Genomic DNA, 282436 nt, shown 5'->3' on the forward strand with positions numbered 1-282436 from the left:
CACTTTACATCCACTAAAATGGCAAAAAGTTAAAGTATTTACAGTATGAAGTCTTATTGTCAAATACTGCTGGTGGGAGGGTAAACAAACATTTTAGAAATCTTACAGTTTCTATGAAATCTGCATTCCTATAATTCAGGAATTTTTCTCTTAGTTACATAAGAAATAGAAATGTATACATATGTTCACCAAAACCTCTACAAGAATGTTAACAGAATTACTATTCATAAGAGCTAAAAACAAGAAATCACAAAATGTCAGGAGAATGGATAAAAAACCATTGTACATTCACACAATGGAATTAATACAGGCAATAAAAAGCAATCAACTACTGGTGAATAACAGGGGTGAAAATCAAAATAATTATGCTCTAAGGAACCAGACAAAAAATGTACATAGTTTTGATTTTATTTACATTTGGTTCAAAACAGGTAAAACCAATGTATTTGTGACAGAAGTCAGAATAGTGTTTATCTTGGGGGAGTGCAATTATTGGGAGAGCATGAGAGAAATTCCTCCAATGCTGGTACTATTCTATGCCTTGATTCAGTAGTGGTTACCCAGGTGGATACATATGTAAAAACACATCCGGCTGTATTGTTAAGATGCACTCTATGTATGTTATAGTACCAATTCAAAAGGAAGCAAAATTAAAAATTAGATTTTAGTGAACGTAAAAGGCATCAGTTAAAAGAACATAATCAAATAGGATAAAATAATAAGAGATAAGGCAACAGCTAGAAGAACACAGGTCCCAAATTCTCACATCTCTGGAGCAGACCACCAGGTTACAGCTCCCTGCAGTGAAACAGCACGCAGTGTATACTGAGGTCGGTGCAGAATTTAGGTTCACTGGAGGTCAGCTAATTCCCTGAGCAACAGGCTTCAGAGATAGCAGCCTTTGGCTCCTGTGGATGGGTCAACTGGTACCAAACAGGCATTAACACCTCAAAGATAGTAGGGCTCTAAGCAGCCTCAGGCACCCAGCTGAACTGTCTGCAGTCCAGTAGCCTGTAGCAACCAGAAGAGAATTTTTGGCATTTAGACCTTCTTTTTCTCACCAGCAGACCCCTGGAGTATGCCTCTGGCATGGACTATCACAGCCACCATCCTTTGCCTTTTGTCCATTATCCACAAAAAAGGAGTTCCATCCTTGTTTCTCATGATGGGTTTTTAGGCATTGTCAGGAGACTACCACTAAGTAATGTATTTTAGGACATTGGAAAATTACTTGTAATCCATTCTGATGGAAAAATTTGTTCAATAACTGAAAGACTATTTCAATCCTGATGCTTGGAATTCTTATCACATTCTCAAACTTTTCTGTGTAAAATAGTTGAGATTAACAAAGAGCTCTGTCTACATCATTGCTTTCTTTTGCCCTAAGCTTGCTCTGTGTAGAAGCTGGCCCAGATGCTGAGCTGGACCAAAAACTTCTAGTCTTTAGTGTCATAAAGTATAATGACTAAAGTAAGAGCTCTGTTTGATAGTGGCCATCTCAGCCTTTTATTCATCTCAAGCTGTACAGGGAGGCACATTAGTATTTGTGGTCATATGTTGACCAACTGAAATCTCAGAGATTGTTTTTAAAAGTAAGTAAAAAATGATTTTTAGAGATGAGGTCTAGAAAGAGTGATATAGCATTGTAATAGGTAGCTCTTTTGCCCAGCACACATTCATACTTACTAATGTTATCTTTATATTTATATAAGACATTAAAATTTCAACATGCTTTGATACACATTGTCTCATTTGATCCTCATAAATTTCTATAAAATAGGTGCCATATCCACTGGGGACCCACTCAAGGTCACCAAGTAAGTGGAGGAGATGAAATTAGAATGCATATATTTTAGTTGCTCTACTGCAACTAAAAAATCTGTGATTGGAAAGGCTGGACTTTCGCAAGTGAAGTCTTTTGCTTTTGAGCTCTCAAACTTGAGAGGTTGATCTAGCAAGTGTTCTCCCCCCCCCTTTTTTTCTCACATTAGCACAAAACTTTTCAATTCTTGACATTTATGCAGGAGATGTTCAACACACCATTCTCTGAAGTAGGTCATGCAAGGAGCATGAACCACACGGAGCTCTTGTTATATTTTCCCAAACAGACACCTGTGATGAAAGTAGGGAGCTTGTAAAAAAAGATAAACAAAGCTTCACATTTTGCTTTAGGTTTAGAGAGTGTCAGACAAATTTTATTAAATCATTAGAGTAGGGAGGCAAATGCAGAGCTGCCATCTCAAACACCTAAGTGTCCCTAATTTCTTTTACAAAGTGTAACATATAGGACTTAACTCTAAGAAAAAGGCTAATTAGAAAAATTAAATTCTCTGTAAGTTCATTCAGCATGTGAAATGACTAAAAATACAATTCATGAACTGTCACTATTTCCTACACTATCCACGTTATTTTTCTCCATTGTTTTAGTAAGGTATAATTTTATATTTAGCAAAATTCCTCCTTTTTTAGTGTTCAGTTCTGCAAATTTTGGCTAACACACGCAATTTATAACAACCACCCGATCAAGATATAAAATAATCCTATCATCCCCTAAAGTCCTATATCATGTATGTTTTATGACTTTCTACAATTACCTAAAATGTGTTGACAAACCATGAAATCCAGTAACAGAAGTTAAGCTATGTACTCATATGCTAAATATGTAAATAATTTCCCTAAGCGGTGGAGCTATGTCTGTCAGACTCTGTAAATCTTACCATTATTCCAGGGTACACACGGTTGAGGTCTGGAGCTATAAAGCTAAGGAATACCCTAACCTATACAGAGAGAGCTAAGAAAGACCCTTTGTCAGGAAAGTAGAACCTGCTGGAGGTGGACTCCAGCTCCCTGGCTCTAAAGAAATATGTTGCTCTTCTTTTCTTTGACAACAACACAAACCCTTCATCAATAATTTTTGACTTAACCCAGTGTGAGATTTTTCTCCCCTGTATGAATACTGCTCTGGTTTTACAGGAGAAATCTATTAGAGAACAGAATTTACAGAACTGTGCTGTACTTGTAGAAATGCTTAATTCCACAATTCTATGATTCTAGCTGCAACTTGGCCATAAAGTAAGGGATGGGAACTTTATCAATGAGCAAGCTATCCTGGACTGAAACCCCACAGAGGAAGAAGGGATGATTAATCGGACAAGTAAGAATTTGCTGCTGCTGGCATCCTCCAACTGTGTGTAGAGCAAGCATCATTATATTTTAACATGCTGGGAACACTCGTCTTGATTGAACGTTAGTCAATAAAAATTCCCTTTTAAAGGGATGATGCTGTGGGGTCCATTCTTGTTTCCTGAATCTGCAGTGACACGCTGAGAATTCAAAGAAAAGCATACCGCACAGTACTTAATAAAGTGCTAATAAAGTACCCAAGAGGCACCGTCCCTTTTCCATTAAAAATACAGTAAATTTTTCTGAAAGTTAGATTTAAGGTCATTTTTTTCCTCCTTGGAACCATAGATTACATAAATATTTCCATTAGATCCAAGATAGAGATACATGATAAAAATGATGAAATGAAAATTATAGTTATCCATTGGATATCAGAAGAAAAAGGAGATGGAAATTTATAGTGAAAGTAAAACTCGAAGGAATTCAATTCCATTTGCAATTAAAGCACACACTTAAGTATGAGGTTATGCAGGCTTAGTTGATGAGCTGAGCTAATTTATAGGTATTTAATTAACTCCACAGGGTAGAGTCCCCTGTTGTTGCTTTGTGAATGTAATATTTATATTGATAATTATAAAACTAATTTAAAATATTAAAGGAGACCACCTACGTGAATGCAGTAAAGCCCAATCTCTCTCAGACTCCAGATGGTCCATATCAGATTGTGAAAATTGACCCAATATTCACCAGGAGCTTTACTTGGGACTTCAGTGGTAGGGGAACAGGACGAAAAGAGAGAAAAGGAATATAGAGCAAGATTCCTTCCTTTTGTTTTCTTTGGGTGGAGGAATCTAGAGTATCCTGTTTTCTTTTTACCATCTTGGCTGAAAGTAATATAGGGCCAACAACATGAAACAACATCTCCTGTAAAAGACATAGACTGCTGACAAACCAGTCAACTCTTCAATTAGAATTAATTCAATGTAACTTTTTTTTTTTTTTTTTTTACTTCTCTTGCATTTCTCCCACTTCCTATACAGGCACATTTTTTCAAAGTTGAAAGCCATCACATGACTGCTTACTCCTTTCTCTTTAAGAACTGACTCTAGAGTTGGTTCAAGGATCAGCCCACACAAGCGACAGAACTGAAGGATTATGATGGACATGTTTCTGTTCTCCCAACAGCAGGGAACAATGTTGCTAAGTTTAGTGAGCAGAACTCTCCTGAAAAAAAAAAATCCATTAAACTCAAATTTCTTAGAGGAAGTAATGGCAATGTAAAAAGTGGTATTATTTAGTTGACAATATTTACTGAGCACTTGATGGACAGTGCCTGTACAATTTTCTCTAAGCTTCATCCTGCCTGTCTTTGAAGAGGAGAATGGAAAGTATTATTTTCTAAATTTTCTTGGGTTAAAACTCTGATTGATTACAAAATATTAGAGGTATTGTTAGTAGAGCAAATATGCTTTTAAAAGAATGAAAACTTTATTCACTACTCATAAGTGTATACTTAAAATCCAACACTAGGGACTTCCTTAGTGGTCCAGTGGTTAAGACTTCGCCTTCCAATTCAGGGGGTGCGGGTTCGATCCCTGGTTGGGGAGGTAGGATCCCACATGCTTTGTGGCCAAAAAACAAAACATAAAACAGAAGTAATATTGTAACAAATGCAATAAACACTTTAAAAATGGTCCACATCAGAAAAAAAAAACTAAAAAAACCCCCTAACACTATCTCTATTACCGTACATCATATTTAAGTAGCTCTCTCTGTCCTCTGCTTCTGTCTTCCTATCTCCTTCTCTGACTCTGATGCTCCTGTACTCCTGCCTCCCTCTTGTAAGGACCCTCATAATTCCATTGAGCCCACTCAGATAAATCAAGGTAATCTCCTCATCTCAAGGTCCTTTACATATTTACATCTGCAAAGTCCCTTTTGCCATATAAGGTAGTATACACACAGGTTTCAGGGATTAGGATATGGATAACCTCACGGGAGCCATTAGTCTGTCTACCCGATATGCCAGTTGCTAAGCTTTTTCCTTGGTGACAAACCCACTTTTTCAATTTCGCTGATTTGAGATAATGGACTTTACACACTATATTTCTGCTTTAGTTGCTGGTTCTCTGTTAGATTATGCCAATAGGGGGCATTAAAAGATATCGGAAGGCAAGAAGAAGAAGGGACTGAATTCTTTCTGTATAGCTTGATGCTCTTACTGGCATTGCTCCAGCAGTGGTCCTTAAGGCAGCAGCAGATGGTGAGGATCACAGCCTTTTTCCACATTCCCAGAACGGCCACACTTTCAGAATCAGTCTCATTACCCTCAGACTACCCACAGAAGCTGGGCAATGGACCTCTTCAGAGATTCAAATCTCAACTCATCAGAGCCACTGCTCCAAGCATCTGGGTTCTCTGATAACCTCAAATTATTTTCTTTGTTTCTCCAACCCTAGAGATGACAGCACTTCTTGCAATAATTACTACAGTGTTCATTTTTAGACTTTTCAGTTCTCCAACATCTGTTTAACCATTTCCCTACATTAAAATCTCTTGGTTGGAATACCCAGTACACGTTTGGTTCCCTGACATATTTGCACTGTGGTCAGTTTTTCAAATCTCCTAACAAATGGGTGTGAAATTAAAGAGTGATAATAGCCTTTGAAGAAATGAATAGGAATAGCTGTGAGGGAAGACAAATGATCTCAAGCCTGTCTGATGCTGGCTGTTTTGTAGGAAACATTATGGTATGGAAAGAAAAATCTATCTTCCCAACAAAATCATTTCACAGGATTATAAGGTTAAAATTTTCTTCTTAATGTGAAGCAACCAAAACCCAAAATACATTCACACTGGTTTTGATTTTCTTTTTGAAACAGAAAAATCATTTAAAGGAATAAGATACTGGATTACTAGAAAATCTTAATCCATCTTAAAGTTAAAAATATGCAAAAAGTGGTTTAGTTTGGCCAGATTTAATTCAATATTTATGTAATTTTTAATACCAGTAGTTTAATAGTCCATCTCAGTGAAGATCTTAATAAAATTTCATAGGCAGCTGTGTGTGTGTACACACGTGTATGAGAGAGAGAGAGGGAGATTTATGTCATAAAACCTTACAGTCTTCAAATAAGCTGCCAAAAGAAGCAATCCATTTGAATTTCTAGATGTGTGTGCTATAGTAAAACCACACTCACAATTTATGACCTCATTTGTTACATGTTTGAATATCCTTTCGATTACACTCTTGCCAGAGAGTAAATGCACTCGACATAAAATAGTAATGTTTCAACCATGGAAATGTGATCTTAATCCTGTTTAAATCTGCTTTTTATACTCTGACATTAATTAGCAACTCAGAGCCCCTTCTAAACCTCCACACCCAGTCTTTGAAGAGGTTATTCATCAGATAGGAATGATGTTTGTTTAGGAGTGCACTTCTCTTAATGGACTTAATATAATTATTTTACAAATGTCCTGATCCTGACCACAACCCCCTTCTTCCCCACCCCCTGCTCACCCTCAGTGGCCTGTAGAGCTCTTTAAGGTCATCGAGACACTGGGAGGAGGTGATGTGATATCAGTCTACCAGAAGTCAAAACAATCAAGTGTACATGCAATAAAAAGACAACACCTTGGGGGTTGGATAGAAGGAGTTTGGAACCTAGAGCAAGTCACACTGAAAGTTACCATATATCTAAAGATGGGTTACATGAACAATGGAGTTTAAAGGGAAAAATATTTCCCGGAAGGAAAAACTGAAGTGATGTGTGTGTGTGTGTGTGTGTGTGTGTGTGTACGTGGTGTAGAAGGTGGATAATATTCTTGCATTCCAATCTGATGTCTAGTGCTAGTAGTAAGAAACCCAGGGACTGTAATAGAGGTTCAGATGTATAGATTCTTTCCCACTGGCTGCTGAGTGAGTCATTGCGCATCCTTCTGCTGCACCCTCCTTCTTAAAGCACAGAGCCTCAGGGTTAAGAGAGAGCTCACCTTACCCTGAGAAAGGCTTGTTTACTGAGAACTTAATGGGCTCTTATGATAAAATTAGTTATGCCATTTTCCAATACGTTGACCCACCATAGAAATGATTTTAATAGTCTGAATTATTGTGCAATATAAGAGATTCAAATATATGCTAGTTAGAAAAGAGAAATTCTATGAAAAAATATTAATTTTAACTTGAAAATTTATAAGTAAGAACAAGAATTGTCCTTGGAGTTTAAATTCTGGAGGAATAATATCAAACTTAAAGATATCTGGATTAAAAGGAGGAATCAAATGACAGAAGAGCAAAACCCATTAGAAATTAATTTTAAGTTTATAAACCAGATTCACAATTCAAATTTATGGACAAAGGTCTAACTGGCAACCTTGGTGCTGGGCCCAGACTCCAATAAGTCCTTCACCTTAATGTCACAGGACAGTGAGCATGGGAAAAGTGGAATTATTGGAATAACATATATTAAGGGACATAAAAAGGCTATGGTTGTGGAGAGAAGATCTGAGGATACTTAGTACATCAGCAAAAGAAAGATGTAGAATATGGCTACAGTGAGCCAAATGACAAATCAATTTGAATGGATATATATTTATTCATTGGAACCTTTGCATTTCTCTGATGACTCAACTGAAAGTTCAAACCTAAAGAGGGGTCCTTGGGCATTAATGGGTTAATGCATCTTAATCCTCATGTGAGGATCTAATAGAATCATATACATAATGTGTTGCTTATCCCAGTGCCTACAGTATGTACTAACACTCAGCAACTGGACCTAATATTATTACTGTGCCTGCCCTCTTCTCTGGGAGTGATTTTCAGGGAATAGATGGTAGGGAGTCTGAGTCACTGAGAGAAATGTGGTTATGAATTTCTCTTTTACTTATTGTCAGAGGAAGGTGTATCTTCCAACACTATTTTTCAAAAAAATTAAATTATTTTTTAAATGTCATTTTTCATTATCTTTTGGCCTGGCTTATGTCCCTGGGGATTAAACAAAAATTTACCACTTGGGTGTAATTTCTATTGAAATGATATACACTGCAAAAATAGTTAAATGAAAAAAGAAAAAATCAAACCTTACTAATATAGACAAAACATCTGAATAATTGAATAAATCACCCCATTTTCATCTGGTGTTGTATTAGAGGGTAGCTTTAGGCACAACCACACAATGGAAAGTGAAGTGAAGAGGAACAAGCTAATTAGTGTTGTCAAATAAACAAGAGTCTAGAGGTGCCAAATTTGGTATCTTCATCCAAATTAATCAGTCAAATTTTCTACAGTAATTGTATTAACTGGATAATTTCCAAATTTCATCTAACTTTTGTTTTTGTTTCTCTTCTTAGCTTTCCCTACTTTCAGCCCATGATGGTTTCTGCTTTTCTTCTCCTTCTTTGTTCATTGCTTGCAGAATAGATTATACAGACTTGTCTATAGCCTAACCTTCAAATGGTTAATACTTATCAGTGACGGATACTTAAAATTATCCTTTGTTAGTCTGAAACCATTTTTCCATGTTACCAATTAGCTGACCTGCCAATATTTGCTTCACATGGAACCTGTCTGCATAATTTTTAAATTGTTTATATTTCATTTACTCCTATAACTAATAACTTCAGCAAATGTCCTACCATCAAATCAAACCACTAAATACATTACAGGTGGAAATGTGTTTATTTCACATTGTCTTACTATCGTTTCCAACAGCTATTTTGTATACTTTATTTTAAAGTCATTTTTAACTAGGTGAAGGCCTTCTAATCTCCTTTAGAACCATTTTAATAAACTTCAGTCAGTTCAAACCCATTCTTTACAAATGCTGAATTTTTCAAATCCTGTTTCTTAGGCATAAGCCAGGAGCCACATCTCAGCTTTTTAAAATATTGGTGAAACAAAATAAGAATGACATGAATAATCATAATGGATGTATTCTTTTTAATCTCACTAATCAAATTTAATAATGAGGAATAATGAGTAATATCTTATGGAAAATTATACCAACAATTGTCATGTATGGAGAATTTAAGTTTTATAAATACACAGAGTATAAGACTATGCTGGGTAATAATTTCCTTGCTATAAATAATTTTAAATAGAAAGTAACTTACTTCCCTGTTATTAGCCAGTGCATACTGGGACGTTCTTCCTTAACAGCTTGCAGGTGGCCATATTACTTAGCCATAACTTTATTTATTTATTTTTATTGAAGTATAGTTGATTTACAATATTGTGTTAGTTTCTGGTATACAGCAAAGTGATTCAGTTATATATGTATATACTCTTTTTCATACTTTTTTCCATTATAGTTTATTACAAGATACTGAATATACTTCCCTGGGCTATACAGTAAAACCTTGCTGTTTATTTTATATGTAGCAGTTTATATCTGATAATCCCAAATTCCTAATTTATCCTTCCCCCATCTTTCTTTCCTCTTTGGTAACCATACATTTGTTTTCTATGTCTATGAGTTTGTTTCTGTTTTGTAAATAAGTTCATTTGTATCATTTTTTAGATTCCACATATAAGTGATATCACATGATATTTGTGTTTCTCTGTCTGACTTACTTCACTTGTATGATAATCTCTAGGTCCACCCACGTTGTTGCAAATGGCATTCTTTCTTTTTTATGAATGAGTGATATTCCATTGTATATGAGTACAATATCTTCTTTATCCATTCATCTGTCAATGGACATTTAAGTTGCTTCCATGTCTTGGCTATTGTAAATAGTGCTGCTATGAACATTGAGGTGCATGTGTCTTTTTGAATTAGAGTTTTTTCCAGATATATGCCCAGGAGTGTGGTAACCCTATTTTTAGCTTTTTAAGGAACATCTGTACTGTTTTCCACGGTAGCTGTGCCAATTTACATTCTCACCAACAATACAGGAGGGTTCCCTTTTCTCCACACTCTCTTCAGCATTTATTATTTGTAGACTTTTTGATGATGGCCATTCTGACTGGTGTGAGGTGATACCTCATTGTAGACTTTATTTATATTTCTCTAATAATTAAGGATGTTGAGCATATTTTCATGTGCCTTTTGGCCATCTGTATGTCTTCTTTGTAGAAATGTCTATTTAGGTCTTCTGCCCATTTTTTATTGGGTTATTTGTTTAGTTAGTTATTTTGTTATTGAGTTGTATAACTGTTTTTATATTTTGAAAATTAATTCCTTGTCTGTCACATTGTTTGCAAATATTTTCTTCCAGTCCCTAGGTTGTCTGTTCATTTCATTTATGATTTCCTTTGCTGTGCAAAAGCTTATAAGTTTGATTAGGTCCCATTTGTTTATTTTTGTTTTTATTTCAATTGTCTTCGGAGACTGACCTAAGAAAACATTGCTATGATTTTAGAGAATGTTTCACCTATGTTCTCTTCTAGGAGTTTTATGGTGCCATGTCTTATATTTAAGTCTTTATGCCATTTTGAGTTTATTTTTTGTATATGGTGTGAGGGAGTGTTCTAAATTCATTGATTTACATATGGCTCTCCTGCTTTCCCAGTACAACTTGCTGAAGAGACTGTCTTTTCTCTATAGTATATTCATTATATATTCAATCAAATGTGTGTTCCCTTTGGTAGCTCAGCTGGTAGAGCAGAGGACTGTAGATGCCTGTCTGTGGCCATCCTTGGGTCGCTGGTTTGATTCTGGCTCAAAGGAGAGAGGTTTTATATTTATCAGTGGAACAGAATAGAGAATCCACACAGTGCTGGTCAATTAATCTTTGACAAAGGAGGCAAGAATATACAATGGAGCCATAACTTTTAATATTGCATTTTTGAATTTCCACACAAAATCAAGATTAGTCTTGTGACTCTTTGTGTCTGCAAACCAGCATTATTTACTTTGAGAACTGGGCCATTTTTCAGTGTCCTGACCACATAGGTTTTCTGCCAAATCCATTCATTTGGAGGTTGCATGCTTACTAATATTTTTATTTTAGGAAGGTAGCACTATAATTTCTCATTCCCCAGTGATATTTATGTGTGGGTGTCCTCTTGGATTATATTTCCTTAGCTCCTATTCTTTTCCATGTGCTTTACAAATTAGAATCACTCAGCCCGGAAATAAGGCATTTAGGCATTTGCAGTCTCCTTCCAGAAATTTATATCAGTTGTTATGTGACTTATTATAGATTTTGGCATTCATCTCTTCCAGGTCCACAATTGTCTTTGTTGGGCCAGGAAAGCTGCTCCTTAGCCATTTTGTATTAATGATACTTTGTCCTTATTTTATGTAGTGTAAATTTTGTAACACTTTCTCCAGTGCTTGTAAAGGCAAGTTTATTTACAAGTTCTTTATACAAGCTTTCAAAGATACTCTGACTCCATACATAGCCATTTAGCACTCAGTGCAAATATTAGATAATTATTAAATAGAATGAATTCTTATATCTTAGAATTATGTTATTTCTCAATAGTAGCTGTAAAAAAGTCTTTATATGTACTTTCAGAGACATCTGAAAGTGTTCTTAGTATTTTTGTCAAATGGTATTTTCAAGCTATATGTAATAATTAAATGAAATTATATTATTGCATTGCCTCTATGGGAAGGTAAAAAATATGTCTTATATAAATGTGGTACATAATAAAATAATTTAGTAGTCATTTGGGTTACTTTGTGTGTAGTGGACAAAATGAGGCTTAGGTCTTAGGCTTGACTTTTTTATTAGAGATGTACGCATTTTCTTTAGCTTTTTCAAAATAAAAGACTAACCTTTTGATAAAAAAATACACAAACTTCAATCATTTTAAAAGATAAAGTATTTAGACTATAAAGAATAAATGCGGTGATTACAGCACATATAGTTTCGAGGAAATTAATTCTCTCTTCAACAGTGTATTCACATAGTAATTATACAACCAGAGGGTGTGGTTACCTTTAACTTAAGGTAGCCTATGTTTGTAAAATTTTAATTTTACTTTTTACAATTTCCCTACAAGTTTTATAAACAAATACATATATATATATTTCCCTATATACAACTTGAGTTAAATAACATAATTTAAAGCATCCAATTTATATTGTATCTAGGCTACTAATCAGTGAGTTGAGAAAAATCTCAGTTAATTCGTTCATTAATTGGTGACTTTTAAAATCTGAATTGATTGGTTGATTGACTATATTAGATAATAACATATCAAAATATTATGGATTAAATATTATCACATAGGGAATTTACTTAAAATCATTCAATTTGAAGGAGCAGTGCGTAAAAAATAAAAGTTGCCCATTAGCAGATAATTATTGAGTCTGAGGGATGAGTATGTGAAGGTTTATTAATTGTTCTTTCCAATTTTGCAAGTGTGTGAAATTTTTTATGATGACATGTTTTAAAAGAAACCAAGTGAGAAGATAGCTGTGGCTGTAAACTACCAAAAAATGTTTGTTATTTACCACCAGAACAGTAGAGTCACAGGTTTATAAGAGCTAGCCATCATAAACATACACTCAGAGCAAATTATGAATCTGTTCATGTTCAGCACTAAAGTTATGGACAGCTACTCTGAGCGAACGTAGTTTATGGCTTAGATGCAGATCCCCTAAGTTTATGCATTTACTAAGACAAATGCAGGATTTGGACAAAGGTGTAGTCTTAAATGATGCTAGAATGGTAGTCATAAAGATGAATAAGCACAAATAGTCATTGTATCTAATTCTTCATTTTTCTGTGCTGAGCATTGCTCAAAGCTCCCTGAACAGTCAGATACTTGTCCTGCCTCACACACTGTGTCCAGATTTCTGACACTATCTTCCACAGCTGATCTGCAGTTCTAGGGCTAGGGCTAGACTGAGAGCTCATTATTTGACTTTTCTTCACAGAATCTCTTTCTCTAAGGTGTTAGTGGTGTACCACAGCATTATCTTTGCTTGTCAGACAGCCCTAGTTACAGATGATTGCCTTTGGGGTTTGCAAGAAGAGACTGAAAAGAAATGCAAATTGAGTGAGTTATTCTGCAACAAGGATTATCATTGCTTCTGTGTACTTTGGGAACCATTCGAGAATGGCAGGAGGATACAAATGGTTTTTCAGGGCATAACTGTGAATAAACACTCATGAGCTTGCACATGCAGGTGTATCATTTGTTTTATTGCATCAATCTGTTTATGCCATAAAATGTAAGTGAAAAGCTTATTGATGGGGAGTACATATCAAACTTGACAAAGACACTTATCATTTGCAAAGGTCTACAAGGCAAGACTCTTGGAGCTCCAGAAAAATTAAGTTGGGCTGTGTCCTTCTACTTATTGGTGGGAAAGAGAAAAATAACCCCTGACATCTAGGATTTCTGGTATTATCAGCCAGACCTTGGTGTTCACCTGTTGAACATAAACACATTCATGGAACATCAACATTATACAAGGCCACCCCAAGATCTTGAGCAACAACAACAAAAAAGAACATGAGCCCTCTGTAATCATGGCTGAAAATGGACAAAACATTAGTATTGTCCATGCCACAAAAATGATCTTATATACCCCACTCTAATGAGTGACTCCTGCTTCTTTATTTCTTATAGCTCTAGCATTAGTATAGTCTCTCCTCCTTCTAGATAAGATTTATGAAGATACTCATTGAATTATCCCCTACACCACTTCCTAACAGCATCCAAATCAGAGCAAAACCCCACTTCCTTAAATCCTCCCCAAATCACCAAACATAAGGGCAAATCCTATAATAATTTCTTGCTAACATCTTCTTACTGATATGGCCCAGGGTTCCTATGATTTGCATTCTCTCTTGCTACAAAAAGTGATAAATCCAATTTGTATAATTTCACGTGTGTTCCTGGCAATCATTGGCTGGAGGATAATAGTACTAAAGGGTTACAATGGGAGCCTTATAATTGATAAAACAAGCATGATTCTTCCGTCCAACCGAGTCATTAGTTTTTAAAATTGTGACAAAATACACATAGCATAAAATTTACCATCTTATTTTTAAGTGTACAGTTCAGTGACACTGAATAACGTTTACATTATTGTACGACTACTACCACTATCTATCCATCTCCAGAATTTTTTATGATCCTAAACTGAAAGTCTGCATCAATTAAAATGTCATTCTTCACTCTCCCAACCCTTCATAACACTGTTCTATTTTCTGTCCCTATGAGTTTGATTATTTTAGGTACTTTACATAAGTGGAATCATAGAATATTTGTCCTTTTATGTCCGGCTCATTTCATTTAGCACAATGTTTTCAGAGTTTATCCATGTTTTAGCAGGTATCAGAATTTCCTTCCTTTTTAAGGCTGAATAATATTCCATTGTATGATTATACCATATTATATTTATCCATTTTTTTGTCAATGAATATTTGGGTTGTTTCCACCTTTTTGCCATTGTGAATAATGCTCCTATGAGCACTGGTATAATTGTGGTCATAATTTTTTTAGCAATGAGAAGTAGAATAGTTTCAGGGGTTTTCTGATTCTACAAGTAAACCTAAAACATTCTCCTTCTTCCTTCCCTGGCTAACCCCTACCCCCAGGAATCCCCATGCTCTGAGAAATCAAACAGTTTGCTAGTGATGACCTCTAGAATTCTGGAAGAGTACACCATGTTATTTCCAAGTGTGATCACTGACTTTACCAAGATAGCAATAGGATGGAAAGAATTAGAAGAGCCAGTATAGACAGGCAAAACAATTCTGAAACAATTTTTCTTTCAAAATATATTTTCAAAATTAAGTTATAAGTTGTTTGCTACATAGTGAAGTACTAAAAATCAAGCATGCTAAAGGAGAGCTTTTGACATTGAGGTGAGAGATACAGCCAAGTCATTTATTTATTCAGACATTAAGCTATCATTTGCCACTTTCAGCCTTAAACATAAACTCAGTGAGTTCAGGGACTTGTGCTCTATCTTCCCTCTCTAGGACAGAGCACATAATAGACACTCAATAAATACGTATGAAATAAGTAAATGAATGATTATAATGAGTCCTTATTATGTCTTAGGCATTGTGAGAGGCATGACTGGGTATCAAATATCACCATCACTGTCCACATAATGCTTTAAGGCTAACTAGGGAATTAGAAACACACTACATGACAACTATAAACAAACTGTAATGGGTGTTCAGAAAAAGGAAAAATTACTTCTGCTTATGAATAGTGACAGAAGTTGCAAAGATGAATTAGAATGGAAAGGATTTTTACAGGTGAAAGCATAAACGTGTATTCCATGTGGAGTTAACCGCATGAGCAAAGGCGTGGTGGTTGCAAGAAGCATAAGGATGAACTATAGTTTATAGTTTATAGAGCTTCCGTTCTGTTCAATAAACTTTAAAGTCTTCACTTGACTTAAGCTTCATAGCATCTTCCATTTTCCTACCCCTCAGGAGGGAATAATCATTCTTCATGCTTCAGTTAAGGAAATCAAAAAACACATAGTAGTTAACTGGGGAAACCTGAATTTGAATCCAGGCCTTCAGATTCCATAGCTTATGATTCCGACCACTAGATTGTATTTAGTGAGTATTAATTAGCTTATTTTGGGCCTGTATATAAGATGTAGATGTAGGGAAAGAGAGAGGGGTACAACCAAAAACTCTGCAAGGTTAAAATGGTGGAGGGAAGTGGAAGTTGTCACTTTTTTCTACTTTGAATTTAAGTGTAAAAAGCATTTTAATATGCTTAAAATATAGTAATTCCATCTTATGATGGAATATCTGGATAGAGGTTGCAGAGAATGATCAGAAAGCATTGATTATTAGTAGTTAGTTTTTACAAAGATTCTTTATTCCCCTTTTGTATGTGTTTTCTTTAAGTTTGACTCTATAAATACATATTTATGAACACCATGTTTTTTAATGATTTGGCTGAGTTGTTTTAAACAGAGCTCCTCTTTAAAAATATTATTCAACTGAAATGTGTTCTAAAGTTTTCTGAGCTATAAGAATCCTTGTTTTTTGGGACATAATTCAACATCAGTTTAATTGAAAAAATAAATAAATAAATAAATATATATAAAATAAAGGTATATATCTTCAACAATTGAGAAATATTATGAACTAATGAAAGAAAACGTGTAGTAAAGAGCCATGTATTTTTGAGTGGAGGAGGATATGAAGTAAGGAAATGTTCCAAATGAGTAGCATGTTTATAAACTGTGTATAGTGTGGTTTTGATCGACAGCTGAGGATTACATGAATTAGTTTTAATAGGAGCAGGAAACCACTGCAATAAGTCATTCTCCTCTTTCCATTTATGCTTAAAAATTTTTTAGGATAAGTTTTTTAAAGTTTTTCTCAACAGCACAATTAAAAATCATTAGTATTTTTTTATCTCTGTTGTAACGATAAAAATGTTGATCCATACCTTGAATTCTCTGAATAGAGTAAAAAAACTAAATATTTTCATTCCTCCTCCTGCTATTGCCAGCAGCTATATGTTAAGAAATAATCATAAAGGAAACAGAAAGATAGAATAATAGAGTCAAAAGGGGAGATTAGTAACAACTTCTAGTTTAGTTTGCCACTGAGTGTGATGGTTAATTTTATGTGTCAACTTGGCTAGGCTATGATACCCAATAGGGTTGTCAAACACTAGTCTAGATGTTGCTGTGAGGGTATTTGTGGATGTGATTAGCATATGTAATTATGTGACTTTGAATAAAGCAGATATTACTTTCTGTAATGCGGGTGGGTCTCATCCAATCAGTTGAAGGTCTTAAGAGCAGAGACTGAGGTTTCCTGAAGAAGAATTTTGTTTCAAGGCTGCAACACAGAAATCCTACCTGGGTTCCCAGCCTGCTGGCCTGCCTTTCAGATTTGCCTGTTCTCATGATTATATGAGCCAATTCCTTAAAATAAATCTCTCTATATGTCTATATTTATATCCATATTTCTGTGTCTCTGGGAAACCCTGACTAATACAGTGGGCAAACTAAAGCCCAGAGAAATTATATGCTTTTTCTAATATCATTTAGTAAATGGTGACCAAGCTATAATAGAAAGATGGGGAAACCAGGTCATAAATTGCCTAAAATATTTATTATAATTCTGGGAAAGAAATTCGTAAACTATCCACTTTCAGAACCGTCCTTTTTAGTGGCTTGCATGCAGAGAAACGTAAAAGTTTCATGAAAAACCAATACAGTAAAAAATCTGAAGTTCAAAGCAGATAAAACAGGGGAGGGATTGTTTGTTTGCTTTACCAAAAGATAAAGTGTACTATTCTTTAAAGAGGCAAACTTCCTCAATATTTAAGGTGGTTTCATTTTTTAAAAATGCTTTGTAAACTTTTAGGGACACATAGGTTCAACACAATTGAACAGGGCATGTTTTTAAAGTGCATCTTACTAAAAAAAAAAAAATCCCGATTCAATAATTATTTCATCCTCTTGAAAATGAATATTTTATAAAGATAGAAGTGATGAAGAGAGGGAAATACACATTGTTATCTTAATAAACATAGGTCTCACATTTTGTGTGATGCTTTGCTGATAACAAAGCTCTTTCATTACACTCTTTTCTGGAAGCTTCACCACAAGTCTCTGAGTTACTCTCACCATTTTATGATGGAGACAACCAGGGCTGACAGAGACTAGAAGACTTGCCTAAATGACTCAGAGACAGAGCAGCCAGTTCCCAGATCTGAGCTCTCCTCATTGCCCTGCAATGATGCCCACAGAGCACCAGCATCAGCCAGAGGGTGGTGTTTGTAGGTCTCTTGACCAACAATCCTATAGTGAGCTGAATTCTCACCCTAATCAAAAGGATATGAGAGTTCTACTGTGCTAACAGGAATATTAAGATTTACCTTGGGAAAAAAATCCCAGTACATCCTTTCTCATTCTTAAAGATAACCCTACCATGTCCTTTTGCAATTATGAATTGATTCTATGGGAGAACAGAAAATTTGATCACATGGATAAGGTATTCTCTCTCCACATTTCCCACAGTGCTCCCTATTTGGAGTGAATATTCTTTGAGTTCTGCATCCTTGTACAAATAAGCAGGCTTTAGCTGTGGTTGTTTTTAAAAAATGCTATATGGTTTACTGAATTGAAGAAATTATTCCCATATTTTAGAGCTCTCTCTCCTACCCTGGTTTTCATTTTCCCAACTTAACAGCCTTTACTTTAGGAAAAGGATGTTACATCACTGGCTCAAAGAACAGAGGCACCTTTATTGCATCTACATTCACTGGGCTGCAAAGACCCCACACATTTTCAGTCCGTTGCTTATCATTCCTATTCAGGCCATCCCTGGACTCCTCACATTTGTGAGATTTGATTTTTCTCCTCTTTCTCATCTGAGAGCAGGTGGACCAAGACAGTTCTTTGGAGGCTCGACAAGTGATTTCTCTTGAGAGAGGCACACCTCTCTAGTCTGCCAAGGAATGAAAATTCAGACAATCACATAGATCATTTTGAATGCTGCCAAATAAATTCCACCAAATGTTACTGGCAATAATTACAACATGTCACTGGGAAATGTGGTGATTTTCTTCTAGCATCAGGCTTCAGTCTTGTCCTGAGTGCCACGAAAATGACACAGAGAAGACATAAACAGCTTTCTCCATAGATATAGCATACATTTCTCATAATCAGGGAAATGAAGGGGTTGATGTGCTTCTTTACCTTGAAATGTCTAGAACAGGGTGCCAGGGATTAAGTAGGAACCACCTGGAACTTACTGCTCTTTGATGACTGCACACTTGTCAACTACTCCAAAAATTAGGCAAAGTGGTGAAGAAAGACCACCATTTTGTTATAAGCAGGGCTCTGGGCCCCGACTGAGGAAATAAAATAACCTGTTGTAGCTTACAAAAAGAAAAGGTCTTCTGTAAGAATGGAAAGTCCTGAAAGCCAGTATGAGAGTCGGCTCCCCAGGAGGTGATAGCATCCCAAAGTCTACTAGGATTTTAGGGTCAACCACAAGATTGTCTTTTATACAAGCAGGACTAGGAAGTCTCATCAAAGGACCGAGGAAGATCATGGGCAAAGCAGCTGTGTGAACCAAGTTTAAAAAAAAAAAGAAAAAGAAAAAGAAAAGATAGTAAGAAGCCAAGGAACGCTGCAGCAATGGCGAGAAAAGACAGAGAGGCATAGGAGGTATAAGACGGGAGGAGGGAGTCGGGGAGGGCGGGGAGAGAGGAGAAAGCTGAGCGCGGACGTCAGGAACAAAAGCTCCAGCGGAGTCTGGCGGAGGCACGAAGGGAGCATGGGGTGTTTTGAATAATTATTAAAATTAGCATGTGTCTGCGCCATCCTGTGGGTGTGGCGCGCAGCGCAGCGGAGTGTAAACTCTAGCGGGGCTGGAGCAAACATTCGATTAGCGGCAGCAGCCTGCCAGCCTGCCCGAGGAGCGTGAGGACCAGCGCGCGGCACAGCGACCGCACGATGGCCTCGTCTCAAGGGAAGAGCGAGCTGAAATTCGCCGACTGGATGGCCACTCTGCCCGAGAGCATCCACAGCATCCCCCTCACCAATTTAGCCATCCCAGGTAGGCGCGCTGAGGCTGCCGACGGGGCGCTCGGCGTCCGCTCCACCTGCCCCGCCCTGCTTTATCTGCCACGAAGTGGTAACTTGCCACGATGCCCGCGGGAGGGAAACCCGTCTCCAGGGGTGGGTCTCGGCCAGGCGAGTGCGTGCCTGGGAGCCTCCGGGCTCCTGGCGTTTTCCAAACGTCTGGGGACAGTGGCGGGGGGAGTCAAGGTGACTGATTTTCCATGGGTTTTTGAAGCAGCTTGTGTGAGAGGGCTGGGGCAGGGGAAAGGCTTGGCTCCAGGACGGCCCCTCGTGCCCCCCTGCCACGTTTTCCCCGAAGACTTGGGGCTGGGGGCGATTTCTGGGGCTGTGGGGTGATAGTGACCCGTGAGAGCGAGCTGCTGTCCTAAGGGCTCGGCTCCGGCCCGTGGACCTCCCACTCCATCCCTGTCACGGAATCAAGCGGATCTGGTGGATTTCTCTGTTAGAACCTACCCGAGTCATTTATATTCGTCCCTAGTCTCCTTTAAAGAGACTAAGCGCTTCCCGAAGAGTGATGAAAGTTCAGGGACCCGCGGCGGCGGCGTGATCGCTGCCCTTGACCTGGAGCTGCGCGGGGAGAGGAGCGGAGGCAGCAGTTTCCTGATCTGCGTGGACCTAGAGGGCCTGGCCGGGTGGCCGCCGTCTGGATTTTGGTCCAAGGGCTGTTAGCAGCCTGCAGAGCGCGGGTCAGGAAAGCAAACCCTCGTGGACCGTGCATTTGTTGTTCCGAACAGAAGCGGGGCAGGGGAACCTGCGCGAGCTGCGGCGGAGGGGTGGGATTAATAGGCAAATCTTAGGAAAAAGATGATTGCGGCGGTGTCCGGACAGGCTAGCAGGACGGAAGCCTGGGCAAAGCGAGGAAGAGACTGGAGGCATCCAGAGGCTCCAGCATAGCGCGCACGTCTGGGACCAGAGGACGAGGCAGGTTTTGGGGACGGGAGCGCAGCAGACCCTAGTTCGGATGTGCAGGAGGGAGGGTCGTTTCAGGACGGTGTACCACGGTGACGGCTGGGGACACAGCCATACTTCGTTGACTTTTCGCTTTGGCTGAGGGTGCAGATGCCTGACCCTTGCAGGACTCGGCTAGAGGGCAAAACACCGACAGGCTGTCCACCCCCTGCCCCAAGCTGTGCCGTGTTATCAAGTTCAACCTTCTGGTCTGCCTTCTCTAGATCTTCCCTATCCGGCGCCCCCTCTCAGCCACTGGGGGAAATCATACTTAAAAAAAAAAAAAAAAAAAAAAAAGGAAAAGGTGGGTTTTCTCGAAAATCCCAACAGTCTCTAACCAGTAGCCCTGGAATTGATCAGTAACTCAAATCAATGGTCGTTCATCAAGTGGATGTTTGGTGGTTATGATAGGCACAGGCTACACTCTGAGAGCCAACCCTGGAAGGGAAGGGTTGGTCTACTTTTGTCCTTCTTCAAGAGGTAGCTTCCCAAGAGCCCAGGTATCTCCAAGGAAAGGAACAAGACAGCTTCTCCACTCTGCACTTACCCTGCTCCCTGGGTGAGCCTGGGGATTGCTCTTTTGCAGGAGACAGTAGAAAGCACAGAACTTTGTTGGCCACATTCCACTCTCACTTCCACAGGCATTCCTTTCCTCTTTTCTACCTTCCTTTTTATTTTTTGGTTTTTAGAAGGTTACTTTTACATGGTCTCACCCGAGGATTTGTGCTCACACAAAAGGTAAGACGGGCAAGGACTCTGTTGCCAGCCTCCTGATAGGTGACTCTCCAGAGACACAGGGAGGTTAAAAGCCCAAGTTCACACTGCAAGTTCTGAGGGATGGTATGATACCATGTCTGAATCTAACTTACTTTTTTATAATACTTCACTTTTCAAAGCCCTAGTATGTAACCCAGATCACATAATCCTTCCCCAAACCTTGTGAAGCAGTCGATGCTGATAAGTATTAAATCCATTTCACAGATGTGAAAATTGCACCGCAGTGAAGGGAAATGACCTACAATCAGTTCAGTGATATAACCCATAAAATGGTCCTTAGGAAAAATCTCCTAGGAATTTTGGAGGGAAATGCTCTGGGGTTTGTATCTGGATGATTCAGCAACAACAAGTACTAATCAGGGTGAGAGGACAAGGAAATAGGCATTCGCAGGAACAGGATGAGTTTTCTTTGCTTTCCACAGGACAAAGTGAAAACCTGAGATCAGAGGCTTTGATATTCTGATAGTCCTACAGCAGAGACATACTGATGATGGCATTGGATGCAGTGGGAATTTCCACTGCTTTCCCAACTCCTCTTAGTTGTATACTCAAAGTGGATCCCCTGCAAAGCCTTCCATTCTCACCCTCAATACTTCTGAGAAAAAAAAAAACAACCCTATTTCACCAATCTACACGCCTGAATTCCTCCATGATTCTGTAATGTATGTTTGGCAGATCTGCACGTATAAATCCAGGTTTTAAAATGGGCTTAGTACCTTTCCGCATTACTCAACTTGTGAGAATTTTTGGAGGAAAAAAGACGTTCAAACTTCGATAGTCAGGGAAGACTAATTGGAGACTATTAAACACTAATGGAATAATTGCCTTAAAATCATGCTAATAGCTTCCTGGCTGCTGCTTGTTTACTTGGCCAGTTGCTACAGCTTGAATTAAGTAATTATCTCCACCATTTAAAACCACTCCTGATGTACCACACAAGTGTTTTTCTGTAGGAGGGAACGGCTGCTCGGTCATCCTCAAAGCTTCAGGTTTTCTTAGGTGGAGCAACTGGAAGGTGAAGAGCTGTCTAATTATGAAGCCATCCACCTGGGGCAGCTGATCTGAATTACCCAGAGCTAGTGCAAAGAACAATCTGCAGGTGTGTGATATTCCTCACCAGATGTGCGGTTCTGGCATCTTTAAATGTTTCTCAAGTGTCTGCATCTTGAATGCTTTCATAACCAAATTTCTTCGTGGCTGTTTTGCATTTAAATGGCCTCATGATTTGGTATTGACTGGCCTAAGGAATTAAATTAGTAATCGGTATTAGTAGTTTTACTTTCACTTTATTTTTCAAAGGAATGGTAGTGTTGTAACACACTGACAGTTACTCGGATTTCGGTCTCATTTGTCTTTTCTTCCTATCTCTGATGACACCAAGCTAAGTTTTCATTCATACATGTTTGCTTAACAATATCCTGGCATTTTTGTTTATGAATAATGTGTCCTCCCACCACAGACAGTTGAGAGAAGATAAACGGGGATGGAAGGAGGGAGACAAAGTATCAAATTCAGGTGAAGTCTGATGAATTTCTGGCATCGCTGAAGCCGAGTTCTAACTCTATAATCATAGTGCTGCCAGAACCATTGTAAAAAGATCCATCATGGGAGCAAGCAAGCTGTTGCTTGACCTGGGTAATTTGTTGGTGATCTGGATCTATGACAGGGAGTCATTCTGTCCAAAATCTAAAAGATCAGGAAGGGTTTTCACTCCATGGGAGGGTTCCATTATGCATTTTCTGATATGTGATGATAGTCTTCTTCACATTATACAGTAAATTGACCATGTAATAATGAAAGATTGGCTAAAATGTTGTCGACTAGAATCTCAGAAAGAGTGTATGTTTCCTTGGTGTCAGAGTTGATTACTGAGTTGACCACCAGTTGGCCTTCGAGCTGGACCCGGGCAGAGTTTGCTTACCCCATCCCCTGTCATTGGAATGTACTTTCTGCCCACTGTTCAAGGATGCAGCCTTGAGAGAGCAATGTGTTACTGAGACCATCTGGACAGTGTAAGTGGCTGAACCTCTTTAAGGCCTCTATATAAACTTTTAAGATTCTGGCAGGTAGGTGCGGATATCCAGACATCTTGCAGCTGCCTTAAAACAAGCTTCTTAGGTAAGTTCCCTGCTTATTAAACTTTCCACCTACCAATCTGGAAGTGATATGCCTTTCTTTGGTCTCTTCCTTGCCAGTTTTCAAATCAAAACTTGAACAGGAATTGTTGACTGTACTTTAGATAAGGAACACAGAAATGCTTTAGAAATCGATCATTGTTCTTGCAGATTTTGTACACTCTTCCAGAAAATGCTAACACCAATGAAAAAGAACAGTCTTACTTAGGGAAACTAGATGTATATATAGCTCCAGTTTCTGTGTTCTTGTGTTGGCTTTTATTAGTTTTAAATTTCTTCCCTCACAGTGATCTCTTCTTGTTGTTCCTGGAGCCAACTATCTTCCTTTTCCTTGTAATTTACTATTTCTACTTTGATTAGGATGAGACAATCTACAGAGCAAATCTGGGACTGGGTCTAATTGTACACGTTTCTTTTAAAACACAGGGCATTTTTTTTCATCATTTTAGTTCTGATAGTGATATGGAAGTTAATTTTTCAAAGCAATCAAAAAACAACAAAATTGTTTAGAATGACTATCTTTCTTGTGTTGCCTTTCCAATTCCCAGTTTTGTTTTTGATTTTGCTAAAAAGAAAAATCTCATTTAAAAAGTTAAATCTCATTGAATATCTGGAACATAATTTATCGTACTGGGGCTCTTTCTTGATGAATTGAACGGAATCACCAACTATTACTAATCAAGATAAAATGATACTTCCATCATTTTACAATTTACAAAGTGTTTTCTCATGAACACACATGCTTTTCACATGTTCTATCAATAGCCTCCTCAGGCCTTGCTACTGAACGTTGATCCAGGGATCAGCAGCATCAGCATACATGGGTGCTTGATAGAAATGCAGCATCTTGGACCCCAGCCCTCAGACCGATTTAATCACAATCTGCATTTTAACAAGATCCCCAGGTGATTTATATACCCATTTAGTTTGAGAAACACTGCTTAAGGTATCTCTAAGAGGAACCTTTATGTAAGTGGCAGAACCAAATTTAAATATACATCTTTGACTAAGTTCTTTCTAATGGACCATGCAGTCTATCTGTGAGTGTTAAAATTTACAATCAGGTTTAGAGCCAGAGCCCCATATCTGATTCAAGGCTAATGGCCCAGGTTGGGAACATTTCTGATAACTGACATTACAGTTCAATAAAATCACAATAAAAGTGATTTAATTGCTACATAAGTGTTCAAATTATGTCACTGTGATAAACGTAAAATCTTCCCCCTCATTTCCTTAAAGTCCTGATGCTCCATACCAGCCATCAACAGCACTTAAAATCAGACCATCTGGTGATGCTAGTGGTCACTAATGACAATTTAGGAGACACTCCATATTGGTTCTTGTCCATTTAATCCCACTTTTTTGTGTGTGTTACAGGACCAGGTACTTTTGTTATATTTATAGGTCACAGATTTGTTCACCTTGTCTATAAACTAAAACTTTTCAATATTGCTCTGAAGTAATAGTGGCATCATAAATGCAAACTGTAGTAATAATCAACATCAGAAAGATCTCAAACACAAAGGTAAACAGTAACTTGAGTTTTGATGGAAAGAAGATCAATCTTCGTATTTGCAAACCATACCTCATTTATTTAAATCATGGTTTATATGGAATAGAAACATGCATAAATGTGGTTATAACTCACTTGCTTGAATTTTAGTTATTTTAGCATAATCAGTGTGCTAAAAGAGTTAAAATTTTAAAAAGAACCTTCAAGGTTTTAAAATAGATACGTTTATATGTTAAGGCTCACACACTTTACTCATATGAAGATTTCTCATATCATTACTTAGAATTTCTTGTATCCTATTTAATTCCAACCCTACCTAATCAAAATAGAAAGAATAAGTTACAAAGAGGAGGAGTAAAATTGTTGAGTGACATACATCAGCAATAAAAATAGCAAATATTTATGAGGAAAGACTAATAAATGAGGATACAGGGACACAAAGTGTAATGTCCCCTAAACTCTATCAGCCCCAAAGTAAAATCGGAGTCATGTTCATTGTCAGTTTTGACCACTCTCAAGTACCTCCTTCATGGACTTCCAAATAGTTCTAGAGGGCTTCCCTGATGGTGCAGTGGTTAAGAATCAGCCTGACAGTGCAGGGGATACGGGTTTGAACCCTGGTCTGGGAAGATCCCACATGCCGCGGAGCAACTAAACCCGTGCACCACAACTACTGTGCCTGTGATCTAGAACAACTACTGAGCCCACATACCACAACTACTGAAGTCCTTGTGCCTAGAGCCTGTGCTCCACAGCAAGAAAATTCACTGCAATGAGAAACCCACGCACCGCAATAAAGAGTAGACCCGCTTACCGCAACTAGAGAAAGCCAGTGCACAGCAACGAAGACCCAACACGGCCAAAAATAAATAAATAAATAAAATAATTAAAAAGCCCAAAATAGTTCTAGAAATCTCTGGAAAAATTCTTAAATATATTTTATAAACCGATTTTTTTGGCTAACACACACGTAGTATCAGCAACTTTCCTTCTTTCCTGTTTTGGGGAACCTATGGGGAATTGTCATGTTTGCTGCTTTGACATGTAGAGGAACTGTACTTCCATAGTTTTATACCCAAAACACCACTGCTGCTGGTAGACCCACCAGGGCTTGTGCTAAGTCTGCAGAGGCCCAACACTGAGGATGTTAATGAGTAACAAGGGCCGTGGATTCCACTATGGTCAAAGGCTCTCAGAACTGAGTCCCCCATTGTGGAAGGTGCTGATGCCAGTTCTACTGCTGACGCTGTCACTGCTGAAGCCATGAGTGCCAACACCACTAGATCCTTTCAATCCTTTTGCTCTTTGTGTGCATGCCAACAAAAGAGCTCTTTGAATTTATGTTGATTCTTTTGGTGTTGCCACCTTGCCCTAGGACTCAGGTATGAGTTTATGAGGGCTGGGCAGAGGACAATAGGTTTTATTCTGTACTCTGCATCATTCTCAATGTTAATTCACTCTCGGCATGCACATGTGTATGTGCATGTGTGTGTGTGTGCATGCCCATATGTGTATCAACTTTCTCTTAAGATAACTTCTTTTCCAAGAAGCTTCTTGATATTTCCTATAAGTAGACCTCTGGTGCTACCTAATTAATCATTCCTCCAGACAGGTCCAGAGTAGGAACAGAAGCTGGGGTCCATACTGTTCCCAGTGAACAGCCTGGGACAATGTAAATAGAGCCAAATAATCTGATAGACCTAAGGTAGTTATTAACACCTTCATTGCTTTAAAGCACATTAATTAATTGATGTGCTCTGAGCCTTCAAGAGAAGGTTAAATCTCATACACACATATGCACACATTTTAAGTATTGTTGGTTAAAGGGGTCAGCTCTGTTAATCTGGAAATTTTACCTATTACCACCAATGAGGTTTATCCATAACCATTACCCATGGGCACCCAAGGAACTTCTAGGTACAATCATGGAATTTGTTATCCTCAAGAAGCTTATAGATTATCTTAGTTCTCTTTCTCTGTGCAGGGTTAGGATCAGTCTCAGAAGATTGGGGACCAGAAAATTATAAAAATCATATATTCTAGAAGGCAAGGGAAAGTGAGAGAGAAAATTACCATGGTTCAAATGAAATTCGGCAACCAGAAGCTTTCTACAGCAACATATGCTTTTATTATGCTCCATTAAGAGAGGAAGATGGGTCAGAAAGAGGGTCAGAAGGAGACGGTTAAACATGCTTGAGAAGCTGCCAGGATTAGTCACCTCCAGAAATCAGGTACTGAAAAGGATGGTCCATTGATTTGTTAGATGTGCTCTTGTTATGTTCCTATATTTCATTATAGATCCTGAGAGTGGACAACTCTTACACCACTCTATCTTAAATGTCAGCTAATATTATGTTTCACATAGAAGAATTCTTCTTGTGAATTAATTTTTATGAAGCAGCCATGGTCAACATTATAAATGATGGTTGTGTTCCTTGATTCACTTGGAGAATTGTTCTTCATGAAGGTAAGTGGACTCTGATGAATGAATGACAATCTTAGTTTCCTGGTAGGCTTCCCTGGAGGTCCCCTCTCTCTTGTTGGCTGGTGAAGAGGAAGATGTACTTGAAGGGGTCTTCATGGGCAAATGGGAACCTATTTCAATATACAACTCTGACTATACTCCTCTGTTGCCATGTGGAGGAGGAGGAAGATGAGGAGAAGGAGGAACAGGCCTGTCTCAGCACAGAATTCGCCCTAAACACACTCCTGCTGTGACCTGCTCTGGGCTTTTCTCAGGAAAAAAAAAAAAATTGGTTAAGGGGATATAAAGATATCACCTTGAAAGTTGCTAGAAAGGAAGGCTGCAGAATTGTCACCCCTCATGTCCTCGTTTCTCTTTGCATCAGTTCAAATTCCTTGGGTCTAGCATTAGAGTTTCACTCTTGAAAGTGTCCTTAATTCTCGTCTTACTCTTTCTTGTTGTTCTGCTTACTTGGAAGAAACTCCAACTCAGTTAAACTCATTTTTCTACCTATTCCAATCCCAGAAAACTTCAGTAGCTAAATATTTTTGAAGAAAGAGTACACAGCCTGGATGGCTCCACTAACTAGACATTTTTGACCATGAATCTTACTGCACATTCTTAGTAATCTTACTGCATATACCTAGTAATCTGACTGCATATCCCTAGTAAATTCATTTTCCTATTCTCTGAGATAATAACTTCATACTCTTCTTGCTTCTCAAATCAATATCTCCTTCCCACCTCACTCTAAACTTATGACCTCACCTCTTATTTTACAGGAAAAAAATAGATGCAAACAGATAAGAACTTTCTCAGTTTCCCACAATTAACCCATCACCTCCCTGCATCTATTTCTGCATATTCTGTATTTTCTTTAGGTAAGAAGTCATGACCTGATCCTACCTAAGTCTAGCTTCTCTACTCATGGTCTGGATCCCATTCACTCAAATCTCTTACGTTTGATCTCAAATTTATCCCCTCTCTTTCCTGCCACTACCGGATCATTTCAGTCGCTACACAAACATATATTATTATCAATATTACCTCTCTTAAATAAATAAAAATCCCCCTTGACTCCACACCTGTGTCTCTATCCACTGCACTATTTCTCTGATATTTGTAAAAATATCCCCTCTGTCTTCAGGTTATTTCCTTTCCTCTGCCTACCGCATACTAATCTCATTATTTCCCCACCACTGCACTAAAATGGTTTTTATCTAGGTTGCCAATGATTTTTTTTTTTTTTGCTAAAGCTAATGGATAATTCTCTATCATCTTGTTTGACTTTTTAGCATCATTTGATGTGACTGACCACACTCCTCTTCTTGAAATATGTTCTTCCTTTGGTTTCTTAAGACACTTTGTGTGTGTGTGTGTGTGTGTGGTTAAAAAGCACACGACATAAGATTTACCCTGTTAATGGTTTTTTAAGTGTTCAGTATTCTTAATTATAAGCACAAAGGTATATAGAATATCCCTATTACTTTTTCATCTTGCATGACTGAAACTTTATACCCATTAAATAGCAACTCATCATTTTCCCTCCCCACTAGGCCCTGCAACCACCATTCTACTTTCTACTTTGATGAAGTAGATACCTACTTCATGTAAGTAGAATAATGTAGTATTTGTTCTTTTGTGACTGGATTATTTCACTTAGCATAACGGACTCAAGTTTCATTCATGTTGTAGCATATGTCAGGATTTCCTTCCTTCTTCACAACTGAGTAATATTCCATTGCATGTATATACCAATTTCGTTTATATATTCATCTGTCAGTGGACATTTAGGTTTTTTCTGTATCTTGACTATTGGGAATAATGGTGCAATGAACATGGGAGTGCTAATATCTCTTTAATAGCCTTTTTCAATTATTTTGATTAAATACCTAGAAGTGGGATTGCTGGGTGGTATAGTAGTTATATTTTTAACTTTTTGAGGAAATGCCATATTGTTTTCTGTAGCAGCTGCATCATTTTACATTCCTACCAACAGTGAACAAGGGTTCCAATTTCTCCATATCTTCACCAACATTTGTTATTTCTGGGTTTTTTTTGATAATTACTATTCTAACAGGTGTGGGTTGATATCTCATTGTGGTTTTTATTTTAATTTCCCTGATGATTAGTGATGCTGAACTTCCATTCATGTACCTGTTGGCCATTTGTATGTCTTTTTAGGAGAAATGCCTATTTAAGTCTTTTGACATTTTTTAATCAGGTTATTTGGTATTTGGTTGTAGGAGTTGATATATTTTAGAAATTAATTCCTTACAGATGTATGATTTGTAAATGTTTTCTCCCATTTCATAGGTTGTATTTTCACTCTGTTGATTGCTTCCTTTGCTATCCAGAAGTTCTTTAGTTTCATATAGTTCCACTTGTTTATTTTTTCTTTTGTTGTCTGTGCTTTTCATGTCATAACCAAGAAATCATTGCCAAGGTCAATGTCCAGAAGGTTTCCCCTCATGTTTTCTTCTAGAAGTTTTACAATTTTAGGTCTTACATTTAGATCTTTAGTTCATTTTGAGCTTATTTGTGTATGATGTATGGTCCAGTTTCATTCTTCTGCATGTAGATATCCATTTTTCCCAACACATTTGTTGAAGAGACTAAACATTCATCATTGTGTATTCTTGACAACCTTGTCAAAGATCAGGTGACTGTATATATGTGGGTTTATTTCTGGGTTCTACATTTTGTTCTGTTGGTCTATATGTTTGTCTTTGTGCTAGTACCATACTGCTTTGATTGCTTTAGCTTTGTAATATGTTTTGAAACACAAAGGTTTATGCCTCCAGCTTTGTTCTTCTGTCTTAAGATTGTTTTGTTTATTTGGAGTCCTTTGTGGTTCCATATGAATTTTAACATTGTTTTCTCTATTTCTGTAAAAATAAATGCCATTCAGATTTGACAGGGATTGCTTTGAATCTGATTACTTTAGGTACTTTGGGCGTCTCAACAACACTAAGTCTTCCATACACAAACAGGGGATGTGTTCCCTTTTATTTGAGTCTTCTTTAATTTTTCACAAATGTTCTTCAGTTTTCTGAGTACAAGTCTTTTACATCCTTGTTTAAGTTTTTTTTGTTTGTTTGTTTTTGGCCATGCCATGCAGCGTGTGGGATCTTAGTTCCCCAACCAGGGATCAAACCCGTGTCCCCTGCTGTGGACTGTGGAGTCTTAACCATTGGATCACCAGGGAAGTCCCCCTTGGTCAAGTTTATTCTTAAATATTTTACTCTTTTTGATGTTGTTATATATAAGATTTTCTTAAATTCCCTTTTGGACTGTTGATTTTTAGTATATAGAAATAAAACTGATTTTTGTATGTTGATTTTGATCCTGCAACTTTACTAAAAGCATTTATTCTAACAGGTTTTTGTTGATTTTGTTGTTGTTGTTGTGTGTATGTGTGTAATCTTTAGGGTTTTCTACATATAGAATCATGTCTTCTATAAACAGAGATAATATTAGATTTTCTTTCCTATTTGGATGTCCTTCATATCGTTTTCTTGCTTAAAGGCTCTGGCTAGATTTCCAGTACTATGCTGAATAGAAGTGGTAACAGTGGGTATACTTGCTTTGTCCTGATCTTAGCAGAATCATTTTCAGCTTTAACTATGATGTTAGCTGTGGGCATTTCATTTTTTATGTTAAGGTAAATATCCTTCTAGTCCCAGTTTGTTGAGTATATTTATCATAAAATGGTGTTGAATATTGTCAAATGCTTTTTCTGCATCTATAAAGATGATCATGTGATTTTTTACCCTTCATTCTGTTAATGGTGTATCACATTTGATTGATTTTCATATGTTGAACGTTCCTCGCACTCTTGGATTAAATCCCACTTCATCATAGTGTATGATTCTTTTAATGTGCTATTGAATTTGGTTTGCTAGTATTTTGTTGAGGAATTTTGCCTTTATATTCATCAGGGATATTGGACTGTAGTTTTCTTGTAGTGTCTTTGGCTAGCTTTGGTATCAGCATAATGCTGGCCTCAAAAATGAGTTTGGAAGTGTTCCCTCCTCTTTAATATTTTAGAAGAGTTTAAGAAAGATTGGCATTAACCCTTTAAATATTTGTTAGAATTTAGCACTAAAGCTGTCTGGTCCTGGGCTTTGCTTTGCTTAGAGATTTTTAATTACTGATTCAATTGCCTTATTAGTTATAGGTCTGTTCAGATTTTCTATTTCTTCATGATTCAGTCTTGGTAGAGTGTTTGTTTCAAGAAATTTATCCATTTATTCCAGGCTATACAGTTCATTGGCATAAAATTGTTCATAGTAGTCTCTATTGATCCTTTTTGTTTATGTGGCCTCAGTTGTACTGTCTCCTTTTTCATTTCTGATTTCATTTATTTGAGTCTTCTCTTTTTTTCTTAGTCTTACTATAGGTTTGTCAATTGTGTCTATCTTTTCAAAATACCAACTCTTAGTTTTGATAATTTGTTAAAGCTATTTTTCTATTCTCAGTTTTATGTATTTCCTCTCTAATCTTTATTATTTCCTTTCTTCTATTAACATTGGGCTTAATTTGTTCTTTTTTTTTCTAACTTCTTGAGGTGTAGAATTAGGTTATTCATTTGAGACTTTTTAAACTGTTTTAAATCAGAAGAGACATACTCTACTTCTTGTTTGAAATTTTTTGCCTTAAAAAAGAGATCTTTCTTCTTTTTTAATGAAGGTGTTTATTGCTATACACTTTGTTCTTACTAATGCATTTGATGCATCCCATAACTTTTGGTATGGTATATTTTCATTTCCTTTGTCTCAAGATATTGTCTAATTTTCATTTTGATTTCTTACTTGACCTATTTGTTATTAAAGAGTATATTGTTTAATATATATATATATATATATATATATATATAAAAGAAATTTTCAGCTTTATTCTTCTATTAATTTCTAGTTCAATTTTATTGTGGTCAGAAAAGACACTTGGTATGATTTCAATCTTTTAAATTTATTTAATCCTTTTGTTTTTTGACCTAACATGTGATCTATCCAGGAGAATGTTCTGTGTGTGCTGGATAAGAATGTGTATTCTGCTGCTGTTGGATAGAATGTTCTGTGTAATTTGGTCTATAATGTTGTTCAAGTTCTCTGTTTTCTTGATCTTCTGTTTGAACATTCTATCCATTATGAAAAGTGGAGTATTGAAATCTCCTATTATTATAGTGTTACTGTCTATTTATCCCTTCAGTTTTGTCAGTGTATGCTTTATATCTTTATATACTCTGATGTTGGGTGTATATATTTATTTATAATTTATATATCTCTATTGTTATGTGACCCTTTTGTGACAGTTTTGTGACAGTTTTTGACTCTTGGACAGTTTTTTGACTTAAAGTCTATTGTGTCTGATATAAATATAACTGCTCCTACTTGCTGTTAGTTTCCATTTGCATGGAATATATTTTTCTATCCTTTCATTTTCAGTCTATGTGTGTCCTTAAATATAAAGTGAGTATCCTATTTCAACAGCACATTAAAAAGATCATGAACCATGATCAAGTGGGTTTTATCCTTAGGATGCAAAGATTGTTCAACATACACAAATTAATAATTGTTATACACAGCATTAATACAGGAAAAAGTAAAAATCACATGATTTCTCAATAGTTGCAGAGAAAACATTTGACAAAATTCAATACCATTTCATAATTAAATCTTTCAACAAATTATATAGAGGGAATGTATCTCAATGTAATAAAGGCCATATAGGACACATTCACAGCTAACATCATACTCATATGTAAAAAGCAGAAAGATTTTCCTCTAAAAACAGGAACAAGACAAGGGTGCCCACTCTCACCACTTCTATTGAATCTAGTACTGGAAGACCTAGCCATAACAATTCGATAAGGAAAGAAATAAAAGTCATCCAAATCAGAAAGGAAGAAGTAAATTTTCTCAGTTTACCGAAGACATGATCTTATATATAGAAAACCCTAAAGGCTCCACCAAAAAAACTGCTAGAACTAATAAACATATTCAGTAAAGTTGCTAGGTACAAAATCAATATACAAAAATTAGTTGCCTTTCTATACACTAACAACAAAATATCTGAAAGAGAAAAAAGGAAAACAATCTGATTTACAATAGTAAATTGAAACAATAAAATATTTAGGACTATAGGTACCCTTCACTTTTTGAAATTTTGCTTTATGCCATTTTGCTTTTATGAAAGGCCTACATTAGTACATATTTTTATAACCAAAAGAAATCTGAAGAAGATTTTCACTTTTATGAAAAAAAGCAAAAGGCAAAAAGTGTTCAAATTTGTTTTGCAGTGAGCCATTACAAAGGCAGCACTCACCCTGAGCTGCCAGAGTGGCACTGCTAAGCTCCATCCCTGGGAGCTATGCTCAGTGTCTCAGCATCAAGCCACCATACATTGAAATCTGTCTGTGAGCATCTTTGCATTATCTTGATTTATTTTATACATCCACTAACAACATCTGTTCTAATTGCTTCTTTGATTTATGCCATTTCTGCTTACAAAAGGTTTCATAGGAACACTCTACTTTCAGAGAGTGAGGAAAACCTGTAAACTTAACCAAGGAAGTGAAAGATCTGTACACTGAAAATTATGAGATGTTGATGAAAGAAATTGAAGAAGACAGAAATTAATGAAAGATATTCCATGTTGTGGGATCAGAATAATTAATATTGTTAAAATGCCCATACTACCCAAAGCCATCTATAAATTTAATGCAATCCATATAAAAATTCCAATGGCATTTTTCACAGAAATAGAAAAAAAAATCCTAAAAGTCATATGGAACTAGAAAAGACTTGAATAGACAGAGCAATCTTGAGAAAGAAGAACAAAGCTGAAGCATCACACTTCCTGATTTCAAACTATACTACAAAGCTATAGTAATAAAAACAGTTTTCTACTGGCATAAAAACAGACATGTTGACCAATGGAATAGAATCAACAGCCCAGAAATAAACCCATGCATATGTGGTCAACTATTATTTGACAAGGGAGTCAATAATACTCAATGGGAAAAAGATAATCTTTTCAATAAATGGTGTTGGGAAAACTGGCAAGAGAATGAAATTAGGCCCCTTTCTTATACCATACACAAAACTTATCTCAAAATGGATTAAAAACTTAAACATAAGACCTGAAACTATAAAACTTCTCGAAGAAAACATAGGGAAAATCTCCTTGACATTGGTCTTGACAATGATTTTTTGGATATGACACAAAAAACACAAGCAACAAAACTGAGAATGAATAGGTAGGACTACAACAAACTACAAAGCTTCTGCACAGCAGAAGAAATAATCAACAAAATGAAGAGGCATCCTAAAGAATGGTAGGAAATATTTGGAAACCATATATTTAATAATGGGTTAATTTTCAAAATATGTAGGCAATTCCTACAACTCAATAGCAAAAAACAAATAATCTGATAAAAAACTGGCAGAGGACCTGAATAGACATTTTCCAAAGAAGACATAAAAATGACCAACAGGTACATTAAAAGATGCACAAAATCACTAATCATTATTAGTTACTAGTCATCTACTTACTGTCATCTCCCACATGAATTACTCCAAAGGCCTCCTAACCAGGTTCCCTGACCTCTGTTTGCCTTTCTACAGAGTATCTTTTAAAAGTATAAATCAGGTACATCATTAACTTGTTTAAAACCCCCTGCATTTACTTACTAAAATTACTGGTCCCTATCTCTCTGACCTCGACTCTTTCTACCCTTTCTTTACTCACTACTCCCAGCTATTCTTTCTGACCTTCATACCCTCCAGATTCCTCCCTGTCTTAGAGCTTTGCTTGGAATCTTCCTCCAGATTATCAACAGCCTGACTTCTTCTCCTTATGGCCTCAAGTATGATGCCTTCTCCTCAGGAGATATTCCCTGACTGTGTTAGCCAATGCAGTTCACCTCCACCCTCATCATTTTTTCTAACAATTGATTGGCTTATCTTCTTCATAGTGCTTGGGTAACAATAATTAATTACTTTTATATCTTATTGTCTGTCAACTGGGTAGAATATAAACACCTTGAGTGCAAGACCTTATTTGAATCTTTTCTAGTGCCCAAAATATGTCTGGCCTATAGTTGTGTGGTATATATATGTTGACAAATGACATAGCCAGTATAGAGGGACTCTGATCTTGCACAAAAGATTCTGTTCTGTTGATCTGAGAACAAGCAAACCCAAAGAAATTATTCAAGTCAGCTCCATTATTCAAAATTTTTAACAAGTCTGGATCAAAAATGGGTTAATTTCAGTAAAGGGATGATCTCAGTGAACTTTAATGAAGACTATGCTGGGCTCAATGTTTTTTGAATGAGGCACATGATAATCGAACAAAATGAAATAGAAATTTGTTTTATATAGCAGTTTTTAGCCATTATGGCACCGAATGTTCAACCAATTTCTTATAATTTATATGTTTATATACTTAATAATTGTTATAATAAAGACTTTGAAGAAATATTAGATTGGCCTGTGCCTTCAAGGAGAAAAAAAAAACTTTGCTATCTTTAATACTGCTTTGATTTTAAAGTTTTGTATTTCAGTTATCTATAAGTTGGTAATTCAAGTATGATCTGTATAGTGACTTATTAAACCAAAATATAGTAATAGTATTCAACTCCACAATTATTTTGAATAATGCTTTTATTAGCCTCTGTAAAGGAATATGAGGAATTCTATTAAAATACAACAAAAGTATACATGATAGCCACAAGGCAAAAAAGAGGATCCATCTACAAAACCAGTGTAATGTATTTAAAATGTCATGTACAAAAGATGTAAGAGCTGGTACTTAATTGCACAAATGTGTTAACAAGGGTGAAGTCAAGAAAGGGTTGAGATTAAAACAATGAAGACAATACTAAGATCTCTCTTTGCTATACTTGGAACTAGAAGTAGTATAAGGAAAGGTTAGAACATTGTTTAGGGCAGATGGTGTGAAATGAACAAATGATAAAAAGAAATAAGGACTATGTAATTCAGACAGAGGAGATATAGTTTAAAAATGCTGGCTCTGGTTTCAAACACCTGGGGTTTGTAGCATGGCTTTGCCATTTATTAGCTCTGTGCTTCAGTTTTCTCAACTAAAAAGTGGGGATAATAATAGTACTTCATAGACTGTTATGAGTACTTCATATGTATAATACTTCTTAGGTTGTTGTAAGGATTAAATTAGGATGCATGTAAAGTGGCTAAGAAAGCCTGATGTACATGATATTACCTACTCATGTTTCACTTGTGATTTTCAATCAGGATGAATAATCTTCAGAAGAAAAGTGAGAGGATTGTAAGAAAAAATGTTTTCAAATGTGTTCAAGCTTTTGTGCCAAGGCAATGTATATCTCTGGGTACTAAGGGGGAAAAATGATAAAATACTATAGAATCAAGGAATCATTTCTAGAGATTGTGAAAACTGAGGTATAAAGGTATGCAAATGTCACAATGTCCAAAAGAAGAAAAATAAATCCCAGCGACTTCATATGGTAATACCTGAATGATTTGTAAGTGATTAAAAAAGGAAGTGATGGTAAGGGATCACCTTGTACTGTGAAAAGTGAATCAGTTGGTTGACATGGGGCCCTGATGGCAGTCCTGGATCTGCAACCAAGTGTTGGGCAAGTCACTTAACTCTACTAGGTCTGTGGTGTTACATCTGTAAAACTGCTTGGCAGTTAATGTTGTGGACAAACTTGATTCAAACCATGACTCTGCTATTTACCAGCTGACTCAGGGGAGCCACTAAAAATCCTCTGAGTTACAATTTCCTCAGCTCCCAAATGGAGATAATGACAGTACCAAACTCACATCCTTTATGGTGAGGATTCAATAAAATAAAGTATCTAGCATACCTGTCACAGAATAAATGGTCAATAAATGTAACTCTTTTTCTCATTCCATCATGTCTAATTAAGCTCATTTACTTTGCTAACAGGGTCCCTGGTGGGACCTACCTGGTTTTTTGCTTTTGTAGCTCCTTTTCCCTTGTCTCCCTTCAGTTAAAGCCTGTTGACTTTTCTCTTTTCCCTTTGTAGGCTCAGCCCTGCCGTAGGCTTCAGAACCCATCCCACCATAAACAAGGGAATGTAAAGAAGGCCATTGCACCAGTTTCCTTACTGCATCTATTACTCAGCTTCTAATGCAGCTGCGTAGAGAACAATGAACTGTTGTAGGAGGGGCACACATGAGTAGCCCAGAGAGGGGAACGGAGCTTCCCATTGGTGAAAAAGATATTGGCCAGGTAGACCCAGTGGCAAGTGATTAGAAGAATATCCATATCCAGAGAGGACGGGGTCCAGCAATAGTTCTGGTCCAGCACAGAGAACAGGGTCCAATACATGGACAGAGATAATAAGAAACCTAAAATCAGATTTCCTAGAAACACAGGGAAACTTCAGCCAGGTTGAACTTGCTCACATGAAGTTTACTTGTCCAAGTCTGAGCTTTGGACACCACCTTAGATGGTTGAATTTTCTTTTTAAGTTCTTCAGCCCCAGGCTGTACCCATATCCTAGGATGAGAAAAGTTCTGTATGATTCTTCCCAGTCCCACCCAGTCCCAGAATACCTTGTGCCTGCCAGAGGTCTCTTTCACTGTGATTTATGAGAAAACTCCTGATTGTTACAAGTTGATACATTAGGTAACAGAGGCTAAATTTTAAAATGATTTATAAACTTGAAGATTAATTGGAGCTATTTTGACAAGCTTTAACAAGAGTCAAACAAAAAAATCAAAATATAAAATATGTAAAAGCAGGTCGACAGAAACTTGATTTAACTGTGGTTTGTGAGAAAAGGGTCTAGGGCACATAGCCAACTGGGAGCTGGCTGTAAGTCAGTGGGGTGACATGGCAGCAATAATGTGTATGCACGCGTGGGCTGCAGTGCCAGATATAGTTAGCAGAGCAAAGGGTATAATAGCCTGGCTGACCCTGTCCTGGGCAGAGCCATCTGCAGCATGGTGCTCTGTTCTGGGCTTCAAACTTTCACGGAGACTTTGGAAAGCTTCAGGGTGTAGGGGGAACAAGGGACTGTGGATTGTGGGGAGGGCTTTACCGAGTCATTGACTCTGAAGTTTCTGGAAGCCAACTTGCATAGGAATATAGCCACCTCTCTTCAGACACATGAAGGAGAGGTCTATGAAGTTCTAAATTAAAGCAATAAAAAAAAAAAAAGAATTTAAAGGGATGAAGATTTTGGCAAGCTGAAAGCAAGGAAGAACCTTTTATCAATGTGATTTTTACCCTCTCTAGTAGAAGTGTGTAAAGAGAGCTGAATGGTCATTTTTGAAACATCTGCATTTACACAGAATTTGATCCAGATGACCTCTAAGGCCTTTTCTGCTTCTAAGACACTGTGATTTTGGATACATTACTTATTGTCTTACAACATCAGTTTCTTATATGAAAATGGGGGTAGACATAGTACCCATCTTCATATGATTGTTGTATAAATCAACTCACTGATCACTCTTGCTGCCTTAACCTGTCCTCCATCTGTAGCATGTTTTTGTTCTTTTCCCTTCGTTTTCATAAAGTTTTATTTATTGTTTAATTGCCTGGAAGAATTTAGTAATCTCTTCTAGCAGGCAGGATATGAACAGAAAATTGAGTACCCCAGGAACAAAGCTCATTTTAATTTAAGACCTGAATATTATTTCCAGGGCTATTAGATTAAGAATAATATTTTGGTGTATCAGTAGGTAGAATTTATTTTTCTCTGTGTCAATGTAATTATTGAAACTGACCTCCTGTGATAGAAGATATGCAGCTTCCCACCTGCAATCATTCCATTACCCATACACAAATTGTGATCCCCTGGGCCTTTCCTGAAGTCAAGATGCCAGAATGACCCTAAGGACCTGACTTCAAGCAAAGTTCTTGAAGGAGAAAACAAAAACTTTGAGTTCAAAATGTTTTGAGGAATGTTTTTCTCCTTAAAGCCAGCTTACTCTCCAGACATCCCATTGTGTTAATGTGCAGTTCATCCAAGGACCATTTCAAAAATTTAATGGGGGTACACTATAGAATTTGGCAACACTCAATATCAAAGAGTAGAATGATGGTTGCCAGGAGGTGGTGGAGAGGAGGGGGAACTGGAGAGTTGTTTAGTGTTATTAGAATTTCAGTTTAGCTGAAGATCTCCTCAGTTTTACTGGAGATCTCTTCAGTTTTACTGGAGAACTCTTGTACAACAATGTGAATATGCTTAACACTATCGAAATGTACACTTAAAAGTGGTAAAGATGGTAAGTTTTATGTTATAGCTTTTTTTTAAACCACAAGTGGGAAGAAAAAACTTGCCCAGTCAGATCAAGCTTTATGGGTTTTGAAATAAGCTCCTGGAGGCTTGCTATACAGTTTTCTGCAGTGTTTGTAATTCTTTGAGGCTCTAACACCAAGAAAAGGCATCTTCTTCAGCATTGCTTCTGGCTATGAGGCTAATAATCTTGCTTTTCCCTCTTCTTATTTCATTCATGATTTCGCTGATTGAAGATGGCCAAATTACATTACCTTCTTAGGTCTCTGTTTCTTTAGTGTGATATCAGACAAATGTACTTTGTCCTCTTAAGTACCCTGCTGGTAAGGGTTTGTTTTTTGTTTTGTTTTGTTTTGTTTTTAGTTTCTGTTTTATAACAAAGTGAATCAGTCATACATATACATCTGTTCCCGCATCCCTTCCCTCTTTCGTCTCCCTCCTTCCCACCCTCCCCATCCCACCCCTCCAGGCGGTCACAAAGCACCGAGCTGATCTCCCTGTGCTATGCGGCTGCTTCCCACTATCTATCTACCTTACGTTTGGTACTGTATATATGTCCATGATTCTCTTTCGCTTTGTCACAGCTTACCCTTCCCCCTCCCCATATCCTCAAGTCCATTCTCAAGTAGGTCTGTGTCTTTATTCCTGTTTAACCCCTAGGTTCTTCATGACATTTTTTTTTTCTTAAACTCCATATATATGTGTTAGCATACGGTACTTGTCTTTCTCTTTCTGACTTACTTCACTCTGTATGACAGACTCTAGGTCTATCCACCTCATTACCAATAGCTCAGTTTCATTTCTTTTTACGGCTGAGTAATATTCCATTGTATATATGTGCCACATCTTCTTTATCCATTCATCCAATGATGGACACTTAGGTTGTTTCCATCTCTGGGCTATTGTGAATAGAGCTGCAATGAATATTTTGGTACATGTTTCTTTTTGAATTATGGTTTTCTCAGGATATATGCCTAGTAGTGGGATTGCTGGGTCATATGGTAGTTCTATTTTTAGTTTTTTAAGGAACCTCCATACTGTTCTCCATAGTGGCTGTACCAATTCACATTCCCATCAGCAGGGCAAGAGTGTTCCCTTTTCTACACACCCTCTCCAGCATTTATTGTTTCTAGATTTCTTGATGATGGCCATTCTGACTGGTGTGAGATGATATCTCATTGTAGTTTTGATTTGCATTTCTCTAATGATTAATGATGTTGAGCATTCTTTCATGTGTTTGTTGGCAGTCTGTATATCTTCTTTGGAGAAATGCCTATTTAAGTCTTCTGCCCATTTTTGGATTGGGTTGTTTGTTTTTTTGCTATTGAGCTGCATGTGCTGCTTATAAATTTTGGAGATTAATCCTCTGTCAGTTGCTTCATTTGCAAATATTTTCTCCCATTCTGAGGGTTGTCTTTTTGTCTTGTTTATGTTTCCTTTGCTGTGCAAAAGCTTTGAAGTTTCATTAGGTCCCATGTGTTTATCTTTGTTTTTATTTCCATTTCTCTAGGAGGTGGGTCCAAAAAGATCTTGCTGTGATTTATGTCATAGAGTGTTCTGCCTATGTTTTCCTCTAAGAGTTTGATAGTTTCTGGCCTTGCAGTTAGGTCTTTAATACATTTTGAGCTTATTTTTGTGTATGGTGTTAGGGAATGATCTAATCTCATACATTTACATGTCTCTGTCCAGTTTTCCCAGCACCACTTATTGAAGAGGCTGTCCTTTCTCCACTGTACATTCCTGCCTCCTTTATCAAAGCATAAGTTGACCATATGTGCGTGAGTTTATATCTGGGCTTTCTATCCTGTTCCATTGATCTATCTTTCTGTTTTTGTGCCAGTACCACACTGTCTTGATTACTGTAGCTTTGTAGTATAGTCTGAAGTCAGGGAGCCTGATTCCTCCAGCTCCGTTTTTCGTTCTCAAGATTGCTTTGGCTATTCGGGGTCTTTTGTTTTTCCACACAAATTGTGAAATTTTTTGTTCTAGTTCTGTGAAAAATGCCAGTGGTAGTTTGATAGGGATTGCATTGAATCTGTAGATTGCTATGGGTAGTAGAGTCATTTTCACAATATTGATTCTTCCAGTACAGGAGCATGGTATATCTCTCCATCTATTTGTATCATCTTTAATTTCTTTCATCAGTGTCTTATAATTTTCTGCATACAGGTCTTTTGTCTCCTTAGGTAGGTTTATTCCTAGATATTTTATTCTTTTTGTTGCAGTGGTAAATGGGAGTGTTTTCTTGATTTCACTTTCAGATTTTTCATCATTAGTATATAGGAATGCAAGAGATTTCTGTGCATTAATTTTGTATCCTGCTACTTTACCAAATTCATTGATCAGCTCTAGTAGTTTTCTGGTAGCATCTTTAGGATTCTCTATGTATAGTATCATGTCATCTGCAAACAGTGACAGCTTTACTTCTTTTTTTCCAATTTGGATTCCTTTTATTTCCTTTTCTTCTCTGATTGCTGTGGCTAAAACTTCCAAAACTAAGTTGAATAAGAGTGGTGAGAGTGAGCAGCCTTCTCTTGTTCCTGATCTTAGTGGAAATGGTTTCAGTTTTTTACCATTGAGGACGATGTTGGCTGTGGGTTTGTCATATATGGCCTTTATTATGTTGAGGAAAGTTCCCTCTATGCCTACTTTCTGCAGGGTTTTTATCATAAATGGGTGTTGAATTTTGTCGAAAGCTTTCTCTGCATCTATTGAGATGATCATATGGTTTTTCTTCTTCAATTTGTTTATATGGTGTATCACATTGATTGGTTTGTGTATATTGAAGAACCTTGCATTCCTGGAATAAACCCCACTTGATCATGGTGTATGATCCTTTTAATGTGCTGTTGGATTCTGTTTGCTAGTATTTTGTTGAGGATTTTTGCATCTATGTTCATCAGTGATATTGGCCTGTAGTTTTCTTTCTTTGTCTCATCCTTGCCTGGTTTTGGTATCAAGGTGATGGTGACCTCGTAGAACGAGTTTGGGAGTGCTCCTCCCTCTGCTATATTTTGGAAGAGTTTGAGAAGGATAGGTGTTAACTCTTCTCTAAATGTTCGATAGAATTCGCCTGTGAAGCCATCTGGTCCTGGGCTTTTGTTTGTTGGAAGATTTTTAATCACAGTTTCAATTTCAGTGCTTGTGATTGGTCTATTCATATTTTCTATTTCTTCCTGATTCAGTCTTGGCAGGTTGTGCATTTCTAAGAATTTGTTCATTTCTTCCAGGTTGTCCATTTTATTGGCATAGTGTTGCTTGTAGTAATCTCTCATGATCTTTTGTATTTCTGCAGTGTCAGTTGTTACTTCTCCTTTTTCATTTCTAATTCTATTGATTTGAGTCTTCTCCCTTTTTTTCTTGATGAGTCTGGCTAATGGTTTATCAATTTTGTTTATCTTCTCAAAGAACCAGCTTTTAGTTTTATTGATCTTTGCTATCGTTTCCTTCATTTCTTTTTCATTTATTTCTGATCTGATCTTTATGATTTCTTTCCTTCTGCTAACTTTGGGGGTTTTTTGTTCTTCTTTCTCTAATTGCTTTAGTTGCAGGGTCAGGTTGTTTACTCGAAATGTTTCCTGTTTCTTAAGGTGGGATTGTATTGCTATAAACTTCCCTCTGAGAACTGCTTTTGTTGCATCCCATAGGTTTTGTGTTGTCGTGTCTCCATTGTCATTTGTTTCTAGGTATTTTTAAATTTCCTCTTTGATTTCTTCAGTGATCACTTCATTACTGAGTAGTGTATTGTTTAGCCTCCATGTGTTTGTACTTTTTACAGATCTTTTCCTGTAATTGATGTCTAGTCTCATAGCACTGTGGTCAGAAAAGATACTTGATACAATTTCAATTTTCTTAAATTTACCAAGGCTTGATTTGTGACCCAAAATATGATCTATGCTGGATAATGTTCCATAAGCACTTGAGAAAAATGTGTATTCTGCTGTTTTGGGGTGGAATGTCCTATAAATATCTATTAAGTCCATCTTGTTTAATGTGTCATTTAAAGCTTGTGTTTCCTTATTTATTTCCATTTTGGTTGATCTGTCCATTGGTGAAAGTGGGGTGTTAAAGTCCCCTACTATGACTGTGTTACTGTTGTTTTCCAATTTTATGGCTGTATTTGCCTTATGTATTGAGGTGCTCCTATGTTGGGTGCATAAATATTTACAATTGTTATATCTTCTTCTTGGATCGATCCCTTTATCATTATGTAGTGTTCTTCTTTGTCTCTTCTAATAGTCTTTATTTTAAAGTCTATTTTGTCTGATATAAGAATTGCTACTCCAGCTTTCTTTTGATTTCCATTTGCATGGAATATCTTTTTCCATCCCCTTACTTTCAATCTGTATGTGTCTTTAGGTCTGAAGTGGGTCTCTTGTAGACAGCATATATATGGGTCTTGTTTTTGTATCCATTCAGCCAGTCTATGTCTTTTGGTGGGAGCATTTAATCCATTTACATTTAAGGTAATTATTGATATGTGTGTTCCTATTCCCATTTCCTTAATTGTTTTGGGTTCGTTATTGTAGGCATATTCCTTCTGTTGTGTTTCTTGCCTAGAGAAGTTCCTTTAGCATTTGTTGTAAAGCTTGTTTGGTGGTGCTGAACTCTCTCAGCTTTTGCTTGTCTGTAAAGGTTTTAATTTCTCCATCAAATCTGAATGAGATCCTTGCTGGGTAGAGTAATCTTGGTTACAGGTTTCTGTCCTTCATCACTTTAAGTATGTCCTGCCACTCCCTTCTGGCTTGTAGAATTTCTGCTGAGAGATCAGCTGTTAACCTGATGGGGATTCCCTTGTGTGTTATTTGTTTTTTTTCCCTTGCTGCTTTTAATATGATTTCTTTGTGTTTAATTTTTGACAGTTTGATTAATATGTGTCTTGGCGTATTTCTCCTTGGATTTATTCTGTATGGGACTCTCTGTGCCTCCTGGACTTGATTAACTATTTCCTTTCCCATATTAGGGAAGTTTTCAACTGTAATCTCTTCAAATATTTTCTCAGTCCCTTTCTTTTTCTCTTCTTCTTCTGGAACCCCTATAATTCGAATGTTGGTGCGTTTAATGTTGTCCCAGAGGTCTCTGAGACTGTCCTCTGTTCTTTTCATTCTTTTTTCTTTATTTTGCTCTGCATCAGTTATTTCCACTATTTTATCTTCCACCTCACTTATCCGTTCTTCTGCCTCAGTTATTCTGCTATTGATCCCATCTAGAGTATTTTTCATTTCATTTATTGTGCTTTTAATCGATGCTTGATTCATCTTTAGTTCTTATAGGTCCTTGTTAACTGTTTCTTGCGTTTTGTCTATTCTATTTCCAAGATTTTGGATCTTGGAAATAGAATCTTGGATCATCTTTACTATCATTATTCTGAATTCTTTTTCAGGTAGACTGCCTATTACCTCTTCATTTGTTAGGTCTGGTGGGTTTTTATCTTGCTCCTTCACCTGCTGTGTGTTTTTCTGTCTTCTCATTTTGCTTATGTTACTGTGTTTGGGGTCTCCTTTTTGCAGTCTGCAGGTTCGTAATTCCGTTGTTTTTGGTGTCTCTCCCCAGTGGCTCAGGTTGGTTCAGTGGGTTGTGTAGGCTTCCTGGTGGAGGGGACTAGTGCCTGTGTTCTGGTGGATGAGGCTGGATCTTGTCTTTCTGGTGGACAAGTCCACGTCCTGTGGTGTATTTTGGGGTGTCTGTGGAGTTTTTATGATTTTAGGCAGCCTCTCTGCTAATGGGTGGTGTTGTGTTCCTGTCTTGCTAATTGTTTGGCATAGGGTGTCCAGCACTGTAGCTGGCTGGTCGTTGAGTGAAGCTGGGTGCTTGTGTTGAGATGGAGATCTCTGGAAGATTTTCGCCATTTGATATTATGTGGAGCTGGGAGGTCTCTTGTGGACCAGTGTCCTGAAGTTGGCTCTTCCACCTCAGAGGCACAGCACTGACTCCTGGCTCCTCAATTTGGGATGATGTGTTGTCTATTCATGTATTCCACAGATGCAGGGTACATCAAGTTGATTGTGGAGCTTTAATCCGCTGCTTCTGAGGCTGCTGGGAGAAATTTCCCTTTCTCTTCTTTGTTCTCACAGCTCCTGGGTCTCAGCTTTGGATTTGGCCCCACCTCTCCGTGTAGGTTGCCGAGGGCATCTGTTCTTCGCTCAGACAGGACAGGGTTAAAGGAGCAGCCACTTCGGGGACTCTGGCTCACTCAGGCCTGGGGGCAGGGAGGGGCACGGAGTGCGGGTGGAGCCTGTAGCGGCAGAGGCCAGCGTGACGTTGCACCAGCCCGAGGCGCGCCGTGCGTTCTCCCAGGGAAGCCGTCCCTGGGTACCGGGACCCCAGCAGTGACGGGCTGCACAGGATCCCCGGAAGCGGGGCATGGACAGTGACCTGTGCTCGCACACAGGCCTCGCAGCGGCGGCAGCAACCCCAGCTTCCCACGCCCGTCTCTGGGGTCCGCGCTTTCAGCCGTGGCTCGCACCCGTCTATGGAGTGCCTCCAAGCAGCGCTCTTAATCCCCTCTCCTTGCGCACCAGGAAACAAAGAGGGAAGAAAAAGTCTCTTGCCTCTTCGGCGGGTCCAAACTTTTTCCCGGGCTCCCTCCCGGCTAGCTGTGGCACATTAGCCCCCTTCAGGCTGTGTTCACGCTGCCAACCCCAGTCCTCTCCCTGCGCTCTGACTGAAGCCCAAACCTCAGCTCCCAGTGCCGCCCGCCCTGGCGGGTGAGCAGACAAGCCTCTTGGGCTGGTGAGTGCCGGTTGGCACTGATCCTCTGTGCGGGAATCTCTCCGCTTTGCCCTACCCAGGTACGTGGGGAGTTTCTTGCCTTTTGGGAGGTCTGAGGTCTTCTGCCAGCATACAGTAGGTGTTCTGTAGGAGTTACTCCACGTGTAGCTGTATTTCTGGTGTATCTGTGGGGAGGAAGGTGATCTCCGCATCTTACTCTTCCGCCATCTTCCCCGGAAGTTCTGGTAGGGGTTAATGAAATAATATATGGATGCTTTCAAGTTCCTTGTATTGGAAACATATTCCTAGGTTTGTGAACATTTGGGATTTACATCACCCAGAGTTACCTCCCAAGGACAATTTCTCTTCTTGGATAAAGTTGGTGGCACCATATTATAACTTGGACAAGATCAGTATTCATTCATTCAGAAATTACATACTAAACACTGAATATGTTCCAGGCTGTTCTAGAGGCTGGAAATGGAGGTAGACAAGCTAGATTAGGTAATTCCATTCTAGTAGTAGCAAGAAGACAATAAACAACTACAGAGAAAAAGACTCTTTGGACGAATTCACCTAAACCAGAGGAATCACGTTGATTTTTGTTAAAATATCTGAGCTCCAGGTCCTAACAATTTCTTCTGGGGGACTTCACTTTTTGTTTTCACTTTGAAATGAAGAAAATGAGCACAATGTTTGGGACTGTCATATACTCCCATGTGTACTCTTAGATTATTGTTCACATGGCTTGGCCCTGCATAGCCAATTAAATAGTGAAAATCTCAGGCTTTATTTTAGATAGTTCCAATATCTAGATGAAGGCCTGACCTTTCCATCTTTCACAGGGATATTTTTGTGGGCCCATTCCTTTCTCTTCATGCCAGAACTCAGGAGAAGGGCAGGTTGTGACTGAGGTGCTCATCCTAGAAGCTGTTCTCTCTTTCTTTAACCTTGTCCCAACATGCACAATATCAGTTTCTTTTACAGCCTCCTTCCAGCCACATTTGCTTGCAATCATCATATTACACTATTTGCCTGCATCCTCAATTTCAGACATGGACCAGGGTAGTAATAAAGTACTATCTTTCCTTTTGCCTAGCCCTTTTGGAAGCTGTTGTTCTAGTTGGAGAGCATTTGCTTAGTTTTAGGGGCACCCTGCATCCCAAGAGTCTGAAAGAAGTTGTTTTAGAGGTTAAAGACAGATGTTGGTTTTTCTTCTTATATGTGATTCCAAAAGTATAAACTGATTCAATTTCAGTAGGCTGGAAAGCTCTCCCACAGGCAGAAGTACAGTTTCAGGATATGCAGCTAAAAGTACTATTGCAGCAATATCATAAGAAAAGATCATAGTAATAACTGCCATTTATCAAGGGCCTGCCTTCTGACAATCACTTACACATATTAACTCTAACCCTTGTAATAACCCTGTGCAGTCAATACTATTCCCATTTCACAGATGTGCAAACAGAGAGATTGAATACTTGTACTCAAAGAGGTATCAGGTGATGAAGACAGAGAGCTGTCAAGTTTCAAAGTCTAAGTTTTTTTAAAAAAATTAGGTCTTATATCCAGAATAAAGCTCCTAGGTCTTGAGTAGCAGTCTTCACCATTTTTCCAGGATTCTCTTCATTGACAATTATAAATGATCTTTTTCTGTGTTGTTTTAAGTGCATATTTATTTAAGCCCTTTCAAAAACAATCAGTATTTATGTATTTTAATGTTTTAACCTACTTTTCCATTATGCTATAACTTTAAAAATGTACTCAGATATTTTCTTAAATACTTAAACTAGTAAAACACCAAAACTAATGTAATTAAATTCAGCAAGAATGAGATTAACAGTTTGCTTTATGCCTTAAACCCCAAGTTGTGTTTTTCCTTCAAACCCTACCCCCTGTAAAATGTCATCATACCATCTTCTATGATGAGAAAAAAGCAAATGTTATAAATGAAAAAAAAAATGTTGAGAGCAGCTACATTAGCCTCACAAGGGCCTAATGGAACTTTGAATCCCAATGTTATATTCAGAAGGACACTACTGGGAGTCTCCCAATGGTTGACACATTGGCCTTTGACCCTGGGAGATGGCATTTTGATTTTGATTGCTTTTCTATTGAGAATTTAGAACCATTCCCAGAATATTGTTATCAAGGGATTTTTCTTGGGTAATGTCTGGGCAAAAACCATTTATATTCCTGCTGGAAACCTGTTTTCTACCAAAATTCAGAATAGAATATGACAAAGCATTGGCTCCAGTCTCTCTAAAATGATTTGATTTCACTGTGACATTTGCTGACAGTCATAACACATGCACTTTCCTAAACTTTGACAATATTTTAATAGGAAATTAAATGAAAGAAATATATTTTACTAGATATTTTTTCTTCACTAAAAAAAATAGCATATGAAAACAACTTTAACAATTGCTTTCTATAATTCTAGGAAGTGTGTTAGATATTTTGGCAAGTATTAGCTAACATTTATATGTAATGCACTCATTGGGTCACTTTTTTAAATTATAGAATTTGCCCCCTTTAAAGATAATAACATGCTTGGCTCAGCACCACTGAAGAAGTTCTCTCTCAGACACTGCCAAAGCTTGGGCTGGGATGCCAGGGTCAGTGTCTCTGCTGACAGGAGCAGTCTTCTTTGGACTCACTGGTGTTTGGGCTTCAGGACAACACAGGGCTGTGTCCATGCTGACAGGAGCTGGGGTCCTGATGACCCAGGAGATGCCAGGAGGAAAAGCCGTGTGGCTGACAGGGTCTTGATGCTCTGGCCAGGTGTCAGGCCTGTTCTTCTGAAGTGGGAGAGCCAAGTTCAGGACGTTGGTCCACCAGAGACCTCCCGGATCCACATAATATCAAATGATGAAAGCTCTCTGAGATATCTCCATCTCAACTCTAAGACCCAGCTCCACTCAAGGACCAACAAGTTACAGTGCTAGACACCCTATGCTAAAAAACTAGCAAGACAGGAACGCCTCCCCATGCATTAGCAGAGAGGCTGCATAAAATCATAAGAAGGTCACAGACACCCCAAAACACACCACCAGACATGGACCTGCCCACCAGAAAGACAAGATCCAGCCTCATCCACCAGAACACAGGCGCCAGTCTACTCCATGAGGAAGCCTACACAAACCACTGAACCAACCTTTGCCACTGCGGGCACACACCAAAAACAACGGGAACCATGAACCTGCAGCCTATGAAAAGGAGACCCCAAACACAGTCAGTTAAGCAAAATGAGAAGACAGAGAAAGACACAAGAGATGAAGGAGCAAGGTAAAAACCCACAAGCCCAAACAAATGAAGAGAAAATAGGCAGTCTACCTGAAAAAGAATTCAGAGTAATGATAGTAAAGATATCCAAAATCTTGGAAATAGAATGGAGAAAATACAAGAAACGTGTAACAAGGACCTAAAATAACTAAAGAGCAAACAAACAATGATGATTAACACAATTAATGAAATTAAAATTTTTCTAGAAGGAATCAATGGCAGAATAACTGAGGCAGAAGAACGGATAAGTGACCTGGAAGATAAAATAGTGGAAATAACTACCACAGAGCAGAATAAAGAAAAAACAATGAGAAGAATTATGGACAGTCTCAGAGACCTCTGGGACAACACTAAACGTACCAATATTCTAATTATATGGGTCCTAGAACAAGAAGAGAAGAAGAAAGGGACTGAGAAAATATTTGAAGAGATTATAGTTGAAAACTTCCCTAATACGGGAAAGGAAATAGTTAATCAAGTACAGGAAGTCCAGAGAGTCCCATACAGGATAAATCCAAGGAGAAACCCATCAAGACACATATTAATCAAACTATCAAAAATTTAATACAATGAAAAAAAAATTAAAAAGCAAGGGATAAACAACAAATAACATACAAGGGAATCCCCATAAGGTTAACAGCTGATGTTTCAGCAGAAACACTGCAAGCCAGAAGGGAGTGGCAGGACATATTTAAAGTGATGAAAGGGAAGAACCTACAAGCAAGATTACTCTACCCAGCAGGATCTCATTCAGATTCGATGGAGAAATTAAAAACTTTAGAGACAAGCAAAAGCTAAGAGATTTCAGCATCACCAAACCAGCCTTACAACAAATGCAAAAGGAACTTTTCTAGGCAGCAAACACATGAGAAGGAAAAGGCCTACAATAACAAACACAAAACAATTAAGAAAATGATAATTGGAACATACATATCAATAATTACCTTAAATGTAAATGGATTAAATGCTCCCAGCAAAAGGCATAGCCTGGCTGGATGGATACAAAAACAAGACCCATATATATGCTGCCTACAAGAGACATACTTCAGACCTAGGGACACATACAGACTGAAATTGAGAGAATGGAAAAAGATATTCCATGCAAATGGAAATCAAAAGAAAGCTGGCCTAGCAATTCTCATATTAGACAAAATAGACTTTAAAATAAAGACGATTACAATGAAGGATACTACATAATGATCAGGCAACCTTGAAGCACCTCATTACGTAAGGCAAATGCTAATAGCCATAAAATTGGAAATCAACAGTAACACTATTTGCCTGCATCCTCAATTTCAGACACGGACCAGGGTAGTAATAAAGTACTATCTTTCCTTTTGCCTAGCCCTTTTGGAAGCTGTTGTTCTAGTTGGAGAGCATTTGCTTAGTTTTAGGGGCACCCTGCATCCCAAGAGTCTGAAAGAAGTTGTTTTAGAGGCTAAAGACAGTTGGTTTTTCAACAGTAACACAATCAGAATAGGGGACTTTAACACCCCACTTTCACCAATGGACAAATCATCCAAAATGAAAATAAATAAGGAAACACAAGCTTTAAATGATACATTAAAAAAGATGGATTTAATTGATATTTATAGGACATTCCATCCAAAAACAATGGAATACACTTTCTTCTCAAGTGCTCATGGAACATTCTCCAGGATAGATCATATCTTAGGTCACAAATCAAGTCTAGGTAAACCTAAGAAAATTGATATTGTATCAAGTAGCTTTTCCAACCACAATGCTATGAGACTAGATATCAATTACAGGGAAAATATCTATAAAAAATACAAACACATAGAGGCTAAACACTATACTACAGAAATAAATGAAAAAGAAATGAAGGAAACTAAAGCAAAGATCAACAAAACTAAACACTGTTTCTTTGAGATGATAAACAAAATTGATAAACCATTAGCCAGACTTATCAATAAAAAAGGGAGAAGACTCAAATCAATATAATTAGAAATAAAAAAGGTGAAGTAACAGCTGACACTACAGAAATACAAAGGATCATGAGAGATTACTACAAGCAACTCTATTCCAATAAAATGGACAACCTGAATGAAATGGTCAAATTCTTAGAAAAGCACAACCTTCCATGATGTAACCAGGAAGAAATAGAAAATGTAAACAGACCAATCACAAGCACTGAAATTGAGACTGTGATAAAAAATCTTCCAACAAACAAAAGCCCAGGACAAGATGCCTTCACAGGTGAATTCTATCAAACATTTAGAGCAGAGCTAACATGTATCCTTCTCAAACTCTTCCAAAATATAGCAGAGGGAGGAACACTCCCCAACTCATTCTATGAAGCCACCATCACCCTGATACCAAAACCAAAGATGTCACAAAGAAAGGAAACTACAGGCCAATGACACTGATGAACATAGATGCAAAAATCCTCAACAAAATGCTAGCAAACAGAATCCAACAGGACATTAAAAGGATCTTACACCATGATCAAGTGGGGTTTATCCGAGGAATGCAAGGATTCTTCAATATATGCAAGTTAATCAATGTAATACACCATATTAACAAATTGAAGGATAAAAACTATATGATCATCTCAATACATGCCAAGAAAGCTTTTGACAAAACTCAACACCCATTTATGACAAAAACCCTCCAGAAAGTAGGCAGAGAGGTAACTTACCTCAACATAATAAAGGCCATAGGGCTTCCCTGGTGGGGCAGTGGTTGAGAGTCCGCCTGCCGATGCAGGGACACGGCTTCGTGCCCTGGTCCGGGAAGATCCCTCATGCCGCAGAGCGGCTGGGCCCGTGAGCCATGGCCGCTGAGCCTGCACATCCAGAGCCTGTGCTCTGCAACGGGAGAGGCCACAAAAGTGAGAGTCCCGCATACCGCAAAAAAAAAAAAAAAAAAAAAAGAGAGAAAAAAGAAAAAATAAAGGCCATATATGACAAACCCACAGCCAACATCGTCCTCAATGGTGAAAAACTGAAACCATTTCCACTAAGATCAGGAACAAGACAAGGTTGCCCACTCTCACCACCCTTATTCAACATAGTTTTCGAAGTTTTAGCCACAACAATCAGAGAACAAAAAGAAACAAAGGGAATCCAAATCAGAAAAGAAGAAGTAAAGCTGTCGCTGTTTGCAGATGTCACGATACTATGCATAGAGAATCCTAAAGATGCTACCAGAAAACTACAAGAGCTAATCAATGAATTTGGTAAAGTAGCACTATAAAAAATTAAGGCACAGAAATCTCTTGCATTCCTATACACTAATGATGAAAAACCTGAAGGAGAAATTAAAGAAACACTCCCAATTACCACTGCAACAAAAAGAATAAAATACCTAGGAATCAACCTACCTAAGGAGACAAAAGGCCTGTATGCAGAAAACTATAAGACACCGATGAAAGAAATTAAAGATGATACAAACAGATGGAGAGATATCCCATGTTCTCAGATGGGAAAAATCAACACTGTGGAAATGACTATACTACCCAAAGCAATCTACAGGTTCAATGCAATCCCTATCAAACTACCACTGGAATTTGTCACACAACTAGAACAAAAAGTCTCACAATTTGTATTGAAAAACAAAAGACTCCGAATAGAAAAAGCAATCTTGAGAAAGTAAAACAGAGCTGCAGGAATCAGGCTCCCTGACTTCAGACTACACTACAAAGCTATAGTAATCAAGATAGTATGGTACTGGCACAAAAACAGAAATATAAATCAATTGAACTGTATAGAAAGCCCAGAGATAAACCCATGCACATATGGTCACCTTATTTTTGATAAAGGAGGCAAGAATATACAATGGAGAAAAGACTGCCTCTTCAATAAGTGGTTCTGGGAAAACTCGACAGCTACATGTGAAAGAATGAAATTAGAACACTCTCTAACACCATACACACAAAATAACTCTAAGTCGATTAAAGGCCTAAATGTAAGGCCAGACACTATAAAACTCTTAGAGGAAAATATAGGGAGAACACTCTTTGACATAAATCACAGCAAGATCCTTTTTGACCCACCTCCTAGAGAAATGGAAACAAAAACAAAAATAAACAAATGGGACCTAATGAAACTTAAAATCTTTTGTACAGCAAAGGAAACCATAAACAAGATGAAAAGACAACCCTCAGAATGGGAGAAAGTATTTGCAAATGAAGCAACTGACAAAGGATTAATCTCCAAAATACGCAAGTAGCTCATGTAGCTCAGTATACAAAAAACAAACAACCCAATCCAAAAATGAGCAGAAAACCTAAATAGACATTTCTCCAAAGAAGATATACAGATTGCCAAGAAACACATGAAAGAATGCTCAACATCATTAATCATTAGTGAAATGCAAATCAAAACTACAATGAGGTATCACCTCACACCAGTCTGAATGGCCATCATCAAAATATCTACAAACAATAAATGCTGGAGAGGGTGTGGAGAAAAGGGAGCCCTCTTACACTCTTTGTGGGAATGTAAATTGATACAGCCACTATGGAGAACAGTATGGAGGTTCCTTAAAAAACTAAAAATAGAACTACCATATGACCCAGCAATCCTGCTACTGGGCATATACCCTGAGAAAGCATAATCCAAAAAGAGTCATGTACCACAATGTTCATTGCAGGTCTATTTACAATAGCCAGGTCTTGGAAGCAACCTAAGTATCCATTGACAGATGAATGGATAAGAAGATGTGACACATATATACATTTGAATTTTATGCAGCCATAAAAAGAAACGAAATTGAGTTATTTGTAGTAAGATGGATGGACCTTGAGTTTGTCATACAGAGTTAAGTAAGTCAGAAAGAGAAAAACAAATACTGTATGCTAACACATATATATGGAATCTATAAAAAGCAAAAAATGGTTATGAAGAACCTAGGGGTAGAACAGGGATAAAGACAGAGACGTAGAGTGTGGAATTGAGGACACAGTAAGAGGGAAGGGTAAGGTGGGACGAAGTGAGAGAGTGGCATAGACTTATATATACCACCAAATGTAAAATAGAGAGCTAGTGGGAAGCAGCCATATTGCACAGGTAGATCATGTCTGTGCTTTGTGACCACCTAGAGGGGTGGGATACAGAGGGTGGGAGGGAGATGCAAGAGGGAGGAGATATATGTATATGTATAGCTGGTTCACTTTGTTATAAAGCAGAAACTAACACACAATTGTAAAGCAATTATACTCCAATAAAGATGTTAAAAAATAAAAAATAAGGATAATATCATGATTAATTTCAAGTATTTTGCATAATTTTTTAAGGACCATATTTTCTCTCTCGCTCCCTCCCTCTCTCTCTTTCTCTTCTTTTTCAAAGTACTAAGGACCAATATAATTTAACCATTTTATGATACAGGATTATAATTATTAGTAGCATGAATTGTTAAAATATATATCATGAAGAGATATTTGGAAAAACATTGGTATGTTCACAGCTGTTTGCACATATACTTGCTGGAACAGATATCTATGTTTCTAACTTCTTGTGTTTTGTTGTTAGTTTTTTTTAATGTGGTGAAATACTTACAACATAAAATTTACCATTTTAACCATTTTTAAGTATATAGTCTGTTGCATTAAGTATATTCACATTGTCCTGAAAACTATCACCACCATCCATCTCCAGAACTTTTCTATCTTCCTCTAGTGAAACCCATTAAACACTAACTTTCCCTTCCTTCCTCCTCCCATTCCCTGGCAACCACCATTCATCTTACTGTCTCTATGAATTTGACCACTCTAGGTATTTCATATAGGTGGACTCATATAATATTTTTCCTCTTTTGAATGGCTTATTTCACTTAGCATGATTTTTATAAGGTTCATCCGTGTTGTAGTACATCTCAGAATTTCTTTCCTTTTTAAGGCTGAATCGTATTGCTTTGGATGTATATATCACATTTTGTTTATCCATTCATTTGTTGATGGATATCTGTGTTGCTTCCACCTTTGGCTATTGTAAATAATGTTGCTATGAATATTGTTGCACAAATATCTGTTCATGTCCCTGCTTTTACTTCTTTTGAGTCTATTCACAGAAGTGGAATTGCTAATTTATATGGTTAGTTCTATGTTTAATTTTTTGAGGAATCTTATTCTTGTAGTTTGATCTCTCTTGCAGCCTTTTCATTATGCCTATTTTCAAGAAACTTTCCCTACCTAGTTATACCTCTTTCTACTTTGCTGTTTATTTTCTCTTAGCTGAAGAGGGATTTAGCTAATTTGATTACAGCTGTGTTTAGAATAGAAGTAAATAGACTCTGAGGGACATTTAATTAAATAAAGTTCATCAGCTTTAGTATATAAATTTTATATTTATTTTATCACTGAAATGTTCTTTTATTTTATGTACTTTCAGGGTATATAATTGAAAGTGTTATTGATGGTGTTTTAGGTAATTAAGTTCATAGGAGTAGTGACTTCTAGATAAGTAAAATATTATAGTTATTTGAATTCAGATTTCTTAATCTAGATATTAACTGTGTGTGATTATGTTCTGGTAATGGACCAAACATTGGATGATATTCATAACGAACTATTTTTTGGAAATTCATGAATTATTATTAGCTATGGATGCTTATTATCTATCTGTGTCAGTCCCTAAGCACAAGTCTGGATTAGCGTGAGGAAATATTTAGTCTAGATGTTGAGTATAAAATGCAAATATAAGCCTTTGTGCACCTGCCAAAGACCAGAACAAAACATCATTGACTGGAGGTACAAATGGCATTAATAATAGCCAGTGATCTCACTCAAAATAAATAAATACCAATAAATGACATGGCCACATGGAAAGGGGATATAATAATAATCTGTTTTTCACGATTATTAAATATTGTCTTTAGCCATGATATATGCAAGTCATCCTAAGATAATTTCTCAATGGTGTGGTCTTTTTTTTTTTTTTAAGTAATAACAACTGACATTTATTGAGCCCCTATTATGTACTAGACGCTGTGCTAAGTAGTTGATAGATCTTACTGTTAGGGCCCAGGGCAGGTGCCCCCAAAATATGCCTCAGTGGCATATATTTCTCCCATGTGAAAGCTGCACTCCCTGTACTAGGAGGTAGAAAGATATCCTTGTTACAAACAAACCTTGTTGATTCTTCACTAATTTATTACCCAAGCCCAAACTTTGCTTAAATTCTTTACTAATTAAGCACCTAATTAAGCACCCAAACCTCAATTTCTTTGTCCTGTCAGTTCCTCTCTAATTTATTGTTTCTTTGTCTAAAAAGTATAAAAGCTGTCTGCTTTGGCCACTTCTTTTTTTGTTTTGTTTTTTTTTTGTGGTACGCGGGCCTCTCACTGCTGTGGCCTCTCCCGCGGCGGAGCACAGGCTCCAGACACACAGGCACAGCGGCCATGGCTCACGGGCCCAGCCGCTCCGCGGCATGTGGGATCTTTCTGGACCGGGGCATGAACCCATGTCCCCTGCATCGGCAGGCGGACTCCCAACCACTGCGCCACCAGGGAAGCCCCTTCTTTTTTTTTTTTAATTTTTTTATTGTGGTAAAAGTCACATAATATAAAACATACTATTTAACCATATTTAACTGTACAGTTCAGTGGCATTAGGTACATTCACATTGTTGTGCAACTCTCACCATCGTCCATCACCTGAATTTTTCACCTTCCCAAACTGAAACTCTGTCTCCTTTAAACACTAACTCCCCATTCCTCTTCCCCACCCCACCCTCTCCCCGCCCCTTGGCATCTACCCCTGTACTTTTTGACTCTATAAATTTGACTATTCTAGGTACCTCGTATAAGTGGAATCAACCAGTATTTGTCTGCACCTGATGCATATTGGAATGCTTTTTTTTTTACTTTTTTAAAAAAATTCAAACAGAAAGTCATAAAAATTATAATCATCCTCATCAGTACACTCAGTCCCATGTAATTAATTATTTTTTCATCTTGATCTTTTGTTAGCACTTTTATGAATTCATCAGTTTTCCATTAGAGTTCTGAAAATGCTTATTCATTCAGTTCAGCAGTATAGTCAGTTACCAGAAGCCTGTATTGTCAGAGTCTTTTCCATGAATTCCTTGAAGATGAAACCCTCTTATAGGAACATTTTTGCAAAACATCAGAGTACACCCAGAACTGTCTGTAAGTGACAAAAGACTTAAAAATGACCATGGTTAAAGATTTGATGAAAATTCATAATAATGCAATTGACAAGGAAATTTAGTTATTTCTGAGATATACATTTTAGCAATAACTAGAATTATGACATAACATTATCCTCAGACTTTTGAGGGATTACCATTTCTAACTACTGCAGGATTTCAGCAAATTATCTTCCCTGAATCCTTGCCTTTTCTAGGCTAGCCAAACCACCCAGCCACCACTAGGTCCCTCATATTCCAATTCAGGTAAGGGCATTTATCTTGTCTCCTGGTTATTTTCCTTCACTCCCACTTGTGCTCTGGGTCCATGTTTCTATCCAAAGTCTACTTGGATTTTGACCCATTTGGCTTTATCTCCCATTTCCAGTTGTCTTTCATACTTGATGACATAGAGAAAAATAGACCTCTGCAAACTAAAATAGGAAGAATTATCTTCATTAGAAACTTCACAGAAAGCAAAAGCAAAATGGAAAAGACTTCCTTCTCCTGAAATGGAGAAGCTACTGTTTTTGAGGATTAGTCATAAGAAATCAGTATGTCCTCCCTCCTTATACTCATTCAATGACCATTTACCTTATAGAATTTACTAGACACTGCTAGGTACTGTGCCCACAAAAAATAAGATAGTCTCTATCCTTAAGTAGTTCATAGTTTCCTGGAGAAAGCACAAATATTTAAAATAATATTAATACAGTATGAACAAAACCAAAGTAGAGACATGCTTAGCTTCTCTGGAATGTATAAGTAGTGAGGGGAGTAGACAGGGAAGATTTACCATAGAGGTAATGCTGAAATTGAGTCTCAAAGAATTAGTTTTCTTATCAGGAAAGGAAGTTCAGGGCAATTCCAGGCAGAAGGGTCAATACATGCAAAAAGCATCACATTGTCAAGTAATATGGCACAGTCAAGGAATCATTAGTTGTTTGACACACAGCAACATGTTTGGAGATGAGATAGAGCAGTGAATAAGAGCTCTAGGAGAATGAGAGCCTAAGCTGGAGCCATCTTTTCACCTATGCCTAGTGAACAATGAAAAGGTATATGTAAAATATCACATGGTGAGAAGAACTGCCAAGTAAGACTTCATATTGGAGTAGCAATAAGTCTGGGGAATCCCGTATCACTGCATTACTTGATCTTTGGAACTGGGACCTCTCAGGTTTCCCTTTATAGGGTACCCAGCTCCAGGCACTTCATAAAAGGCTGACTCTGAGCAATGGCTTAGTTACTTAGTATTAATTTAGCTTCATTTTCTTGTGTACTAAATTTTTAATGTAAGAGTGACTTTGGATTAGCTTCTCAATCCAATTGGTGGTCTTACTCCAACTTTTTATATGAGGTACATATGCGCTTCTTAATACAAAATCCCAGAATTAAACTGGCTTAACCTCAGGGACTCTAACTGCTACCACCTGGCAGAGAGGAAAACATAACACATTCTCTGGTAGGGCAGGGTGTCTACTGAGAGACGGGCAAGCTAAATGTGATAGTCCTTCCTGCACCCTTCATGGGGAGGACTGCAGAAGTTTGTGGAGATAGGCCAGAAACGTCAGAAGTGAGGGAGGAAGTTCTCTCCCCTCAAATACTCTCTGCTCAAGTGTCTATAGGACTTCAGCTTTTATCTTTCCCCATAATCCTCCAAAGGACTTAAGTTATGCCTTGAATCATAGCTCCTATGATCCATCCTGCTATCCAGTTGGACACCAGGATACTGCCCCTGTCTCAGCTTTCTTTTCTTGTTTTCTATTTAAACTTCCCCCAATTGCCTTCCGGGTTTGTCTCAGCTACCTAACCTGCCAACAGAGCCTAAGAGCCAAGTATTGTTTATGATGGGTGATTTCAATCAATCTTTCTAAGCTCTTATTCCTTTAGAGGGCAGATCGTGGTATGTATGATTCACCATGGTACAAAAAAAAAAATTGTTTCCTTGGGCTAGCTGTAAGCTAACTTTTCTGATGTTCAGAGTTCTTGTCTTTGAAATTTCAGGGTTGGACTAGATGCTTCCCAGGATCCTGTAGACTGTTTTATCTTATGACTCTGTAGCAGCTTGAAATGTTGAAATACCTTCATCCCTCCTGTATCCACTTGGCGTAGCCTCATTATGAGCGAGGATATTTCCCTACCTCTTGATTTCAGAGTTGGCCATATGACTTGCTGAGAATAGGGACAGAAGTTACAGTATGCCAGTTCTGAGTCTTAAAGAGGTCTCCCTCTTTCATTTCTGCCATTGTTGTGATAGTAGCTTTCTCTGGGTAGCCTGCCAGCCCCAAGAGGAAGCCAAGAGATATGTGGAGTAGAACCACACAAGCCATTGCTTTCTGAAGTCAAGCCTTCTCAGCCACTTGAAATTTGTGAAGAAGTATATGCTCATTGTTGTGTGCCACTGAGATTTTGAAGTCATTTGTTATGCAGTATTATTATGGGAATACCTAACTGATTCAGCCTCCATGGTTGCAGTGTTTTGCACATAGCAGACTTGATAAATATTGATTGAGTGATGCTGTTATTGAGAATTGTTTTATTGTACCTGTTTTGCATGAAGGACAAGGGTCAAAATAAAATGTCTTCTGAATCACAGGTATTATCAATCCAAAGTGCAGTGGCCAGGGATTCTTAAAACTTTTCTGTAAGTGGAGTAGTAGTGACCCAGTGCTATATTTTGCCAGACATTTCTTAAAGTGCTGTTAAGCCTGCAACTACAGCCAACCCCACTCCTAGCCAGTGCATGTCTGTCACCAGTCCTTAGAGACCCCACTCCTTGCAAGCTCCCTTCAAAAGGTTCTCAAGTGACTTTGTAATTTTCCCAGCTGGTTGTATTGGGCCATTTTGTCCTAGATCATTTGGGGGAGAAAAGAGAGACCGCTAAAGAGATGAAGGTTTTTAATGAGACTCTTTACACTGGAGTCTTTATAAATTAGGTCAGTTACAATCTGATAAAAGCAAGGGATAGTCTGTAGTGGATAATTAGGAAACTGCACTGAGATATAGGACAGCCTCTTCAAAATGACTTCTAATACCTACATGAGGTTTTTTTGAACAAGCGGCAATGCTGAGAAATCCAGAATTTGGAAGTTGCTGTGGTACAAGGAGGCTGGATCTTAGGGATCATGGAAGAGACATCTTGATCCTGAGTACTATTTCAGGACAAGGATCTGAGAAAAGATGTACCTGATTCTTTGAAGTGTGCTTCAGAAAGAATCGGGTAATGTCACAGGTGTATTTAGCAACAAGGATGCCGAAACTCAGAGTAGATAACTGGCCCAAATTCTCTCTACTACCCAGTGCATCCTTGTTACTTTCTATAATGCCATGCTAATGAAGTATGTTGTTGTTTTTTTATTAATCAGCTATAACAAGCACTGCACTGTACTAAGAGATAAAAGGATTATTGCCTATTATAGAAACTCCAACTAATACCAGTAACAAGTACCATTTCTTGAGTTCTTACTTTGAACTAAATGATTTTTTAATCTATACTATTTCATTTAATTTTCATAATTTTACTGTAAGGATAATAATATTATTCCCATTTTTCAGATGAGGAAATTGAATCCCAGTGAAAAAAAGTGATTTTTCTCCAAGTTCACAGGACCAGAAATATAAAACATGGGCTCTGGTTTTTAGAAAAGGGAGTTTTCTCAGGATGACAGGGATCGAAAAGTGATATGTGGGAGATGAGAACAGTACAAGTGGCATAAGTTTGGCTAGGAGAGGGAGGCCTTGAACATGATGGGTCTAGAGGAGGGATCTCATACTTTTTCTGTAAAGGGCTTTGAGGGCCATATGATCTCTGATGCAACTATTCAACTCTGCCAGGTAGCACAAAAGCAGCCACAAAAATATGTAATCAAATGGGCGTGGATGTGTTGTATTAAAACATCATATATGGACACCCGAATTTCAATTTCTAAAAATTTTAATATCATAAAATATTATTATTTTGTCTTTTTAAACTATTTAAAAATACAAAGCCATTCTTAGGATGCAGGATGCACAAAAAGAGGTGGCAGGATAAATTTGTTTTGTGGTTTGTAGTTTGCTGATTCCTGGTCTAGTGTCTAGTAGTACATTTGTATACATATGCATATGTTTAATGAATTAATTAAATTTTTGTAACAGGAAATGAAAAGAACATTGTCACTGAATACTGGTTAAATAGGAAAATCTATAGAAACTACATTTTGTATCCATGTCAGAATCAGTGGAAGATTGGGGTATTATGCATTGTTACTTCCTGCAGAATAATTTTTGACCTTTACTAAAAGCCTTGATGAGAACTTTGAGATTTCCTTAATCTTTCTGTACTTTAGTTTTCTCCTCTGTATAATGTGGAGGATAATAATACTTATTCTCTGTGTCAGGTTCCCTGAAACTAACCCCAGGTTCAATGCCTCACTAGGAAGAATCACAGGACTCAGGATATGGTGATACTCACAGCTATGATTTACTACAGTGAAAGGATAAAAACTAAAAATCATAACAGGAAAAGGCACATAGAGCAAAGTCTAGGAAAACCAGGCACAAGCTTCCAATAGTCCTCTCCTACTGGAGTCACACAGGACATGCTTAATTCCCTCAGCGAGTCATGACAACACGCGTGAGATGTTGCCAATTGGGGAAGTATATAAGAGACTCAGTACCTAGGGTTTTAATTGGAGGCTGATCATGTAAGTGTCCTCTGCCTGGCATGTATCAAGCTCTAGACACCCAGAAGGAAAGCAGGTGTTCAACATAAACCGTATTGTTTATACAAACAATTTAGACACTCTTATCAATTCGGGAAATGGTGGGAACCCTCCTGAAATCCAAGTTCCTAGATACCAGTCAAGTGTGAAACTTGTAGGTAGGCTTTTCAAAGAATAAAACTCAAGATGCCTAGTTAATTCTTTTCTGCATACTCTCCCAAAGTGGGGAGGATTAAAATGAGATAAGGTATTAGGCTTACATAATTCTTGGCAGAGAATGAACCCACAAAACAGTATATTTTACTCTCAGCAGATTAACCAGGAGGCAAGGAAGGATAGAGAGAAAGTTTCAGAGGGTTGCAGAAATGGCATGATCTTTTGTGGGTATATTGGTGTGTTATGAGTCATTACACACCCATATAACCACATGGAAAAATGTCATTAATTCCATCTGGCAAGCTGTAGCAATTAAGAATATGATCTTCCCAGGAATCTCTTGAGTGTTATGCCCTATTGGCCAAAGAGATACTTAAAGAGGTCCACACACAAGAGACAATGTCATCCTGATGTACAGAATTCCCATGATAGTGGAGGATACTCATACTCATGTACTTCTAAAACTTTGCAGATTTGTTTGAAATTAACAAAGAAGGGACCTTTTGCTCCAAGTTTCCATTGAAGGTGACATCCAAATTATTGTACAGTAGTAGTTGACAAGTTTACTTCTGTGGACTCTTTCATTATGTGCCTTTCTCCCTACTAAGAAAAGCTGAATATGGAATGGTTCTACTACCAGTTCCATCATTGTATTGCTCACAACTGGCACCAAGAAAGGATGATAAATTTACTATCACACATTTATTGTGCTTTGTATGAGGGAGTAAGTCATTACTTTGTTTTGTGTTGTAGAAACCCCAGTGTCTCTAAATTGATTCATTAAAGACCCAAGATGTCAAAGTTCCTCTATTTTTCTGTTGCAATATTGTTACTCTTCAATTACCCGCCAATGCATTTTCCACTTTATGGCTACTTTAGATGCTAATTTTTAACACCAGGTAGATTTTCTCTGGCCATCCGGAATATTTTCCTTCATGTGCAGATTTTTTTAGACAATAGAAAATGCTTTAGAAAGTAAAATATTTAAAAATAAATTTTTGGCATAAAATATACAAATCGTTAAGGAGATAGAAGAGGCTTATAGTTTCATTTATTTTTTTTGATGATCCACAATCTTGATGCTGATATTTGGGTCAATCATGAGTTTTTTCTAAGCACATGTGTTCTTAAAGGAAAACAAAAAAAGTATTCTGCTCTTTACACTTAATAAACCAATTATCTCTTAATAATAGAGATGTGACAGTACATTAGTATCTGCAATGAACAGTTTTTCCTTCTTTGGTCAGCTAATGAATCTCCTGAGTATTGAGAAATTGGTACCAAGCTAAAGATCATCAACTCTCTAATAAAGCAGTGCTTTTCTGACAAAACTATAACCTCCAAACCTTCACTGCTTCTTAGAAGGCAGAGCTTTAAGCCATTGCAATGTCATCTCTCAGAAAGAGAGTGACACGGCCTGCCTATCCTGGAATGAGATTCATGTTATTTTACTATGTAGCAATTATGGTCTAGATTGTTTAATTATTTTCTTTTTAAGAATCTGCTTTAATTATTTGAGGACTTTAAAGAAATCCACTTGGGTGAAAACTCAATAATATAGCCATTTCCAATTCTATCATGTACAATTTAACATAGTTTATATACTTCTTCATCATCTTAAATCTCTTACTCAGTTTTGTAGGCAAGGAAATATTAGGTCATAAGAAAAATGGTATTTAATTAGACAATGAAGAGAATAAATGCTTTTTTCAATTCTTAAACCACACTCTACTTACCAAATGGTTCAGAAACCAGTCAGGGCAGCTTGGATGCAGTCAGTGGTGCTTACAGAATTAACTGCCTGTCCCTAAAATGTACAGAATGGCAGAAGCATTGAGTTTGAAAAATTAAGAAACAAACTGCTTCAACAATAAATTTTTTGTAACCAAATAAGGCATTCTTTATGCAGAGGCCTGCTTATGTATATCATTTGATTTGAAACTTTCAGTTGTGAACTCATTATATTTATCAACTTACATTTTAAATGGGAAGTAGATCCAGGTTTTAATTTTGTGACATTGTTCTGAAATTAGCCCGGGGGCTTGGAGTCTTGGTTGTCACGTGAATAGTGAAGGAGATGGGATAATCATTCAAACACAGCTATATAGAAAGGGCAACAAGAAGTAAAGCAATGTGAAAGGGAAGTGCCCTACTACATTTTGGTTTTGCTGACAAATATTTCTATATGTAGTAATAGGAAAGACCATGTTTAGGTCTGACAAATAATCATAATGGTATTTAACCTGGGTTATAACTGAGAGATTAAAACCCTTGGGCAAGTTGAAGGTCAATCTCAATATCAAAACCTTGGTTAGTGAAATAGAGACGGGTTTCATTTATCTTGAAAGATGTGCTTTATGAAATGTTCCTACCTTATTGATTCAACTAGATTCAAGATCAAACTCATTTTATTGAAGTCCATGTAGGTTTGTTGTAGGTGTTCACTTAAGTTACCCAATTAAAACTGACATTAGGTTAACTGTCACTGTCAGTATGAACTCACTTTGAGACTTGCTTTTACCTAGGAAGTCCACTTCTAGGAATGTATCCTACTGATATGCTTGTACATTTGCAAAGTGATATATGTATTGATACTAAGATGTTTCAGCATTGTTTGCAGTAGTAAAACATTGGAAATGACTTTATCTATCAGGAGGGGTCTGTTTAAATAGTTTATGTTACAATGAAATACACTGCAAATATTAAAAAAATACTGACAGCTCTATATGTCCAACGTGGAATGATCTTCACCGTATTTTAAATGAAAACTATCATGAAGAAATCTGTATTATGTGCAGCCATTTGTGTTCAAGAATATTTTTAATGCTTATGTATGAATATATATCTATATTTATGCTCAGAATGCATAGTTATCTTTGGAAAAATACACAGTAATTGGTAACAATCATTAGCCCTTGGGCGGTGAAAATTTGTTGGAGACCAGGGATGAGAGGGAGATTTAAATTTTACCATTTATGTCATGTTAGATATTTCGACTTTTGTAAGTTGTGTGTATTATCTATTCAAAACATTGTTTTAAAAAATTCACCTGCCTGGGAAGAGCAAATGGACTTGTTACCTATTCTCTGGAATACTTTATTCATTTCCTATCATCACATTTATCAAACGGTCTCCTGTTAAGGATTTTCTGTTGAATCTCCTTGCTAGTGTGTGAGCTTCTTAAGCCTAGGATCATTTTATACATTTTAACACACTCGGGATCTAAAATGTCTGGCATGTGATAGGGGTTCAATAATGTTTGAAAGAATGTATGCATTTTTACATGCCATGATTCTCTTCAGTTATTGTTTTCAATTTTTACTTTATTGTTTTATGATAATTTTGTAAACAAAGTAATAGCTAAAAATTATATAGTACAAAAGCTTATACTGAAAAGTGGAAGTCTCCTGTCCCCATCCTGTCCCTTTTTGTAGAGAAAAACCACTCTTAACTTCTTTTAAGCTACACTTTATGATATTTACCTCCTTATCTCTAAATAGTAACTTTATATTGATACTTACTGATTTGTCAGTTTTAGTCACCATCTTTTGACTTTTTTGGTATAGTATACTTGAGGACTACTTACTCACTGACTCCTACTGACTCCTATCTCCACCCCTTATTCTCTCATTATAATTATATTACCATTTTTGGTTAAATCGATTAGCTGCTCTTTACATTCCTATGACTAGGTAACTATTTTTTACTACTAAGCCAAGTAATGATATGATTATACTTCATAAAGATTTTTTTGTTTTCCTAAAGTTAAAGGTTGCATTTTTTAAGTTTTTGTTTTCTTTATGCTTATGGCTATTGTGTTCCAAATACAAAGATTTGTCACTTGCTTATAATATTTTTTCTAAATGCTCACAGTTCCAAACAGTGCATCAGGTCCAGTTTTCCCTGAACACCTCACTCCTGAGCCCTCCAATCTCCTGCTCTAGTATGGATTACCCTGTAGATTTGATATGCAGCTGTTATCTGGACTTACCATTTCTGACCCTGTGTAGAATATATATATAATTTATATATATATAATATATATAGAGAGAGATAGATGATAGATATATAGATAGATAAACTTCCTATATCCTGTGTACTAAGTCCATATCTTCCATGATATTATAAAGATAATAATGTTACCATGTAGCATTTATTTTGTGCCAGGCACTGTTTACATGCAAGAACTCACTGAATGCTCATGAGTTAGGTATTATTATTATCTCCATTTTATAGTTGAGGAAATTGAGGTACGTAGCAGTTAGTTTTCTTAACGGCACACAGCTAGAAAGTGGAAGAGTCAATATTCAAACCCCGGATTCTGATTCCAGGATCTGTACCTTAATCATTTTAATATACTGCCTCTTGTTCTCAAGATATGTCTTCATTACATATTAAAGAGTTATTTAGAGGGTAAAGCTTTGAATCCTTGCATGTCAGAAAATGTCATTATATTATGCTCATGATTGATTGATATATTAGCTAGGTATGGAATTTTGTTTTAACTCAGAATTTTGGAAGCATTATCTTTTAGCATCAATGTTACTTTTAAGAAATAAAATGTCATTTGACTTCCTCTGTATGACCTGTTGTAAATAACCTCTGTAACCTCTTAGGAACTCTTTATCTCTAGAGTTTTGACCTCTGATGATGATTTCCTTTTATTCATTCATTTTGCTGGGTAATTGGTGGCCCTTTCAATCTATAAACTTTATGTTTTTACGTCTTCAAAATTTTCCTTTTTTACTAGTTTCCTTCCTGTTTTTTTGTTTGTTTGTTTATCTGTTCTTTACAACATAAAGTCTTATTAGTCTGTGTCCTTAGAGATTCCTTTTCTCATTTGTTTTGAGTCCCTCTCTTTCACACTGGAGGCTTCATTCAAATATCTGGTGATCTTGGATGTCCACTCATATTTAAAAGTGAAAGAGCAAAGAGATTTATTGCAAGTTCGATGATGATAATGATGATGATGATGATGATGATGATATATGTTGGAGGCTTAGGGATGAAGTTCATTTATCAACTCTTAGGATTCACTCCAAGGTGATCAGATGGTAGCACGTCTGTTCACCGAGGTAGACATCTTCCCTGCTCATTTTGTGGAAGAATTTATTGTTTTTTCTCTCAGAAGCTCTGCAGGTTATCCAGAAAAGAATATTCTAGTCTTTTGTCTGTTTAGGCTTCTAACATTAGGGGAACTAGACCAGTAAGGGAGCTGGGGTTCCCACTGTTGAGTGACATTTCCCCACCTTCAGTTTCCACCATACACATGCCCCTCCTAGATCCGTTCCACCAGAGCAGTCTTTGTTCTTCCTCCAGTGGGGGGTGGAATCTTTGCCCAGCTGTATGGGAGGAAGGAAGAGACCTAACTACTCTGATTCATAGAGTTTTGACTAATGTTACCTTCATTTCCAGCTTGTCTCCTCCTTGCATCTTCCATGATACTTGTGCTTCTAAATCCTATGCTTTTTCAGGGTTCTGTGGAATGATTGTCTTTCTTTTTATCAGTATCCTCTCTTCAGGCCCTTGGGTTTCGGCTCCCTCTGCTCTTCTAAATTATTTATAATTAATTAATTCATCTACTTTTAATCTTCCAGTTGTTTGTTGATATCTCTGTTTCCTTTCATATTCTCATTATTCTTATAATTTTTACATCTCTCTCTCTCTTTTTTTTCTTTAGTTTGGGATGGGAATAGAGATAAACACACATATTTAATCTAAATTCATTCCTCATTATGTATTTTTTATTTATTTATTTTTTTAATTTATTATTTTTTTTGCGGTACACAGGCCTCTCACTGTTGTGGCCTCTCCTGTTGAGGAGCACAGGCTCTGGACGTGCAGGCTCAGCGGCCATGGCTCACGGGCCTAGCCGCTCTGTGGCATGTGGGATCCTCCCAGACCGGGGCATGAACCCATGTCCCCTGCATCGGCAGGCGGACTCTCAACCACTGCGCCACCAGGGAAGCACCTCATCGTGTATTTTTAAATGCCTTGGCTAGCGATATCATTGGACAGAGCTGCTGGTCTTGATCACACCAAAGAGTCCATTGTTGAGATCTTTCCAAACTAGCTCTTATCAGCCCATTATCTCTTTTTGTCCTACCATTCTCATTTTTCATTTCACCCAAGAGAAGTAAGGTGTTTAAAAAAATAGAAACTGTGGATAAATTGTTGGCACCTAAGACCTTTCAATTGAGTAAAAGAATATGGTAGGTGAATTTATGACTCACATCACCAAGAAAAGTAATGAAAACAACATATGTTCTGATACAGAAAGAACATTTTCCTACAAAAATGATATATTAGTATGGCACAGATGAAAATATACCCTAATTTCTTCTCACTTGTTATTTAATCAATAGTAAGTTTTTTAAAAAAATATATTATTGCAGTTTTATAAAAATGAAACTATAATAATTTTTTTCTAGTACCTGTAATTATTTTTCCCACATTGCTAGATTTAATTATGAACTTTATAAGCATTTTTTAGATGTGCTTTTTCTGTCCAGTGCTCAAATTTCTTACACATTTGAAAATACTTTTCTGTGAAGTTTTTTTTTTTTTTTGTGGTACGCGGGCCTCCCACTGTCGCGGCCTCTCCCGCTGCAGAGCACAGGCTCCGGACACGCAGGCTCAGCAGCCATGGCCCACGGGCCCAGCTGCTCCACGGCATGCGGGATCCTCCCATACCGGGGTATGAACTGGCGTCTCCTGTACTGGCAGGCGGACTCTCAACCACTGTGCCACCAGGGAAGCCCCTCTGTGAAATTTTTAAAAACAATCTTCTGACCCTTAAATTCTATACATAGTATTTTAAGATCATATTCTTTTTAAAATTTTCATTCTATTTGGAGACTACAACACTTTAGAAGATTAGAAAAAGAGGGAATGAAAGAGAGCAATACTTGTTTTAAGTGTCAGTTAATGAAACCGAAGGAGAAACATGAAAGTAATGGGTTTCCTTTTGTGTCTGTAGAAGGATAAGGGGAGAAAAGGAAGGAAAAACTTAATTGGGTAGCTTTTTTTTTTTTAAATTCAAGATCTTGTTTTTATGGGATAGGAAAATTTGGGGCTTAAAAACTCTTAGCCAATTTCATAGCAGAGATATATTTTCAAATTGAATTGAGGGGAACGTTCTTTTGAGGTTAGTAAGAAACATCAATAAGGGAGCTGAGACAGCAGGTTTTACCCCAAGCTATTCCAAAAGTCAAGATCAGAGCTAAGAATAGTTGTTCGTAATGGCCAGTCCAGGTTTCAGACCACAGACAAATGCTTCCTGATCCCCACGCCTGCTTAGAGCATCATTTTAGAATATGCAGTGGTTGAATATCTCTAAAGAGACTGTGAGTCACTTCCTTACTCAACCTCAATTTTTTTTTTTATTTCCATGGTTGATTATTGGGTTGAAAGCAAAGCTGAGGCAAAGACCAAGCACAAGGTTTCTGATTCAAAGGGTGAATTGAGAATTTAGCACATGTCAAATCCTCTCCTATCTGGTCCAAACTCATAAAAATATACTGGATAAATACTTATAAAAACTTAGAAAACACATAAATATTTCAAACTCTGGGAAAGGGAAGTCTCTGGAAACCACAAGTAGAAATCCTTTTTTGAAAAAAGAGAGAAACCCATGGGCATAAGTAGGAACTGAATTTTAGGAACATTACATTGTCTGAGTTTCCCTAACAGGGCCTGAATGCTGAGCACTACACCATCAATGCTGGGGCGTCCATGAAACTACTTTGGATTTACACAAAAGATGACCTCCCTGGGTTTCTGAGAATGTCAATATGATGAAAAACATGCAATAAGTTTAGCAGGCTTAGGAATCTATTTACATCCCCCAACATAGGAAACATTGAAGAATCTGAAAAAAAATAAAATAAATACTTTTAATATCTTTTAAAATATAAAGAATTGAATGGGAACACCAGAAAAGTACAGGGGATAATAAAACAAGAATAAGAGATAATGAAACAAAAAAGCAGATGTATTGAAAATTACCATTAGAATTCTTAGAACTTAGTAGTTATTGAAATAAAGAGAAACACAATTACATGCATTGAGTAGAAGACTGGAAATAGTTGAGGAGAGACTAATGAACTAGAAGAACATAGCCCAAAGATATAGAAAAGAAAAATGTGAAAAAAGAATTAGGAGACATAGAAGATTCAGAAAGTCCAACATACATATGCTACAAATTCAGAAAGGAGGAAATACAGAGAATGGAAGAGGAACAGAGTTTAAAAAGATTATGGTTGAGAATTCCCCGAACATAAGACATAAATCTAAGACTGGGAACACCTTCTAGGTACTGAGCTAGAAAAATGGTGACCAGTGTAAGCTAAAGGATAAATTTTTGAAAGTGGAGACAGGAAGTAAATATAATTTTTACCCAAATATTTTATTTCATCATCTCACTGCTATTTTTAGCATGTGTCTAGAGCAAGGCCTGTAGCAAAATTGCTAATAAAAAAATTACATTAAAGAGTGTTGTCGCTCATTTTGTTGTATTCCCAAGGATTTAGAAAGCTTAATTCTCTTTGACAGGACAAGTATCCAAAGAGGAAGGTAGCTCTGAAAGTGAATGCTATGATGGGTGGAAAAGAAGGAAGCCCAAGGAAAACCAAGCCTAATAGTGGTTAATGCCAATGCACAATTCAGCGAAGCTTACAGCTAATAGTGCTACAGCAGTACAGGGACACCTGCCATGGTCAGGAATATAAGCCTTGTGCTATGGTTATTTAAATTCTGGGGAAAACATGGAGCCTTGGCATCCAGAAAGCAAGCCCTGGAAAGATCCCTAAGAAGTTGTAAACACGTATTAGAGATAGAAAGGTAACACTAAGACAAATACCAGAAATGTGAATCTCATAGCAGCAGAAGCAAGTACAATATGACAAGTTCTTTTTTAGGTGGGACTAGTGTTTAGATGAGACCACAACTGTTTTATACAATTGGTTATAAGATACACAATATATAAACCTTCCTCAAAGTCAAGTTTTCTCAGAGTTCTATGCATGTTGTTTCTAGTTTCTCACTTTCCATTCTTTTTCCTACTCAAATCAGTTGGCTACTGCCCTCACCGTTCTGCTAAGAATGCTCATTCTAATTCACCATAACTTTTAAAATCAGCATCTCAGCATTATTTCACAAAGTTGAGCACAACATCTTTCTTTAAGAAGACAGTTTATTCTGCAGGCCTCTGCTACATGATACTATAGTGGATTTTCCTTCTACCTCTTGAGCCATTCTTCCTCAGCCCTCCTCTACTCTGATTTCTAAATATTAGATTTAGGCTTTGTCTTGTACCCTCTTCTCCTTTCACTCTATATGCTCACTCTAGTTGAGACACTACCTATATGCAAATAACTCCCAAATTTATATTTCCAGTCAAGATCTTTCATCTGAGTTCCAGGACTATCCAACTGCCAATATGCCATTGGATTGTCTCAAGTATTGCAAATATGTTCAAAACTGCACTTCTGCTCATACCCCATTTCCTTTGCCATGTCAGGATCTGCCCTTTGGTTAACTTGACTGCTTTGTTCCCCCTGCAAACCTAATCAGGGTAAAATGTCAACCATGTTTTTAAGCAGAATTGCTTATGATAAAATGACCCTGGATTTCTAAACTGGATCTTGCTAGTGGAAACTCTACATATTTGATGTGGACATCAAATCTTTGGGCTTTCCTGAATATGGTGATTCTTGTAACTGGATGTTTCTCCTGCAGGGGTGTGACACCTACTGCCTGGAGTCACCATATGTGACCCTGAGGCTCTCTTAGGCTCCTGGGAGTTTCTCAGGGCTGTGGATAGAACAAAGTTATCAAATATGAGGTACCTACTTCTTCAGTGGATTTGATACCTAAATTAAAGCTGATTCTGTTAATGGAAAACAGAAATATGGGAGACTAAATTATCACGACTCAACTTCTAAAGAGTTGTCCCTGTGATGGGAGTGGGACGCTGATGTGTTGGTGTGAACCTAATTGGGTGTTAGTGTGAAGCCAGTTGGGTTCTGACCATGACACTGAATTGGTCAGCTGCTATGATTTGGGAGCAGAAGCTGCTTTGTTCTCCCACATTTAAGCAACCGCTGTGACTGGTGTCGACATCCCTTTCTCTTTCTCTCGATTGTCTTATCACTTAATCATTTGAAAGATGATCAGACACCCCTGAAATACTGTAAAAATAAGCATAAAGGTAGAAATATCAGTGTTGGTTAACAAGTGAGGCAGTGATGAAAAATGCTCCTGTAACCCAGTGTCTTAGAAAGAAAGAAACTACCATGGTTTTGCTGCACATTTTATGGAGGAGAGAAAATTAATCATCAAATGTATGTGAAACAGATTGCAGTAATTTAATGGAGAGTTATTACTTTAAAAAAATCACATTATTCCTCCTCCTCTTTTATAGATTTTTGAGGTAGGAGTGATAATTTCCTGATCTTTTGTAGGATACAGAAAAAAAAAAAGGAAATTATTTCAGTCGTGCGTTACACAGTTCCTCCAGGCTTCTCTAACAGAATCCTAATCTCTTCATTATCAATGCATAACACACTAATGTATCCTTTCTGGTTTTGTCTGTTGAGTCAACTTATGGATTATATAGCAAAGTCTGTTCCAATACCTGGAAGGAACATTTTGCTTAGTTTATTTACCAATAAACCAATATAATACCAAACTGTATTATATAATTTGACTTTCCATTTCAAATGGATAATGTAGGTGTAGTCCAGACAACTTTTGGTCCTTTCAGAAAATAACAAACCAATTGTTAGAGGACAAAGATTTGATACTACTAAGAACATTTTAAGTGCATTTGCTGATAAAATATTAAAAAATTAATCATATACTGAAAATGGAACCCAGAACTTGTTATAATCCCTTTGATCAAAGACAAACTATTTAGGCAGTGACAATAGCAACAAGGAAAAAACTTGACAATTCCTAAACAATCAAAGAATAGTTTCAATAACTTTACACAGAGCTTCCCTGGTGATGCAGTGGTTGAGAATCCGCCTGCCAATGCAGGGGACACAGGTTTGAGCCCTGGTCCGGGAAGATCCCACGTGCTGAGGAGTAACTAAGCCCGTGTGCCTCAACTACTGAGCCTGCGCTCTAGAGCCCGTGAGCCACAACTAATGAAGCCCACGTGCCTAAAGCCCATGCTCCACAACAAGAGAAGTCACTCAATGAGAAGCCCACTGGCCGCAACTAGAGAAAAGCCCGCATGCAGCAGCAAAGACCCAACACAGCCAAAAATAAATAAATTTATTAAAAAAAATAATTTTACACATTCATAAGCAAAATTCTAAATTACTTCCAGAATGCAGAACGCTTTATAGGATTTAAGAATTTAAGTTTGAACAGGTCACTGCTCTGCTCGACATCCTACAATGGCTCCCCATCTCACTTAGAGTAAAAGCCCAAGTCCTTCTAATGCCTACAAGGCCTTGCATGGTTGCCTCCTCCCATCCCACACCCCTTTGACCTCATCTCTTATTCTTCCATTCTGTATCATTCTCCCCCTTGCTCACTCCACTAGACCACCCTTGCCTGCTTGCCACTCCTTGAATATGACAAGCATGCTCCTGCTATAACTGAAAGTGGGGTCTGGCTGCTCACGTCTCAAAAGCCAATAAAGAGCAAGTTGGTGGAAAGGAAAATTTGCTTTATTTTGGATGCCAGCACTGTAAGCCACTTGTTAATGATAATACATAAAATCTAATTATCAAAGATTTAAAATGAAACTTTATAAATACATAAAATACATATTTTATAAATACATTATACAATTTTATCTTATAAATCTGTCATAAATATAGCAATGAATCTTTCAATTGTTTCAGAGTAATGAGGACTCACTAAGTAGAATTATTTGTGTGGAAACACATTTAATTTCTTGGTTACCCAGCGTACAATGGCATTAAAGTAGAAGCATACATAAACTGCTTGGTTTTTTTCAATGTGCCAGGAGGGACTTTGTTCTAAATGTTGATGAGTTGGAATAAACCCTGGAATTTCCACACTGGGATTTCATAGCCATCACTCCAAAGTTTCTTTAAGTTAAAAAAAAAAGTAAATCTAATGATCTATGTGTCTTAGTCCATTAGGGGCACTATAACAAAATATTGTAGGCAGGGTGGCTTAGAACAATAGAAATTTATTTCTCACAATTCTGGAGGCTGAGAAGTCCAAAATCAAGGTGTTGATCTGATGTCTGGTGAGAAGCCGCTTCCTGGCTCTTACATGATGGTTGTTTTTTCACTGTGTCCTCACAGTGGAACTCTCTGGGGCCTCTTTATAAGGGCACTAATTCCACTCATGAGGGTTCTGTCTTCATGAGCTAATCACCCCCTAAAACTCCACCTCCAATCACATTGGGGATTAGCTTTTGGCATACAAATTATGTGGGGACACAAACATTCAGTCTATAGTATATATACTAACAGAAGCTGAAAGACACGTGTACTACCTGTGCACCTGACACATTTGCCCACATTTTCAACGTTTTAAGTACAGTTCAGCAGGAGCAAATGTGTAGTATATTAAAATTCAGCCAACAGTATTGAGAACTAACAACGTGGTCATCACTGGGATAGACATTGGAGTGCTAAAAATGAAAATTTTATCTCTGAAAAGTTTACAACACAAACGGGAAGATAAAGCACCCATAAAAGCACCGTTTAGAGGAGACTGGGGACCATTCTGACATTTTTTTTTTCTTTTCTTTTTTTTTTTTTTGCGGTACGCGGGCCTCTCACTCTTGTGGCCTCTCCCGTTGCGGAGCACAGGCTCCGGATGCGCAGGCCCAGCGGCCATGGCTCACGGGCCCAGCCGCTCCGCGGCATATGGGATCCTCCCAGACCGGGGCACGAACCCGTATCCCCTGCATCGGCAGGCGGACTCTCAACCACTGCGCCACCAGGGAGGCCCTGACATATTTTATATAGACATATCTTGTTAGAAAATATAAGCTAATTAAGTCTTCAAAATTGTAGTTCCTTCTCTCTTTGCATTGCACAATTAAGCTCTTTCTTACATATGACCTTGACCTGGGATTGTTGTTTTTGGGGGTTTTTTGTTTGTTTGTTTTGTTTTTTGTGGTACGCGGGCCTCTCACTGCTGTGGCCTCTCCCGTTGCGGAGCACAGGCTCCGGACGCACAGGCTCAGCAGCCATGGCTCACAGGCCCAGCCGCTCTGCGGCACATGGGACCTTCCCAGACCACAGCACGAAACCGTGTCCCCTGCATCGGCAGGCAGACTCTCAACCACTGAGCCACGAGGGAAGCCCTGGGATTGTTTCTTAAAGCTATGTCTTGACCTTCAGCATTAGCACCTTACAAAGATTCATGTTTATGTATCTAATCATTCCTCCTTCCTTTCTCCTCCATGACATTTTAGCCCGATGATAGGCACAGAATAGATGCTCAGTCAATACTTGCCACTTGCTTGATTGTATACTTGGAGGTAAGCCTTAAGTTGGGAACAAAAGAAGTTGCTAGAAAGAGGTCAGGATCTGACAGGTAGATTGAGAGTGCTAACTGAAGATGCTGGCAGAGAAAAAAACATAATGGTAGACTGAGAAATTGTAGTGGGGAGTATCTGATTGAATGCAGTGGAATGTGTTAGGAAACAGTAAGAGATAAGGCCGTCTAACCAGTTGGCAGTCTTGAAGACAGGGCTATGAGATTCTGTTATTGACCTTACAAATGTGGTATTTTAGGAATATTAACTTGACATTGGTGTGCTAAAAGGGCTTGAGTTGTGATGCTAATTGGACATGCTCCATTCATTTAAATGAATTTACCATTCTTACAAAATTATCGAGATCAAGCTAGACTTATAGTATTTATTCATTGTGACATTATTTCTGGTCCGAGGTTGTGGTGATTGATTTCTCACTTCCATATATAGCAATGGAATCTAATTGAAGGGCTTTTAAGCAAGCTACTCTGCCACTTTGATGTGGGTGATTTTTTATAACATTTCTGAAATCCTGGAGACTATTTTTTTTTCCTTTTGTCTAGTCTGGATGCCATTTACATTTGGAAGAATCAAGACACAAAATCCTCCAAACCTGTTCAAATATGAAAGTGGCTGCAAATGTATTTTTGTCATTTGTCTTCTTAAGCCATATTTTCTTTATAGCTTTGAACCTAAGTGAAGAGACTCAGAAAGAGAAGAGAACATTTAATCAATAACTTTACTGTTCTTCTATTTAACCATTTGAAAAAGTACTTGGCATTCAAGGGAAATATTTTTCTTTGGAAAAAATAATATAAAAGAAAGAAAAAATCAAGCAATACTCTATGGAAACGTCTAAACAAAAGGTGCCTTTCATAAGGAAATAAGTTGTAGGACAGACACTGAAAAAATATAAATATACCTTTTTTTGTGAACAGCTAAAATGTGGTGTATGTTGCATATGTCTGCATAATACCACCCAATGTTTCTGTGTAAATTATCTTACAGGGTCTGATAGGGTACTTTCCCTGTGAAATGTGTGTATAGCTCCTGAAATAAATGCAATTTATGTAGATGCCTTTGGATGTTCTTCCTCGGAACCCTGGTTTCTCACTTGAGCCCATTCTTCCAGCTTTAGCTTTTTCTGGCCTCACAGTACAAAGAAAAGCATTCCGATTTTGGGGGGAGTTCAGAATTACTCTGAAATGACCCGACCCTCGGCCCTGACTCTTTGCTTTAAATCCACTGTTTTGTCCACCACTTACTTATTCCCAGAAATTAACTCAGTGCCTGACACTGGATTGGCATTCAATTAATATTTACTAAGTGAAAACTATTAGACCTCGTAATATTTGCTCCAACGTTCTTTGTCACTGAAAAACTTTTACTCGTCGAGGTAAATGACTGTTTATATTTCTTATTCATCCTGGTCACATTGCTTCTTCTCTCTTACTATCCAGAATTACATTTTCATTACTTCCAGTTTTATTTTCAACTTTATAGTTTCAGTTTCTAACCTGTAATTTCCACTGGAGATTCTCAGGCTGTTCACTGTGTTTTTTATCCTTCTATATTCACTTCTTTAAAGATTAAATCCCTAAAGCTTCATCTACTTGGGTCGTATCTGAATCTGTTTTCTAAAATATGACACTGACCACCCTCTACCCTGTCATCTCTGACAAAGCTTATCTTTACCACCATGGCTATTATGTAGAATGGGGAGAGGCAGGAGGAATACCAATTTATGCATGCTGGTTAAACATCATTCCAGTGACAATTCACATTTGTTCTCTCCCTTTTAAAATCATTGTTGTGTCTCAAACACATTGTATATGATGATGGTTGATTCTTTCCTAAGTTAAATTTGCTGCTTCTGTTGGTTCTTTCCACTCATATAGCTACACAGTTTTTCTTAGCATCCATATACAAGGAGCCTTATATTTCTGTGGTTTATGAACTGTTTTCTTTCTTAGAACTACAGAACATCATGGCAGGCAGGGAGAGGGAGCTGAAACACAATGGTCCACAGAGGATGGGGGAGACCCAGTCTTCTTGAATTACCTTTCCCTCCATTGCCCTGTCCCAAGGTGTAACCTGTTATATTATGAGCTTTCATGTGCCTCCTAAGAGACCTAGTCCCATGAGAGTGTTCTGAAACAAAAATAAGCAAAAAGAATTGATGTGACTTACTTTAAAGGGCATCATTTTGAATATAGTCATACTTTTCTGGGATCAAAGGTTACATGAACACAGTCAGCTTGGGTATCAATGTCCTGCCTGTACTATACCCAGGAACAAATACAAGTTCCCCAGGAATAAGCTGTACCAGAGAAGGCACCCTCCTGGTTTCCAGTCATCTGAGAGGAGACTGGGCACTCCCTTGACCAAGACTAAACCCTCGTGTCTGTTTCTCTGAGTGACTTGCCAACTCCCAGGTGCATGAGCTTCACATGACTACATCCACCATAGTCACTTAACTGTATAAATATCTCCCTCTATTATTAGTAGGCTATTGTCATAGTTACATTTAATTTTCTTATCATTAAAAAAAAGCCTAGTGTTCTCAGACAGCATTTCATGCCATTCACTTTCTAATGGCTGTCTGATGGGGGCAGACAAGGGTGGTTACCAGGCTATACAAGTGTCAGTAGGCCCTTAAATTGGTAATCCAATGAAATTGAATTATATATTTCAAGTATTTATATTGGCTTAACTTACCTTCATGCTTCTGAAATGGCAAAAGCATTCCCCAAATATATTTTTGTAGAAAGTTCTTGTGTCCTATTGATTTGTATGTGCTGGGTATGTGCATTTTCTCATTAGTGCTAATGTGCTCTCATAATACACCATCCAGTCTAAAAAGTGTAAGAAGACAACAAAAATGTGACCTTCCTTAATAAAATGGATAACTGCAGAGTTTGAGAACTTCTTTTTTCAACATGAATGGCCATTTTATTTTTCATTTTTCCTTATGAGGGTCTTTCCATCCTGAACTTATCTCTTTTAGAAAAAAATCAGCAATTGTATACTGTATTTCATACTTAGAAACACATAGAATGTTTTGGAACAATAGGTTTTACTGGATAGTTATGTTTTTGTTTGCTATGTAGATATGTACAAAGATCATACACAGAATTCAGACAGCTTCCACAAAACTAGACAGAACCTAGGATGCCAGGAGCATTCTAGAATTATTGAGAATAATAAACAACTGCCTATTATCTAGCTACAGGGATAAACCCCATAGTTCCTTCAGATCTCTGCTCAAATATTACTTTCCTTATGAGGCTTTCCCTGACCATCCCATATAAAATCGAACCACTCTCCCTCAGCACTTGCCAATTCCATTTATGCCACTCTACATAGCTTAATAAGTGTACAGTAGGATTTGAATCTCTATTTCCCTGCCTCTAGACCCCATGTACCATGTACCATGCTGCCTAGTTACCTAGGAAAAAAGGACTGGGCAGTAGCAGTAGTAATATATTTTAAGTGTTTTTATAGTTTGCAACAAATTTTCACATGTATTATTTTTAAAATGATGATATGGAACAGTAACCTTATGTGTTTCTCTTTCTCTCAGGACCTGCATTGCCATACTTGAAAATGTGGTAGAGGCAATATAGTTCCTGAAATTCCCCTTGTGAGCTTATTACAGGATTGATAATCATTCAAAAGGTTTTTGAGAATCTGCTAAAAACAAATATTCTAAAAATATGAGCAGATATTTTAAGATAGGCATTGTATCCTTTTAGAATGCATGAACTCTCATATGGCAGAATTATGTCCTTTTGTACTTTGTTTTATTTTCTGGAGTCTGTGTTCCTGTACTTCAATCCACATGGCTCTACATCTAACTTTTCTCCTTCCCATTTCTTCTTTCCATCAGAGTTCAATTTCTTTTCTCTTCTGTTTTCAGCTTCTCCAGTGCTGTTCAGCCATTGCGTTTGTGTTTAAGGCTTGTTCCTTTACTCCTGCCTGACATCTGATCTCATTGTCCTTCTGGAAGAGCCCGACTGGGCATCCTTATTTGATGTCCCTTGCAGTTTTCAGTCATATTCAAACTGAGAAACTGATGGTTTAGGCTGTGGATATTGGGAAAGAGAGAGTCAAGCCAATGGAAAAATGAAGAAAAATGAAAGATGTCATGTATTAGATTCCTAAGGCTGCTGTAAAAAATTACCACAAACTGAGTGGCTTAAAACAACAGAAATTTATTATTTCCCAGTTCTGGAGGCTAAAAACCTGAAACCAAGGTGTGGGTACGTTTGTTTCCTTCTGGAGGTTCTGAGGGAGGATCTTTTCCATGTCTTTCTCCTATATTCTGGTGGTTATTGAAGATCCTTGGTGTTCCTTGACTTATAGACACATCACTCGAATCTCTGAGTCCATCATCACATAAACTTCTTCCCTTTGTGTGTGTCTCTGTGTCTTCATATGAGGACATCAGTCATGGATTTAAGTTCACTCTAATCCAGTGTGATGTCACCTTAATTTAATGATTTACATCTGCAAACACCCTATTTTCAAATAAGGTCACATTCTGAGCTTAAGAGTAAATATGAATTTGGGAGAGTACATTATCTAACCCAGTATATCTTGTGATCTGTTTCTAGTTTTCAAAGGAGTGCTGGTATTATGAGGTGTTCTTGTATGTGACTGAGCAGATGCCTGGAAAGTCTAAACCCATTCCAATAAAGATATTTTTCTCTTGTCAATGGAAATAACTTGTGCAGATTTAGTTATTTGTAATATGGAACATAGAAGCCTAAAAGTCATGATCATTGTTTTGGATAAAATCTAAAAGGACACATAATCAAATCAAGCCCTGTGTGTTATAACTGAATTTTCCCATTGCCAACATCAGCACATAGAGTGAGTCAGGAAATGTGATGCTGGTCTCTAGAAACCAGAGACCAGCTGAATGACTCTGGGCAATTCAGTGGATGTGCCTCTCTGAGGAAAAGTGACTGAGACAAAAATTTCCTACACGTGAACATATTTTCTTGTCCTTAGAACCTGGGGTTATACAGTTCTGTGCAGAAAAGCATCTGTGTTCCATTGAAGAAATATATTTAGCACCTACCACATGCTGGGTGCTATGATGGATTCTCTGTTAAACATAAGTAACTCATTTATTTCTCAAAACTGCAGTGTAAGATACTTATTAGCCCCATTTTACAGACGAGGCAAAGGTATTAAGAAAGTTAACAAATCTGCCCAAGATACACAGTTCTAATGAGTCATTGAGCCAGAATTTGAATTGTCTATGCCTATGTCATACAACAGAAGCAAAACCAAATGGACACACCCTAGGTGAGTGGCTGGATGAGGGGACATGCTTATGAAAGAATAAGGATATCTAGTAGACTAGTTCCCATGTAGCAGAGAAAAGAAAATAGAACATAGTGAGCATAGTAGCAAAGTATCCAGCCAAGAGTCTGTGACACTTATATCAGTTCTTTGGCATAAGAATATTGATAGACTCTCTGGCAAAAAAGAATGGAATGGCCCAGGGTTTTTGAGACTGGAGTTAGCTATGGGAGCCTGAGAAGTGTGTTCCTTTAAGTGCAAATGCTTTTAAATTTCTGTTACTAGCTGGGCTGGCCAGCGTTGTTCAAGAAAATCATTAACCATTGTTTAAATAAATATGTCTCTGCCCACACTGACCTTGAAGTAGACTACACAGAAATGCTCTGTGTGGGGCACAGCTTGAGTGAGTATCACTGCCTTGTCTGTCTGCTTTTGAGAGTTATCATTTGGAGGTCATATTTGACACTATTTCTGTTGTTGTTTGTTCTGTTTGCTCTGTAATCTATGGCATGTCTCCTTATCAGCAGTTACACAGGACTCTTGGACTTGGTTTCACCTGATCTGGGACATCATTGCCTACTTATTTTAGGTGCTGCCCTGAAATCTTGGTGGTACAGTGCTAAAGAGAACCAAAGGAAAGTGGTCGTGTCCAAACTCGGACAAACGATTTAGCAGGAGACAACAGCTGCAAAATTAGAAAGAAGAGAACACCAAGGGAAGGACAAACTTGGGAGATAAAATCAGGGCAGCTCAGTTTGATCTTCCCATCAATCCTCCTTCAGGCACCAGTACCTGGGGTATTGGTTATATTTCAATAAGGAACATAACCCCTGTGAGAGGTAAGCAAGATTTTGCTGACAGTGTGGCAATCAAGATATCACTGTTGCTCAACATAGCCACAAAATTGTCTTCATTGGAAAACTGGATAAATATTATACTCCAAGTGTCCAAGTGTCAGGCAGGTGTTGGAAAGCCTCCAAACCAACAAGATGATATTTTATCTCACTGTTCAGTGAATCAGTTGATTACATTGTTTAAAGAAATTTGCTATCTGAAGGCTCTAGAATAAAGTGACAAATGTGAATAAAGGAAGAACCCCCATGGAGAGCCAGTTCCTAGGGCACAGACTCCCTCCAATGTCTTTGTTAGGTGAGTTTATCTGGTCCTTTGTTGATAACAAGGATTTGGGGTTGACACCCAGTGGAAAATAAGCAGAGCCCAGGTCTACCTGACAAAATAATCACTCTATTTCTCTTCTGAGGTGTTTCTCTCAAATGTCTTTGGCAAAGCAGTGCTTTTTCCTCCCTGCATAAGTATTTGGGGCATGCCACCTTTATTATCTCAGCGGTCTATACTCATCTTTTCTGCTAGACTCTGATCTTGCTGGCATCAGTGATGGTTTTGTGCTCACTTTTGCAATAATAGGTACATGGTGGTCTATCAAATTGAGTTGTAAATACAATCCCACCATTTTCCCCCTCAAGCAGAGACCTTTATAACATTCTCCAAAGATCATCATAGGGCAAATATTCTATACATACCTTTCTTCTATCAAGCAATTCACTAGCTTTCAAAATATTCTACATGGGTATCTCAGGAGCCAAAAAATAATAAAACAAATTTAGATTTACATTTCTGCTTTTAACTGAGATGTCTCAGGATACCTTAAGGTGTTTGGAATCCTTGAGCCTTCAGTATCTTATGAAGTCCCCCCTAGAGGAAGACTCTTTGTTCAAAATGTACCAAAAGAACAGTGTTTTTCCAGATTCCATTTATTTCATCAGAAGTGTGCACGCAGAGAATCTTCTCCTGATGTGGAGGCCTCCTCTAGACCAGAGATGAGGACACAGAGTTGACTCCAGGGTCTCATTAATTTGGCATAGAGTCAGCAGGAGACTCCAGCTCCAGCTTTACTAGTTGAGCTCCTATTCCCCTTCCTCCATTTTTCTGCTTGCATCCTCCCCACAGTCTGCGCTGCAACCCATCTCCTTTCCCCTCTTCCTACTGCCCCTCTTCTCTGTTCTTCTCCATCTGGTGAATCCAATGAACAAAGAGGAGGGAATCAATTGTGGCTACCCCTCTCTACTTTTCTCATGGAGGAGGATCTATGTGTAGGCATTAGAGGCAGCCCAAAGTTTCAAGAGACGTGCATATAGAAAATGTGTCACTGATAAGGAACTTCTATAGAAAACCTTAGCAAGTAAAGTATTCTTAGGAAGACGAGAGTTAAATGGGAAAACGGTAAATTAGCCTCTCTCTTTACTGCTGGAGAGACCCAAAGTTTCTTACTTTGCAAGAAACTTGCATCCTGCTTTGACAGTGTTGTCGGTGGGGTATGTGTAAATGACCAGCCCCTCTCCTGACAGCCACCTTTCCTAAGCACTGCCCAAAGGAACTTCATCTTTAAATTATTGATGAATAGAAGGTTCAATTTTAATTCTCTGTCAATTGAAACTTGCTAATTAAAATTCCACTTTCTTTTATGTTAGAGACCTTTGAAAAATGGAGTGTAGAAGCTTGTCTAGAGATAACATGACTACCACCTGGCTTGAAGCTTTTGTGCCTAAGATGCTATAAATGTTAATTTCCTATCAATTGCAACTTGCCAAGGAAATCAGCAGGTTTTCTGCTCTCCTTGCATCAGTTTTTTTATACAGAGTTTTTCCAGGCTGTCTTTTGTCCCTGCTTTCACCAGGCTCCTCAACATCTTGATCCTGGGGCAATCAAGCTAAGACCAAGGGCAGATTTGAAGTTGGAAGAAATGATGGGGTGCCATAGGGCAGAATCATTTTCTTTTCTTTCAGTTTGTTTCCAGGGTACCATTTCTGTATGTAGACATACTTACTACATTGTTGCTCTCTTGTGTGGTTCTCCAAAGAATGCCAATGACATCTCTTTTAGGATTAAAATTATAAAAGTATTTGGTGTCAATACCATTTCTCTGGTTAAGCTGATAATTATGCTTTGAGATATATGGTATAGCAGACACCGTTGGTGTCCTTGGCACTCCCCATTCCTGTGCTTACCAATGGCTTCTAAATGCAAGGCTTTTTAAAAAAAGGTTGACTGAGGGGTGAAGTGCAGGCAGAGGCTTAACCAGTAACAAAAAGAAGTTGGTAAATAAATATCCCAGCCTCCTAAACCCCTGGTGAAACAGCTCTGAGACATATTCAATATTATAACCCAGATGTTCTCAGTGGGATAGATCCCCAAGTCTCACAATGATATCCTGCTCATTAAGCCTTGCATAGGCTTCTTTCTCTTCCCTGTGTCACTTGCCCAATATCCTACTGGTGCTTCAGGGATCACCTCTCAAGTAAACTACTTGCATTAAAATCTTAGACTCAGCATCTGCTTTTGGGCAAGCCAAAATAAGCCACAAACAGAAATAATATATTTTATTCTTTGAACATGAAAATCTATGATGTCACTGATAATAATAGAAAAATCTGCATATAGTTTAGAAAATTAGAAAGTTATCTTGAAATTAGACCAGGGCCTATGCTCTAAGATTTCTGCTTTATAATCTCAGCACAATCTTGTTTAGTCACTCATTTAAAAAAAATTTTCTGAGCTCTGATATGTAAGGCATTAATGCAAATTGCTATGAGGATATCAGTAAATGTAATATCTTTTTCTATTTATAAGAATATTAGCACATTTGAGGAGAATAGGGGAAAACATAAAAAGTTAAAAGATAATAGATAAAATAATATGCAGGATGCCAAGGAGTCAATGTCAAAATATAACATGAAAATGGAGACAATACATGTTGGAGGAGTTCAGAGAGGAAGACGTGTACAGAAAGTGTCCTGGAAAATCTCATGAAATAGGATCCCTGATGTGCTAGAGGAATTTTACAGGAACAGAGAGGATAAAGTGTGTATGTGTGGCATTCTGGATCTGGCTGAAATGGAAGATTCTTTTAGGGAAGCATTAAAGCTAAAAATATGAGGTTAAGAAGAATCTGAATGTCAGGCTAAGGAGTTTGGAAGGTAAATATAATTTTCCCTTTTCTGTTTTTGAACAAAGTACTAGCATTCACTCATTCTTTCATTCATCTGTTTCATTAAACACATACTGAGATTCTGCTCTGTTTAAAGGTATACACTGGGTTTTGTTACCTGGTGAAAAGAAGACAAAGAAAAGGAGAAGAGGATGACTCAGACCTTGGATGATTGAAAAGTTAGGAAAATTAAGGGAGAATGAGTTTGGCTTTAGACAAATTATGTATTTATTTAGTTATTCACTAACTTCTCCAGAAAGATTTAAGGCAGGCCACACACAGAACCCATATAGCAGCCCTGAATGGTTTTACAATGTGAGACATGTTACAGATTTTATCTTGCTCTCTGATTCTAACCATCTTCTCAGTTACTTTTGGAAAACCTAATTGGTACCAATTCTCAAGGCATTTTTCAAAGGATTACTGTACTGACTAGTGGCCAGTTTGGGATGTGGGAAGTAAGAAGACTCCAGCCCTGTTGGTAAATGCCCCAAGCTTGGCCCCAGACCTCCGCTATTCAAGGGCAGGTGGTCTTTTCATCCTTCTTGTCTCATAGAAGTCAAAACTGTTCCTGGCTTGGACCAGCTCTGCAGGCTCCAGGAGTGATGGGAGAAATGGACTCCAGGTGCCAGCCAAGAGCACCTTGTCAGATGCATTGATTTCATGAAGCCTTTGATGTCTGTTTTGGTCCTGGAGATCCAGAGAAATATGATCTATAGAGTTGATGTTCCAACTCTTTATGGCATTTTAAGAACTGTTTATGAGGCTTTCAGTTATAGCTGCACCAGTGTCTGAGTGTCTGAGTGTCATTTTTCTCTTTCCTACTCCTTTCTGCACCATCATTTCTGTATGTGAATGATCGGTTGTGTTTGTACTATTATATTGCATGTCAACCAGCAACAGCCAGAATGTTTCTGAATCCATGTTTAATTTATTCACAGAACAGTGTTCAGCCAGATGATGCTAGCAAGTTAATGGGCTTTGCCTTAATTAGATAACTGCTTGCCACCCAGTTTTGAAGGTTTATGCTAGTTTTATTTGTCAGTCTTACCTAAGTGGGTAGAAGAAAAAATTGTAGCTTTATGCTGACGTATTGTCAGGTCCATTTGTACAGAAAGACAGATGTTATGACCTCCTCCTGCTGCTATGTTCTTTGGGCCATTTCGGCTTTTCTCCTTCTCTATTCTTGGCAATTAAATACAACATTCCCTGATGCCCACCCATGTGTTAGATGAAGAGGCTGCTCAAGTCACATAATCCATGGAGTTGCATCTTCATTCTGATATGTTGTTATCAAACAGGGTCTGCAAGTGTACTGGCTCTGTCTCTCTCTTTCCTCCTTGTCCTCTTTGTTCCCTCCTTTCCTCTCTCTTTTAATCCAGCAGGATTTAGGGTCCTGGAAATAATATGACATGAAAACCTAAACCTTCCAGAGAAAGAGAAATTAACACGATGCTTTAGCTTTTCAAATACTTTGCCCTTGTCCTTTTTCTCTCAAATTCTTTTTCTCCATTCACTTCAATTACCACTGAATCTTTAACCCTGGCTAACAACCACCTCTTTCCCAGTCTGCCTTTCTGGTAACTTATTAATGCTTAGCAATGAGAAGAAAAGGGCAACAGGTCTATTAACACAATCAAATTGATTCATAATCAGTCATGAACCAGGAACTGGGTAAGAGTTTTACAAGCGCTAAAGGTTAATAGAATCATTCTCCAGCCCATTTTCCAAACCAAACTTCATGAGGTTTTCTGACCTCCACCCCACACATACAACCATTGTATAAGAGCTTTTGGCATGGGTGGCATGTAGGTGGAAGTTATTTATGAACATTAATAGCTTTTTCAACTATTGAGCAATTATTAGAGCACCCCTACATGTAGCTCCAGCTAGGTTCAGAATAAAGTAATTTTATAGTTAATTTAGCATTTGTTTGGAAGACTGGCTTTCAAATTAAAAAGCTTGTTCAGTTGAAACTATATTTATTCATCCTATGGGGATTTTTACACAGGCTCTATTTGCCAGTATGAAACACCCATGTGAAGTTCTTTTTCAGAATTGACTAGTTGAGTCAGATCACAGTCCAATAAATTTTAGAATGAACAGCCAGCTGGATAGAAGCCATACTTTCCATTACTGGTTAATTGCTTTGGTATGAATGTGATTGGCTAATCCAGCCTCTAAAGCCAAGGAGACCTTAAAATAGCTTGTAGGTGCTAATTCACTAGTAGGAAGGAACCAAACAATAGTACTGTCCTCCCTGCCATACACTGTTCTCTGACTGTTCTGAAAAATAGTTTCACCCTCCTTCCTCTCCCCCAAAATATACTTTGTCTTGCATTTAACTTGTTGGAGAAATTATTTCATTGATCTTTTCCCCAGAGAAGACTCTGCTAATCAGTTTCAGAGAGGGTTCAAGGAAGTCTTACCTCACTGAATTGAAGCCTCATTTCCTAGTGCGAATTCATGGCATCATTGCCATATTCCCATAGAAGGAGACTTGAAGACTTTAATAATTCTTCCCATCTGAATGACTTGCTTGTTGAAATTCTGTCATGCATTTGAGGTGTGATATTAGTTTTCCTTTGACTCACTGGGTAAAAGGTGGCATAATAAGGATGTCCCAGTCAGCATAATTCCTAGGTTGGGAGCCATGATATGCCCTTCCATAATGAGAGACCCTGAACGCTGGATATAAATGAATTGGTACTTGAAAATAGTCTGTCACCAGGGATTACTCCCCACGATGCAATAAACCAGGCTTGTTATGAATTCAGTTGGCAGGAGCCTCAAAGTCACAAATCAAAATTGACCTTCCCCCTTGTCGACTATGCTCAGCACATTAAAGAAACAGGTTCCTCTTCAGGGCCATGGGAGTCTCATCAGTGGAGAATTATTTCTGGGGCTACATCCAGGGAGAGCAAATTACATATTTACACGCTGTTACAAGCTGTCTATGTGACAAAAGCTTATTGAACAAGCTCTTTCTCTTCTGTTCACTTCAAGAATATGAACCAATTTTTACTTCCCTCTCTACCTTTTTTAAAAAAGATAATATCCCAAAGTACTCTACTAATTTTATTCATTAATTAATATGAAAATTAATATCCATATTAATAGCAAACCCTTATATATGCTACCATAATCAAAACGTCTACCAGGTGCTAATAAAATAACTTTGGCACACTTCTGCTATGAGTAATTTGCTTGTGTCTGTTTGCTTTGATGCATAGTTAGTGGGCTTCAGCCTATGATACCTACTTAAAATGGAACTGGACATTGGATTATTCATTTTTATTAATATCATTATCTGCAGCTATGAAATCGCTGCTTAAAATGTGTCCTCTTTTATTAATTCATGTATTGTTAACCTACCAGCATGTATTGCAGCTTAACTGATATTATAGGACCTGAGTTATTTGTTTAAGTAATTAGGACAAAACAAGAATTGGGCTTACATTTCAGCAGCAGGAATTTAGTTCAATTATAGACAAACAGGCTATTCTTGACAAAGTTGACACTACTGCTCAGGTGGAAGATATTGGCTCATGATCTCTGAGAAGCATTGAATGATCTCCTCTAACCCAACCAAAATTGTGACTCTATCTGTTACTCCTGGCACCTGAAGTGCTATCCTTAGAATTTCTTCTCTTTGACTTTAACTTTGCCATCATCAGAGAGAATGGGTACAATATTGATATTCCTAAAAAACCTTGAGGATTCTTGGGGACTTGTAGGAAGAAACCCTAACCTGAGGGTGATACCCATGGGTAGACTTGAGGATATAACATTAAAATACCAAATCACCAAATAACTCTTATGTGAGAAATTCGGTCATCATCACTGTTCACTTCAAATTCAGGCCACTGATTATACGGCAAAACTTAATTAAAGATACTGGCCTAGAGATGAGTAACAAAACCTGAGAAGAAAATATAACTATAGACTGATTTGTACTTCACTAATCTTCTCATTTAAAAGAATGACGACAGGGCTTCCCTGGTGGCGCAGTGGTTGAGAGTCCACCTGCCGATGCAGGGGACATGGACTCATGCCCCAGTCCAGGAAGATCCCACATGCCACAGAGCAGCTAGGCCTGTGAGCCATGGCTGCTGAGCCTGCATGTCTGGAGCCTGTGCTCCACAATGGGAGAGGACACAACAGTGAGAGGCCAGCATAACGCAAAAAAAAGATGGAGAAGATGCAAGAATTGTTTAACAAAGACCTAGAAGAATTAAAGAACAAACAAACAGAGATGAACAATACAATAACTGAAATGAAAAACACACTAGAAGGAATCAATAGCAGAATAACTGAGTCAGAAGAACAGATAAGTGAGCTAGCTGGAAGACAGAATGGTGGAATTCACTGCCACAGAACAGAATAAAGAAAAAAGAATGAAAAGAACAGAGGACAGTCTCAGAGACCTCTGAGACAACATTAAACGCAACAACATTCACATTATAGAGGTCCCAGAAGGAGAAGAAAGAGAGATAGGATGCGAGAAAATATTTGAAGAGATTAGAGTCGAAAATTTCCCTAACATGAGAAAGGAAATAGCCACCCAAGTCCAGGAAGCGCAGAGAGTCCCAGGCAGGATAAACCCAAGGAGAAACATGCAGAGACACATAGTAATCAAATTGGCAAAAATTAAAGACAAAGAAATATTATTAGAAGCAAAAAGGGAAAAATGACAAATAACATACAAGGGAACTCCCATAAGGTTAACAGCTGATTTCTCAGCAGAAACTCTACAAGCCAGAAGGAAGTGACATGAGATATTTAAAGTGATGAAAGGGAAAAACCTACAATCAAGATTACTCTAGCCAGCAATGATCTCATTAAGATTCGACAGAGAAATCAAAAGCTTTACAGCAAGCAAAAGCTAACAGAATTCAGCACCACAAAACCAGCTATAGAACAAAAGCTAAAGGAACTTCTCTAAGTGGGAAACACATGAGAAGAAAAGGACCTACAAAAACAAACCCATAACAATTAAGAAAATGGTAATAGGAACATATGTATCGTTAATTACCTTAAACATGAATGGATTAAATGCTCCAACCAAAAGACACAGGCTGGCTAAATGGATACAAAAACAAGACCCATATATATGCTGTCTACAAGAGACCCACTTCAGACCTAGGGACACATACAGACTGAAAGTGAGAGGATGGAAAAAGATATTCTATGCAAATGGAAATCAAAAGAAACCTGGAGTAACAATACTCATATCAGATAAAATAGACTTTAAAATAAAGAATGTTACAAGAGACAAGGAAGGACACTACATAATGATCAAGGGACCAATCCAAGAAGAAGATATAACAATTATTAATGTATATGCACCCAACATAGGAGCACCTCAATACATAAGGAAACTGCTAACAGCTACAAAAGAGGAAATCAACAGTAACACAGTAGTAGTGGGGGATTTTTACAGCTCACTGACACCAGTGGACAGATCATCCAAACATAAAATTAATAAGGAAAGACAAGATTTAAATGACACAATAGACCAGATAGATTTAACTGATATTTATAGTACATTCCATCCAAAAAGAGCAGATTACACTTTTTTCTCAAGTGCACATGGAACATTCTCCAGGCTAGATCACATCTCGGGTCACAAATCAAGCCTCAGTAAATTTAAGAAAATTGAAATCATGTCAAGAATCTTTTCTGACCACAAAGCTATGAGATTAGAAACCAATTACAGGGGAAAATAAGTAAAAAACACAAATACATGGAGGCTAAACAATACATAACTAAATAACCAAGAGATCACTGAAGAAATCAAAGAGGAAATCAAAAAATACCTAGAGACAAATTACAACGAAAACAGGACAATCCAAAACCTACGGATGCAGCAAAAGCAGTTCTAAGACAGAACTTTACAGCAATAAAAGCCTACCTCAAGAAACAAGAAAAATCTCAAATAAACAATCTAACCTTACACCTAAAGGAACTAGAGAAAGAAGAACAAACAAAACCCAAAGTTAGTAGAAGGAAAGAAATCATAAAGATCAGTGCAGAAATAAATGAAATAGAAACAAAGAAAACAATAGCAAAGATCAGTAAAACTAAAAGCAGGTTCTTTGAGAAGATAAACAAAATTGAGAATCAATTAGTCAGGCTCATCAAGAAAAAGAGGGAGAGGACTCAAATCAATAAAATTAGAAATGAAAAGGATAAGTTACAACAGACTCCACAGAAATACAAAGCATCCTAAGACATTACTACAAGCAACTCTATGCTAATAAAGTGGACAACCTGGAAGAAATGGACAAACTCTTAGAAAGGTATAACTTCCAAGACTAAACCAGAAGAAATAGAAAATATGAACAGACCAATCACAAACACTGAAATTGAGACTGTGATTAAAAATCTTCCAACAAGCCAAAGAACAGGACCGGATGGCTTCACAGGTGAATTCTATCAAACATTTAGAGAAGAGTTAACACCCATCTTTCTCAAATTCTTCCAAAAATTTACAGAGGAAGGAACACCCCCAAACTCCTTCTATGAGGCCACCATCACCCTGATACCAAAACCAGACAAAGATACTACAAGAAAAGAAAATTACAGACCAATATCACTGATGAATATAGATGCAAAAACCCTCAACAAAATACTAGCAAACAGAATCCAACAACACATTAAAAGGATCATACACCATGATCAAGTGGGATTTATCCCAAGGATGCAAGAATTTTTCAATATATGCAAATCAATCAATGTGATACACCATATTAACAAATTGATGAAGAAAAACCATATGATCATCTCAATAGATGCAGGAAAAGCTTCTGACAAAATTCAACACCAATTTATGATAAAAACTCTCCAGAAAGTGGGCATAGAGGGAACCTACCTCAACATAATAAAGGCCATATACGACAAACCCACAGCAAACATCATTCTCAATGGTGAAAAACTGAAAACATTTCCTCTAAGATCAGGAACAAGACAAGGATGTCCACTCTCACCACTATTATTCAACATAGTTTTGGAAGCCCTAGACACAGCAATCAGAAAAAAAAAAGAAATAAAAGGAATACAAATTGGAAAAGAAGAAGTAAAAATGTCACTGTTTGCACTTGACATGATACTATACATAGAGAATCCTAAAGATGCCACCAGGTAACTACTTGAGCTAATCAATGAATTTGGTAAAGTAGCAGGATACAAAATTAATGCACAGAAATCTCTTGCATTCCTATACACTAATGAAAAATCAGAAAGAGAAATTAAACAAACACTCCCATTTACCATTGCAACCCAAAGAATAAAATACCTAGGAATAAATCTACCTAGGGAGATAAAAAACCTGTATGCAGAAAACTATAAGACACTGTTGAAAGTAATTAAGGATGATACAAACAGATGGAGAGATATAGCATATTCTTGGATTGGAAGAATCAATATTGTGAAAATGACTATACTACACAAAGCAATCTACAGATTCAATGCAATCCCTGTCAAATTACCAATGGCATTTTTTACAGAACTAGAACAAAAAATCTTAAAATTATGGAGACATAAAAGACCCTGAATAGCCAAAGCAATCTTGAGGGAAGAAACTGGAGCTGGAGGAATCAGAATCCCTGATTTCAGACTATACTACAAAGTTACAGTAATCAAGACAATATGGTACTGGCACAAAAACAGAAACATAGATCAATGGAACAGGATAGAAAAACCAGAGATAAACCCACACACCTCTGGTCAACTAATCTACGACAAGGAAGCAAGGATATACAATGGAGAAAAGACAGCCTTTTCAATAAGTGGTGCTGGGAAAACTGGACAGCTACATGTAAAAGAATGAAATTAGAACACTCCCTAACACTATACACAAAAATAACCTCAAAATGGATTAAAAACCTAAATGTAAGACCACACACTGTAAAACTCTTTGAGGAAAACATAGGAAGAATGCTCTTTGACATAAATCACAGCAAGATCTTTTTCCATCCACCTCCTAGAGTAATGGAAATAAAAACAAAAATAAACAAATGGGACCTAATGAAACTTAAAAGTTTTTGCACAGCCAAGTAAACTACAAATAAAATGAAAAGATAACCCTTAGAATGGGAGAAAATATTTACAAATGAATCAATGGACAAAGGATTAATCTCCAAAACATATAAACAGCACATGCAGCTCAATATTAAAAAAACAAACAACCCAATCAAAAAATGGGAAGAAGACCTAAACAGGCATTTCTCCAAAGAAGACATACAGATGGCCAAGAAGCACATGAAAAGCTGCTCAGCATCACTAATTATTAGAGAAATGCAAATTAAAATTACAATGAGGTATCACCTCATACCAGTTAGAATGGGCATCATTAGAAAATCTACAGACAACAAATGCTGGAGAGGGTGTGGAGCAAAGGGAACCCTCTTGCACTGTTGGTGGGAATAAAAATTGATAAAGCCACTATGGAGAACAGCATGGAGGTTCCTTAAAAATCTAAAAACAGAATTACCATATGACCCAGCAATCTCACTACGGGGCATATACCTAGAGAAAACCATAATTCAAAAAGACACATGGACCCCAATGTTCATTGCAGCACTATTTACAATAGCCAGGTCATGGAAGCAACCTAACTGTTCATCAACAGATGAATGGATAGAGAAGATGTGGTACATATATACAATGGAATATTACTCAGCAAAAAAAATGACTGAAATTGGGTCATTTGTAGAGACATGTATGGATCTAGAGACTGTCGTACAGAGTGAAGTAAGTCAGAACGAGAAAAACAAATATCGTATATTAATGCATATATGTGGAACCTAAAAAAATTGTACAGATGAACTGGTTTGCAGGGCAGAAATAGAGACACAGATAGAGAGCAAACGTATGGGCACCAAGGTGGGTAAGTGGCGGGGAGTGGTGATGGTGAGATGAATTGGGAGATTGGGATTGACATGTATACACTGATGTGTATAAAATTTATGACTAATAAGACCCTGCAGTATAAAAATAAAAAAAATTAAAAAATGAGTGACCACAATCATTTAACTAGAAAAAAAAAAAGCAGACTCCAACTTCTTACCAAAAAAAAACAGCTCTGTATCAAGACAGAACAGGGTTAAAAAATCCAATAGCTGAGGAATAGTATACATGGATTCTCAGATGAATTTCTTATTTTTTAGCAACTCATAGGTTGTCCTTATACTTATACCTAAGTCTGGTCTGTCTGTACTTCACCCAGCTTGCCCTGAAATGCTTGTCAAAAACGGTAATCATTTTGTTTTAGCAACGTATCCCAAGTTTCCTAAAGGGGAGACTGAGTTCAGATTTCTTCCCTTAGACTGCTACCCTTCTCGGCATTCTTGCCAACGATCGGCCCATTTCTTCCATGCTCTAGGCTGTGCCTCTCATCATCATCATCATCATCATCATGATCATCATAATGACAATATATTGAATGTTTACTAAACCCTAGGTCCTGTAATGGCTGATTTTATCTATCTATTTATCTATGTGTCATCTCTCTACTGGACAAATATTAATGTGTCGGGATCCCTGGATCCACTCCTTCTCTTCCTCCTCACAATAAGGAGAATTCTGAATTTGCTGTCTTCATTTTTGTGACTTGTGTGGGTTGGAGTGAAGGGTGAAGGGAAGGACTAAAACAAACCATGACAAATTGACTGAGTCACATTAGAAGACACAGATAGAGAAGGTGAGAGGAAGGACAAGGAAGACAAGAGTCATCCAATCAGGTTTGATTTGAGGTGTTTGTGTAAGGGAAGGTGGATTAGGAGCAGCTCATGAGGTGGGGAAAGTAGACTGAGATTTCTCCTGTGTAGTGAGTGGAACTCTCCTTTGGCATTGTTTTACCACTGCAACACAATTTATTTGAGCTTGCTTAGTTTAATTATTTTTGGATGTTTTAAAAGTGTCACTGCTCAGTGTGACTCTGCTCAGGCAAACCATAAAGTACCTCCATGATATATTATGTGTGGTTTAACACATTCATGATCTCATTTATCCTCACAGTGGTGACTTTTATTTTTCTTCCACTCATAAATAAGAAAACTGCGGTTTAGAAACAAGGTGATTTGGGCAAGATGGCAGTAGCCTAGACCTCATATATATTTACCATTATTTTAAGGTGTGCCATGACTTGTAAAGGGTTGGGATGCACCAACATACCAGAACATATTAAAGAAGCTCTTTGGCACTGGAAACTTTCCAGTGAACTTGGAAGAGTGTAGAATATTGTCAGCTAAGTCATACAGCATGCCTACTTCGTGCACTCACTTACCTGTCAGTTAACACCTGTCTTGAGTTTTTTATTCATTATTACATATGGATTTAGAAAAAAATTCATTATTATCCTGGAATATGAAAAGTTTGCTCTTTTTAATAGTAATTATTTTCTTTCCATAGGATGGAATGATTTCTTTCCATGAGATGATTAAAATTTCAATATGATCATATAGTAAGACTCTGGAATCCTTTGCTGATCTACATACTATTCTTTAATGGACAGCAATACTTGAGTCGACTTAAGGGAGAATCTTAAATGGTCTGTTTCTCAAAATCTAAATTTTGCTTTCCAAACATAGTAATACTTTTAAAAAGAATGATTTAAATCCAGACATGGAGACTTCCACAAAAATTAGCCCTCATATAGATTTAAACTTTTTTCTGAGTGTTTAGAGGTGATCAAAGCAAGCATCTGTGACCTATGTGTGGAGACAGTCTAGATATTTACATTTATAACATGGACCATGTTATTTTCATCTACAGGCAGGGAACTTGAAATATAAGGAGGTGAGATGATGCCTTCATGTTCATTTGACAAATTGAGATTATCCCTAAGACTTGGCCTGGACTTCTGCTGCAGGTGATATGAAAGACACCCAGGGAGACAAAAGAATCAAGAAACTACCTTAAAAGTGCATGATGAGGTCCAGAATATGTAAATCGACCTAAAGAAGTGGTGGTGCATGTGGACAAATGGGAGGCTCTGGAGAAATCTCTTGGGTCCACCTTGAACTCCTCCCTGGAGAGAGGTTTCTCCATGAGGATGCTTAGAGGCGCTATCGCAGGTGAGGAACTTCTATTGGCCATAAAAAGAGAAACTGACTTCTCATGAGATTGAGGAGAAGGGTGAAAATCAGAGCAATACTTATGGGTTCGGATGCATTTGTACTCTTCGCTGTGAAAAGTAATGATCTTGCAAATGGTGGCAGAAGGGGTGCCTTGTCTCTGCTAGAGTTGCAGCACACTTAGTGAGTAATGACACTGACATGGCATAAGTGAGTTTTCTAATCCAGTTCTCTTCTGTGTTTTGGCTAGTGCTGTTCCTTTTTGCCAGGTATCCACTCCCCTTTCACTATACTTCTCTATAAGACTGTATTTTTGGGGTCTGTCATATTTTCAGGTACCCAAACCCCAGCTTGAACTATTTTAAGCAAAAATTAAATTAAAAAATGAATGAATGAGTAGACAAATGGACAGAAATTAGTGGCATGATATTTGGGTAGTTCACAAAATTAAAGAAAGGGCTGCAGTAATCAGACAGCTCTGATTCTCTGCACCAGGAATACCATCAGAACTTTCTCCGTTTTTTTTTTTTTTTCTGCATCTCCCAATACACTGGCTTTCATGGTCACCCCTAGGCATCCTGTTCTGACAGCCCAATCTCCCAATCTCCTCAGCCAATATCCTGTGAAAGAAATACCACACTGGGCAGAAGGAATATAAAATCAGGGTTTGGGCATAGGGCCTTGTGATGATCATATAGGCAAAAATTCCAGAGTTCCTCAGAGCAGCTGGTCAACACTACGTGCAGGAATAGTGAGCCTGAGAGCACACCAAAGGGAAGAAACAGGGACTAGGGACACAGAGGTCCTCCTCTAGGCTCAGAGGCCACACAGATGTCACTGACAAACCCAGCTTGTTCCAGACACCAGAGGGGGCTTTAACATATTCAAGGAAGGCCCTTCAAAGTGTAGGACCCTGCTCACTCAGGACTAGTGATTTCTTCTTAAACCAGTTTCTTCTGTGAGCTTGGACCCATAGTTTGTAGGTCCATCTCTTTCCAGCCTCCCTAAAAGGGGAGAATCCCTCTTCCTCAGCTTCTGTTCTAAAGACTCTAGGGAACATTCTGCCTGCCTTATATTAGGGCACATGTCAACTTCCTGGAAGAATCAAAGTGGCCCATGGGTGAGTTACTCTTTGGCCTAATTTGGGCCCTTTTTTTCACCTGTGAGGTGTTGGGGGAGAGGAGTGCCATGATTATCATGAAGTATGAGCAAGAGTTCCCAAACTGAAGAGAGTGTGTTGCCAGAAAGAGTCTGAATCGGAATCATAATCATAACAGTTAAATTCTAGAGAGCACTTATTATATGCCACACACTCCTCTGTGTACTTACATATATATCAACAGATAGACTCGTTGCAATAACTATAAAGTAGATATTATTTCCTATACTTTATGGATTATAAAACTGAGGCATGAGAGATTATATAATATGCTCAAGGACACAGAGTTAATAGCAGTGGAAAGAGGATCTGAACCCAGATGATCTGGTTCCTGAATCCATAGACTTAATCACTATCCTCTACTACTCTATAAATGGCCATCATATAAACCATGCCCACATCCCAGCTGTCTATGAATCCTTCCCCTTCTACACCTGCTGTAGACTTCTTCCCACTTTTTAAAATTCACAGTCACTTCTATCCAATTTAACACGGTTGCTATTGTTTTCACTTTTTATTCTGCCTACCCAACTAGTGTAAGAAAATGTTTAAAGAGAGACAATGTTTTATGGTTCTTTTGTGTCGCTGGAGAATCTAGTACTTGATAAGGGACCAATATACAATTCAATGGAAACTTGAGATATTGAAGGTTTTAGATATTAGGTTTAAATCTATGAGATACTGTCAATTTAGAAGTGAGTTTCTACAAGGTGGTATCACCTCACACCGGTCAGAATGTCCATCATCAAAAAATCTACAAACAGTAAATGCTGGAGAGGGTGTGGAGAAAAGGAAACCCTCTTGCACTGTTGGTGGGAATGTAAATTGATACAGCCACTATGGAGAACAGCATGGAGGTTCCTTAAAAAACTAAAATTAGAACTACCATATGACCCAGCAATCCCACTACTGGGCATATACCCTGAGAAAACCATAATTCAAAAAGAATCATGTACCAAAATGTTCATTGCAGTACTATTTACAATAGCCAGGACATGGAAGCAACCTAAGTGTCCATCGACAGATGAATGAATAAAGAAGAAATGGCACATATACACAATGGAATATTACTCAGTCATAAAAAGAAATGAATTGAGTTATTTGTAGTGAGGTGTAGTGAGGTGGATGGACCTAGAGTCTGTCATACAGAGTGAAGTAAGTCAGAAAGAGAAAAACAAATACTGTATGCTAACACATATATATGGAATCTAAAAAAAAAAAAAGAAAAGAAAGAAAAAAAATGGTCAGAAGAACCTAGGGGCAAGAGGGAATAAAGATGCAGATTTACTAGAGAATGGACTTGAGGATACGGGGAGGGGGAAGGGTATGCTGGAACAAAGTGAGAGAGTGGCATGGACATATATACACTACCAAACGTAAAATAGATAGCTAGTGGGAAGCAGCCACATAGCACAGGGAGATCAGCTCGGTGCTTTGTGACGACATAGAAGAGTGGGACAGGGAGGGTGGGAGGGAGGGAGATGCAAGAGGGAAGAGATGTGGGAACATATGTATATGTATAACTGATTCAGTTTGTTCTAAAGCAGAAACTAACACACCATTGTAAATAAATTATACACCAACAAAGATGTTAAAAAAATGTTAAAAAAAAAGTGAACTTCATTGTATATAACAGAATACAAATAATAGTAGCTTAAATAAGATGATTTTTTTTCCTCTCACCTGAAGGAAGTTTGGAAGATGTTAGTCCAGGGCTGAAATGGTAGTTTTATGATATCTTCATCATAAAGATGAAGGCGCTTATCTTTGTGCTCTGACATCCTTAGTTCTCAGCTTCCACCCTTAAGGTCATCTCAGTAAGATACTATATCTGCATTACAGTCAGCAGAGAAGAGGAAGTGCACTCCTCAGTGGGAAACCTTCTTTTAAGCAGAATTCCTGGAGTACTCAAATAATACATTAGCTTACATTTCATTGGATGGAACTTTTCACACAGCTACTCCTAGCTGCAAGGGTGGCTGGGAAATGTAGTCCTTTATTTAGCACATCAATGTACCCACCTAGAAATCAAGGTTTTAGTAGTAAGTTGGAAGGGGAGATGACATGTTAGATACGCAGCTAGTAAGTTTTGCCACATAAAGAATGGAAATAATCTATTAGTTTCTTCTCACTACCTTTAATTTTTCATGGACAAATTTTCCAATCATTATCCATGCAAGAAACTGAAATGTTCTCTGGGTGGCTTCTGGGAGGTGCAGGGCACCTGGAGAACAGCCTGGTCTCCTTTTTATGAAAATAGTATATCAGGACACACCCTTGAGCACCATTGTAAATCACCAATGATGCTGTTATCCTTTGCTTAGATTGTTAAAAATGGGGGCTCTCCTGCATCAAAACAAACAAAAAGCCTTGAAATTTACCTGGATAAATGTACTTTTATGGATACAGAAATAAACACATATAAAGCTTCGCTTTCCTTGGCTCTTTTTCAAGGAGAAAAACATTCGACTGATCACTTAGATTTTTTTTTATGCTCTGATTTTTGTTGATATAAATAGTTTGTAAAGTTGCTTTCCTAACCATAGTCTCAATACTAAATAAGTTCTGAAGGACACTGCCCAGATTGAAACCTTGGATGTTTCTAATGGAGAGATGTTCACATGTGTTAGCATGCTGCTCTTATTGCCTTGTGCATTAATTAAGGTAAAATGATTAAGTCGCTGAAATAAGAGGCCCAGGGTTAGGGGTTTCTTTCCAAACAAATGAGAATGAAATTTCACACATTATTTTCCTCACATTCCAGTGATGACTTACACATGGCTACAAGAGAAACTGGGGAATATCCTATAGCCTTGTGTCCAGGAAGAAGGAAAAATTGGTTTTGGATGACCAACTAGCATCATTTATCACACATTAATGGACAATAGTTCGTCTCCCTTCTATCACGCTCTGTACCTCATAATCTAGTCTCCACCAATGACAAAGAGGTCTTTTGAAAAGTAAATTATACCATACTACTCTTCTGATCCAATCTCCCCAATGGCTGCCCCTAACACTTGAATAAGTCCCAAGTTTTTGCCAGTATCTACCAGACATGACATTATCTGGCCAATGACTCTTGTTGACACCACCCCCTCCATTCTTGCATCAGTTGGGTTCAGCCACAGTGGCTTCTATTTATTGACCTCACCGAGCTTGTTCCTACTCTCAAGTGTGTGAATGTGCTGTGTCCTGGGTCTGGAAGGAGCACCCTGCAATGTTCACATTTCTGCTTCTTTTTCGTCAGCCCACTTTCTCCTCAAATGTCACCTCTGCAAGCAGGCTTTCCCCAAACACTTCCCATTGCCACCAGTTACTATCACAAGGCTGTCATTATGGTCTTCTTTAATAAATAGTTTCTGGAATATCCTTTCTTTATGCATATACTTATTTACAGTGGTTGTTTATTTGCTAAGCGTTTATCACCACTTAATAGAATGAAGGTTTATTGTGGCCAGAGCCTCTATCAGACTGGCTCATAATTCTTTCCAGTGAGCCCAATGTCTCAATATTTCATAGTTCCATTAATTTTATGTACGTTGTCACCGTGTTTAGATTATAAGCTCCACAGAGACAGGGGTGATGTCTTCTAATTTAATCGTATCTTTACATTCCCACTAGGGTGAGTCTATTAAATGAAAGATAAAAGGGAAAAAATACAGAAGGTTTCTAAGGACAAAATCAGAAGGTCAGATTTTTACACCACTCCCCTTTCTAACCGCATGAGATTCTATGACAAGACTTGTCCATATGCTGCTTAAGTAAAAGAGCTTCCAGGAAGAATTAAGGTGACACTTTAAGCTCATACTTTTTCCTTGACTATACTAAATACCCCAAAGTACAGAATCCATGAAATCAAATAACAGAACTTTAGTTGAATTCTATAAATAAATTATTTTGGATTTTAATACACTAGGTTTGGTTTTTAAAAATCTATTCTCAGGTAGGTGTCTATCTTTTGTCCAACACAGCCCACAGAAATGTGAAGTAGCTGTCTGTTTTCTGCAAGCTCTGATTTGGCCCTCTGTACCCTTTTACTGTGCACCTGCTAAGAAAGTGCCTAGTAAGGGGCTGTAGTGTTGAATTGAAAGATTTCATGGCTGCATGTTATGCTAGGTAGTATTGGACGGTCACAACCTTCTACTTTTGGGATTTCTTAGTAGAATACTTGCTGATGCTATTACAAGGATATGCCTAATAACTTTTCAAATAATTCAGCAAGAGCAATAGCTAACATTTATTGAACATGTTAAGTAGAAAACTCTGTACTTGTGGGTGTAATTTAACTATTTAACCAAGCCTCTGGTTGGAGCTGAGTCAACCAAGGTTTAGAGACATTAAGTAACTTACAAATGGTATACAGCTGGTAAGAGACAAAGCCAAGATTTGAACCAATTTAGTAATATAACAGGTACCATTCTCTAAAACAACACATTATCCAGTGTTTTGAAACGTATTCTGCAGCAGAACCATTATGTTTACCAAAGAACAGCTATTAATTTTGTTCAGAATTAGAGTTTGGGGAAGTGCTTTGTGATCTAACATGCCCTCATCTCCCCCAACCTCTCACCCCCACCCCAACCAAACCCCCTCTCTCATTTACATATGAGGAAATTCAGATTCAGAGAGGCCAGGTGACTCTTCTAAGATTCCTCAGGCAAGAGCTGAGATTTTAAGTTTTCAACATCTTTACCATCTAGCCCAGTGCATTCTCCACAACATTCCTCTCTGTCAGATGATAAAGCTAGACAGTAATCTTGGGTTTCAAAGGCAGACAGACATTTTTTTTTTTTTGCATACTCTGGCTTCTCAAAGGATGTTTATCAGAAGGTGACTTACAATAGTCCAAACTTGGAAAATAATATCCATCACCATGGGGCTAATTATATAAGTTGTGGTGCAACCATATAGTGGCATCTACCATTTTTATAAAAATGATGAAAAAGTCATACACTTGTTGAATTGGAGAAATGCCCAGGGAATATCAAAAAGTGATAAAGGCAGTTTACAAAGTAATATTCTCAGTATGGCATTATTTAAAACCATATGTGCCCTTGTGCGTGTGGATGCATGTCTGTTATGTAAAGAAAAATATCTAAAATCCTATATGCCAAAATACTAATAGACAATTCTTTGAATAGAGGCATTATATATAAATTCTGTTGTCTTCATATACAGTACTTTTTTATACTGCTGAAAATGTTTTGCAAGGTGTGTGTACTACAGTTAAAATAAAGAGGGAAAAGCTATGAAGCTGTTTTCATTTAGAAAAACAAAACATTAGACCCCTTTTTCCCCTGTTTACCAATTCTAATCCTACCTACTTTCTCCGAGTCCTCCAAAATACCTGTAACACCAGCTATAGGCACAACCCTAAGGGTTCTCTAGGGACAGCCCCTCTTGCCCACACTCTTACCAGCCTCACTTTCACCCAGGTCCTTGATAATCACTTTCCTACTTTTGAACACAATGCCACCTCTTCTCTTTTCACCATATTACCTACATCCACCAAAATTCTATCAATCTTTCAAGGCCCATTCCAAGATTCATCCTGGATAACTCAGACTCTTGATGCCTTTGAAATCATCCTATCTGTTGTGTTCCTATTCTGCTTTTACAAGACTTACTATCATGGGACTGGAAACAGGACCTCTGTGCTCATTGTACCCTGCATAAAGGCATGCAACTGTGGGACTGAAAGAAGAATAAAATCCAGGCTGCAGTCTGGTCACCAAGCTGGGCTCCCTGACCTCCTTAACTAGGTCACGTCCTTCTGTTATTAGTCATTGTCCCAGTTGCATATGGATAATGTACCACTGGATAATCATACATTATCCATACCCATCTCTTCATCACCCAATGAGGAGAGGGTCCGGGTCTGCTTTTGCTTACCATTGTATCCATAGCCCCTATACAGTGTCTGGCACACAGAAGGTACTCAATAACTTTCATCGGATGAATTAATAAATGAATGAAAGGTCAAATGACTTGGCCAAAATCACACACAGAAATCAAACCGGGTGTGCTTTGTACTATAGCAATGTGGGTAGCAGCCACCAGGGCAAATGGAGGTAAGCAGTCATGTGGAAGAACCATAGGGTTCAGTGTTTTGGGCAAGCAGCCCTGGGATTTTTCTGCAGTGGCTGTGAGCACATCTCCTGCTGTTTTCATGTGCAGTAGAAGAGGAGTGAATGGCTCAGGCGCTGCTGCTGAATGTGTTTGCCATGCGTGCGTACACCACCCATGCTGAAACGCTGCATCCCATTGGCTCCAATCAGATCATATCACATCGCAGCTACTCAAGTGATCCATTCATTTTCCCTTTCCACCTCCAGGCTTTTGATGGAAGGAGATTAGAGGAGGGGGAAAAATCATATCACCTCAATGGAGAGGAGTCATTTTATGTTTTTGTTTCTGTGCATTAAGAATTGATTCACGAAGTTTTAACTTAATATTACAACAATTTTCTCTCTCTACTGTGACGGTGCTGATTAGAACACAGGGCTGTGTTCACACCACTTTAATCATTCCTAGGATGAGCGTTTTATTTGCTAATTTTTACTGTCATCTTTTCGTGTCAGTAATAGAAAAACCACTTTGGCATCAAGAGCTCAGGTCTTGTTTCTTCTGTGCCTGAGCAAACATGGAAAAATCTATAAAACTGCTCTCAGAGGTCACTGAACAATTAATCTAGCCACCTCCATCTTGAGACTGAGGAAAGGTGTTTTGGCAATGATTGATTGGGATTTTTTACAATAGGGAGGTTTGGGGGAGCCAACCTCAGGCTATTTTTCTGATTTTCTCTTTAGCATCATTTAGGTACATAATAGGTGGGAAAGGGGGCAAAAGGGAAAGAGATAAGTATCACTTAACAAACACTGGGCATATTCCAGGTTATGAGCATTAGGGATTTACTATTATATAATCTTCAAACCGGGCAATGAGATTTGTTTGATTATTTTCACTTAGGGTGTGGATTCTGAGGCTCAGAGAAGCAAAGATTTACCCAAGGTTACCTGGTTGGTAAGTAGCAGAGTCCAAATTCTCATCCCAGTCTGACTCCAGCAGACGAGAGCGGCCACAAAGGCAGAGGGCAGGCTGGTGTTGTGCAGGTTACCTCCGAGTTCCTCTTTCATAAAATGGTGAGAGCACTGCTCTCAGGCTGATTGAATAGAGCAGGCTGCGCTCTGTAAGGATGATTGCACAGAGCTTCAGGACTGCAATATTCTGACCTCAACGTCAACACTAGCTTGCTGCTCCAGGACCTTGAAAATAAGGTCAAGTTCCTTGTGACATAAGAAAATGGTTCTGGCCCAAAAGAAAACTACAGAGTGAGGTGTGGACAGAGTAGACAGCCCTTTTTGTCCTTTTACGGGAAAAGATACAGCATCCAATTTAACCTATAAGCAGGTCACTTCAGCAAAAATGTCAAGAGAGCCACTGGAGCATGGCTATTTATTTAAGACACAACTGGTTGATTACATTTTTTTTCTTTTCGTCGGTGAGTTGAATTATTATATGAAAATAAGCAGCATCTTCTTGCTCCCATTTATTTGCTCAACAAATACCCTTCATGCACTGACTGTGGCAGATTGTGCTGGGTGCTCAGACACCACTGACAGCATCTCTTTCTTCTTGGAACTTGGTTCGCTCACTTGTTTTTCTCTGGCAAGTTGTGCTTTGGAAAGGACAGTTTTAAAGTAATTACTGGAGGAGTAGACATTGAAAAAATGGCATGTAGTTTACCCCTGAAAATTTTAAGACCTTATAAGATAAATAAGGAATTAATTACTATAACAAGGAATTAATGACCTTATTTCAATACAACTTCTCCCTCTTCTTTCCTTCATTCTTTCCCCTTTCCTTCTCTTCCCTTCTTACTTTCCTTTACCTTTTGAATTAACTGATACTGACCACCAGAAAAGCAGTGGTAGCCAAAGAAATTAGAGTTTTTCAGCTTTGATAAACTTACCCAAATTTCACAATTGGAACATTTAGAAAGAAACTCCTCTACTTTTATTACCAGTATGAGAATTGCACATTCTACATTCAATTGTTAAAATTGTTTTTATTTTAAATTAGAAAGTAAGGGAAGGGGGCCTTGTAATATTCAGTCTGGATTATATTCAGAAGGTATTCATATCCTTTCTGGATTCTAAAGTCAATTTAAACAATTTCACAGCATCCGAGGTCAGGAAACCAGGGAAAGCTGTGGTTTCTTTGGGTGGACACTGGGTAGTTGGAAGTCCCTCTCATGTTGCAGACAGAGGGATCTCTCACCTCTGCTTCATCTTACTTGCTCCATCTTTCTGGCTTCTCTCTTGCTCATCTTGTTTGAGGTCCCATGTGGCTGCCCTGGGCTCTTGGCATAAAACAAGCCTCATGGGCCTGGCACCCATCATGGACCATTTGTAAGAGAGTGACTTGAAATTGGAGGTAATCACATTACTATTCCCCTCTTAAATTTCTAAAAGCAAAGTGTCATCTGAAATCTGAAATTATCTGCTTCTTACCTTCAAAAATCTTATTTCTATTAGAGATCTGTTAATAATGGGTCAACAAGACAGCCAGGTCAATGAGACCTCCCTCTGTGGGCTTTAATGTAAAATACTCCCATTTAGTCAGAAAACAAACAAAAAGGATGATCGGATTTTGTTCTGCTAGTTTTCTTTTTAAGTGAAAAACAGAAAAGTGAAATACACAGACAGGCAACCAGCCCTTTAATGTAAAATCTAGTGAGTATTTCCCTCCCAATTCATGTTGTATAATTTCTAGAACATCTCTACAAAATTATATACCTTGGCAAGAAAATTTGGATACATTTATTACTAAAGTGATTATATTACATGAATAAATCTATAACCTAATACAAATGCCACCACCAAGTAATGTGCAAAAATTTATAAGTCTAAATATCAAGAATTTTATGGATATATTTATGACATAGATTGTGGTGATGGTTTCATAAATGTATACTAATCTCTAAACTCATCAACATGTAGACATTAAATATGTATAGCTTTTTGTATGTCAATCATACCTCAGTAGAGTGGTTTAAAAAAGAAAGATCATATAAAAGAAGTATATTTTATATACTTGGTGTGCTTTTTACCTTTACAAACTCTTAGCACAGTCTCTCATATACTGAGAAGACTATACTTAAATAAGTATTTTTCTCATTCCTATTCAAATCAGAGAATAGGCCAAGAGTTCTATCTATGACCATTCTTTAATTAAATAAAATTTTAGGTAATAACCCCAAATCTTGTGCTTGGAGTTCAGGACATTATCAATGAGAGACTAAATCCCTACATGGAAATAGATGATTTCCAGTCCAGGGTATTGGCATGAATCTCCTCTAATTCTGATGTTTTGTGCATCTGTTCCGTGACTCTTGCCCATGGTACATTGAGCTCCTCAGTAGAGAATTCCTTTCTGGCATATTTCCAAGTGAAGGCAATTTGGTCAAATATCCATTAGAGGACAATCAATTGGTCAGCCAAAGCTGGGGGAAAATAGTTGTTTTTAGAGCCAGCTTGGATAAGCAGAAGATGGAAGTATTGTGATAGGCTGTGGGGACAGATATCTGATGTGTCAAAATTTTCCCCTCTCTTCCATGGAAAAATTTCTATTTTCTTTACACTTGATAGTACGTTTTTAAGGATGAATTTATAATTTAAGTATTTCATTCTCCCTCACAAAGACTTTGGGTAATTAATATCTTCAAATTACGTTAGCCCCAGGGACTACTCTGGCACCCTTGAAGGTGTCCTGGAGAGAAACCAGCGAAGGTCACTGAACAGATAAGTGAATACTGTCCTTCAGCATATGGCACACACCAGTCAGGTCAGAGAATTCTCTTGCAGGCTTGCTGAGTTAATTTTGGACAGGTAAAGGCTGAGCAGAGGAGGCAAGTAAAAACCTAACCATGCTTGTGAAGCATTTTATGTCTTTCCTATATTTTCTTGCTTCATGAAACCCCATTACTGAAGGAAGATGTAGAAATTTTTGCTGCTTCAAGATACAGCATTTTCAACAAACTGAATTCATGCTGTTTCCATATTTAACTTTGGAAAACTATAGATAGGCCAATTCTTTATGAGTTCACTATTTTGGTTCTGTAATCTAAAACTATCAGAGTTCTAAGCAACTATTCATTTCAATTCAGCAAACCTTTTTTGGGTTCATTGCTCTCTCATGGAAAGCAAATTAATTAAATGTGTGTATTTACTTTATTGACAAACATTTCTATAGCATTCAGTATATTCCAGGAACTGTTAAAAGTGCTTTACAATGATTAACTGATTTAATTTATAACAACCTTATGAGGTAAATACTATTATTAGTCATAAGATATAAGTGAGGCAACTAAGGCACAGAGAGGTTAAGTAACTTGCTCAAGGCTGCACAGTGGCAAACTAGGATTCAAACTCTGACAGTCTTGCTCTAGAGTCTTCTCTCTTGATTTAGATCACTGGGAGATGCCTTACCAACTTGGCATTGGGCCCCATCTTTGACATTTGCTTTCCTCTGATATTGGCATCAAGGTTGATGAGACACTGCATATTTTTCTACCTTTATGACACTTGTAATTAATTGGTGCTAAATAAGAACATTAAACCTAAGTTAAAACTTTAACTTATCTGACTCCTCAAATGAATTTTGAATCAATTTGTTTGTGAATAGATGTTAACTCTTACAGAAAAGTCTCAGATCTGACTTCCTTCCTCATTCCTTTTTCTCTTTTTTTCTCATCTTCCTTCCTTATCATATTTCCTTGTTTCTCTTTTTCATGGGCATTTATTTCCCAAAGCACCCACATATTCACAGCATCCATTCCCAATAAACTTGACTGTGAATTTTTTATTTGAAATCATATGAACATATTCATGTTCAAGATGATTGGGGGCCCAAATTCAGTGATATTAGAAATCCCAGTCCTATAAGACACAAATCCACAAAATTTTCCTTAAATCATTTGGTATATACTCCTGTTTAATCAATCCTTGCAATTCAGTTAGACCAGGTAGTTGCTAAGTTAACAAGAGATAACATCATTAGTGTTCTCTCTCTTTCCCCCTTCCTCCTTTCCTCCCTCCATCCCTCCATGCTTCCCCGCAAACCCCTGCAGTGGATTATCTCCAGATATTCAATGTGTCCATCCCCCCACCCACAGCAGTGGTGTCTTCTTTGTCCTATTTCATTTATTTAGTTTTCAGTCTTATCCATTCCTAACTTCACTCAAGGATCACTTGGTCTTTTCTAAGCAAGCCCTAGTAGAAAACTGATCATGAGTCCAATGGCTTCTTTGAGTGGTAAAATTTTTATTAGGTAATATTGCATGTGTGTTTTGGTGTTTGACAGTATGCCTAGCATGATAGGTAGAATGAGTCATTTTCCTTTTGAATGAAATCCCAAAGTTTGGGCTGCTTGGATAGCCTGAGCAATATGGATATAGAGAGACTTTCTAGGAAGCTGGAATAATTCTGTACTTCCCTGAAGGAGAAACACTGTCTTCCAGCTCTCCCAAGTCTGTCCATAGTCTGTCTATTCCAGTTTCTGGAAATAGCCTGAACTCAGGGAGTCTTTGAAATATTGTATCAATAAAACCAGCATTTGCTTTACCCCATCTTATTTATCTTACTGTGACATCAATTTTTAAAACTACCTTTCCTCATCAACCGTTTGTTTTTAAATAATATAAGAAACCTCTATAAAGCATTTTCCTTGTGTAGAAAAGTGCACTAACTTTTATGAGGTGGAAGTAGGGAAGGTGGTGGTAATGATTTTTAAAATTAAACAATTTCTGAAAAAAATATCAGAGTAGACATGGATGAAGACTCTTGTGCTAAGACACTATATTAGTTTGTTAGCTGCCATAACAAACTACCTCAGACTGAGGGCTTAAAGAACAGAAATTTATTTTCTCACAGTTCTGAAGGCTTGGAGTGTAACATCGAGGTTTCGTCAGATTTGGTTCCTTCAGAGGTCTCTCTCCTTGGCTTACAGATGGCCACCTTCTCGCTGTGTCCTCACTTGACATTTTGTCTGTGTGTTCACACCCTTGGTGTCTCTTTTTGTTAATCCAAATTTCCTGTTCTTATAAGGACACTAATCAGATTGAATTAATGGCCCTAATAGCCTCATTTTAACTTAAAATCTTTAAAATCTCTATCTCCAAACAGTCACATTCTAAGGTTAGAGTTTAGGGGGTTCGAGCTTCAACACATGTATTCTGTGGGGGACAAAATTCAGTCCATAACAAACATCTAGGAATGCTGGTTGAAATATAATTTTTAAATATATGTCTAAGCTTAGAAGAAAGATATAGAAATTCCTGTGAGACAGATGGAAAGGGAGATAAAGGTTAGAGGAACTATCTTCCATTTAGGTCATGACAGATTGGGGTACAAGGTGTGGGGGGGAGGGATAAATCTTAGGTTTGAACATCTTCCCAGAGATAGAAGACTAAATATATGATCCAAAGAGATCCCATAGAAGGGGAAAATAGATACTGAGGCTTCTGATGAGAGATGAAAATATCGAAGGACTACTACCCCAAGGAAACGGGGCTAAGTGGATTCATTACTTGGTTTGGGAAAAGTGCAAGATGTTTGTTTCTTTTCTGGATTTGAGTGAATCAAAAAATGTTTCCCATATTCCCTTAATGGGATTGGAGCCCAAATTTATCCTACCTAAGTGCTACTTCAAACCCTAGGCTGAGGAAATTGGCATAAAATTTGTTCCCATTTGAATTATACTCGTGGGGTGAATGGAGGAAGAAAATGCCAAACTGTTTGGGAGCAACACTTCAACAAGCCAGACTCCCCGAGGAAAAGGAGTCAAGATCCCCTTAGGAAAAACAATACTTGCTTAAAATGACCTCCCCAAAATTTCCTAAACATACCTGTAAATTATTTACCATAAACATGAGACAGCAAATAATTAATTTTTAAGGCTGGCTGGAGGATTGACATCCACAAAACTTGAGATAATATACAAATCATCTGAAAGAGAAATTCATGTAGGTATAGTTAAAATTATTAAAGATAAGATTTGGAATAATTATTTGGATTATTAAAATAAGATTTGGAAGCCAAAAGGAAAGTGGAAGGTGTCATTTATAAGAATAAGAGAGGGCTTCCCTGGTGGCGCAGTGGTTGAGAGTCCGCCTGCCGATGCAGGGGACGCGGGTTCGTGCCCCAGTCCGGGAAGATCCCACATGCCACAGAGCAGCTGGGCCCATGAGCCATGGCCACTGAGCCTGCGCATCCGGAGCCTGTGCTCTGCAACGGCAGTGGCCACAACAGTGAGAGGCCCGCGTACCGCAAAAAAAAAAAAAAAAAAAAGAATAAGAGAAATATGAAAAATATAACAAAACTTCTGTGTATATAAGATTCTTCACTTAATTTAAAGCACAAGATATTGGGTAATAGCAGATTATGAACAGCTGAAGAAATTTGATGAAATAGGAAACAGAGCTGAGAAAATTAACAAGATTGCAACACCATGGGAAAGAAATGGAAATATGAATGATAGGGTAAGAGTCATGGAGGATAGAACAAGAAAATCCAAAGATGGAAAACAACAGGGGTTAGTAAGGAGAAAGGTGCAGCTGCCTTGGGAAATAGTTTGGTAGTTCCTCAAAAAGCTAAACATAAACTTCCATATAAACCAAAAATTTCACTCCTAGGTATATTCAATAGAAATGAAACATATGTCCACACAAGAATTTGTATGATTGGTCACAACAGCATTATTCATAATAGCCAAAATGTGGAAATAGCCCAAATGTTCATCAACTGGTGAGTGAGTAAACAAAATTGGTATATCTATCCATGTAATAAAATATTATCTGACAGTAATGAAGTACTGATACAAGCTACAACAAGGATGAACCTTGAAAACATTATGCTAACTGAAATAAGCCAGTTACAAAAGACCACATATTGCAAGACTGCATTTATATGAAATATCCAGAAGAGGCAAATCCGTAGAGAGAGAAAAGAGATCAGTAGCTGCTAAGAGCTGAAGATAGGGGAAGAAGGATTGTGGGAGAAAATGGCGGATGACAGCTAAAGACTATGGTGTTTCTTTAATGAAGGATGCAATTACTTTAATATTGTGATGGCTGCACAATTTTGTGGATATTCTAAACACCATTGAATCATACACTTTAAACTGGGTGAATTGTATGGTATTAAGTGTATCTCACCAAAGCTGTTTAAAGAAAGAAAAAACAAAGTAAAACTAATAGAATTTCTGAAAGAAGTAAAGAGAGTAGAGAATGGGTAATATTCAAAGAAATCAGGGCTAAGAATTTTCCAGATTTGATTAGCAACATGAATCCTCATATTTAAAAAAACCCATACATCCTGAATAGGAAAACAAACAAAAAAAGAAATCTACATGCAAGCATATGTAGTATAATTACAAAACAACAAAGACAAAGTTCTTAATAGCAAAAAGACAGGAAAGATTACTATGTTACAAAGAATAAAATCTATTAGGAGAATTCTCAATAATATCATTAGTGATCAGAAAAGAGTGAAGTAATACCTTCAAAATACTGGTACCAAAATAGTCATTCTAGAATTCTCTTTTAAGATAAATTATTTAAATGAGAACAAAATTAAAGACATTCTCAGAAAAGCAAAAACTGAGAGTTCTCTCAGTTCTCTTACAAAACACGTCCTGCCAAAAGCTACAGGTAGCCTGCTGTCAAGACGAGAACCAGTTCGGGGACTTCTGACTGTGAGGGGCCCTAGAGCACTGGGACACCTGGCTCTGGCATCCTGCCTTCTCGCAGCTGGAGTCTCAGAGGTGCCCACATAAAAGTGGCTGCAAAACCGAGCTTCCCAGCTCATTGTACCCCTGTGGCTCACTTGCTTCCTCCCACCCACACCTGATTACTCAAAGACCCTCATCAGTGAACTACATTAAAAAGGAAAAAACTTTAAGGACAAGGATGCCAGAAGTAAATCTAAATGAACATTAACTGCAAAACAATAATAACAATGATTATTAATTTGGACAGAGGATTAAAATCAAGGTAGAAATAAGAATTTTGACAATAATGACATATAACATGGGAAGGAATACTCAGTTTTCTAATATTATTATGTTTTTCAAGAGAAGGATAGAAACATCAATGCTAGACTGTAGAGTAAGTGTGTTTGTTAAAATTTTAAGGATGAAGAATAAAATAGAAATCAAATGCATAACTTCCAAACCAGTAGAGGAAAAAGAGGGAAATAAAGCAAATTTGATTAATACAAAAGAAGACAGAAAACAATAAAATAAGACAGAAAGAAAAAGTTTAGCAAATAGAAGGCACAAATAAAATGGCAAGAACAAACCCAGATCCATTGAAACAACAGATAGAAACAAAAGGTAATTAAGAAACAATTCTATTAGAAAGTACATCAAAGACCTTAACAGACACCTTACCAAAGAAGATATACACATAACAAGTAAGCATATGAAAAGATGCTCCACATCATATGTCACTAGGCAAATGCAATTAAAACAACAATGAGATGTCTATTAGGATGGCCAAAATCCTGAATGTTGGTGAGGATGTGGAGCAACAGGAACTCTCATTTATTGTTGGTGGGAATGCAAAATGGCACATCCACTTTGGAAAAGAGTTTGACAGTTTCTTATAAAACTAAATATACTCTTACCATGTGACCCAGTAATTGTGCTCCTTGGTATTTACCCAGAGGAATTTAAAACTTATGTCCATACAAAAAAACCTGCACATGGATATTTATAGAAGCTTCATTTATAATTTCCCAAACTTGGAGGCAACCAAAATGTTACTTTCAGGTGAATAAATAAATATACTGTGATATATCCAGACAATGGAATATTATTCAGTACTAGAAAGAAATGAGCTATCAAGTCATAAAGAGACATGAAAGAAGTTTAGATGCATATTAATGAGAGAAGTCAATCTGAAAAGGTTTTAATCCATTTTGAGTTTATTTTTGTGTATGGTGTTAGAGAATGTTCTAATTTCAATCTTTTACATGTAGCTGTCCAGGTTTCCAGCACCACTTATTAAGAGACTGTCTTTTCTCCATTGTATATTCTTGCCTTCTTTGTCATAGATTAATTGACTATAGGTGTGTGGGTTTATTTCTGGGCTTTCTGTCCTGTTCTATTGATCTATATTTCTGTCTTTGTGCCAATACCATACTGTTTTGGTTACTGTAGCTGTGTAGTATAGTCTGAAGTCAGGGAGCCTGATTCCTCCAGCTCCGCTTTTGTTTCTCAAGATTGCTTTGGCTATTCAGGGTCTTTTGTGTTTCCATACACATTTAAAACATTTTTGTTCTTGTTCTGTGAAAAATGCTATTGATAATTTGATAGGGATTGCATTGAATCTGTAGATTGACTTAGGTAGTGTAGTCATTCTGACAATATTGATTCTTCCAATCCAAGAACATGGTATATCTTTCCATTTGTTTGTGTCATCTTCAATTTCTTTCATCAGCATCTTATAGTTTCCAGAGTATGTCTTTTGCCTCCTTAGACAGAATTACTCCTAAGTATTTTATTCTTTTTGATGTGATGGTAAATGGGATTATTTCCTTAATTTCTCTTTCTGATATTTCAGTGTTAGTGCAAAGAAATTCCACAAATTTCTGTGTATTAAGTTTGTATCCTGCAACTTTACTGAATCCATTGCGGAGCTCTAGTGGTTTTCTGGTAGCATCTTTAGGATTTTCTACATATAGTATCATGTCATCTGCAAACAGTGACAGTTTTACTTCTTCTTTTCCAATTTAGATTCCTTTTTTTTTTCTTCTCTCATTGCTGTGGCTAGGACTTCCAAAACTATGTTGAATAAAACTGGCAAGAGTGGATATCTGTGTCTTGTTCCTGAAGAAAGGTTTTCAGCTTTTCACCATTGAGTATGATGTTAGCTGTGGTTTTGTCATATATGGCCTTTATTATGTTGAGGTGGGTTCCCTCTATGCCCACTTTCTGGAGAGTTGTGGGTTGTTGTTTTTTTTTTACCATAACTGGATGTTGAATTTTATCAAAAGCTTTTTCTGCATCTATTGAGATGATCATATGATTTTTATTCTTCAGTTTTGTAATGTGGTGTATCACATTGGTTTGTAGATATTGAAAAATCCTTACATCCCTAGCATAAATCCCACTTGACTGTGGTGTATGATCCTTTTAAAGTGTTGTTGGATTTGGTTTGCTACTAATTTGTTGAGGATTTTTGCGTCTATGTTCATCAGTGATATTGGCCTGTAATTTTCTTTTTTTGTGGTATCTTTGTCTGGCATGGTCTTCATTTTTTATTTATAATTTATACCCCACATACTTTTTGAAAATATTCGAGTGTATTATAGCAATAACACATCTGACACAGAGGAATTAAAATAAAAATAAAGGGAGCTAGCAATTTACATAAAGAGAAAAAAGGAAGTACTATGTTCCTCTAACATGGAATTATCTAGCTACTAAAGGAGCTTGTGAAGGAAGCTCAGAGAAATAATTTTCTGACAGTAATCATAATCATAACAGTTAATTCTTTGCCATTTAAGTACTGTGTTAAGTGCTTTACATGCATTACCTCACTTAATTCTCATAACAGCCCATTGAGTGAGGTTAGTCTGTGGTATTTTCCCCATTTCACAGCTAAGGAAACTGAAGCACAATGAGATTATCTCATTTAACCTGTAGCCAGGTAGCTAAGAAGAAGTGGAATTGGGCAATCTAATTATAGAATCCATGTCATACTTTCCAGTATGTCCATTGATGTAGAGTGATTTACTGGACAATAAGATTATACTATTCAAAGAAATAATAAGATTTTGTCCTAGACCTTTGGGGGTTCCACCTGATTTTTTAAAATTACTTCATGGTGAACGTAGAGCAAAATGCTACCTACTATTTTCCCAAAACTCCAACTATGTCTTGGCATAATGGAGATTTGTCTGACTTGCCATATATGTTGTTGTCTATTGGAAAGAAAATATCATATCCTAGGAAATCTCTTAAATCTTCCCATAGCTCTGATTCTAATATTCTGGGAAATTATTCTAGATAATGAATGCATTGTATAGAACATAGGCCCTCTTTTTTTGTGAGGTCATCTTTATTATCATGAAACCTGAGGGTAGGGAGTATTATCTGATTTGGGGGAGACTTGTGGCTGTAAACTCTTGAGCCACAAGATTGAACTGGGAAGAGAGGGACTCTTGCTACTAGTTACATTTTCCAATTTCCTTCTCACTGGAAACCCCATTAGAGGGCATTTTCTTTCAAAACACTTACTCCCCAATGCCTATCCTTCCAAATTTCCAACTTTCATGTTTCTAATTACACAGAAGGAGAAGAGGGAACTAATATTGACGTAAAGCAAGACCCACTTCCATCAGTCAAGGTCTGTGGCCTCAATCACTCCTCCAAGATGGCAGAACCCAGAACTCTGTTGCCTGCAGGTCAGTCTTGGCCCCTCCCTGACTCTACTGCTTTCCACTCACAAGGTGACTTTTATGATGAACAATGTAACCTTTTGGCGTGTAATCGTTCATCATTTCATTGTGAATCATAAGAAATGACAAAATATTTGAGGGTCATAGTCTTCCAAAAAATGATGAGTCACTCAGTGTCACTGTTGAAATGACAAATGGTTCAGATAGTTTATGAGTGAATGTGTTTTCAGCTGGAAACTGGGGCGGAAGATGTGGGGAGGGGGTGTGGCAGGAAGAAGAGAGGGAACAAGAAGATATTACATCCACTTTAGGAGCCCCTGATCTAGTTTAAGTCATAACCTGGAGGACTTCAGTATATTGCCTAGGATATCACCAGGCACATGTTAAATATTGTTTACCAAAAATTTAATATAACTCATTTTTTGTCTTCAACTTCTAGGTTTATAAAAGACTTTAAGGGCTTTTTCTACTGCCTGTCCCTCTGCTACTATGTAGGACTTTACGTCAGTAGAATTCCTTGGAATTTTCCATCCAAATACTTCTAATGGCTGTATATGAACAGCAGCCCCCAGACAGGGGTGTGTGGGGCTGTGTGTTGTTCAGAGTAGCTTGCCACAAAGAAGAAAGTCCTCTTCTCCTTCATGTGTATGTATGTGTGTATGTGTTTGATGAAAATAATCTATTCCTTCTTCAAATATCAGGTAAAAATGATGTTTTAGAAATAGATACCATGCTTATGCATTGGCTTCTAGAACACTATGCTGCTATGTGCCTATATTACAGTTTGAAAAGACTATCCCAAGCTATCCTGGACAAAATTTTCCCTCTAATAATGAAGAGGCAGTTACATTTGTTGTTTGATTGTTTGATAGAGCTTAAGTTTGGACACCCTAATGTGCCATTTGAATTCTGAAAAACAATACATAGATAATTCCAAACTGTTAGTAAGTAGTGAGATGAAACAACATATAAGGCTATTTTCTTTTCTCTATCCCATATATCCTAATCTCCAAAACCCTGCCCAGTCTGTTCAGGCAGTCTGATGTGCACCAGATCAGCCTCCACTGTAAGCAAATTTCCTTGGCCACCCTCCCCTAGTAACCAGAGTCACCTTGCCCAAATATCTGTGGCCTCCTCACAGAAGTCCAGTCATCAAAGGTTTGTACAATACAGATCTGTGCCATAACTTGACAGCATTGTGGTGGTCACACTTTCCTAATAGTCAGGGAAAAGATTGGTAAACTCATTTGCAACAATTAACTACTAATCAGGGAGTAGTTAATATGAATGTGTTATTCCGTTCCAGGATTTTTTTTTTCTTCCCTTGGGATTTCTCCAAGGATTTCTCAGAGGCCTGATTGCCCCTCCTCTGTTGAGTCTTCAGTCACCAGCTGTCTTTTTGCCTTGCTAGTTAGAACAGGAAGCAAGGGAATACTTTTTCATGGTCTCATCAAACAGCACCCTGAACCCCTCTCTTGGTATTGAGCTAAGAGTTATCATCTGCTTCTAGCTACTAGTTCCTGGGGTGGGAAGGAGGAAGCTGACCCAGGAATTCAGCTGGGGCCCCTGAGAAGGCAGATTTCATCACCTTATCCACCCAACTACAATAGGAAACTTTCTTTGTAATGCAAGTATCAGCAATGGAACCATCTTTCAGGATAATAGCCATCGTATGGAGTAGAAATAGGTATTCCTTCCTGGGATGCTTAGACAGCCTGCAATGGGTAATAATAGGGTAATAATAACAATTGTTATATGTATAAAGCTCTATAATTTACAAAGAGCTATTTCACTCTTTCCCTTGATTATTATAATACCCCAATGAGATATGTGTAAAAAGGAATAATGGGCACCATTATTATTAAATACAGATTCAAGAAGGAAAGAGAGAGGTCTAGTAAGATATTTAGTATATCATCCTAAAATGGCCCCACCATTGTTATTGTCATGCCCACACATGTCAGTGTTACCAGTCTGATGACTGGTCCTGGGAAGTGTCTTTTATTCATATAAGATTAATTGTTATTTCTGGGATTCTGCTGTAGTGGAGGTTTAGGAGAGCTGCCTTTATTATTTTATTTATTTTTTCATTGAAGTATAGTTGAATTACAATGTTGTGTTAATTACTGCTGTACAGTGACTCAGTCACTTTGATATATTCTTTTTCATTATGGTTTATCACAGGACGTTGAATATAGTTCCCTGTGCTGTACAGTAAGACCTTGTCCTTTATCTATTCTATATATACCAGTTTGCATCTACTAATTCCAAACTCCCAATCCAACCCTCTTCCACATCCTTCCCCCTTGGCAACCAGCAGTCTATTCTCTATGTCCCTGACTCTGTTTCTGTTTCACAGATAGGTTCATTTGTGTCATAGTTTAGATTCCACATATAAGTGATGTCATATGGTATTTGTTTTTCTCTTTCTGACTTACTTAACTTAGTATGATAATCTCTAATTGCATCCATGTTGCTGCAAATGGCATTATTTCATTCTTTTTAATGGTTGAGTAGTATTCCATTGTATATATGTACCACATCTTCTTTATCCATTTACCTGTCAATGGACAATCGTGCTGCTATGAACATAGAAGTGCATGCATCTTTTTGAATTATAGTTTTATCTGGATATATTCCTAGGAGTGGAATTGCTGGGTCATATGATAATTCTATTTTTAGTTTCTCTGAAGAACCTCCATGCTGTTTTCCACAGTGGCTGCACCAATTTACATTCCCACCAACAGTGTAGGAGGGTTCTTTTTTCTAAGAGAGCTGCCTTTAAACCCACAAAGAGATGTGCATCTACTCCTGTCTTCTGGAGTTCACTTCCACCTGTGACTAGAGCGGGGGTCTTAGGTGTGTGCAAAGGACCAATGGTTCTTAAACTTTTTCTCCCTGCCATATCTCTTCTCACGTGGGAAGACACTTCACAGAGTTAACTCCCAAATTCTGAAAACTACCATGTCTCTTTTAAGCCAAACCAGATCTGTCTTTGGCTATGGTCCCACACTTCACACAGTGTCTGGCCTGTCATATGCTGCATTGTGTCACTGTTTAGCAAAAGAGGATGCTGAATGGATCTGGTGGTTTGGAACATTCTACTCACTTGGCCCTGGACACTACACTGGCTTCCCATCTGCTTCTGAGTAGAGCTCTTTGATCTGATTCCAATTCTGAAAGTAGGAGATGGTCTGAGACCCACCCTCATTGGGCCCTGACTCAACATTACATGCCCAGTGCTTCCTTCTTGTTGGGGAGTTATCATTCAATTCAGTAACTCAACTCAATTCATTAAGCATCTTGAGTAATATGAGAAGAATTATGTTCTAGTTGACAGTGGACTTAGAGTTAGGAGAACTCTACTACAACCAAAGCTATATGCCCAGATAGTGTTTCTTTTTCCCTCCAGATCTCTCCACTGTTCTTCACCTTGCCCTTGGTTTCAGAAGGCTCACTACTATGGAATTAATTAATGGGTTTCTGCGTTCTCAGCTTTACAATTCGGTTTAACCAGTGGAGGTATCTCAAGTGGCTATAGGAAAGTGATGTTGGGGTATTTATTGCTCTGCATCCCTCTCTGAGCTTGCTTTGAGACAGGTGAGTCCTTTCACTGAAGTTGCTTGTCCCTCTCAAGGCAGCCTTCATTATAGCCCTCTTCTACCAGTTTCTGGTAACATTCCTTATCCTTATTCTTTGCAGCCTAGAAGTGGCAACAGTTCTTCAGCTGTTACTAGCCTTGAGACTATACATTACCCATCTACATGATCCCTTTATAAATAAACTCTCCTTGAATTACCCTAATTGGATTTTTCCATATGTTTTCTGTTGATACTCTGACACACTGTGTGATTTGGGGCAAGTCACTTCATAGGACTAGTAACCTCAAATGTATTGAGAAAAATTTTTATGACCAAGAAGCTAATTCAGCGAATTCAAATATGCTGCAATTCAAGTACATTGGCAGTGAGAAATGAATAGTGAAAAGTAAAATAATAGCCTCCTTGGCAGTATTCTATAGAATTTTTAATTTAAAATTCCTTAAAGGTAAGGACCATTCTTTTAAAGACATTCATTTGAGTTTATTGGAGCTAGAACTTGTCTTATTTATTTTTCATATCCCTCATGGTGTTTAGTATGTTTCCTTTTACATTGAAGGTGTTCAAAATATATTTGCTGATTTGAATTGACTCTTCCAAGTCCAATGTAAAACAAAGTGGCCGTAATAGTTCCTCTTGTTCTGCCTGTTCCGACACAGAAATAGAGCCAGCTCACAGCAATCCCTTCCTTATGTTTGCACAGAGTTTGTGACTTTCATGATCTAATCTTGGGCTTATTCACTTACAAAGTATTTGCTTGGCTTGTATAAAATAAGTAACTTCTAATTAGGGACTTGTTTTTTTAATTATTTGCAATCTTGTGTGATCGAGTGTTAACTCCCTAAGTAAATTTAAACTCTAACAAGTGTAGTACAGTAAATAACAAGGTTTATTATTGTTACTTTTTGTTTTGTTTTGTTTTGTTTTTATATCAACCTGGGATCACTAGAAAATGACTGGTTACCATGGGAGATCATTCCAACTTTCACTCACCAAAAGTGAATAAGAACATGGAGTACATACTTGATCAAAATTTAAATCCAATCCGAACAGTTCCTATCAGAGACAATACAAATAGTCTGGCACAATAAAAAAGATTTTTCAAATAAAAGAATTTCCTTAAGAAGTAAAATGGCTGTTTGGGATGTATTTGTTTCTGTGTGTGCTCTCAATAATGTGCCTCCATGTCCAGATAATATCTAGGCTTTTGTGCATGGGGAAGTCTTTGAGGTACGGTCTTGAGTGGCTAGACACTTTAAGGACTGGCAAAAAAGAATATTTCCTCATGTATATGAGGAAATAGAGGTGTGAGGCATCAAAACTGAAACTAGAAATGCCTGTGTCCTCGGGGGAGATGACTGAGAAAAGTATGGGATTAGAAGAGTGTCATTATCAGAAGCGAGTGGAAAAGGAGTTCATTGCCACTGTAATTTTCCCCACTCATAACTGCCATGACTTCCACAGCCAGCTTTTAGTGTCCTTTACTTCTCTTAAGGTAGTTACACAACTCTGAGAGGATGCAGGAAGAAGTGATCAAGTAGAGGAAGAAAGATTGTTAAATCATCCCAAAAATGTGTCTACTGAATTTCTGACAATTTAAAAAAACAAAAAAAAAGGAAGAACTTTTCTTTATATAATTTATATGAGAGTAAAATAAAAAATGCATACTAATAGAGGAATTGTTAAAGTATGTATTAGCATGTGCAATATGATGCAATCATTTAAACAATATTTGAAGACTATGTAATACTATCAAAAAACATTGATGATACAATCCAATGTGCTTGGTACACACCAATCAAACTATGTAAAATATGAATGCATATGAACACAGACTAAAAGGATATATGGGTAAATGGATAGTTTTCTCTAAGAAAGCTCTCTTAAGGTAGGAAAATTGCATATCTTCTTTATTTTTTAATCTATCCCTTAATGTTACCACATTTGCTTTGCAGCCAATAAAATCAACATATGTATGTTGGGATGTGGAAGAGGCAGGAGGGTGAAGCTGCTGGATCACCAGGCCCTAGATGAGACTGTTGGTGTCATTTCCCCCAAGTTTCCATTGTTGTCTTATTTTTTACCATGAGAGATTAAGAAAGATCTTGATGGCACAGAACGGCTGTCTATTTTTCTATTGACTGCTAGCCTGGTACAGGACACATACTAGGTGCTTGTGAAATACTAAGTTAGTTTTCAGTTAATACATTTTGAGTGTCATCGCAATATTTTCATTTCACAAATAGCAACATCCATTACCCATTTTAGATACAATTTAGAGTCATGGGTTTTTCATTTGAAAGTAAGACAATACTGTACATCCCTGATCAATACTCTATATAACCAATCCTATTGTAAGAAATAATGCTTTATAACAAATATGTACTTTGGGGTAAGTAGTTTGGGAATGTTTATATAGCATGTAATACATATGTGTGTTCTTGGATTTATGGAACAAAATATCATGTAACATTAAGGTGATGCTACTCAGAATCTTCTTAGGTCTAATAATGGTACCTATGTTCTAGTTTTTATAGACCAGTGTGTATGTGTGCACCAGATCTACAGACATTGCTTATTATTTTAGTTTTCCATGAATTTAGAAAGTAAGATGAGGTATGTTTTTCTCTACACATACAGATCTCAGATCTCAAGTCTGGAGGAAGAGGAAGGGAGATTGGAAGGAAGACAGGAGGAATAAATAATCCCCATGCCTCAAACACTTCTTTGATAAAAGAAAAAAAGATTCAGCTGTTGGCAAGTGGTGTTTTGTGAGGGCATCGTAGAATCAAAGGCTTGTATTTCAAGGAGATGTTATTTCTGTGGCACAAACATGATTAAGGGTAATGTGTTATTTCAGATTTTTGTTATTCATAAAAGGAAAACCAATAGTGTCAGACATGCAAGAACAAAGTTAAATAGGCTTCAGAGGCCTTCTAGCTCTCAAATCTAAGAGAATATAATAATTGGACTGTTTATTTGCCATGTTTCATATTTGCTTTCTTAGGGGGAAAAACACAGTAGAGATTCTTCATTCAGAATAGTTGCTTTTAGTGATGGGGATTTGGTTTTATCTACTCTGGCCCCTCCCTTTCTCCAGTACATTTCTTCTGTCTGTCCAGGTAAGCAGAGCTGCTCCTGTGCTTACAGATATTCAAAGCCGCCCCAAATTCCGGAGTCTTATACTACAGGGAGGTTTTAGTGGAGAATCCAGGGAAGGAGGTAGAATCCAGAGAAGGAAGTGGCATTAAAAAGACATCAGTGTCTTAAACAATCAGCTCCTAAAGAGGAGTGGGAAGACAGGGCTGACTGTGTGACAACAACATCTGCCATCCCAACTTTTTTCCTCTCCCTTATGATGCATATTCCCTGAATATGACTGAATCTTCTTTGCGTCTCTTTCAATGCCTGCTGTGCACAGTTAGATTTAGGTACCTGTCCCAAGGATAAAACTACGGGGAGAGGAGATGGTCATGGAGTAAGTTACCCTACAGTTGAGCCCCCTACATGTGGGTTCTGGCTCTGGATTTCAGGAGAACCTATACTTGTGGTAAGAATCTGGAATGGCATGTTGGTAAGGAACAGAGCCTTCCAGAGATGGTGGCTCTTGGCATTGCTGCATCTGGTACAGGAAAGGGAACTCATGGTCCAGGGAATCAATAAGGGAGAGAACTTTAAAACACATTTATCTATCTTAGGCACTCCTGGATGCTGTGACAATATTTCCATTGAGTAGTACTAAGAACTTTTGGCAGCCATAGTATTTATAACTTTTTGGTGCAGTTCTCATTCATTTGTTTGCCCAGCCAGTATTTGGTGAGAACCTACCATGTGCCAGGCACTTAGCGCTCAGAGTTAATAATGCAGAAATAATAATTAATAGTGATGATAAAAGCTAATATTTGTGGAGTATTTTATGTGATCCATGTCTAGTGCTTATCATTTATTTTACTTTATACTTTTATATGTAGATGGCATCATCTGTCCATTTATAGATTAAGATATTGAGGTTTACAGGGATGGAAAGATATTATTTCATACAACAAATATTTGAGTATCTTTTATGTGCCAATTGCTGTGCCTTTTGCTAGAGATACAATAGTGAGCAAGACAAATTAGATATTTACTCTCATGGAATTTAGATTCTAGTTGGGGGCAGGTAGGCAATAAGTAATTAAATAGTATGAAACTTGAAGTTGGTGATAAATATAATACTATGAAGAAAGTAAAATATGATCATGTGTTGAAGACTAACAGGGAGGGTGGGTTGAGTTAGATACTTTAGATACAGGAAGGTCAACTTAAGAAGATGACATTTAAGCTAAGACTTGAATGAAAAGGTGTCAGCCATGCAAACAACTAGGGACAGAGCAGAAGGAAGAGTGTGCACAAGGGCTAAATTGGAATGAGCTTAGGTATTTGGTTAGCAGAAAGAAGGCTGGTGTAGCTGGGGTGCAACAAGCAAAGGGAGTCCCATCTTGAGGGGCTTTAGGACCCTGAGCTACATGTTACTAAAGGCTCCTGGGAGTCTGATTTCTTTCGACTTCATGGAGCATCTTTGGGGGCAGTGAATGGAGGAAGAACCAGACGGTGCTGTGCAAAACAGATTTTCTTGTTTCCTCTTAGGTAAAGTACATCTCTCTCTTAGGTATAGGCTGTCTTGTCTTTCTTGGACTGTCCAGGACTTTTGGGAGTTGAAGCAGAGAAGAATACCAGAGAAAGTGTGGTTTTCTTCTGGTTCTTTCCCACATTATTTACCAACAAAGATCCCTTTGGAGTTCTTCTCTAGGCTCTACTAAAGTAGGCAAGGCCAACATTGTCAACAAAATATGCCATTTTCTCCCTGATCTTTGCCACATTTCTTTCATAACCCACAACATGGTGTTTATGACATCTCTCCAAACTTGGAAATCACACAAGAAGAAGTGTGTGAATCAATGTATATGTATGTATTCATGTGTGTGTCTATGCGTGTGTGTATGTGTGTGTGTGAAAGGGGAACTGGGAGTGGAGAAGCATAGGAAACTGAGGCGAGAAGACGGTGTAATGGGTATGTAGTTTATGAGCAAGAGATGCCAATATTTCCTTAATTCCTCGCTATTCAAAGTGTGGTCCTTCAAACAACAGCATTGATAATACCTGGGAACTTACTGGAAATTCAGAATTTCATGCCCCATCTCAGATTTTAACAAGATCCTAAAGTGATCCATATGCACATTAACATTGAAAAAGTATAGCCTTAATGATTGCATATGCTTGGATATTATTCTCACCCTTTATCTTTGGTTATCAAGGATCTCTAGAAGATCATGTCCAGCTCAGGACTGAACAACTATTTTATCAAAAAATATCACATATAGTTTATTACAGCATTTATCATACTTTATAACAATAGTGATGTTTTTCTTGCTTAATTCACGCCACTATGATATGAATTTCACAAGGATGAACAACATGGGTTTGAACTACTTGGGTCCACTTATATGTAAATTTTTTCAATAGTAAATACTACAGCATAGCGTGATTCATGGTTGATTGAGTAGGCAGATGCAGAACTGTGAATATAGAGGAACCAAGTATACAGGGAGCCACCTGTAAATTATACTCAGATTTTTGGCTGCACAGAGGGTGGGCACCCCTAGCCCATGTGCATTGTTAAGGATCAACTGTGTACTCTTTGATTTCCATATCCCTGACCCAATGCATGGCATGTAATAGATACTCAATAAATGTCTACCAAATGCTCGATAGTCCAGAGCAGGACATGAGGCATAAGGAATACTTAATAGAAGGAATCGCCTTCTCTTCCTTTACTTGATAAGTGCTGTTATTTTAACCTCCCAACTATCCACCTCTTCTCAGCCACACACAGAACTCCTATCAGAGTGTCTTGCACACAACAGGCACTTTATTTATTAAATAAGTTAAATAAGAACTAGACAAATCTAGTCCCTGCAAAACTTGTGCCACACAGAAGTTCCTGGAGTGGAGATGGAGATCAGTGAATAAAAGGTACTTATCTGCATGGTTTAATTTTAGCCTCAAAAATTTACTGATTATCTTGAGAATTGTCAGAACAATTGAAAGAAATTTTGAGGTAAAAATCAAGAGATTGGTAGAAATAAGTGCCTAAGCCACATATTCTGTTGGGTTTCAAACAAACTCAAAAACAACGCTTTGGATGGACCTTCAAGATGGCGGAGGAGTAAGACACAGAGATCACTTTCCTCCCCACAGATACACCACAAATACAGCTACACGTGGAACAACTCCTACAGAACACCTACTGAACACTGGCAGAAGACTTCAGACCTCCCAAAAGGCAAGAAACTCCCCACATACCTGGGTAGGGCAAAAGAAAAAAGAAAAAACAGACAAAAGAATAGGGACGGGACCCACACTAGTGGGAGGGAGCTGTGAAGGCGGAAAGGTTTCCACACACTAGAAGCCCCTTCACGGGCGGAGACTGTGGGTGGTGGAGGGGGGAGCTTTGGAGCCGCGGAGGAGAGCGCAGCCACAGGGGTGTGGAGGGCAAAGCGGAGAGATTCCCGCACAGAGGATCGGTGCCGACCTGCACTCACCAGCCCGAGAGGCTTGTCTGCTCACCCGCCGGGGCGGGCGGTGCTGGGAGCTGAGGCTAGGGCTTCCGTCGGAGCGCAGGGAGAGGACTGGGGCTGGCGGCGTGAACACAGCCTGAAGGGGTTAGTGTACCATGGCTAGCCGGAGGGAGTCCGGGAAAACCTGGAGTTGCCGAAGAGGCAAGAGACCATTGTTTCGGGGTGCACAAGGAGAGGGGATTCCTTCCCCGTCTGCCCACAGAAGGCAGAGCACCTCCTAAACAAGCTCCAGAGACGGGCGCGAGCCGCGGCTATCAGCACAGACACCAGAGACGGGCATGAAATGCTAAGGCTGCTGCTGCAGCCACCAAGAATCCTGTGTGCAAGCACAGGTCACTATCCACACCTCCCTTCCCAGGAGCCTGTGCAGCCCGCCACTGCCAGGGTCCCGGGATCCAGGGACAACTTCCCTGGGAGAACGCACAGAACCAGAGGCTGTCGCAACGTCATGCCAGCCTCTGCTGCCGCAGGCTCAGCCTGCCTCCATACCCCTTGCTCCCCGCTGCCTGAGTGAGCCAGAGCCTCCTAATCAGCCGTTCCTTTAATCCCCTCCTGTCTGTGTGAAGAACAGATGCCAGAGGGTGACCTACATGCAGAGACGGGGCCAAATCCAAAGCTGAACCCCAGGAGCTGTGCAAACAAAGAGAAAGGGAAATTTCTCTGTGCAGCTCCAGGAGCAGCAGATTAAATCTCCACAGTCAACTTGATGTACCCTGCATCTGTGGAATACCTGACTAGACAACGAATCATCCCAAATTGAGGCAGTGGACTTTGGGAGCAACTGTAGACTTGGGGTTTGCTGTATACGACAGACTAGTTACTGACTTTTATGTGTATATTAGTATAGCTTTTAGTGCTTATTATCATTGGTGGATTTATTTACTGGTTTGGCTGCTTCTTCCTTATTTTTTATTACTTAAAAATTTTTTTATTTTAATAATTTTTAAACATTTTATTTTAATAACATTTTATTTTATTTTATTTTATTTTTCTTTCTTTCTTTTCTCCCTTCTCTTCTGAGCTGTGTGGCTGACAGGGTCTTGGTACTCCAGCCAGGTGTCAGGCCTGAGCCTCTGAGGTGGGAGAGCCAAATTCAGGACACTGGACCACCACAGACCTCCTGGCCCCACGTAATATCACTCAGCAAGAGCTCTCCCAGAGATCTCCATCTCAACCATAAGACCCAACTCGACTCAATGACGAGCAAGGTCCAGGGCTGGACACCCAATGCCAAACAACAAGCAAGACAGGAACACAACCTCACCCATTAGCAGAGAGGGTGCCTAAAATCTTGATAAGTTCATAGACCCCCCAAAACACACCAACAGACGTGGTCCTGCAAACCAGAAAGAAAAGATCCAGCCTCATACACTGGAACACAGGCACCAGTTCTCTCCACCAGGAAGCCTACACAAGCCACTGAACCAATTTTACCCACTGAGGGCAGACACCAAAAACAACAGGAACTATGAACCTGGAGCCTGAAAAAGGAGACCACAAACACAGTCAATCAAGCCAATCACAAGTCAATCACAAGTCAATCAAGTCCAGGAAGCACAGAGAGTCCCACAGAGGGCAAATCCAAGCAGAAACCAGCCAAGAGATATATTAATCAAACTATCAAAAATTAAATACAACGAAAAAACATTAAAGCAGAAAGGGCAAAGCAACATAAAAGGGAATCCCCATAAGGTTAACAGCTGACCTTTCAGCAGAAACACTGCAAGCCAGAAGAAAGTGGCAGGATGTATTTAAAGTGGTGAAAGGGAGAAACCTACAAACAACATTACTCTACCCAGCAAGGATCGCAGTCAAATTCGACGGAGTAATTAAAACCTTTACAGACAAGCAAAGGCTAAGAGAATGCAGCACCACCACAGCAGTTTTACAACAAATGCTAAAGGAATTTCTCTAGGCAGGAAACACAAGAGAAGGAAAAGACCTACAATTACAAACCCAAAACAATTAAGAAAATGGTAATAGGAACATACATATCAATAATTACCTTAAATGTAAACGGATTAAATGTTCCAACCAAAAGACATAGACTGGCTGAATGGGTACAAAACAAGACCCATATATGTGCTGTCTACAAGAGACCCACTTCACACCTAGGGACACATACAGACTGAAAGTGAGGGGATGGAAAAAGATATTCCATGCAAATGGAAATCAAAAGAAAGCTGGAGTAGCAATTCTCATATCAGAAAAAATAGACTTTAAAATAAAGATTATTACAAGAGACAAGGAAGGACACTACATAATGATCAAGGGATCAATCCAAGAAAAAGATATAACAATTGTAATATTTATGCACCTCAATACATAAGGCAAATGTTAACAGCCATAAAGGGAGAAACCAAGAGTAACACAATAAGAATAGGGGACTTTAACACCCCAATTTCACCAATGGACAGGTCATCCAAAATGAAAATAAATAAGGAAACACAAGCTTTAAATGACACATTAAACAAGCTAGACTTAATTGATATTTATAGGACATTCCATCCAAAAACAACAGAATACACATTTTTCTCAAGTGCTCATGGAACATTCTCCAGGATAGATCATATCTTGGGTCACAAATCAAGCCTTGGGAAATTTAAGAAAATTGAAATCACATCAAGTATCTTTTCCCACCACAACACTATAAGACTAGATATCAATTACTATATATCAATTACAGGAAAAAAATGTAAAATATACAAACACATGGAGGCTAAACAATACACTACTAAATAACCAAGAGATCACTGAAGAAGTCAAAACAGAAATAAAAAAAATACTTAGAAACAAATGACAATGAAAACACAATGACCCAAACCCTATGGGATGCAGCAAAAGCAGTTTTAAGAGGGAAGTTTATAGCAATACAATCCTCCCTCAAGAAACAATAAACATCTCAAATAAACAACCTAACCTTATAGCAAAAGCAATTACAGAAACAAGAACGTAAAATACCCAAAGTTACCAGAAGGAAGGAAATCATAAAAATCAAATTGGAAATAATTGAAAAAGATATGAAGGAAACAATAGCAAAGATCAATAAAACCAAAAGCAGGTTCTTCAAGAAGATAAAAAATTTGATAAACCATTAGCCAGACTCATCAAGAAAAAAAGGGAAAAGACTCAAATCAATAGAATTAGAAATTAAAAAGGAGAAGAAACAAAAGATACTGCAGAAATACAAAGGACCATGAGAGATTACTACAAGCAACACTATGCCAATAAAATGGACAACCTGGAAGAAGTGGACAAATTCTTGGTAAAGCACAACCTTCCAAGACTGAACCAAGAAGAAATAGAAAACATAAACAGACCAATCACAAGCACTGAAATTGAGACTGTGATTAAAAATCTTCCAAGAAACAAAAGTCCAGGACAAGATGGCTTCACAGGTAAATTCTATCAAACATTTAGAGAAGAGCTAACACCTATCCTTCTCAAACTCTTCCAAAATATAGCAGAGGGAAGAACACTAACAAATTCATTCTACTAGGCCACCATCGCCCTGATACCAAAACCAGACAAAGATGTCACAAAGAAAGAAAACTACAGGCCAATATCAGTGATGAACACAGATGTAAAATTCCTCAACAAAGTACTAGCAAACAGAAACCAACAGCACATTAAAGAATCATACACCATGATCAAGTGCGGTTTACCCCAGGAATGCAAGGATTCTTCAATATACGCAAATCAAACAATGTGATACACCATATTAACAAATTGAAGGAGAAAAACCATATGATAATTTCAATTGATGCAGAAAAAGCTTTTGACAAAATTCAACACCCATTTATGATAAAAACCCTGCAGAAAGTAGGCACTGAGGGAACCTACATCAACAAAGTAAAGGCCATATATGACAAACCCACAGCCAACATCGTCCTCAATGGTGAAAAACTGAAAGCATTTCCACTAAGATCAGGAACAAGACAAGGTTGCCCACTCTCACCACTATTATTCAACATAGTTTTGGAAGTTTTAGCCACAACAATCAGAGAAGAAAAATAAATAAAAGGAATCCAAATTGGAAAAGAAGAAGTGAAGCTGTCACTGTCTGCAGATGACATGATACTATACATAGAGAATCCTAAAGATGCTACCAGAAATCTACTAGAGCTAATCAATGAATTTGGTAAAGTTGCAGGATACAAAATTAATGCACAGCAATGTCTTGCATTCCTGTACACTAATGATGAAAAATCTGAAGGAGAAATTAAGGAAACACTCCCAATTACCATTGCAACAAAAAGAATAAAATACCTAGGAATAAACCTACCTAAGGAGATAAAAGACCTGTATGCAGAAAACTATAAGACACTGATGAAAGAAATTAAAGATGATACAAACAGATGGAGAGATATACCATGTTCTTGGATTAGAAGAATCAACATTGTGAAAATGACTCTACTACCCAAAGCAATCTACAGATTCAATGCAATCTCTATCAAACTACCAATGGCATTTTTCACAGAACGAGAACAAAAAACTTCACAATTTGTATGGAAACACAGAAGACCCTGAATAGCCAAAGCAATCATTTTTTTATTAATTAATTTATTTATTTATGGATGTGTTGGGTCTTCGTTTCTGTGCGAGGGCTTTCTCTAGTTTTGGCGAGCGGGGGCCACTCTTCATCGTGGTGTGCGGGCCTCTCACTGTCGCGGCCTTTCTTGTTGTGGAGCACAAGCTCCAAACACGCAGGCTCAGTAGTTGTGGCTCACAGGCCTAGTTGCTCTGCAGCATGTGGGATCTTCCCAGACCAGGGCTCGAACCCGTGTCCCCTGCATTGACAGGCAGATCTTCAACCACTGCGCCACCAGGGAAGCCCATCAAAGCAATCTTGAGAAGAAAAATGGAGGTGGAGAAATCAGGCTCCCTGACTTCAGAGTATACTACAAAGCTACAGTAATCAAGGCAGTATGGTAGTGGTACAAAAACAGAAATATAGATCAATGGAACAGGAGAGAAAGCCCAGAGATAAACCCACGAACAAATGGCCACATTATATTTGATAAAGGAGGCAAGAATATACAATGGATGAAAGACAGCCTCTTCAATAAGTGGTGCTGGGAAAACTGGATAGCTACATGTACAAGAATGAAATTAGAGCCCTCCCTAACACCATACACAAAAATAAACTTAAAATGGATTAGAGCCCTACATGTGAGGCCAGACACTATAAAACTCTTAGAGGAAAACATGGGCAGAACACTCCATGACATAAATCACAGCAAGATTCTTTTTGACCCACCTCCTAGAGAAATGGAAATAAAAACAAAAATAAACAAATGGGATCTAATGAAACTTAAAAGCTTTTGCACAGCAAAGGAAACCATAAACAAGATGAAAAGACAACCATCAGAATGGGAGAAAATATTTGCCAATGAAGCAACTGACAAAGGATTAATGTCCAAAATATACAAGCAGATCATGCAGCCCAATATCAAAAAAACAAACAAACAAACAAACAACCCAATCCCTAAATGGGTAGAAGTCCTAAGGAGACATTTCTCCAAAGAAGATATACAGATTGCCAACAAACACATGAAAGGATGCTCAACATCGCTAATCATTAGAGAAATGCAAATCAAAACTACAATGAGGTATCACCTCACAGCAGTCAGAATGGCCATCATCAAAGAATCCACAAACAATAAATGCTGGAGAGGATGGAACCCTCTTGCACTGTTGGTGGGAATGTAACTTGATACAGCCACTATGGAGAACAGTATGGAAGTTCCTTAATAAACAAAAAGTAGAACTACCATATGACCCAGCAATCCCACTACTGGGCATATACCCTGAGAAAACCATAATTCAAAAAGTGTCATATACCACAATGTTCATTGCAGCTCTATTTATAATAGCCAGGACATGGAAGCAACCTAAGTGTCCATCGACAGATGAATGGATAAAGGAGATGTGACACATATATACAATGGAATATTACTCAGCCATAAAAGGACATGAAATTGAGTTATTTGTAGTGAGGTGGATGGACCTAGAGTCTGTCATACAGAGTAAGTAAGTCAGAAAGAGAAAAACAAATACTTTATGCTAACACATATATAAGGAATCTAAAAAAAAATGGTTCTGAAGAACCTTGTAAGATGGCAGAAGAGTAAGACGCGGAGATCACCTTCCTCCCCACGGATACACCAGAAGTACAGCTACACGTGGAACAACTCCTACAGAACACCTGCTGAACGCTGGCAGAGGACCCCAGACCTCCCAAAAGGAAGGAAACCCCCCACATACCTGGGTAGGGCAAAGCGGAGAGATCCCCACACAGAGGATCGGTGCCGAGCGGCACTCACCAGCCCGAGAGGCTTGTCTGCTCGGCCGCCGGGGCGCACAGCGCTGGAGGCTGAGGCTTGGGCTTCGGTCGGAGCGCAGGGAGAGGACTGGGGCTGGCGGCGAGACCTCAGCCTGAAGGGGGCTAATGTGCCGCAGCTGGCCGGGAGGGAGTCCAGGAAAACTCTGGAGCTGCCGAAGAGGCAAGAGACTTTTTCTTCCCTCTTGGTTTCCTGGTGCGCGAGGAGAGGGGATTAGGAGCGCTGCTTAGAGGGGCTCCACAGACGGGCGCGAGTCGCGACTGGGGGCGCAGAGCCCAGAGACGGGCGTGGGACGCTGGGGCTGCTGCTGCCACCGCCAAGAGGCCTGTGTGCGAGCGCAGGTCACTGCCCACACCGCCCTTCCGGAAGCCTGTGCAGCCCGCCACTGCCGGGGTCCCGGGATCCAGGGGCGGCTTCCCTGGGAGAACGCACGGCGCGCCTCGGGCTGGTGCAACGTCACGCCGACCTCTGCCACTGCAGGCTCGCCCCGCACTCCGTGCCCCTCCCTCCCGCCCGGCCTGAGTGAACTAGAGTCCCCGAAGAGGCTGCTCCTTTAACCCTGTCCTGTCTGAGCGAAGAACAGACGCCCTCCGGCGACCTACATGCAGAGGCGGGGCCAAATCCAAAGCTGAGACCCAGGAGCTGTGAGAACAAAGAAGAGAAAGGGAAACCTCTCCCAGCAGCCTCAGAAGCAGCGGATTAAAGCTCCACAATCAACTTGATGTACCCTGCATCTGTGGAATACATGAATAGACAACACATCATCCCAAATTGAGGAGCCAGGAGTCAGTGCTGTGCCTCTGAGGTGGGAGAGCCAACTTCAGGACACTGGTCCACAAGAGACCTCCCAGCTCCACATAATATCAAACGGCAAAAATCTCCCAGAGATCTCCATCTCAACACCAGCACCCAGCTTCAGTCAACGACCAGCAAGCTACAGTGCTGGACACCCTAAGCCAAACAACTAGCAAGACAGGAACACAACGCCACCCATTAGCAGAGAGGTGGCCTAAACTCATAAAAAGTCTGCAGACACCCCAAAACACACCACCAGACGTGGACCTGCCCACCAGAAAGACAAGATCCAGCCTCATCCACCAGAACACAGGCAGTAGTCCCCTCCACCAGGAAGCCTACACAACCCACTAAACCAACCTTAGCCACTGGGGACAGACACCAAAAACAACGGGAACTACGAACCTGCAGCCTGCAAAAAGGAGACCCCAAACACAGTAACATAAGCAAAATGAGAAGACAGAAAAACACACAGCAGGAGAAGGAGCAAGATAAAAACCCACCAGATCTAACAAATGAAGAGGTAATAGGCAGTCTACCTGAAAAAGAATTCAGAATAATGATGGTAAAGATGATCCAAGATTCTATTTCCCAGATCCAAAATCTTGGAAATAGAATAGACAAAATGCAAGAAACAGTTACCAAGGACCTAGAAGAACTAAAGATGAATCAAGCATCAATTAAAAACACAATACATGAAATAAAAAATACTCTAGATGGGATCAATAGCAGAATAACTGAGGCAGAAGAACGGATAAGTGAGGTGGAAGATAAAATAGTGGAAATAACTGCTGCAGAGCAAAATAAAGAAAAAAGAATGAAAAGAACAGAGGACAGTCTCAGAGACCTCTGGGACAACATTAAACGCACCAACATTCGAATTATAGGGGTTCCAGAAGAAGAAGAGAAAAAGAAAGGGACTGAGAAAATATTTGAAGAGATTATAGTTGAAAACTTCCCTAATATGGGAAAGGAAATAGTTAATCAAGTCCAGGAGGCACAGAGAGTCCCATACAGAATAAATCCAAGGAGAAATACGCCAAGACACATATTAATCAAACTGTCAAAAATTAAACACAAAGAAATCATATTAAAAGCAGCAAGGCAAAAACAACAAATAACACACAAGGGAATCCCCATCAGGATAACAGCTGATCTCTCAGCAGAAACTCTACAAGCCAGAAGGGAGTGTCAGGACATAATTAAAGTGATGAAGAAGAAAAACCTGCAACCAAGATTACTCTACCCAGCAAGGATCTCATTCAGATTTGATGGAGAAATTAAAACGTTTACAGACAAGCAAAAGCTGAGAGAGTTCAGCACCACCAAACCAGCTTTACAACAAATGCTAAAGGAACTTCTTTAGGCAAGAAACACAACAGAAGTAAAAGACCTACAATAACGAACCCAAAACAATTAAGAAAATGGGAACAGGAACATACATATCGATAATTACCTTAAATGTAAATGGACTAAATGCTCCCACCCAAAGACACAGATTGGCTGAATGGATACAAAAACAAGACCCATATATATGCTGTCTACAAGAGACCCACTTCAGACCTAGAGACACATACAGACTGAAAGTAAGGGGATGGAAAAAGATATTCCATGCAAATGGAAACCAAAAGAAAGCTGGAGTAGCAATTCTCATATCAGACAAAATAGACTTTAAAATAAAGACTACTAGAAGAGACAAAGAAGGACACTACATAATGATCAAGGGATCGATCCAAGAAGAAGATATAACTATTGTAAATATTTATGCACCCAACATAGGAGCACCTCAATACATAAGGCAAATACTAACAGCCATAAAAGGAGAAATCGACAGTAACACAATCATAGTAGGGGACTTTAACACCCCACTTTCACCAATGGACAGATCATCCAAAATGAAAATAAATAAGGAAACACAAGCTTTAAATGATACATTAAACAAGATGGACTTAATTGATATTTATAGGACATTCCATCCAAAAACAACAGAATACACATTTTTCTCAAGTGCTCATGGAACATTCTCCAGGATAGATCATATCTTGGGTCACAAATCAAGCCTTGGTAAATTTAAGAAAATTGAAATTGTATCAAGTATCTTTTCCGACCATAATGCTATGAGACTAGATATCAATTACAGGAAAAGAGCTGTAAAAAATACAAACACATGGAGGCTAAACAATACACTACTTAATAACGAAGTGATCACTGAAGAAATCAAAGAGGAAATTAAAAAATACCTAGAAACAAATGACAATGGAGACACGACGACCCAAAACCTATGGGATGCAGCAAAAGCAGTTCTCAGAGGGAAGTTTATAGCAATACAATCCCACCTTAAGAAACAGGAAACATCTCGAATAAACAACCTGACCCTGCAACTAAAGCAATTAGAGAAAGAAGAACAAAAACATCCCAAAGTCAGCAGAAGGAAAGAAATCATAAAAATCAGATCAGAAATAAATGAAAAAGAAATGAAGGAAATGATAGCAAAGATCAATAAAACTAAAAGCTGGTTCTTTGAGAAGATAAACAAAATTGATAAACCATTAGCCAGACTCATCAAGAAAAAAAGGGAGAAGACTCAAATCAATAGAATTAGAAATGAAAAAGGAGAAGTAACAACTGACACTGCAGAAATACAAAAGATCATGAGAGATTACTATAAGCAACTCTATGCCAATAAAATGGACAACCTGGAAGAAATGGACAAATTCTTAGAAATGCACAACCTGCCAAGACTGAATCAGGAAGAAATAGAAAATATGAACAGACCAATCACAAGCACTGAAATTGAAACTGTGATAAAAAATCTTCCAACAAACAAAAGCCCAGGACCAGATGGCTTCACAGGCGAATTCTATCAAGCATTTAGAGAAGAGCTAACACCTATCCTTCTGAAACTCTTCCAAAATATAGCAGAGGGAGGAACACTCCCAAACTCATTCTACGAGGCCACCATCACCTTGATACCAAAACCAGACAAGGATGTCACAAAGAAAGAAAACTACAGGCCAATATCACTGATGAACATAGATGCCAAAATCCTCAACAAAATACTAGCAAACAGAATCCAACAGCACATTAAAAGGATCATACACCATGATCAAGTGGGGTTTATTCCAGGAATGCAAGGATTCTTCAATATACGCAAATCAATCAACGTGATACACCATATTAACAAACTGAAGGAGAAAAACCATATGATCATCTCAATAGATGCAGAGAAAGCTTTCGACAAAATTCAACACCCATTTATGATAAAAACCCTGCAGAAAGTAGGCATAGAGGGAACTTTCCTCAACATAATAAAGGCCATATATGACAAACCCACAGCCAGCATCGTCCTCAATGGTGAAAAACTGAAACCATTTCCTCTAAGATCAGGAACAAGACAAGGTTGCCCACTCTCACCACTCTTTTTTTTTTTTTTTTTTTTTTTTTTTTTAAATTTTATTTTATTTTATTTTTTTGCTTTATAACAAATTTAATCAGTTATACATATATATATGTTTCCATATCCCCTCCCTTTTGCGTCTCCCTCCCACCCTCCCTATCCCACCCCTCCAGGCAGTTACAAAGTACCGAGCTGATCTCCCTGTGCTATGCGGCTGCTTCCCACTAGCTATCTACCTCACGTTTGGTAGTGTATATATGTCCATGCCGCTCTTTCACTTTGTCACAGCTTACCCTTCCCCCTCCCCATATCCTCAAGTCCATTCTCTAGTAGGTCTGTGTCTTTATTCCTGTCTTACCCCTATGTTCTTCATGACATTTTTTTTTTCTTAAATTCCATATATATGTGTTAGCATACAGTATTTGTCTTTCTCTTTCTGACTTACTTCACTCTGTATGACAGACTCTAGGTCTATCCACCTCATTACAAATAGCTCAATTTCATTTCTTTTTATGGCTGAGTAATATTCCATTGTATATATGTGCCACATCTTCTTTATCCATTCATCCGATGATGGACACTTAGGTTGTTTCCACCTCCGGGCTATTGTAAATAGGGCTGCTATGAACATTTTGGTACATGTCTCTTTTTGAATTATGGTTTTCTCATGGTATATGCCCAGTAGTGGGATTGCTGGGTCATATGGTAGTTCTATTTGTAGTTTTTTAAGGAACCTCCATACCGTTCTCCATAGCGGCTGTACCAATTCACATTCCCACCAGCAGTGCAAGAGTGTTCCCTTTTTTCCACACCCTCTCCAGCATTTATTGTTTCTAGATTTTTTGATGATGGCCATTCTGACTGGTGTGAGATGATATCTCATTGTAGTTTTGATTTGCATTTCTCTAATGAGTAAAGATGTTGAGCATCCTTTCATGTGTTTGTTGGCAGTCTGTATATCTTCTGTGGAGAAATGTCTATTTAGGTCTTCTGCCCATTTTTGGATTGGGTTGTTTGTTTTTTTGTTATTGAGCTGCATGAGCTGCTTATAAATTTTGGAGATTAATCCTTTGTCAGTTGCTTCATTTGCAAATATTTTCTCCCATTCTGAGGGTTGTCTTTTGGTCTTGTTTATGGTTTCCTTTGCTGTGCAAAAGCTTTTAAGTTTCATTAGGTCCCATGTGTTTATTTTTGTCTTTATTTCCATTTCTCTAGGAGGTGGGTCAAAAAGGATCTTGCTCTGATTGATGTCATAGAGTGTTCTGCCTATGTTTTCCTCTAAGAGTTTGATAGTGTCTGGCCTTACATTTAGGTCTTTAATCCATTTTGAGCTTATTTTTGTGTATGGTGTTAGGGAATGATCTAATCTCATACTTTTACATGTCCCTATCCAGTTTTCCCAGCACCACTTATTGAAGAGACTGTCCTTTCTCCACTGTACATTCCTGCCTCCTTTATCAAAGATAAGGTGACCATATGTCCGTGCGTTTAACTCTGGGCTTTCTATCCTGTTCCATTGATCTATCTTTCTGTTTTTGTGCCAGTACCATACTGTCTTGATTACTGTAGCTTTGTAGTATAGTCTGAAGTCAGGGAGCCTGATTCCTCCAGCTCCATTTTTCGTTCTCAAGATTGCTTTGGCTATTCGGGGTCTTTTGTGTTTCCATACAAATTGTGAAATTTTTTGTTCTAGTTCTGTGAAAAATGCCAGTGGTAGTTTGATAGGGATTGCATTGAACCTGTAGATTGCTTTGGGTAGTAGAGTCATTTTCACAATGTTGATTCTTCCAATCCAAGAACATGGTACATCTCTCCATCTATTTGTATCATCTTTAATTTCTTTCATCAGTGTCTTATAATTTTCTGCATACAGGTCTTTTGTCTCCTTAGGTAGGTTTATTCCTAGATATTTTATTCTTTTTGTTGCAATGGTAAATGGGAGTGTTTCCTTGATTTCACTTTCAGATTTTTCATCATCAGTATATAGGAATGCCAGAGATTTCTGTGCATTAATTTTGTATCCTGCAACTTTACCAAATTCATTGATTAACTCTAGTAGTTTTCTGGTAGCATCTTTAGGATTCTCTATGTATAGTATCATGTCATCTGCAAACAGTGACAGCTTTACTTCTTCTTTTCCAATTTGGATTCCTTTTATTTCCTTTTCTTCTCTGATTGCTGTGGCTAAAACTTCCAAAACTAGGTTGAATAAGAGTGGTGAAAGTGGGCAGCCTTGTCTAGTTCCTGATCTTAGTGGAAATGGTTTCAGTTTTTCACCATTGAGGACGATGCTGGCTGTGGGTTTGTCATATATGGCCTTTATTATGTTGAGGAAAGTTCCCTCTATGCCTACTTTCTGCAGGGATTTTATCATAAATGGGTGTTGAATTTTGTCGAAAGCTTTCTCTGCATCTATTGAGATGATCATATGGTTTTTCTCCTTCAGTTTGTTAATATGGTGTATCACGTTGATTGATTTGCGTATATTGAAGAATCCTTGCATTCCTGGAATAAACCCCACTTGATCATGGTGTATGATCCTTTTAATGTGCTGTTGGATTCTGTTTGCTAGTATTTTGTTGAGGATTTTGGCATCTATGTTCATCAGTGATATTGGCCTGTAGTTTTCTTTCTTTGTGACATCCTTGTCTGGTTTTGGTATCAAGGTGATGGTGGCCTCGTAGAATGAGTTTGGGAGTGTTCCTCCCTCTGCTATATTTTGGAAGAGTTTCAGAAGGATAGGTGTTAGCTCTTCTCTAAATGCTTGATAGAATTCGCCTGTGAAGCCATCTGGTCCTGGGCTTTTGTTTGTTGGAAGATTTTTTATCACAGTTTCAATTTCAGTGCTTGTGATTGGTCTGTTCATATTTTCTATTTCTTCCTGATTCAGTCTTGGCAGGTTGTGCATTTCTAAGAATTTGTCCATTTCTTCCAGGTTGTCCATTTTATTGGCATAGAGTTGCTTATAGTAATCTCTCATGATCTTTTGTATTTCTGTAGTGTCAGTTGTTACTTCTCCTTTTTCATTTCTAATTCTATTGATTTGAGTCTTCTCCCTTTTTTTCTTGATGAGTCTGGCTAATGGTTTATCAATTTTGTTTATCTTCTCAAAGAACCAGCTTTTAGTTTTATTGATCTTTGCTATCGTTTCCTTCATTTCTTTTTCATTTATTTCTGATCTGATTTTTATGATTTCTTTCCTTCTGCTAACTTTGGGATGTTTTTGTTCTTCTTTCTCTAATTGCTTTAGGTGCAAGGTTAGGTTGTTTATTCGAGATGTTTCCTGTTTCTTACGGTGGGATTGTATTGCTATAAACTTCCCTCTTAGAACTGCTTTTGCTGCATCCCATAGGTTTTGGGTCGTTGTGTCTCCATTGTCATTTGTTTCTAGGTATTTTTTAATTTCCTCTTTGATTTCTTCAGTGATCACTTCGTTATTAAGTAGTGTATTGTTTAGCCTCCATGTGTTTGTATTTTTTACAGCTCTTTTCCTGTAATTGATATCTAGTCTCATAGCATTGTGGTCGGAAAAGATACTTGATACAATTTCAATTTTCTTAAATTTACCAAGGCTTGATTTGTGACCCAAGATATGATCTATCCTGGAGAATGTTCCATGAGCACTTGAGAAAAATGTGTATTCTGTTGTTTTTGGATGGAATGTCCTATAAATATCAATTAAGTCCATCTTGTTTAATGTATCATTTAAAGCTTGTGTTTCCTTATTTATTTTCATTTTGGATGATCTGTCCATTGGTGAAAGTGGGGTGTTAAAGTCCCCTACTATGAGTGTGTTACTGTCGATTTCTCCTTTTATGGCTGTTAGTATTTGCCTTATGTATTGAGGTGCTCCTATGTTGGGTGCATAAATATTTACAATTGTTATATCTTCTTCTTGGATCGATCCCTTGATCATTATGTAGTGTCCTTCTTTGTCTCTTCTAGTAGTCCTTATTTTAAAGTCTATTTTGTCTGATATGAGAATTGCTACTCCAGCTTTCTTTTGGTTTCCATTTGCATGGAATATCTTTTTCCATCCCCTTACTTTCAGTCTGTATGTGTCTCTAGGCCTGAAGTGGGTCTCTTGTAGACAGCATATAGATGGGTCTTGTTTTTGTATCCATTCAGCCACTCTGTGTCTTTTGGTGGGAGCATTTAGTCCATTTACATTTAAGGTAATTATCGATATGTATGTTCCTATTCCCATTTTCTTAATTGTTTTGGGTTCATTATTGTAGGTCTTTTCCTTCTGTTGTGTTTCTTGCCTAGAGAAGTTCCTTTAGCATTTGTTGTAAAGCTGGTTTGGTGGTGCTGAACTCTCTCAGCTTTTGCTTGTCTGTAAACGTTTTAATTTCTCCATCAAATCTGAATGAGATCCTTGCTGGGTAGAGTAATCTTGGTTGCAGGTTTTTCTCCTTCATCACTTTAAGTATGTCCTGCCACTCCCTTCTGGCTTGTAGAGTTTCTGCTGAGAGATCAGCTGTTATCCTGATGGGGATTCCCTTGTGTGTTATTTGTTGTTTTTGCCTTGCTGCTTTTACTATGATTTCTTTGTGTTTAATTTTTGACAGTTTGATTAATATGTGTCTTGGCGTATTTCTCCTTGGATTTATTCTGTATGGGACTCTCTGTGCCTCCTGGACTTGATTAACTATTTCCTTTCCCATATTAGGGAAGTTTTCAACTATAATCTCTTCAAATATTTTCTCAGTCCCTTTCTTTTTCTCTTCTTCTTCTGGAACCCCTATAATTCGAATGTTGGTGCGTTTAATGTTGTCCCAGAGGTCTCTGAGACTGTCCTCTGTTCTTTTCATTCTTTTTTCTTTATTTTGCTCTGCAGCAGTTATTTCCACTATTTTATCTTCCACCTCACTTATCCGTTCTTCTGCCTCAGTTATTCTGCTATTGATCCCATCTAGAGTATTTTTTATTTCATGTATTGTGTTTTTAATCGATGCTTGATTCATCTTTAGTTCTTCTAGGTCCTTGTTAACTGTTTCTTGCATTTTGTCTATTCTATTTCCAAGATTTTGGATCTGGGAAATAGAATCTTGGATCATCTTTACCATCATTATTCTGAATTCTTTTTCAGGTAGAGTGCCTATTACCTCTTCATTTGTTAGGTCTGGTGCTCACCACTCTTATTCAACCTAGTTTTGGAAGTTTTAGCCACAGCAATCAGAGAAGAAAAGGAAATAAAAGGAATCCAAATCGGAAAAGAAGAAGTAAAGCTGTCACTGTTTGCAGATGACATGATACTATACATAGAGAATCCTAAAGATGCTACCAGAAAACTACTAGAGTTAATCAATGAATTTGGTCAAGTTGCAGGATACAAAATTAATGCACAGAAATCTCTGGCATTCCTATATACTAATGATGAAAAATCTGAAAGTGAAATCAAGGAAACACTCCCATTTACCATTGCAACAAAAAGAATAAAATATCTAGGAATAAACCTACCTAAGGAGACAAAAGACCTGTATGCAGAAAATTATAAGACACTGATGAAAGAAATTACAGATGATACAAATAGATGGAGAGATGTACCATGTTCTTGGATTGGAAGAATCAACATTGTGAAAATGACTCTACTACCCAAAGCAATCTACAGATTCAATGAAATCCCTATCAAACTACCACTGGCATTTTTCACAGAACTAGAACAAAAAATTTCACAATTTGTATGGAAACACAAAAGACCCCGAATAGCCAAAGCAATCTTGAGAACGAAAAATGGAGCTGGAGGAATCAGGCTCCCTGACTTCAGACTATACTACAAAGCTACAGTAATCAAGACAGTCTGGTACTGGCACAAAAACAGAAAGATAGATCAATGGAACAGGATAGAAAGCCCAGAGTTAAACCCACGGACATATGGTCACCTTATCTTTTTTCTTTTTTTTTTTTTTTTTTTTTTTTTTTTTTTTTTTTTTGCGGTATGCGGGCCTCTCACTGTTGTGGCCTCCCCCGTTGCGGAGCACAGGCTCCGGACGCGCAGGCCCAGCGGCCACGGCTCACGGGCCCAGCCGCTCCGCGGCATATGGGATCCTCCCAGACCGGGGCACGAACCCGTATCCCCTGTATCAGCAGGCGGACTCTCAACCACTGCGCCACCAGGGAGGCCCTCACCTTATCTTTGATAAAGGAGGCAGGAATGTACAGTGGAGAAAGGACAGTCCCTTCAATAAGTGGTGCTGGGAAAACTGGATAGGGACATGTAAAAGTATGAGATTAGATCACTCCCTAACACCATACACAAAAATAAGCTCAAAATGGATTAAAGACCTAAATGTAAGGCCAGCCACTATCAAACTCTTAGAGGAAAACATAGGCAGAACACTCTATGACATATATCACAGCAAGATCCTTTTTGACCCACCTCCTAGAGAAATGGAATTAAAGACAAAAATAAACACATGGGACCTAATGAAACTTAAAAGCTTTTGCACAGCAAAGGAAACCATAAACAAGACCAAAAGACAACCCTCAGAATGGGAGAAAATATTTGCAAATGAAGCAACTGACAAAGGATTAATCTCCAAAATTTATAAGCAGCTCATGCAGCTCAATAACAAAAAAACAAACAACCCAATCCAAAAATGGGCAGAAGACCTAAATAGACATTTCTCCACAGAAGATATACAGACTGCCAACAAACACATGAAAGGATGCTCAACATCTTTACTCATTAGAGAAATGCAAATCAAAACTACAATGAGATATCATCTCACACCAGTCAGAATGGCCATCATCAAAAAATCTAGAAACAATAAATGCTGGAGAGGGTGTGGAAAAAAGGGAACACTCTTGCACTGCTGGTGGGAATGTGAATTGGTACAGCCGCTATGGAGAACGGTATGGAGGTTCCTTAAAAAACTACAAATAGAACTACCATATGACCCAGCAATCCCACTACTGGGCATATACCCTGAGAAAACCATAATTCAAAAAGAGACATGTACCAAAATGTTCATAGCAGCCCTATTTACAATAGCCCGGAGATGGAAACAACCTAAGTGTCCATCATCGGATGAATGGATAAAGAAGATGTGGCACATATATACAATGGAATATTACTCAGCCATAAAAAGAAATGAAATTGAGCTATTTGTAATGAGGTGGATAGACCTAGAGTCTGTCATACAGAGTGAAGTAAGTCAGAAAGAGAAAGACAAATACTGTATGCTAACACATATATATGGAATTTAAGAAAAAAAAATGTCATGAAGAACATAGGGGTAAGACAGGAATAAAGACACAGACCTACTAGAGAATGGACTTGAGGATATGGGGAGGGGGAAGGGTAAGCTGTGACAAAGTGAAAGAGCGGCATGGACATATATATACTACCAAACGTAAGGTAGATAGCTAGTGGGAAGCAGCCGCATAGCACAGGGAGATCAGCTCGGTGCTTTGTGACCGCCTGGAGGGGTGGGATAGGGAGGGTGGGAGGGAGACGCAAAAGGGAGGGGATATGGAAACATATGTATATGTATAACTGATTAAATTTGTAAAAAAAAAAATAATCAAGAGAAATATTTTAGGCAACATTATGTAAATCATCACCCTTATTAGATGAATTAATATTCTTAAAGTTATAGCTCATTTCATGGAAATCAGATTAACCTGATGTTATGGGCATTGCCATTTATCAGTAAGTTATTTGTTAATATGCTCAGTATGTGACATAAAATATGTAACTTTAATAAGAGAATGGATCACCTCAAATAATTTAGCAAATCTTGAAAATGATAAGGATTAAAATTGTGGATGTATAAAGGACACAGAAGCTTGGAGAACTTTAAAACCATCTATTTCTCTCCTGTTTCCCTCAGACAAGGAAATGAAGGCTGACACTTTAGCATGGTTTGGAAATCCTTCTAAAAAGTATCTGACTTTCTCTTAGAATTAACAAGTAATTTAAAGTTTTAAGAACTGCAGAACTGATCACATGAATTACCGTAGTTTAGTCAAGAATTTTTTTGAATATCCACTTTTGACAAACATTGTACATATATATACCAGGTTGTAGAGATGAATAAAATCATCCTTAGTCTCAAATAACTGAAAGAAAAATCCCCCAATATTAGTGAATACTGAGGAATTAAGGATGATGCTATGAGAAAACTTTTATAATGTGAAATTTATTAAGTTAAATAAAATATTGTGCTTTTGAGAAAAAAAAAAGAACCTTGTGACAGGAGAGGAATAAAGACACAAATGTAGAGAATGAACTTGAGGACATGGGGAGGGGGAAGGGCAAGCTGGGAAGAAGTGAGAGAGTGGCATGGACATATATACACTACCAAATGTAAAATAGATAGCTAGTGGGAAGCAGCTGCATAGCACAGGGAGATCAGCTCCGTGCTTTGTGACCACCTAGAGGGGTGGATAGGGAGACACAAGAGGGAGGGCATATAGGGATATATGTATGCATATAGCTGATTCACTTTATCATAAAGCAGAAACTAACAGAAGATTGTACTTATACTCCAATAAAGATGTTAAAAAATAAAAAGCAGGGCTTCCCTGGTGGCGCAGTGGTTGAGAGTCCGCCTGCCGATGCAGGGGATGCGGGTTCATGCCCCGGTCTGGGAGGATCCCACATGCCGCGGAGTGGCTGGGCCCATGAGCCATGGCCACTGAGCCTGCGTGTCCGGAGCCTGTGCTCCGCAACGGGAGAGGCCACAACAGTGAGAGGCCCACATACCACACACACACACACACACACACAAAAAGCAGTGCTTCATGTGTGATAGTTTTAGTTGCTGTTATATCTTCAAAGTAAAATGGCACAATGAGAAGCATGTGAGAGATGAGTTTTACTGTGGGAAAATGTGTGTGTGGGTGGAAGGAGACAATTCCATGTTTGGTTTCTACTTCTGGAAATTACTTTATCTGCATATACAGTTTCAACTAGAGCAAGCTTTCTCAACCTTGTTAGTACAGTTGTCCCCCCTTATTCGATGTTCTACTTTTTGAGGTTTCAGTTATCCGGGTCATCTCTGGCCCAAAAATATTACATGGAAAATTCCAGAAATGAACAATTCATAAGTTTTAAGTTGCTCACTGTTTAAGTAGTGTGATGAAACCTCATGCTGACCACTCTGTCCCACCTTGGCAGTGAATCATCCCTTTGAGCGGAGTATCCCACCCATTGGTCACTTAGCCATCTTGGTTATCAGATAGGCTGCCATGGTATCTCAGTAATTGTGTTCCAAGTAACACTTATTTTATTTAATACTGGCCTGAAAGTACAAGAGTAGTGATGCTGGCAATTCAGATAGTCTCTTACTGTGCCTAATTTATAAGTTAAACTTTATCATATGTATGTCCGTATAGGAAAAAAACATAGTATATGTAGGATTTGGTACTATTCCTGGTTTCAGGCATCCACTGGGTGTCTTGGAACATATCCCCTGCAGATGAGGGGGACTACTGTACAGACATTTTGGGCTGGTTCATTCTTTGTTGTGGAAGCTGTCCAGTGCATTGCAGGATGGTCAGCTGCATCTCTAGCCCTCTACCCTCTCAATGCCAGTAGCACTGCCCCCTTCACTTATAACAACACAAAACATCTCCAGGTGTTGTCAGATATTTCCTGGATCAAAATCAACTCTGGTTAAGTACCACTTCTCTAGGGAAACAGATGGGTCTATTGGTCTTTCTGATTACCTAACAGTATTGCTGCTCTATTGATTTTCCTCTTAAATCTTTAGATTTCATATATAGATTCTTCCTGGTCTCAGGACCTTCCCATTTAGGAAGCTGCCCTCACCAATGCTGTGTTGGCAGATTTAGAAGTTTGGGATACTGTTATCCCTGGCTTAGCAGCTCCTGTGCACAGCAAAACCTCAGGGAATGATTCCATTTGACTCTCGGCTGAGAATGGTCCAGGCAGATGCTGCAGTGGAGAGGGAGAATGTATAGCTGAGCTGGTTTATGCGAAGTTAGCGGTAATTTAAGGATTCTTTATTTCTTGGGGTGTCTTTTAATTATTTTTCAGACAGCCCTATTGATAGTCCTTAAAAGGAAATCTATATGAAAAAGAGGTTTAATAAGTTTCACCAAGGGTGGCAGTTGGAGCAGGCTTTGTTTTCTGCCCCTTGACTGAAATGCTGCTGCTCTAAACTATTCACTGTCAGCTCATCTATTGGTTTAAAGAAACAACCCAGCAAGTTTAAAGAAATTGTGATGAATATTGAGCTTCTCCACTGGGAGGCATTAATGTAATAAGGCTTCTCAAATTTAGCATCTGGGATCCTGGATCAAAAGACTTAAAAGTAAAGAAACCAACCTCCTTTACTTCAGCTTACTGTCTCTGAGACATGCTGAGTGAGGCTTTACACAATATGAAAGATACAGATTTATCCAAGGAGAAAACACAGCATGATCATTTTGATTTTTCCTTTACAAAAGGATTAATCTCAGTGTTCTACAAGATGTGTCAGGTTTAATTTAATATTAAAAATTGTATTTCCTATACATTTATGTCAAGTGAAGTAGAAATATTAAATTACAAACGTGTAGTTTTTAATTGTCTGTTCAGTTTTAGAAGTGTTTTAGTTTGTGTTACATATTGTGCATTGTCTCTGATGACACAAAATCGCCGGTATTGTCCACAAAGCCCTGATTGTGTGCTGGAGGACTGAAGCAAGGAGTGATCTTTATTCAAGGTTTGGTCTTTGTCTCTGAAAAATCCAAATAACCGATCACTTTAATCAATGGGGGGAAAATTAATAAGATTAATTGTAGGTTGTCAAATAATAACCAAATAATTAATTTTGACATTTTTTTCTGTCAGATTGAGCATTGTGTGGTTACAACTGGAGAGAATTGACTGACTTCCAGATCAAGTAAAAGTGATTTGAGAATTAATATTTTTTCATAATCTGTGTATTTTCCCTACTCTATTACAGTCAGAAACCAATAGTAGGTTTTGTTTATTAAGTACTACCGGGAATGGGGCAGTACAGATCTACCTGCAGAGATGATCATGTGCTGAGGTCAGAGTCCTATATGCCATCAATCAGGCTTGTACCCTCTCAAGGCCAGAGTCCACACAGAGTTGTGTTTAGGGATTTTAGTACAAGGTAACAGGGAATGGAGCTGACTAATTAGTACTCTGGAGTCAATGATATTGAAGGAACGCCAACAGGCAGAGAGACTCAACACATAACTAAGTTCTACTTACCAGCCTAACATTTAGTGGTGAAATTTCAGTATCCTAAGGGTGGGAGGGGGTCATAAGAGAAAATAATTTCCTTAGAAGACTTGAATACTGGATAAGTTACCAAGGCAAGATTCCTGTTAATGAAAGAGAGACAGAGAGCAAGAGGAATTTGATGAGACATGCCACTCTATTGTCTGGAATCAATTCTATAGCTTTTTTTCTAAGATTAAATCCATTCTAGAGGCTGAGGCAGGTTAATGCCTGAAGAGGAAGGTTAAATGGTAGTAGCTAGGATAAAGGGAACACTACCTAAAAGCTATGTCAGTGGTCCCAACCGGAAACCAGGCCATTGGCAATGGAATGGAAAAGAAGAGGCCATATCTGAGAGAGGATTTGGAGGTCAGTACAATGGGACTTTAAGGCTGACTGAATGTGAAGTTTGAGGGGCAGGTAAGAATTCAAGATGAATCCAAGTATGAGATGGAAGGAATATGAGTTAAGTAAGATAGGGACACATATAAAGGAGCAGGTTTGAAGGGGAAGATACTATGTTTCATCTAAAACATTTTAAGTTTAAGTTTCCCATGGAGCAATGAAATTTAGTTACCTGATAGTCAGACAGGGACTCTGTAATGTATGTCAGATTAGATGATATCAATTTATTATGCATCTATTATAAGGCATGAGGCCAAAGAAACGAATGAGATCACCCTAGGAAGAAGCATGGAGCAAGTTGAAGTCTTGAATAGAACTTTGGATAACACTCTCATTTAGAAATTGGAAGAGCAGCAAGAGGCAGCAAAGGAGACTGAGAAAGGACAGTTACAAGAAAGTAGAAAAACTAGGAAAGAGTCATGAGTAAAAAGCCAAAGGAGGAAAATATTTCAAGAAGGAAGTATAGCAGTATCAAATGTTCCAGCAAGGTTGAGCAGGATCCACTCATTCATTTACTCAACAATGTTAATTTAAATGCCTGCTAAACTCTGTGCTAGGATTTAGGAATGAGATCACAGAAGGCTGGTGAGTTTCTTTAGTAGTCACTGAGGATATTTCACAGAGGTTTTATATGAGTTACAATCATGATAGTGTGATTACAGCAGTTAAAGATGGAACCAAAGTTAGGGAGAGAGAGCCAGGCTGTGTAGACTAATTTTCTGAGAAATCTAAAAGGAAATAGTAAAGAAAAAGAGGGTCAATAATGGCCTAATCTGTAAAAATAGTTATTAGTAGAAGTAGTGATTTTACTTTTATAGCATATCCCATGTGAAAAATTTTGACCCATTGACTTGAACCAAATGTTTTTATATTTATAAACGTGGATACAGTAGTGGGCACAGGAGATTATAAGGCATAGTTTTTTCTTTTGGGGAAGCTTACAATCTAGATTAAAATCAATATGTATGTTGGGGGATTGCAAGTGGAGAACAAGATATAAAGACTGAATAAAAATTCAATGAACATAATGAGCATTAGTTACAACATCTAATAACTGTTACTGGTTGATGAGAAGGAGCTTCAGACTAGACGAACTGTGAATTCAGGGGAAAGGAAGACCACCATGAGTGAACAAAGGCTTTGCCACAGAGAAGGGAATACATGTAAGTTGCAAAAGAAGACTAGGACTGAGACTTTCATGAAGGGAAGACCAGTGGGTAAACTTCACTCCAGAACTCTGTCTCTTCCCATGGAAAGTGGAGATATTACCACCTGCTTATTTTCTGCCCTAGAAAAGGGTGTCAAAAGCTAAATAGGGGCCTCCCTGGTGGCGCAGTGGTTGAGAGTCCGCCTGCCGATGCAGGGGATACGGGTTCGTGCCCTGGTCTGGGAGGATCCCATATGCCGCGGAGCGGCTGGGCCCGTGAGCCATGGCCGCTGGGCCTGCGCATCCGGAGCCTGTGCTCCGCAACGGGGGAGGCCACAACAGTGAGAGGCCCGCATACCGCAAAAAGAAAAAAAAAAAAAAAAAAAAAAGCTAAATATACTCTTGCACCCCTTCATCCAGCAATCTTCTTTCGGTTCACAGATTGCAGGTACGTATGCTTCCCTAGTCCTGTGGTGTTGGCCTTATAATCACAAAAGGCACCAAGATACCAAATACACAGGAAACCTGTTCCCAGAAAACAGGAATCTTAAAAACCTTGGCACTGTGCTAAATAAAACAGGAATAAAACAGGCAAGGAAAGGGAAATACATAGTGCCATGCATAAACTTTTGCAAGCAAGATTAGTGCCCTGCAGAGACCAGGAGAGGAGCAGTTCTTATATTGATTGAGTCAGAGCCTGAATTCTAAGATCAGGATATAGATATCAGAATTGCACACTCATGAGCATGTCAAACCTTAGCCCCCTGGGCCTTCTTGTTCTGAAGGTTCACAGATGAAATGAACTTGATGCATTTTCTTTGATGTTTATTAAACCCATAATTTTACAGAATTTGAAATGGAACTGTGGCCAAACTGAGAGACCAGCCAGAACTCCATCTCAAAGAGATTTTATAAATAATACTGGAAAGATATTGAATGGAAGAGAGGTAGTACTTAATATACATAACAGATCAATTTTCTTAACATGGCAGAATGTAAATATTTAACTGCTGAACCAATGTAGAAGCAAAATATTAGACCAGATAAGGCACACAGGTTGTGGATTTAGAACAAAGAAATAGTGTTTAGCACTGTGTTGCTCATGGGCAGGATCCCTGATTTTAAAGACACAGGGCTGGGCCAGAGGTTTTCTCTGTTATTGAAAGTCATAAAGTAGTAGTGCTGTATATTTGTTTTAAGTTCAAATAAATAGAAAGCTTCATGGTTTAGAGGAAATTTTGAAATTGGGGAGGAACTACTATTCCAAATGAAATTAAAAGTCTTGAAAATATTCTTTCTTGGCCAATGTTAGGTTATGTATTTTCTCCCAAAATGCATAAATTGTGTTTTATGTTGATTGATAATTTAATTCTCCTCTTCAAATAATATTTGCATCTGGTGAATAATTCTGCACATCAGAGTCATCTAGCTTAGAACAAATACTGGTGGGGGTATCAGTGCTTTCTCCTTCTGCCTGTTATCTGTTTTTTATTTTTAATATTACCTTATTTTGGCCTTAATAACAAATTAATATTTCTAGTAACATGTCAAAAACAAGGAGCAACTCATTTCTGAAAGAAGAAATCTAGTCATATTTAATTCCCTTTCTGTGTGCTTCCAATTATGTCTTCTATTAGATTACAGAAGTAACTAATTACTTTCATCCACCTTTTCTTCACATGCCTGTAAACTAATTTAAAATTTTATAATATAACCCTTATTTTGAGGGTTTATTTATTTATTTATACTTATTTTAATCCAATCCTAGATCATTTCATTATAACTCTTCTTAAGCTCACTTTTTTATTTCTTTCTTTAAACATAATCTTGCTGTATATTAAACCATAGTACAGTTTAGTTTCTTCATTTATATTAGCCATTCACTGAACAGCAACAAATAAATCAACATGCAGCAATTTAAATCCCTATTAAAATTTGCCAATTCCAGACCCAAACTGATAGTTTTCCTTATCCAGAAAGTGCTGACATTTTCTTCCCATACCACCTACTGAAGATAAATAGATCAGATAGTTCTGGGTGAAATTAAATGTGGCATTTCTATATTTTGGGGTTACCTTTCATTGTTTGAAAAATTCCAATAATTCTGAGGAATTATCTGTTCCAAGTGTTAAAAGGTTATGATTTACAAGGTATCAAAGTATTTTTCAAACTATTTTTTCTAACAACCCACCATGGTGTCTAAAATCCATACTCTTGTGATTACTGTAGGCTGTTTACTGCTAGACATAGATAAATAGATATATGTACAGGCACAGAGATATAGATTGACATAGATGTGGAATATAAACAAGATAAATATCACATCACTAAAAAAATTTGCTTCAAATAGCTTAAGAGTTAAAGGCCCTGAGGTGATGATAATAAACTTACAGGTGTGTGTGTGTGTGTGTGCATGCATGTGCACAAGTACACATCTTGGTTGGAAGAGTGAAAAATCTAGAAAAAGCTGTACCTCAATGGATGTAAATCAGGAGTGAACAACAAGGTGTAAGGAAGCCTGAATAACAGATGGGGAATAATGACATCTGCCTTTTCTAATGTGTGAAAAATCCAGAATATATTAATTTAATTTTACCAAGAAGTAAAGGAGGCTTTTTTTTTTCAAAGTCAAAAGAACTTCATTTTGATCTGGTAATCTTACATTTACCTTTAAAAATTATTTAAAAGAACTTTTAGGTGAAGATTCTCTGTAATGTTTCTGAATATTTTTTTAAATTTTTTTATCTAATTTAATTTATTTTTTATACAGCAGATTCTTATTAGTTATCCATTTTATACATATTAGTGTATATATGTCAATCCCAATCTCCCAATTCATCCCACCACCACCACCCCCCGCCACTTTTCCCCCTTGGTGTCCATACGTTTGTTCTCTACATCTGTGTCTCTAAAATTAAAATGAAATAATTTTCCTTTATTGTGTCCAATGATATTTTAAATGGCACTCTGTACTTACAGGCAAATCATACACATGTTCATTGCTACATTTCTGAAGGTTTGATATTTGTAACTGCCAAAAATAAATAATTAAATTGGTTCTCCCTAGAAAGAAATTCTTCTAAATTTGGAAGCAACTCCAAAGACAGCATTCACTGTAGAGAGGAAATATCTGTGAAGAAAATAGTCTACTAGTTAATTTTTAAATACTGTCAGATGTGTTAACTTGCAAGAAAAAAAATAATTGTTTATTCAATATGTAAAAAGTACCTGACTTCATCTACATTCACAATTGCCCAAATGCAGGGTCAAGAATGATGTTAAAATATCAGCAATTGTACCGTCCTCTTGCCTTATTTCTCCCCTCCTTTATTCCCGTGACCTCTTGTGCTTTCCAAAGTGCAGGAAGTAACACTGATTATCTACCTGTGAAAAGGTCTTCTTTATTCTTTGAAACAAGCCCTCTAGGCTTACAATCAACCCAAAATAGAGGGAAAGGTCAAGATTGTAGACAAAGTATTTGGGAAATGGTGAGTTCCTATAAATTCTACTTTATGAATGGACACTTACGCCACCTATATGGAAAACCAATCCTAATGAGTATATTAAATTCTTGGTTTACAGAAGTAGAAGATGATCTTTTGAATTTTAAAAAATTGATTAGTTGGGATTTTTTTCTTATCATTTTACAAGCCATTTGGTCAGTTGAAGTCCTCCATGTACTATACTAGGTTATTAAAAAAAGACCCTTCTAAGACATTCGAATGTGCTAGGTAAATATTCCTTAGTATTTCCTTTGGCTCTTTTGAGGGGGAGATATGGACATGGCAAGAGGGAAAGAAGTTGGGAAGGACAAAGGACTGAAATGTAACCACATTTTGCCTTGTTATTCTTCTAGGATCTCATGATTCCTTCAGCTTCTACATTGATGAAGCCTCTCCAGTGGGGCCTGAACAGCCAGAAACTGTCCAGAATTTTGTCTCTGTGTTTGGAACTGTGGCGAAAAAGCTGATGCGGAAATGGCTAGCCACTCAAACCATGAACTTTACTGGTCAGCTAGGAGCTGGGATCCGTTATTTTGATCTTCGAATTTCCACCAAGCCTAGAGACCCCGACAATGAACTCTACTTTGCTCATGGTTTGTTCAGTGCCAAAGTCAACGAAGGCCTTGAGGAGATCAATGCATTCCTCACAGATCACCATAAGGAGGTAGTATTCTTGGACTTCAACCACTTTTATGGGATGCAGAAGTATCACCATGAAAAACTCGTCCAAATGCTGAAAGACATCTATGGAAATAAAATGTGCCCAGCGATTTTTGCCCAGGAAGTGAGTCTAAAGTACCTGTGGGAGAAGGACTACCAAGTGCTGGTCTTCTACCACAGTCCAGTGGCTCTGGAAGTACCCTTTCTCTGGCCTGGGCAGATGATGCCAGCACCCTGGGCCAACACCACAGACCCGGAAAAACTGATCCAGTTTCTTCAGGCATCCATCACTGAGAGAAGGAAGAAGGGATCATTTTTTATATCTCAGGTGGTGTTGACCCCCAAAGCTAGCACCGTGGTCAAAGGGGTGGCCAGTGGTCTCAGAGAAACGATCACAGAAAGGTAAGTGTCCTTAAGTTATCAGGGGAAATTTTTAAGTAATTAAACCCAAATTCAAATAGTTAATAAGTGATGGAGTTAATTCACACCCATGTGAGTTAGTTTCCTAGGGCTGCCACAACAAACTGTCACACACTGGGTAGCTTAAAACAAAAGAAATTTACCATCCTTCCTTTCCAGAGGCTAGAAGTCTGAAATCAAGGTGTCAGCAGGACTGGCTCCTTCTGAGGGCTTTGAGGGAGAATCTTTTCCATGCCTCTGCATTAACTTCTGGTGATGGTTGGCATCCATTGTGGTTCTTAGCTTACAGATGCATCACTCCAGTCTCTGCACCCACCTTTACATGGCATTCTTCCCTGTTTCTCTGTCTTCTCTTCTTATAAGGACACTAGTCATATTGGATTAGGGCCCACCCTAGTGATCTCATCTTAATTTAATTACATCTGCAAATGCCTTATTTCCAAATAAGGTCACACTTACAGGTACTGGGGATTAGGACTTCAATATGTCATTTTGTAGGACACAGGTCAACCCAGAGCACCATGGCTTTTGTTTGTTTGTTTGTTTTTGTTTTTGTTTTGTTTTTACCACACCATGAAGCTTGCGGGATCTTAGTTTCCCAACCAGGGGTCTAACCTGGGCCCCCTGCAGTGGAAGCGCAGATGGAGTCCTAACCACTGGACTGCCAGGGGATTCCTGCACCATGCGTTTTGACCCCATGTCCAGTTATCTTTTCATAGCACTCCTTTTCACATTTGCATAGCATTTTATAGATTACAAAGCCCTTTCTCTACTTTTTTTCAGAGTATTTTCACATACCTGATTCCATTTGATCTGCATAACAATCCTGGGAAGTAGAGACTGTATAACAGATAAAAATTAAAGTTCAGAGAAGTGAAATGTTTTGCCTAAAGCCACTTGGACAATGAATGATGAAACAAAGACTCAAGCACCATTTTTCTCAAGCTGTGTTCTATGCCTTTACACTACATTGTTAGCAAGAATCAATCCCCAGAGTGTAGGCATTCCATTGGTCAAGCTCAGACATACATGTAGGGCAGTGGTCACCTGTGAGGTGTAATTAGCAATCACCAAAGACCTTTGTAACACATTCTCCTGATACAACATGTAGCATTGTACATATTATTTAGTCTTTTGAGTTAAAGTATTAAACAAGGCAAACATTGAAGAACAAACACAATTCCTATCACACCTTTTATTTTTAACTTTAATTGATATTTTGAATTATGGTAAAGAGGCAGAGAATGAATGTTTTGCACAAGGTCTTGTAGGGAAAGACAAGAAAATGAGGAGAAAAGATTCAGAGGTGAAAATGCTGTGGGTGGCCTTTAGAGGTGAAAATGCTATATGGTGGAGAATGGCAGATGAAATTTGTAGTGGGGCAGGAACACATTTGCAAGAAGGCTAAAAGCCTCCTTGCACAGTCTAGAGGATATAGTTAATGAATTGTACAACTTAACGTGATGAGAGATTAAATTATAATGAATCTAAATTTTACCATATTAAATATAATAAATCATAACATATAAAAGAGAAAAAAATTGTCGCCATCACAGGTGAGGTGGAGGAGGGCTCTGGGGTTGTAGCCAGCACTGGCTGGAGCTTAGGAACTGGCACTGAGGATGGCTAAAAGCCAGGCTACAGGGAATATCATCCTATGAGCAATGGGGAGCTAGAAAATGATATTTAGTGGTGGAGTGACTTGACCAGATCTGCATTTTGGGTAGATAATTGGTGAAGCATGGAGCATAGATGGAGTGGAGAAAGTAAGCAGTTAAGAGGTGCTTGGAACTATTTTAACAAGGATATGCAAGCTAAACTGAAGAAGTGAGAAAATGTAGAAGGGGACAGTATGTGACAGCAAAAGTTGGATGGCTCTTTAGCTATGTGGTGTGAATGAAAGAAAAGAGGGGAGAATAAAATTTCTTCTTGAGAAGTAGAATGAGTGATGGATGCATTCAAAGAAGGAAGAAACAAAGATACAGGGACTTGGGGAGGACAGGGGGAAGATACAATCAGGATTATGCTAAATTTAAAGTGCTAGAAAGGCATCCAAGTGGATCCAGTTGATCATTAAGAATATAGGTTAACTCGTTTGGGGGATACTGCATTTTTTGGCAATGAAAGCCACAGGTCCTTGGAGAGGAAGTATTCCTCCATGCAAAATTATAACTTCCTTCTGTTATTCAGGTATTTGCTGGGATCTCCCTGTTCTTTCAATTCAATTAAGATCCCCAACCCTTACTGGGGATCCTCACTGTATGCTCTATGCAAGTGTAAAGGCTTCCCTAAGATTTCTGCTTGATGTCTAGATTTCTTACATTCTTATGGAAAGAGCCCTTGTTGCTTCTGGATTACATAATTTTATGGATTGATTGTTCCATGTGGCCTATCCATGTCCCACCCTCTATAACCTGAGACATGAAACTTGCTTCTTGCTCAATTTCTATATAGTGGTTTATTTAGACTTTACTGAAGATCTGAGCATAAAAGGGAGGTTTTATAATCATAATAATGTAGATGACTTAAAGTTGAATTTTAGACTCATCTGGAATTACAAATCTCCTGACCTGGAATATCTTCTGATGACATCTGTACCACTTTTCACCCTAGACTCTAGTCCCCTGACTGAATCCTCTCCTCCACCCCCTTCCTGACCTTTTCTCATCTGTTTTCTTCGCCCAACCCCATATTGCGGTGAAGATGCTGCACTCTCCTCTAGATTATTGCACCAAACTATTCACATCTCTCCCTGGCCCTAAACCTACATTCAGTTAGTCCCATCAACGTATTCATCAGAACAAGAAGACTTTTTCTTTAATAGAACCACTTTCTATAAAAATTAATTGTTCTCATAAATAACAACTTACCTTACATACTTAAAAATGAGGGAGTTATATACACATAAGAATGTTTTGTTTTCAAACCTACCCCATAGAGCCTCCAGATTTTGAGGAATCCCCAGTAGAGGTGGGGAGGGGACAAGAGGGGCCTGGGGAATGGCTGACTCTAATTCTGTTCATTCTTGCTACACCTTTAATTTAAAAAGCTTTACTTCGAACATTTACATATTGGGCACGAAAGGAGTCTTCCCTTCCAGCTTTGCCTTCTGTTGTATAGTTCTATTCTTAGGAAAACATTTTTCTGTACAATTTGCCTACTTTGCATTTGGCCAAGAACCATATCCTGACTCCATACCTGTGTAGGGAATAGCCTTTGGTAAGTCAAGAAGGAAAATCTACTCAAGGAATAAATGACTTTCATTTTTCTCTCTTATACAATTTCATGCAATAGGACTTTGCAAGTTATATGTTGAACAGCTTTTTCATTACTTATGCTTTAGTACAGCATTACCAAAGTAGGATTTGTAGAATAAAGATCAGATAAGTTAGGAGAGTGTTGAACATGATAATATATATCTACACAACTCTCCCAAAAGATTCACAATGCACATTAGCATATAAAAGGCACTAACATGTATTTAAGTGAAGAATCCTATTTAATTTTAACTAATACAATGTTTTCCAAGCAACTTGATTTTTTTTTTTCAGATAACACTTATTAACAACCCATGGAATTAATTTTGACAAAATGTCCTCAGCCATCTGCTCTAATTCAGAACCTTTCACTTGCCTCTGGCTTATATATCTGGAAAAGTAGAGTTTTACCAGTGAAAAGAGAGAATGGGAAAATAATTTAAAAAGTAGAAATGAAGAACCTATAGGTAGAGTCAACTATTTCCTCTCTAGGATTATGCAAATGACTTGCAAATATATCCGAACCTGGCCATGATACTTCTGCTATAAGCATTCTCAATGGAGTTTGTCTCAGTACTAGAAAGCCTCTTTTTAAACCAATTACAAAACCTGTATTCTGTGTATGGTGTTAATGTGAAATCCAGAGGTTTGTTTTGGACATATTTCAGCTTTCTGGGTGAGGCCTATAGGGAAAGGTCATTGTCAATCCTTGGATAATGCCTTGCAAAGGTAACTTATTACTCCTGATACAGGTAGTGAAAAAGCACTTGACTCCCCCCAAATATATTTCTTTTCTCTTCTCCCCAAGTGATAAAGCCCACAAAAAAGATTTTTACTGTCACTTTCCTTTTGCTGTTGTGCCAAAGCTGCTCACTGAGAAAGTCCTTTGCCACCAAAGGAGAAGTCACTAGGCAATGTTAAGACTTCTCTGGACCTTTAGTATATTTTCATTTGCAAAATTTGGAGTTTGAATTCAATTATCTCCAAGATCCTTTCCAGTTCCAAAATCCTACAATCCTGGATTTGACTAGTTTCACTATAATTTTTCATTATGTCTATATTTGGATTAATAAAACTCTGAGCACATGAATTTAGAAAACAGTGTTTGAAGATGTGGGTGGCTTTTAGGGAACTAAATCCAGCCTGGATTTAGGTACCGTAACTTTCACTCTGGCCACCGGTTCCAAATACTGCAGATGCGTTCTCTACATTTTAGCAATGCCAAAAGACACAGATTTTAATTTCTAAAAGACCTATTTTTAATTTATTTTTCAAACACCAGCTTTTGCACCTCACCCTCACAGAATTCACACGTTCTTAAAAAGAAGGTGTGTAACTTGAGTCAAGTCCTTCCCTAATTTGTGGAAATTTATTAAATTATAGGGTTTTTTTTAGTTAAAAAAAGTTCAGCTAGACCACCTGTCAGAATATTTAAGGAGCAGTGCATCTTTGTAAGTAAATTGATGCCGAATTAATTTAGAAAATGTTTATACAAGTCAACAATTTATATCATGATGATGATGATAATGGTAATAGTAATGATGATTTATTAAGTGCTCTCTGTTTAATACTATGCTAACTGCCCTGCCCATTTATTCTCATGATCACAGTCATTGCCTTGAGGGTAAGGAAGAAGGATGTGGTTGGTTTTTAATAAGCGCCAATTTTATCCAACTGGGGAAAGGGAGGCAACTACATTTGTTGAGAACATTTTCTGTGCCAGGCACTGTACTAAGTGCTTTACATGAATTGTATCCATTTAATCCTCCCTGCAACCTTGCAAAGTAGGCATTACATCCATTAGAGATGGAAAATGGAGCCTGAGAAATGTCTAGTACCTTGCTCAAAAGTCCCAGATTAGTTTAGCAAAGGCAGGATTGTTATTTGGGTCTGACTCCAAGTCCTATGCTTACTCCTGCAAATTAGGTGAAATTCACCTTCTTAGCAGTGCGTGCATGTAATGCATTATTTGTCATCTTGGAGGGCAAAGTCAGGTCTAGGCATTGGGAAGGTAAAGTATACTGGAGGTGGGGTAGGAAAGGCTATGAAAGAGCAGATCTGAAGTGTATGGCTTTGCCTCCAGATAGCACGCTGGCAGGGGTCCCCTAGGGAAGCACTGCTGCTGAATAATAAAAAGGAAGGGAACTTAGAGGTGACCTGACTCAATCCTCCTTTCCTTGTGCCTATTGCCCATGTCACTGTTTTCCATTTAGTAAGGAAACTGAGGCCAGAGGACTGCTAAAATGTCGCCCAAGGTCACGGAGGTAACTGGCAGCAAAGGTGGAATCATAATCAGGTCTCCCGGCTTGCAGGCAGATTCTGCCCTCCATACTTCAGGGAGGGATGAGGACAGAAAATGGACAGGAAGATCAGGGGGGCCAGGGAACATCAGGCTGCAGGGAACAACGTGGAAGGGCGAACCAGCTGTCAGACTGAACTGTGCACAACATAGCATGGTGCCCTGTAACCTTGACATGTATACACTGATGTGTATAAAATTAATGACTGGGCTTCCCTGGTGACGCAGTGGTTGAGAATCCACCTGCCGATACAGGGGACGCAGGTTCGTGCCCCGGTCCGGGAAGATCCCACATGCCACGGAGCGGCTGGGCCCGTGAGCCATGGCCGCTGAGCCTGTGCGTCTGGAGCCTGTGCTCCACAACGGGAGAGGCCGCAACAGTGAGAGGCCCACGTACCACAAAAAAAAAAAAAAAAAAAAAAAAAAGTGTGCCCCACCTAACAAAATTGTTGCATAAATCTCAAATAACTTTCTAACACCACTCTACACAATGACATTTCAGCTTCTAACGTATCACATTCAGTTGATAAAATGTTTTCTTTCATAATCTTTTCAATGTAATAACAACAATAAAAAAAATGCTGGGTATATGAAATTTTCTCAGAATATCTGGCCTTGGAGAACTTCAGAAGAAAATACTGCATGTATCAACTGAAGACACTAATATTTGGCTTTATTATATGAAGTACAAATCTTCTGGCTCTTGCTCTGTATGTCTGGGATTGTAGCCTATTGCTAATTAACTTATTTCAAAGTACTAAAAGTAATTCGACAAGAATAGCTAGAGTCTTGCTTGTCATAATTGACTTTTTTTTTCAGAAATCACAAGTATAGTTTGAATTTTGGCTTTAAAATATTCCTTCCTCCTACCCCCTGACCACTTATTTCCCTGTGGCCTCAGCTATTAATAGAGAAGAAGCTTACAAGTTGTTTCTGGAGCTGTGACATCCTGTCTTGAAGGAGCGGTATGTGGCAGTGAGATTATAAGGTGTGATTTCATTAGTGAATGCTAAAACACAGACTGCCCTTTGGAAATGTATGTGAGATTTGGCCAATGTAAAACTGAGCAAATTCACCATGGAGCTGCTGCTTATCTAGAATACTGAACAGAAAAGCTGTTGCCTATATGATTTAGCTCAGGTTCAGAAATGAAACAGTCATGAAAATAAATAACACCATAATGTTATAAAAAGTTATTCATGAAAATTCATCTTTCAGATTTTTTTAGATTCATTCTGAAAGGGTTAATTTATATTGCCTGTTTCTCCAAAAAAATACTTGTAATAAGTAGCTTGTCATGAATAGATTATAGGGAAACTTGGTTGAGTGCAAGGTTCAGTCTAAGTTCAATCTGTTAACAGAGACCATATGTGGATTCAGGGAAGTCATGATGGATCTGTTGTTAGAAAATAGCCAGGAAAATTAGTTTTATTCCCACCTCAGATTTCAATTTATTGGTTAGCACTTAAGGGGGTTATGCAATGAACTTGACTCTTACTGTCATTCACAAGCAGAGCAGGCTGCCATGTGCATACCTACACGCTTCTACAAGACATAGGAGAATTTCACACCTTTCAGGCACACACAACTCATTGCCACTGTGTGTTTGCACTTCTCCCATGTGTCCAGGCAGCCTCCAAACCAGATATGGCCAATGACTCTTGTATCATAAAGAAAGGCTCCTTAAAGCTGTGAACCATGGGAAGGGACATTTTGATGTTTCCATGCCATGGGCTGCGCATACAAAAGCTGCTTCAGTGAACCACCAATTTCTGCTCCAACTAGCACGAGGTAGGCAGCTTTAGGCTTCAAATGTGTGTGTGTGTGTGTGTGTGTGTGTGTGTGTTGAAAAGGGTGAGAGAAGTAGTTAAAATAAGTAGAAATCTAGTCTTCTCTCAACACCTGTGAGAGTACATTGCTTTACTCCTGCTCATGCAGGAAGGAAGAGGTTCTTTTCTTATTGAAGTATAGTTGATTTACAATGTTGTGTTAATTTCTGCTGTACAGCAAAGTGATTCAGTTATATGTATATATACATTCTTTTTTTAATATTCTTTTCCATTATGATTTATCAGAGGATATTGAATAAAGTTCCCTGTGCTATTCAGTAGGACCTTGATGTTTATCCATCCTACATATAATAGTTTGCACCTGCTAATCCCAAACTCCCTATCCACACGTCCTCCAGCCCCTTCCCCCTTGGCAACCACAAGTCTGTTCTCTATGTCTGTGAGTCTGTTTCTGTTTTATAGATATGTTCATTTGTGTCATATTTTGGATTCCACATATAAGTGATATCTTATGGTATTTGTCTTTTTCCTTCTGACTTACTTCACTTAGTATGATAATCTCTAGTTCTATCCATGTTGTTGTGAATGGCATTATTTCATTCTTTTTATGGCTGAGTAGTATTCCATTGTATATATGTACAACGTCTCAGGAAGGAAAAGTTTTACATCCAGTGTTTCCTTATCTTCCAATTGAGGGTAGAGGAAAAAATCCTCAAATACCTAACATAGAACTTTCTCACCTAGTTTCATAATTGTCCTGGAATGAGCATTTATATTCTTTAAGCTTGCTCTAGACCTCATTTCTTCTTTAGTGTTTTTCTTGAGGGGTTTCTTTGGTGGTTGTACCTGGGAAAACTTTTGTTCTTCCCCAACAGTGCATGATTTATCTCTGTGATATTTGAGGGGTTTTTCTTCTCTAATCCTTGCTAAAAATTCAGATAGAACTTAGATATGGTGAGGTGGAGAGGGGAAAGAAAGTAATATCACCAGTTGGTGGCCAGGATGTTATTTATTCTATGTCATTAAAGAATTTTAATTTCTCTTTTTCAAAATGAACCAAAGCATTTTTTTCCCAGGGTCCCAGCATAAGAATCCATCCATTTATTGAGTCAGCCAGTTCCTCGACAACAACATAATAAGACCCTGCAGTGCACTGGGCATGCAGACAAGAAAGGCATGGTGTAGAGTCATAAAATTTTGCCTCATGATCTTTGCCCTTGGTTTGCAGGGCAATCTCCTTGGCATGTGAGATTTACATGAGACACAATTCCAGAATGGCATAAGACAGAGTGCAGCTGCATACTAACATTTCAGCCTGTAGCTTTCATATGCCGAAGGGGCTCAAAGAAAGGAAAGATGACAAAAGTGACTTCTCTAATATCTCAGGACAATAATACCCTGACCTTTCCTGCCCTTTACCTTTCCTCAAACGATTGTAATATTTTGCTCAAATATCAAGAGCACGTCTGTTTTCTCTACTTAAATGTAATCTACTCTTGTGGTTGTCCAATCATTGACCAGTGAAAAGAGTAAAAAGCATCCTTTCTAAGGTAGAAAATTATGCTTGGTTTGGGGACTATTTCCAGACAATAAGGTTCAGATTAGGCCAACGAGTGAGAGTTTCATGGAGTTTGAAAGACCCAGCCACAGACATTCAACACTTTGTGTCCTCACTGGTGTTAGTGACAACTGTTTATGAGAGAGAGGGGGAAAGCAAAAGCATGATGTGAAAGTGTTCTCTTTTGACCACAAAATTCAGCAAATCCTCTGATAAAATTTGGTAACTACATGTTAAATGTTTTAATTCACAAACCTGAGGTGGAAAAGAATGCATTTAGGCTTGACATTCTGTCCTATACAATGTATATGCCAAGATATATGCTTTATTTTCAAAGTTATATACCAAACCAAGTACATTCCTTCACTTATTGAATTTAAAACAGGGGGGCCACCTTTGGGACACCTGAAAGGCAGTTGAGAAACAAACTTTTGACACGTGTAGTTGGCCTTTGCCCTGTTTTTTTCCTCTCTTCTCAGTTTTTCAGTGAAGGGGACAATTTTATAGCAACTTGACAAAACAGCAGAGCAAGAAGTCCCAGCTGTTCTTGCTCCAGCTGTCTCTGAGAGCTAATAATATAGGGTGGGAATAGCACATCTCTCTAAAGAGCACACACATTTTAAGTTGCTTTAATTTTCCTGCCAATTAGAGTTTTAAGATGCCAAATACATCTCCAGGCAACCTCTGTGACAATTTAGTAGTCTTTGGTAAAGGAGCCTAAGGCAGAGGGAAATGTTCAAGTGGCAAAATAGCATGGAACAAATTTACTCTTTCATCACCAAAGAAGAGTTCATGTGCATCCTTTCACTTACGGAAACAGGGGGACATGGGGATATTAACACTGATACTAGTGAAGGCTACCAAAGAGCCTGGGAGTCAGAATTCTCAGCCTAGAGCAGGGTTTTTCTCAGCCTCAGCAGAGCTGACATTTTGGAGAGGATAATTCTTTGTGGTGGGGGGCTGTTCTGTGCACTGCAGGATGCTCAGCACCATCACTGGCCTCATCTGCTGGATGCCAGTAGCACTTCCTCCCCTCCCCCCAGTCATGACAGTCAAAAATGTCTCCAGACATTGCCAAATATTCACCCTTCAGGGGTGTATGTGAGAAAAAAAATCCCCCCCTACCCCCGGTTGAAAACCACTGGCCTAGGGCAGCCACCCACATGAAAGGTCTTGTGATAATCACTTCTCCTGAAGCTCAGTTTCTTTACTTGTTAGATAGATGGTACCAACTGCCCAGGGATTAAGGAAATATAAAATATTTACTTATATAGCTTGTTTTGTGTGTCAATGAATATGCCAAAATGTATCCATTTTCAGTGTCTGGTGCCTTCAGATTAGTCACCCTGGGAATTTACTTATCCATCCAAGTGATACTGAAGAAATTTAAGAATAATTTTAGCGAGGGGTAAATCTTGATCCTTTCAAGGTGAATTGGTTTTTGAAACAGCCTAAACTCATTCAGAGCCAAGTAAATAAGGTGGGTGAGCAAAGCTGATGAATGCTGTTTGGAGACAAATCCAAGTGGAACAATAATGAGGTTGATTTTTCTTTTGTGCCTTGTGAACATAGTCTGAAGGCAATTTCAATAGAGGAGTCATAAAAAGATTTTGAGTCTCCTACCATTGACGGGTTGAGTGAACAATCATCTCCACAGGTAACAATTCTGAATGATATCTCACTTTCAGCTTGTAAGTTTGGGGGTGTTTGTTATAAAAAGAAAATCTAACTACGTTGGAGTCATACTGCATAGACTAAGATTAAGAGAAAATGTTCTTGGTTTTTGAAAAAAAGAGTCTTTCCTTAAATATATTTATTATTATTTGTATTACTTAGATAAAATGATAGATATTTACAAAACTTTTACTGAGTCTGTGCTAAGTTCCTGCACTTCAGATTGACTATGACGCACATCCTGGTTCTCAAGGAGGTTACTTTCTAGTAGGGAGACATATTCATGAACAGTTTATTCCAACAGTGTAGTAAGTGCTAAGATAAATCAGAAGCAGGTGTTTACCTGGTTTCTCAACCCAGCACTGCCTCTTACTAACTAACTGTGTAAACTAGAGGAAGTCAGTTAATTTTACTTGCCTTCAGTTTCCTGATCTTGTACAGAGAAGGCATTGCTAACCTTTGTCCTCTCTTCTAGCATCAATATTCTGAGCCTATGGCAACAGTGACAATTCCCAAGTGCATATGTATTACAGTGTTTTGTAAGGGAAATCTAATCATATAGTATCTAAATATTAACCATTAGTCCATTTGAATCATTACCAAAACAGGACGAAATGCCCCATTAGATGTTCATGAGCAACTGTTGAGAGACATGACCTGTTACTGATAGTTCATTATTAAAGAATGATCATAAACCAAATGAATTAACCTGACTTTCTTCTTCCTGGACTAGGCAGAGTTATAATGAGCTATATGTAGCTTTGGTGGACCAGAAGTTGCTGTATCCGAGGAAAATGGCAAGCAGTGGGAAGTGAAGTATATAAACAATAAAATGTCTATATTTAAAATAATTCACAAATTCTTTGTTAAATTAATGTATTATTGGAAAAAAATGTAAGTTACATCCATCAACCTAGGTTCAAGTTTGTATGACTTTCAGGACATCGGTTTCTGACCTCAACAGAATTCTCCATTCTCAACTGTAAAATGAATGGCTTGGAATGAGAAATAATATATTCTAAGTGACTACTATAGACACGTAATATATGTTCTCGTTTTAGACCTCCTAACAAATGAATGATGCAGATATTTTCACTTCTATTTTATGTGTGGGGGAGAAAATGAGGCTCAGCAAAGTAAACCAACTCACCTAACCTTATACAGTGTCTGTGGCAGAACTGGGAGTCAAACCTATGTCTGTCTGATTTCAGGGTCTGTGTTTCTTTTTTTTACCCCCATATATCCCTCCACCTTTGGAGTTGTCTGTGATTAAGTTCTGAAATTATATAATTCTTTTCACAAGTAACCCATAGTGATAATGTGAAAGTATCCCATATTTACTAACAACTGCAAAATAAAAGAGAAGAAAATGTTTATATCTACTTCCAAATTCAGGGATTTTAAATGATCAATAACTTAAAAGTCCTGTCAGGAGAGTAGCTTTCCCCAACATGTGAAAATGACTTCCAAGGAGTGTCATTAGTTCTTATCCAGAATATTTTAAAATCCCAATGCTTCAGGGAGAGGGGAAAAGGCAATCCAATCTGCAGGTTATCCCTTCGGTCGGTGTACTACCAGACATGCTAACATGAAAATAAGTGTGCTGTTCTGTTTGGTGGCTTGCCCAAAGAGCAGCCACCTCTATCTCTAGCTTTTAACTTCTGTCTGTGAGAGACTTATTTATATTAAAATCATGATAATTAGTTCAAGATTAAAATAGTCAATTAAGTGAAATATCCATTTTAACCATATTACGTTTGGGTCATATTGTAGTATGTAAAATTGTAGAGAATTATAAGGCAAGAAATTAACTGACAGCCTTGAGATGTGGCTGCCAACAAAGAGCAAACATCTGTCCATTCATTTCTTAATTCCTTTATTTGTTCTCCTTCCTGGGAATGAGTAAGGCAGAGTCTCATGTTCATTCCATTAGGGAATCTCATTCATGTTTCCAGTAGAGATGAAGTAGCTGAGAGCATCCACTCTGGACACAATGCTGGGCTTGTCCTGACTCTGCCACTTGGCCATTGTGTGACCTTTGGCAAGTTCCTTAAACTCTCTGAGCCCAGTTCCTTCTCCATAAAATGGAAAAAAAAAATACACCCGTCTCATAGGGCTATTGTGAAGCATACAGGAGACAATCACCCAAGGTGTTTACCTCAGTGCCTGGCACACTGTGAGTGATTAATAAATGTTGACTTTCATTATTATTATTAACAATAAGCATTTTGTAAGGACACTCAATGATGCTCTGCTAAATTAAAAGAGTAAATACTCCTCTTTGAGAACCTGATTTCCTAGGAAGTGATTTCGTTATGAGACTAATTAAGTTTACTTTAAATAGAACTGCATTGAAGTAGAGTTCATCATGATGATTTGGGTTTTTCAATACATGTGGGCAAACATAACAATTCCATACACTAATTGTCAGATGTTTTGTGGCCATCTTGTGACAGATATCTTGGGGTTTTGTTTCTAATACTAATATTATAGATTTCTATTATATTTATCATTATTTTTATTTTGCTATAATCATTTTGAGAACTGAGCTGAAGTGTGTTACAGTGATTTTGTGCATCAGAATTACCAGTGGGACTTTACAATCTACACGTGTCCTTGAAGAAATGGACCACCACCTCTTCAGTTTTGTACCCCTAAAATGTCTTAAGATATATATTATGTATTTTGTGAGTAGTTTTGGAAGTCATACCATAGAAGATAATAAAAGAGAACTTGAGTTACGTATTCCAAACAAAAACAAAGTTTTCATATTTTAAGAAATGAATTAATATCTGACAAATTCATAATTGGCCAATGCTACCTTAAATTATGACAATAACAATTTTTGAATTGACAACATTGTTTTCTAAAATCTCAGTCTCTAGTATTTTTCTGACATCTATTGATATATCAATTTATACCAAGGAGCAAAGGCTAGCCACAATGAATGAATAGTTTAAATACTTGTTCTTCAGGGATCTGTTGACAGGTTGGGCTGGCTAGATAATGTTGACAAAGCACTGTTCTGAGAAAGAAATGTTGTTGTCATTAATCACATTACCATTATTTAAATACATAAAACAACCCAGCAGATTCTGTTGCAAGTAAGCTTATGTCCATCTCGGGGTGAGGTCAAGTGTGTCTGCATACAAAGTGTTGTGACAGTAAAACTGAAAATGGTTCATTAAGTTGATTCTAGGATCTCTGTCACCCTTGGTGACAACTTGGTGTGACTGGGGTAATTGTGCAGCTAATTCTGGGAGCTCATGTGGAGCCCTGGGATGTATGAATTTTCCACACTCCCACGCAGCTCTCCCTGTTTGCCATGTAGCTTATGGTAACACCATATGACCCTCCAGATGGCATGGCCTACTGAGCCTTTCCCATTTTGTCCCCATCAGCAGAAAGATGAGAAGGGAGGATGATTCTCCTATCACTGGAGGCATGTCCCCAAGAGGTTTTGTTAAAGTTTCAGAGGATGTGTTTCAAAATACATTAATAGCAGAAAGCTTTGTCCAGATATGATACTCTGTAAACTAGGTTATATGTTAACTGGGTTAAAGTGAGATGTCATTTTCACTCTTAAAAACAGGGATCCACATAGTTTGGCAATTATTGATATGCCCAATAATAAGAAACTTAACACTTATGTTAATGAAGGGACAGTTAAAATGAGTGACCCCAAAGTCAGGCAATAGTAATAGTATCTCAGTAATTGCTGGTGCCTATGCTTTTAGATCACATGAAAAGACTTACCCAAAGTCATTTACTAATTTTAGCCTAGATCAACATCTTCTATAATCATGCCTAGTTTTCTCCCCACTACCACAAGAGCATCTTTTGGTAATAATGCCCATTATTGTAGTAAATCTGTCAAGGACATCAAGATGCTCAGGTTTTTGGATAAGAAGTGATTGGGTAGTAAAGATAAATGACCCAGTTTTGCAAACAATCATTTCATATAAGTTAAAAATTGAAGCCAAAGGAAACCATTTTATGTCCAAGGAAAAAAAAGATACAGTAGCTGGAAAATAAATAAGCCCTGAGGTAGGGTGAGCAGAAGTTATTTTCTTCTCCTGATATCGTCACCTGTCCCAATCCAAGTTCAAACCTGACCAACACTCCCCCATGCTGATTCTCCATGTCTTATATGCAACCCGCTCTTGTGAGTTGGGCAGTGTGGATGGGGAGGGAGACATCATTTAGTGAATAAAAACAATGCAAAGATACACATTTCCTTTCAATGTGTCAAAGGGATTCAAGAAAAATCCCTAGGCAGTCTTCCAGCTCCCCTAGCTGACATTGACATCCTCTCCAAGCATCGCAGGGAGAGTTTGGACAGTGTCAGTGAACATTGACAGTCCATGGCATGACTCTGTTAAGAGTTCAAAAAAAGCTGGAGCTTCAGCCTGAAGCAGGAGCATGGAGGTTGCAGTAGATGTGGATTGTGATGTTATTATTTCAGATAAGTGCGTTATTACCTAGAGAGATACTTATGCAAGCTGAAGAGTGTTCTAGAGTACATCATCCCTGTTCTGGCTGGAAAGGTGTTTCCCCAGGTGCTGTGTGGCTCTTTGTAGCTCTGTGTATTTTAAAATACAGTCTCCAAAGACAGAATAATCCTTTACATCACACAATCGAATGTTGGGTTAGGAGTTGTGATATCTAGAACTCTAAGGGTATTTTCTGTCTGTCATAGGTCTAAGAGACTGCCTACTTCTGTACTCTTAGTAGACTGATACCTGGAATCAGGCTAGTGTTAGGGGAAGGAAGAGATGGGGGTACAGTCAGGTCTGTCTTGGAGTAAGCATGGACAAATTTGGGGTATTAGAAGCTTGATGTATATCTGTCTGTACTCTGCTAGGAGTTTTTTTCTTTAGATATATAGACCTGCAATGTATCTGGAGGTAAGAGAAAGCACACAGTGCATTAGGGAAATAGCAATGGGTTCTATGTACTGTAATATAGCATTTGAGATTAAAGCAAGAGATAAGTTTAGAGGAAAAAACAGTGCACATTATGAAGGGCTTTCCTTTTATTTCATGTTAAGAAATTTGAGGATTTTCTTGAGAACTAATTGAAGTGTTTTATGCAGGGAAGTAATAGTATCAGATTTGGATTTAGTGGAGGGAATGAATTTAAGTGGGAAAATACTACAGCCCTGGAGACCAGAGAGAAATTACCAGACCAAAATCCCCAATGAAGCAGGGACTTTGTCTGTTTTTGCTCCTCAGGATCTAGGTTCATAACAGATAGTCAATAAATGTTTGTTATTGAATGAGGCTGTGATAGTAATTTAGATATATGAGGATGGACTAAGCTAATGCGATGGCAGTAGGGATTGAAAGAGGAGAGGTGGACAGAGATTCTAAAGATGTTATGAGGTAGAATCTATAGGAGTTGAACAACTGACTTGTTATAGGGAGAGGGGAGGATTTGGTGGAATCAAAAAAAAAAAAAAACAGAGTTTTCTGGCTTGGATCACTCATGATGCCATTCGCTGAGGTTGGAAACATTGGATGTAGAGCAGGTTGAGGGAGGGAAGATGATACTTTGTTTCAGCTATGTGTATTTTGAATGGTATGTAGGACATCCATATCCTGAGGAGCATAAGGCAAGCTGGATAGAAAGGCCTAGAGTTCTGGAGAGAAGTCTGGGCTGCAAAAGTATTTGGAGTGGTTACATCACACAGATGGGAATTAAACTATGGGAATCATGAGGTTGTTGAGAGAGGGAATGAAAATCCAAAAGAAGTAGACAGAACTCTGACAATCACCAACGTTTTAGTTTGGGACAGAAGAAAAGTGGTTGCAGAAAAACTGAGAAGGGGCCAAAGGTTGGAAGAAAGTACCTCAAGGAGTATGGCTTCCTAGAAGCCAAAGGAGAAGATTTCAAGAAGGGGCCCATATTTTATACACTGAAGATATAAAGATAAAAGAAACATTGTTCATCCATGGAGAAGTTCAAAGTCTGCTGAGATGGGAGACAAGTGGATAATACAGAGCCACCAACACTCAGAGTAGAGAAATGAAGTATTGCTGGAGCCCAGAGGAAAAAGTGCTTCTACCAGTCCCTCTACGTCTAAGTTTCCAACTAAAACTCAGAAGTAGAAGAATCCTGAGCAATTGCTTACTTAAGGAGTGGTTTCATAGCACAGCGTAACTCTGTATTTTACCTGATAATTTGTTTACTATCTGTCTCCCTTTGATAAGATTGAAACTCCACAAAGGCATAGATTTTTGTCTCTTTTGATCACATTTGTGTCCCCAGTGCCTAGCATGGTGACTGGCATATAACAGAAGCTCAAAAAACATTTGTTGTATGAATAAAATGTCAATCATACATCTGGACTGGTTGTGTACTAAACTCAAACCATATCTAGGAAAGCCTGCTTGTATAAAACTACTAATATGAATTAATTTTCTTGTGTTTGGCTTCTCTTGAAAGCTGAATGCTCAAGATATTGGTTTTGACTGAAGTTTCCAGTGTGCTGACTTTAGTTAAGCAAGAGTTCACTGTGTCATGAGGATTAGTCAGTGCCTCTAGTAAAACTTCTTAGCATGATGGGCACTGTATTTAAATCATATGAGAAAATCTTCATATTATCTTGCTCTTTAAAATGTTCACTAAGAGGATTCTCCTTCAGATAGGTTCAAGTCTGGGAAGTATTCCGTAGCCAGTGATGACACTATGGGTCCTTTTTCAAGTTAATTCCACTCGTGTAGAACTCTCCTAGAAAATTACCTGAAACTTAAAAAAAAAATTTCACAACTCCAAAAGAATGACTTGTTAAAAAACATTTGTCTCATTTTAAGCTCTCCAAACAAAGCTTTTTTCAGCTCTCAAGAATTGTTCAGAGGTATGTTTGTTATTTGCTTGAATAAATCAAAGACAGCTGGGTCTTAAAACATTTCAGACTTACTAGTACAGAGTTCTGAATAGAAAAGGTGGCTTGTATAATGTATTACACCTTTATTCTGATCAAGTACATTAAGAAAATTAAGAAAAAAAGGCAGATATTTAATACTGGGCTAATTATTATTCATTCATATCTCAAGCACCTGCTTTTCTAGAATTTGCTAGATGTTGTCCATTTAAAGTTAAGTAAGACACTGTCTCTGCCTTCATGAACCCAGAGGTTTTCAGGAAAACTTCACAGAGAAAGTGATTTTTGATCTGAGAGTTTCCCAGATGAATCTGAGGAAAAAGGATTTTTTTTTTTTTCTGGTACGCAGGCCTCTCACTGTTGTGAACTCTACCATTGTGGAGAACTGGCTCCGGACGCGCAGGCTCAGCGGCCATGGCTCACAGGCCCAGCCGCTCCGCAGCATGTGGGACCTTCCCGGACCGGGGCACGAACCCATGTCTCCTACATCGGCAAGCGGGCTCTCAACCGCTGCGTCACCAGGGAAGCCCAGGAAAAAGAGTTTTTGAGGCAGAAGGACTACTATATATAAATTGTAGGAGGTGAGAAATAGGCAAGAATGTTCATATTCAAGACACACAGGTGTTTAATGGGTCTTGAACCTAAGTTCATGTGGGAAGGACCAGATGAAGTAACAAGAAGTTTAAAAGAGGTCAGACAATGGGGTGTTTCCCTTGTGTGCCGAGCCTTTTAATTGACAAGAAGACATGGTTCTGTATTTTATAATTTTAAATACATATATGCATAGGGAGAATGTATCTGTGGCTACAGTCCATACTGTGACCAGTTTTATCATCAGTCAAGTTCATTGATTAAAATTCTCAGAATCTGAACATTTCTGGAAGAGGCCATTTCTGGCCTCATTAAGCCCACATAACTTAATGTTGCAGTAGATAAATTAGGTAAAAATGCCTTAGTTCTAAAATCTAATAGTCACCATGAAATTTAATATTCACCATGCCAGAACACTGTAATTATTTTGCTTTTTTTTCCCCAAATGTCTCCTCAAAAAAAAAATAAATAAATGGCATATTTATGACATATTTCAAAGCAGTAAAGTGATGCATGGAAGTTGGGTGATATGATTTAATTTAAAAATAATATAGACTCAACATCTTTTTTTTTTTTTTTCCAAGTAGGTCTGTGTCTTTATTCCCGTTTTACCCCTAGGTCCTTCATGACATTTTTTTTTTTTAAATTCCGTATATATGTGTTAGCATACGGTATTTGTCTTTCTCTTTCTGACTTACTTCACTCTGTATGACAGACTCTAGGTCTATCCACCTCATTACAAATAGCTCAGTTTCGTTTCTTTTTATGGCTGAGTAATATTCCATTGTATATATGTGCCACATCTTCTTTATCCATTCATCCGATGATGGACACTTAGGTTGTTTCCAGCTCCGGGCTATTGTGAATAGAGCTGCAATGAACATTTTGGTACATGTCTCTTTTTGAATTATGGTTTTCGCAGGGTATATGCCTAGTAGTGGGATTGCTGGGTCATATGGTAGTTCTATTTGTAGTTTTTTAAGGAACCTCCATACCGTTCTCCATAGTGGCTGTACCAATTCACATTCCCACAAGCAGTGCAAGAGTGTTCCCTTTTCTCCACACCCTCTCCAGCATTTATTGTTTCTAGATTTCTTGATGATGGCCATTCTGACTGCTGTGAGATGATATCTCATTGTAGTTTTGATTTGCATTTCTCTAATGATTAATGATGTTGAGCATTCTTTCATGTGTTTGTTGGCAGTCTGTATATCTTCTTTGGAGAAATGCCTATTTAAGTCTTCTGCCCATTTTTGGATTGGGTTGTTTGTTTTTTTGCTATTGAGCTGCATGAGCTGTTTATAAATTTTGGAGATTAATCCTTTGTCAGTTGCTTCATTTGCAAATATTTTCTCCCATTCTGAGGGTTGTCTTTTGGTCTTGTTTATGTTTCCTTTGCTGTGCAAAAGCTTTGAAGTTTCATTAGGTCCCATGTGTTTATCTTTGTTTTTATTTCCATTTCTCTAGGAGGTGGGTCCAAAAGGATCTTCCTGTGATTCATGTCATAGAGTGTTCTACCTATGTTTTCCTCTAAGAGTTTGATAGTGTCTGGCCTTACATTTAGGTCTTTAATCCATTTTGAGCTTATTTTTGTGTATGGTGTTAGGGAATGATCTAATCTCAAACTTTTACATGTCGCTGTCCAGTTTTCCCAGCACCACTTATTGAAGAGGCTGTCCTTTCTCCACTGTACATTCCTGCCTCCTTTATCAAAGATAAGTTGGCCATATGTGCGTGGGTTTATCTCTGGGCTTTCTATCCTGATCCACTGATCTATCTTTCTGTTTTTATGCCAGTACCACACTGTCTTGATTACTGTAGCTTTGTAGTATAGTCTGAAGTCAGGGAGCCTGATTCCTCCAGCTCCGTTTTTCGTTCTCAAGATTGCTTTGGCTATTCGGGGTCTTTTGTTTTTCCAAACAAATTTTGAAATTTTTTGTTCTAGTTCTGTGAAAAATGCCAGTGGTAGTTTGATAGGGATTGCATTGAATCTGTAGATTGCTTTGGGTAGTAGAGTCATTTTCACAATGTTGATTCTTCCAATCCAGGAGCATGGTATATCTCTCCATCTATTTGTATCATCTTTAATTTCTTTCATCAGTGTCTTATAATTTTCTGCAAACAGGTCTTTTGTCTCCTTAGGTAGGTTTATTCCTAGATATTTTATTCTTTTTGTTGCAATAGTAAATGGGAGTGTTTTCTTGATTTCATTTTCAGATTTTTCATCATTAGTGTACAGGAATGCCAGAGATTTCTGTACATTAATTTTGTATCCTGCTACTTTACCAAATTCATTGATTAGCTCTAGTAGTTTTTTGGTAGCATCTTTAGGATTCTCTATGTATAGTATCATGTCATCTGCAAACAGTGACAGCTTTACTTCTTCTTTTCCAATTTGGATTCCTTTTATTTCCTTTTCTTCTCTGATTGCTGTGGCTAAAACTTCCAAAACTATGTTGAATAAGAGTGGTGAGAGTGGGCAGCCTTGTCTTGTTCCTGATCTTAGTGGAAATGGTTTCAGTTTTTCAACATTGCGGACAATGTTGGCTGTGGGTTTGTCATATATGGCCTTTATTATGTTGAGGAAAGTTCCCTCTATGCCTACTTTCTGCAGGGTTTTTATCATAAATGGGTGTTGAATTTTGTCGAAAGCTTTCTCTGCATCTATTGAGATGATCATATGCTTTTTCTCCTTCAACTTGTTAATATGGTGTATCACATTGATTGATTTGCGTATATTGAAGAATCCTTGCATTCCTGGAATAAACCCCACTTGATCATGGTGTATGATCCTTTTAATGTGCTGTTGGATTCTGTTTGCTAGTATTTTGTTGAGGATTTTTGCATCTATGTTCATCAGTGATATTGGCCTGTAGTTTTCTTTCTTTGTGACATCCTTGCCTGATTTTGGTATCAAGGTGACGGTGGCCTCATAGAATGAGTTTGGGAGTGTTCCTTCCTCTGAAATTGTTTGGAAGAGTTTGAGAAGGATGGGTGTTAGCTCTTCTCTAAATGTTTGATAGAATTCAACTGTGAAGCCATCTGGTCCTGGGCTTTTGTTTGATGGAAGATTTTTAATCACAGTTTCAATTTCAGTACTTGTGATTGGTCTATTCATATTTTCTATTTCTTCCTGAGTCAGTCTTGGCAGGTTGTTCATTTCTAAGAATTTGTCCATCTCTTCCAGGTTGTCCATTTTATGGGCATAGAGTTGCTTATAGTAATCTCTCATGATCTTTTGTATTTCTGCAGTGTCAGTTGTTACTTCTCCTTTTTCATTTCTAATTCTATTGATTTGAGTCTTCTCCCTTCTTTTCTTGATGAGTCTGGCTAATGGTTTATCAATTTTGTTTATCTTCTCAAAGAACCAGCTTTTAGTTTTATTGATCTTTGCTATCGTTTCCTTCATTTCTTTTTCATTTATTTCTGATCTGATTTTTATGATTTCTTTCCTTCTGCTAACTTTGGGATGTTTTTGTTCTTCTTTCTCTAATTGCTTTAGGTGCAAGGTTAGGTTGTTTATTCGAGATGTTTCCTGTTTCTTAAGGTGGGATTGTACTGCTATAAACTTCCCTCTTAGAACTGCTTTTGCTGTATCCCATAGGTTTTGGGTCGTCGTGTCTCCATTGTCATTTGTTTCTAGGTATTTTTTAATTTCCTCTTTGATTTCTTCAGTGATCACTTCGTTATTAAGTAGTGTATTGTTTAGCCTCCATGTGTTTGTATTTTTTACAGATCTTTTCCTATAATTGATATCTAGTCTCATAGCATTGTGGTCAGAAAAGATACTTGATACAATTTCAATTTTCTTAAATTTCCCAAGGCTTGATTTGTGACCCAAGATATGATCTATCCTGGAGAATGTTCCATGAGCACTTGAGAAAAATGTGTATTCTGTTGTTTTTGGATGGAATGTCCTATAAATATCAATTAAGTCCATCTTGTTTAATGTATCATTTAAAGCTTGTGTTTCCTTATTTATTTTCATTTTGGAAGATCTGTCCATTGGTGAAAGTGGGGTGTTAAAGTCCCCTACTATGATTGTGTTACTGTCGATTTCTCCTTTTATGGCTGTTAGTATTTGCCTTATGTATTGAGGTGCTCCTATGTTTGGTGCATAAATATTTACAATTTTTATATCTTCTTCTTGGATCGATCCCTTGATCATTAGGTAGTGTCCTTCTTTGTCTCTTCTAGTAGTCTTTATTTTAAAGTCTATTTTGTCTGATATGAGAATTGCTACTCCAGCTTTCTTTTGGTTTCCATTTGCATGGAATATCTTTTTCCATCCCCTTACTTTCAGTCTGTATGTGTCTCTAGCTCTGAAGTGGGTCTCTTGTAGACAGCATATATCTGGGTCTTGTTTTTGTATCCATTCAGCCAGTCTGTGTCTTTTGGTGGGAGCATTTAGTCCATTTACATTTAAGGTAATTATCGATATGTATGTTCCTATTCCCATTTTCTTAATTGTTTTGGGTTCGTTATTGTAGGTCTTTTCCTTCTGTTGTGTTTCTTGCCTAGAGAAGTTCCTTTAGCATTTGTTGTAAAGCTGGTTTGGTGGTGCTGAACTCTCTCAGCTTTTGCTTGTCTGTAAACGTTTTAATTTCTCCATCAAATCTGAATGAGATCCTTGCTGGGTAGAGTAATCTTGGTTGCAGGTTTTTCTCTTTCATCACTTTAAGTATGTCCTGCCACTCCCTTCTGGCTTGTAGAGTTTCTGCTGAGAAATCAGCTGTTATCCTGATGGGGATTCCCTTGTGTGTTATTTGTTGTTTTTGCCTTGCTGCTTTTAATATGATTTCTTTGTGTTTAATTTTTGACAGTTTGATTAATATGTGTCTTGGCGTATTTCTCCTTGGATTTATTCTGTATGGGACTCTCTGTGCCTCCTGGACTTGATTAACTATTTCCTTTCCCATATTAGGGAAGTTTTCAACTATAATCTCTTCAAATATTTTCTCAGTCCCTTTCTTTTTCTCTTCTTCTTCTGGAACCCCTATAATTCGAATGTTGGTGCGTTTAATGTTGTCCCAGAGGTCTCTGAGACTGTCCTCTGTTCTTTTCATTCTTTTTTCTTTATTTTGCTCTGCAGCAGTTATTTCCACTATTTTATCTTCCACCTCACTTATCCGTTCTTCTGCCTCAGTTATTCTGCTATTGATCCCATCTAGAGTATTTTTCATTTCATTTATTGTGTTTTTAATCGATGCTTGATTCATCTTTAGTTCTTCTAGGTCCTTGTTAACTGTTTCTTGCATTTTGTCTATTCTATTTCCAAGATTTTGGATCTGGGAAATAGAATCTTGGATCATCTTTACCATCATTATTCTGAATTCTTTTTCAGGTAGACTGCCTATTATCTCTTCATTTGTTAGGTCTGGTGGGTTTTTATCTTGCTCCTTCTCCTGCTGTGTGTTTTTCTGTCTTCTCATTTTGCTTATGTTACTGTGTTTGGGGTCTCCTTTTTGCAGGCTGCAGGTTCGTAGTTCCCGTTGTTTTTGGTGTCTGTCCCCAGTGGCTAAGGTTGGTTTAGTGGGTTGTGTAGGCTTCCTGGTGGAGGGGACTACTGCCTGTGTTCTGGTGGATGAGGCTGGATCTTGTCTTTCTGGTGGGCAGGTCCACGTCTGGTGGTGTGTTTTGGGGTGTCTGCGGACTTTTTATGATTTTAGGCCACCTCTCTGCTAATGGGTGGCGTTGTGTTCCTGTCTTGCTAGTTGTTTGGCATAGGGTGTCCAGCACTGTAGCTTGCTGGTCGTTGAGTGAAGCTGGGTGCTGGTGTTGAGATGGAGATCTCTGGAAGAATTTTGCCGTTTGATATTATGTGGAGCTGGGAGGTCTCTTGTGGACCAGTGTCCTGAAGTTGGCTCTCCCACCTCAGAGGCCCAGCACTGACTCCTGGCTCCTCAATTTGGGATGATTTGTTGTCTATTCATGTATTCCACAGATGCAGGGTACATCAAGTTGATTGTGGAGCTTTAATCCGCTGCTTCTGAGGCTGCTGGGAGAGGTTTCCCTTTCTCTTCTTTGTTCTCACAGCTCCTGGGTCTCAGCTTTGGATTTGGCCCCGCCTCTGCGTGTAGGTCGCCGGAGGGCGTCTGTTCTTCCCTCAGACAGGACAGGGTTAAAGGAGCAGCCTCTTCGGGGACTCTGGCTCACTCAGGCCGGGCGGGAGGGAGGGGCACGGCGTGCGGGGCGAGCCTGCAGCGGCAGAGGTCGGCGTGACGTTGCACCAGCCCGAGGCGCGCCGTGCGTTCTCCCAGGGAAGCCGCCCCTGGATCCCGGGACCCCGGCAGTGGCGAGCTGCACAGGCTCCCGGAAGGGCGGTGTGGACAGTGACCTGCGCTCGCACACAGGCTTCTTGGCGGCGGTAGCAGCAGCCCCAGCGTCCCGCGCCCGTCACTGGGCTCCGCGCTTTCAGTCGTGACTCGCGCCCGTCTGTGGAGCCCCTTTAAGCAGTGCTTTTAATCCCCTCTCCTCGCGCACCAGGAAACCAAGAGGGAAGAAAAAGTCTCTTGCCTCTTCGGCAGCTCCAGAGTTTTCCCGGACTCCCTCCCGGCTAGCTGTGGCACATTAGCCCCCTTCAGGCTGAGTTCTCGCCGCCAGCCCCAGTCCTCTCCCTGCTCTCTGACCGAAGCCCGAGCCTCAGCTTCCAGCGCCACCCACCCTGGCGGGCGAGCAGACAAAGCCTCTCGGGCTGGTGAGTGCCGCTCGGCACCGATCCTCTGTGCGGGAATCTCTCCGCTTTGCCCTACCCAGGTATGTGGGGAGTTTCTTGCCTTTTGGGAGGTCTGGGGTCTTCTGCCAGCATTCAGTAGGTGTTCTGTAGGAGTTGTTCCACGTGTAGCTGTATTTCTGGTGTATCCGTGGGGAGGAAGTTGATCTCTGCGTCTTACTCTTCCGCCATCTTACCCGGAAGTTCTAGACTCAACATCTTGAGACCAAGATCTGATTGGTCCTTAAAGTGTAATGGGCAGTAGTAATATCATTAACATTGCTTATTCACTGAATGAATGAAGAAACAATTTACTACACTGGCAGCAGAAAGAACCCTGGAATTTGAAAAATGGAAAGCATCTTAACTGTTCTCCTTATTGCAACTTCATTTTAAATATATGAAAACTGATGACCACAAATCAAAGAGAAATTTAGCAAAGTTGGTCCTAAAATTCAGGCCTTTGGACTCCTGTTCCAGTGGCTTCTTTTCACTATATGTCTCCTCTCATTACTGAGGTAATGTTTGAACAGCCTCTGTTCTGCAAGGAGCCCAAATAGGAAGTTGGATGGAGATCCTCATTTCCCTTGTATTCATTGAAGCCTACTGTGTGCTCAGACCTCCTGCCAGGTTCTGGGGATACAATGATGGAAAAAGGAAACAGCATCCCTACTAGCCTTCAATAGGAATAGATATTAGCGTGGTACTAATGAAGTCACATTGGTGTGAAATGACAAGCCGCAAGGCGTGCTACATGGAAAGATGTATGGCCCAATGAAAACACTTGTCAGAGGGACCTAGTGAGTCAGATTATTTACCCTGATTTTGTTGTTGTTGTTGTTTTCTTAGAAGTCCAAGCCATCTGAAGATTAGAGCAAGTTTGTTTCAGAAAAAGTATCTGCTCTGATTTCTTGGGATTTCTTTGATAGTTTATGAAACATATCATCACCTAATTTAAAGTTTTTCCAATCCTTGCCACAAACAATATTATAAAGTATGGTTTGGTGAATTTTGCCCACTGTAAGAGTAGGAATCAGTTCTTTGTAGAGCTTTTCATTTCAAGATGGTGGTAAAGGCATAAATAAAGTTGCCAAAAATAGATACTAGTCCCATATTCCACAATTTAAAAAAAGACAAGATCTAAAAAGGAATTCAACTAATGAGATTTTTATTAGTTTATGCAAATTTTTTTTTGTTTTTCATCATACTTTAAAAGGTAATTTTCTGGGAAAAATTCTATTATTTATAATTGCCCTACTTCATGGATTTCTGGGTATTTCCATATTGAGTATTTTAGAATGGCTACCCAGAAAAATTTTATTGACCTCCTCTTTGGACAGGATTGCACCTAATTTTTCTAATACAATGTTATATGCTCAGGTATCTCTTATTGTATTCCTTTAAGTGTGATTCAGGAAAGAGGAAATTTCTATTTAGTTACCCAGTTCTCCATTGCCTTAATAGTTTTTCTAATGGAATGTATCTAAACCCTAAGAAGAAAGATAGAATCCCATGAAAATTCATAGTATCCTCTGCATAATGGAGATAGGACCTAATATCCTAAGATTAATTCCCATACTTAAGCTTCATGTGGAGAGAAAGGAAAAAATGGAGGAAAAGAGCAAGTGGAGAGAGTTTTAAAAAGAGCTGGGGTGTGCAGCAGACGTGGGGTCAGGTGGTGAGAACTGCAGCAAAAAGACCTCTCCCAGGACCTCCCTTATGGGGTCTGCTGTAGAATTGCCTAAAATCAAATATGCCTCATGCATCTTCAATGAGTAAACAGAGAGGAGAAACTAAAAGAATAAGAGAATTGGACTCTTAAAGAGAGGGAAATGGAGAAGAGGAGAAGCCAGGAGTAAGGTGTTTCAAGCTCAGTCATTTCTAGGATTCTCACTGTGGAAATGACCTTGAGTATTTTTTTTTTTTTCGCGGTACGTGGGCCTCTCACTGTTGTGGCCTCTCCCGTTGCGGAGCACAGGCTCCGGACGCGCAGGCTTAGCGGCTATGGCTCACGGGCCCAGCCGCTCCGCGGCATGTGGGATCTTCCCGGACCGGGGCACAAACCCGTGTCCCCTGCATCGGCAGGCGGACTCTCAACCACTGCACCACCAGGGAAGCCCATCCTTCAGTATCTTAAAGCAAGGGTACTCAAGCAGCATGTTGCAAAACTGCATGCTGAACTGTCAAATTTTGATCAGTGTATAGAATTTTAGACTTTGTTGTGAAAATAAAGCAGACTGCAAACTTCTTCTGATGTTTAGTACATGAAGAGGAAGAGACTTAGCAGACACTCAGCACAGAGGAGAATGATTTGGCTTTCCAAGCTCCTCAGTACCTTGAAGTTAAAAATGTTCTATGCAGAACTATTTAAAACCTGAGCAAACGGGAGATGTGTGAGGATTATGGTATCTTGTGACAAAAGGGACAGCGCAAACTTCTGGCATGGGAAGTGAGTGGGGTCTTCATCAACCTCACGCCATCGTGGAGTCATCTGAAAACAGATATTAGCTCAACTGCACAGCTTAGGCAGCACAGGGTAGAGCTGGATACAGTTCTCTGCAACAAGATGCTACAGAGCAGTAAATAAAAAATAAAACTTGTGTTTTATGAGGACGTTCCAACTTTGCTTTGGGAGTTCACGGGTACAGTCAGGGCTGTAAAAAGAATAAGCATAGTACTAAAGGACCACCAAGGGACTAGTGCTGTGTAACCCTAGGTGATTTATAGGCACTGTGTTACATGTGATTGTGTTGTAATAATTACTCACCTGCTTATTGCTTTTTTGTCTTTTAATCTCCTCAAGCGTGCAGCAAAAAAATTCTAGCATTTTAAAGCATCATTTAAATCTCCAAAGGACAAGACCCACTGCTTTAAGCCCTTGGACCATTTCATGTGGGAAAAGTATGAGATGTTTTTGACAACCCCTCACCTCCAACTCCACACCCACCATGGAGTGGGATATGCCCTGGTTGCTGCTGCTTAAAGGAATATTAATTTCTCCAGGATAATGTCCTTTTATCACACTGTGTGTGTGATAAATGTAGTACAACAAAATATTAAAGAATTCCATACACTTTTCCTAACGAGGACTTGACATTTCTGAATGTGGGAAAAGTTATTTCCCTGAGAATGACACCCTTCCTTAGGAGCTGTTTGATTCTCAAAACAACATTTTTTTCAGCCAGACATGACACTTTGAACTTCTGATTGCTCCTTTTTTCCTAAAGTCATGTTTAGTGTTCTAACAGCCTTGAATGAGCCCCGCTATCCTTTTAAAAAATAAAGCTTGCTTTGGAAACACTGGCCAATTAAACAACTATTGGATAAAATTAGGAGTCTTCTTGCAGATGCAGAACTGGTAAAGTATAAGTATCTAGACTCTTTCTAATACTTTTGCATTGATAGTCACTATCTGTTGATGCATATTGTCAATAAATCATAGGAAAGATTAGCAAATCACACAGTCATCTAAGGATTTTGAATTATATGTTTTAGATCCAGTTACTGGATAATTGGAGCAAATACTTGGATGTGTGATTACTATTTGACCTTGTTAAACCCTACCACTTTTCACTACCCTTGGCAGACTTTTCAAAGCTCAGTGTTTCTACATTTTCTCTGAAAGTGAAGGCTTGTTCTCATTCTCAGGCAGTTTAAAGTCTCTCTTCTGTACCATTTTTGTAACCCTAAAAAATGGTACAAATGAACTTATTAAAAAAACAGAAATAGAGTTACAGAAGTAAGAAACAATCTTATGGTTACCAGGGGGAAAGAGAGGGAGAGATAAAGTGGGAGATTGGGATTGACATAGACACACTACTATATATAAAATAAATAACTAGTAAGGACCTACTGTATAGCACAGGGAACTCTACTCAGTACTCTGTAATGACCTATATGGGAAAAGAATCTTTAAAAAGAGTGAATATATGTATAGGTATACCTGATTCACTTTGCTGTACACCTGCAACTAACACAACATTGTAAACCAATTATGCTCCAATAGAAGTTAAAAAAAAAAAAGAACCAATCAGATCCTTGGAAAAAAAAGTGTCCAAAAGTGCTTGGGAATCACGTGGTCAAACAGCAAATTGATAATTTGTTACATAATTTATAATCACAAAAGAAGTATACAAAATGACAAAAGAATCTTGTAATTTGTCATTTTACAAGTGTAATTTTGAGTAAAGATTTCCACAAGAACACTAAAAAAAAAGTCTCTCTTTTTCCTTACCTATTACTCATGGAGAAACTGCAGGTCTCGATCCCAATGCCTTTCTAGTTAGTGAGCCTGCATTGTAGAGACTGCCAATCACCTACTGTATTCAAGATCATCTCTGGCCCAATGGCTTTGGGATCTAACCAAATCAAAGCAAAACCCCCTGGTAACTTGCTCTATTTGCAAGTCATCATTTTATATGATGGTTATGACATTTCTGGAAAAAAAATCTGTTTCAGAGTTGGAAGACGTTTTGTTATTATATTTGCAAAAGACACTTTGTCTTGTTAATTAACTAGTTAAGCTAAAGTAGTAGATACTGATATTTTACCTGGAGAGGTGGGGAAGCAAAGGGAAAGACTGATAAAGCCATCAACTTTCATTGTTAATGGACTAGTTACCCCTTGGGGACTATTTTGTTTCTTCTCTCACAATCTTTTCTTTCTTGTCCTTACTTGTTGATTTTTTGAGTAACAGTGCCTCTACTTGATCTAGTTTTAGAACAGGGAAAGCCCAAAACTGCAACTTAAGGCAAAAGTGTTAGAGAGAAGATAGTGAGACTGGGGCCAGGATGAATTTGAGCTGGGCTCACACATCCTCTACTAATATCTGTCACAATCAGGAACAACTCTAAGATGATGACCATCACATATAGACATTGTGCTCAGTACAGGGCCACAGTCTCACATACATCAAGCTTTCTGCCTTTAGAACCTCAGAGTTCAGTGAGAAAGTCTGGCATTGCAGTAGATGGTTACAGTGCAGTGTGATAAGCAAGTAATATAAGTATGAACAATGTGCTATGAGAGGTCAGAAAAAAGATCAATCATTTCATCTTGTAGTGAAAGGTTGCTAAAGACCTAGAAACTGATCTAGTAAACATCCAGAGCGGACCAACTCTACAGAGTGGCAAGCTTTGCCAATAATGGATGAGAGATCATTTAAATAAGTGAAGCATTTTCTTTTACTGTGCTGAGGACTCTCTTCAACATTGTAATTTGGAAAGTTCTAAAATGTCCATTTATTAAAACAATGAGATACCACTACACATCTATTAGAATGGCTAAGATCCAAAATGCTGACAATACCAAATGCTCCACCAAATGTGGAGCAACAGGAACTCTCATTCTTTCCTGGTGGGAATACAAAATGGAGCAGCTATTTGAAAGACAGTTTGGCAGTTTCTTAAAAAGCTAAACGTAGTCTTACCATATGATCCAGAAATCTCATACCTAGGTATCTATCAAAATGAGTTGAAAATATGTCTACACAAAAACCTGCACATGGATGTTTACAGCAGCTTTATTCATAATTGTGACACCTTGGTAGCAACCAAGATGTCCTACAATAGGTGAATGGGTAAACAAACTGTGATACATCCATACAACAGAATAATATCAATATGAATAGAAATGAGCCACAAAAAGGCATGGAGGAAACTTAAATGATTTTGATAAGTGAAAGAAGCCAGTCTAAAAGGCTACATGTTTTCCAATTCCAACAACATGACATTTTGGGAAAGTAAAAACTATAGAGGCAGTTGGATAGTGGTTGTTGGTTGCACAATGTGAATATACTTAGTGCCCACTGAACTGTACACTTAAAAATGGTTAAAATTGTAAATTTTATGTTATGTACACATACACAAAACTCTATGGACAGTTAAAGATCAGTGGTTGCCAAGGGTTTAGGGGACAGGAGGATAGGTTGAATAGGTGGAGCACAGAGGATTTTTAGGGCAGTGAAACTGTATGACACAGTAATGGTAGATTCAGGACATTTTTCATTTGTCAAAACCTATAGAACTGACAACACAAAGAATGAATTCTAAAGTAAACTATGGACTTCAGTTAATAATTATCTATCAATATTGGTTCATTGATTGTAACAAATGTGCCATACTTATGCAATATATTAATAATACGAGAAACCATGTGGGGAGGTGGGATAGAGGGTATATGTGGAAACTCTCCATACTTTCTGTGAATTTTCTGTAAATTTAAAACTTCTCTAAAAACTAGAGTCTATTAAAAATATCCATTTGGATAAAGTCAAATAAGTATACAGAAAAAATGAAATATAAGATGGAGCATGAGTTAATTTCAGTTTTGATTTGAGCAAAAGAGTAAAAATCTATAAAAGTTAGTGGCTCTAAACCTGAAAATATACATGTGCACACACACACACACACACACACAATTTAGGGAAAAGGATTAAACATGATAAGTAATTGGAAACTTACAAGATATCTGGTTGTATGCATAGCTATATTTTTCTTTCAGCAGTGGCTTGAGCTGAGTGATAGGTTGTGTTCAGAAAACAATTGTTCCTTCATGAATATTCTCATTTTCTTGGCTTTCTTACCATATTGCTATTCCAGTTATTGCCTTAGTGCATTAGATAACATTACATAAACCAGACATAGAGTGGTACAGATGAGAGGGATTCACTGTGGACAGGATTTTAGCATAATGGGGTTCTAATTTCATCTCTACCACTGAGTGGAAACAATGCAAAGCAAGCTACTCACTCTTCCTCATGCATAATTTCCACATCTATCCAAAAAGAGGGTTGGACTACATGCTCTCTGAACTACATTTTTGCTCTCAAGTTCTTTTGTCTTCTCTGGTTAAATTTAGCCAAGACATAATTTGGAGAATCTCAAAGACAAGCCATGTCTGCAGAGATAATTTCATTTTGAGGCAAATCAAATGTTGACTTACTTCATCAATTACTATTTGGACTTTGAAAAAAAAAAATCCAAGTCAGTATCCTGACTACCCTGACTGGGTCAAAGTCACCCTGTTATATGCACTTATAGAGCCATTTAACCTCCTTACATATCTCTTACCACAGTTTGTAATTACATCCTTATTTTTATGATTATCTTGTTAATGCCTGCACACACACACACACACCACTAAATTGTGAGTTATGTGAGAGTAGAGAATGAATTTATTTTTTTCACCATTAATTCCCCAGTCCCTGGAGCCCAGAGTAGGTAGGCAATACATATGTAAGTAAATGAATGAATGGATAAATATATTAGTTTAATCCAATACAAATATAAATTTCAATTATGTGAAGTAAAATAAAATTATGATTTTTAACACATGCCTTGCTCTGAATGAATTAGGAAGCTTTTCCTAAATGGTATCTAACATAGGTTGCAATCTTAAGCTGAAAATTTTCCAACAGGAACTTAGGAATTTTAATTTTTAGGAATCAATAGTAATTTCTTTTACACTAATGATTTACTGTTAATTGATGTGTCATGGGCATCAGTTACATTTATATATTTTTCATCTAAAATAATTTCTAGGCAAACTGATGAGTTAAAATTAAGTCATAAGAGAAAATTAATGAGAGTTATGCTGAGTATAAAACTTAAAACAAAAATATTTTAAGTGACAAAATGGAAATAGATCTTTCATTTTAGATTCAAATATTTCTTCAATTGATGATTTGGTCATTTGGAGTTTATATTTTCATTTTGCTGTGGAAAAAGAAACGACAAATATAAAAAGTCCTACTTTTTCTTGAATAAGAGCTGAAGAAATCTGAAATCTTAATTTCAGATTTAATTCTACCCTTTCTAAAAATAAGTTGCACTTCTGCATGGTTGACTTGGCACTTATTCTTTTGGTCAAATATGTCAATAAGCTATTGGACAGACTACCTTTTGCCTTTTTCTATCCTGTGTTCATGGAGATGATTCTAAATGCCAGCTTAATTCTTTCCCTTTATGACCAATTTATTATTCATGTTTTAGAACTCCATCTGAAATCATTCCTTTTCAACATGCTCATTAATTCAAAATATCAATTTAGAAAGATTATTTCTTCACTCCAAGATAATGTTCTATGGCAAATGGAGAACCATAGATGCCATTTAAAACTTAGAACAGGGCCTCCCTGGTGGCGCAGTGGTTGAAAGTCCGCCTGCCGATGCAGGGGACACGGGTTTGTGCCCCGGTCCGGGAAGATCCCACGTGCCACGGAGCGGCTGGGCCCATGAGCCATGGTCACTGAGCCTGCACGTCCGGAGCCTGTGCTCCGCAACGGGAGAGGCCACAACAGTGAGAGGCCCGCGTACCGCAAAAAAAAAACTTAGAACAAATACAAGATAGTAAAAAAGCAATACAGTTTTTTGTTACTCATCTGAAACTGAAATAGATGCCTGAGGTGTAAAAAAGAATTTTTCAAACAAAAGAATCATCCAGTTCAGCTCAAGCAAGTAAATAACACAATTAAAATGTTTGCCTTGTGTATAACATATGTAAGCTTGGGTTTTAGGGGAAAATGCTTTAATATGACTGTGACTTGACCTTGAAAAACATTTTCATTAAGATCAGAAAAATGTCAGAATACACTATTAGCTGAAGTCATTATTTTCTCCAGGTTTAAGCATATTGGATTTTCATTGTGAATAAAAATATACTCAGTCTAGACATGTGTTATGGTTTTAAATTATGTCAATCCAATGGTCAGGCTGTGGCTACACACTGAGTTTAATGATTTTTGCGGTAGTCCAACATAGAACCACCTACTGGGGTTAGATATTTTGACTTTGGAACTGAATTGACCATTTATTTTAGCCAAAAGGAAGGCACTTTGTATATAAACAAAGTTAATTTTCCTTTGCCTAATGGTAATTCATCTTCAAAATATTCATTTGGATACTTGGAGATATTTTGTTTTGGCTTTGGATTTTTTTCTGTTTATATAAAAGATGTTTGAAGCAAAGCAACAGATTTCAATTAAACATAAAGGCTTCAGATTGCATAATAAAAGATAGTCCCTCTGTTCGAAGGAAAGAACATGTTTTTAATACCTTTAGTCCAATTTCCCAGTATCATTGTGTTGTATTGAGTAGTCTCCACGTACCATACCCTTGGAAGCTCAGTATGTGAAGGACACAGGGCAGAAAAAGATAGAGCCACCTGGTTTAACTCTAAGGATCCTACAGCTTGTGTGAAGTTGAAACAGCTTTGATAGCACAGGCGTGTTGATGGTAATGAGTTACCATTAAACTTTTACGTGCTTCTAATGAAAAGAATATCCATTTTCACTCTATACTCACATTCGGGTAAGTATAGGTCTTTGAAGCTGTCAAATGTTCAGTTCTAAGGACGTGACGACTTCTAGGACCCACCCAGTCATTCACCACTATTCTTAACTTTGTCCAGATGTTATCCTTCTTAGGTAAAATGTGAAAAACGCCAAAAGGGGGGAACACCATTGCTCATATTTTTCTGTATTTGAAGCAAGGATATCAGCTTATTGAAATAACTAAGTAGATTACAAAATCTTATATATGTGAATTTTGGACTGAATCAGCTCCTTCTTTCCTGCTGTTTTACATTTTTGCTGCACTAGGGTGTTTTGCTTCTGTTTTGAAATTTTTCCTATCATAGTTGCTGGTGACTATTGATATATTAAACAGAGACAAGAATGAGATGCTGAAGTTGATAATAGAATATTGACATTAAATTTGTAAAGCATTCTGGACATTTTATTTTGTATGTTCAATAAAATATAGTTTGTGAACCTTCGTCTTAAATCATCAAGCTGCCTTTTCGCTCAAACTCTTTAAGTTTTACCAAATCTTTTACCAAAATCTTTTTGTACCATCATTAAGGAGCTTGGTGGACAGAGTTAGTAACATCAAACTACTGCACAGATGGTGAAACTAGGGCCATTTCCTGAGTTTATGTTCTAGTGTTTGGTTTAAACTAGAAACTTTAAGGTCTCATCTTCACATACTCTTCTGAGCTCACTCTTCAACACCTGGAGCACTGCCTCCACTGCCTAGTACAGTGCCTGAAGGGTAGTAGTATTTGGTTTAACAAGAGCAAATAGAAAACAATGGCATCATTAGCCAGAATGATCCTAAAGTGAAATACTCTGCTCAAGCTGATGTTACCATGGCTTGATCAACTGGAGGATATATGGATTACCCTGTAAGGGATGGTGACCTCAAAATCACACCTGCTTGCTGCTGTGCTCATTTACAAAAATGGACAGATCTTTTCCAGGCTACCTAGATTTATTCTTGAGTAGAGACAGGAGACCTCAGCCCCATAATCAAGTCTCATTACAATTGGAAGAAAACCTTCTTGTGGATGGTAGAAACTCCATGACTAAAAATGTGTTCCTTTGCCACCCAGTTGAGTTGTTTGGTCCCAAAGCAGCAAGCTGGAATTTCAGTTTATAACCTATAGGTACATAGTACTAGATGACTCCAACTTTGTTTTAGATTCAAGTCATTTGAGATTAGCAACATGGGGAAGACTCCAAGAAATGTAAAAATACAGAGTGATAGAAACTCACTTTCTGCCATGACCTTGACTATTTTCCACCACTCATTATTACCTCTAATAAGGTAAAAAGAATGATGTATAGCCAAGGCAGGTTGGATGAATAAACATGGAAAACCCAATGGCAATCCAACCCTTTTACAAGTGAAAAGTTCAAATGAGGGCAGGAGGATTTCCAGTTTACATAATTCCACATAATTCATTTAATTGGAACAACTTAAATTTGTAAGGCACGTTGCAATTTTCAAGGGTGTTCATAGTCATAATTATATCTGAGCTTCCCAATACCCCTGAGTGGGAGTGATATATTTCCATTCTGTATATTACACAGAGCGGGTCAGTGACTTGCACACATGGTTTAAGTAGGCTTGCAGTCTTGGTTTCAAGAATGACTTTTTCAGAGTCAGGAAGAATGATGTCCATGTGGACACTGATGTAGCAGTCTAGAGATGTTAAATTGATGCTGTTGTCTTCCATGGGTAGCCCTTAGTAGTAGAACCAGGTTTAGAATCAAAGATTCACAATTCTCAAGTCAATCTTACTGATTTTCTTTTCCACTCAGTTCTACTAGATATAATAACATAATGTAGCTGAGAAAAGTAAATCATCATTATGGACCATTATGGAAATAGTAATGAGTGTCATTCAAAAATGGAAAGTATTTTAGGAGCAGCATCTTTTACATTTATGTGAAATGTCGTACTTCGGTAGGATATTATCAAATGTTTCTATTTGTTTTTTTAAATATCAGACCCTTTTTATCCCCTAAAATAGAACTGAATACTAGGAATAAAACCTGTTATAAAATATATTCTATCATTAGTAGCTACAAAAGCCACACATTTGAAGATATTTTCATCTGAGTTCTACTTAATGACTTCCAGTGGGACATGAGTTCCTAATAAAATTAGAAGCAACTTTCTTTAGGTTCTTTCCTGCTGATTTCAGCTTTTAGTTGAAAAGTATTCATTAATTTTTTTCTCTTGAAAATAGCACTGACCCTCTGAAACTGTTCCCTATCAGAGACAATTTTACACCTTGGGAGAAGATTCTACTGTGTTCTTGCCTCTCCCTCGTAAAGCTGTTGAGAAGCTGGCCCATACAGCCGTCAGAGACAGTGCCCATCACAGGGGCTGCCATCTAGTTCTCCACCGACTTCCCTTTGTGGGTTTCTTTTCAAATTTGGACTCAAGTTGTTTGAAAGAAAAGTTTCCAGTCTAGAGTGAAAAAGAATACATGGCATTTCTTTTATCATTGTACTTCTAGTCTAGAACAGAGAAACTGAGAACACTTGGCATTCACATTATTTTATGACTTTCAGGTAATTGATATATAATATCAATTATATATCATATGTTTTGTTGCCTGTAGGGTAATTTTGATATTTTAGTATACTAGTTATTTAATTAAATTGTTTTATAAGATCATGTTATCTGTTTTCAGGACACTGTGTGCAGTCAATTTCAAAATTCAGTTGTAGGCAAATACCCTGATGTAAGGCTGACTATGGTGCCTGCTGGCCATCGTGTTCCCTGAATGAGACTGCTTCTTGGTATCTCACAGAGGTACTGCTAACAGATGTCAAGAGAGCAGCATCTATATAAAAACATGCAGTTAATGCAATTGTAGGTGTGACTCTATAGAATTTTGGAAGTTAATTGAGATCCCAGAAAACACACACACACACCCCAGAGCCTCTTTTCTGAATTTTCAACAGGTCTTCATGTGCCCACCTGAAGGCTCCTCTGACCTTCTTTATGGCCAGTGATTTTTCTTCTATTCCAGTCAGAATCAATCCTATAACAACTTTTAAAGACCTATCCCTGCAAACCTCCCCTGAGATAATCCAGGACTGGATAGTGTCTGCCATGAGGGAGCATTTTATTTCACCTTTCTAGGAGTCATTTTTATTGCATTCTAGATGAATGTGAGGGAGATTTTAATTAATAAACAAAAACAAAAACAAAAGGGTAGTGGGCTTCCCTGGTGGTGCAGTAGTTGGGGGTCCGCCTGCTGATTCAGGGGATGCGGGTTCGTGCCCCAGTCCAGGAAGATCCCACATGCCGCGGAGCCTGCACGTCTGGAGCCTGTGCTTCGCAACGGGAGAGGCCGCGGCAGCGAGAGGCCTGCATACCGCTAAAAAAAGTGTCTTTTTAGGACCACATTTTCAAACACTGCCCTAAAACATAACCAGACACAGTTGCAAATAATGCTTCTCCTTCATAGGGCACATCTATGCTCAATGACTCTTAGAATCAATAGCTAGTTAATTAATGACTTAATTAAAACTACAGTGAGTACCAGCCCTGAGGAAGGGCAGCATTATTGTCATCATGTCACTTTGTCAAACCCTGCTCTGTAGTCACTAAGTGCAGGCTTAATCAGACAGGCAGATAATTTACATGGCCAACTATTCACATGCATATATGATTCCAAGTTTTGAAAAAAATTAGATTTCTCTGTATTCATTGCTATCTTTACTCTAAAACAACCCAGTGGAGACTCACCTGGATGTTTAACATCCCCTGACAATACCGTTGCTGCTGCCAGCTGGGGCTACTTCCTAGAGGAATCAAACTTCCATATTTCTCATCTGCTGCTGTTTCTTAGTCTACAGCAACTATCCAGCCTCATGTTACTCTTGAAGGCTCTTCTTAAATTTCTGGTGGGACCTCGCCTTCTGCATGCTTTGTATCTTTTTTGGTGACAGAGAGGAGATTCCCTGAACTCAAGAGGAAGAAGAATGTGTAAGGTAACAAGCTAGTGTTGACTCTTCTAGAAGGAGAGCTGATTCCCCTCCATTGGTACCACCTAATACCTTCCTCCTTCCTTCAGAAGAAGCTGTTAAAGAATTCCAAGGAAAACATGGCAATGGAATGGCTGGGAAACATGAATAGAGAAATAGTCAAAAGAATTTTTGGCCATAATAAGAGAAGCATAGTACCCAGAATGAGGGTGGAGATACTCTATTATACTCTATACCTAAGTTAGAAAATTGCATGATTTTCCAAAAGTAACTCTTTTGTAGGGAATATACACAAAGTGGAGTGTTCAGAAGGGATTGGCAAGGACAATAAAAATGTTCCAAATGGAATCATCTAAGGAAAGAAAATGGGATGTTTAAGATGGAGAAGGGCAGGTACAGATGGTGGAGTAGGAGAATCCCAATCATTTTCAAATATTTAAAGGAATATCATGTTGAAGAGGAACAAACTTGTTCTGGGGGAACTTAAGAACCTTCTAATAGTGGAAGCAGTCTTAAGATGGGAGGGTCTGACTCAGGAGGCTGTGAGAATTTTCAGTCCTTGAAACATATGACAGAGTTGAGTCTGAAAAGGATGCTTTCCAACAGTAATTCCGGAACAGTGTTCTGTAGAACATTAGGTCCACTAGATGTCTGTTGGTTGTTTGTAGGAAGAAATTTAAAAGGTGTATTTGTGTGTGCATGCCCATGTGTTAATAGTTTTGGGACTATTCTTGGGTCAAATAAGTTTGGAAAACACCAGTTTGAGGACAGGGGAATAAGTTCTTGACTTATCTCAATGTCCTTAATATGACAATATGTTTAATATGCTACTATGTGTATTGTGAACATCAAAGAGGCTTCACTATTACCTAAATTTATTCAACCAATATTCAAAGGAATATTTATTTGTCTTAGGAATATCTTTCAATAGCTCATGAAACATTGTAACATGGGACTCTGTTTAGGTAACATTTTTTAGAGAATGTGGTCACAGATTATAAATATCTTAGAGACATTTTCAAACCTGATATCCTCTGGTGCTTTTCTAAATGTGGCAAGGAGGAAATATACAAGGAAGAGGGAGGATGCATTAGCAAATAATACACATATATGGCACCAATATGGTTTGGCAATATTTATTGTATGTTTTTAAGTTCCTAGGAATTTTCCATGTTGTCAAAGAATGCTAAAGTAGAATATTTTTAAAGTGTCAGGTAACACGATTTCCCAAAAATATAACCAACAGACAACACAATGGAAAGCACTCTTCTCATACTAACTGACTTAAAGTTTTGCACTCTTTTGGTACTGTTAAAACACTGTGACTTTGTAAGACCACTGTCAGGAGGAAATTATAGAATTAACAGCATAATGAATCTTATTCTCTTGCAGAACAAATGACATGTTCCTCTGCCCTTTGCACCTGCAGTTGTCACTGATTAAAGGGGAAAAGGTCAAAGAAATCACCCCCTGATAATTATGCATGATTGCAGTGCCCCAGAGACACACAGACACATTAGCACCTGGCAAATTATGATCAAATTAAATTCTGTTTGTATTCATTCTGCATGTTAACATTTTCTCTAAGGAATGGGAAATCTCTGAATTTGACTTTTTAAAAAAATTGAACATCTGAAATGGATGCTAAAACAATATTTAGCCTTGATAGAGCATGTCAGGGACATGGACTTGCACAAAGTACTATACATAAAAGGCTGTTATGATGGAATAAATACCACCTCGCCACCACCACCCCACCCTCAGCTTCTGCTGGGCAATTTGGACTGGAAAAGTCTCCCATTAGAGTGACCATGACAATTGTTTCCTTTAGAAGTAGGTTTAGATGTTCTGAGCTTCTGATACATTATTCATAGCATAATGGTATCCAGAGGGAAATCCTAACAGATGACCAATGTAAGACTATGTGATCACTATTTCTAAGTAGTCTAGACTTGGTAGCCTTTCTGCTTTGCCAGAGTAAGTGGAGGTACCCACATGACTCTGCATAGTGCACGGCACTAAGCATAAAGGAAGTTTTTCTCAGGTGATCTTCTCCCACTCTCCCTCTTGAAAAACAACCCTCAAACCTCCATAGGACCTACCCTGTTTGCATTTAAGAAATGGAAATGTAGTTTTAATTTCTCTATCTCATTAAGGTTACCAAAGGCTACCCTTGATTCCTACTTGGGTGAAAGTCCACTGATCACAGAATTTCTTGCCATTTAAATTGAACACTTGTAGGTTGGGTTTCCCAAGAAATAGACTCTAAGGCTCTGAGATTTGTGTGCAGTTTTATTCCAGAGTTCCCTTGGGATCCATGCCTATGGGAGAGTGACAGGAACAGGATTGAGTAGAGGGAGGGGTCTGTTGTGATGCAGTCACAACAAAGGTCTTAGCCAAGCCTACAGGAAGCTCTGGAGCTGGGATGAACCTTCCAAGTTGTCCCACCTTGAGGCAAGTGCCTGTATACACTCCTTCCCAAAGATCAGTCATGGGATGCAGGTTGTCCCCAGAGAGGGTTTGTGACCTTGAGTGGTGTGACTAACTCTTTAGCTGAGGGCAATTCTCAGACAGAAGCTCAGCTGAGAACTGACAGCCAACAACATTCCTAGCACTCACTGAGATGAGTGTTCTCAATCTGGAAGGGAAAATCTGGTCAGCTCTTCACAGCAGGCACTACACATCAATATAGAGAGTAACTTTTTCATAGAGTTACTTGCCTTCAAGTAATCTGAAAGTAAGAAAAATGAAGGTAGCTAACACTTATTTACTGTCTACTATGTACTAGACACTTCAAGCATGAACACTAAGAATGGAGTAACAGCTATCATTTATTGAGTTATCACCACTCAAGTATTATGTTAAAATTTTATGCATGCTATTTCATTTAATCTCCACATTAATTCACTCTTTTTATTCTCTTTCACAAGTGAGGAAACTGAAGCTAGAAAAGTTTAAGTGACTTACCTAAAGTTACATGAGTATTAGTGAGAGTGCCAGGATTTGAACTCAGTCTGCTGCAAAGTCCTCTTTCTTAACCTCTATGTTACACCACCTATCCATCTTGTATTGTTTTGTTTTAGTCTTGCAAAAACCCTAGGGTTTACATGTCATTGTTATCCCCATTTTACAGTGAAAAACAACCTTCCCCAAAGTCACACATTATTAGTAACTCAAATAGGGCTCTAATTCTAAAGCTCTTATTCTTTCTACTGCCCCTGTATCAATTGTAGGCAGTCCATTAAAACTCAACAAATACTCACTTAACTTATGAGTACTTAAAGAGTAGTCTTTATTTAGCCTCATAAATATATAAGATTCCATGGAATATTTCCATTTGGAATTGGAATGTGTGCCAAGAAAGAGGCCAGCAGCTAGTTCATGAGGCCAAAAGAGGCTTCATGGACATCATTGTCAAATGTTTTCATGCAACTCTATTCAGAGCAATTAAACAATTTCTATTTGTAACAATTCACGTATTTCCTGAATTAGTCCTATAATTAAGGCAAGGACCATGTCTGACTCATCCCTGTACCCACCCCAACAATTGCTACATGATTAGTACTCAATAAAATCTATTGAAAGTGAGAGAGAATATATGAACATGATGGGGACAAATAGTTCCCAGGATTTCACCATCAAGAATCTCTACAGATGGATGGATAAAGAAGATGTGGTATATATACAATGGAATACTACTAAGCCATAAAAAAGAATGAAATTTTTGCCATTTGCAGCAACATGGATGGACTTGGAGGGTATTGTGCTAAGTGAGATAAGTCAGACAGAGAAAGACAAATACATGTAAGGTTCACTTACATGTGGAACCTAAAAAATTCGACAAACTAGGAATAAAACAAAAAAGAAGCAGATTCACAGATATAGAGAACAAACTAGTGGTTACCAGTGGGGAGAGGTAAAGGGAGAGGGGAAATATAGGGGTAGGGGAGTAAGAGGTACAAACTACTGTGTATAAAATAAGTACAAGGATATATAGTACAACACAGGGAATGTAGCCAATATTTTATAATAACTATTAGTATAAGCTTTAAAAACTGTGAATCACTTTATTGTACACCTGTAACTTATATAATATTGTACAGAACTATAATTCAGTTTAAACAAAGAATATCTTACACCATTTTTCCTCACAGAGACCACCTTCTCTTAATGCATGTATATTTTATAGGTTATAATTTATCTCTCCATTGTTAAAATTAAAAGCATGCAGATTTCCACTAGAATTTCCAATAAGCAACAGATGGTTAAATACTAAACCTGAACTGATAAAATGATTCTGCCCACGGTAAAGAAGAGCAGCATTTCAGTTAAACTGTGTGACCACAGTTCATGGGTGACTGATTTCTTTTGTGACTTTCAGCATTATTACCTCTGCTATCCCGAGATCCAGGATCCCCAAGTCAGGAACAATTGAGAGTGAAGAGATAAACCTAGATAGTCCTTGACATGTTTGTTCCAGGCAAAACCAGAAATGTTAAAACTTCCTTTCTGCACAGGTGAGCAGCAGCTCTTTCTCTGCAAATGGAAATCTTTCCAAAGAGGAGAAAGGACAGGCAGGTGCCATCAGATAGAAACTGTATGCTTTGAGTAAAGTAAATTGCTTCTGAGCTTTGAGTCCCCAGATTCCCGGAGCATTTTTTCTGAGTGAGCAGCTATTTGGTACTGAGGAAGAGACTGTGAGGTGAGAACACTTGATCCCACACAGAAGTGTTCATTATATTGAGGCTCTACCCTTGAAAGAAAACACACTGTCTAGCTCATTGGCAGTCTAAATCTTATTAATACACTGAAGGGTCTCTTTGTTTAGAATGTATGAAGCTTTCTTTCTTCCTTCCCTCCCTTAGAAAATCAGCAGACAGAATAGTCCCCACATAGCCTGGGGTCCCATCGAGGGCTGACTGTGCTCATATTCTGTCTCCTGGCAGGGTTTATGGCTTATTCTGAAACAGGGGCTGAAGGGAATGATGGGCCTGAGGACACAGCACATTTTATGAACTCTAAGCACCATTCTTCTTGCAGTTTATATGATCTTATTTTAATTGAAAATGGATTTTAACTGTTTTCTTCCTTGCCACAATAAAAAGGGCTACTTTTGCCATCATCAAAGGAAACAGATGGCGTCTTTTGCTTTGATTTGACTGCATTACTTTTTGTTAAACAAACACAAAGCTAAACTAAACTAACAAACTTCCAGGCATGAGAAGAGGTGGGATTGTTCCCATGTCTTCTTGAGAACTTGGAATCTATCCCTTTGAAAACTGAAGGCGGCTAGGATAGTTAGGGTGAAGGCAAGGGTCAGTAAGTCCCCTGATATTCCTGGTGTGACAGTGGCTCTTGTGTCCTTATCTTGTGGCCCCCAGAGCATGTCAGCCCTCATGGCTGTGGCCGAGGTGTTATGAACAACCTCGACCTTACATCTGAATAGTACCCACATAGAGATCATCACCTTGTGTGGGGGTGTCTACCCCAAGTGTGGTCACACCTAATTTTCCAAATAGGAAAAATTGGGACTCACAGGGTTAATATAATTTATGCAAGATTATAAAACACAATAAAAGACATTACCATAGTCAGGACCAGAACTGAAATTTCTCTCAACACCAATCCAGTTGACTTGATAGTTTTTGTTTGTTCATTGTTTGTTTTTCTTGTTTTTGTTTTTACTTTACATAGTCTTTATTTTTTTAACATCTTTATTGGAGTATAATTCCTTTACAATGGTGTGTTAGTTTCTGCTGTATAACAAAGTGAATCAGCTATATGTATACTTATATCCCCATATCCTCTTCCTCTTGCATCTCCCCCCGACCCTCCCTATCCCATCTCGCTAGGTGGTCACAAAGCATTGAGCTGATCTCGCTGTGCTATGTGGCTGTTTCCCACTAGCTATCTATTTTATATTTGGTAGTGTATATATGTCAATGCCACTCTCTCACTTTGTCCCAGCTTACCCTTCCCCCTCCCCCGTCCTCAAGTCCATTCTCTACATCTGCATCTTTATTCCTGTCCTGCCCCTAGGTTCTTCAGAACCTTTTTTTTTTAATCCCATGTATATGTGTTAGCATACGATATTTGTTTTTCTCTTTCTGACTTACTTCACTCTGTATGACAGACTCTAAGTCCATCCACCTCACTACAAATAACTCAATTTTGTTTCCTTTTATGGCTGAGTAATATTCCATTGTATATTGTGCCACATCTTCTTTATCCATACATCTGTCAATGGACACTTAGGGTGCTTCCATGTCCTGGCTATTGTAAATAGTACTGCAATGAACACTGTGGTACCTGACTCTTTTTGAATTATGGTTTTCTCAGGGTATTTGTATGCAAACACAAAAGACCCTGAATAGCCAAAGCAATCTTGAGAAAGAAAAATGGAGCTGGAGGAATCAGACTCCCTGACTTCAGACTATACTACAAAGCTACAGTAATCAAGACAGTATGGTACTGGTACAAAAACAGAAATATAGATCAATGGAACAGGATAGAAAGCCCAGAAATAAACCCATGCTCCTATGGTCACCTTATCTTTAATAAAGGAGGCAAGAATATACAATGGAGGAAAGACAGCCTCTTCAATAAATGGTGCTTGTTGTTTGTTTTTCATAAATCTCTCTCCCCCCAACTAGAGGGTATGGACCAAGAGGGCAAGGGCTGGGTCTCTTTCTGAACACCCTGGCGTCCTCAGCACACAGAATAATATGTAGCACATAAGAGGTGCTTTATAAATATGCATTGAACAGATGTTTTTATCAAGCTACAGATGGAGTATGAACTTGATTTGAGCAGAGAATCTGGGAAGGTTAAGGAGAGAGGTATTTCTTCTTTTCATGGCCACAGAGGGAAAAATTCAAACCAGCTATATATTTAGTTGTAACTTTCATTATTTTCTGTTTTACACCTAAATAGTTGTGGTGATTTAGTTCTGAAAGTACATGTTGCTTGTCATAGGAAGACTTGGGAGGACTTTAGTCTCTTATTCAAGAAAGCCCAAGTCCTCTAAAATCTCTAGAGTTGATTTTAGGGCATTTGTTTTGCAGATCATTCACATGACTTCATTCTTTCTCTGAGTGCAATCTCAGGGGAAAAAGTTTTTTTTTTCCAAAAATGAGTTATTTTTATCAGGCATAAATCATATATGCTCCTTTCTAAACAGAAATAGGTTTAGCAAAAAATGCTAAGCCTTGTCTTCATGCAAGTTACAATCTCTGAGATACATCCATCTACCTGAAGTTATTTTGAAGCCCTTTCTGGGGTTTAAAACTACAGATGAAAAGGCCCTGCCTTTTATCAATCACTGTATGATTCAGTGCATGAAATGCCAACCTTTTGGGAAAGAGTTTCTTTTTGTTTCATCTTTCTCTCCTTTACATTTTCAAGTGAAATTTCTAAGCCTTCAGAAATGGCCAGATTGACAGGAAATCACATTTTAAATATGTCAGACTTGAGTTGAATTAGTTGGTCCTGAGTGACTCAGTTGCCCAAGGGAAGAAAGACCTGTGATCATTATTTTAAATTTTGCAGACCAGTGAAGCCTCAATTTCTCAGGAGAGGCTGGGTTTAAGAAATGCAGTAACAAGGTTCTGACATTTCATTGTAATCTTTATTTCCAAGGGCATCAGAGAGTTATGTAAAAATTAATTTAATTTAAAGATTCTATTTCATTCAACAAAAGAAATTTTCATTGAAGATTAAATATATTCAAATAAAATTCACTGAAAGATTCAAGTGTTTTATTATCCACATTGTTCATTCATAACCACAAAATACAATAGTTTAGAGAATTTAGAGAAGTAGCATATATAAAATGCATTTTTTGTAAAAGTATTATGTATACACACACACCTGAATATGAATTTGACATGGGTTCCTAATAAACTTAATTCTAATTAAATGATAGGTAATTATAATTAGTAATAAATTGATAGTAAATAAAGAAATCTGTTTAATTAAGTTTAATGTTAATAAACTTTATTCTTAGAAAGATGATGACTACTATTGCCATTATTAACACAGACTCTCAGGACACTTTACGTATAATGCAGGAAAAGTCATTTTGCAAATTGACTGTTCAATTTGGAAATTTGCCAGTAAGACCTGCCAAGTACAGAAAAGTTGAAATCCTTCAAGTTAATTTTTTAAAGGCTTTTGTTCAGCAAAATAGCAGTGAATTCACAAACTAAAATCTGTGGCAATAGCCACAGTGAGGAAAACTGAGCAGTCTTTCCATGAATTATGTTACTGCATGCACTTTTATTCTAAAAATCAACCTTTTGTTTCTAAAAATAAAATCTATTTATTCAATACAAATTTATTGAGTACTCAGTCTATGCCAAGTGCTATGCTGAGCCTTTGGGCTCCAACAATGAGAAAACAGACAGTCTTTGTCCTCAAAGCCACTGCTGTCTAGATAGGGGGCAGGTGCTGATCAAACATGTAAATATAATTACAATTCTGACTAGTGTTTTGAAGAAGTGACATTTAAATTATCACCTGAAAGAAAAGTGAGTGAGTTGTCAAGTGAAGGGGCAGGGAAGATGAGGTATTCTTGGTGAAAAAAAAAAAAAAAAAACAGCGAACAAACAACAGCCCTTACAATGTTCCCTGAGGAAAATTAGGCTGGTCAAGATGAGCAAGACTGTGGATGTGGCTAGAATTCAGTGAGGGAGAGAGTGACCAGAGATGAAACTGCAGGAGCAGCTAGTAGCTGTTATTCAGAGCCTGTAGACCAGTTAAGAATTTTTATCTTTATGCTAAAAGCAGTGAGGGGTGATTGAAGCATCCTAAGTAAGAGACTGACATGAATTAATAAGTCAGGGTCAGCACACTGAGGGTTACTGAACTCAGCACTTCCAATTCCTAAATCTTTTCCTTTAAATCTTTTCAAAATTGTTTCTCAAAGCTAGAACATCAGAAGACCTGGCTTCAACATCTCTGCTCTCCTGTTGCTTCCTTGGAGGAAGGTTTTCTGATTCCTGTAGACTTGCCTGTTTCTCCTCTAAGAAGCCTGCAAACTGTTTGAAGATGACTTTCCTCAGGAGAGCTCCATATTCTGGAGAAGGGCTTTGAGGTTTCATGTACCAAATTTTGGTTCTGGACCTGCTCTTTTGCTAACTTAAGTTAGAATCTATGATGGGAAAAGCATATTTGGATATTTGCCCCAATTATATGCCCCCCAAAAAAACCCTTCCAAGGATACTTCCCTAAAGCTTCATTTTCAGTCTTGCCCTTATACACAAGGACATCTCCCCCACCCACTTTCTATCATTGATTGGAAATTGTGAAGGTTGGAAAAAAATCCTGCAGGCTCATTTTTACATCACAACTGTAGTATGGCTGGGTGTTGCCCTCAGAATTCCCTGCTGCCTTACTTCTTTGAGACTCTGGAGCAGGGCATTGCCGGGGCTGTCACTCAGTGGATATTCAGTACATTACCACTCACAGAGAGCCAGGCACTCATCTAAGCACTTTAATCCTCATTAATATGCTAATGTGATAGATGGTAAAACTGCGGCTTAGAGTGTTAACTAACTTGCTCATAATTAATGCTGGTGCTGAGACTTGAGCAGAAACAGTCTGGCTCCAGATTTGACACTAGTGCTAGGATTTTATTTAAATTTTTCTTTATCTTGAAATGATTCTCCTGGTAGTCAGTGAGGTCTTGTGAATAAACAGTCTAAATCCACACTGTAAATCCAGCACCTAATGAAAATGAGAGATTAAGAAAAAGAGGGGCATTTAAAAGACAACATTGCAGTATCTATTTAGTCACATCTTTCTATGTGACTATAGGAGACCAAAGGAGACTATTCCATAAATAGATACTAAAATATCAATATACAAATTCAAAGAGAATTTAGTAATCTCTTCAGACTACATAATTTCACTAAGAAATATTTTCCTTCATAATATTAGTGAATGCTCTTCAAATTTCTGCTAGCATCATCTCAATAGATGCAGAGAAAGCTTTCGACAAAATTCAACACCCATTTATGATAAAAACCCTGCAGAAAGTAGGCATAGAGGGAACTTTCCTCAACATAATAAAGGCCATATATGACAAACCCACAGCCAGCATCATCCTCAATGGTGAAAAACTGAAACCATTTCTACTAAGATCAGGAACAAGACAAGGTTGCCCACTCTCACCACTGTTATTCAACATAGTTTTGGAAGTTTTAGCCGCAGCAATCAGAGAAGAAAAGGAAATAAAAGGAATCCAAATCGGAAAAGAAGAAGTAAAGCTGTCACTGTTTGCAGATGACATGATACTATACATAGAGAATCCTAAAGATGCTACCAGAAAACTACTAGAGCTAATCAATGAATTTGGTAAAGTTGCAGGATACAAAATTAATGCACAGAAATCTCTGGCATTCCTATATACTAATGATGAAAAATCTGAAAGTGAAATCAAGGAAACACTCCCATTTACCATTGCAACAAAAAGAATAAAATATCTAGGAATAAACCTACCTAAGGAGACAAAAGACCTGTATGCAGAAAATTATAAGACACTGATGAAAGAAATTACAGATGATACAAATAGATGGAGAGATGTACCATGTTCTTGGATTGGAAGAATCAACATTGTGAAAATGACTCTACTACCCAAAGCAATCTACAGGTTCAATGCAATCCCTATCAAACTACCACTGGCATTTTTCACAGAACTAGAACAAAAAATTTCACAATTTGTATGGAAACACAAAAGACCCCGAATAGCCAAAGCAATCTTGAGAACGAAAAATGGAGCTGGTGGAATCAGGCTCCCTGACTTCAGACTATACTACAAAGCTACAGTAATCAAGACAGTATGGTACTGGCACAAAAACAGAAAGATAGATCAATGGAACAGGATAGAAAGCCCAGAGATAAACCCACGGACATATGGTCACCTTATCTTTGATAAAGGAGGCAGGAATGTACAGTGGAGAAAGGACAGTCTCTTCAATAAGTGGTGCTGGGAAAACTGGATAGGGACATGTAAAAGTATGAGATTAGAACACTCCCTAACACCATACACAAAAATAAGCTCAAAATGGATTAAAGACCTAAATGCAAGGCCAGACACTATCAAACTCTTAGAGGAAAACATAGGCAGAACACTCTATGACATAAATCACAGCAAGATCCTTTTTGACCCACCTCCTAGAGAAATGGAAATAAAGACAAAAATAAACACATGGGACCTAATGAAACTTAAAAGCTTTTGCACAGCAAAGGAAACCATAAACAAGACCAAAAGACAACCCTCAGAATGCGAGAAAATATTTGCAAATGAAGCAACTGACAAAGGATTAATCTCCAAAATTTATAAACAGCTCATGCAGCTCAATAACAAAAAAACAAACAACCCAATCCAAAAATGGGCAGAAGAATTAAATAGGCATTTCTCCACAGAAGATATACAGACTGCCAACAAACACATGAAAGGATGCTCAACATCTTTGCTCATTAGAGAAATGCAAATCAAAACTACAATGAGATATCATCTCACACCAGTCAGAATGGCCATCATCAAAAAATCTAGAAACAATAAATGCTGGAGAGGGTGTGGAAAAAAAGGAACACTCTTGCACTGCTGGTGGGAATGTGAATTGGTACAACCACTATGGAGAACGGTATGGAGGTTCCTTAAAAAACTACAAATAGAACTACCATATGACCCAGCAATCCCACTACTGGGCATATACCCTGAGAAAACCATAATTCAAAAAGAGACATGTACCAAAATGTTCATAGCAGCCCTATTTACAATAGCCCGGAGATGGAAACAACCTAAGTGTCCACATCATCGGATGAATGGGTAAAGAAGATGTGGCACATATATACAATGGAATATTACTCAGCCATAAAAAGAAATGAAATTGAGCTATTTGTAATGAGGTGGATGGACCTAGAGTCTGTCATACAGAGTGAAGTAAGTCAGAAAGAGAAAGACAAATACTATATGCTGACACATATATATGGAATTTAAGAAAAAAAATGTCATGAAGAACATAGGGGTAAGACAGGAATAAAGACACAGACCTACTAGAGAATGGACTTGAGGATATGGGGAGGGGGAAGGGTAAGCTGTGACAAAGTGAAAGAGCGGCATGGACATATATACACTACCAAACAGTAAGGTAGATAGCTAGTGGGAAGCAGCCGCATAGCACAGGGAGATCAGCTCGGTGCTTTGTGACCGCCTGGAGGGGTGGGATAGGGAGGGTGGGAGGGAGACGCAAAAGGGAGGGGATATGGGAACATATGTATATGTATAACTGATTAAATTTGTTATAAAAAAATTTTCTGCTAGCAATTTTTTGGTTATAAAGGTGGAACTAATATGAAAAAATGAATGAATGAATGAGCAAATGAGGGCTTTTTAGGATCTCGTAGCAATCTGAGAACTTCCAAAGGGAACTTCCTAAGCTCTTTATTTATAAGTGAAGAGAATACAAGTTTCAGTGCCATTAGATGATAGACTTTGTATGGAATTAATATGAGATTCTTCATTGCATGAGAAAATCAAAGAACTCTTCTTTGGACGAGATCAACAGCAAACTTAAGTGCATATAAAGGGAAGCTCTGACTTCACAGTTTGTCAAAGGAGGCATTAACCATCTGGCCCAACACCTTCCTGTTCCTCCCCTATTCCAGTCAGTCCCCCTAGTGTCCCCACAACTCCATGGCGCCTACTCTCTGGTCACCTTGTCTTTCCTAATCATGTCCTCTCTTTCAAGCCCATATGCTTTTTAAAAAAAAAACACTTTATTGAGGTCTGACATATAAAATGCTGTACATTTTTAATGTATACAACTCGATGAGTTTGGAGATAGGTATATACCCAGGAAACCATACCATCAAGGCTATAAATATATCCATCACCTCCCAAAGTTTCCTCCTGCCCCCTTTATTATTTTTTTATGTGTGTGTGTGGTAAGAGCACTTAACATAGGATCTACCCTCTTAGCAAATCTTAGTATACAGTACAGTTTTGTTAGGAGGGCATTATGCTAAGTGAAATAAGCCAAACAGAGAAATACAAATACTATGTGATCTCAGTTACATGTGTAATCAAAAACAGTCAAACTCGTAGAAGCAGAGAATAGAATGGTGTTCACAGGGGCTGGAGAGAGGGAGAAATGGGGAGGTGATGATTAATGTGTACAAAGTTTCTGTTATGAGAGATAAGTTCTGGAGATCTACTATACAGTCCATATTCTATTGGATGTGCTGTTCCCTTTTCTTGAAATGCTTTCTTCTTCTTTATCTAAAAAGTCTTGACCAAGCTCATATGTCACCTATTTTGTGACATGCTCCTTAAATTCCTCCATAATTTCTCCCAAGTGAAATAAATTATTTTACCTACATGCTCCCATAGAATCCTATGTCCATGTCTGCTGTGCCATATTGTATTGTCATGGTTGGTTCACATCCATTTTACTTGTTAGACTTTGAGACAGCTGAGACCAGGATTTCTAGGTAACATTTGAGTTCAATAAATGTGCTATTTTCCTTTGGGTCCCAGGGATTGTGGCAAGTACAGGGGGTATTTAGATGACTATGATATGATTTTTGTTTTTTGAAAAGTGTGCAGGTGCTGATAGAAATAGGCATGGAAGTGGGAAATCTGAATGCCATGTGCAGTGTGTAGTTATTGAACTGTGCTTAAGGAGATAAAGCATCAAGAAAAGAGTTCTTCACCCAGATTTGGACTTGAGGGATAGAGATGCTGCCTGGGCCAAGTCTTGAAGGGCAAGCAGAAATTAGACCAAGAAGGGTACTGAAAGAAAGAATGGTATTTCATATAGAGAGAAGTCCTGAAAAAAAAAAAAAAGAGGCATGAAACCACAGGGTATGTTTGGGAGAAAACATAAACATTTCAGTATTACTAGAGAAAAAATTAGCATGTAGGAAGTAGCAACAAATGCAGCTGAAGAGAGGTGTGTGTGATGGATGCATGAGGGAGGATGGAGGGACTCATATATACTGATCAAGAGCCTATGTATCTTGTAGGTGAGAGAAGACTTTGCAGTGTTCATGTAGAAGAATAATGCATTTGGTTGAGAGAAAGAGTGTTGTGACTGTAGTGTAGAAAAGGCACGAAAAAACAGTTTGGTGGCAGGGCTGTGGCAACGTTTCTTGGAGAGAGGTGAGGAAGGTCTGAACCCCAAAATGGCTCTAGGGAGCTACACCTAGAATGCTGTCTTCCACAGATACAGTATATCTTTGTTGAATGAGTGAATGGGTGATTTTTTAAAATTAAAGTTAAACCAGTTTTTCTTTTTAATTTTTTAAAAATTAAAAAAAATATATTGGAGTATGGTTGATTAACAATGTTGTGCTAGTTTCAAGTGTACAGAAAAGTGATTCAGTTATACGTGTACACATATCCACTCATTTAGATGATTTTCCCATATAGGTCATTACAGAATATTGAGTAGAGCTCCCTGTGCTATACAGTAGGTCTTTGTTAACCAGTTTGTCTTATACCATGAAAATTATTACACTAAGACAATACTTTATTACCACCAGAGTAGGCTTTTCAATTTACTCTAATTACCTAATATAAAAATTGATTCTCAGGAGGACAAATAAAAAATTTACTCTTTTTACGTAAAAAGCACAGGTGTATACAAACAACTTATAAACATATTTAGAGTCTATCTGTGGTATTAAAATTTTATTGAGAAGGAGGGTGAGGAGGGAAAAAAATATTTTTAAAGGCTCCATAAGGGGGAAATAATTTTAAAAGTTTAAGAAATGCCACTCTAAATAATCATCATTACTTCAGTAGCATTTGCTAGTTTTAATCCAGTATACTGAGTCTTTTGTTTAACATAATTCTACTTAAGTCTGTCTGAGTATTTCATATTCAACTTGGTGTTATTGCTTGTTTTGTCTTTGGTATCATACTGACTTTACAAAACTATATCTGAATAGAAAAAGAGAAATATTCCCATGACTCAGAGAAACGGCATTTAAATGTAAAACTCCTATTTCACCTGAGGCCTAAAAGCTATTCCAAAATGATATTTCATCAATCCTCAAAGCAATCTATTTTATAGGGAAACAGAGAGGAGCCCTCATATTCTCCTAACATATCTCCATGGGGATAACAATTAGTTGTTCTAAATACAGGCCCAGGAATTTCAGTCTTAGAGCAGTAGTGGGCATCTGAGTATCTCTTTCTGTGATGGTCATGGTTCTAAAATGGGGGTTCTGTTGCTCAGGAGCCTCCCAAAACCTAGTACCCTAGGGATCTGGTAAGCCAGCTACTTGGTTGAACTTAATACAGAGTCAGCATTGGCCTCAGCATCACGCTTCTCTACCCCAACTCTCACCTCTCAAGGTGAGTATATCTGCTAGAGAACTATTCTTCCCAGGAAATGCACTCGTTCTGATACTTTTTCCAAAGAGTGTCTGCTTTTTCTAAAATGCCAAGGTGATACTATATTCACAACAGAGATATAACCATCTGCACTAGCAAGTCCAGAAGAGAAAGTAATGGAATTCAAACCCAAGTGGTTGCACACACATTGCCACAGCATCTATCTTTCTAACGAACTTGAATACACTTGAGTCTGTGCTCTAGGAATCCAGATTTTTCATTTCAAGATAGAATTCTCTTCTGAAGCTGTTGCTGTGAAGATCAAATTTCTCCACCTGCCAGTCTATTTTCTGAAGGCAATGGACCTTTTAAATCAATGTTATGCTCTTTTAGAAGCACTTGTGTCCTCCTCTATCTGTATGCTGAAAAATGTGGATCCAAATTTTTAAGGTATTACCCACAGGATGCATGTAGTCCAAGGCAGTTGATTCAGTTTTGCCTGGATGGGTCAAGTTTGACTAGATACACTTTCTGAGGTCTGGAGAAAGACACACATATTACATTCTATGCTTCAACCTCACAAACCAAAAGAAGCATGGCTTTCTTTTCTCCTTTATTTTCATGACACTACATGCTCCTAATTTTCATCTTACTTCTATGTCTACTTCTCTCTTTTTTTTAATTAAATCAACTTTTCTGCCCATGTTGTTGATTTTCAAATTTTCTCTTCTCGTCCTTCTTTATACTATCTTCCCAGGTAATTTTATCCACTCTCATAGCTCTAACTATTCTTTCTATGTGATGACCCATGACCAGCTCTATGTCCTGAATATCAGAACTGTACTTAACTGTGAATTAAAATCTCAACTCATGTGTCCCAAAGTCACCTCAAAGTCAACATGTCTCAGAGCTTCTCTTGTGGCACAGTGGTTAAGAGTCCGCCTGCCGATGCAGGGGACGGGGGTTCGTGTCCCAGTCCGGGAGGATCCCACATGCCGCGGAGCTGCTGGGCCCGTGAGCCATGGCCGCTGAGCCTGCACGTCTGGAGCCTGTGCTCCACAGCGGGAGGGGCCACAGCAGTGAGAGGCCCGCGAATCGCAAAAAAAAAAAAAAAAAAAAGTCAACATGTCTCAGACTGAACTTAGCACATCCACTGGAAAGCCTTTGGTGCTGTCTTTCGAAGATTAGCGAATGATGCTCACCTGCCAAAATACCGCTAGAAATCTAGATTCATGGCTTCTTTCTCCCTCTCCATCTACATCCAATCCCACACCAGTCAAATGTTGTCATTTTATCTCCTCAGTTCCTTTCAAATATATCTATTGTGGCCACTGAGATGTAAGCTACCATTATCTCTGGTCTGGCTTCCTTCCACAGCTCCCTAATTGTTAGCCCTGATCCCAGTCTTGCTTTCTTCCATTCATTTGTTCACAATGAAGGCAGACCACTCTCTCTGAATCACAAGTCTAAGCATATTATTTCCCTGGTTAACAGCTTTCAGTTGGTCTACATTTCTGAAAGCCCTCTATCATCTGGTTCCTTCTTATTTCTCCAACATTTTTAAGACTTCCTTAAATTTTGTAGCTTCTCTGAAATTCTTAATTTCATCATTGTCTCTCTACCCATTCACTTCTCTCTCTCCCTCCATCTCATCCAGGAAATTAATGTCCACATGTATTTTCTCACTCTTTCATTGTTATTGCACTACCACCTCTCAGACCTCAGTTCATTTATCCCTTTTTCATGTCAACCTCCTTTCCTGCTCCCTTAGGTCAGAGTGGTTTCTCTTCAATATGCTGTCATAGGATATTGCATCTTTCCTGACATCTCCTGGATCTGTCTGCATGCCCTACTCCTAAGCACGCCCTATTCCTGACTATGAATGAAGGAATGCTATTTCTTCTGTCTGAAAATGCACTGCATCACCCTGTTCCCACCCTTACCCAGCTAAATCTTCCTAATCCCTCAACATTCAGGGAGCGCTCTTCTGAAAAGTTTTCCCTGACTTTGCAAGCTAGGCTAGGTGACTCTCCACTATGCTGTCATGGTAATGAATCATCTTTTATAATTAAGTCAGATCATAACACTCTTCTGCTCAAGATCCTCCAAAGACTCCCCATTTCGCTCAGAGTAAACCTCAAAACCCTTATAATAGCCTACAGTGCTTTACAGCATCTGCCTCCCTTTCCTTATTATTTCTCTAACTTCATTTTTTAATACTTTCTTCTTTCTTTTGCCACATTTAGGCATGCTACCCCTTCAGGGCCATGGCAGTAACTGAAACGCTTTCCCTAGCTTTCTACATGACAACTCCCTTGTCTCCTTCAAACCCTCGCACAAATGTCCGCTTGTCAATGGACCTGTGTAAGCACCTATTTTAAGTTGCGATCTGCTCCACACCTCTCTATCTATGCACTCCAAATCCTTTTTTTTTTTTGCTGTGTTTTAATAGCACTTATTCCCTCCTATCAAATGATATAATTAATTTATGATTATTAGTCATCTTTTGTCTTCCCTTATTAGACTGTAAGCTCCACACAGGTGGATATTTGTATCTGCTTTGTTCACTCAAGTTTTCCAAGTGCCTTCAAGGGTGTCTGGAATAGAAGAGATGATCAGTAAATATGTTTAAAGGATGAGCATTGATTGTGCTATACAGTATTAAAATTGTCTTCCTTGCCCACCTGCCCACCGCCAAACCATGCACTTGTCAAATGCAGGGAGTTTTGCCCTTACATCTATTTACAATATCCAGCATATTTGCTGAAAATAGTGGGTTCATAATAAATGTTTGCTAAGTGCATATATGCATCTCTGACCTCACTACCCCATAGCTTTGCAGGGTTTGTGATCACACCATACCAAACTAGAATATGAGTGCAAAAATATTGTTTTCTTAGTGGAGAAGCTTCTCTATAAATTCTCATGGCATCTGAGATCTCCAAAGATGGAGTCCAATGTGGACCAAGGTAGTGACTACAGTCATCCTTCCATATCCTAGGGTTCCGTGTCCATAAAATTGATCCTGGGTTGGTTGAATTCACGGATGCAGAAACCGCGGATGAGAAAGTATGACTTTATTACTTCATTTTATATAAGACACTTGAGCATCCGCAGACTTTGGTATCTGTGGGGATTCCTGGAACCAATCCCTCATGGATTCCAGGAATGGCAGTATTTCTCCTGCAGAGTCACTTCAGAGGTTAAGAATTTGACATTGTTCATTTGGCTTTTTTCTCCATTCTGTATCTGCAACTGGGGCATTTATTTTAATAACTTAGAAAACTAAAGGAAGTCCTGGGAATTGTGAACTCGAAAAATAATATCTTTCCTTCTGTGACTTCTCTTTTTTCTTTCCTTTCTCAGAGCTCTTCCTGCCATGATGCAGTGGGTCCGCACGCAGAAGCCAGGAGAGAGTGGCATCAATATTGTCACTGCCGATTTCGTAGAACTTGGTGATTTCATCAGCACTGTCATAAAGCTCAACTATGTCTTTGATGAAGGGGAAGCCAACACTTGATAGTACCATTTGGAGTGCCAGTGAATAAGATAGAGAAAACTCACTGTATTAAGCATATTATCTATAAACACTCTGATCTTCCTATTCCACTGAGTCTCTGAGGGAATAAAGAATGAAAGTGGGTGGGAAAGGGGGGAAACCATTTCTTCAGTGATTATTATCATACTCTTCATTACTATAAATATTTCATTTCCCATTTGATGAGCAAAACCTACTTCTAGTGTTAGGAATAAAAAAAGACTAGTACATTTCGTTTCTCAGAATTAGTTTTTGTAACTTATGAGTGTTTACTTGATTGTGTTTCTGATTTCAACCTAGGGCTCCTACACTGTGTACCCTCTAAATGAACCTTTCTGCTCCCTCTCTAGCTCTCTCTTTTTAATCAGATGTTGTATGGGACTTAAAAATAATTAAATGTCCAACATAACTTGTATTATCAATACATTGTTGTACCAAAATGTACTTGTTTTGTGGGACCTGGTATAATATTCTGTAGTCTGCAATCTCACTAACTTTGGGTCATAAACAATATGCATCAAATCTGTTTCCCTGCATAAGTAATATTGGTGGCCATAATCAGTAATTTTTGTGTTATATAAAAACAATAGTGTTTCACAGTATTTCTATTTAAGGCAGCTATAAATATAGAGTAAAAACTTTTGTGGAAGAACTATTAGTGCCAACTCCATAGTGAAAAATGGAGGTGGGGGAAGAGATGGATGTCATTTTAATTCAGAAATCTCTTAAATAATATTGTCCTACAAATGCTCAGTAAATAAAAAATTATGACAAGTGTTGTTAAAATCAGGAAACTCTGAAAAGAACCCTCACAAAAGTTCTTCTAACAATTATCTTGACTGAAAAAATAAAAAGAAGAAAAGAAAGAAATGGAAGATTGAGCAAGCTTTCCTAACAAATTGAGATTTCCAAATATGTCATTCTAAATCCCAGATTTTGAGGAGTATATTCTGAGAAGCTTCAATCTGAGTATTTTTACTTGAAGTTGAGGAAAATGGAAGGGTGGCAGAGTGAATTAGAGCAATGTTTTTGAAACTATGACCGTGAACTCTCAAGGATCCGTGAAGCATTTTTAGGAGTTTCTTAATTACATGTGATTTGGGCAGACTTATTGAAAATCACTTCTGTGTCCCACCCCAGGGTCAAGTTTGAGGCAGAGGCCAAAGTTTCACAGAAAGTTTCTGCCATCCACCATTTGATAGTCCAGGTGTATAAGGAAGAAAAATGGTAATGCAAATTTGAGCATTGCTTCTGCCTTGGTGTCTTTGTGATATTTGACATCTCTAAACAATCTTAAAAGAGCATGATAACCCTTACGAATATGCTTCACAGGAATATTGTGAGGCATTTATAAAAATCTATAAAATTTGCTGAATTCATACAATTCTGAATTATTTTATCTTCCTGTTTAGAAATAATCTCACCTCAGTAGTTTCCTGGGAAAACACAGTCCATGTAAATTGGGGCCATAGAGAAATAAAAGCATGCTCTCAGCTTTCAATTAATTTAGATGTATGACATGTGGTTTAATCTCTGAGTCCTAGGTAAGGGATTTGACTCCAAGGTTACGTATGTCAAAATTATAAATAATCAAGAGTTGATTAAAAGATTATAAATACTCACTATCAGAAAATAGTGCTTATTAGCAACTGTGGGGGAAGGAAGATAAATTGTTTATACTGAAGAGAACGTTTATGAAAAGTGTGCAGGTATGTGTGGTTGACCAAGTAGCATGCATATACACACAACAGATATGATCTCCATTCCAATTGTGTGTATATGTCTCAACAGATAAAATATATCAATATATACCCACTCTTGTGCAGGCAGACAGACACAAATACACACAAACATACACAGTCATGGACAGACACAGTGAAATTCTTCTTTTCAAGTGAAAACTTAGGTAATATTAAATAATTTAACTTTAGGACCAAAACCCTTAACAATGTATGAGAAGGAGTTGATGAGATTTTTGAAAGTAGAGTAGCTGATCATATTCAAATATTTTTGTAAAACTAGATATTAATTATCTACAAATATAATTTTCTTTCTGCTTTCCCTCCCCTTGTAGTTTTACTGTCTTTCTGTCTCTCTCACCTGCTCTTTATATACAATTGAATATGAATCCTTTCTAAAGGACTATAGCTTGTTGAAATTTATGTCCTGTGAAGTTGTTTTGGGGGGAGGTTTTCTCTGACTATTCATTATTCATCCCTCAGGAGGATCTTTAGCCAAGCACACTTGCAATGACACAAGGATTTAACTTATACATGTATGAGAAAACAGATCTTTCAACATATTCAATACAAATGAAAAATGAATAAAATATAGAGGTAACTATGTTGTATTTTCGTGAACTTAGATGCTTTCTTATGTTTGCTTAGAATTAGCTTTGTCCTATCTGTCATTTGGGTGCTGGAAAAAAACAAACATGCTGAAGCATTAGATTAATTGTGCAGTTTCTCAGTTGGAGAAAGCTTTTAATTGCTATTAATGATATGCACATAGAGACCTTGTTTGATGAAAGATACTTCCAAGCCAATGCTTGGTGTCCATGTGTATATACATTATCTATGTAACAGGCACTGAGAGTAAATGGACTTGCCTTAATTTCTAAAGGAGGAAACAGGTAGAAGTGAACCATGCATCCTCCACTAGAGGAAGAGTTCACTAGGAGGGATTCCTTTGCAAGGGGAATGGAGAGAAAACGCCTTTGGCTGTCTTTTGCCCATTGGCCCTTCTCTGGGACACACTTAGGGAGCAGGCTGTGGGGCTTAAATAAAGAGGTAGGGGGTGAGGACTAGTGGTATACAATCAGAGCTTACCATCAGCCTAAGCTCCTTTTTCTTAGCTGGGCATTGAGTTTCCAGAGAGTTAGAGCACAAGGGCTACAAATAGACCCCCAAATGGTAGGAGATACATCTTGGTGCATTTTTTGTTTTGCTTATTTCTTAAGACTTTTCCATCACAAGTCCTGCAAGGCAAAGAAAACAAAAACAAAATCCAACTTTTACCCAATCTACAGCAGGAAATCAAAGGAGTGAGTGGCTGAGATGAGGGAAAGTATACAAAGAGTATCATTTTTTGGTTTGCTTTCCTGTCTGTAATTGCGAAGGGCCAATCTTTAGATACTCCTGCCATTATTCTTTATGTCTCCCTTATCACTACACAATCATATGAATGCAGAGAATGAGGAGGCATCTTTTAAAAGCCTTAGGATATTCTATATGATGACCTCAATATTTACTTTCAGCCATACTGGGAAAACTCACGTTTCATGGTGTGCCACCTAACAATGAATGTATTAAAGCATAAAGTGTTTGGTATGTATGCACCTGTGTGTGTACACACGTACTCATACACACAAACACACACACACACAGCATGCACATCTCACACATTATTCAAGCTGAAACTGCACTCTAATCACTCAACCTGATTCTATTGCCATTTTAACTCTTAAAATTAATATCTCCTACGTAAGTAGGAACAAACATAATTCAAATATTTAAATATTTAAGAGGAGAAAAATCACTAGAAAACCAATGAAAAATGAGACCATCATAAATAAGAAATGCCTAGCAGTAATAGTCTAACTGCACTGTCAATTACACTTCAAACTGGAGAATCAAAGATGGACTTAAATATAAATCACAAACAGACAGTCGTGCGTCTTCGCTTAATGTTGTTTTAAGTTCTTTGAGTTCTAACATGTTTTAGCCAAGTTTACCCATTCAGGATCTCCCCTGTTAGGATTCCAAACTGGAAGTTTGGAAGTCTCAGGAAATGTAAGTTTTCATGACTTTTTCAGTTCTACAATTTTAATGATCCAATGACACAATCTTCTGACCTTTGGTTGCTAGTCCAAATGAGAGCTCCACAGGTAGAGTGTTCGCTTTTTGAATTGCTAATAGAAAATAATGCATAGTGTCCCTCAGGATATGCTAAACAAGGTTTTTAAAAGTATTTTATTTTATAGCACTTTAGTCTTTTCGACTAGATTTCAGTGACACAATGGTGTAAATGCTGTATTTGCCATAACTTATTGGTGGCTCCTGTGTTACATACAGTTTTAAATAATGCTCTAAATTGTTTTCCCAATGACAGCGATAAAATGTTCTGTAGAGTTTGTTAAACGTGTTGATTAAGTCAGTTGAAAACTGTGCAATTTTTATTTCATATGTGATACTCTTTTGTAGGTATTAGTCCTAAATGTGTATTTGTATGAGTCAGAAGTATGTGCTTGTATGTGGTATGTGTGTGTTAAGTATACTGTATCTTATACAAAATCAAACTTATCCTAAAGAAAAAGGGCACATTATGACCAGCCTTAATTCATTGACATTTTTGTTACTGTTGCAATTTGGGATTAAAATTTTAAAAGAAATTATATTTTTGTTTAAAATGGCCTTTTTTTTTAATCACATGAGAAATGTGCTTTAGCACTTATTTGAGTTCCCACAAGCAAATAGTCCAGCTTGTGGAACACCCAATGCTCTTTAAGTTTCAAACATCAATTAGTTTATTAACTTCATTAACATACAAAGAAACTAAATTCAGATTCATTTCCATCAACAACAGAACCAGTGCATTCCTAAAGCTGTTCTTCCAAATATGGAACCCATTTTGCTTATAAGGATGTTTTCCATAAAAAATTGTTTCTCCAAACCATTACTTTTTAAAAAATTGGATCTTCTCAAGTGAGATGAACTACCTTGGCCCTGTGAGAGTCACTAAAGACCCATCAACATTAGGTGGTACCCTTTGCAAAAAAACAGGATGCAACACTCTTAAATTTTTGCTATCTGCCTATGTGCAGTCTAGCAATAAAAAACTAAGTACTAATTTGAGGATCTGCACAGGTGGTCATGTTCAAAGCAAAACTCTGTAATCTTTGGGCCTGGGATCTTGGTATGGAATATTAATCAATCTTCTTTCCTCTCTTTCTCCACCTTCAATTATTTTTGTCCCATATTTAAGGTTGATAGATAGAATACAGGACACCCAGTGAAATTCAAATTTCAGATACATATGAATATTTTTAGTATAAGTATTTTCCCAATATTTCATGAGATGTACTTATACAAAAAAATTACTCATTGTTTATCTGAAATTCACATTTAACTGGTTGTGTTTGTATTTTTTTCTAATCTGGCATTCCTATCCATCCTGACTTTCTACTTTTCATCAGGGCTACCTATAGGGGGTAAAATCCTACCTCTTTTTACACTCCTGTGTTAAGATACTTCATGAAAATAAATAGTCCTAAAACCCTTCATGAAGGAAAATATTGGCTCATGCCAAGTCCTACAAATGCATTATGAAGGACCAACTCAAATATAGGAGGAATAATCAGATAAGAACTTTTATAAGATTAATGCCACATTCACTGGCCTGTTGTGAGATCCAAGTCTCGCTCCACCTGCCCCCCTTAATCCCTTAAGTAACATTCCTCAATAATTGGGACAACCAGCAACACACCCAGACATTTAAAATGACCCTGGAGTATAGTAGCATGTTCCAACCCATACCAGGACCTCTTTTAAAGTTTATTATCTTTTTCTTTCAGAGAGGTAACAAACTAATCCCTTACTTTTCTCATTAACATCCTACCATAAATTATTTTTATCAGATTAGAACTGGTCTCCTATGGAACTGTAGAAATTTTGACATAGAAAGGAACTCTCTTGACTGCCTGAGGAAGAGAGAAGAGTCTGAGGTATGAACACAGCTCTGCCGGTGCCTACTCGGGCAGCAGGTGGGAGATAGAATGTAGTGCCTAAGAATGAAGCCAGCACCTGACAGAGACGCTCGCCAAAGCAGATTATAACAACCAGCAATTTTTCTGAGGAAACCCAACACGTCCCAGAGTAAGAACAGTGGGATCTAAGGCCAGTCTCTAGAACACTTTTCAGAGAGTAGAACCATGATGGCACTCCTAAAACAGAGTTTTCAAATACTGTTGTATCCAATGGTGAATCCTTGGCAGAGTCCGAATGTGGATGGAGTTTCAGAACATTTGGATAGCTACCTCCTCTCTTGAAATTTGTGTAAGTGATAAGAAAATCCAAATCCCTTAATGTAACCTTTCCATCTCATGACCCCTTCTGTCACATATTTGTGTTGATTTGCTTCATGTCTATAGGATGGGAATTTGCAGAGCTGGTGACATTTCCTTCATTAGACACTAGAAATTCACCAGAGGGAGACAGATCTGTGCCTTCTCTTTTTAGGATCTGGTCATTGATACTTTAATAAATGTGGTGTAAAGAAAATACATGCCTACAGTTCTGTTTAGCAAATGTGAAATTTTTTTGATAAGATCGTGTTCTTAATGTTTAAAACAGTTTCTTTGTATCCAGTGAAAAGCTTAATAAAGTCCTGATACCAGTTGTCTTAATTTTTTAATTTCATATTCATCAGTGCCTCATGATAACCCCAAAGTGGATCTCTTAAATAGGACATGACTCAGAACAACAGGAAATATCATTCTTTTTGAAAAATATAAATCACCATATTAGAATTTCCTCTGTGAAAGAATATAGTATTCTCCACCAATAAAGGCAATGCCATAGTGTTTCCCTTACATCAAAGTTAGGTATCTCCGAAGTCTGATGCTTTTAGCTTCTGATAGTGCCACAAAGGCCAATATCAGTATAGCAATACTATGTTAATATAGTATATTAATATTATAAAACACCGTCTTGAGGTTAAAAGCTTAATGTGAAATTTACTTTTGCTGAACCTCCACTATGTCCAATGCGTGAAACATTATGTCAGAAGTGAAATTGTATTTCGCCAAATAAACCCTACTTGTTGGGTTCAAATCAGTCTTAAAACAAAACTTAAGCATTGTAATAGTATTATAAAAACCCAGCAAAAAATGTGGTCCAAGATTATTTTTGAGGTTGAATTTGGACATAACTCCCCCAAAAGGCTCTGCTTGTTATATACACTAGTATGTTCATGACATTAGACGATTTCTATTTATAAAGCTGTAATGATTTCTACATTTATGAAATAATATATATCTTCAAACAATATTCCACATAAGTATATCTTTGACCTTAACATAACACTACTATAGTTTTATCACAGCCATTATTTATTTATTCAGTAATTCAGCAATTATTTGCCAAATGCCTACTATACAGCAGGTCCCCTGCTAATCACTACAAGGCATTTCTAAGATGTTCTTTAGGACAATGAATAAATACATCTCAGGTAGTTTATCATTAGAAATAGCAGGTGGCATCATTTTGTCCTCTAAACAATCAAATATAAATTCATTCTCAATGACCTTTTCAAAGAAATATCCCCAGATAGTAAAACTGTTTGAACCACAGTTGTTTCTGAAAGCCTGAGAAGAAAGGGACAATTTCTACAGTAAGGGAAATAGGTTGGTCATATCATGAAAAGTGGATCCCCCCTCTCCCCCGCCACGATCCCTGTCACCATGCATAGGATGCTGTGTATGAACTCGGGTGCCATATTCTATCCATAGCTCCAAAACAGCAAAAACAGAGGCTCCATCCCTTCTCTGTGCTCCCCTCACTTCCAGAGCTTCAGATGAAACTTCTTTTTCTTGCCAGCAGAGGCTGACCTCCTAAAGTAAAGCAGACCCCATAAAGAAGTGTCTCCCTCCCATGGGGTAAAGATGGTGATACCTCCTAGATCAAAGGAATCCACATATCAGCTGGCTTTGGAGGAAATATTTCTTTCTTAGTGGAAAGTAATATTGTGGTACTATGGAGCATTTCAACATTGGATGTCAACAGGTGGTTTAATATTTGTCCGTCATAATGACCGCCCTGAATTAAGTGGCAAGACATGAACCTAAATGTAACTGGGCATCTTCTACCATATTCATCTTTCAGTCCCATGGATAGAAATATCCCTGGGAGCATCTGGAGCTTTAGGCAATGGTGAACCACATTAAATTCTAGAAAGTGGGATTTAGTGCCCTGAGTGAGAAGCAGAGGAGGGCGGCGGAGAACTCCAGTGTTGGAAGCTGCAAGCTTTCCTTGGCAGAACGTTTATCCTCTACTCACACTTCTTCCTTCAGAGAAACATGTAAGCTTGACCCCTTGGGGTTTTATTGAGAAATAATGAAGGAAAAAAATCTCTTGCCTCGGGCTTCCCTGGTGGCGCAGTGGTTGAGAGTCCGCCTGCCGATGCAGGGGACACGGGTTCGTGCCCCGGTCCGGGAAGATCCCACGTGCCGCGGAGCGGCTGGGCCCGTGAGCCATGGCCGATGAGCCTGCATGTCCGGAGCCTGTGCTCTGCAACGGGAGAGGCCACAACAGTGAGAGGCCCGTGTACCTCAAAAAAAAAAAAAAAAATCTCTTGCCTCAACACAACTGCTCAGCTATTATTAAATTGTACACTTTCATTATGGAAAAAGAAAAAAATGTGCCTGCAGACTGGTTTCTATTTTGGCATGGGGAAAAGGCAGAAAATATTAATTTTGAACCAATAATTCTTTTCTCATTGGACTAAAAGGTTATGAATCTTTGATTTAAGCTTTAAAGTTAGAGGCACATCTTTGCTGTTTTTGTATTCCCAGGGCATAGCAGTTATTAAAACAGTTTGAAAACAATGAAATGAAGTTGTGACAGGTTATGACCCAATCGAGTCGTAGACAAGTACTTGATCAGGGCTGTGCACATGTGGAGCATAGTCGGATGTTGATGAGTGCTCCAAAAAGTACCAGCAGTATCCTCCGCCTCTTGCATTCCTTGGAGAAATATTGACAATATTGGGAGAATTTAGGGGAAAATACACTGCGTGGTTTCCTCTTCAAACACTAAGGCTTCTTCTCTTAGCTGTAAAGTCAACTCTAAATCTTTGTGAAGAATATGCACCCAGGGGAACTTGCGTTAAGATACATCGATTTAAAAGGAGCTGAGAAAGGGTACGAGAGGGGATTCCATTTTGAGCTTCAACAAATCTCTTGTTAAATTTTCCCATCCCTCATCCTCTTTCAGATACAAGTGGGGTTGAGTGAATACATTAACTAAAATTCCTCAGGCTCCTGTTTCCACACAAGAGTTCTGCTCACACACCCTTTGGAAAGGCTGTCCCCTTCACCACACTTTCCTGCATCCCCAGAAGATGTTTTCTGTGCCGAGTAAAACTTCATGGCCTCTAGCTACTGGCTGCTGCTGCACTCTCATCTCAATTCCCCCTGTGGTCTCCAGTCATTGCCCTTTCTCCACCAGAACCAGCAACCTGCCCAGTTAGCACTGCTTACCCCCAGCTGAGCATCACTCCAGAGATAAAGTCCTCAGGTGCCAAAGGGATGAGTGGTCTACTGCCAAGTGAATAGAGGTAAGGAAATACTTCTCTCTTTATGTTATATTCTTATGTCCCAAAATAATTAATTAACCAAGATCAGAGGCAAAGAGCTATTCAACTCCCTCCCTCTTTCTTTCTCTCCCCGTTATGGGCTTGGGACAGAAATCAATTCCAGTGACAGCCACCATGTCATTCTGAAAATCACTGCTCCCCTCTGAGGACCAAGGCATTTTTGCTGGTCAAATTTATCTTCCTGGTTTTTCCTTCTCTCAAGAAGTTATCCTAGGGATTTCCTTAGTTCTTATACAATAGGGCTCTGATAGACCCACCCTCCCAATTCTGTTATTTAGTTTCATTCTAGGACCCCAGATGCATGTGGCCTAAAAGGACCAGCAGCTCCTGCGCATAGCCATCTCCACAAGATGGGCAAATGAGCAAATTGGGTAAGAGACTTTGTGTACAGGTACCTAACTTCTCCTTACTGGGATTCCTCCTTCCCCTGTCCACCACAAAGAAAACTTATTCCCTGGCAAACAATCTAATGAACTTATTCACAATGAAGTATTGATATTAACAGGGCTTAAAATAGTGGTTTTCAAACATTTTTTACTTTAAAGATACATTTACAGAAAGGTTAAACTCACAAGACAACATATTACAGATGGGAAAGGCCAATGGCTCTGTGTCCCCCTTCTATGAGTTCTCCTGGGTATTCCTACAGAAACTCCTAGGACTCCCCTGAGCTGCACTTCTCAAACTTTATTATGCCTCAATTACCAGAATCTTAATAAAACGCAGATTCTGATTCAGGAAAATGAGGATGGAGCCCCAGATTCTGACTTTCAAACAAGCTCCCAAATGATGCTGATCTTGCTATGGCAGGCATCCCACTTTGAGTAGCCAGGCTATGGAGCCCAACTTTAGAACAACTGCTAACTCTTGACTTTTCCATGAGATTTACTTGGGGGGGAAGGGTAAATGACCAAATCTTTAACTATAAAACAAACAGTTTGAGTGGAGGAATTATTAAAGGAAAGAAGAAAACCAAGCCTCGTCAACCTAAAGCCACCAGTAACTACTTGTGGTCTGATGAAGTCAGGTTTATTTACTCATCGCAGTAAGAGAGACCAGGCGGAAGATGAAACATGGATTATCTCACTGAACTAAGGAAAACAGAGTTGTTACAGAGTTCAGTGCAGGGGTGGACTTTAGATGAAATTTAAGTCTATTATGATAGGCTCAAAGCAAAGTAAGCCTGTGTAGAGTCTGGGCTGCAAAACAAGCCTAATATCTTGGCCCTTCAAAGTTAAGATAGCTGAGGAAGGCTGTGTGCAGAAAACCTGGATCTGAATTTCTGCTCCCAGGTTCAGAATTGAAGCTGATTTCCTGTATCAAATTGACTTAGATCCTGCATGCATGAGTGGGATGTTTCATTCGTACTGATAGAATTTCCAATAGCCTTCGTTACTCAAGAAGGGCGTTATTATGACACTTTAGAGCTGCAGTGTGTCCTTGAGAGAAGTATTTCCTGTTAACTTTGAAGAGCTGACTTAATCTCTGCCTGTTATTCCAGCCTAATGAATGGCCAGGCAGATTTTACTTTCTTAGTCCAAGCTATTTTTTTAAGTTCTCAGTTCGTAAGTGATAGAAATACAACCCAAATTAATTTAAGCCAAAAGGAAAAAAAAAAAGAGGGTATTTTCAGGCTAATTGAAACTGAAAAAGAAGTAGCTTTGGGGATAACTGTATCTGTGCTCTCACACAATATCAGGGCTTGATTTTTCTCCATCTCTCAGTTTTACTTGCCTCTACATTGACTATATTTAAGTAGGGTTTTTTCACACTAAGGCAAGATGATCAAAGAGAATTTCTTTTTCTCAATAATTTGAACTGAAAGAAAATTTTGAGTCTCATTGGTCTGAGTTGGGCTTCACGTCAAGTTCCCAATTGTGAGAATGGATGGAGGATGGGGAAATGGTGGCTTACAAGGAAAATTGAAGTTCTGGACTAGAAGATGTGAGAAGTTGCTCTAACCAAGTACAAATAGAGATATCCTTTACAGACTTTCTCAATACCCTGAAATCATGTCCTGTAGGGGGCACTGCTTTCCTTTATTCAAAGTGTTGGCCTTTATTGATTTGACTTCAGTCTGAATTCCAGAGATGAGAGAGTAAAAATTAATGCTAAGTAGTTTTAACTTTTATCTTTTGGGGTCTTTTTTTAAAATCTTTTTTATTGTAAATAATTTCAAACTTACAGAAAACTTGCCAAAATAATGGAGAAAACTTCCATGTATACTTTCCTTGGAGTTATTTTTCGATTAGTATTTTTTCAATGTTCTAAAAATAGTGTGTTTTAAAGTATTATTCACATTCCAGAAGCAATTAAGATGTCATAACTGAAAACTTTAAAAATCTATATCCTTGGGAGGACCTTCAAGATGGCAGAGGAGTAAGACATGGAGATCACCTTCCTCCCCACAAATACATCAAAAATACACCTACATGTGCAACCACTCCTACAGAACACCTACTGAACACTGGCAGAAGACCTCAGACCTCCCAAAAGGCAAGAAACTCCCCACGTACCTGGGTAGGGCAAAAGAAAAAAGAAAAAACAGAGACAAAAGAATAGGGACGGGACCTGCACCAGTGGGAGGGAGCTGTGAAGGAGGAAAGCTTTCCATACACTAGGAAGCCCCTTCACGGGCGGAGACTGCGGGTGGCAGAGGGGGGAAGTTCAGAGCCACGGAGGAGAGCACAGCAACAGGGGTGCGGAGGGCAAAGCAGAGAGATTCCCACACAGAGGATCGGTGCTGACCAGCACTCACCAGCCCGAGAGGCTTGTCTGGTCACCCGCCGGGACTGGTGGGGGCTGAGAGCTGAGGCTCGGGCTTCGGAGGTCGGATCCCAGGGAGAGGACTGGGCTTGGCTGCATGAACACAGCCTGAAGGGGGCTAGTGCACGACAGCTAGCCAGGAGGGAGTCCAGGAAAAAGTCTGGACCTGTGTAAGAGGTAAGAGACCATTATTTGGGGGTACACAAGGAGAGGGGATTCAGAACACAGCCTAAATGAGCTTCAGATATGGGCACAAGCTGCGGCTATCAGCACGGACACCAGAGATGGGCATGAAACACTAAGGCTGTTGTTGCAGCCGCCAAGAAGCCTGTGTGCAAGCACAGGTCACTATCCACACCTACTCTCCTGGAGCCTATGCAGCCTGCCACTGCCAGCGTCCCATGATCGAGGGACAACTTCCCCAGGAGAACACACAGCACACCTCAGGCTGCTGCAACGTCATGCCAGCCTCTGCCTCCACAGGCTCACCCCACAATGCATAACCCTCCCACCCCCCAGCCTGAGCGAACCAGAGCCCCCTAATCAGTGACTCTTTTAACCCCGTCCTGTCAGTGGGAAGAACAGACGTCAGAGGGTGACCTACATGAAGAGGTGGGGCCAAATCTAAAGCTGAACCTTGGGAGCTGTGTGAACAAAGAAGAGAAAAGGAAATCTCTCCCAGAGCCTCAGGAGCAGCGGATTAAATCTCCACAGTCAACTTGATAAACCCTGCATCTGTGGAATACCTGCATAGACAACGAATCATCCCAAATTGAGGTGGTGGACTTTGGGAGCAACTGTAGACTTGGGGTGTGCTGTATGCGACTGACTAGTTTCTGATTTTTATGTGTATCTTAGTATAGTTTTTAGCACCTGTTATTATCCGTGGATTTGTTTATTGGTTTGATTGTTCACTTCTTTTATTTTTATTACTTTATTTTTTAATAATACCTTCTTAAATTTTTACTTTAAAACTTTTATTTTATTTTATTTTAATTTAATTTTTATTCTCCCATTTCTTCTGAGCCGTGTAGCTGACAGGGTCTTGGGCTCCAGCCGGCTGTCAGGCCTGAGCCTCTGAGGTTGGAGAGCCGAGTTCAGGACACTGGACAACAAGAACCTCCTGGCCCCATGTAATATCAATGGGCAAGAGCTCTCTCAGCGATCTCCAGCTCAACACTAAGACCCAGCTCCATGCAAGAACCAACAAGCTCCAGTGCTGGACACCCCACTGAAAAAGTCCAACCTCATCCACTAAAACACAGGCACCAGTCCCCTCCACCAGGATGCCTACACAAGCCACTGAACCAACCTTAGCCACTGGAGGCAGACATCAAAAACAACAGGAACTACAAAACTGGAGCCTGCTAAAAGGAGACCCCAAATACAGTAAGTTAAACAAAATGAGAACACAGAGAAATATGCAGCAGATGAAGGAGCAAAGTAAAAATCCACCACACCAAACAGATGAAGAAAAAAATAGGCAGTCTACCTGAAAAAGAATTCAGAGTAATGATAGTAGAGATGATCCAAAATCTTGGAAATAGAATGAAGAAAATACAAGAAATGTTTAACAAGGACCCAGAAGAACTAAACAGCAAACAAAAAATGATGAAAAACACAATAAATGAAATTAAAAATTCTCTAGAAGGAATCAATAGCAGAAAAACTGTTGGAGAAGGACGGATAAGTGACCTGGAAGATAAAATAGTGGAAATAACTACCGCAGAGCAAAATAAAGAAAAAAGAATGAAAAGAATTGAGGACAGTTTTAGAGACCTCTGGGACAACATTAAATGCACCCACATTTGAATTATAGGGGTCCTAGAAGAAGAAGAGAAAAAGAAATGGACTGAAAAAGTATTTGAAGAGATTATAGATGAAGCTTTCCCTAATATGGGAAAGTAAATAGTCAATGAAGTCCAGTAAGTAAAGAGAGTCCCATAGAGGATAAATCCAAGGAGAAACCCCCCAAGACCCATATTAATCAAACTATCAAAAATTAAATACAAAGAAAAAATATGAAAGCAGCAAGGGAAAAGCAAGATACAAGGGAATCCCCATAAGGTTAACAGTTGATATTTCAGCAGAAACTCTGTAAGCCAGAAGGGAGTGGCAGAATATATTTAAAGTGATGAAAGGGAAAAACCTACAACCAAGATTACTCTACCCAGCAAGGATCTCATTCAGATATGATGGAGAAATTAAAACCTTTACAGACAAGCAAAAGCTAAGGGAATTCAGCACGACAAACCCAGCTTTACAACAAATGCTAAAGGAACTTCTGAGGCAGGAAACACAAGTGAAGTAACAAACCCAGAACAATTAAGAAAATGGTAATAGGAACATACGTATTGATGATTACCTAAAATGTAAATGGATTAATTCTCCAACCAAATACATAGACTGGTTGAATGGATACAAAACAAGACCTGTATATATGCTGTCTACAAGAGACCCACTTCAGACCTAGGGAAACATACAGACTGAAAGTGAAGGGATGGAAAAAGATATTCCATGCAAATGGAAATCAAAAGAAAATTGGAGTAGCAATTCTCATATCAGACAAAATAGACTTTAAAATAAAGACTATAACAAGAGACAAAGAAGGACACTGCATAATGATAAAGGGATCAATCCAAGGAGAAGGTATAACAATTGTAAGTATTTATGCATGCAACATAGGAGCACCACAATACATAAGGCAAATGCTAACAGCCATAAACGGGGAAATCGACAGTAACACTATTATACTAGGGGACTAACACCCCATTTTTACCAATGGACAGATCATCCAGACAGAAAATTATTAAGGAAACACAAGCTTTATATGACACATTAAACAAGATGGACTTAATTGATATTTATAGGACATTCCATTCAAAAAAACCAGAATACAATTTCTTCTCAAGTGCTCATGGAACATTCTCCAGGATAGATCATATCTTGGGTCACAGATCAAAGCTTGGTAAGTTTAAGAAAATTCAACTCATATCAAGCATCCTTTCTGACCACAACGCTATGAGACTAGATATCAATTACAGGAAAAAAACTGTAAAAAACACAAACACATGGAGGCTAAACAATACACTACTAAATAACCAAGAGATCACTGAAGAAATCAAAGAGAAAATCAAAAAATACCTAGAAACAAATGACAATGAAAACACGACGACCCAAAACCTATGGGATGCAGAAAAAGCAGTTCTAAAATGGAAGTTTATAACAATACAATCCTACCTCAAGAAACAAGAAAAATCTCAAATAAACAAGCTAACCTTACACCTAAAGCAACTACAGAAAGAAGAACAACAAAAAAAAAACCCCAAAGTTAGCCAAATGAAAGAAATCATAAAAATCAGATCAGAAATAAATGAAAAAGAAATGAAGGAAACAATAACAAAGATCAATAAAACCAAAAGCAGGTTATTCGAGAAGATAAACAAAAGTGATAAAGCAATAGACAGACCCATCAAGAAAAAAAGGGAGAAGACTCAAATCAACAGAATTAGACATGAAAAAGAAGAAGTAACAACTGATACTGCAGGAATAAAAAGGATCATGAGAGATTACAGCAAGAAACTCTATGCAAATAAAATGGACAACATGGAAGAAATGGACAAATTCTTTGAAAAGTACAACCTTCTGAGACTGAACCAGGAAGAAATAGAAATTTTAAACAGACCAATCGCAAGCACTGAAATTGAAACTGTGATTTAAAATCTTACAACAAACCAAAGCCCAGGACCAGATGGCTTCACAGCCTAATTCTATCAAATATTGAAGAGCTAACACTTATCCTTCTCAAACTCTTCCAAAATATAACAGAGGGAGAAAAACTCTCAAACTCATTGTACAAGGCCACCATCACCCTGATACCAAAACCAGACAAAGATGTCACACACATAAAAAAACTACAGACCAATAACACTGATGGGCATAGATGCAAAAATCCTCAACAAAATACTAGCAAACAGAATCCAACAGCACACTGAAAGGATCATACACCATGATCAAGTAGGGTTTATCCCAGGAATGCAAGGATTCTTCAATATATGCAAATCAATTACTGTGATAGACTATATTAACAATTTGAAGGATAAAAACCATATGATCATCTCAATAGTTGCAGAAAAAGCTTTGACAAAGTTCAACACCCATTAATGATAAAAACTGGCATAGAGGGAACCTTTCTCAACATAATAAAGGCCATATATGACAAACCCATAGCACACATCATTCTCAATGGTGAAAAACTGAAACCATTTCCTCTAAGATCAGGAACAAGACAAGGATGGCCACTCTTGCCACTATTATTCAACATAGTTTTGGAAGTTCTAGACACAGCAATCAGAGAAGAAAAAGAAATAAAAGGAATACAAATTGGAAAAGAAGAAGTAAAACTGTCACTGTTTGCAGATGACATGCTACTATACATAGAGAATCCTAAAGATGCCAACAGAAAACTACTAGAGCTAATCAATGAAATTGTTAAAGTTGCAGGGTACAAAATTAATGCAGAGAAATCTCTTGCATCCTATACACTAGTGTTGAAAAATCTGAAAGAGAAATTAAGGAAACACTCCCATTTACCATTGCAACAAAAAGAATAAAATACCTAGGAATAAACCTACCTAGGGAGACAAAAGACCTGTATACAGAAAACTATAAGACACTGATGAAAAAAATTAAAGATGATACAAAGAGATGGAGTGTTATACCATGTTCTTGGATTGGAAGAATCAATATAGTGAACATGAATATACTACCCAAAGCAATCTACAGATTCAATGCAATCCTTATCAAATTACCAATGGCAATTTTTACAAAACGAGAACAAAAAATCTTAAAATTTGTATGGCGACACAAAAAACCCTGAATAGCCAAAGCAGTCTTGAGGGAAAAACTGGAGCTGGAGGAATCAGACTTCCTGACTTCAGACTATACTACAAAGCTACAGTAATCAAGACAATATGGTAGTGGCACAAAAACAGAAATATCAATCAATGGAACAGGTAAATCCCAGAGATAAACACACACATCTATGGTCAACTAATCTATGACAAAGGAGGCAAGGATATACAATGGAGAAAAGAAGTCTCTTCAATACGTGGTGCTGGGAAAACTGGACAGCTACATGTAAAAGAATAAAATTAGAACACTCCCTAACACCATACACAAAAATAAACTCAAAATGGATTAAAAACCTAAATGTAAGGCCAGACACCATCAAATTCTTAGAGGAAAACATAGGCAGAACACTCTATGACATAAATCACAGCAAGATCCTTTTTGACCCACCTCGTAGAGAAATGGAAATAAAAACAAAAATAAACAAATGGGACCTAATGAAACTTAAAAGCTTTTGCACAGCAAAGGAAACCATAAACAAGATGAAAAGACAACCCTCAGAATGGGAGAAACTATTTGCAAGTGAAACAACTAATAAGGGATTGATCTCCAAAATATAAAAGCAGCTCATGAAGCTCAATATCAAAAAAACAAACAAACCAATCGAAAAATGGGCAGAAGATGTAAACTGACATTTCTCCAAAGAAGACATACTGCTGGTCAAGAAGCACATGAAAAGCTGCTAAACATCTCCAATTATAAGAGAAATGCAAATCACAACTACAATTAGGTATCACCTCACACCAGTTAGAATGGGCATCATCAGAAAATCTACAAACAGCAAATGCTGGAGGGGGTTTGGAGAAAAGGGAACCATCTTGCACTGTTGGTGGGAATGTAAATTGATACAACCGCTATAGAGAACAGTATGGATATTCCTTAAAAAACTAAAAAATGGGGCTTCCCTGGTGGCGCAGTGGTTGAGAGTCCACCTGCCGATGCAGGAGACATGGGTTCGTGCCCCGGTCCAGGAAGATCCCACATGCCGCGGAGCAGCTGGGCCCGTGAGCCATGGCCGCTGAGCCTGCGCGTCCGGAGCCTGTGCTCTGCAAGGGGAGAGGCCACAACAGTGAGAGGCCCAAGTACCGCCAAAAAAAAACAAAAAAACAAAAAAAAAACTAAAAAATGAATTACCATATGACCCAGAAATCCCACTACTGGGCATATACCCAGAGAAAACCATAATACAAAAAGACACATGCGCCCCAATGTTCATCGCAGCACTATTTACAAGAGCCAGGTCATGGAAGCCACCTAAATGCCCATTGATAGATGAATGGATAAAGATGTGGTGCATATATACAATGGAATATTACTCAGCCATAAAAAGACATGAAATTTAGTTATTTGTAGTGAGTCTGTCATACATAGTGAAGTAAGTCAGAAAGAGAAAAACAAATACTGTATGCTAACACATATATATGTAATCTAAAAAAAAAAAATGGTTCTGACGAACCTAGGGGCAGGACAGAAATACAGATGCAGATGTAGAGAATGGACTTGAGGACTTAGGAAAGGGGAAGGGTAAGCTGGGACAAAGTGAGAGAGTGGCATAGACATATATACACTACCAAATGTAAAATAGCTAGCTAGTGGGAAGCAGCTAGAAGAAGAGTCTGGAATGATGGACTGGAGTTTTGTGTACTGTGCCATGGGGTTTATCTTGCAGGTAATGAAGGAGGATATGACCTATTCCCAAGAGGGAGATGAACCATATTCCATCAGGAGACCTAGGTCTAGATACTGGTTGAACAGAATGTTACCTGTGTAGTCATAGGTGTATAACAAATTATATTCAAAAAAGAACATAACTGCTCAACATTAACAAAGGCAAATCTGTCAAGTGTTAGGGGTAAGTACTCTAAATGAAGTCAAGAGTATCACAGGTCAAGTGGTTGCAGGAACAGGTGAATTACTAAAAGCAGGGGTACGGTAAAATCAAGGGTCCCAAGGCCTAGAGAACCAACGATTTGTTTAATTGGTTTTAATTGGTTTTTATTGGTTTAATTTGTTTTAATTGGTTTCTGGCTAGGACATGGATGAGTTGTCTTGGTTAAAAGGAATCCTGATGGGGGAGCTCTCACGCAGGGAGACACTGATAGTTGTTGAGCAAGGGCCTAGCATAATCAGAAGGTATTTTAGAAGGATTGCACTGGGGCACGGTGAAGGACAGAGTGGAGATATAGTAAACAGGGGTCAGCAAAGCATTCTTTCATGACAGTGAAAGAGAGTTTGATGAAGGTCTGAGCTAGGGCAATGTCCATGAGCAGGAGTAGTTTGATAAGTAAGGGGAAAGATAATGTGATGCCAGGGTGGTTGCTCAAACTTCAAGGTCATTTGCAGGGTGGGTAGACTTTAGCTTGACAGTGAAGAATGGAGAAGGGAATCCATACAGGAGGGAGGGACAGCAGAACTTTTTCCAGAAGAGCAGATTTGGCAGACTCAAGCCTGACCCCATCCGGCATTTTGATATTCATATCTGGTTCTTGGTATGAGCTCCATCTCTTGGAAAGAATTTGTAAGTGGGCCTCAGCACCATACTGGTTATTGTCCAGTGGCCTCCTGCATCAGTCACTTTAAGTTTTAGTACAATAGCCTACAGTTGGAAACCAATACAAAAAGAGCTTAGCTGTGGGCTCAAGTTTATTTAGGAGTCTAAAAAGATATTTCCTGAGGTTCTCACTATCCATTCTCTCCATCTCCACAGGTTATGAACTCTTCTCAAATGTAGCTGAACTTTAACACAGGATTATGCACCATGCTGTAGTGGAGAAAACTTGAGCTTTGACCACATATTTAGCTAAGTGGTTGATGAAAATTACCTTACAACAGAGGATGACTGTCTGCCAAAAGAAAAAATGATATGGCTTAAGTATCTGCAGAATGAGCTGCAGTGGCTTCCGTGGAGACGTTCTTCAGACTGGTCACTGCTTTTTAATGATTCCATTGACGTCAGATGGTGTCTAGTGCAGCCAGCTATTTTTATGTATCAACTGAAAATGCAGCAGCTATCTCTCCTCTGAATTAGATCACAGAGCAGCAATGAAACACATGTCTCCGCCATAAGGTAGATGAACAGGCACTTCTGGGTTATGTTAGAGAGAATATGACTTTTTCTCAATCTGCCCTGAAGCAGTGGTTGCAGTTGTCAATTGTACAAATCACTGGGTGTTTTTTCTTGAAGTATTTGTAAGGAAAGAAGAAAGGGAATATTTTGCTCTGTTGATCTAAGCATAACTGCAGGAAACCTGAGCACAGTACACAGAGCAAACCAATCTTAAGGAGAGAGAGCAGCAAGACTGTCAATGCCAGAGAAGGAAAGGAGTGAGCATAAAATGGTTCATGTCCTCTCGATCCTAATGCTGTTTCCCTTGATGAAAAGGAAACTAGATGATCAGGTTCAGGGCCAAGAAGATTATCTGGGCCCAAGAACTCTGAGGGGCACCTTCTGTGACTTGAGACTGTGGTTTCCAAAGCTGAACTGAATATATCCAACTGGATGCATTCTGATGCAGACATTACTGAAAATACCTTCTGATGTTACCATATAGTAATCTCTGGACTAGGAAATCTTACTCATAATCACACAGCAACAGCACAACTACCATTGGTATTCTAAGCAGAATTCCCAGAGTACCTTTGAACATATTTTCATATGCTTCATATTTTGAGCAGAAATAAAGCAAACGATGATCAACAAACATCATATGATGCATATTCAAGAAAAGTTTCTTAACCATAATAACAGAGACCATGTAGTAGATGTTTAAATTTCCCTATATAAAATTAGTTTCTTGTACATAGAAGTTTGTTGGTTGCAGAAGGTAGAAGTTCGTTATTTTCTAAAATTGAGGAGTGAGGTGGGGAGGAATACATATTCAAATTCAAAACCATCAACTTTTTGTGATTATATTGCTTTCCCAGATAAGTACAGACATTTCAGCAAAACCCTTTGTTTGCTGGGCTGTATTATACGATGGCATTTTATAAATTCTGAATTTTAAATTGCAGACAATAATATCAGCTCTCAAATGTCAGACATCATGATGTATTGGCTTTTCAACTTTTCAGGCCATTCACTTTCTTTGCTTCCAAAATGTCAAGTGTAAAGGCTCCTGATAACAAAGCTGTGCAAAGCATGTTATTTTTTTATTTATTTATTATTTTTTTTTTGCAGCAATCATAGTACTTAATGGACAATCCTTCCAAAGCTTGTTTCTTATATGCAAAAGCCTGTGTTCTTTGCCTGATATTCTAATTGTTCAGACTGAGTCAGCTTTTAAGTAAATTAATCAATAAAATCCATCCCCCTCAATTTAGCACATTTGAAATTATTGATTTCCCCTATTTCTATAGTACTAAAATTTGTGTTAAAAAATGTCTATCCAATCCTTAATTAAGCTCTTATTTTTAATTTGTCTTTTGTTCCAGGCACACAGATGTTCATTTGCCCTTTTGGAAAGTGAAGGTAGGGCAGCTAAAAAAGGAATTTCAAGGCTCATGAATTTTTCTTCATTAACATCTTAATTTAGCAAAACTGACATAAGAATTGCACCTTATACTTCATGGAGTGTTCCTATAAAGAAGTATTAAAAACTGGACAGTTATAACTTTTTTTCTATCTTCATCAAAGCTCAAACAGAAATACTCATTGTTGAAAAGTGCAGAAATTAAACATAGATTGTTTGATGGGTGGTTGATTTATTTATAAATGTACTCATCTATTCATTCATTCAACACATATTTATACAGTAGCTACCACGTCCTAAGCATTAGGCTAGGTAAGAAATACAAGGATAAATAAAGCACAGTTTCTGGCTTTGAGGAGTGGAATATAAGGTGGGAACAGGCTATACCATAGCCATAGCCATATTGAGCAAGAGCTCAGTTCATAGCAATACAGGTTTTCCTCAAAAAACAAGAAAAATCTCAAATAAACAACCTAACCTACCATCAAAAAGAATTAGAAAAAGAAGAACAAACAAAACCTAAATTCAGCAGAAAGAAGGAAATAATAAAGATCAGAGAAGAATTAAATAAAATAGAGTTTAAAAAAACAATAGAAAGAAATCTATAAAACCAAGAACTGGTTTTTGGAAAGGGTAAACAAAATCAACAAACCTGTAGCCAGGCCCAAGAGAGAGGACCCAAAGAAACAAAATAAGAAATGAAAAAGGAAAAAATAAATAATACCATAGAAATACAAAAAATCATAAGAATATACTATGAACAGTTATATGCCCCCAAAATGGACAATCCAGAAGAAATGGAAAAGTTTCTAGAAACTCACAGCCTGTCAAAATGGAATCAAGAAGAAACAGATAATGAGTAGGTCCAAGGCTACTCATTTCTTCTTTCCAGACATGACATTGAAATTAAGTTCCTGAATTTCTGAAAATGAATATTACACAATAATTCTTGAAAAATGTACCTAAACTATAATCTAACATAGCTCTGAAGACTCCTCTTTGCTTAGGTCACATTACCTTTCCACTTTTACCCTTGTATTCAGTGATGTCTCCCCTATAACATGAGGCAAGGCACAGTGCCCTTATACTTTCCATAATATAGACAAATACAGATTCCTAACAGTGATCCTTATGAAAAAATAATTGCACGTATTGCTCCATTTTCAGCAAATTACTTCTCCATTTTCTGTTTTATCTCTCAGGAAAACGAGTTGGCATTCTAGTCAATTCTTACAACAATCCTGAGCTTGTCTTTTATTACAGAGGACACACATAACTTTCAGATGGCTTAACTGATAAGCAAAATCATCAACACAGTAGACTCAAAAACCCTTCCTCCATCTTGGCAACAGAAGAAAATAAATATAGTCATATTATATATGCATCAAATATCTCTAGAAATATACTGGTAACATCAATTTCCTCCAAGATTGGGACCTGGATGGCTTAGAGGCAGTGACTGTAGGAACATTTTCACTGTATATCTTTGTAAGCCTTTCAAACATTTGAAATGTGCATGCATTACATATTTAAACACACGTACACAACACACACAGAGAAATGCTAGAGATTAGAAACTTCTCAGGCCCACTAAACAGAATATTCTCACTTAGTTTCAGGACCCATCATTGATGTGGCTTTCTAAACCAGAGGTCCTGAAATTCTATGATTTCCTCTCCCCAGTCAAGCCAGCATTCTCTTCTTCATTCCATTTTCCTTTTCTGCACCATCTTGCTCAGCATCTTAAATGCCTACAATTTCTAACTTTCTATTTGCCACTACCCCCTACCCCTACCCCCTCTATCCTCATGCCCAAGGAAGTTCAAAGTCTCTGAGAAACTGCCTTTGTTAACTAAGTCAGGGGAACAATATTTTTGAGGACTTCAGGCGATATATGAACACTGATTTCTCCTACCCTGTATTCCTGTCCCTGTTCTCTATATAGAAATATACTTTTCTAACAAAATAAGTTAAAATTCAAGTGGCTATCTGAAAAATATATGTAAGTTTGTCAATTCTTGTCTGACTGTCTCCACAATGACCTGTGATCTGAGAGGAGGTCACAGATCTGTGAGCCTCCCAGGTGCAAAGGTGACAAAAACATACATTGTCTTGAGAAGTGAGGTCGGCCTCGCTCACCTGTCCCCAAGATGTCAGAAAGGAAAGATGCTGTCTTCTTCCTGGTTAAGGACTTTCTGAGGTCATGTAATTTATTCCCCATCTCCAACAACCAGAGAGTAACCTAAGAAAGTATTTTTTTCCTTCCTACATTAAAAAAAGTACCTACGTTTCTCCTCATTAAATTCCTTTTATAGAGAATACTGCTATTTTTGCCTGACTGAGTTCAGGTACTTAACTGTCACATCTAAAATGACATTTTATATGAAATATTAGTCATATACTTCAAGAAAGAATTACTTTTCTTTTAAGTGATACTCTATTTTGAGTGAGTGCCAGAGATAGCAAATCTAGAATACAGAGTAAATCTGTTATAATAATCCGTGACTGTGTCACCTTTTCAGATCTCATTCTAAAAGATAACAAATATACTTGTTGCTTTCCTTTGAAAGAGCATTGGTTGGTGTCTTTTGTTAGAATTTAGTCTGTTGCTAGGAAATTAAAGATAATATAATTTATCACTAAACTGGGTCTGTTGTATTTAAGTGTTAAACCTCTTAACAGGACATACCATAGGACAATTTTATAGAATGTCTTGAACTCTTACTTAAAATATGTATTGTGTGTTTTTATATCTTGTCTCTCAAAATATACTACATGCCAAATCTTATTTAATCTACAGCATCCGCCTCAGTGTCTTCAAGAAATGGTTGAATAATAAATAACTTGAAAAACTAGAGTCAAGAAACCACAGGGAGGGAGAAAGATACAGCCTGGAGGAGAAACATTTGGGCCAGTATGAATAAACCATTTTCTTAAGGATTAGTATCCTCAAAGGAAAATCACTTGACTGTAACAAATAACTTAAGAAGTTTTGCTTTATTTACAGAGGAAAATAGTCTAGCTACTTTGACAAGTGAAACTGATTATTTATTAAATATGCATAAGTAGTTCAAAGGAAAAGTAAACTACTGTAGTTCTCAACTCATAATCAATTAAAGCAATGGATCTAAGGAGGCAGAAGAATTTTTAGAAAGGAAAAATAAGGGGAAAAAAGCAGGACAGATTAAGGGAGAAAATTAATGAAGGGAGTAAGAGGCAAGAGTGTGAAGGACAGAAGATTCAAAGGGGTGTGATTTCCAAGATGTTGGTTGGTTGTACGTTTTTATTGTTTATTTTGGGTTGTGAAGCTCAGGGTAAATTATTAATCAGCTTAGGAAGCTCTTTGATACTTTAAATGATAGTTATTACATTTCCTTAGTGATGAATTAGTTCTTTGACTGATATTCAGTGCTCATGTGTTTGACTATTGCATGGTTAGCTGTGGCATTCCACCACTGAAATATGGTAACAGAGAAACACAGCTGGCATTCCTATAAAATCACCCCAAGAATCAATCTATCCTGAGAACTAGCTGTCCATGACCCCTGACAGTCTCCTTCTCCAAATCCAGATTCTGGAGGCTTCTATGTTCGAATTAAGACTATTCTGCACTAGAAGAATAGAAAAACTCAACATTTTTCTCAATGAGAGAAGCAGTATCAATTGAACATTGTTACTCTAATAATAATAATAATACCTAACACTTATTAAATGACTACCAGGTATTCACTTATAGATGCTGTGATTTGCCTTTTACATTCATCATCTCATTTTCACTGCTACAATCCTAAAAACAGACCATGGGCCAAAGGTAGCCCAATGCAGGTATGATGCCTACAAAACCTGCTACATGTAATCACAACTGCCATCCAGCTGTGCTGTTCAGTGGAACTTGAATATGAAAGTTCACTTTGAATATGCAAGGGTAACTTTGGGAATAAGGACCAAAGAGAGCTTTACCTCTCGGTATTTGAGAGCCGAGAAGCCAGCAATATTGTATGGGGCTGAGAAGGAATTAGATGAAGTAGAAGTGAGAATGAAGCTGCCAAGAAACTGTCCCCAGTGGCATGGTGGCTTAAGGACTTTTATCCTAAAGATGTCTATAGTTTAATTTGAACTTGTTTATTGTATGTGATGTATACTCTGGTATAATTCAGGAAAGTCTTCTACACAAAATTACCTTGTATGTGAGTCTGCTTATTTTTGTTGGTTCATTTTGTGAAGTGGGGGTTGCATTTTTGTGTGTATGTGGAAAATAAGGAAATTATCCATGTCCTTCCTCAGAGATGACACAGTGGGAGAGGAACAACATGAGCAAGACAGCAATCCGATTCATAAAATCAGGGCCAACAGTGGAAGCACATGTCCAAAGCCAGAAGTGACCATGAGTGCCCAAGTCCCTCTGGGGCTCATGACAATCTTGGAAAGGGCTCTGGTCATCCGCAGTCCAGGGAATGGGGCCCAAATCAATACTTTTTAGATCTAAAAGGATAGGAAGAACTCCAGATACACAGACTACATAAATATTTATTTTGAACAAAGCACTTTTCCTACAATTAAGTTATTACATAGACCGCAGGCAAAAGTTTTGTGTGTCTATTGCCTGTTAGAAGGTTATGTATTGATTACATCTCCTGAATAAAAACTAGATTTCTGTTTTCCCTATAAGAACTTCATTTTTTTAAGTAGGTTGGTCCCTAGAGAACTGATCACTTGAACTAGAGTAAAACATTATATATGTAATTATTTCTCTGAAACTTCAGCATTCATTTCTCTTAAACTCCCAGAGACCTGGGCTAAGGGGGTGTACATGTACCAGTATTTTGTGGTCAAAGGATTATGTTCTCTTGTCTCTGGTGATGTATTTCTATAGAAACCCTATTTGAATTTTCTGTAAAATGGTCGTTGAAGACATTGTGCATTTTGTTATTCTCTGTCTGTGGCAGAGACGACCAGTTGCTTATCAGATATTTTTAGTGGTATTCATTACTACCCAGAAGAAGACTGCATTTCACAGCCAACCCTACCTTCCTATGTGATGTGGCATGTGACTAAATTCTAGCCAATAAAATAGATGAGGAAGTGTTTGGTGAGACTTTCAGAAAGCTTTCGTAAATGGGAAGAGACAAATGAGTTTTGTGCCTTATTCCTTCTTGCTGACAGCCTGAAACTCAGATGTGATGGTTGGTGCTCCAGCAGCTATCTTGGACCAAAAGATGAAAGCCATACATCTTGAGGATGATGGATCAGAAAATAGGAACATGAGTCCTTGGTGACACCATAAGGATTCTCCAAGTAAGCCTGGGATTCACTATGTCTGACCTTACTTTACATAAGAGAGAAATAGCTCCTAATTTGTTTAAACCATTTTTATTTGAGTTTCTCCTGTTTTATACAGCAAATCTAACTGTCTGTCTCTTATATTAAGATACGTATCATAAGTTTCTTGTAGCATTGTTACCAAGAAAGACTACCTCTTCCCTAATAGGTTTACTTCATATCTCACTGTCTTTGCTCTTTTTGGCCTGGTCTACTAGGATAAGCAGAGATGGATTTAGTGGTTGTTTGCAGTAATGACACTTGTCCTAGGCTGCTGGTATAATGATTGCCATCCTCTCGCTCCACCCCCAGCCTGACCCATTCCCACATCTCTGGTAGTTTACCTCCATTTGAATAGTCCAGTTGCATATCTTTATAAACTTCTTGAAAAGTGTTTTTAAAAAAACATAATCAGAGGATTTAGTATAGTCTGCTGATTAGGTGACAATGCATTTTAAAAAGGAATAATATAGGAAAGGGCAACTGTGACTTAAATCATTGATATTTAAATCCTAAAACTACTTAGTTGTTCTTATTTGAAACAAATCAAAGCCAAACAAAAACTAAAAACTCTCTCTCTCTCTCTCTCTCTCTCTCTCTCTCTCTATATATATATATATATATATATATAAACATATATGTAGTAAATATATATATACTTACAATATATATTTATAATATGTATATATTTACAAAAATAATACAGATTATAAATAAATATAGTTCTTATGCCATTGCTTCCTTTGCACACATAGAACTCAGGAACCTGATACATGGCTACTTACAGGTACTAAATTAATTGGTATTGGATATGAACTTTTACAGCAATAGTTGGTAAGTGGCAGAGCCAGGATCTAAACCCAAGACTGTGTACATCTCAAGCCTCTGCTCTCCGTTCATACTGATTCCTACATGTGGAAATATTATTATTTATAAGGCACAACCTCAAAAAAAAAAAAAAAAGCTAATCTGCTAAAAGCCATCTCCTCCCCACTCCAAAGATTTTTTTTTTAATTAGAAGAACAGGTAACAGAAAATAAGGCGACACAAATCCCACAGTTGCACCTTTGCCTCCTGTCTGAGGTGCGGGCATCTTGAAATCAGTAACTTTATTTCCTCCTGCCCCTCCTCTACCTGTTCTCCTGCTTCCTCCAAGACGTGGTGGAAACTTCTCAGATCTCAGGGACTTGCTACAGGTATAAATACATAAGAGAGAAGTGCAGGGTGATTTTCAACCACATTATACAAATATGTGCAAAAAATAGAAGCCTTATTTTTATTGAAACATAGTTCTGACTGCAGTCTCTTTTGTGGGTGGATAAAGTTGTGCTCACAGTAGATAATTTTGGTAAACCTGCTGTCAATAGGAGAAGAAAGTTATATTTCCTCCCAGCAATCTCTTACTTAAACACAAAGATTTTCTTAAGCAAATTATTTGGAAAACATAACTCAATAGATCAGTGTAAGGGTATATTTTCCCCTAAGAAATATCCTGAAATAACCTTTTAAAAGCCCAGAGAGAGAACTGGCTCAACTGCTCCTGGACATAGGTTCTAGTTTCCAGAATTGTATTGACACCCTCTATTAACTCCTCGGTCAGTACTTGCCTTAAGATAGTGATGCCATGTCTGTATCCATCGGTCCCCACTGTTGACTCTTCTAGGGCAGGGACTGTAGCACAGTGCCAGGAATCCATACAGTGGTGACTCCACAAATGCCAAAATGAAGTGAGTTGCTAATTTAAGTCCCTCTTGCCGGTTCCCTGTTCTTCACAGAGAGATCTACTCATACCCACACTTAATCTATTCTTTTATTTGAAGATTTGCAATCACCTCTACATTCTGCTCTCCAAGCCATTCGTGTTTGTTTAATTATATTATTCTTTCCTAGTTTGATGTGGTTCTTGGTCTTTTGACTGCTCCCCTCCCTTTATGAGTGGGCAACTAACTCTCTCCTTCACTGATAAACCAGAAGTAGTTGCAACAGCAATGACACTAGGGCATACTAACTAGAATGTCAAAGATTCAGCAGGCTGGCATAGATGGCTCTCTCCCATGAGACCTGGTTTCATCGCTGAGCTCTAGAGCCTAAACACTGACTCCTTGATGCACTTGACACCCTGCTACATGGCGAGTGTAAGCCATGAGTTTTGTTATTAGTCAATTATTCTAATTAAGAAAGATTAGTCTAATTAGTCCTTAAATGAACTGCCAATTTCCAAAGAATTTAAATACAACGAAATATAATAAATAGAAAAAACACGTTGTACAAATATTTTTTTCAAGGTCCAGAAAGTATGTCAAGATTGCTCGTAGATCATTTTGCCCAGTCCCTGGAACATAATAAGTTCTCATAACTGGAATCAGTTTTATATTAAATGGAGATTATTGTGCTCAGACATGTCAGTAAACAAAGTATCGATAAAACATAAAAGCGAACTTATAGGAACTGCCACACAGGTTCTTATAAGTCCAAGGCAGGAGAGGGTTTCTTCTAATAGCACAACTCACAGGCCACTTAGGAAATTAAAGGTTTATCAGAGTCGGTCTGTCCGCTGCCTTGTGCTCCAGTTCCCACCCCCATCCACAAACCAATCTTAACCCCTTGCCATTCTCATAAAACAAATCATATTTAATCTCCCAAGTATACCTTCCAGAACTCACTGGATAACAATGAAGCAAATTCACATCTAAGACAAAATTTCCAGCCTAATAATAGAAAGCTTGTGTTGCAGAATCTGCAATGAAGTTGCAGGAAGGAAGTTTATTAGGGAGTATTCCTGGGATCAACAGTGGGGAGAGAAAAGGGATGAGTATCGGACAGAGGGAGAATTGGGGCTTTGATGCATTCAAATCAAGGCCTCAACCAACCCCACTAGAAGCTCCAAATTTAGCCGGGAGTCCTTAAGAGTTGCTTAGGGCTTCCCTGGTGGCCCAGTGGTTGAGAGTCCACCTGCCGATGCAGGGGACACGGGTTCGTGCCCTGGTCCGGGAAGATCCCACATGCCGCGGAGCGGCTGGGCCCGTGAGCCATGGCCGCTAAGCCTGTGCGTCCGGAGCCTGTGCTCCACAGCGGGAGAAGCCACAGCAGTGAGAGGCCCGGTACCGCAAAAAAAAAAAAAAAAAGGGTTGTTTCACATTGGGTCAATAGGCCCAGGCTGTTACTTCCCCAAGTCAACCAGTCAGTGGAGCAAGCTGCCCTGCGAAAGAATTGTGACCTTAGGCAAGGTTGGCGCTCTTCAGTCAAGGCAATATCCAGACAGGCAGACAGCTCTCCCCAGCTAGAGAATAAATCTTTCATCCTGGAGGGGGATCAGAGTGGCACAAACCAGCATCCACATAGGGTACACATTTTCTCCATTTAAGTTTTCTAAAGTCGCTTGATATTTTTAGAATTTACTTTACTTGCTTTATGCATGTATGCAATATGTTCATGCCTCCTGATTAGTATTATAATTACCAATTTTAAGTAATAAAGACACTATAACTTTGTGGATGATAAAACTTGAAAGCACTGAATTGGTTATTATATTCATACCTCTATTTTCAAATAGAATAGCTTGTCCTTCTCTCTTGCCCAGCTGTTGCTAAGTAATTTACAACTCAAGAAAGGCTAATGGAGGTATAAACAATGCACAGATGTCTCTCTGATTTCCTTTTTGTTCTTCCGGGAAGTGTTAAAGGAAATCATTCCTCCACTTTGCCAGAGATCGTTGAGGAGGTTGATCATAATGGAAATGAACAAGAGCAGGAGAACAAAGAGCAGTTCTGCTCTTTTCATCAGAGAAAGTAATTGGAGGTGCTAAAATCAAGATGCCAGCAGAAGTTGGACTTTGGGAGAATTGTTTCATAGAGGATTTAATTATGGTACATAAGCAGCCATTTGCATTCTAGACTATGCAGAAATGTGATACTAGCTGGTTGAGCTTCTCACTTAATTACTTTATTCATTCACCAACAAATTTCTGAGGGCCCACTAAAATCTTTGGAGATACAGTAGTGAGAACAAAAGATACAGCTGGAGAAACTTCAAGATGGCGGAAGAGTAAGACGTGGAGATACCTTCCTCCCCACAAATACATCAGAAATACATCTACATGTGGAACAACTCCTACAGAACACCTACTGAACACTGGCAGAAGACCTCAGACCTCCCAAAAGGCAAGAAACTCCCCACGTACCTGGCTAGGGTAAAAAAAAAAAGAAAAAAAGAAAAAACAGAGACAAAAGAATAGGGACGGGACCTGCACCAGTGGGAGGGAGCCGTGAAGGAGGAAAGGTTTCCACACACTAGAAGCCCCTTCGAGGGCGGAGACTGCGGGTGGTGGAGGGGGGAAGCTTCAGAGCCGCGGAGGAGAGCGCAGCAACAGGGGAGCGGAGGGCAAAGCGGAGAGATTCCCGCACAGAGGATCGGCGCCAACCGGCACTCACCCGCCCGACAGGCTTGTCTGCTCACCCGTCGGGGTGGGCGGGGGCTGGGAGCTGAGGCTCTGGCTTCAGTCAGATCCCAGGGAGAGGACTGCTCCTTCATTTCTGCCTCTCTCAGCTTCACAGCTCCATTGTCTTATCCACAGACTTTGCAAGGCCTGCAGCATTTCTGTTGCCCTGCATCATTAACTTACTTGTGGCTTTAGCTTGTCATGAGATCAGAGCTGACCGCATGTCTCCATGATCATTTGATCCAGTGTATAATACTGTATGGTCAGGCAGAGTCACCGACCCTGTATCTTAAGACAAATGTCTGAGATAGAGAATCTGCTTGGTCACAACGAAGCCAAAGGATGGACTGACTTTGAGCAGGTATACGCTCTGGTCTAATCAGCTGTAGATGGTGATAAGTATGCTACCCAGTCAGAAAGCCCCAGAGGGAGCACTGGGCAAAGGCCAACTGACTGTAAGTTTATGGCATAGGAGTTCTTCACTCTGTGCCCCCAGCTCGTCAGCTCGTCTCTACCATAATCCATTATTTATCTCTTGTTATTCCCCTGCCTTCCCCACTTTTGCTACATCCACAATGGAAGTTTTGCCATTTTTTCCATACTTTTCAAGCTTTTGCAAATGTCTGCCTGAAGTGTCCTCTACCATTTCTTTGTCTGCAAAATTTATTTCTTAAGATCCAAATTCACCTTCTCTGGAATAATTTCCTTACCCTTGTAGGCACTGTTGTCATCTCTAGGTTCCCATTCTCCTTTGTATTTATTCCATTTTAGTACATTTTCATAGTTACTATACTCCATGAGCCCTGTTTATTAACTTGTCTTCCCTAATAGAATGTGAGCCCCTGGAGGGACACGTCTAGCTCTTAGTCATCATGGCTTTTTCACCAGTGCTTAGGACTGTGTCAGGAATGCAGTAGGGAGGCAATAAAGGTTTTCTGAAAGAATCCGTATATAAGAGAATGAAGTATTTGGAGAGAAAATAGAAACAGTAAATCAGGGGTTAGTAAAAGAGGAAGAAAGAAAACGATAGTACTCAGGCTATAAATGACAGTCGTCTTCTTTAAATACTTTTTGCCAAACAAATACACCTGTGCAAGGCAAGTTTGTACTGCATCAATTGACTTCTTTATAAAAGGTAAGCCTACATTTATTGGGAAAGAAATTGATATTATAGCTTATATACACAATGAATACCATTTAAAAACTCCCTTTCTATAAAATAAATAGTAGCTTTTCTTAATGTTGACATCCTGGGCAAATTCTTAAAATAGCAAAACTTGGAATTGGTCAGCATTATTAAATCTTTCTAAATTGTGTTAATCTGGGATAAGAATAGGAGATAAGAAAAAGTTTCATTTATGGAAAATGTAGAATTATATACTTTTAAAACAAGGAATTGTTTCAGTTATTTATGACTGCAAATAAGCTATCCCAAAACCAAGTGACCTGAAACTACCATCTTTTGTTTTATCTCAAGATTTTCTCTGCCGCGAATTCAACTAGGATTCAGCTGTGTCCTTTACTCCACATGTCATCGACTGCCGTCACTTTGTGATATTCAGCTAGAAGCTGAGCTGTGGTGGAGAGTTCAAGATGGCTTTCTCACGTGCCTGGTAGCCTGGGTGCAGGGGCATGGGGGCGGTGCTTCACCAGTGACGCTGATAAATGACAGCTTCAGCCTCCACGGCAAAAGTTGCTATCTTCCTAAAGATCAGGACCAGAACTGAGGCAGTGTTGCTCTTACTGAACGCTATTGGTCAAAGCAGTGACAGGCTGGGCTAGATTCAAGGGTGTGGAGGAATAGACTTCATCTCTTGCCTCTCCCGTTGCGGAGCACAGGCTCCGGACGCGCAGGCTCAGCGGCAATGTCTCACAGGCCTAGCCGCTCCGCGGCATGTGGGGTCTTCCCGGACCGGGGCACGAACCCGTTTCTCCTGCATCGGTAGGCGGACTCTCAACCACTGCGCCACCAGGGAAGCCCTAGACTTCATCTCTTGATGGAGGAGTAGTTTGTGATACAAGCAGAGAAGAAATAAAGGTGGCCATCCTAAGGACAGCTACCATGGAAATAAAATTTTATTTCTTTTAAGAAGGTGGGTAACTTGATTCATGTTTCAATCTGTCAATGAATAATTATGGAATATGTATTGGGGGACTTACTCTCTGCTCAGTTTTATTTGGCCCGCCTTAAAACCCTTAGAAGGCCTCTTTTCATGATAGATGTTACTGCTGATGATGCTTCTTGGAAAAACCATCTCAATTTGGCCTTAAAAAAAACCAGCCCTCCCTGGGTTGAGTCTCAGAACAGGCAAAGTCTCATTCTAGCTACCTGTGTGATTTGGGACAACTTAGCAGAACTTTTCAGAGTTTCTATTTCTTTATCTGCAATATTTATTTAACTAGTCTTAGTATCTACTCTATATCTGTTCTGGTCTAAGTACTAATGATACAAAGAAACACAGGACTATTTATGCCTCAAAGAATTCACAAGGAAAGGGGCACATTCATATATAAGTATAATGCACAGTTTTACAACAGTTAGTACTGATTGCTAAGGTCTCTTTCATGTCTAAAGTTGTGTGACTCTATGAGTTTTGATTAACTTATACATAATTTATATGTAAATGAGTGTCTTTGAAGAAATTATTCTCTTAAGGATTTAAAATATGCATCTGTACAATTTGTTTACATTATTAATTTGTAATTGACTGCATTTTAATCTCTTCTTACAGAGTCATAAGACTCTAGAACTGAAAGTGGTTAGGAATGCATTCACTCCAATCCCTTCTTCTATAGACAAAAAAACTGAGACACAGAGAGGTTAAGGAACTTGGCTTACATCACACAACTTGTTACTGGAAAAGGAGGCCACACCAATGCGTTCTGCACTTCACAGACCTGCTTGCTTTTAAACACACTTTAGTCCATTATCTCTTTGCCCACTGAGATGCTAAATTCTAGAGCTCTGCCAGTTTTATTGCATCTTATTCACCTTCTCCAGAATTCCTGTACTGTTTTGATGAAGAGAATCTCTCTACTTCACAAATTTTGGAATTCATATGGTGATATGTTAACACTTCTTTGGCCATGAGGGAAGGTCCCTAACTACGTACACACTAAGACATATGGTTACCAATTCTACTTTCACTTGCACTATAATTCCTAACTGGGGTGAGCCTAGAAAATATAGTTGTTCACAAAAGTAAAAATTTTCATTACTCAAACCATAGTATTAGACTACTTTTTTTTATTACTCATAATCAACAAGACATGTACTAGAGACATGGCTTTTCTGAACCTCTTTTCTTTCTCTGAGCTGTCAGGGAGAAGCATAGATTTCCAGACTACTGGCACTGGAATTGATCTTAGAATACCTTGAAGTCAGTCTCCACATTTTCCTGATATGAAAACTGAGACCAGGGCTTAGCAGGCTTTTCTAGGTCCCATAGACAGTCATCAGAACTTAGAGTCCAGCTTTCTCATTCCCAAGCAGTGCCTGTGTCTAAATGAAGGAGTTTTGCTGGAGTATCCTCAGAAAATTATATTGTAATTTTGGAGGAATGCAAAAAAATGAAAGTAAAGCTATTCTCCTCCAGAAAGAAATGCTAATAGTTGCTATACATCAGAGAAAAGCTTTCGAAATCTATCCTTCTCTCTCATTCACAAAAACATTTTCTTCTCAGGTGGTTCAATCGGTCTATGCAGATAGGCCCTGGATGATAGGTAAACAGCAACTTGTCTTAAGGCATTACGACAAAAGGGATGAGACTTTCACATTTGCCTCAGTAATGTTTTGTTGATATCAAAATGGTTTGCTATGGAAATTCCTTGAGCTATTGTTTTCTGCCTACAGATGGTTTCCACAAATTTTTTCAAATTAATAAATTATTGACATTATATTTTAAAGATAAATATTTACGCAAATTAGGTCTTCCTTCAACTTCAGCCAAGACGAGTGTGGACACACTATAAACCAGAGCAGAAAGTATTGGGAGACAGCCAGGCCTTGCAGCAGTGGTGAGCACATTTGTGCCCAGTGGTGGCATATTGGTCTCTTTGCTATTTCTCTTCATTTAGCCCCCAAAGACCACCAAATCTTCCTGTGTAAATCTTTTTAACTCTTGTTCATTCTTCCCTCTAAACTTATACTCCTTATCTTATTGTGATCTTTCTCGTGTTTTCCTTTTTGCATGTATCAGCATAAATCTAAGACAGGACGATGTTCAGGCACCACAAGAGTTTATATCACATAAACCAATCATCTGAGAGAAAAAAATCAATAGTTCACTTTTATTCTCTATGTATGGATGTTATATAGACCTCTCTTGACTCTACCTGTATTTTGAGTTGGACAGGAAGCATTTGGTTTATTTTCAGAATAGGCTCCAGTGAGTAGGTTCATGTCTCTTGACCTAATTATGAAGAAAACACTCAGATCTTTCAAAAATATCCTAATTCTGGCTCCCAGACAGAAATACTACTTGGGTGTTCCCTAGTGGCGCACTGGTTGCTAATCAGCCTGCCAATGCAGGGATACAGGTTCGAGCCCTGGTCCGGGAAGATCCCACATGCCGTGGAGCAACTAAGCCTGTGCACCACAACTACTGAGCCCACACACCACAACTACTGAAGCCCGCACACCTAGAGCCCGTTCTCCACAACAAGAGAAGCCACTGCTGTGAGAAACCCGCACACCGCAGTGAAGAGTAGCCCCCATTCTTCACAACTAGAGAAAGCTCACATGCAGCAACGAAGACCCAATGCAGCCAAAAATAAATAAACAAACAAACAAATAAATAAATAAAATAAATGCTCTTGGATTCAAATCTGACCTTTGGGGTACAAATGCTGGAGGCTATTCACTTAGTCTTCTCAGTGGGATTTGCTGATATTTTCCTCTGGTTCTAATGTAGCCAGCAGTCATGTCTTTAAGACAGCTTTTTAAAAATTAAACAGAGAAAGCAAAAAGCTAGCTTTAAGGATATAGGCAAACAGAGGCCAGACTCATCTTTTTGGCAGACTAAGACATCTCCATCTGGTTGTGGCAGCAAACCTAATGAGAAGGAAAAGCATTAATTGAATAAACAAAACATCACAGTTTGATCAGAGGAGGCAATACAGGCAGTTAGCCAACTCCCAGCTTTTTCTAGGAAGGAATTACACATATTCCGAGGACTTGCTTTGGTTTCACCCTCCACAATCACTTCCAGAGAAAGAACTTCGGCATATATGCTTCTGAATCATTGAACTTATCCTGCATTTAGGCTTTACCTTAGAGGCTAAAGTTAACTGTAACATATTGGTTGTATCCCTTCTGCATGAGGAGAGACTGAAAGACAGAATTATCCCAGGCTCCAGGTTTGAGGAGATACATAGCTTAGAACAGTCTCTTGGCTCTCTTCACTTGCTGGCTCCCATACCCCTGGTGTCTCATAGTCTACCCTCGGGGAAGTTGGGCACTTCACTTTGGGTCCTGTCTTCACTACACTATTCATGGTGGAGACAGATGATATGAAAAGCTCTGAGTGCTGTTTTTTCTCTATTATCTGGTCCCTAGCACAGCTGTGGTACTTCACTGGAAACTGGCCTAATGGTTTTATGCAGTCAGATAATTATTCACAGGACTTATCTTCACTGAGCACATTCTGGGGAGAAAAATAACAGCAGGATACAGGAAACATTATCTGCCTCAAATTCAAAATCGGCTTGCAAAGACTTGATTCTGGTTGATGTTATGAAAGGAAAATGAATGGTCTGCTTTTCTTGGGTATGAATACATTTTCTGAGCGCCTCCCCATAACTTCACAACGATACATCAAAAAATACAGGTGTTCCATACTGTTTTCCAGTGATGGAGATGGATAATAGAACCATGTATATTACCTCTGTTGGTCCTTGTTGACCAACACAATACCACAATGGTATGCATATGTGCCATGATATTGAGAGAGGGAAGTCCCATCTCCATTTAAGTTTATATGTTATGGCTCCAGGTGACCTCTACTAAAACATACAAATGTTACCTGGAAGGGAGACATGCTGACGCTTTGATCCCCGAAGAGCAATTTAGCAGGTTTGGTTACAGTTAGGTAGCTTGCATCCAAAGGCATAAAGAGACACAAGATTTTTTTGATAGAGAAGGAAATTAAGAAAGATTTCTTAGAAGTTCGGGTCTCTGTAAGTTGAAAAATAAGGACACTATACACTCAGGGGCTATCACTCAAGATCTGAGTGCCTAGGTGATGTTTAGAGAGAAACGACTAGAAGTCCAGGAGGAGGGAAACCATAGAGGAAGTTGGGAGAGATAACAGTGATGACAGCTAAGGTAAAATAGTGCCACAGGCAAAGCTGGAGTGAAACTCACCTTTGATTTGAATGTAAACTTTGAGGAATTCAAATGACCTTAAGAAGAGTAAATCTTGTTCAGATATATTACTTGCAATTTGTATGTAGACTTTTAAAAAATTCGAAAGAACTAAAAACAACAAACATCTTGCAGCCAACTGACATGAAGTTTGGATTCATCCTTTTCAAATGGAAGAGTGAGTGGGACTATTGACCTATAAATTACCAGTACATGGTCACTTGTTCTATTGGTCACTGCACGAACTATCATTGCTTCCCATGGTCAGTGTTAGGGAGCCACCTCCATGAAATAGCCTTTTGCTACTGCTACTTTTCCATCCTGGTCACTTCACACTGTTGTTAATGACTTATGCTTCAATCCAATCCCAATTACAAAAACAAAAACAAAAGCAACACTGGCCTTTATACTCCAACATTTCTTATTGCAATAACTTTCTACCTTAGGTTGTGGCCAAGATGACAATACCTTAGCCAAAATCATTTGACAAATAAAACTGGTTATTTTACCTCCTGATCCATGGATAAAGAATCAAGTATATTAGAAAAATCCCCCTGTTTGAAGGAATGCTTTACAGAGAGTGGGTGAAACTAATTTGTTTTGTGTTTATACCTTCTATTGGATGTTCTAACATATTGATATTTCTACTCAATTAAGTCTTTTCATAATGTCTTACTGCCTGGTTTCAGAGTGACTCCAAACGCAGTAACATGAAGTTCAGTCATGAAATGGGTGGCAGAACATAGAAGAGTAAAATTTCTGAGAATCTCAATCTTCCTAAATCAAAGAATGCCTTCCAAGTTTTTGGAGATTACTAAGAAAGGAAACATAAAAAATGATTAAATTTCATTCCCCAATTGGAAAATGAGCTATATAGGCACTATCCACAGACACACATCTTCTTAAAAATGGTCTTTTAAATTATCCCAGAAAACTCAAACTTCCTGCTCTCTATGAGGGCCTGGAAGCGCTCCAAGAGAGTGAAGCAGGAGAACAGAGGCCCCTCCTGTGGAGAGTGCAGCAGGAAGCAGGAAGTGGAATGAGAAGGCAACCTGCTTTCAGGGGATGAATTCCTCCCTGGTCTTCAAAACCCACAGTATGAACCTGAGCTCCTGTTCCAGTTTAAATTATTTCAAGCAGCTTCTACCACCTTGAGTATGACTGCAAGCTTTAGAAGTTGTCTTGTTTGCTACAATTTTATCCCTTTTTATTTTCTGATTGTACTTTCCTCCTCCTCCCTGCCCACCATAGTTCTTCAACTCCAGTTGTGTGAAACATACTTTAGGAAAAGTGGATTTTGAAAGGAAGGAAGGACGATAGAAGAAAGGAGGGAGGGAGAGAAAGGAGGAAGGTAGGAAGGAAGGAAGAAAAGGAAGAAGGGAGGGAGGGAGGGAGGAAGGAAGGGAAGAAAGAAAAAGAAAGAAAGAATTTGCTTGCTCACTTATCATATACTGACAGAACTCTTTTTTGGTAGCAGTTTTTCTCATACCAAAAGAAGGTGTCTTTCTTCTTACAGCATTTAACATATTTCATTCAATGGGATGTTTTTAATTCAATATTTATGTATTCCAAAAGCCTGTCAGAAACATAGAATTTGAAAAGTATTATGTAACTGAATCACAGAGCTGGGTTTTTGTGTGTGCCAGATCAGTTTACTACTTGGCAGCCACTTCATTTGCCTAGACTAAGAATTTAAAAGATATTCAACTTGAGTTTAGAGTTTATATTAAGCTCACGGTAGAATAAAAACAAACTGTTAGCCTGAGTTACTATCAAAAAAAATTAAACTGTAGGAAACTTCGGCTATAACTTGTGAATAACCTAGAAATCATTATTCATAAGTGGATAGGATAATAAATGATACATTTTAAAAAATTGGTTTTTCTTCTCTGAGGTTTAGCTTTTCAGCTGGAGGTGGTTTGCTCCCTACAGGACACTTGAAAATATGTGGAGGAGGTTTTTGATTGTCATAATGACTGGGGACAACCGCAGGCATTTAGTGAGCACAGCCAGCGATGCCAAATAACCCTCAATGCATACAAGACATTCTGGCTTGATAAAGAACTGTCACATCACAACGTCAACAGCACCTCTGTTGAGAACCAGTGGTGTCCCTCTTCTGTATAGGTATGACATATGGGAGATATTAGGAAACTAGAATGTATAACTTTTTTCTTTCAGTGCAGCCATAGGCAGATGAAATGAATTAATTAGGAAACAGAAACTTCAGAAACTTTCTCTTCCTAAAATCATAGCTAACACCCAATGTAAGCAACTGTAATTTAAATTCTCCAGGGTTGTGCCCAGGGGCCTGCTGGTTTTATGTAAGGTGGCAGTGTGCTAGAAACTGCTCACCTCATTACAGGCAACTTGCGAACATAACCCAGAAAACAAAAGAGTTTCTACGATTCCAAGTGCTCAGCATCGGGACAACTGTGAAGGGTTAATAGCGTTGAACCTGAAAAATAGGATTGAAAATTAAAGTTAGCCCCGTTAAGAGCCCAGACATCATTGTTTAGATTGATGAGGGAATAAATATCAGACTGAAAATCCATACATATATCAAGGAACAGAGGGTAAAATAAACGATCTATTTAGTTTGGTCTTGACCAAGTAAACGTTTTTATCGTTTGTTTCCTCCATGAAGAAGAACTAAGGTTGGACTCATATCTTTTAAATTTCATCAAATGTTTGATTTAATGATTTTTCAAATCGACTAGATAACTAACCTCTTCAAGTCCATTAGAGCACTATCCCCTAAAGGCAACATCAATTTATTACATTCTTTTTTTTAAGCTTTTAAGATGTAATTTATCATCCATGAGAGTGACCCAGAATTCAATTCTTTGCGATTGAACTAAAAAACTCATGAACATTTTGGTTAATCTCACTGTTTATGTTTAGATATTGCTACTTCCAACCAACAAGTCTCTAGCTTTAAAACTGTTTCATATAAATAGATCCATGTGAGCTTTCAAAAATATTTTTGTAAATACTTTATGGTGAAACTGAGTTTCATTGTGTATTTCTCTGTTCTCAATTTTTTGAGTTATGCTGGAAAGTAAAATAGATAAAATAATTATTTGGCTTTGAACTGCGTTTTGGCTATTACATTACAGTTAGTTGAAATATACTTTAGTTTTGTGTTAGAAAACTCTTTGCCATTATCTTAATCCTCACAACAATCATCTGTATTTCCAAACTACAGCACCGGAGCACTTGAATGACTGGGTCCCAAGGTCTAACATTTGGAAAGGGACAGATATGCTTTCCAGTCTGAAGCTTTTCCTATAATAGTATATAACCTTCCCACTTTCATTTAAATGTGAGTGCTTCATATTTTAGCTAATAAAAACATGTAATAACATCATGAAACTGCTACAATGCAGAGACCTGAACTTAAAAAAATTTGAATAAAGAACAAATTCCTTCTCCATTGCACATGGAATAAAGAAATTTATAAAAATTGACTTTACAGATCTCCTTTGGATATTTAGGCTTTGTAAGGCAATACAAAAATAATGGTTTTCAAATTTGTTTTATCTTTGTTTTTATCATAATGCATTAGTAAGAATTTTGATCAAGATTTGGATGATACCACAAATATGTTATAGAGTGATCAAGGGAATTAAAGCAATTTAAATTTTTGCTTCTGAGGACCATCTCTCTGGTGTTTTTCTTCATTTTTTTTCAAAATCATATCAAGTTTTAAAATTTGGTGGAAACATGGTGTTTTATAGAAAAAAAATGCTAGTGTTTATGTAAAAATGTTTTTCTATATGAAGTTTTGAATCTGATTTAAAAGTTTTTATGCTGACAGTATTAACTTCTTTTTTTATTTTTAATCTTTGTATCTGTCAAAGAAAAAGAGGAAATTAAATGATGAAAAGAGAAAAACTGGCATAAAAATAGGTGACTTCAAGTTTTGATGAAAACATAAGCAGAGAAATTGGAGAGTAGCTGGAGGTTAAAAAGTAATTGTTTTATTTTGTTTTGGTTTTACAATGGGATAAATGAGAGCCTGCATATGTGTTCATGGGAACCACCCAACAGGGAGAGAGAAATTGATGATTAACAAAAAAGAAGGGAGGTAAATCAGAGGAACCTTCCTGATTAAGCAAGAACAGATGAGATCTGGTACATATGTTAGGAGAATAGATTGGAAGAATAGACTGTTAAAACCAACAAAAGCAGGGAGGGCTGAGTATGTGCACACAGATACATATAGATGGGTAGAGGAGGTGGTAGCTGTTTGTGGACATTCAGTGTTAGTGACTTCTACTTTCTTAGTGGTATCTCTGCCTTACACTTAAAGAAGTCTGCTCTCAGACACTTTACTTATATGAAAGTATAAATAACACTAAAAATTTGAAGTATTACCTGCTGTAGTATTTGTTGGGTAACAAAGGTGAAAGCTTTCATTTAAACTGCAGAAAGCCTAGCTCATTCAGACAACCAAAAAACAAAACAAAACAAAAAAGTGAAGATGCACTGGGAGGGAAGGAGTATAGGAACCTCCCACTTATACTACATCGCGAGACTACTGTTCCTTTACCCACTTGTCAAACCTGTTCCATTTTATCAAGGAATAGATTGGCCTTCAGCTTCTCTAATAACAGCTCATAGGTGCAGAAGTTCAAGGAAAAAAAGATTGGTACGGAGCATGCTACAGTTGGTAAGATTATCAATGTCACTAGAGGCATGAGATCTTAGCATAAAGCCAGACAAGCTTAATGCCAGACAATTTGAATTCAAGATTGAGAACCCCCAGTGTATGATATACAAATTAGCTGCTGCCAAACCACAACATTTCATCAGAGAGAGGCTCTCTGATTTCAGTCAGTGAAGGGGTGAGAATTGAGAGGGGCTTAGCAGTCTAGATAATACAGTCCAGTCTGAGGACTTTAAAGAATTCTCAGATTCTTAACCCTAAATCACATTTAACAGATTTTTTTTTTTTTTTACTGCTCAGGATTCTCATGGTATTAACTTTTCAAATTGATAATATATCCCCTTCTCCTCCCTTTCCATGAACACATCTCATTTCATAGATGCTTAGACATTTTTTTTCATAATGATTTTTCCTTCTCTGGGACCTGCTCCCTCTGCAGATAATAATCGGTAAGAATGGGCTCTTTACAGTAATGCGATCCCCCACTTGACCATAAGTGAACTCCTGACCAAGCTGGCTACTCATATTCTCTCCTCTGGGAATTAAGAATTGGGACTGCCAATCCATCCTTACCTTTGAGTGACTTGTAGCATATGAAGTCAGTTGTGGAATGCTGTCTTCTCCTTCATAGACTACACACAAGGGAAACCAGTCAGTGGAGGTATGAGAATGCATATGGTAGGCAAAAAGAAGTGGAAATGTGCACTGGGTTTATGGCTGCTATTGATTGTCTCATCCCATTATATGCAATGTCCTTTAAGTAGCCATTGTTTCTGTTACTTGTAGCCCAAAGAGTCAAACTTCCCTTCTTCCAAGAGTGTGAAATAATGAAAGTGTATCCTTTGGTACCATCTCAAGACATTGATTCCTTGTTAAGGGTAACTGGCCCCTCAAAGCATCCCTTCTCTGGGAAAATGATATAGATAACCAGGAGAAAAATATCTGTGTATTGAAACTCCAGGTGTTCCCCAATTTCCTGTAAAATTTGAAGTGACCCAATCTTTCTATACCTGCCTACTTTGTTGTGAAATTATTTTAGGAGACTAAGATGCTGTCACTGAGACCCAGAGTAGCAGAAATTACACAAGCCCATGACAGGACTCCTCACTGTTTGCTCCCTACATAACTTTCTTTCTAGATTGCAGCAGCTGTTATTCAGTCCAAAATTCTTAAAAATTTAATGTTATTAATTTGAATAAGGTCTATTCCAATACTATGTTATGACTGTCTCACTAAAGGGAAGTTCTTAACCTTCATACTGAGCTAAAATATGCAATGATAATCTCTGATCCATCAGACAATGATCAAAATAATTCTAAAGGTGTGGTGAATGGAGTAATCAAGGTTGTCTGCCCTTGGTAGATATACAATGAGGCTGGAGATATAATCTATAAGTATTTATTTATTTTTATTTTTTTATTTTTTTTAATTATAAGTAATATCTTAATTAAACTTAAGAAGTTGAGGCTAATAAGAAAAAATGAAATAATGCCATTTACAGCAACATGGATGGACCTAGAGATTCTCATACTAAGTGAAGTAAGCCAGACATGTGAAATCACATGGTATCATTTATATGTAGAATCTTAAAAAATGATACAAATGAACTTACTTTAAAAACTGAATTAGATTCACAGTCATAGAAAATAAACTTATGGTTACCAAAGGGGAAGGGAGGGGAGGGATAAATTAGGAGTTTGGGGTTAAAATATACACACTACTATATATAAAATAGATAACCAACAAGGACCTACTGTATGGCACAGAGAACTCTACTCAATATCTTGTAATAACCTATAATGGAAAAGAATCTGAAAAAGAATATATATATATATGTATGTATGTATATATATATATATATATATACATTTGCACACACACATATATATATATATCTGAATCATTTTGCTGGAGTTCACCTGAAACTAACACAACATTGTAAATCAACTATATTTCATTAAAAATTTTTAAAAAAGAAATTGAAGCTATAAATTTAAGTACTTTTTCAGAAACTGTTTTACTGGCTGAGAGAAAGACAAAAATCATAAGACCACTCTTTTTATTTTATGTAATATAGACAGAGACTTACTCTCATACACCAAGCATCCCTAGAAACATTTGCCAAATAAAGCCAACTGTGTGAAATTTGCCCATATTGCAACTTTTAAGGGTGATGGTGCGGGGTGTCTATACTTAGATAACTGAAAATGTTATAAAATCCTTAATCACACATTGCCTTTGGGCATAATCATCAATTATATTTTTTTGCTGCTGCATACAATGTATTTTCACAAGTCTAAAATGTCATCAATAAGCACATCAATTTAATTACAGCTTTGAAGAAACAACAACAATGTATTTTTAAAACACACACTTTTTGTTGTTGTTTTTAAAGATAATAACACAGATTATTTGTACAATTACAATTACATTCTGTTTGGGGCCAAGAAAGAGTAACAGGGACTCTGCGAGACAACAAAAAAAAAACAGAGAAACTAAATAAAACAATAGCCTTCAGACATTGGATCCTGGGCAGGGTAGGACAGTGATTACTGAGAGAGGAAAAATAAATGAGGTGGGCCCAGTTTACAGCCGGGATAAAAATTTCTGGCCTGGGAAGGAGAGGAAAACTCAAGTGAAGACTGGCAGTCTCCCAGGGCTGAGGAAACAGAGCCGGGAATCCAGAGGTATCAAGCCAGCTGGAGTTCACTGGGTCCTGTACTGATGAGGAGAGACCTGCACAGAGGGAGAGGAGTCTGAGAGGGTAACCAGCAGAGGGCCCTCCTCTAGTCTGTGGCTGAGTATTGATCAGCTCACGTATGTGAGGGAACCATCCGAGGCCAAACAAAGAACCACTAAGAGGATTGGAAGGGACAACCCACAGACCTCACACAGGCTGGATGTGTGTGTATTCCTACCAACCAGAGAGGAAAAATCCAAGCACAAGATCATGAAAAAAACAAAACAAACAAACAAAAAAACACGACACCAAGGCTCTTTTTTTGTTTGTTTTGTTTTGTTTTTTGTTTTCTGAATTTTATTTATTTATTATACAGCAGATTATTATTACTTATCTATTTTATACATATTAGTGTATATATATCAATCCTAATCTCCCAATTCATCCCACCCCGCTTTCCCCCCTTGGTGTCCATACGTTTGTTCTCTGCATCTGTGTCTCTATTTCTGCCTTGCAAGCCAGTTCATCTGTACCATTTTTCTAGATTCCACATATATGTGTTAATATATGATATTTGTTTTTCTCTTTCTGACTTACTTCACTCTGTATGATAGTCTCTAGGTCTATCCACGTCTCTACAAATGTCCCAATTTTGTTCCTTTTTATGGCCAAGTAATATTCCATTGTATATATGTACCACTTCTTCTTTATCCATTTGTCTGTCATCGGGCATTTAGGTTGCTTCCATGACATGGCTATTGTAAATAGTGTTGCAATGAACATTGGGGTGCATGTGTCTTTTTGAATTATGGTTTCCTCTGGGTATATGCCCAGTAGTGGGATTGCTGGGTCATATGGTAATTCTATTTTTAGTTTTTTAAGGAACCTCCATACTGTTCTCCATAGTAGCTGTATCAATTTACATTCCCACCAACAGTGCAAGAGGGTTCCCTTTTCTCCACACCCTTTCTAGTATTTGTTGTTTGTAGATTTTCTGATGATGCCCATTCTAACCGGTGTGAGGTGACACCTTATTGTAGTTTTGATTTGCATTTCCCTAATAATTAGTGATGTTGAGTGACTTATCATGTATCTCTTGGCCATCTGTATGTCTTCTTTGGAGAAGTGTTTATTTAGGTCTTCTGCCCATTTTTGGATTGGGTTGTTTGTTTCTTTAATATTGAGCTGCATGAGCTGTTTATATATTTTGGAGATTAATCCTGGTCCGTTGATTCATTTGCAAATATTTTCTCCCATTCTGAGGGTTGTCTTCTCATCTTGTTTGTAATTTCTTTTGCTGTGCAAAAGCTTTTAAGTTTCATCAGGTCCCATTTGTTTATTTTTGTTTTTATTTCCATTACTCTGGGATGTGGGTCAAAAAAGACCTTGCTGTGATTTATGTCAAAGAATGTTCTTGTTATATTTTCCTCTAAGAGTTTTATACTGTCTGGTCATACATTTAGGTCTCTAATGCATTTTGGGTTTATTCTTGTGTATGGTGTTAAGGAGTGTTCTAATTTCATTCTTTTATGTGTAGCTGTCCAGTTTTCCCAGCACCACTTATTGAAGAGACTGTCTTTTCTCCGTCATATATCCTTGTCTCCTTTGTCATAGATTAGTTGACCATAGGTGCGTGGGTTACCAAGGCTGTTTATTATCATCTACTTAAAACAATTACATATTAATCTCTGCATATAATTATGTTTCCATCCATGGTCATACCTTTATCCCATTCCAGAATCCCAGCCAAAGCAAGTTAACACACTCCTTTTTTAAAATCTACTTACTCAGTTAGTTATTTTATTCATTTATTTGACAAATATTTATTGAGGGTTCTTTTAGATACTGGGTATAACAATAAACCACAGACACTCTCCCTATCCTCATGGATCTTAACAAAAGCACTTGGTTTTTCTTGTGTGTTTTTTAAAATTTTTATTGGAGTATAATTGATTAACAATGTTGTGTTAGTTTCAGGTGTAGAGCAAAGTAAAACAGTTATATATATATATATATATATATATATATATATATATATCTCCAATCTTTTTTTAGATTCTTTTCCCTTATAGGCCATTACAGAATATTGAGTAGGGTTCCCTGTGCTATACAGTAGGTCCTTATCAGTTATCTATTTTATATATAGTAGAACACACTCCTTTAAATATCTTATGCTTGTGCTTTCCAATAATTTAGGATGGCCATTTATAACATATAAAAGAAGACCCAGTTTGAAAGTCAACACAGAATATTTTAAAACCACCTTTAAATGATCTTAGTTATCTGTATTTATATATTACCTTAACAAATGTCTTTGCAAACACACAGGTGGCCCAGGCATCTAGAAGAGGCTGGCACACTATAAAGTATTTTGCCTTAAGGTATGGATTAAACATCCAGCCTCTCTGCTTCAATTTGATGCTTTTAGACAGTCCGTTTGTTTCCCAAGCTCTCCTCGCTTAGATCAGACTTACGCTTTACACCATGTTACTAAGCACAGGTGAAACTTACATCTCCCATATCCAGCCTCGCTCTAGTGACTCCAGCTCAGGTAAGAGCCCTAAGCCACCTAATATACCAGAAGGAAAGGAAGGCACACACAGGGTAGCCTGTCCTACCTTGCAGCTTCAAGAAGAACATTTGCAAAAGTAGTTCTATTTTTTATTCATCTAAGCATTTATTTGTCAATATTTTAGATCCCTATAATCAGAAATATTTACTTATTTGGGAGAAGTTCCCTCTTGTATGAATAAAGCTGAAAATCCTGGGACCTAGGTCCTTAAGTTAAAAATCATCACTGTCCCAGACTTTGCTTCTGGAGCAAAGAACACAAAGAAGAGGATGTCATGGAGAATTCTCTTTGGTCGTGGCTGCAGGATTGTTTGCAACAAGATCAAATTTTCAAGGGCAGCATGCCTGCGCAGCTAGGAACAGCAATAGCATTCAGTGTCTGATGCTGTGGTGTCCTGGCCCAACTTACTGCACCTAGTGCTTGGTAGAACAAATGTAGTTCTGGGGATGATTTAGAGTACTGATCCAGGCTGCTCTGGGCTTGGTTGTTTAGCTTGTTCATTGGTTATTTGAGATCCTCCAGCTTTTTAAAAATAAATATGTTTTGACCTAAATCAGCCATTGTTAATTTCTCTAAGAGCCCGCATGTAAAAACCTGACTGACTACATAACAACCAAAACACTTATGCCAGAGGTAAGAGAATGATATATAACATGAACTCAGAGTTTGAATTAAAAATTCAGAGGGCCTAGATTTGAATCAAAGCTCTACCCACTCTAATTGTGTAAGTCTGAGGCAAATAATGCATCTTTTTTGAGTCTCAAGTTCTTCAGATATCAAGAAGTAAAGCATAATAGCATGATTGCAGGAATTAAATAAAATAATGAAGTAGTAAACCAGTCTAGATTAAGATCTTTAAAGGCTTTACATATGAAAAATCTTTTCACATTACATTAAAATTATTTATGGGAAGATGATATTTCTCCCTACTAGATTATAAACTGTTGTATTAGCCAGCTTACGCTGCAGCTAGAAACAAACACAAAATCTCATGGCTTACAATAGCAAATATTTATTTGGCTGGGTTCACCAGGGTCATCTGGCTCGGGTCAGTAATGCTCTATGTGCTCTAGTTCTGGTGTCCAGCTAGAGGGCAGTGGTTCTCTTTGAATAATGGATGATATTTAAAGCCTGTGTACTTCAGATCAGTTCACATTCCACTGATATGGGTACACAAACTGGCCCCTGTACCTGGAGAACAGGATAAACCAAAAAAAAGAGCCAGGTTACCCAGATTAATAGGCAGCAGGTTTAATAAGCAAGGGAACTTACATAGGAAGCTTGTTATAGGTGGCTGCAAGATGAGTCAATCTCCACATCTGTCCACAAAAATCTTAAGAGTTTATATAAAGTCTTTCACTGCATTCAGTCACATATCCCATACAGGTGGTCTCAACAACACATTGCTCTCTCAAGGCTGCATCCTTGAAAATGGCTCCCACTGTGGGACTGTGGGCAGAATGCACATTCCATGGACAAAAGAGGGGATTGAGGAGCCTCTGATTGCCTGGATCCTGCTCATAGTTTAACTAGTGATCACATTCTCTCAATGACCTCCTCCAACAACTGTCCATGCCCAACATGAATGGGACGGGGAAGTATCCTCCTTAGACAAAGTGGTTGAAGGGGAAAGTGGATATTTGCTGAATAATAATACAATCTACCACAGTTACCAACAAGTAGAGACAATATCTTTAATTTTTTTATCTCAGAGTCTAGGATATGACTTGACACAAATTAAATGATTCAAGGGTATTTGCTGAGTGGAGTCATGAATTCCAGGGCCATTAATGGATAGACAACAGCTCTAAAATAGTTCTTAGAAGTCACCGAATCCTTCCAGCTAATTTTAAAGAATGGGAAGCTGAGATCCATAAATTTATGTCATATATTCAAGTTTTCAGCTAGTCTTGTGCCTATGTTGATGGTTTTTCTATCAGGGAGCATAACTTCAGGTCACCCCTCTACCCCAAGCCTGGGATGTGAACAGGAGTGGAAATCTTCCATTCTGGAATGTATTGTTAAATAGGGAAGAATGCTAAAAGAGCCAGATCCATATATTAAATGTCCCTGTTACATTAACTAAGAATAATTAGTCCCTGACTAAGAGCTGCTGACCACAAGATGAAAAAGAGACCAGCTCTGTACATGTAGCTGAATAAGTGCAAATCAAGAAAATAAAAATACTATCTGAAAAAATATGCACCCCATGTTCATAGCAGTATTATTTACAATAGCCAAGACATGGAAGCAACCTAAGTGTCTATCAATAGATGAATGGATAAAGAAGATGTGACACACATATACAATGTAATATTACTCAGCCATAATAAGAAACGAAATTGAGTTATTTGTAGTGAGGTGGATGGACCTAGAGACTGTCATACAGGGTGAAGTAAGTCACAAAGATAAAAACAAATACTTTATGCTAACACATATACATGGAATCTAAAAAAAAAAAAAAAAGAAAAAAAGAAAATGGTCAGAAGAACCTAGGGGCAAGATGGGAATAAATATGCAGACTTACTAGAGAATGGACTTGAGGATACCAGGAGGGTGAAGGGTAAGCTGGGACAAAGTCAGAGTGTGGCGTGGACATATATACACTACCAAATATAAAATAGATAGCTAGTGGGAAGCAGCCGCATAGCACAGGGAGATCAGCTCAGTGCTTTGTGACCACCTAGAGGGGTGGGATAGGGAGGGTGGGAGGGAGGGAGATGCAAGAGGGAAGAGATATGGGGACAAATGTATATGTATAACTGATTCACTTTGTTATAAAGCAGAAACTGATACACCATTGTAAAGCAATTATACTCTAATAAAGATGTTAAAACATTTAAAAAGAGAAGTCAGAGTCAATAAAACCTCAATGACAGTAAATATTGATGTTCAGTAAAAACCAGTTGGCATGTCTCCTATGCATAAACAATTTTACTCATACTCAGAACATTCTGGACTAAAATTCTGAGTCAAAAATTATTCACTGTATTTTTTCTTTTTAAAAAAATCGAAGTATATTTTATTTACAATGTTGTGTTAATTTCTGCTGTACAGCAAAGTGATTCTATTTACTGTATTCTTTATATTTAAATAGGTATTTCTATAGGGATACTTTTAAATATGTCTGGTCTAATTTATTTTGCACCAACCAGGTGCTCCAAAAAAAAAAAAAAAAAAAAAGAAAGAAAAAGAAAAAGAAATATTGCAATGTTCACCTGGGAAGAATAATCCTTGTGCAAGAGCTTTCCATATTGTTCACCTAGTTTTGTAAACTCTGGCTACCGAAACTTAATTCTAATAGTTAAGGAAAATCTACCCATCCAGGTATCATACTTAGCGATACTTGAAGGTTTAATGTAGTCTCAGGGATTTAACAAGAAAACAGAAATATCTGTGGCAATTACTGAAGCAATATTCGATGGTGATAATACTACCATATGCATACTATAACCAAAAGAAAACAACAAATTAATTTAGTGAAAAGATTAACTAAACTAACTAACTAAATGTATACACAGGTAATGTTCTCATATCACCTGATGATAATCCAGCATAGCTAGAAGAAAATGATCTGGTCTCACCTGGATTTTGCTGTTTCTTTCACAGTGTTCTTCTTTCAAATCTTCTAAGATGGGAGAGCTCTTTTTCCTTCTCATCCCTTATTAATAAATGCAATGATTTATTTTTGCTCATGCACTTACTTAGAAGTAACTGAGTATCACATTTCTGCTGATGTGTTTGCCTCCCTCTACAGTGCACTACAAAAAGTTAATTGCCTACTTTTCTGTAACAGGAATAGCTGCATCTTGTTTTAGCTCTATGCTCTTTTCTTACATTACTGCTGTATGACACCCATCCCTCTCCCATGATGTGAATATTATATGTGTGCAGAGCTTCTCCATCTATGATGTCAGTAAAAAGAGTTACACCTTCTTTAGAGATCTGAGGTTATCATGGATCTCTCACATCTGATAGCTCTGTTACACTTTTTGTAGGCCATCCACCAAGTAACAATGGTAGCAACCGTTTAAGGCATCATTGTTTAACTACTTCATATCCAATATCTTTTATGCCACAATTTCCTTGCAGATCAGTGGTTTCATTTACTTTTGACAACTATCAGAATGAGTAGTTAGAGCAGTTATCATTTCCTTATTTAAAATGAGGAAACTAAGCCCTAAAAATGTTAATTTACATTCCCAAGGTCAAATAATTGGTGACTGAGCTGGCATTAGAAGAAAATCTTTGTATAGATGAATGTTTATGACATTGTTAAATAAATTTTAAAAATACAGAAAATAGAAAAACACAGATAAAAATCATATGCATAATAGAATATTAATTTAAAATATATACATACAAAGAAATAATGCTGGTAGAGAAGCACATTTTATAAATATAAAATATCTGTTATGTTCTAGGCTGTGATAGATACTATGTTTACAGAGAGGAGCAGACATGGTCCTTACCACAATGGAACTAATAATTCAATGAAAGAGACAAATGCTAATCAAAGAAATAAAAAATAAATCTATAATAACACATTGTGAAAAGTGTTAACAGAAAAACAAAGTGCTATGAAGAGTATCTAATTTAATATAAATAAGGGCTGATTAGACTCTGAAGAAATTCATTGAGGTTGCAAGCAGAAAGATGACTAGGAATTAACCAGGTGAAAATGTTGAATGATTTAAATTTTTTTTTTTTTTACTTTTCTGACTTTCCAAGTTTCTACAAAACATGAGGTTTACTTTACCAGTTAGGAACTATGCATGTGTGACTTTTGATTCTCTCTCTGGCAGAGTACCTCCCATCAGACCAAACCTCTTTTAAAAAAAACTCTAAAGTTAAAAAGAGGACAGGGCTCCCCTGGTGGTGCAGTGGTTGAGAATCCACCTGCCGATGCAGGGGACACGGGTTCGTGCCCCAGTCCGGGAAGATCCCACATGCCGTGGAGCGGCTGGGCCCATGAGCCATGGCCGCTGAGCCTGTGCGTCCGGAGCCTGTTCTCCACAACGGGAGGGGCCACAACAGTGAGAGGCCCGCGTACCACACACACACACACAAAATAATAATAATGCAAGGTTCTGTTGGGTAAATTTTTACAATACCAGAGACTATTGTAATAGCCAAGAATTTTTCACCACCTTCACCAACGACCAATTTTCATCCTCTTGAGAACAATGACATTCTTGTAGTGAATGCATAGTTTAAAGCAAAAATTCTAACAGTGTATTATGGAGTTTACATGAAGACTATAGTGTAAATGCCTGGGATTGGGATAAATGCAGTCATATGGGTACTAGTACTAAGAAATAAGGAGATTAAAAAACAAAACGAAAAGACAAAACAGCTTGTTGGAGAGGAAAAATCTTTTCTTTACCCTTCTAGTTATTCTGACTGCTCTGAGCTAAATTGACTTAAAAAAGATTAACAGGAGAAAATCAAACAAAAGCTTAATAACATGCATACATGAGAGAGATACAGGAAAACTGAGTAGCTCACCAAAATGACCAAAAGCTTCACCTTAAGAATTGAAAGTCATGGGCTTGCTCTTGAGGAGCCTGTGTTGTGGTTACAGATTCACAGGTATGGATATGGGCCACATCCCTGGGAAGTAGTTGTACTGTAAGTTCACGATGTCAATTCAAAGTCTTGCATGGTCCAGGCTTGTAACATGATGGAAATTAGTTAGGGGGGAGGGAAGTGTGCTCAGTAAGTAGTGATGGAGCTGTGAGGAATGAATATATATGTCTTGCCCAAATTTTGCCCCAACAAAACATGTCTGGCTGAATTTATCAAGTCCATTAATGTCCAACCTTTAGGGAATAGAGTGTTCATTATAGGAAAGTGGCTCCCATGGGATCTGGATGTTTTTATGGTCAAATTCTGTTTTTGTAAACAAAGTTTTATTTGAACACACATACACAAAACCTTCACCTTAAATAACATCTTCAGCTAAAGACAAAAATGGATATTGAGGGTAGTGGTTTGGAACTTCAAAGGGGAGGAAAGCAATTCACATGAGGAAGGAAAAGCAAATGTTTGGCTAAAAAAAAAGTTTGCTTGGCCATGAAGAGATAATGGCACATTGAGCAGACTCTTCTCTCTAGGCCCTGCAGAGTCTGCCCACCACACCTAGCCCATATTCTTTCCAGATATATCTAGTCATAGCTCTATTCTGGGAACAGACACTTTATCTAAAATTTCTTAGGCAATGAAAGGGAAGGTAACAAGAAAAACTTCCCGAATCTTCTGTTTCTTAAAAATAATCAACCTAAATTAATCCTCTTGCCAAAGAGACACATTTTTGGGTGGCAAATTATGCTCCTCTACAGTGCCGATTTCTTAGAGAAGTTTCACAGTCCAGGAGCTGAGTTAGTAGATTGCTCCATCTCACTGAACCAGTTTCATAGTCCTGACAATAGGTTAGTCCAGTTAATTTCATTTCAGGAGGAGGTGATTCAGGTGAGCTCTCAAAGTTATGCCTACAAGGTACAGGAATCAGGTATTTAATAAGAGACATTTCTATGCAGACCAAAAAAAAAAAAAAAAAAACCCCACAACTGTTAATGTTTGGAGAAAATTATAAACCAGTTTCTTAGCCTAGGGAGCAGGAAGTCAAGAAGATTTCTAGATGTCAGTGTCAAAGTATCTTCTGCAGTTCAAAATGTCTCTGATGAAGTCATTGAATGTTGAGATAAATTTTCTAAGTGGCTTACACAACAGGCATGAAGATTGTCTAAACATGGACTATTGCGGTTGTCCCTCTTAAGTTTATATCAAGTTGTTCAGCTTCAGTCTGCAAGGCTTCAGAAAAAGGGCAGCTTTAGTTCTCAATGATTCAAAGCCAAAATCAGGGGAAAAATTGAAAATGTAAGTTTAGAGAGTTGTAGCCAAATATTTGAGGAAACTAGAAGAATTCAGGATCCAGTCCAGTTTACAGGTGGAAAAGAAAAAACACTTAAAAATAAGTAACAGGACTAGAATCTAAGGTCCACAAGGGTGTGTTATAGTTTATATTGAAACATATTTTTTCTCTCTAAAATTACCTCATTTCTATCAAAGATAGCCAAAATAAGACTGATTTGTTTGAAAAACAAGTTTAGTTTCATTAAACTTGGCCTTTATTTACATTAAGTTCAGCAATTATAACAATTGACCATATAGGCTCTCTTAAGTCTCTTTTTCTGAAACTTTTCATAAGGAATCTCCAGACTGAATTTTTAATAGCCTCTCAAGGCTAAGAAGCCAAGGTAAATATTTGCCATCAGACCTAGCCTGTGATACCTATAAATTTGGGTGAATTCTTCCCTTTTAAGATCCCCAAAATATCTTGAGGTTCTTATGCCTGACAGGAAGTGACCTTCATACTCACCTGGTGAGGCTTCTGGGAGCCCTGTAAGTAAGGTACCAGGCTGTTTTTCCAAAGGGTTTTATGGCTTCATAAAGTTAATCTTAGTTCCTTTAAAGTGTCTGGTTATATCTGATTCTAAGCACATTCACAAATATGACATTCCGGTCAAAGTTTTGGTAATATAACCAATGTTTCCAATTGTGTCCTATTACAAGGAGAACAGCTTTTTAGTGAACTTATGTAAATAACTATATTATCATGAAAGTCAGAATGCTTACTAAGAGTCTCCAAATTCTGGAGGGATCAGATAAGGAGAAAAAGATAAATGCTTCAATTCTGCTTACAAAATTATAATTTACCAAATTGCTGAAATCTTAGTTAGCTTGAGAGGAAAAGTTTATTTATAAATGGAACAAATATTAAAATACCAGTAATACTTCAGACAAAAAGTCATAAAAATCATAATCATATTCATAAGTTCATTCAGTCCTATGTAATTAATTCTTCTTAATTTTGACCTTTTGTTAGCAGTTTTATGAAGCCATCAGGTTTTCCATTAGAGTCTTATAATTTATTACTCAGGTTAATGGTATGATCTGAAAGTTATCAGAAACCTTTCTATAAATCTTCTTGAAAATGTAGCATTTTTGCAAAAACATCAGAGTAAAATAACTGTCTATAAATGACAAAAGATGTAAAATGGCATGATTAAATATCTGATAAATTATAATGCAGTTGACAAAGAAATTTGGTTATTTCTGTGACACATAATATTTAAGATAATAACTAAAATTAAAACATAAAATTTTACCAGGACACATCAGATTTTTAGGAATTTCCTATAATTTTTAGAACACTTATTATTAGCATTTACCAATAAAATATAATCTAAGAAGGCTTATTGTCACTTATTTGACAATGTTTCCCATGTAATTCTACATGCCAAATAAGTGTAGTTAATGTCTCTCTCAGATTTTTCAGGGGCCCTCTGAAGAATCCCAAAGTTAGCTAGAGGTCAAAAGGACTTCATTTAGAATTTGTTGGGAGAAGTTTGTCAAAGATATCAAAAGGTTTTAAAACAGTTAAATAAGAACATAGGTCTCTGTGAAGCAATACTTAGTTACCCACTTAAAGTGACAATAAAAGATTTCAAAAGCAAATACATAAAGTTACAACAAATTATTACTTAAAGGGTAAAGAAACTTTTACAAACCGTTCTCAAAAGCAGATCAATTGTTCAAGAAAACCATCCTCTTACCAGAGAAAGAAAACCAAGTTTTAGTTTTATGCCAGTTTACTTTTAATATTGAAATTCATTCACTTAATAAATAAATGAATAAAATTTATTTTCTCAATTAAATCCAATCTAATCTTAGGCAGTACTGACCACACACAAAACTTTTCTCTGGGTTCCTTTTCTATAAAACTTCTTTTTTACATTCAGATTTCCTCCTATGTTCTCTCTCTCTCTCTCTCTCTCTCTCTCTCTCTCTCTCTCTCCCTTTCTCTCTCTCTCTAACATCTGTTTAGGAAAAAATTACTTTCTTTTTCCTGAAGAAAATGCAGTTCCATTCTTCCTACTTTTAAAAAAATTTCCTTGCATACAAAGATATTTTTTCCTTACTAATTTTAGTAGTTTTAATTACATATGTTAATTATAATTCTTAACCTTTAGTCACCTTAATTTCTAGTGAATACTAAGAAGTAAGCCATTGTGACTGTTTGTTATACAAGTATTTTTTGACTGACAAATTTATGACTACACTTCATAATTTCTAGAAAACATGTCCTCACAGCATAATTTTTTTTCAATGTGGTACAACATATTTACTAAAAGACCCAAATATCTTTAGTTTTTCTGTAATAAGAAGACAAAAGTAGGTAAACATAGACTGGTTTAACAATAAATGTTTCAGAATTATTATTCAGCTATAATTATCTTATTTGGAAATAATCTAGACATTCAATGAATTCCTATCATTTAAATTAACTTAGCAAAACTCTAAAGTTTTAAGTTACCAAAAAGTATTAGAAGATATTTTTAAGTCTTATCTCACTCACCTCTATCTAAATCCCTTATTCTCAACAATTTTGTTTAAAGTACTCATGAAAACTACATGAAACATTAGACAAAGTCAGCCATCATGCCAAACTATTTTTCTTGCTGACAAATTTTGTAACAGATAACATGAATTTATTTGATTTTTTGTAAACCTAGGTAAAATAAAAGTTTTATATTTAGTGCTGATAACTCCAAAGACATGCCTGTTTTAATTAAATGGATAACCTTAAACTTGTGTTTATTTACTAAAGATTAATCCTAGATCATGTGAACTTGAAAAATATTTGGATTACTTTCTATTATATTTTTGAGAATTTTTAGATAAGCACTTGTTTGCTTTAGCCAATTAAATAGAGCTCTTTTTATCAATTAATTTTGACGATACTATCCAAAAGTGAAAAAAAAAATCTATAATGTCTTTGTGGAGAAGACTTCTAAGATCTGTATTTGCCCTGACAAACAACCTTAATTAAAGAGTCCGTAAATTAGATTTTGGGTGAGGAAGACTTCCCAGCAGTTTGTACTTTGAAAAAGGCTCTTTTCTGGGACTTCCTTGGTGGTGCAGTGGTTAAGAATCTGCCTGCCAATGCAGGGGACACGGGTTCAAGTCCTGGTCTGGGAAGATCCCACATGCCATGGAGCAACTTAAGCCCGTGCACCACAACTACTGAGCCTGCGCTCTAGAGCCCGCGAGCCACAACTGCTGCAGGCCATGCACTTAGAGCCTGTGCTCTGCAACAAGAGAAACCACTGCAATAAGAAGCCCACGCATCACAACGAAGAGTAGCCCCAGCTTGCCAAAACTAGAGAAAACCCGCACACAGCAACGAAGACCCAACGCAGCCAAAAATAAATAAATTTTTTTAAAAAAGCCTCTTTTCTTCTTTTTTAATTTTTTTCCTTTGCTTTCAGGTTCTACCAATTGAATTAACTGGGCTCAGTCTCAGGTGATTGTGGGTTATGCTTACATTTCTGATTTTGTAGAGGTTTGCAAGACAAAGACTGTTGCTTCTGTTAGCCCTTGAATACTGGCCTTCAGCTTCCATTTCACATTGTGTGGGTTCAGGCTATTGGCCCCTGTTAGCAAGTTCAGTTAACATTACCCAAAGAACAGGTTTACATGCCCTGTTTTACAACACTAGGCAGAGGAAAGTTTCCCCAGTGAGACACAATGTCTATTCCACAATACAATCTGGTGAAACAAATGTAACCACTTTACATAAAGCCCATTCAAATACACCAATTTTCCCACAAACTTTTACCTCAAACTTTTTCATCAACTCTTATACCTCTAACCATAGCCTCCACTAGGACCTCATCAATAACTCTTGGTCTTACAGTTCTGGGTAGGGGAAGCACTCCTGGCCAGATATATCATACATTCCCAAAAAACACTCAGGCAATTTTGACATAACCTCTTCACATAACATTGCTCAAACTTTCCAACATTTACAATCCTGTCAAGCTTTGCACTTTTATATTTTCTCAATCTAAATATAGCCCAAGTCAGTGTCCTACCAGTGGATTTTGGTACCACAGCTTGTGGGGACTGTCACTTCAAGGAGTCCCAGAAACTTCTCTCCATCTCCCAGTTGTTTTTTCCATTTCTATGTAATATGCTTTGGGTACCCAGTGAGGCATCGAGCCAAAGGACCCTGGTCTTTTTGTCAATTTTTAATGTGATTAACTGGCTTAACTGTTGCCCCAAGTGATTACCGATCAGATTTCTCATTGTAATTTTTTGTCTTCTGGCTTTTTAAATTTCTGCAAACTGAAGTAAATAGAGTGTAATTGTGGGGGGCCATTTAATAATGGGGGAACTGCAGGGGGCCCTTTGGCCCACTCAACTCTAGGTAGTGTTGAATTAAAAACTTTGTTTTAACCCCATCAATGTCTGTTTTATTTGTCCCATTTCTTAATAAGCATCTAAAGATTTCCACCCTGCTGGGACAAGTCCCGTGACTCTTCCCTTTCCGATTCCTCTTTGTTCCTCTTTCAATATCTGCTTTATTTACCTCATTTCTTAATAACCCTTTAAAGTTTTCTACCTTGTTGGGAAGAGTCCCTTGACTTTCCTCTTGGCTTCTTCCCATTCCATTGTTAATAAACCTAATGTTTTTACTAGTGTCTATAAGACCCCTGAAGGGAAGCTGAAACACCAAATTTGATAAGGCTTCCCAAACCATTTTTTAAGGAAGTTCTTAAGGTTAGCCATTATATTTCCTTGTATCCACATTTTAACTTGGTCTTTCCATAGGTACCAATAAAACAGCTATTTAAAATAAGAGCTCTCTAAAAATTTACAAATTTAGAAGCTTTTCCAGTTCAAAAGGCCCATGATTTGGCCATTGATGGGTAGGATCTCAATATTGACTCAAATCAGTAAGTCTTTTATGACTTAAACATGGATGCAGGAGGCATCCGCGCAAGAGAGTTCAAAGTATGCAGACATCACAAAATCAAGAAGGCTCACTGTCAAAAACAGTCTAGGACAGCAAAATCCTTTGTTGTATAAGCAGTAAGAAGTACCAGCACTAAGAAAGCAATGAAGGTTGAGACTACAAATGTCCCTTATGAACTGGGACCCCCTATGACAAACTCCCCTGAGAGTTGGGAGAGCCAGACAAAGAATGCCAGTTGCAAGTCCAGGTTGTTACCTGTGCTTCTGACCAATTAGCCATAGTTGCTTGCAATCCCAGTCTATTTGACTGACCACCAAATGCACACTGGTACATGCACCTTCCAGGTAGTGGAGACCAAAAAGAACATTCTCACTGGTCATAAGGCCAAGCACTCAAGACATAGTAAAGGATAATAGGAAAGACTAATCAGAACAAAGGTTTTCCTCCTTATGACAAATGACACAGAGAAAATAGAGACAAAGCAAAACAGCGATATCTCTGTGAAGAAAAGGATCACCAAAGGTCGCTAAGTCCAAGGAACTAACTTCACAAATATTTTCTCCTGCTAATTTAATTTTAGAAAGAGAAAAGTTTCATTTCCAAAAGACCCTGAAGGCAGAGATCCAGGAGCTTGACTGACATGGAAGGATTCTTACCTTCTGCTGACTTTTGTCAGTTGTTCCAGGATCGATTAGCTGCAGCAGCCTCAGGGTGAGTAGTGTCCAGCCACTAAAATTGAATCCCAATAGTTATGCTAACTGTTAGAGAGGAGGAAATTTTCCTTTACCTTTCTAGTTTCTCTATCTAAATTCTTTTAGGCTGCTAAAGGGAAGGTAAAAAAAAACAAAACAAACAAACAAACAAAAAAAACTTCCTGAATCTTCGGTTGCTTAAGAATAATCAGCCTAAATTAATTCTTGTGCCAAAGAGACACATTTTGGGGTGGGAAATTTTGCTGCCCTACAAGTTCTAGTTTGAAAGTGACTGGTACTGGAGAGAAGACTGAAAACATGGAAAATGGTGAAGTACTGGCTTTGGTTTGCTGTCTTAAAACTTTTCTATTTTTTTAACTATATAAATAGATCACTTTAATAAAATAAAGGAGATATTTTAATAAAATATTAAAACCAAACTTGCAAGAATGCTTATTAGATCATTGGTCTTTTAAAAAGAAATCTAGTTTATAAAAGGAACTCTGTTCTAATTATACTCAAAACATTAGTAAGTCCATTCAAGGAAAAGAAACATAACAGGGACTTCCTTGGTGGCACAGTGGTTAAGAATCCGCCTGCCAATGCAGGGGACACGGGTTCGAGCCCTGGTCCGGGAAGATCCCACATGCCACGGAGCAACTAAGCCCATGTGCCACAACTACTGAGCCTGCGTCTAGAGCCTGTGAGCCACAACTACTGAGCCCACGTGCCACAGTTACTGAAGCCTGCATGCCTAGAGCCCATGCTCCACAAGAGAAGCCACCGCAATGAGAAGCCCGTGCACTGCCACAAAGAGTAGCTCCTGCTCACCGCAACTAGAGAAAGCCCACGCACAGCAACGAAGACCCAACATAGCCAAAAATAAATAAATAAATAAATAAATAAGCATAACAGAATGATTTGGAGTGGCCATGGGAATACTGTAAGATAATAATGAACAAAGTAAAACAAGTTCTACCAAAGAACAGACAACCCTTAATTCCTTTTTCACCATATATTTGTTGCATTAACTTGGCTAATTGCTAAAGTACACATGGCCTTAGATTCTCCTTTAATGATAATACTTTACCTGCATAAAGATGAGGGCTGTACAAATGGCTAACATGTACATGAAATAGTGCTCAACATCACTAAGCATAAGGAAAGTGCCAATCAAAACCACGATGAGATATCACCTCACACTAATCAGAATGACTTATCATCAAAAAGATGAGATAAATGTTGACAAGTATGTCAAGAAAGGGAAGCCTTGTGCACAGTTGGTGGGAATGTAAATTGGTGCAGCCATTACGGAAAACAGTACAGAGGTTCCTCAAAAAATTAAAAATAGAACTTACAGTCTGATCCAGCAATCTCATGTCTGGGTTTATATCCAAAGGAAATTAAAACAGGATATCAAAAAAAAAATACCTATACTCCCATGTTCACTGCAGCTTTTTTTTACAATAACCAAGATATGGAAACAACCTGTGTCCATCAACGGATGAATGGACAAAGACAACATGGTGTATATATATAATGGAATATTATTTAGCCATGAGAAAGAAGGAAATCCCATCATTTGCACACATGGATGACCCTTGAAGGAAGGCATTATGCAAATGAAATAAGCCAGACAAAGAAAGACAGATACTGTATAGTATCTTTTATATGTGGACTGTTTAAAAAAAAAAGTCAAACTCTTAGAAACAGAGAGTAGAAAAGTGGTTGCTAGGAGCTGGGGGTGTGGGGAAATTAGGGAGATGTCAGTAAAAGGGTACAAACTTTCAGCTGTAAGATGAATAAGGCCTGAGGATGTGGTCCAAAAAATGGTGACTATAGTTGATAACACTGTATTATATGATTATAATTGAAATTTGCTAAGAGAGTAGAACTTAAATGTTCTTACCAAAAAAGAAATATATGAGGTGGTGGATTTGTTAATTAACTAGACGGTGAGAATCCTTTTTTTTTTTTAAGGTCAGTGCTGACCATTCACAGAAATAGCGAAGCCAATGCAATGGTCTTTGGACTCTTTTTTTTTTTTAACTGAAGTATAGTTGATTTACAATATTGTGCTACTTTCAGGTATACAGCAAAGTGATTCAGCTATATATATTTTTTCAGATTCTTTTCCATTATAGGTTATTATAAGATAGTGAATATAGTTCCTTGTGTCATGTAAATAGTAAATCCTTATTGCTTATCTATTTTATGTGTATTAGTTTCTATCTGTTAACCCCATATTTCTAATTTATCCTTCCCCCCTTTCCCCTTTGATAACTATGAGTTTATTTTCTATGTCTGTGAGTCTGTTTCTGTTTTGTATATAGATTCATGTATATTACTTTTTAGATTCCACATATAAGTGATATCATGTAATATTTGTCTTTGACTTACTTCACTTAATATGATATTCTCTAGGTCTATCCATGTTGCTGCAAATGTCAATATTTTATTCTTTTTTATGGCTGAGTAATATTCCATCACATATATATATATATATATATATTTATATAAATATATATATATATATATTTATATAAATATATATATATCATATTTTCTTAAACTAATCATCTGTTGATGGACACTTGGGTTACTTCATGCCTTGGCTATTGTAAATGGGGCTGCTATGAACATTGGGGTTCCTGTATGGTGGGAATCCTTTTACAATGTGTGCTTATATCATCAAATCCCCACAATATACACTTAAAATATCTTACTGTTTTGTCAATTATATCTCAATAAAGCTGGAGAAAAAAAAAAGAGGGCTGTCACAGTGAAGCTTTCAACACCTTTTCTAGCTTGAAGAAACATCCACTTTTTATCTGTCTCCCTCCATTCTACTTACTAAACCCTTATTCACTTAATACGTCTTAGCTCAAATGTTCATCCTCCATCCTTTCCTGGCCTCCAAATCTAAATTCCGTATCCTTTATACTTTCTCAAAGCACACTATTATTTTTATGGCACTTTTCATATTTCATTGTATACTTTTAAAGTTATTACTTAAAAAATATGTACTTTAAGTTGTTATATACTTTGTGTGTGTGTTTATTTTTTTAATATCAGTTTTGCCTAGTATACTATAAGTAAGCACATGAGAGCAATATCTGTTTTAGCTACTATCATATTCAGGGTTGAATCCATTCCCTAACATGTAGGTGGTACTCCAGGAATATTTCCAAAATGAACCTGGAAACAGGTTTTTTAAAATACTTCCAAATTGAGGATGGGTTTGGAAATAATTTGATTTCATTATCAACCCTCTTAAAATGAAATTTTGATAGACTCCTAAGAAAAAGTTGCCTTTTATTGAGTCATAGAAAGAATAAACACAGCTAAATGATCAGTTTCACTTTCTCAAGTGTTTAAGAAACTTCTTTGTCTTTGTATCACATAGTATCCCATGTCAAAAGAAGTTGAGTTTTTTTTTTTGTCAATGTAAGACAGTCTTTTGTCATTATCTATTTAAAAAAATACAAGTATTCATCAGAGTTTAGTTATTTTAAAAAGCGACCTCCTGTAGTGCAAACCCTGACACTTGGGGGTGGGGGGGGGTTCATTTTTTCTTTCTTTTTTGTAATGCAGGTGCTTGTCTGAAGCTTTGATTGCCAAGGCATCCACTGCAAAAGTCGTGGACTTCAAAGACAGCTATCTTGAATAAACATATTGCCAGTCACATGACTAGATAAAGAGGCAGGTCACCTTCCCCACTGAGCTGCCTTTGTTTTGGGCCACTGTTTTCCCCTCCCCAAACTTTAAATTCCTGCTCTTATGTTTTAAATTCACCAATAAAGAGTGAGCCTATGTTTTAAATTCACCAATAAAGAGTGAGCCGGGGAAATCTTAGGCCCCTACCCTTAACCCCAATAAAAGACGAACCCCAGGTGCTTGGTCACTCACACTTGCACTCTCTCTCTACCCGAGACCTCACTGTGTGGCTCCAGGTGTGGTGCTGTGAGATTTCCAGTTTCTGTAAGTAATATACCTTTATTTTTCAAAGTTTCCTGATGGCTATTGCTGAAGGGTATCTTGCAGTCATAATAAGATCCACAAGGTTGGTCCAGCCACAACATTGGTAATTGGACTCAGACACACAACATCTCCCTAAACACTTCAATTCACTCCATTTCTTTCATTTTCCTCTCTACTTTGGCCACAGACCTAGTGATATGTAGAAAGGCAATAAGGAACTGCCGTCTTCCACTGCTGGGGTAAAACACTGTGCATGCCCTGTTAATGGCCTTGTTAGACTTCCAAGCACTTGATTAAAACAACTTCTCCCTTAAAGATCTTGAAGAAAATTGGTATTTATTTGTGTGATCCAAATCGCAAAGAGAGGATGTGCTCTCTCATTGCCTTTTATCTTAGGCTGTTGTTTAAAATTGGAAATGTTTGTATATGCCCCAGAACAATATTTCTTCCTTTGCCTCGCAGCCTCAAACTTAGACAAGTGATCCCAATGATCTCTTCCCTGAACTTATTTCTTTCTTTGTTCCATGCTTCAGCTATTGCCCTATGCCCAGAGGATCACATCGATGCTACCAATAGCTTTTCAGTAATTTTCCACAGCGTCAGTGTTCAGAATAAAAATATTCCCTCAAAGCGCTTTGTCAGAACTATCTCAAGGACCTCACATCTTTCTTCGTTATTATTGCCTTAAGCATTAGCTACTCACAACCCTGAAGATAAACAGTGTTCAATACAGCCCAGTCAGCTCTCTCAACAGCCATACCCGAATTTTGGATGGCCTTTCTTTCTTAGCCTCTTCCCTTCCAACTTGTAAGTTGAGCCTAGATGGCTCTGCCTGAAGGAAGCTATCCAATTTCTAGCTTGCTCTTTCCACGTTACCTTAGGAACTAGAGTAAATCATTTTTAGTAAATATTTAACGGATTTATTAATTTCTACAATGCTGGTGGTTGTAGAAAGCAGGCAATATGCACCACTGATTTAATTGTGGACAGGGCTTAGGGCTGACATCAACTGGGATACATGGCTTGGATGAACTGGACCAGGCTCATTCTGATTGTGCAGTGTACATCATATAGTTGTTCAAATATCTTTTTTGAAATTGCTGGAAATTGCAATTGTTTGAAAATCACAAAATTTATCTTAGTTAAGGATCACTTGTTTGTAAGTAACAAAAGTATGTTCAAAGTATCATAAGCAAAAAAACTATATAATTTATTGAAAGGAAGAGCAGTACTTTATGGAATTCAAGGGAAGGAAGTGCTGAGCCTCATGACAGACAACATTTACACTCCCTGGGCACACTTTTTCAAGTTCCTACTTCATTCTTCTTACTCTCTCTGCATCACTACAGAAGGACATTCTTGCTTCTATCTGCATATGACTTAAGTAAGCTTCCCATTATATCTAACTAGAGTTTCTGAGTCTCAATCCCCAGCCTTGGTATGTGAAATCCAATTGACTCATGCCCAATCCTAGCCCATCAGCCGTGTCTAAGAGGCAGAATTATGAGACCTGCAGCCAACTCAGTAGGCCCCAGAGAATTTGATATTCTGAGATAAGGATGGACAGATTTTCTCCAAGTAAGCATAGGAGCAGGAGAAATTAGTGGCAGAGAGAATGACCTGCATTTTTTGAAGTTACAATATTTTAATTAATATTAAATAAATGCTTCTAAAAAGCTATATAATTTGCATATATATTTTGGGTTTTTTCTCTATCCTCTGAATAATAGATTGGAAATTTCATGAAGGCAGGATATTTTTTTCTGATTTGTTCACTGTTCAAGTGCCTAGAATAATGCCTTGCAGTAAATTTTTGCTGAATGAGTGAATAAAAGGCTTTAGATAATAATAATGGTGGTAATTATAGTGTATATGACTTAAAGACAAGAGAAAAAGTGAATGCATGTGCAAGGGGGATTATGATTTCTGTGACAGGGTTCTTATAATCTTCTGTACTCCTCATATTCCTTTTTTTCTAACCAACTATCATTTTCTTTCAACTAAAGTTCTTGAAAGAATTAACCAAACTTATTTATCTTTTTAAGTCTCAACATAATATCTGGTGTATAACAGGTGCCTAGTGAATATTTATGGATTGACTGGAATAAGTGAATAGATAATATTACTCTTATGGCACTTTGAAAAGTATCTTGCAAGCCATAAAATGCTACTCAAATATTAGATTGTTATTTTCGTCATAGTGGAGCTTTAGGAAAATGCTGTAGGTTGAATGTTTGTGTCCCCACAACATTCATATGTTGAAACCTAATCCCCAATGTGATGGTATTTGTAGGTGGAGCCTTTGGGAGGGGATTAGATCATAAGAACAGAGCCATCATAAATGGGATTAGTGCCTTTATGAGAGATCTCAGAGAGCTCTCTTGCCCTTTCTACTATGTGAGGTTATAGAGAGAAGACGGCAACCTATGAACCAGGAAGTGGGCTCTCATCAGACACTCAGTCTGCCGGCACCTTGATTTTGGACTTCCCCCCAGGATTGTGAGGAATAAATTTCGGTTGTTGATAAGTCACCCAGCCCATGTTTTTTTTTGTTTCAGCAGCCCAAACTGAATAAGACAGAAAATTATCTTGGTAACAGTGGTGAAGAGGCATGGGGCAACTAGAGGTCAAGAAGAAAATGAGGAAGCTGACCCAAAAGCTTAAGCAAGACCCACTTGATCTCAATCAGTTTTTTTTTGTTGTTGCACTTTTCCAGAAGGCCCTGCATTGAAATCTAATCCAGATTTCTCTATAATCCTAGAAGGGGCAAAAGCTTGTAGAGGTTTGAGTTGTTTTATCTTAAAATACATATCTATCACATAGATATCTATATGTTAAACCAGTTATTTTTAATTCTTTTTCATATTCTTTTACATTATGGTTTATTACAGGATATATAGCTCCCTGAGCTATGCAAGAGGACCTTGTTTTTTATCTATTCTACACATAAAAGTTTGTATCTGTTAATCGAAAACTCCCAATCCAACCCTCCCCCACCCCTTGGCAACAACAAATCTGTTAAACCAGTTTTAGATTAGGAGCCTAACTAGTATTTCATTTTTTTTCTTTACATTCCAAAGAATCACCAAAGGTTTTATTCAATTTAATATCATCATTATGCATCACTCAATAATTCAGCATGTAAATAAAAACAATTCTTGGAGCACTTTGCTGCAGGAAAGATTGTTGCTTCTTATGCCAAAAGAGTGAGAACATACATGGTGAATTTTAGTTAAGGGCATGTATCTAAAGGCATAATGTAAAATTCAACAATTTTCTTGCAAACTCATTGTGTATAGACAACTTAACTCAATTAACAACTTCTATGTTAATCAATTACAAAGATGAATATTATTCAGGTCCCATCATTAAGGAGCTTTGAATATATTGTATGGAGTAAGAGAGACTAGGAGATAACATACAAATAATCATAACACCTGGCAACATCTGATGAGTTTCATATAAGAGGTTACAAAAAAAGGATGAAGGAATCGTATAACATCTGATCTTCAGGGCAAAAATGTCTATAAAATGTAGAAACGTTTAAGAAGAAAACATATTTGGAATGGCCTTAGAAGAACAGGTGCACAATACACTAATATTTCAGAATTTGCAATTGAGGAAAAAAAGTTTCAAGAAAGAAATACAATGGTAGGAGAAACTGTACCCCATTTTGAAGGAAGAGCAAGTTATCCAATATAGCTGGATGATGGAGAATATGAATGAAAGGAGAAAAAAATAAGTCTACAGAGGTAATGTAGGATCAAATTGCTCAGGGCTTTAAAAATTAGGTATTAGAACAGTCTTTTGAAAAGAGCAACATTGAGATTTTGAGTCGTGTTGTGACACTGTAAGGTGAGCTATAAAATGACTAACCTGGCAGAGAGTAGTTCAGAAGGAATTAGAGGAAGAGTCCTAAGGCTCAGAGACCAATTAAGTCACTGATGTGATCTTCAAGGCATGAGTTCATTGTTGCTTGAGGTGGAGCTGTAGCTGTAGACATGGTGAAGAGGTGGAAAAGATGGGAAATGCATAGACAAGAGACACTTCAGAGGTAAGAGTTACAGAATTTAGCATCTAGTAGAATAGAGGAAGTGGGGGAGAGAGAAGGTCCATGTCACCATTGTGATAGGATGTTCTATTTGGATACTATTAGTGAACGAATATTAGTATACAGAGATTGGTGGACAAGAAGCAATCAACACAAAGGTGATAGGTAATGACATGGAAGTAGATAAAATGCCTTATGAAAGAAAAGAGTCTGAAGATATAATTCCAGGTGGGAGTAGAAAGAGAATCATAAAGAGAGGAAAGAGAGAAATTTCCTGAGAAAAAAAGATGTATTGTACCATGTCCAGGAGCCAATAGAGGATTCAGAAGTGGTCATTCAGTTTGGCAATTAGGGGGTTACTGATGGTCATTGAGAGAATAGTTCTTTAGGCTGGTTGTATTTATAACCCAGATTGCAAGTAGTGGAGTTAAGAAGGAGTAGATGGCAAGAAATTAGATGCAGTTAATTTAGACTATTCTAATAATTTTAGTAGCAAAGGAAAAGAGAAAAAGATCGTGGCAGCCTGAGGTCCAAAGCAAACTTCTATTTTCTCCATTTGAGACTTTTGATCTATGATTCTCCGAGTGAAATAATTTAATTTGCAATTTCACTTTATCGATGCACACATTGATTGACAAAGTACACTCTAAAGGACTTGTGAAATAGATGGGGTCATTGGTCTTGGCTCTAATGAGAAATTATAGTATTTTTGCTATAATGATAAGTTAGCATGTGACTATTTAGCATATGAAAAAGCCTTCAGAGAATCAGCAGCTTCCACTGATCATTATCTTACGTTTGGGGTTATTTTCGTGGCTAAAAATACCATTTGGATGTGAATCTGTCATCATTCGGACAGGCATAAAGATGTTTAAAAGAATACATATTCTCCTTCTGGAAAAATGATAATTGCTCTATTTTAACTTTCCACATCCTGGCTCCTCCTCCTGTGGGTCCTTCCCACACCCTTCTCTTCCTTTACAATTAAAGCCTTTTCTACCGATCAGTCTACTAGCAAATTAAGCTCACTAGCAAATTTCTACATTATGAAAATATGGAGCATCTTGTACGAAAAGGTATTCCATGTCACCAGCCAACATTTTAGAAAGTCTTCCATTGCTTAAGCAGCTCTGGAAAACCTCATAGTATGCTTTGTTTCTCAGCAGCATGCATCCAAATATTGTTTAGAGAGCACACATATTCTCACCCAGAGGCAGACCTGAACACAATTGTACACAAGGATTCAGTTCCTAGCTCTGGAACAATCATCCGTTTATCAGACCCAAGTAAGACTACTTCTGCTTCCCAAAGCCAACTGGATATTGTGGCTGTATTAATCAGAACAGAAATCTCTCCCTTTTGGGCTATAGGGTTCACTTTTTCTGTAAAGGGCCAGATAGTAAATATTTTTGGCTTTGCATGCTATATAGTCTCTGTTGGAACTACTCAACCCTTCTGTTGAAGTGCAAAAGCAGCCATAGACAATGACTAATTCTGTGACTTTATTCCAATAAAACTCTATTTACAAAACAGGCATCAGGCTAGATTAGCTTCACTGACTGTAGTTTGTCAACCCCTACTCTAGAAAAGGATCCTAAGTGGGATGTGTCATTTAACCATCCATGAGGACCCAAGATGGAGAATCCAAATACATCATTTGGATGTATTTGGATGCTAGATTCCCCTTTGATTCCAGGTCAGTTCTGGGTCACAGACATTTGTACTCCCTCCCAAGAATTCCTCTATATGGTCTTCAGCTGTTTCCACCTGTGTTTTTCCTGTGCCATGACACACACCTTTTCACTTCTCTGTCTTTCTCATAGCCCACGTTAATTAACAACCCTATTTAGCCTCATCCTATGGGCTCCTGACTCCTGCCTCTCCAGGGTCTGACTTTTAGCATTTTCCCTTAACTCCGAACACCATGACCTACGGGAAAATGTATTTAAATTTTAGAGGACCAACTAGAAGAACTACACACACTTAAAGGATATATTTTCTTGCTCAGTCCTAAAATATTTTCTCTCATCTTTATTGTCTCAGATACTCATGGGTGAAATGGCTACACCAGCCCCAAGTGTCTTCAACACAGGTCTGCAGCATACCACTCTTCCTTCCTAGCTTAAATTTTCAATCTTTAAAGTCTCAGTACAGTATAGGAGAAAGAAAACAGACCTGTATTCTTGGTCTGACTTGCTTTGGTCTTGGGTAAGTTACTACCATGCATGTTAAAGCATGTTATCTTGGAGGACTCGTTCCTTGCTGTGCTTCTACGAATCTTTATACCGACTGAAATAATCACTCCCCGCCACTCGGTGAAAGTTTAATTTTTCTGAAGAATATTTGTTTTAGCCATTTTCCATATTAAGGATATAATTAGTATTTTTAAAGGAGTTTTCTACTGTTTTGAAAAAAAGTTTGAAAAATATTTATTTTACAAATAAGGAAACAGTTTCAATGAAGTAAAGTGACTTGTTGAAAGTCACTTAGCTGGTTATTGCAGAATCAAGAGTAAAATATGCCCTAGTTTTCTTTTTTCATTTTTTTCTATTGCACTATTTTGTTTCACTTCACCTTAGCCTAATTACCCATATTAGCAAATCTCAAGCTATACTGTGAACCTTTCATAGAATCATAATTATCATTAGATGTAAAGAGCACATTTGACCATTGCTATTTTAAGTCTTTCCAGATTAAATATTTTATTTGGTTTTGCTGGGATACAGAAATTTTTTTTTCTGTAATAAAGTTCTATCTAGTAATCTTATTAAATTCATTTGTTAATTCTAATATGTATCTGTAACTCTTTTTGGATTTTCTATGTACACAATCATTCTGTCTGTAAGTAATACCATTTTCTTTACTTTCTTTTCAGTATAATACAGTTTTTTTCCATCCTTGTTGCACTGGATAAGATCTCCAGTACAGTATTGAATAAAAGTGGTGACAGGGGCTTCCCTGGTGGCGCAGTGGTTGAGAGTCCGCTTGCCGATGCAGGGGACACGGGTTCGTGCCCCGGTCCGGGAAGATCCCACATGCTGCGGAGTGGCTGGGCCCGTGAGCCATGGCCACTGAGCCTGCATGTCCAGAGCCTG

General features: G+C 37.9%; 1 protein-coding gene across 1 annotated transcript; it reads left to right on the forward strand.

Annotated features, from left to right (window-relative positions):
• Window positions 1-19490: 19490 nt before the first annotated feature.
• PLCXD3 (phosphatidylinositol specific phospholipase C X domain containing 3) lies at window positions 19491-211225 on the forward strand (the record flags this gene model as incomplete). Its single annotated transcript, XM_082622372.1, has 3 exons — window positions 19491-19593; window positions 153569-154277; window positions 211059-211225. The coding sequence occupies 3 exons, from the start codon at window positions 19491-19493 to the stop codon at window positions 211210-211212; spliced, it is 966 nt and encodes a 321-aa protein (XP_082478498.1). The 3' UTR covers window positions 211213-211225.
• Between the last annotated feature and the right edge of the window lie 71211 nt (window positions 211226-282436).

Source organism: Mesoplodon mirus, assembly GCF_964341445.2.
Source record: "Mesoplodon mirus genome assembly, chromosome: 5".
NCBI lineage: Eukaryota > Metazoa > Chordata > Mammalia > Artiodactyla > Ziphiidae > Mesoplodon > Mesoplodon mirus.